The following is a 288,358-nucleotide window of genomic DNA, read 5'->3' on the forward strand; positions in this document are numbered from 1 at the left end:
GGGAGGATGGGGGAGTGTGGGAAAGCAGTGCAGAAAATTGTTGAAAAGGAAGAGAATTGAAGAAAAGAAAATATAGAAAAATATATAAGGAATTAAACAAGACAGATTTATGTCTCATTGTTCATGGGAGGGAGAAGAAAAGAGAAAGGAAAAGAACGATTTCCCCATTTTCAGTTCCACAGACTAAGTATATGCTGACAATTAAGACTGGAAATAGCAAGTGGAAGTGAGTTTAGGTCACAGAACATGCAACTAGACGTGCTGTTGGTATGTATACAAAAGATGATAGGTGATGAGGATGAGATGTGGAGGAACTTGACAGGAAGTAGGGATGGGACTGACTGGTCCTCAGCCTCCCAACACAGGTTGTTTCAGTATCCAAATGGACATGGCATCCCTCATGGCTACTGGACTCAGAGGGGCTGGGAGGGATGATGTGCCCCTTCTAGTTGCCTGACTGAATTTCCATGCTTCTGACCCTAAAAGAAAATGACTGGAAGGAGAAGTGAGATTTTGCAATAGGAAGTTTTGTCTCCAGGATGGCTAAGTAGAGAACAGTATAAATAGAAAACAAAGGTTCATCTCAGCATTTGCACATCCTTTCTATTCCCTTAGGTTACCTTTTTTCCTCCTTGAATCACTATCATGACAGTTTTTCATAAAACTGGTTTCCTTTGCCAACATGGCTTCTTTGAAGTCAATAGATGATATATCAAGTATCCATCCCATCCTGATTCCCAGAAGCCAAGGAACAGTAATTGACAGTGATGGAGAGGGAGAGCGGAAGGTCAGTTGATTCCCAAGGGGATGGTCTAGATGGGGAGATGTCATCAGTAGAGGTACAAAGTTTTTTCCTTCATTCCAAATTTTTCGTATTTTACTGCAACAGGGATCAAGAAAGAGTTCTTGCTACTCTTAAGAGTAGCTTTTCTCATCAAGCCTTTTCTTCCAGAGTCCTCAACAGTTGCCCACCAACCCCCCTCCTTCACGCATACCTCCATACTCACTGGGTATTTTTGCCTGAGTACAGCACTGAGCTCAATGCTAAAGGGAGCATATCACAATGTCCTTAGTGTAAAGGGGGGCAATGACAGCTGAGAGGAAGTGGGAAAATAAGAGCCCTGGAAATCAAGCAGGAAGGTGCTAGCCCTCCTATACCATTTAGTAACTTTATAGACTGGGACAAGATATCTACTGGATTACTTCAATTTTCTCATTTATCCAATGGAGATACTAATATGAATTTCAGAGGGATTTTATGATGATTTAATGCCATGTACTTTTGAAATTATAAAACCCCTACAATGGAATATGGTAGGTGGGGGAATAAAAGTCCAAACAGAATTGTTTGGATATTCATAGCAGATAGCACACTCCCCACCACATGTTACAGCTGATACTTTCCTTATGCTTTTACTATTTATAACAGATATACAAAGACCTAAATTCACAGTTCCATGTAAATAGTCTCAGAATTTCTTCTCAGGTAAAGTAGGCCAACAGTCTGCTCAGTAGTATTTTGTAAGCTAAAATTTTAAGTCACAAATATTAAGTCTTTTTTCTTAGTAAAGGGCTTAAATCGGGCAAGATTCAAATAAATAACTTCATTTATTGAATCATGGGATAGACCAAAAACTTCCCATAGAGATAGGAAACTCTTATATCCTTAGCCTCAAAAAACTTTTGATTGTAACCATATAAATGTCATTGTGAGAACTGAACTTCTTCATGTATTGCTATCCTAAAACCCCTTACATCACTGTAAAGTCCCTTCCAACTCTAAAAATCTGAATACATGAATAATTTTTTAATGCAGCAAGTTTTTACACTTGTGAAAAAAGCCAATCTCATTAAAGGATTGCAAAAGAATACTGATTCATTCCAAGAAAGGCATTTTATCTGAATTGTTTACAGCACTCCTTATTCATACTCGTGAATCATGGGTGTAAAAATATAGACCCCCCCCAAAAAACCCCAAAACCTGTCAAAAAATGTGAATGTCTTTAAAAACGCCTTTATGTGAAAAATCATTAATATAAGTTGGTGAGGCATGAAGTAAAAAAGAACTGCACAGATAAGGATAAATAGACATTATTCTTAAAGCAACTTATGTAGGATTTGCATTTATTTAAAATTCAATGATTGCTAACATGTATTGGCGATTTGCTTTATAGTAGGTGTAATAATAGCCACTATATCTTTTTTAATGGGCTAAATCCTCACAACAACCTTCTGGGTTTGACAAGCAACCAAGCTATTTTCCACAGTGGCCACATTTTTTTTTTTTAATTCCTTTTAAGGTATTCAGTTTGAACTCTGTAAATAATGCAAGATAGTACTTTGATATTACAGTATTAACATAGTGATTGGTTAAAGATTTCCAAATCTTTGTAGTAACATATTTTAAGTTGAAAAATTATCTCGGAAGATACATATGAAATTGCCAAACTCATAGAAGCAGAGAGTAGAATGCTTGTTGCTACAGGTTGGGAGCAGGGGTAAGATTTAGGGAAGTATTACTCAAAGTTCCAGTTATACGCAATGAATAAGTCCTAGAGATCTATCATACAATATAGTGCCTATAGTTAACAATACAATGTATTATATACTTAAAAATTTGCCAATAGGGTAGATTTTATGTAAAGTGTTCTTAGCATACACACATACAAAACAGTCTAATAGTAAATACCAACAGCAGGAGAAAATTTTTGGAAGTGACGTGTATGTTACGGCATAGATTAAGGTAATGGTTTCAAGGCTGTATGCTTACTCCAAACTCACCAAGCTCTATGAACTAAATGTATATAGCTTTTTGTATGTCAATCATACTCAATAAAATCATGGCTTTGCACTACAGGAAGCAAATAACCACAGTAATTTCAGGCATCTAGATGTTCCAAATATGAAAAATTTTTGTAAAAATCAGGAAGTTAAAAATATACAATCTTAATTTTTTTGAGGGGTAGAGATGCTTCTAGTTACCTGAAAATTCATTTTATCTCCTGTCTTGACTGCTGATATCTCCTGGTCCTTCCAAGAGAACACTTGTTAGAGGAGAAATAAAATGATTCTTTCAAGGCTCTGAGGGCCTCATTACAATCCAAGTCTGTTGTACATGACTACTATGAGGGTTTTGACAAAAATCCAAGATCTCAGCAAGGAAGTGTAGGTAAGGAGAATGTTGCCTGTTTCTTTCTCTTTCTGGCATTCCTGCTCTTTCACTGCTTCTATGAAATCCCAACATCCTTCCCATAAACTGTTTCCTATAATCTCAACCAGAGTAGGCTTCTGCTGTTGTCACCAGAGAAGTCACCATTCTCCTGGCCAACTCCAAAAATGTTCTTTCAGGCCTCAGCATAGATGCTGGAATTTTTATTCTGCCTTGTGCAGGAAGCAGAAATTCATCTACCTTTACTTCCATTCCTTTCTTCCCCTACTTCAAATGGTAATGAAAGGAATGAACCCATTTTACTTATATATAATTATTCATTCTCATAACCCTGAGTTTCCTTATTTTCAATAGTTTCATTTTATATGGAATTTTGTGATTATATTCATAGTAGTTATTTATGCCTCAAACCTGTACTTCATTGATTTTGGTTTTTCTACTCTTTAATTCTTCATTTTGAATCCCTCAGTCAGCAGGGCATCCACAAGCAGTTACTAGGTCTTAGTCTTTGCACATCATACTTTGGCTGAGAATGAAATTCTTAATTACATTTCCTCCTTTTAAAATATTACAAATTTTCCATTATCTTTAGGAACTCAGTATTGCAAGAAGTCTGAAGAAAATAACTTAATTTTGGTCTCTTTTAAAGGAAAGCTCTTTTCTTCCTCCCCATTGGATATTTGTAGGATATCATAAATATTTTTAAATATTTTTGATGAAATATGTCTACTTTGGATATTTAGAATTTAGACTTTTCTTTGACTATAATGAACCATTTTTCCAAACTGATTGCTTTTTTTTTTTTTAGCATATTAGAGTTATTATTTCTCCTGTCTCAGTCAGGATATAACCAAAGATGTAAAACCAGAGGGGATATTATTTATTACCGGGGCAGGGGAAGCTTTAGAGTCTCAGGAAAGTCTTTTCTTGAAAGAAGCAGCACTTCAGATGCATTATTTCTCTGTTTCTACTATGTTTTTTCACCTAAGTTGGCAAAGATAGCAAAGTTCCATGTGTTTCACAGACCAATGGCATAGGAGCTTCAAGCTTTAAATTGTTAACGTCAGGGTCAAGTAAGTATTACCAGATCTTACTTCCTAAATTCTATTCTACATTCAGGGCAAAGGAGGATACTTTAGAAAGATTAACCTTAAATTCATGAGGGTTGTCAACAGTCTTGAATCACCCCAACTATGCAAACTCAACTTGGCCCCAAATTTGTTAATTCCATGAGTTCAAACCCAGGTTTTGAATTTTAGGTTTCATCCTAAAATTATGAACTCAACCATAAAATGATGATAGATTTTATTAACAAAATAAAAAGAACAGATGAGCATTATTATTGAAAAATATGTCAACTTCTTAGATTACACTAGAGAAATAACTGGAAAAAATTATTGCTTATCCAAAGAAAAGTAAAATTCTGTTTTAGAATTTTGTCTCTAAGGAAAATGACTGCCTCAAGTACCACAGGAGAGCAGAAGAGAAATTAAAATAAAGAAAAGGAAGAAACAGGTTAAGATAGAGAGAAAATAGTTTCTTAGAGTAAGGTTGAATCTTCAGGAACATATTAAAGAAAAATTAAACTAAAAAGGAGATCGTAGTGGCCTTCAGATATAAAAGAGAAAGGAAAATGCAGTAAGTTCTGATATTAAAGAGGATCTCAGATATAGGGAAAATGTTTAGTTATTATTAGATCAGAAACAATGAGTCCAAAAGTTTCAAAATTACCCTAAAATCTGTTATGGACTGAAATGTGTCCTCCTAAAATTTATATGTTGAAGTCCTAACCTCCAATGTGACTATATTAAGAGAAAAGGTCTTTAAAGAGATAATTAAGGGTAAATGAGGTTATAAGACAGGGTCACTGATTCAACAGGACTAGTGTCCTCACAAGTAGAGGAAGAGATATCAGGGTTGCAGGCACAGAGAAAAGGCCATGTGAGGACAAAATAAGAGGAGATACCTGAGAACGCATGAGCTCTCACTCTCCCTATATATATGTGCACAAAGAATAGACTGTGTGAACACAAAGCAAGATGGAGCTACCTACAAGCCAAGAGAAAAGGCCTCAGAATGAAATCTACATTGCTGAATCTTGATCTTGGACTTCACAGCCTCCAAAACTTTAAAAAATAAATTTCTTTTGTAAAAGTCACCCAATCTGTGATATTTTTTTATAGTAGTTCTAGCAGACTAATACAAAGTCTGAGGGGGGGAAAAAGTACTCTAAAATAACACTCTTGAGAGACCTAGAGTCCAGAAAAATATTAAAAAGTAGATTCTTATAAACAATGAATCTTGCAACACTGAAAAAAAAAAGCAAATTCTTAAAATTGCTAATAGAAAATCTATGGTAAAATCAATGGATTTTTCTTGCATCCCCTTCGATACCTCTCTAATCCACACATTTCTAAGAATCTGATTGTGTCAGTCCCTTATCTAAACTCCACATGCACACACACAAAAGCCCAAACTAATTAGCTTGGAAGATAAGCCTTTTCAATACTGAATTGTTTCTTGATAGATCCCAACCCTGTACCCTGGTTTCTAGTTGTACCAAACTACATGCAGACCTCTGAGCATTATTAACGTTAGCATGTAGTCCTTCTGCCTAATAGGCCCTCTTATCCTATTCTGCATGGATCTTGGAAGACTCAATTTAAGTACCAATTTTATGAAGCTCTTCTTTACTCATCCAGATAGAATTATCCGTGCATTTGTACCACCTATAACATTTTATTTTTCTTAACTATTTCTCACATTACATTTTAAGCCAGTAGTTACCAAAAGAGGTAATACAGCCCTCTAGGAGGCATTTTAAAATACAAAGGGCACTTTTTTTATTTTTAAAAAATATTTATTTATTTATTTTTATTTATTCAATATTGTACTTAGTTAACACAGCACAATATTGGTTTTTGGAGTATAATTCAGTGATTCATCACATATATAACACCTAGTGCTCATCATAAAAAGTGCCCTCTTGAATACCCTTCACCCATCAATCCCATTCCCCCCCCATCAACCTTCAGTTTGTTCTTTATCGTTACAGTCTCTTATGGTTTATTTCTCTCTCTCCCATCACCCCCCCCCACTTTCCCATATGGTCATCTGTTTCCTTTCTGAAATTACACATATGAGTGAGATCAAATGATATTTGTCTTTCTCTGACTTATTTCACTTAGCATAATACATTCTAGGCTCCATCCATGTCATGGCAAATGGCAAGTTTTGATTTCTTTTTGATGGCTGAGTAATATTCCACAGCATGCATATGTACACACACACACACACACACACACACACACACACACACACCATTTTTATCCATTCATCAGTTGATGGACATTTGGGTTCTTTCCATATCTTGGTTACTGTTGGTAATGCTACTATAAACATAGAGGGGCATGTACCCTTTCAAATCTGTATTTTTGTACCCTTCAGGTAAATGCCTAGTAGTGCAAATGCTGGGTTGTAGGGTAGTTCTATTTTTATCTTTCTGAGAAACCTCCATACTGTTCTCTAAAGTGGCAGCACCAGTTTTCATTTCCACCAACAGTACAAGAAGGATTCTATAAGGGCCATTTTTGTTATCATAAGGGCCAATTTTGTTATCATAAGATTGGGGCTTGGAGGACCACTATAAACATAAAGTGGGATGTCTCAGGGATGCTAAACATCTTGCAATCTGCAGACAGTCCTTTATAAAAAAAAAAAGGGCATCATGTCCAACTTTTGAATATTCCTTTAGATTTCCATATAGGTGAAAAATTTATAACTGTCTGAGCTGAGATTCAAACTCTGGTTTATATATCACCAAAAATATCACTGGACAGGAATTAAACTACTACATAAATTGAGGAAAGAATCTACTTGGGTTTTGTTCAGAACTTTACAAAGTTGTTCCCATTTCAGAAAGTCAGGTCACTGACAGTACCACTGTGAGCGGTATTTGAATCACCAACACAACACAACTAGATCAGTCTGTATTTGTAGCCTTAGAATCATGGTGATTCTAAGTATATTTACAAATTTCCTTCTTTGGATCTTATTTCAAATGTCAAACATAACTTTAAAATGTAGCCAAATTTTCAGTTAAATATTTGAAATTAGGTACAGCTATTTGAACAAATAAACAGTCACCAATGTGCTTACTTTGCCAACTCATTTTCCTAATCAAGCTAATAAATCCATCAAGATTAAGTGAGTATTTTACAAAGGAACATGCTCATCAAATTGGAAAAGATACATATATATTTTATACATATATATATTGAAAAATACTGAAAACTGCAATACCATCACTGGAATGTTTGATAATGTTCTACACAAAAGAAGACAAGTCTCAATGTATTCTTCAGAGCAACATAAATGATCACAAAATATGGTATGCTACACAACATTCAAGAAAAATTAATCTTAACAGCTGTATAAAAGATGATAAAAATACATCATATTTAATGATTTCCTCTATTCCAGTGCATTGTTGCCTTAAGAAGTTTACAAAAGTTGAAACCAACTGAATAATAAATCTTTATTACAAGTAGATGAAAGCATCCTGACTCAGAGAGGCTTTACCACTTGCATATGTCAAGTTTGAAAGGACAGAAGTTGTAAAGTGTTATTTTCAAGATTACTGACATGAATAAAAAAGAATTGTCAATTTTGAAACCTTCAAAATTACTTAAAAGAAAAAAATACTTTTCGAACATCATTGCTTATATAACAGATAACAGAGCACGAGTAATGATCGTTTAGAACCAATTTAAAAAAGATGCACACATATATGCACAAAAACCTCATAGAAAAAAAGATCAGGATTGTGGTGACCCAAGGCAGGGGACAAGAGAAGGGGGAACTGGAGGAAGGAAGGTGGTCAAAAGGTACAAACTTCCAGTTATAAGATAAATACACATTAGGGATCTGAAAGCAAACACAGGCAGTAATCTCTTATACATGGGCCTTAGCAACATATTTATGGATATGTCTCCTCAGACAAAACAAACAAAAGCAAAAATAAACCATTGGGACTATACCAAAATAAGCAGCTTTTCCACAGTAAAGGAAACCATCAACAAAATGAAAAAACAACCTACTGAATGTGAGAAAATATCTGCAAATGATAGATCCAATAAGGGGTTAGCATCCAAAATAGATAAAGAACTTATACAACTCAACACCAAAAAACAAATAAAAACAAAACAAAACCCAACAATCAGATTTTAAAATGGGCAGGCACCTGAATAGACAGTTTTCTAAAGAAGATACACAGATGGCCAACAAACATATGAAATGATGCTCAATATTACTCATCATCAGGGAAATGCAAATCAAAATCACAATGAGATATCATCTTATACCTGTCAGAATGTCTGCTATCACAAGGACAAGAAATAACAAGTGATGGCATGGATGTGGAGAAAAGGGAACCTTCGTGCACTATTGGTGGGAATAAAAATTGATACAGCCATTATGAAAAATAGTATGGAGATTCCTTAAAAAATTAAAAATAGAAATACCATATGATCCATTAATTCCACTACCAGATATTTACTCAAAGAAAACAAAACTACTAATTTAAAAAGATACATGCACCCCTTTGTTTGATATGGCATTATTTACAATAGCCAAGATATGGAAGCAACTCAAGTAGCCATCAATAGATGAGCGGATAAAGAAGAGGCAGTGTATATATCTATATATTTTTATATAGAGAGATATATATCTATATCTATATACATGCAAACACAATGAATGTTACTAAGCCATTAAAAAATGAAATTTTGCCATTGGTGGAACATGGGTAGGCCTAGAGGATATTATGCTAAGTGAAATAAGTAAGACAGAGAAAGACAAATTTCATATGATTTCATTTATAGATAGAATCTAAAAAACAAAACAAACAAACTTAAATACAGAGAAGAAACTGGTGGTTGCCAGAGGGGAGGTTCATTGGGGGATGGGCAAAATCAGTGAAAGGGATTAAGAAATATAAACTTCCAGTTGTAAAATAAATTAAAGAGATGAAAATTATAGCATAGGAAGTATAGTCAATAAATAACACTATAATAACATTGTACAGTGACAGATGGTGACTACACTTATGGTGAGTAATGCACAGAATTGTTGAATTACTATGTTGTACGTCTGACATACAGCATACAATGTATATAACAATGAATGTCAACTGTACTTCAATAATAAAAAATAAGAAATATGGATGTAAGTACAACATGTGACTACAGCTAACACTGCTGTATGTATATAGGAAAGTCATTATGAGAATAAATCATGAAAGTTCTTATCACAAGGAGAAAATTTTTTTCCTTTGTTTTCTTCTTTCTTTCCCTTTTACTGTATTTTTATGAGAAGATGTTAGCTTAACCTCTTGTGGTAATCATTTCATAATATATGCAAAATAATCCATTATGCAGTATACTTTAAGCTTTATATAGTGATGGGCCTTAGCAAAGGCCCATCAGTATATAAAGTATACTGTATATAAAGTATATAAACTTTATACTGTATGTAAAGTATACAGTATATAAAGTATATAAACTTTATACTGTATGTAAAGTATACAGTATATAAAGTATATAAACTTCATATAGTGATCAATTATTCTCTCAATAAAACTGGAAAAAATATAAAGCACAGACACTCCTAAGTTTCCTTTTGCTTTTAAAACTTTATAATGCTGTTGGTTTTAAAATTGTGTGCATTTAGTTCATTAGAAAACAGTATGACTTTCCATCTCCACACATTTAACCCTTAACAAAAGGTACAATTATATTAAACCTGTATCTGTAGAAAAGATGAGTTCAGGAAATAAATTTAACAACAAAAAGCAGTGTGCTTTCTTTGGGAGTAAATAAAATGATATATGAAAAGGTACTCTGTTACTCTTACTTTCCTCAACACGGTTCTGAACTTTGCCTACCTGTCAGGAATACAACTGAAAATGATTTTAATATCTGAGATATTTCCTCATCTTCAGTCATTCTCATACACTCCCACAATGTATACCTTCCTGGGCTACCACCTGGAATTTTTTTTTTAATTCAACTCATGTTTAACTCAGCATTTATGTTAAATGGCAAGTCTTAAGATCATGAATTTGATGTACTAAACTTAAATTACTCAACAAAATAAAACTATTACTATTAAAGTAAAATAAAAAAAAATATGGGGTTTGGGAGAAGGGGGTGGGATTATGGACATTGGGGAGGGTATGTGCTTTGGTGAGTGCTGTGAAGTGTGTAAACCTGGTGATTCACAGACCTGTACCCCTGGGGATAAAAATATATGTTTATAAAAAATAAAAAATTAAAAAAAAAAACACACAATGGATTGAAGTGACAAATAAATGACATATATTATTTTGGGTAAAAATACAATTTTATAAGTTTATTCATTTTTCTAGTAAATTCACATTAAAATAAATTCTAATTTTGAATGCCATATCAGCATAATTAAAAAGTGAAACTATATATATTGAAATATAGTTCTCTACAAAACTAAACACAATTTTTCTTATAAATGTTCCTTACTTCTGCTCAGGTAACTATAGTAAAATTCTTAATTTAGTAGGGCAATTTATATGTCAGATTTTAAAATTATATATAATTGTATAATAAATATATAATATGCATCACAAATGTATATAGAAATAATTTGTTTCATACATATATTTCTACTTTGTAATATGTTCTGATCTGATTTACTATGTGACATTAGTATTTCCAATAAATATCATAGTTTGCAAATAATAACTGAGGTGCATCACATATACGTAATACTTAAATTGAAGAACTGATTTTTCACAAAATGTTCTAAATAGAAGAATAAAAGTATGCCTTTATATATACCTTATACTAAGTGATAACTATATTTGCAAATGTGAATATAAAAGGACATCAGAAAGAAAAAAGTACCAAATGTTTTTAAAAAGTCATTTTGTTATTCATCAGTAATACTTACTGAGAATTATTGAGATAAAGTCCACCGATCAACTAATGTTCAAAATACCTTCAATGACAGATTACCCACAATCTATCAAACGTCTCAAAGAATCTGAATGTCTTATCCAAATAAGATGGTTCTCCAATAAATTAAAAAAAAAAAAAAAGATTTGCGAGTGACTGGGTGGCTCAGACATTGGGTGTCTGCCTTCAGCTCAGGTCATGATCCCAGCGTACTGAGATGAAGCCCCACATCGGCTCCCTGCTCAGCAGGAAGCCTGCTTCTCCCACTCCCCAACTTGTGTTCCCTCTTCTCAATGTCTCTCTCTCTCTCTCTGTGTCAAATAAATAAATAAAATCTTGAAATAAATAAATAAATAAAAATTTAAAAATATTTGGCCTACATTATGGGGTTCTGTGGAATGTTTGATATAATCAATGAAAAAAATAAACATCAAATTTGAAATAACGCGAAAGAGTGAGGTATATCTTCCAAGCCATATTTGAAAAGGTCCTTCTCTTTATTTAATTTATAATTATTTTAACTTATATTTTATATTTTAATATGTATATTTTTAAATATGCAGAAAAGCTGAAAGACCAGGACAATAAACACCTATATCCCCACTACCTAGATTCAACAGTTATAAGAATTTTCCCATAATCAGTTCCTATGTTCATGTATGTATATTTTGCTAAAACATTTCAAAGGAATATACAGATATCATGCTACTTTATGCCTAAATTCTCAAGCATAGATCTCCTACATATAAGGATATTCTCTTACATGGCCATAACAGTATTATCACATCCACAACAATTTGGAATAATTATCTAATGTCATTTTCAAATGTCTCCAATTGTCCCCAAAATACCTTTTATAATTGTTTTTTGTTGTTTTCAATAGGGATCTAATCAAGGTTCACACTTTGTATTCGTTTGTTATACAACTCTTTCATTTCTTTAATCTAGAAAATTTCTTGAATCTATCTTTAAAAAAAAAATAAAGTGACCACTAGGCCACTTGCGTTTCACAATTCCACATTCTGGATGCTTCTGATTGTCTCCTTATGGTGTAGTTTAACTTATTGCTCCCTCTCTCCTGTAAACAGGAAATTCATTCTATGGGCTTAATTAGATTCATGTTAAAAATTTTTGGCAGAAAACATCATATAATGCTTATCCTTCATATTCACTCACATAGGAAGTAGAAAAGAGCAATTCTTATCCTATTAAACTAATGCTATCACGTGGATCAAGGGGAATCATCAGATCTCTCCATTGGAAAGGGACATTTAGAGCATCAATGACCTCCTTCTTAAACCTTAAGGAAAGGGGACCAATCTCATTAAAATTGAAGGGAATTTTCTTTTTTCAATAAATGAAATACTTAAAAATAACCTTGCTCACCGGGGACTTTTACAGTTTTCAGCCTTGCAGTATTATCTATCTAACATGAAGACAGATTAAAAATACTTGACTCAGAAATATATTGCTCTCATTTGGATGCAATAATAATTAGACTCAGTTAATAATCAGACAGTTAACTTTTACAATAGAAGATTCTGAACTTTTTAAAACAGTTTTAATGGTTTTAAACAGATGTGAAATATGTCAGCAAGCATTTCCAAAAGAAATTAATTGATCTTCAAAAGGACTTTTGGACAAACCATGATTTAACCAATCTATTTAAAAAGGTTTAGGATCTAGCTAAGACTTTCACACCCATCTATTTGAAAATGACCTAAATTATGGCAGCATTTCCTGCTATCTTTATAGCTGAGAGTTGTTTTAGTGTGCTCATTGTCATGTAAACCAACTGCAAAGATGTGACAGGACATTTTAAACTAACTTTAATAGACAATACAAAATATTAAAACAGATATCTCATTGAATTTCAATGAAAGATAGTTTTCAAATATTTCATACTTTCATATCAATTTTAAGTACTCTTATAAGACATACATGTTACAAACTTATGTTTTGAAACTATGTGTTAAGTTTTTGGTTACTTGTTTTGTTTCTGTTTAACTCTGATATTGAGGCCCCAGAGAGAGGCGTTATCTCTCCATAGCCTCTTGTATGACTACTTCTTTTACCAGTCTATTTTTATTCATTGTTGCTTATTAAAAAATAGTCTTTGACATATTTTTAATTTCTAGAAGCTGGATATATAACTTAATAAGTTATGGAATATTTTTTTAAAGATTTTATTTATTTATTTGACAGAGAGAAATCACAAGTAGACGGAGAGCCAGGCAGAGAGAGAGGAAGGGAAGCAGGCTCCCCGCTGAGCAGAGAGCCCGATGCGTGACTCGATCCCAGGACCCTGAGATCATGACCTGAGCCGAAGGCAGCGGCTTAACCCACTGAGCCACCCAGGCACCCCAATTATGGAATTTTTGATAGCGTAAAAGTTTTCTGAGATATCTTACTACTACTTCATGTCATAATATAGAAAATAATTTCCCCCTTCATTTAAAAATAATGCCCAGGAGCGCCTCGGTGGCTCAGTGGGTTAAAGCCTCTGCCTTCGGCTTGGGTCATGATCTCAGGGTCCTGGGATCGAGCCCCACATCGGGCTCTCTGCTTGGCGGGGAGCCTGTTTCCTTCTCTTTCTCTGCCTCCCTCTCTGCCTACTTGTGATCTCTCTGTCAAATAAATAAATAAAATATTAAAAAAATAAAAATAAAAATAATGCCCAACTCATTCTTCATCACCTTCTTCCTTTGACAGCCTGCAACTTCTCTTCACATGTTTTCCCTACTTCAGTTAAATGTTTCTCCCTCTTTCCTATCACATACAAACTAATTTGGTTTATTTTAGCTTATCCTAAACTATTCCTATTCTGGGGGCCACCATGTCTCTGCTCTTTTTTTGTTCTTTAACCCTTGTAAGGAAAGACTTCTAATCTTCTTATTCATTTTAGTAGATAAAAGCATCTAACTACATCATTATATTTTCCAAGCTAATTGTCCCTGAAAATTAAAATGTTAGATACATTATTTGCTTATATATTATTTTTCGTGTGTGTATCTCTTTTTTTTTATTTTTTCAATTTATTTATTTTCAGAAAAACAGTATTCATTATTTTTTCACCACACCCAGTGCTCCATGCAATCCATGCCCTCTATAATACCCACCACCTGGTACCCCAACCTCCCACACCCCCGCCACTTCAAACCCCTCAGATTGTTTTTCAGAGTCCATAGTCTCTCGTGATTCACCTCCCCTTCCAATTTCCCCCAACTCCCTTCTCCTCTCTAACACCCCTTGTCCTCCATGATATTTGTTAATGCTCCACAAATAAGTGAAATCATAATAATTGACTCTCTCTGCTTGTGTATCTCTTTTATATTGCATTTAGGATAAAGTTGATTCTTTTAAAATTGTGGTTGAATATATATGACATAAATTTTCCATCTTAACTACTTTAAATATATATTTTAATAGTGTTCACATTGTTGTCCAACCAATCTCCAGAATAATTTGGTCTTGCAAAACTGAAACTCTATACCCACTAAACATCTCCCCATTCCTCTCTGTCCCAGCCCCTGAGGACAATGTTGATTTTTAAATTGTGTATACAAGTAAATTATATTAAATGTTAATTAAACTAAATTAAAATTTCATTTTGAGGTAGAGAAGGAATTTTACAAACTATTTTTTAAAAGAAAGAAAGGTCGACCAACCTTGGGTCTAATAGAGTGTGATGATGAATTTTATGTATCAAGTTGACTAGGTTAAGGGATAACCCAGATAGGTGGTAAAACATTATTTCTAAGTGTGTCCATGAGGGTGTTTCTGGAAAAGATTAGCATTTGAATCAGTAAACTGGGTAAAGAATATTGCCCTCACCAATGTGGGTGGGCACTATCCAGTCCACTGAGGGCTAAACAGGAAAAAAAAAAAAAAAAGGCTGAGGAAAGGTGAATTTGCTCTGTTGAGCTGGGACATCCATATTCTCCTGCTCTAGGACACTGAGGATCCTCGTTCTCAAGTCTTAGAACCTAGAGGGAATTACACCACCAGCAAGCCTGGTTCTGGAGCTGGCAGCTGGGAATCATGGGACTTCTCATGTATAAGCCATTTCAATAACAAATCTCAAGAACTCTGACTAATACACATAGTCAAGGACCATTACTCTAAGCTACTTGAACGAAGAGTTTCTTATTTATCTTGGTATTTCCAAGGCTATTTATAGCACTGTGTAAATAACACAAGTTCAATAAAAGTCATTAAAAACAAAATCACACACCCCAAATGGCATCACTTAGATTAAGATAGACATCACAAGGTCCAAGTCAGTAAGCCAAAACTTAGTACCTAACTGGTTTCAACCCACCAGAAATACATGGGGATTTCCTGGTCAGCAACAGGAAATTTACAGACAGACCCCTTAGCAAGGTGACTTTGCCTAAAACCATGAGGTTAGGGGAAGGCTCCATAGCTCAGGGGTTAGGGCACTGGTCTTGTAAAACAATGAGGGATTTTTGCTAATAATTTCTTTTTTCCTGCTCCCTACCATTAAAAACTTTCCTTTTCTGTAGCTCCTTAAAGCTTCCCTCTACTTGCTAGATAGGAGGCTGCCCAATTCATGACTCCATTAATAAAGCCAATTAAGACTTTAAAATTAGGGGTGCCTGGGTGGCACAGTGGGTTAAAGCCTCTGCCTTCAGCTCAGGTCATGATCCCAGGGTCCTAGGATCAAGCCCTGCATACAGCTCTCTGCTCAGCAGGAAGCCTGTTTCCTCCTCTCTCTCTCTCTGCTTGCCTCTTTGCCTGCTTGTGATCTCTGTCAAATAAATAAATAAAATCTTTGAAAAAAGATTTTAAAATTACTCAGTTGAGTTTTTATTTAAAATTTTATTGGAAAAATTAATTACTGATATGCTGAGTGAAAGAAAACAGTCACAAAATACCACACTTTGTATGATGCCATGTAATGAAATGTCTAGAATATGAAAATCAATAGAAAAAAATAGATTAGTGGTTTCTTAGGCCTGGGAGAGGGAAGTGAAGAAAGCGACCTGCCAGTGAGAACTATAAACCACTGATGAAAGAAACAAAGAATGGAAAGATAGCCCCTGCTCATAAATTGCAAGAATACTGATAAAATGCCCATACTACTTGAGCAATCTATAGATTTAATGCAATCCCTATCAAAATACCAACAGCATTTACCATAGAACAAGAAAAAATAATCCTAAAGTTTGTATGGAACCAAAATGACCCTGAATAGCCAAAGCAACTTTGAAAAAGAACTAAACTAATATACCTCAATTCCAAGATATACTATAAAGTTGTAGTAATTTCAAGATATACTACAAAGCTATAGTAATCAAAACAGTATGATACTGGCACAGAAACAGACATATGGATCAACAGAACAGAAAGCTCAGAAATAAACCCACCCATATATGGTCAATTAATCTGCAACAAAGAGGCAAGAATATGCAATGAGAAAAAGACCATCTTTTCAACAAATGGTGTTGGGAAAACTGGATGGCTACATGCAAAAGAATGAAACTGGACCACCTTCTTATACCATATACAAAAACTCAAAATGGATGAAAACCCTAAATATAAGATCTGAAACCATAAAAACCCTAGAAGAGAGTACAGGTAGAAATGTCAATTTCTCTGACATTGGCCATAGAAACATTTTTCTAGATATGTTTCCTGAGGCAAGGGAAACAAAAGCAAAATAAACTATTAGGACTATATCAAAATGAAAAGCTTGTTCACAACAAAGGAAACAGTCAACAAAACTAAAACACAGCCTGCTGAATTGGAGAAGATATTTGCAAGTGACATATCTGGAAAAGATTAGTATCCAAAATATATAAAGAACTTATACAACTGGACACCAAAAAACAAATAATCCAATTAAAAAATGGGAAGAAGGCATGAACAGACATTTCTCCAAAGAAGACACACAGATGGCCAATAGACACATGAAAAGATGCTCAACATCATTCAGCATCAGGGGAAAACAAATCAAAACCACAGTGAGATATCACCTCATACCAGTCAGAAAGCTAAAATAAAAAACACAAGAAGTAACTGTTAACAAGGATGTGGAGAAAAAAAAAAAAAGAACCCTCTTACACTGTTAGTGGGAATGCAAACTGGGATAGCCACTGTAGAAAACAGAATGGAGGGTCCTCAAAAAATTAAAAACAGAAATACCATATAATCCAGTAATTCCCCTACTGGGTATTTACCTAAGAAATATGAAAACACTAATTTGAAAGGACATATGCCTCTTATGTTTATTGCAGCACTATTTACAATAGCCAAATTATGAAAGCAACCCAGATGTCCATCAACAGATGAACAGATAAAGAAGAGGTGGCATATATCTATACAATGGAATATTACTTAGCCGTAACAAGAATGGAATCTCACCATTTGCAACAACAAGGATGGATCTAAAGGGTATAATGCTAAGTGAAATAAGACAGAGAAAAACAAATATCATATGATTTCACTCATATGTGGAATTTAATAAACAGAATATGAATAAAATAAAAAAGAAACAAAACAAAAACAGACCCTTAAATATAAAGAACAACCTGATGGAAACTGGAGGGAAGGTGGAGAGATGGGTGAAATAAGGGGATTAAGAGTACACTTATTATGATAAGCACTGAATAATGTATAGAATTGTTGAATCAATATACTGTACTGCTGAAAGTAATACAACACTGTATATTATACTGCAATTAAAATTAAAAAAATAAAAATAAATATTCCCAAATTTAGACACTTACCAGCCATTCATCACCTAAAAACATACTAGTTCTCCCTACCTGTCTGTCTCTGTTACCTGTCCTTTTTCTCTCACAAGGAGGCTGTGACATTTGCTTAGCTTGAAGACTGACACCATAAAGTTTCAAAAGAAGGCAAGATTGGTTTTCAGTGTCTACTTTTCACAAAAAGTCCCCTAAAATTTTGAAGGCAGATGCTTTGATCCACAGGATAAAGGGATTTCCCTTACTTCGCAGGAGCACTCAAGTTGTATTTAGACTGAAACCAGGTCTGTGGGTGGTATGGAGTCAGTATTTTGGTTTGGGTGTCACAAGACCAATTCTATTTATGTGTTTGATGAATTTCAGAAAACTCTCCTCTTCAATTCACTCTCCAGAGAGACATTTCTGTCAGTGGGTTGATTCCACCCTGCTCTGTCTTTCAGAGTAAAAATTACATGTTTTGCACATCTTCTAAGTCACCATTTGTTCGTTCTCAGCTCCCTGAGAACAAATATTTCTGTAATTGACCTTTGATCACCTTCATCTATACAAGATTATTCTCTAGTGCTCAGACCTCCTGGGTGGCTTTAGAATATTGCATTTCAAACTTTTATCCTTGGTCACACTACTTCCTTAGGGAGTCCATTATTTTTAGTCAGAAGGTCCCTATCCCCAGTTTAATTTGTTAAATTGTGTCTCCAATCTAGCTTCATATTCTCAGCTTTTCTCTTGGAATCACTGTATTCAACGCCTACTGCTTTTGTGTCTTCTGAAAAGATAGTATCTTCCTCCTTAGAGATGAAGGTTCTTTTCCTAAACACCTCTAATATGTAACTAATTAAGAAATGAGTCCTTTTATGGTATGGTTTCTAGGCTCAGAAGGCAGGGACTCTCTGATGGCAATGAGGGGTCTAAAATAGTTTTATTATCTTTTAATTACCTTCAAATTCAGTATTATCTCAAACTATTACCTACCTATTTTAGTGCAATTCATACAAAGCTGTCTGCACAGATTTGATGATAATGATGATGGTAACGTAAATTGAAGGCACTGGCGATTGCTCAAGGTAATGGTACAAAAACTGGGTTGATGAAGGGATGACTTATAACCTTTCTGAATGAAAAATGGCAGGGATGAATGAGAAAATAACAGTAGACCATGAAAAAAATATATATGGACAATCTAAGTGGCACAAGTTACGACTTCCAAAATTACAACTACTTTCCTTCCTATTGTCTCACAGTTCTCAGTGAGCCCCCAAAGATGAAAATAATATATGGTAAGTGCCCGTACATAGGTTCCAGGACACCAGTGTGGCTCCAAACTGGTTCTATAACCTGAAACCCATTCCCCACTATCATCATCCCTTTACATATAAGAGAAGTTAAGAGTGTGACAAGAATGAGAAAGATTGAAGAGGACTTTTTTGAAGGGAGTTGCGGGTGAACTATGTGTTCCCTCATTGCATCTTTCAAGATGAATGTGCTGAGCTTAAAAAGAACATTTCAGAGAAACTGCACATATACCTTATAGAGTTCAGGGGGGTGACAGGGAATGTTAACAGACTCTTCCTTAAAAATGGATGAAGCTATCTTCATAACACAGTGAAAAGCTAGGAGCAACAGAAACCAGCCACTCTTCCAACCATTATGGGGCAAGGTAGCTGGCCTTGAGTTATTCTGAAAGGATGAGGTATATAGATCCCAGCAGAAAGATGCATGGAAATGGTATCACCAAAATCAGGAAAACAGAATTCATTGAAGTATCCGCCAGGAATAAAGCCAGCTTTAGGGCATCTGCTGCATGAAGGGTTATAACTGTGGACTACAAAAACACCTGCCACATAAGCTTTCGTTCTTCAAAAGTTCCCCTTATCCCTATGCCTGACTTAGAGGGTTCAGAAATAGCAATTGTAAATAGGGGAGAAAGTGGAGGGTGGGAGATAAAGAAACCAAGCCCACCACCACCCAGTCAGTTTCAAACTTGGTCAACCTTGAGTTATGGAGGAGGAGAGAAACTTTAAAGTAAATGGAGAGGGGCACCTGGGTGGCTCAGTGGGTTAAAGCCTCTACCTTTGGCTCAGGTCATAATCCCAGGGTCCTGGGATCAAGCCCTGCATACAGCTCTCTGCTCAGCAGGGAGTCTGCTTTCTCCTTTCTCTCTGTCTGCCTCTCTGCCTACTTGTGATCTCTGTCTGTCAAATAAATAAATAAAATCTTTTTTAAAAAAAAAGTAAATGGAGAAGAAAATGAAGTTTTGATATATTTCCCTGGGGTTGTTTAAATCTTAAAAAGAGTCTGTTTATTAGTAAACAGAAAAATAATGAGATATTCCCAAAAGATTGTCTGGGGGTGAGAAAGAGCAGATGCAACAGGTTTAAAGAGAACAAATAAATTCTTCCAAACCTTACCATTTCAGCTCCTTTAACAAACTGCTTATCCTGATGTTATCCTTAGTTGAGCACTTATTAACTGCCAGAATCTTATGTCCTATAATAAAGTAAATCTATGAGACAGGCCAGTTCTCACTGTCTCCTGGTAATTTAGGAATAATATTCTTTTGGAGCTTATTAGAAAGAAATTCTTAAGGGATTTCATAAAGAAAATGAAAAGATGAGCTCCAATGATTAGAAGCCAGCACAACTGCATTTTCAAATGCTTGGATAATAGGTAATCCTTTCCCTAAGATAATTCTAACCCCAATCCTCCTAAGTGGACCCTTAAACTCAAATAGAAGATTTCTTCTCTGAGAGGCAAAGTACTTATTGGACAAAGTACTAATGAACTGAGGTAGATTTACACACAAATGATGATGGTTAAGCTCCTTTCTTCCTGTCCAAGGCTGGGAGGGTGGCAGCAATGTATTGACACGGGCATGTGTTTTTGCAAAAGAAAGTAAGCGACTTAATCTTGAGACCCCTGTCTCTTTCTACTTGGACCTCCCTCCTGTCATATTTCTTCTTGTGCTTGGTGGTGTTGAAGAGAATCTAGACATGTGGAGACCTGACTGGGGGAGGATGAGTTGGGGTTGAGGATGAGTTAAGGATGAGTTAGTTTGGGTTTAGTGGGATATATTTATGTGGTTCATAGTAAAAGGATTGCTAACTCTCTCTCTCCCCCACTCTCCCATGTAGTCCAGGTTTTCAGGAATGTTCCTCCTGCCTATACTGTACTGACTTGCTGGGCATCGAGACAAGAAAAGTGTACAATCGGAGGTTGAATCACAATATGAATGTGACAAATGTGTCCTGTGGCTCTTAACATGAGACACTGGAGAAGAAAAGGGGTTTGAAAGGTATGGAGCCACAAACCAACTCGCGGAAAATTATCCTAGTCATCAAATGTGTAATATCATAAGCACAGATTTGGTTTCCATCAATAGCTACTCAAAAAGAAGTTCTATCCTATTATATGGCATATGAAATTATAAACATAATATGTTATTTCCCCCCCTTTTTTTTGATGGGGATTATGCAAGACAGAATTTACCAGAATACCAGGTTTTTAGGCATAAACCTAGCGGTACTACCAACAACAACTACATCAAAAGGCAAAATGCATGTTTTATGTACCATATGATTGTGACTCTTTCCTTGCTTCCCTATTATATGTGTCCTTTCAAATCATCTCAAATTCCCTTGATGAAACTATCATGCTAAGACTTATGTCAAAATAGAGCTTAAGGCCACCAGACTAAGGTGTCTCAGAGTGAACATTACTTCTAACATTGTGCTACCAGAGTTAGCCTCTTTAATCAGTCATTAGAATGTTGCTTTGTCTAAAAACTATCTACTAGAATGGACTTTTGATAAAGTAACCTACCCACACCTCTAAGATCTCTCATCTCTGGAAAAAGTAATGCTGCTATAAATTAATGGGATGTAATTCCTTATTTCAGTTAATCTTTAGAAAAAAATCCTAATTAGAAAAACAATTTAGTTGTATAATTTAAACTAAACCATGAAGCCTCCAGGAGATTTTAAGTCCTCCTCCCTATCTCCACACATAGCTCAAGAAGGATGAAAAGATAACCTGTTTCTCAATGAAACCCAGACGTTTACTGTCATAGCAAATGGGTCCAGATGCCAACTCTATGTTCATATAGATCAAGTCTTGCCTCTCATTGTTCTTCCAGTCACACTATTTCCATGAGAACAAACTTCTCTGACTTACTTAGAAATAGTTTGAAAAATGTTTCCCTGCTTGGGGTGCCTGGGTGGCTCAGTTGGTTAAGCAGCTGCCTTTGGCTCAGATCATGATCCCAGGGTCCTAGATGGAGCCCTGCATTGGGCTCCCTGCTCAGGGGAGACCCTGCTTCTCGCCCTGCCCCTCACTCTGCTTACTTGTGCACTCTCTCTCTCCATCAAATAAATAAATAAAATATTTATTTTTTAAAGTTCCTCGGCTTATGTTCAAATGAGAACTCAGTTTGGTAGTGTGAGCATCTAATAACATCACAAGTGTTATGAATACATATCACATGGGGATAGAGGAACTCCCTTGTTGTAAATGAACCAGCAGAGGTCATCTTATAAATATTTCACTGCTGTTCTATATTTTATTTATATTTAGGTAAGGCATTTTGTGACAATTAAGTTAGATTCAAGGATGACTGGGGTATGAAAGATCAAATACATAGGCATTTAACCTCTGACTAAAGTCAAAACATCACACACTAATGTCCAAGAATATTTCTTCCCATAGAAGTCCTCTACTCTTACACTGATAACATTATCATCAAAGTATTACATATCCAGCAACTCTTTGAAATCCTCTTTCAAAGGAAGTTATCTCCTGGCTTTCCTAAACAAAATGCAAAGAATGTATGTGGAAGTCTAAGCACAGTCTGCTTTTTGTTATAGTCATGCATTATCTATGGACTGATAGATGCAAGAAATACAAATACAAATACAAAAATACAAATACAAAAATAACTCTGTGTTCATTTCATTATCTTAATATGCCTTTTACCATTCTGGAAGCAAAGAATAAATAATTTTTAAAAAAATAATTGAATGGGTGTACCTGGGTGGCTCAGTGGGTTAAGCCTCTGCCTTCGGCTCAGGTCATGACCCCAGGATCCTGGGATCGAGCCCAGCATCAGGCTCTCTGCTCAGCGGGAAGCCTGCTTCCCTCTCTCTGCCTGCTTCTCTGCCTACTTGTGATGTCTGTCTGTCAAATAAATAAATAAAATCTTTAAAAAAAATAATTGAATGAAAAAAATAATATAAAATATAACATGCAATATAGATTATCATAAACAAATTTCTCATCTCATGATGATTCATATCATCAACAAAGTTCTCATTGGGAAGAAAGAAGATGCTAGGTGGAATGGGGGAAGGCAAGAAAGACTATTGAGGGTAGGATCTTAACAAATAATGATAAAAATCACAAGTCACTTTATTGTAAATTCCATACACCCACACGTCAGTGACTTGTTACTTGTAAAACACAGTCAGTTTTTATAATTATTTCACCAACAGCAGTAACAGCAGTGTCATGAATTCAAACTATAAATAAATGCTTGATTTTTATCCAAATCAGCAAAGAAGTTGCTCACATCACTGACAGAGTGTAGTTCAGACATGAATGTTGGCTGATATTTTTGTTTATATTTATGAGTAAGACAAAAGTGAAACAATGAAAATGTATGCTAGGACTTCACTTGTTCTTCATTGATGTAAGCAACTACTTTGCTGACATCACGGTAGTTTTCAAATACTGAAAGAATATTTATTTCCTCAATTTTGGGAAGCTATTGACAATGTGACAGCCACAGATCAAATGTTTTAAGTTGAATCTTTGTTAACATTTTTACAATCCCTTTAAGTCTGAAGACAATCGGACATTTAGTAAATCGAGCTCCGTTTTGTTTCATTTGGCAATTTCCATTGTGTAAATACTCTTACCATGGCTAGTTTCAAGCAACCACTGTGACATCAATGTATGCAGAGCTGAGAGGTGCAGTATCACATCACTCCATAGTATTTCCACATACAGATACAATAGACATAACTATTCTTATAAGCGTTGCTACAGTAAAACACTGTAACACAATTAGAAAGTGGTAAGTTTTGAGGCTTTTAACTTTTGTTTTGACCATAATTTAATTGTTGATGCAATTTAATTTTTAGAAATGAAGGTGTTTAGACTCCAGCTCATTAAACTCCTGATATTTTCACAACTGGGGTCTAGCACACCACTGACCGCGCCTCTGGCCACCGAGAAAGCCACAGCTCACACCGGCTCTCACTAACTCGGCCTGGTCACAACAGGACGGTGCCACCCAGGTCTGTCAAATTCCTAACTTTCTCCCATCTACCGTGCCTCTCTTTGAAATGTAGCTGGTGATCTACTCACACATGCACACCCAAACACCTTAATGTGAGTGGACTTATCATTGGTTGGAGAGCCCTGCTTTCTTTAGCAACAGGTGGAATGCAAAACCCGACTACGCAAGGAGGAAGGAATACTTGGAAAGAGCACAACTACTCGACGGCTTCGTACAAGACCTCGCAGGATCGGTCCCCCCGCGAGATCTGGCTAATTTAAGATTCAACAACCAGCATCTGTGCCACAACTGGTAAAAGGATAGATCGTCTATTGAGGGTTGGTTTTTTTTTTTTTTTTTCGTTTGTTATTCATTGCTGCTTTTCGCACATTTTCACTGAATTTAATGAAAACAGTATCAAAGGCTTACCTCAGCGGTCATAGCCAAGGATAAACATTAAAAATCAAATAAATACGTTTCCAGGAGAGAAAAACATATTTATCAAGAACAAATCGCTTAGCTCTCCACACAAATAGAACTTGGGCACCCGTCTGGCCCACTCCTTCACCACTGTATCATTTTCAAATCGGCCGCTCTGCCGTCCCTGACTGCTAACAAGCGGTCCCAGGGTGTGACATCACCACATCCCGGCTTCACCTCTCCCCCTTCAGGCAGCTGGGAACAAAATATTAGGACAACTAGCGTCCGAACGCCACAAGTCATAAATCGCTCGGGAACAACTTTAATTTACACTGTGGAGTTCCAGTTCACAAGTGTTTTGAAACTTTTTGAACAGTAGGTTTCAGCAAAAAAAAAAAAAAAAAAAAAAAAAAAAAAAAGCGCCGTCTTACCCAGCGCCCGGGACACTTCAACTTCACACAGAGCCTCCACAGCAGCGGCGGCGCCAGCGAAGCGAGGCGTCTCCCGCCAGCGCCAGAGCCGCACATGCGCAGCAGTTCCTTCACTGGCGGCTCAGCCCCGCCCCTCAGAAACGCCAAGTTCCCTGAAAGGCACCCGGCGTGGAAACGCTCACGCGCAGGCGCAGGCGCAGTCGGGCTGCTTTAGCGGAGCCGGAGATATTTTTTTTTCCTCTCGCGTGTCCTGGGTCTTTGGTTTGCGAAGTGCCGTTGGGCCCTACAGGTGCTGAAGGGCTGGGGTCGTGGACCCCCATAAGGTGTCAGCAGCACGGAGGTGCAGGGTGTTGTCGAGGGTGCGGGGCCGGGCGCTGCCAGCGGCGCGTTCCGCCCCGGGGCCCCGGCCCCTGCTCTGGGCCAGGCCCTGGCTCCGGCCCCCGTCCCGGCCCCAGCCTCGCAGTTTACTCTGCTGGTGATGCATCCCTGCGGAGGGCAGGACGACTCTGCGGCCGAGGGCGTCCTGAGGCAAGCTCCGGCCCTGGGGGACGGCGCCGGTGCAGGCAAGTCCATTAGGTACCTGTGCGAAGTGGCGGGGACTGGAGAGGAGGAGGCAGGGGAGGACGAAGCCGACCTGCTGGACACTTCCGACGCCCCAGGGGGAGGCGAAAGCACCGCTAGTTTGGAGGATCTGGAGGATGAGGAGACCCACTCTGGCGGCGAGGGTGGCAGCGGGGGAGCCCGGAGACGGAGCAGCGGCGGGGGCAGCATGAGCAAGACCTGCACCTTCGAGGGCTGCAGCGAGACCACGAGCCAGGTGGCCAAGCAGCGGAAGCCTTGGATGTGCAAGAAACACCGCAACAAGATGTATAAGGACAAATACAAAAAGAAGAAAAGTGACCAGGCCCTTAACTGCAGTGGGTCCGCCCAGCCTGGCAGCACGGGAAACGTCAGACTGGAGGTATCAGACCTTAGATGGGGTCTTGGGCAGTGGGAGGTGGTTAGAAAAAACTCTAACGCGAAGCGCATTTCCAGCACTACCCCCCGGCTCCCAGATGGGCCAGGTTGCTGGGTCTGGACTTGTGGTTGAGAATTAGTGAGCGCTTGTCCTAAATTAAAGTTTATACACACATGTGCAAATCCTTAACAGTTCTGTTGCATCCTTTGACAGATGAATAAATGTCAATGGAAATGATGTGATACATCAGCAGATCGGTCATTTCAAAGATCTGGGATATGGGCTGGAAGGACAGATAGTAGGTGATTGGTCTGGTTCATTGCTAAAGAAGCAGGCCAAGAGACTTAGGAACCTAGATGAGATTGTACTTTGGAGAAGGTGATCTCTTCCTGGCTTTATTACCCTCCCTATTCACAGCTTACTTTTATCAGTATGCCTATTCTTAGTAAGCCGCTCCTAGTACCCCTATGCTTAGTAGTACTCTGACCTTAGTGTCCTGTTCTCTATGTTAATCTTATTCTTTGAACTCTGTTCTCAGTAATTCTATTCTCAGTAGCCTTATACTTAATAGTCTCCTTACCAGCTGAGATACTCTGGAAAGGTTTTGCAGAGAAAATATAACTCAGTAGACACCAGAAAGTGTGGGTAATAGTTTAAGCTTAATCAGCTAAGTTTCTTATGTGCCAGGCATGGAGTCTCACACCCTTCAGCAGTGCTACACAGATGCTATATTTTACACACGTGGAAACTAAGGCACAGAGAGAGTAAGTAACTTAGCCTAGGTCATATAGCCAACAAGTACTCAAACCCAAGCAGTCTGATTCTAGAGCCTTCATTCTATCCCCACTCTATATTGCTTCCCTCAAATTTTGGTAGATAAAATAAAGAGAAACACATCTTAGTAAAGGAAGGGAAGTGTGAATACAGAAAACACTTTTGGGAAGAAGCAAGGGGACCATTCTAATGAAAGAATATTTATCTGGAAAATAAATTTGGAAAGAGAATTTGAAGCCAGTTTTTGTATGGTATTGAATGTCAGACTATGGGGTTTGGGTTTGGGGTCTTCAAATGAAGTTTCTAATTAGGAAGTAATAGAAACTCTAATGGGGTGGATTAAAGTTGAGGCCTAGAGATTTAGAGATTATTTAGGAGATCATTATAGTAGGACTGATGAGTGGTAATAGGGGGTCTTTTGTAGTAATCTAAAAGCAATTTAAGGTATTTAAAATCATTTACATAAATCAAGTTAAATAAGGAACAAATGTATATGACATTTAGTCATGCATCTAAAAATTATGCTATAGGAAAGAAACATAAAGGAACTAGGGATAAAAGAATAGACTATGGGAGTGATCATTACCCATAAATATCCTTAAAAGGGCATCATTTGGAAGAAGCAGTAGGTTTATTTTGGGTAGCTCTATGTAAGTAGGACATTAAGTAAAAATCACAAGAGATATGTATTTCAGCTCAGTCGAAATAAAAGTTTACCTAAATGTTGGACTTATTTAAAACTAAACGGGATGCCTCAAAAGTTGGTAAACTCCTTAGGACAAAAGGTGTTGAAAATTTTTGAAAAGGGAAAAGGTGTTGAAAATTTTTAAAAAGGGAACCTCAACATTGTAGAAGTTTGGACTAGCTGACTCAAGGTTATTTCTACTACGAGTTTTTGTGATTTTGTAACATTCACATTGTGAATCTGCGTAGTACTTTGTTTGGAGTTGTGAGAATATAGGGTACTCTGCCATCAAGTCAGTTTCATGATTCCACTTCTTGTGCATATAAAAATGAAATAGTGCCACACATAGTTAATCCTGTGGAAAGAGAAGAAGAAATTATTTTTGTTTTTTTGGGGTATGAGAATGCTCTTTTTATAGTTTTGTTTTTGTTTTTTTTTTTACATTTTGCGGCCTAAAATGTTTAGGGATTGAACATTTTTGTCACATCAGGTTGATAAACTTCCTATAATGAAAGATAGTGGCTATTCTAACAGAACTCAGAGGCCAGTAGAGGGAGGTCAAGAGAAGGAAACAGCTTCAGTAACCACCTGAAGAGCAAAGAGAGAAGAGTAAATTTACATATAGCATGGGTTTATGTAAAACATTTATAATTTTATATTTGCTTAGCCATCATTTTTGGATGTGATCAGTATTGTATCGTGGTTTTATAAGAGTCAGAATATATCTCAGTTAACTCCAGTATTTAGTTATGCCAGGAAAAATGTGAGTTTCTAAGATACTGTCAAGGAACTAGGGATACATATTTGGTAGCTAGGGCTGCTGAGTTTGTTTGGGTAAGGATATCTCAAAGTATGGTTTTCATTTTAGGATCTAGCTATTTTGTCTATACCAGTGGCAGGAGATTATTTATACCAGTGCTTTCCAGTTTTTTCAAAGCCAGTTTGTCATTTTTCTCCTAGTGACTTAACAAATTTTGAAAGCCTTGTCCATCAGTTGCTTCTTTAATATTTTACTGCCTCCCCCCATTTAATTGTTGTTGTTAACTGGATAAAAAACTATCAGTGTTTCTAGCAATAGGTAGATTGCCTTTGAGTATATATTCTACCCAAAGGAGGCGGACTGTTTTGGCCTGGATAGCTTTATCTGAAGAGAATATTCAATTTCCACTTGGCATTTTTTGTAATACTGAAAACAGCTCACAGGTAACTCTTTGCTCCTCCCACCTCTACCCCATTTTTGATTTTGAGACCTTCAAGAGACTGGAGATCTGAGGTTAAAGAAATTGTAGAGGGGTGGGAGTGAAGAGTGTTCTATAAAATTAACTGCCAACGTCTTATCTGTGACTTAATGAGGGCTTTTCCCAAAGTTTTACAGGAACTGGGCAAGAAGGAAGAGAAGCTGAGGACTCATTCATTACATCATTAAAAGCGTACAATCATGGATTATTATTTTATGTGAACTGTTAATCCTGTTTGCATTTTTATCGTTTATCCCAGGAAAGTACAGATAACATACTCTCCATTGTTAAACAAAGAACAGGAACCTTTGGGGATCGTCCTGCAAGACCTACTCTTTTAGAACAAGTGTTAAATCAAAAAAGACTGGTAAGTATCTGTAAAGTACTTACAAATTTATTATCAGAAGTTGTTAGAATTATTTAGATTTTTGAGATTTTAAAACTTGCTCAACTGGTCATCAGAATGAATTGTTCCTTTGCTAGTACACCCTGGAATCTCATAAAGCTTTCCCAAAACAAACCTTTAATCCTTTATCTTCATAGACTAAACCTTGAATATCTGAGCAAAATGGGGTTTTAAAGCAGACTCTGTACTGAATTCTGTGGTTTGTGGAAGAATGCATTAGTGGTATGGAAATAAAATGAGACCAACATTTAATAGGGGTTCCTATTATAAATTCGCTAAAAGACATCAGAAATCAATCAAAAAGCAGAGATTTTTCAATAAACATGGAAATAATTGGGTAATAATTTGAAGACAAAAAGAGAATTTAGCTCATCATATCACTATACATCAAACTAAATTCCTGATAAAGGAAAAAAAATACAATTGAGACTTAATCTTAAAAAATCTTTTTCTAGCTTAAAAGAAGTAGAAGTATGAGGTAATGAATGCTGTAGTCAAAAATGGCGATAAAAATGCAAACTTCAGGCAGCACCTGGGAGGCTCAGTCGTTTTGGGCGTATGCCTTCTGTTCCCAGGATGCTGGGATAGAGCCTCATAATGGGCTCCCTGCTCAGTAGGGAGCCTGCTTCTCCCACTACAGCTCCCCTGTGCATGTGTTCCCTCTGTTGCTCTCTCTCTGTCATAAATCAAATCTTTAAGAAAAAAATGCAAATTTCAAACTAGCATATTGGAAAAATATTTGCAGCACATATAAGACACTGTGGTTAAGATGGTTGACATTTTTAGTTTACAAAATATTCATAGAAATTGATGAGGAAAAAATGTTGGCTTCACTACATTGCAAAAGTATAAACAGGAATAAAAGCAGAAATGCTACCATGAAGTGATATGAAAAGGTATTAAGTATCAGTAAAAATCACAACAATACAACAAATGAAAACTATTTAAAAGACATCACAGTGATATTGGGGGTTTCATGAAATGGGCACGCTCATTCTATTGGTGGTATTATGTATGTATCAGACCTAGAAAGCAGTTGGGCAATGGTATCAGGAGTCTCAGCAGGAAATAAACCCTATATATGGGTAAAGTTAAGCATGAAGATGTTGCCAGAAATGTAATTATCACAAATAGTAAAATAGTAGTTAAAACAACCTAAATGTTCAATAGTTTGATAATAGTGGAGTAGATTATTGTGCATTTACTTAATAGGATATTGGTACATCTTTACAAACAATTTTTTATTGAAGTATAATAAATAAGTTTTAAAGAAATAATTAGAAAATGTACTGTGTTCTAATGTTAAGTTTTAAAATCAGTATTCAACGCTAGTATTTCCACCTTGCTCAGTTTATCTTTTTTAATTTGGGGGATCCAAAGTTTATTTCCCTCATCACTTTATAGAAGTATTTTATTTAAGTAAAAGCACACTAACTGTATTCATTATATGACTATATTTAAAAATGGTAGGTGTACAAAACTGTATTAGATCAGTCATATTCTGCCTTTTCTGAAATTTTTGTAATATGCTAATACTATTTTCATTAATACCTGTACACACACATGTTCTTTTTAATTTCTTCAGAAAGACTTAATAGGCTAGTGGAGAAATTGAATCCTTACATGGATTTCCAACCTGGCATCTAATTGCCATTTTCACACGTGGCCCCTTGTTTTTCTTACTGTGACCTTGGACCAGTGCTCTTCTTGGCTGTTTGCTCTTATGTTTCATAGATAGTATATATGCTGGCATAACATAAAGCATTTCACTTCCTTTGTGTACACAGTCACCGATAAGATTAGGCTTCACCCATTACTGTAGGTTTTAGTATTTTGATGTATGACATCGAATTTTATTATTCTAAGTTTGCAGTTTAATGCAGTGCATCAGGTGCAAGTGTGAATTCAGTTTGGGCATATTTTGTTTTGTAAGCATATTGTGCCTTGTGTAGAGACATCAGAGTAATTTTATAACATGAAGGCAATCTACTCCCATAAGAATAATGCTAATAAATATATTTTTTTCCTTTTTTTTCCAAGTCATTACTAAGAAGTCCAGAAGTGGTGCAGTTTTTACAGAAACAGCAACAACTATTAAATCAGCAAGTTTTGGAGCAAAGACAGCAGCAGTTTCCAGGAACATCAGTTTGAAGGAATTTACCAAGAAGATCCACATTTTTTTTTAATTTTGTTGTAGAAGATGGACATATTTTTATACTAAAGATAGATGGGATTAGATATGCCAGTAAAACATAAACAGTCATTTTCCTGTAAATATGTGTGTACATTTTGGGATAAATAAGTATTGCCCTTTGTGCATCTAATCCTTTCAGATTACCATGAATTTGAAGAAACAGTTTATCTTTCCAAAATAACATTAAATTACAATTTTTTTTAAAACAAAGTATTCCTCTTCAGTCATTGTTACTGAAGGTAATGAAGCAGTTACTTTCTGTGGAAGTCACAAAGCTAAGAGATACTAATTTTTGATCATTTAGTTCAGTGGTCTTATCAAGGGGCAGTCAGAAATGGATGGATATGTTTTTAATTGTCACAATGATCTTAAAAACTCCTGGTATTTAGTGAATGGGTCAGGAATCCTAAATGTTCTACAGTGTCTGGAAAGGACTTTCACAACTAATAATTATCTCACCCACAATGTCAGTAATCCTCCTCTTAAGAACACTGATAGTTGTGATACTACTTGTGATGATAAAATGTCATTGGAGCACCTAAAATTGGGTTCTTGAAATAACTTTTTCTTTACAGTTAAGACTGGAGCTGTCAAAGAGGTAAGCATATTTTAAATGTATAAGGAAAATGATCATTGTTAATTATCTATGAAATTAGGATATGCATTTCTTTTCAGAGATGTGCTGGTAAAACCTAGGAGGGGGTTAACTAAGTACACTGGAATGAAAGCATCTCCTAAAGTTGGCTTCTCATTTCATGTTACCTATTAGTGTTTTCTCTTTTAAAGCAGACTTGTGTGTTGAATTTGTAAACAGCATAGGTGTATCTCATTCTACCAATGTCAGGGCAAAAACAATTTTTTAATATTAATTTCCTTTTCAAAAAGAAATTCTGAAAGTAAGAATAACACTTCAGCATTTTGTCAATGTTTTTCAAAATTGAGCTAATTTAATATCGTGTTATTCCTGAAGTAATGTTCAAAGAATGATGATGGGTAATCTGGGTAGATACTTTTTTTCTTGTGTTGTCTCCTAGGAAAACTTAAAAGGCAAACCTACCGATAAGAATAACAAATCAAATGTCAAGAGAGTATTTCCAATGTTAGATAATAAATGTATGTCTCTTAGGTGTAACTGTGCAAAAATGTCTTCATTTCTTGGGTTTTAAATCCTGTAATGTATATCGAGTTAACCTTAGTCGCGGCTGTTCTAAGAAGTACTTAAGGAGAGAATCTTTTTATATTTTAGGTGTTTTGTACCTGTATATCTGTGCAAAAATGCAGATTTTACCAAAATTATTCATTAAAGCCCATTGTAGACCTTTCAGTTGTCTGATTCACTTATTCTGTTCTTTAGTTTTTTCATTCTGGATGCAGAGGAATTCATTTATACTTGTTATTAACTATTAGTTCTCTTACTCATGGTTTTGGAACCTTTATTGAATCCCTACAGTGTTAAGTTAAACTTTATAGTGGGGAAAAAAAAAAAAGTAAGGGGCACCTGTGTGACTCAGTCAGTCACACATCTGCCTTTGGTTCAGGTCGTGATCTCAGGGCCCTGGAATCAAGTCCCACATGGTGCTTCCTGCTCAGAGGGGAGTCTGTTTCTCTCTCTGTCCCTTTCCCTGCTTGGGCTCACTGGCTCTATCAAATAAATACACAAAACTTAAAGAAAAAAAAAAAAAGAAAGAAAAGAAATCAGCTTATCTTTCAAGTGGAATAAGAGGGATCGGAAAGGAGGGGCAAGTAATAGGCCAGAATGCTGAATTAAAATAAGAGGAATTGAATTTATGTATAAATAAACATCTATCTCAGTATATGCTTACAGACAGCTCATTAATGAAACAGTATGGTTTTTACTTATTTTGGGTAGATTTACTGCAGTGCGTCCCCACGTGTTTATCCCTTCAGGTACTGCAGACCTGTGCAATATAACTGACACTTCTCCCACCCAGAAGTTGACTTTATTCCTCTATCCCTTAAATCTGAAGGACTGGCCTTGTGACTTGTGTTAGCCAACAGAATGCAGAAGAAATAATATGTGCCAGCTTTGAGTAGATTTCCAAGACTTTGAACCCTTCTACTTGTTCTTTTAGAGACCTACTCCGCTGCTGTGGTGAACAGCCGGACATGTGAGTGAGGCTGTGCTCCACTAGCTCACCCCCAGCCACCCTGCCAGCTGACTGCAGATGCATTTGACCCCAGGCCAAATCAACCAGACCTAGCCCAGATTTGCAGAACCCCCCAACTGATCTGTAAACTTGTGAGCAATAATAGCTGTTTATGATTATAAGCCATAGAATTTGGGGGTCCTTTGTTACACAGCATTCTGGAGAGCAGGTAACTGATAGACCTAGCTATATAGTTATTGCTGCCTAACAAATGACCCCCAAATTTAGTAGTTTATTAATTTATTATTATCTCTCATAGTTCTGGATATGATTACTATAGTTTTAAATAGCTGTACAAATGCTATCAAGCTAGGTGCTTGCTTTTGAAGTTTATAGGAAGAAATATTTTTACTAATAAATCTTCATTTCCATATATTTAGCACTTACTTATAGTGCAGTTTCCCCCTGGAGTTTCCTGCCATCCATTCTGAGGCCCAAATGTAAACTTCCCTCACAGAGGTGCATGAAGAAAGTAGATTATAATCTAAAGACAGCATGACAGAATGATACCAATTTTCTAGCATTTTATAATTTTTTAAAACAATTCTGGTTACTTACTCTTCCAACAATCCCATGGTGTATGCACAACGGTTATTGTGTGGATGCAGAAGCAAGCTTGCAGAGGTTGTCACTTGCTCAAGATTGCACAACCAGCTGGATTCAAATCCAGGACTTTTAAGTTACTCACTGCACACTGTTGTACGTCGTGTGAGCCGTGTACGTAATCATGGGGAGGCCTGTGCAGTTTGAGCATGAACTTCACATTTGACCGTGGAAGTACTATCATAAATAAATAAAGCCTTTGTACACTAACCCTTGAGTTTTGGAATATGTTAAAAGACAAATATTACTTACACCCTAATTATATTACTTTAGAAAGTACTTTCATGTAATAATTCATTTGAACCTCAAGATATGGCAAGTATTATCCCTGTTTTTGGATGAGGGAAGAAAACTCAGAGAAGTGACTTGTAAAACAGGTCTAACTGTTGGATGTAGAGCCAAGACTTGAATTAAATCTTGTCTCCAGAAATGATGCTCTGCCCACAGTAGAGTGTTGTTGCTAAATTAGGAGCTAACACTTCCAAGTGCCTAGTTTCAAACACAGTAGGCACTTAAATATATGCTAAATTTTTTCAAGTCTCTGTATGCACACACATATAATTTTATATAAATACATCAATGTAATCCTAACGCATGTACTGAGGATTTCTGGTTTAGGTTCTCCCTTTTGTTTAATTTTTTGGTTCCCCACCATCAGTCTTCCATGCACTGCTCACCTTCTAGATAGCCCGTGTCAACAACCTAGCATGTATTCTTCCTTACTTTTACTGTTTTGTGAATCTTAAACACACATATATACACATATAGCAACTTGCAGTTACATAAAAATGTGGGCATATTATACACGTCAGCATATTACTTTTTTATGCTCCAGTACTCAGAAGTCCCCCCAAATCACTTCTGTGGCTCTGATTCATTCCTTTAGATGGCTGCAGAGCATCTCATGATAGGAATGTGTCATCACATTCAATCATTCCACTGTTGATGCCATTCACTTGGTGTCCAGTTGTCTGTCACTATGAACAATGCATCCTCCCTGTACTGTATCCTTACGTACTGGTGTGCACTGGCAGTTCAATGGCCTTGGAATAGATTTTCATAATTGGGATTGCTAGGTGGAGGGAAATATATAGATATGTGCTTTCTTCAGATACTACATTTCTTTTTCCCCCAAAGTCTCTATCACTGCAAATGTCTACTAGCAGCAAGGGAGAATTTCTTTTCCTATTTTTGCCAACAAGAATTACTGTTCTTTTTTTTTTTTAACTCTTCCTTGATAGATATGTACTGCTAATTATTACATTTATTAGCATTTCTCTGAATAGTGGAAAATTTGAGTACCTCTTTATATATGCTTGTTATTTAGATTTGCTCTTCTGTGAATCGCCTAGTCATATATTTAGGCTCCATTTTTCTACCCAATGTGCAAAAGTCTGGTGCATATAATAAAAATTAAGCCTGTATTTTTTTCAAAAGATTTTATTTATCTGAGAGAGAGAGAATGAGTGGGAGGCGGGGAGGAGCAGAGGGAAAAGCAGTCTCCCTTCTGAGCAGGGAGCCTAAGGCAAGGCTCGATCCCAGGACCCTGGGATCATTACCTGAGCCAAAGGCAGGAAGGAACTTAACCAACTGAGCCACCCATGCAGGTGCCCCAACTCTGTCATTTTTGTTCATATTTCCCCAAATCTAAAATTTGCCTATCTACTTCTTTTATGGTATTTTTGCCACACAAGGTTTTAGATTTTGTAGATTTCAACATATATGACATTTCTTTTGTGGCTTCCAGGTTTCCAGTGTTGGTTTAAAAAATCCAATTTGGGGGGCGCCTGGGTGGCTCAGTGGGTTAAGCCGCTACCTTCGGCTCGGGTCGTGATCTCAGGGTCCTGGGATCGAGTCCCACATCGGGCTCTCTGCTCAGCAAGGAGCCTCTTTCCCTTCCTCTCTCTCTGCCTGCCTCTCCGCTTACTTGTGATCTCTCTCTGTCAAATAAATGAATAAAATCTTTAAAAAAAAAATGCAACATATTTAAAAAATCCAATTTGGGAGCTTTCAAATGATTGTTGATTTATAATGTGCTGTTTCTTTGTCTAGAATTAGAAAACATAATTAGTGCAGGTATTGCCAAATGGTCCTAATTTCTTTTGTGTAACTAACTGACATGGAAAATTTTGTATTCTTTTTTTTAATCATTGTGACTCCTTCAGCTTCTCATTTTCTTTAGCTATGAAAATAAATATTATAATCATGACAACAGGTGCCGTTGAATGGCACATAACATTTATTTGTGTTCAGACAACTATTTTTTTAAAAAGGTAACAATTTTATTTTAAAATGGGCTGAACTGCCCCACTATAGAAAAAGGTCTGATTAAAATGATTTTATTGAGTTTAAAGTTAACAAATTTCTTTTAAAACTATTTTAGTGAAGATATTTGAACTGCTTAATAATTAGAGAAGTTGATCTCATCTCCTACTCAGGACATGGACTACTTTCCTCTATCCACCCAACATTTATTACTTGCCCTCCGAATAATCATTTGTAATGTTCAAAAGCATTAGAGACGAATGGTTTTTGTTATTGTATATTGCAGCAAAAGAAACAAATCTTCCATCTTCATAGCTTTACCCTAGTGATACAGAAATACATGCAAGCTTTCTTTTCTTTCTTTTTTTTTTTAAGACTATTTATTTATTTATTTATTTGACAGACAGAGATCACAAGCAGGCAGAGAGGCAGGCAGAGAGAGAGAGAGAGGAGGAAGCAGGCTCCCCGTGGAGCAGAGAGCCTGATGCAGGGCTGGATCCCAGGACCCTGGGATCATGACCCAAGCCAAAGGCAGAGGCTTCAACCCACTGAGCCACCCAGGCGCCCCACATGCAGGCTTTCTTAAGATTTGTAAAACAACCAGAAGTTATAACTAGTGAGATTTTGTTTTCCTCTCTTATGATTGTACTTTGTATCATTTACTGTCCTCAAATTGGAACCACAGTCAGCACTAATAAGATTTTATACCAGTTGCCTTTGAAAATCTAATAACAAACAGGATATATTAATAGTATTATATTAATATTAAGCATTTGCACAAAAATGTATTACTACTTATTATAATTATATAAAAATACACATAAATACCTGAATTTCCTCATCATGTTGAACAGACTCATCTATGAGGGAATTGTAACTGGGACAGCATTACTTCCTACAGAAAGTGAAGGAGTCTGAGTCTTGGAGAACTATCAGTATTTTTCAAAGAGCATCATCAAAAGTTGTCTGCTACTATGAAAACTCAGGTTTGCTTTCAGCAGGGTAGTACTCAGAGATCCTTTTTTCTAGGCTCCTATTATATTTACAAAGCTGATCTTTTCTTTCTAGAAGAGACTTTGGCGGGGGGCGGGATGTGCTGGGTGGCTCAGTCGCTTAAGCAACCTACTCTTGGTTTCCACTCAGGCCATGATCTCAGGGTTGTGAGGTGGAGCCGGGTGTCCAGCTCTGCAGCATGGAGTTGGCTTGAGTCTTCCCTCTCCTTCTCCCTCTCCCTCTGCTCCTCCCCTGCTTGCACTCACACTCTCTAAATAAATATATATATATATACTTTTTAAATAAAATAGACTTCATGGCATGAACACCTTGCCTTTTGTGTTAGTGAGTGGACCCTTGTGTCCAGGAATGTGCCTGAGAAAAACCAAACATTCCTCCCAATCCAAGCACTCTTTTCTCTTCCTTACAATGAGACAATATGTTACCAGGTTTCCCGTGTCTCTTCTATGTATCATTCATGCAGCAACAGTCAAAACTGTCCTTTACTCACTAGTCCCACACGTTTGCTGCCTGTAAATAGGGCATAAAGTCCATCCAGTATCTCATTTCTTGAACGCTTCTGGCTTTCTCTGCAGTTGGAAAATGACGATAGCCCCTGGCCAGAATGGGCATTGCCTATTCTAAACCAGTATGAGAACTTAAAACTGAGGCACGTGGAGCAACTCTCACATGCTCACTTTGGAGAGGAAGGCTGGGTGCTTTCTGACCAACAAGCACTTGGGCCTAAACTCCATTAGATGCAAGGTGAAGCCAACACAGCAACACAGGACCAGCAGTGTCCTCAGATACCAGTGCTACTTTTCTGTCTACACTGTACCCTCGCTGTGAAATGGAATAGCTCACCTCTGCTATTAATAATTGGAAGCAGGAACTGATCTATTTCTAGCATCCAAAATAGCAAGCCTTCCCACGTAGTCTAGGAGACAGACACAAGTATTTTGAACCGAGATCTCCTATGTAACTAATGAACAGGCATATCACCTTGAGTCTGAATACTCATCAAAATCAGAGTAGCAACCACACCGGAATACATGGGAAGTGCTTTCAGACAGGCATGTCCAAACTTGGTGAGAAGCAGCTACTCTCACCTCCTTTTCAGCTCCTTCTCACCTCACAGGCAAAGTTGGAACTGAGCAGTTGCAACTCCTGGTTGCCCCATCAGAATTCCTTATGCTTCTTTCTAATCTTTACTGCAATTCACATTTTGAAAATAAGTGCTAGGACTAAAAACAATGATAACTGTTTAACTGTCAAAGCTACCTTTCTTTGCTACCGCAGGCAACTGAGTTACTATTTCCAAACTAAATCATATGCATTCTTCTTACCCCACCAGTAGAGCAAGGTCACTGGACAGGCAATTGGAGGCTTGCAATTATTTTATTTCAAAGAGAAATGAGGGGAGCCTTGGTGGCCCAGTCAATTAAGCATCTGCCTTTGGCTTAGGTCATGATCCCAGGGTTCTGAGATGGAGCCCAATAACGTTGGGCTCCCTGCTCAGCGGGAAGTCCGGTTCTCCCTCTACCCTGTACTCCCTGCTCATGCTCGCTCTCTCTAGCCTGTGCTCTGCCTCTCAAACAAATAAATAAATAAATATAAATAAAATATTTTTTTTAAAAAGAGGAGAAATGAAATAATTGCTAATTTTTAAAAAGAGGAACTGGATACAAATATCATTTCTGCTTTTACAATGTGAATCCCAAATGCCTTTCTAAACAATAGCTGGAAAATGATGAACATGAATAGATACAGCCCTTGCCCTTCAAGAGCTCCCAGTCTGGTAGACAGTTGGACAAGTAAACGGTGTGGTGCAGGAAGTAATAACTGACCACTGAAGAGCACAAATATGATAGCAGCACAGAGAGCAGGCATCCAACCTGGTTTAGGAGGGTCTCGGGTTACTTGCTAAGGCAAATGATGGGGAGGAAGAAAGTTGGATTGGCCCAGAAGCCTTACCAGGTACCCACCCAGGGCCTGATGGAGATGTTGCTGTTTGTTCCCCCAGCAAGCTGCCACAACCAACAGTGCACTGACCTTGGCTGGCATACTCGTTCATCTTCCTCCACAAACTTGTAAATTCCTTTTAAAGGCAGAAACTGGGGACACCTGGGTGGCTCAGTTGGTTTGACGACTGCCTTTGGCTCAGGTCATGATCCTGGAGTCCAGGGATCGAGTCCCGCATCGGGCTCCCAGCTCCGTGGGGAGTCTGCTTCTCCCTCTGACCTTCTCCTCACTCATGCTCTCTCTCACTGTCTCTCTCTCAAATAAATAAATAAATAAATCTTTTTAAAAATAATAATAAATAAATAAAGGCAGAAACTGTTATCTGTCATTGCATCTACATTGGCTGACGTATATGAACCATCTGATAAAAGAATATGCACAGGTGGGATGCCTGGGTGGCTCAGTGGGTTGGGCCGCTGCCTTCGGCTCAGGTCATGATCTCAGGGTCCTGGGATCGAGTCCCGCGTCGGGCTCTCTGCTCTGCGGGGAGCCTGCTTCCTCCTCTCTCTCTCTGTCTGCCTCTCTGCCTACTTGTGATCTCTGTCAAATAAATAAATTAATTAATTAAAAAAAAAGAATATGCACAGGTTTCTAGGATGAAAATATCCCCTCTCAAAGATAAGTCAATGTTTAAAGATTGTCTTGTATTTCTATGCCATGATATATTAAAAACAATCTGTATAGTTAGTGTTTGAAATGCCAATACCAAATATTATAGGCAAGAACAGGGTCAGGAACCATGAAGATGCAAAAGCAGACAAGATGTAATCATGGTTCTCCATAAACTCACAGCTGAAATGGGAGGTCTCATAATCCCTGCCTACATCTGAACCACAACAACCTTTCATTCATTTACAGTTTTGAAGTCCATAAATACCTCATTGAATAAAGGGTGCATTTCTTAAAATGATTAAAAAAAAAAAAAAGGAAAACTTTGATCAAGTTTAATGAGAAGGCTAAGCTTTCTTGAAATATTGACACATTTTCCCCCCTCCATTTTAAGACTAGAAGAAAATGGAGGGAATTGAGAATTTCCTCCTGGATTTTATTTTATTTTTTCCTCATCAGTCATTTTTAGCACCTTTCCTGATACATAATATGTATGTACAATGAACAGATGTTTACAAGAATAAGATAGTTCCTTCCTTTATATCACAATATCACTTAATATTTACCACTAACCAGAAAAAAAGCTCCTATGGTATCCTCTCTAAAATGACCACAAAGTATCTCCAAGACTCTATGCTTAATGCTGGGGACACCAAGATGTTTAATTCAAAATCATTACTTAATTTCTCTATAGCATATTGGATTTTAAAAGCATCTCATTTTCAAAATAAGATGGTTTAAGATCACCTAAAATCCATAGGCAGTGACCTTTTTATGATGTTTATAGGGAAAAATGAGCCAGAAACATATAGGTACAGTATTGTTTATTATAAACAATCACATAACAGTATGAGTGTGCATTTGAAGGATAATTGAAGCCTAGATATGATCGACAAAAGCACTATTTAAACAGAAATAGTTTCTTGTTGGTTTGTGTTACATTAATTTAAACATATGTCAGAATCCTCCAGTCTTGTCATACGGTTCAACTGCTAAAATCATAACAGGGGAAGACAAATTTGGAATGCACGTTATAGTTTGCTTTAGTTGTTGAATACATATATCCAAATACTCAGGACATATTCAAAATTAAACAAGTGCTTAAAGTCTAGCAGGTGATGTTTATAAAATGCTTTTGTTGTCGCATTTAATCCCTTAGAAGAAAATGAAAAAGGGATTCTAAGTGCTAGTGCTATTTTGTTGTTCAACTTTTCCTGATTTATACTGAATGTTAAAAAAACATAAAAATAAAAAAGGTAACTGTTGAAAAATGACATCTTTACAGTTCTAAAACACTGGCAGATAGTAAAATATCATCTAAATAAAACAAACTTCTCATATCTCAATTTTTAAACAGGAAAAGAATAGAAAACAGGCTTGAACAACACAGAAAATGTTCTGGGTCTCAAGAGCAGGCTAAAACATTGTTCTCTACTGCACGACCCTTGTCCATGGCAACCTTAAAAATGTGTGGCGTTGTTGGTGCCTTTAAAATGGCTTAGCACATCCCCTTCGCTAGTTATCCTCTAAAAGAATGTTATCACATTTTTGGGGGGACTGTCCATCTCAAGGAATGAATGCTACATGAGCAAACTTGGAAGTCTGAAAAAAAAAAAAGGTACATTACAACTTTGGACAATTCCTGACAGCAAAAACGTTCAAAGGCTGATGAGAAGGTGACTAGTTACAGTGACCAAAGGGTTAACTTTTCTGAATTTCACTCCTATCCGAATATGGACTTTTGGAGAGACAGGACCAGTGATGATGCAAATGTACCACTTTAATCATTTGTTTTTCAAAGGATGAGCACAGGCTTCCTGGAATATTTTGTCCTGGTTTTACCAAACCTGCATGGCCAACCAGGTTACTTAATTTTTAAATGTAATTTATAAGCAACCAGTTATGATTAATTCTACAAAGGCATAAGGTTATCGCTACCAGGGGATGAGTTTGAGCATTTGTGAAGAGATCAAAAAAGCTATGTTCGCTCTCTTGAGAAAAATCATGTGTCCTTATGCTCTCACAGAGCTGTACTCATGTGAGGAAGACTCACTGTATTAATGCCTTTTCCAAGAAAAGAGGAAAAGGGAAAAACCTGGAAAACAGGGAAGTCAGGGGAGAAAACAAACAACTTTGGGGCACGGAAGAAAAGTAGCATTTCTCCAAGGAAGACTTCATCTCTTACCTGATTGCTCAAAAGAGAAGGGAACTAAGTTTCAAAACAGAAATAATTAAGAAAGGAGTTACATCTTTCTGAGCAAAGGAAAGATCATAGGTTTTGTTGTGTTTTAAAAGTTCTGAAACATGAAGATGTCTACACAGGTTTACTAACAGACTCTTAGCTCCAGAGCCTGGGGCTGCTTCTGGTTTGCATCTGATTCCACAGTTACCCAACACTGTACCCAGCCCATACAGGGGCACAATACATAGTTGTTGAACCAAGGAACTACGGGGTTCTCTAAACACTAAATGGACCACCTAGTTTTAACGTAGAATGTACTGTTTTCTATTGCATATATGAAAGTTTCTATTAGATAACACTAGTTCTTACAAGAGGTGACAGTAGCAGCTCACTCGCATATCTTTTTCACAGGATCATTTCTACCTTGAATACGATTTAATGAAAAGCAACTATTGTGTGCACTAAAGCTAAAAAGAGTTGACAGAATGCATAAATGAAGAAACCTCTTGGATTACTGAAGTACCGTCTGTTACAAGCATAATTACCTTCTTAAATTATACATTTTTAAGAGGGTGTGAAATATTTTTTGAAGCAATGCAGTGTTTAGTGGGTGGGAATTATATATATATATATATATATGTATATATATATATATATATAAAATATATATATATATATTTTATATGAAAGTACCTAGAAATGTGGGGAATTTTCCTCTCCTCTCTTTATCATCTGAGAGTAAATAAGAACAGGTTTTTAATGCCATATATATCTATTTTTTAAATGTTCCTTTCTTCAGTACCACTGTTCCCCAGAAATTACAGGGGTTATGAAATTATTATTCTATTGAGGAAGTTATTTCCATGTATGAGGCTTCAGCTTTGTAAGAGGTTAACAGCCATGACCAGCAGATCGAGACACCAAGTTACGTAACCCATAAATGTGACTCCAGCAATGTGTCCAGATTCTCTCAAAGGCTTCACCACCGTTTTAGTCATCTGTAAATAGTATGTGCCAACATGTAGGCAAAAGGAGTGCCCTCGCCATGAAGTCTTCTAATGGGAATGTGAGAAGGTGTGAGAAAACATCCAATGCTTTCGCCCAACCCTCTTCCTTTACTGCTCCTTCCCCACCTCGAATTTATACACAAAGTCCTCTAGCTCACTGGGCAGACTCAGATGTCTGCCAGACTGCTTGAGTGGAATAACCAGGAAAACAGGGGCCCGATTTCCAATGTGGAAAGCAAGAGTCTTCCTGGGTGATTCTTGGACTAAGTTCTGGTCTTACTTTGCAATTTGGAAATATAGCTCATTTCATGGCATTTTCATATGAATATTCCCATGTATTAGACTCATTATTTTCTTCTTAATTGTGGTGGATCATGAGGCAACATGACTCCCAGCTTCACAGTCTCTTTTCCAATCACAGTTTAAATTTGTTTCAAATGTACCATTAATATCAGCACCATAGTTCAGCTATAGGTATTTCAACTTGGGAAATAATTTACGTGACTTATCTTACATAACTAATTTTACAAGCTTGGTGTTTTTCTGTCCCCCTTCTTGCCAACAGCACTAAGAGTGAGATTGTTTAAATGCTATGGGTTTGACTGCTTTCTTTTGTCTGAAAGCGTTACTTGCTCTGGTGCTGCTCGTACCCCAATTTGTAAGATACAGTTTCGATATTTTTCTGATAGGCCACACAACATACCTTATAATGACATGGCTGACTAACGCTGCCCTTTCTTTCTGCCAACATTTTTCAAATTCTATCGACACGGTTGCTTTTCCTTTGTTTCCTCCCACAAAAGAAGCTGCTTCTTATTATAGCATTGGCATGAAAAACCTGCTTTCCTAATCACGTTGTGCGGGCATCAGGTTAACTAGAAATTCTAGTGCAAATTAACTGGTGATAAAAAAAAATGAAGAGTATATATTATATGTATTTACATTATGTACTTAGAAACTTCAGTTAGTTGCAAATCTGAAATGGTATCTAAGCCACTGCCTGCAATAGCATTTACTCTACAGAACTGTGGATTAAGACATGACCGGCTGTTAAGACACTGAAGAAATCGGGTTATGTGGAGAGCCCATCTGAGTCAGAACTTTGTCCAACCACTGCAGTGGTCCATGAAGATGAATCTCAATCCAGCAGGGGGTACTCGTGACATCCTGGCGATGATACTCCGCTCCCCAGCCCTGGAAAGCAAGAACAGAGCCCAGAGTGATGGCGGCAGACTTTCGGTCAGCCTCTAGAGGTGAGAGATAGACATCAGTACGTAGAGCCCACGCGCCAGAGCAGCTCCTGAGACCCTGGGAAAGCGTGCCCTCCATCTTCCTGTAAGCACAGGACAATTTGTGCATCAACCAGACACCCGAAGAGGAGTCCAAATCAAAGGATTCCCTCAGGGCTCACAGCTCAACACATGGACCTAGAGGGGTCTGGTCTCTAGGCACACCGGAAACACTGGCAAATCATTCTCTCTTCCACAAGGGAAGGGGCCTGACTTTATGTTCGACCCCTTCCTGCTGAAGACAATGTTTTGCACAAAATGGATGCTCACTACAGACCAGTGACTGGATCTCAAAGGTGTAAAGACAGAAGTGAGGGTGTTCTTGATTACTCTGGGTTGGTTTACAAAGCTTTTTTCTCCTCTCTCTCTTTTAGGCTCACTTTTGGCAATTTCCCATTTATTACCATTCACAGAAGAGACAGTAAAAATAAGTAAAAAATAAATTTGCCTATCTTTATTCTCTGTACATTATACATCAGGGACAAGTTATTTTAAAAATAAGAAACATCACACATCACTGTTATTGGGAACAGTGACTATCTGTAGTTCTTAAAAAATTAGATTTCAACACAACCATGCTGCCTGACCAACACTTCACATTCGTGAGCACAAGCCTCAAGTGCCCCTCTTGATGCCACCTGCAATGGAATGACTGTCCCCGAGTCACTGTGCTCTCCCACTCCTCCCCACACCCCAAATGTCTGCTCACTCCTGCTCCTTTTCCCCAAAAGCTCTAACACCTACTCCCCAGTCTGTTTGTGAATGATAACTTCTTTTTAAAAATTCTTTATTTAAATTCAATTTAGTTAACATACACTGTATTATTAGGTTCAGCGGTAGAATTCAGTGATTCATCAGTTACAACACCCAGTGCTCATTCCATCAAGTGCCCTCCTTCATGTCCAACACCCAGTTACCCCATCCCCCTACCCACCTCCCCTCTGCCAACCCTCAGTTTGTTCTTAAGAGTTCAGCATCACTTATGGCTTGCCTTCCTCTTAATTTTCATCTTATTTTAACAAGACGTAAAGCAATCAGAAGAGTTTCCACAGCACCTGTGCCAACACACTCACCCTTTTTACTTCTCAGCACAGATTAATTATCCGCACTTCCAAATAAGCCAGTCCATCCAGTTGTGCATAAGACTCAAATGCCTTCCCAAGGACATCATTCCCACAAATCTCCCCATTCTTCCCTACAAGATTTTGTTTTATGCTGAATCATTCCCATCTACATAGGAACATGCTGAAATTTCTCCCATCTTCAAAACACTTCTGCTGACCCTACCACTGCCACCACTTACTGCTCTATATCTTTGACTTCCTTTCTAGCGAAAATCCTCAAACAAATTGTCCATACTGGCTGTACCAATTCCTCTCCTCAGGGCTCTGTCCTAGAAGCTCTGATCTTTGTTGGTTTTTTTTTTTTTTTCCCCAAAAAGATTTTATTTATTTGACAGAGATCACAAGGCAGAGAGGCATGTAGAGAGAGAGAGGAGGAAGCGGGCTCCCTCCCGAGCAGAGAGCCCGATGCGGGGCTCGATCCCAGGACCCTGGGATCATGACCTGAGCTGAAGGCAAAGGCTTTAAACCCACTGTGCCACCCAGGCGCCCCTGATCTTCTCTGTTTAACTCAAACATTGGCAGTTCCATCCAGGCTCATGGATAAATACTGTGCAAACACTGACAATTCCTAAACTGACATCTCCAGCCCAGCCCTCTCTCCCTAAATCCAGACTGGTACCTCTGTCTCCTTCTGTGATGTCTGACCTCTGCTTTGACACGTGTCAGACATCACAGAGGTATTCTCACTAAAACTGAAGGTTTTACCTTCTATCTGCACCTGATCCACCTGTATCTTCTCCCTCCCGGGTGGGGGCAACTTTATCTCTTTAACTCCTCCTTTCACCTTCCCCCATGGAATCACCTGCACAACTCAGAATCCTTCCCCTTCTTACACCTTCTATGAGATTGCTCCCCCTAGTGGGCACAACCATCATCTCTCATCTGAATACTGCAATAGCCTCTTAGCTGGTCTCTACTTCCATGCTTGTCTGCATGACATCTGCAAATCACATAGCAGCGGCAGTGATCTTTTAAATGTTTAAGTCAGGGGCACCTGGGTGGCTCAGTGGGTTAAGCCTCTGCCTTCGGCTCAGGTCATGATCCCAGGGTCCTGGGATCAAGGCCCGCATCAGGCTCTAGGGAGCCTGCTTCCCACCCCCACCCCCACCCCGTCTCTGCCTACTTGTGATCTCTCTGCCAAAAAAAAAAAAAATCTTAAATATTTAAGTCAGATCATGAAATCCTAGGCTCAAATCCCTTCAGAGGCTTTCCATCTTTTTAAAATAAAAGCTGAAATCCTGGGGCACCTGGGTGGCTCAGTGGTTTAAAGCCTCTGGCTTTGGCTCAGGTCATGATCCCAGGGTCCTGGGATGGAGCCCCAAGTCGGGCTCTCTGCTCGACTGTGGGGAGCCTGCTTCCTCTCTCTCTGCAGTGGGGAGCCTGCTTCCTCTCTCTCTGCCTGCCTCTCTCCCTACTTGTGATCTGTCTGTCAAATAAATAAATAAATAATCTTTAAAAAAAAAAAAAAAGGCTGAAATCCTTGCGTTGGATCCCACCCCCAGCCCCACCCCCGATCCCTGACTCATGCTCCAGGCACCCAGGCCTCCTTGCTCCTACAAATGTCAGGGTAAGCTCTTGCTGTAGGGTTGGCCTTTCCTCTGTGCCTACTGCTTCCCCTCCAGATACCCTTACGACTTGACTCCCCCATCTCCTTTAAGTCCCCATGGAGGTCCACCCTGTCTATCTTTATAAAACTTGCAACTGACCCCTACCCCAGCACTCCAATTCCCCATACTCTGCTCTGTTTCTCTTTCCATTCACGTTCTTTATTATAGCTATTGTTTACTGCTTGTCTCTGCCTTCTGGAATATTGATTCCATGAAGGCAGTGATTTTGAGTAATCTCTGATATATCTCAATTCCTAGAATGATGCTTGGTGTGACCCAGAGTAGGTGCTCTGGGTCAATATCTTATTGACTGACTGACTGAGTCCTAGAATCAGTAAAAATCAAAGCTAAAAGATGCCTTATAGATGATCTAGTCCATCCCCTCTCAGTGGAAGCCACCAGTGTTTAGTCCTATAATTTCTTTTTTTAAATTTCAATAATGTGTTTTATTCAATTCAATCTATCTAAAATATTATCCTATCAACACATAATCGATATGAAATTACTAATGAGATATTTTACATTATTTTTATCTGTACTGTCTTCCCCCCCAGCCCCAGTTTTGTTGAGATGTAATTGATATATACTGTGTCAGTTTTAGGTGTACATGCAATGACTGGATATACATACATTGCAAGATGACCACAATACATTTAGTTAATATCTATCACCTCACATACTTACCCACTTTTTCCCCACGATGAGAAATTTTAAATTTCTTTAAACTGATTGTCTGTTGCAACATTATTAACTGTTTTCTGTGAACTGTATAGCTTTATGAAATAGATCTAGCTTATCTTAGGACAATCAGATGTCTATGCAAGCTTACGTGACAGTGAAATAATTACCTCTGATGTACTGGCATTTCATCCTAACTTTAAAAACACGGACCTGGAGAAAATAACTAGGAGTCAAATGGTTGTTTATTAATGGCAATTTAATGCCCTCTGCTGGTTCCAAAGCATCAGAACATTTAGAAAGATCTCCAGGTATTTGCTAATAGCTTTACAATATAAAAATGCTTTTAAAGCTTAGCAGTAAATTTGCTTTGTCATCATGAAAGAAAGGGTTTCAAAAAGCCATTTTTTAAATTGGAAACTATATTCTTATTTTTAAAATAAGTACTAAAATTATAAATACAATAAAAATAAGAGTATAGAAAAATAGGACAACTTTTTTTCATGGTAATCTTAAAAGATTAACAAATTTTACTGTGAAAAAAACCTGGAACAATCTATACCGATTTCCTGGGTGGATATGTGACAATGTGAAAACTGTCACATAGACCCAGAGAGTCTGATACACAAGCTAAGATTTTGAAATTTCAGAATTATTCACAACTGCTTTGCAAGAGATGAAACAGCCAAAGACTTCAGTGTGCAAATCCAGTGGGTTTTCCTTCCCACTAACTTCCTCAGTTCTCCGAAGCCTTCACATCAACGTTAGTAAAATCTAATTCAAGAAATTCAATAAATATTCATAAACAGAACAGCTACTACTCGCTCAGAATTAATCAAACCCAACATAATATCTATCCCAATTTGTTTATGCCTTTATGGGCATAAACTTATGTAAAACAGCTTGTATTAGAGCCACTACTGTCTGTTCTGTAGCTTTTTTATAAATATGATATCTTCTGTTGACCTGTATGCTTTCTAAGAGTAAGAGCAATGTTTTATTTAAATCAGATAAATTCAATATTAACTGACAGATAACAGTGCTCAGCACTTTGAGAGATGAGAAAAAAAAAAAAAAACTTTGTGGCATTAAATCCTATAAAATCATCATTGTCACTTTATCTTCCGCATGAAAAAAATCAGATAACCACCTTGTTTTTCCTTCAAAAGTAAAATCTTTTAGAATTTTCTTAGGGGCGCTAGGAGGCTCAGTTGGTTAAGTGGCTGCCTTCAGCTCAGGTCATGACCCAAAGTCCTGGAGCCCCGTGTTGGGCTCCCTGCTTGGGAGGAAGCCTGCTTCTCCCTCTCCTACTCCCCCTGCTTGTATTCCCTCTCTTGCTGTGTCTCTGTCAGATAAATAAATAAAATCTTAAAAGAAAAAAAAAATTTTTTTCTTGTAATTGCTGAACGAGAGTGGATACTCCTGGAGGAGCTCTTCCTAAAAATACCTGAACAGAGTTCCAAAAGAAACCCCCCAAAGCAACAACAACAACCCTGTTTCCTACTCGAATGGGCGGTATAGACGCCACACACCCAAGGGATGCTTTTTGGTTTGTCCTCTTCTATCTTACTATCTGAAAGCAAGCATCCTTACCTTAACAAAGCTCATGCGGATAGTGCACATCTTCGTTAACTCGTAGACGACTTCAAATCCATGGTGAACCGACTGCGCCAGCAGCTGAGCGAAGAGCTGGTTGTTGAAGATCTTGAGGCTGCAGCCGCTGGGGATCTTGCACACGGTGGCTGGGTGGAAGCCGTGCTGATAGTTGCAGTTCCGGCTCTGTACGAAGATGCTGCTGTCGCTCACACACTCGGCGTACACCTCGCCCCCAACATAGTATAAATGCACACCTACGAGGTAAAAACAGCGTCCCTCAAGCACCAGCATCATGTTTAGCTTCGGATTAACACCATTCCCTTCTCACTGCAACCTTGTGGTATGTGACTATCTCTCGTGAAATTAATTTTAATATCACCAGCCAGAGTAAAAGAGTGACCAAAATGCCCACTTGTTCTAATTAAACCCAGCAGTGGGTTTTTTTTTTCCCGAGTCCACTTAAAAGTGGATTGCACCCCATGTTTATAACGATTGCAAAGGCTGTCGTGCATTGCTCCTTCTGTCACTCTCGATCTCACGCTTATTCACTCTCATAATATTAGAAGCAAAATAAATACACAATGCAGAAAACATCCTTCAGGTCCATGTATCAATAAAAAAATAGAAACTGGGCACAGATAATATCAAGGAAATGTCACTTTCCCCTTTAATGCATACACTAAACCCTCTTCAGAGGAAACAATAAATGAAGTTTACTTTTTTTTAAGTTTACATTTTAACAATTATGAATCCATTTGTCTTAATACCTCCCTCAAAGAGATTTATTTCATTTTAGAGCTTGTCACTTACTATTATAGAAATAATGCCTGCATTTTACTTAAGAGCGAAATTCTTGTCACTTTTTCAGATATAAAGACTCTCAGTCAAAATGTTGCTTATTTTACTTTACATCACATTTTTGGACTTAAAAAGCAAAACACCATCCTGAGATTGGTGCTGCCCCAAATAATTTTCATTCCAGATTAAATCTGAGTTGACTCTCTCACTCCAGGTCTCTGGGTTTAAGACTTAACATATATTTATAGCAAGAGACTGGCATTAGATAAAACAAAGATCGCTCCAGTCTAGTGAACATTAAATACCAGCACAGTTTTCCTCCAGCCTTTCAGCAGAAACAAAATTCTCCAGAATTATACAATTATACAATTGTCATGGGGTCACAAAGGGTTCACAGAAATGATCCAGAATACACAGAGACTGATATATCTTGGATCTCCTCTCTTTTTTTTTCCCAGCTTTCCGCTCCCTTTTCTTTCTCATGTTCATTCTCTCCCTGAACAGCCTGGGGTTAGGCACCCTCGGCTCTGGGCCATGAGAAGCAGGCAAGAAGGTCCCCTTGGCTGGGATATGGTATCTGGCTGCACCAACGTGTTGGAGGTGAGGCTGGGGCATATACAGTTCCCAGTCCCCATGAGCTCCCCGGGAGGGCCGCCCCTGTGGTGGTTATGGTTGTTCAAAAAGAGAGAGAGCTGGTGGGGAAAGAGCCAGAGAATGAGATGGTCCAGTGTTCAGGATGTATTTGAATTGAATGACTTTCAAATTTATAATCCTCCCAGAACCTACTAAGTAGAATCGATAGGATTTTTGTTACCTGACTCTGGTCTTTATTTAGGGGATGATTTTCAATCCTGTGGAAGTACTATCCGCAACCACAGCACAGTTGGCAGAATAAGGAAAGCAGAGTAGAGGCTGGACAGACAGGCAGGAGTAGTGTCCCGAGCAAAAAGAGGGGGCAGAGCCAATGGAATGAGCACACAGAGGCCTGAGTTGGCTCTGAACAGTAGGACAAGGGTGGAATTCAACCCCACCATGAAGGAGCTTTGGCTAGAGACAGTGGCATCCAAAGAAAAGTCAAAGGTGTGTGGGTGGCTCAGTTGGTTAAGTGACTGCCTTTGGCTCAGGTCATAACACTGGAGTCCCAAGACTGAATCTGTAGGGCTCCCTGCTCAGCAGGGAGTCTGCTTCTCCCTGAGACCCTCCCACGCTTATGGTCTCTCGCAAATAAATAAATAAATAAAATCTTAAAAAAAAAAATAGTCAAGTAGGCAAATGATTTTATTTGCATCCACTTGACAAAACAAAACCATGGCTTTAAACAATGTGTATTTTAGATTCAAAATCTCCATAAAGAACAGTGAGCAATAGGATAATGCTCTTCCTGAGATGCCAAAGAGGAACCTGGCAGTGTGGGCCTCAGGTAAGCTCTTCCTACTTCTCTTGAGCTGTATCCCTCTATCCGGGCTTCCCATTTGTGTGTGACTGCCTCCCGCCTTCTAGGAGATGAGGGAGTGTGGAGTCCTGTGCTACGGTTACTTAGGGTCAGAGGCACCGTGGGCTTGAATTGGGTCTGCCAAGGCAGACTGCAAATCTGTTCCCTTTGGTTCCTCTTCCACAGTCTTGAACAACAGAGAAATGACAGGAAAGATAGGGAGGAAGGCGGGCTGCTTAGGTTGCTGAGGTGGTTCTTAGGCTCTAGACTCTACCAGAAGAAAGAGAAAGTTGAGTCCCAGAGTAGAAGCAATGCACAAATGCCAGTACAGAAAGTGAATCTCATTACCCTGTAGACCTGCTCAGAGACTCTGTTACTTTTTCATTCCCTTTAGAATAATCCCAAACTTCCTGGCTCGAACTCAACACCTTATCATGAGTTTGTAATCCATCTTTGCCTTGCCTTTGTTGCCCTGTCTTCCACACACCATTTTAAAATCATGGCTGAATATTAGGATCATTTAGAGCTTTAAGAAAGTGCCTACTTCTGGGTGTAATAATGGTACTTATATTTAGAAATCCATTATATAGATAGATAAATACTCAAATCTATCATGAAAGGATATGAAGCTGGAAATTTACTTTAAAATATTCTTGCAAAAATACTGTGAAGGGACAGCATTCACTGTGAATCATTACGGAAGCTGGAGAGGGTGATAAGAATATTCTTTACATGATTCTGTGCACTTCTGTATGTGTTTGACATTTTCCAAAATAAAAAATGTTTTAACACATGATGAGAAAAAATTTCCAAATCCACACCAGGGTGGTTCAGGGTGTTGTGCACTGCACAATTCTAGGGTGTGCTTCATAGCCTTCCAAGATTTATAGCATCATTATACAGCTTCTCCAGAAGATGGCAGTAACTTCTCTTGAGAAAGGGGCTTCTTAAAATTCACACAAAGCCATCACTGGCCTGGAGGCAAGGTCAGTTCCCCAAATCTGAATCTGAAAATTTTAAGTCTGTTTGGACAATATGATGAACAAACAGGGTGGGGCCCAAGTAGACTACAGAGAATGGCCCACCTCAGTACTCAGCCCTTCTGCTGGGCTGGGCTGCGCCCCCTGTGATGTTTCTCAGCACCACTGTAGCAAACCTGGCCTGCCCTGACAGGCCAAGCAAGTCCCACGGCCTCCATCCTCACATGAGCAAGAAAGCCCAGGAGGGACAATTTAGAGAATACAGGGATGCAGAGAATAAAACTCCTCCACAAGTGCACAGCCCAGAAATAATCAAAGCTAACATTTCTTATATACCTTTCAGTTTTCTCCTTCACATGTGTTTTTAAACCTTTCACCCTTGGGGGCCTGGGTGGCTCAGTCGTTAAGCCTCTACCTCCAGCTCAGGTCAGGGCCCCAGGGTCCTGGGATGAGCCCACATAGGGCTCCCGGCTCAGCCGTAAGCCTGCTTCTCCCTCCTCCACTCTCCCAGCTTGTGTTCCCTCTGGCTGTCTCCCTCTCTGTCAAATAAATAAATGAAATCTTAAAAACAAAATGTGTCTCTCTTCCCTCACTAACAATTTAATTTTACTGCAGTTGCCAGGGAATCCTTTTTTTTTGTTTTGTTTTGTTTTTTTTTTTTTAGATTTTATTTATTTGTCAGAGAGAGAGGGAGAGAGCCAGCACAGGCAGACGGAATGGCAGCAGAGGCAGAGGGAGAAGCAGGCTCCCTGCTGAGCAAGGAGCCCGATGTGGGACTCGATCCCAGGACGCTGGGATCATGACCTGAGCCGAAGGCAGCTGCTTAACCAACTGAGCCACCTAGGCGTCCCGCCAGGGAATCCTTTTAAAGTGAAAATTCAGATCTGTAAACTCCTGTGACCTGGTCCTCTCCCCTCCTCTTCTATAACTTCCCCATTTTTCTATCCATTTTATTCCACTCACTCTGACTTCCTTGCTGTTCTTACAATGTATATACCAGGCAGGCTTCAGGGCCTTTGCACCTGCTGCTCCCTCTGCTTTGAAAGCTCCCCCTCCATGTGACTAAACGCACTTTTCTTTATTTTTTTATTTTATTTTTTTAAAGATTTTATTTATTTATTTGACAGAGAGAGATCACAAGCAGGCAGAGAGTGAGGCAGAGAGAGAGAGGAGGAAGCAGGCTCCCCGCTGAGCAGAGAGTCCGATGCGGGACTCGATCCCAGGACCCTGAGATCATGACCTGAGCCGAAGGCAGCGGCTTAACCCCCTGAGCCACCCAGGCGCCCTAAACGCACTTTTCTTTCTGCTCAAATGTCACCTGGTTAGGAAAGCATTCCCTGGCTATCCCACTTGACTTCCTAACAAGTTCTCCCCAATCTCTTCCCCTCCTGTGTTTTCCTCTAGACAAATCCTTAGAGATATATAACATTATTCCTTTTCTGTCTTTCCTTGGTTATGTGTAACCAATGAAAGCCTGTTATTGTTTGTTTTTGTTTGTTATTTTTCTTTGTTTCTAACTGCTGTCCCTAATGGTGGGACAGTTTGGCTAAGAATAGATTCTCAACAAAGATTTGTGAGATGAATGCCTATGTCTGAAATCTAAGTGTCTCGATTAATTAACTCCAAAGAACAAGTTAACTTATTCACTAATGATTGGAGGCATTTTGCTGCAAATTTATTCAGGCTGGTGTTCCAGGAAGCCATGCTGCTCAAAACCAAACAATCCAAGGGAGCACCTAAGAAGCAGTCCTCTGACTTCATGAAAGACCAACAGCTCTTCCTTTAAAAATATTCGACGCTAATTTTTCCCCATGCTTTATATCTCCTCTAAAAAAAAAAATCATTTTCTCAGTAAAGCACTTCCAAACAGCTTTCTGAAAAAACTGACGTTGCCTTGGGGAACCACATGAGGGTAGAGGGCCCTTCCAGTCACTGAGCACTTAGGTGGACTTCCTGATTTTCATAAAAGGCTGTCATTTCTAGCTCTTGTTCCTATGGTTTCTTAACCTGGGGATTAGCTCTCAGGCAGGAATACATAGAACCTCAACTCCCATGTCTGCATCAGCAGCCCCCTCAAAGAGCTACTTGCAGAAAGATTCCCAGGAGGCATTCAACAGTCCTTTCATGTTTGAATTGTATCTTTGGACCAAGTGGCATCAGCAGAAGTCTCATATGCAGACCAGTCCAGAAAGCCCCTCAGCACACAGCCAGCCCCACAATATTATGTTGTAATAGTCTGCCTTTAAATTTCACCTGAAGGGGCACCTGGGTGGCTCAGTGGGTTAAGCCGCTGCCTTCAGCTCAGGTCATGATCTCAGGGTCCTGAGATTGAGTCCCGCATCGGGCCCCCTGCTGAGCGGGGAGCCTGCTTCCTCCTCTCTCTCTCTCTGCCTGCCTCTCTGCCTACTTGTGATCTCTCTCTGTCAAATAAATAAATAAAATCTTTAAAAAAAAAATGTAAAAAAATAAATTTCACCTGAAGATTCTTATAAAAACCATTTGAAAGTAAAGTTATAGTATCTGAGAAATGTATTTAAGAATTCAGTCAAAGGAAAAGTATTATTTCCTTTGAAGAATGGCCAGGTTTCTTCCTTTGGGATAAAAATTACATTATAGTTGTGTTTCCATTTTTTGACCTCCCTGTCAGAAAGCCTAGAGCACAATTTTAATCACAGCCACAATGCTAACCTTTAGTTCCTTCTCCTTCCTTGCTGCCCCCAACCCCCTCTTCCTGATTTTCTACTTTCCATTTATCATTTCACTGCAAAGTTTTCCTATAAGCCATCTCAAAGCCACTATGGGAAAAAACAAAAACAAAAACAAAAAAGCCACTATACAAATATATAGGATATAAATAAACAAATATCATCATTAGAACATCAATAAAGGGGCACCTGGGTGGCTCACTCAGTCATTACACATCTCCCTTCAACTCAGGTCATGAACCCAGCATCTTGGGATCCAGCCCCTCATCGGGCTCCCTGCTCAGTGGGGAATCTGCTTCTCCCTTGCCAGCTCCCTTGTGCTTGTGTTCCCTTTCTTGCTATCTCTCTGTCATAAATAAATAAAATCTTAAAAAAAAAAAAAAAGGACATCAATGAATAAATTCAACCTGTTTCTAACCAATAGCTTGTAGGTTTTCTATGACAGAGACATTAAGGAAGTATGCTAGGAAGAATATTAGAATGTATCACCAGGTACAATAATGAATCTCCCCTGGAAACTTGAAATAAAAGATTTGTGTCTACCTTCCTACGGTGGTCTGAGGGCTGGATGGAAAGAGGAAAGATAAAATGACTCTAAAGTTTCTGTACAACTATGATTCCACAGTAGTCTGACATAATAGTGGACAACCAGGTGTCAAACATTACCAGCTACTCTAATGTAAAGAAGATGATTTAAAGATACACAGTGAGGGCTCACATTCAGATGGGATTTTCTACCATTGATCACACCGATGAGAAAGGCTTCAAAGCTTCGTTGGCCAAACCTCAAGGAGGCCTGTGTCCATCTGGCTTCATAACAATCCTGAGCACAGGAGAACCCCAATCACTACCAAAGGTTTCCCTACATAAATAGTCATGATTTTCACTACCTAGCTTCTAAGTCTCCAAAGGTCACTTTACCTGGTAGAATATAATCCCCCCACCAGAATTCCTCCTCTGAAGTTTTCTTATTTAGCATCTTTAGGCAATTCGAAAATAATTCATGATACTTCTATTTAGTAATTTCATCCTGCTTTCACATTTATCCTCTTGTTTGTCTTACCACTTTGTCTTAATACTTATCCTAATCCACCCTCTGAAAGATGCTACACTGACCCTAGAAGTAGAGAGACCACGACCTTGCAACCTCAGGCCTCCTGCTGGCTCACCAGCCTGAGACCATCCTGCCAGGTTAGGTGGCCAACCCGTGGCTTGTTTCTCTCCCCACATTTTAGCTCCAAAGAACATATACATGAATGACATATTTGCTTTTACCCTTTCCTATGTGTCTCCTGGTGTTTTCTATTGTTGAGTTTCTGTTTACATTAGAAAGAAGTCCGAGACAGAATCTGTTCCTGTTATTTGAAGGGTCTGTGAATCCATCTATAAGTACGCTTCGGGAGGAGGCCTGGAACGTTTCCCCAACTCGGTTGTTGAGTTCATAGTAGGCAACTGAGCACCAATGCTGCGGCTCCTCGTAGCAAACTGGCCGGAAGTCTGGAAGGAAAAGAACCAGAGAGCACATCACTCCCATCATGTCTGGCTTCCCATCTCATGATCTCACCTGGACAACATTCATGCTCTTAACCAGGAGAGGTGCTGCAAGACAAAGATCTCTCCAAACCTGTCCCCTGATGGAAGATCTGTGTGGGGAGTTCATCTTGTCACCACACGTGTGACACAGAGGCCGCAATCCTTGTGACTCTCCCATGATTAGAGCATTTGCACTCATATGTATTAGTACTGAGGGGGTCTGACAAACAACAGTATGAACAGATTAATGTAAATTCCATCACCCGGAGAGGAGACAGCTCCAGGGAAGGGGACAGGTTGTCTCCTCTCTACATGTTAAAGATAACATATCACTGTTAATAAACTGAATAAAGTCCCAGTGACAAGAGTATCATTTTCCAAAATACTAAGGCTGAAAAAATAACAGTTTGGATATGATGAAGGCCAAATAAAAAATACTGGACAGGACTTAAAATTACTTAAGAAAAAAAGAAAAACAACATAGAGTCACATTCTCCATTGTATATATATATGGAGTACTTATATGGCATAAGGTATTTTTAAAGACAGCACATGTTTCATCAGGAAATCCATGAATGTTATGTTTTCACCTTAAAATTTTCAAAGTAATTAAGTTGCCAAACCAAAAGTTTTAAGTTGCCAACCAAAGTTCAGAGTTCTTTCTTTGCCACGCACACTCTGTCTTTTGACTGATTATATTCACTCTCTTTTCTTTGAATATCTTAGTAATTCTTGTACCTACAGTATGTTCCTATGTGCACTGAAACATAAATTTATGAAACATAAGTTAGGGGGTTATTATTTGATTTACAAAAGAACCTATACTTATAAAAGACTTCACCCCTACAGACTTCAAATCGTACGCTCTGTTAGACCCTCTCTACTCAGGTGTGGTTCCTGAATGGTAGACTCTGCATCACCTGGGAACATGTGAGGAATGTAGATTCTTGGCTCCCACCCCGGATCTAAGGAACCAAAATCTGCCTTTGTGTAAGATCCCCATGTGGCTTACACGAACATTAAAACTGAGTAACATTTATTTACCTAGCCTATTTTAAGAAACAGATAAAATTCTGTAAAAACCCTATTTACATATTTATGTATATTTACATATTCATGTACATTTACATATTTGTGTATATTTACATATTTATGTACAGCGCCCCGCTAAGCTAAACCAAAGACACCACTACAAAGCTATAGTATAAACACAATGGGGATAAAATTGTTAACTTAAACACCCATTTCTGTAATAAACATCAAAAACAACACGCGTCTAAATGTTAGGTTAGAATAAAAAATTAACTTACTCTAGTAACCAGGATGACAAACTAACATTCACTCTATGGTGATGAGGAATGCCAAAGTTAGAATGCAAAGCCCTGCTCTCTGCCTCTTCAAAGACATGTGAAATAGCAGGCTAGCATGTTTTGGTTGTTGTTGTTGTTTTTTTTTTTAATTTTCTTTTGTTTTGGAGTAATAGGAAATGCTCTTGGAAAACAGCTACATTGAGCTGTTCACCTACAAATTTACCTCCATTAGGCACTGACAGCACTAAATGACTATCAGCTGTGGCATCCACGGGTTGGCCATTCTGGGTCCCTGATAAAGTGGAGGTGGTGTGTCAACTCAAAGAAAGCAGTGAAACTGATACATGACACTAAGACAGCTCCAGCCTTTCTAGCTGTGAAACTCCTGGGCCCAGCGCATAGTGCTGCCGTTGCAGAGAGACCAGTCAGTCATCAGGCTATTCCGCAGGGACATTCTAAGGAATCTGTTGTCTTGACATCCTCACTGAATAGTCGATGAGTTTTCCCTCTGACTTGGGAGTTACCAAAAGAGTTGTAAGTTGCAACGACTTCATAAGATTTTCAAATCAAGGAGCTATTCTCCTAGCTTTCTCAATAGCACAGGGGTCTGTTGCCCAGCTTTCAAAACAGAAAGTTAAACCTTCTTTGAGCTTAGTTTTCCAAGTCCTCTGCTGCCAGGGATGGTACAATGACCGCAGGGAGGCATGGTCTCTGAGATAGTTCCAAATGTGCCTCCACAATGCACAACAGTGGAAACCTGATTATAACCTTGTGCCCAAGGCATGTGGAGCAGGGCTCCTCTCTCCAAGTATCAGTTCCTATAATCGGGCAGTGATCATGCTTAGGCAAAGGCTGTGCATTCGGTAGATAAGATCTTAGGAGAAAGTAATTCACAACACAGTAAAAATTCCTACAGCAGAGGAAAACCTCTTTAGTGAGAACCTCAGAATAACTGTTTCCTCCTGTATACATTCCTGATGTCACTTCGTAATTGCCTTGCTATGTTAGCAGTGGGTAGACTTCGGTGGCATAAAAAGTTGAATCAGTCTGCTTTTGTTGAAAACTGAATTTTGTGCATCCAAGCAGTTCCCACACTTAAGCATGCATCAAAGTCCCAGTGACACTTGTTAAAGATGCAGTTTCCTGGTCCCACCCTCAGAAATTGGAGTCTGGAGATCAATGGCTGGATGTGGCCCTGACATTCCCCAGGCACTGATGGCAATTTGAATGCAGACCACATCATGCAACCACGGGTAAGACGTTTTCCTGTGGGAAAATAAACTCTGAGCCTTGTGAAAAAGTTATAGAGCAAGGTGGCTCTTCTGCAGGTCCCAGAGTACGTCTATCTGTAAAACTCAGGGACTGCACACAGAGTTACCGTATCACCATATCTGCTCCTAGGCATATGCCCACAGGTGCTGAAAACAGAGACTCAAGCAGATGCTTGCCTGCTCGTGTTTGGAGCAGCATTATTCACACCAGCCAAAAGGTGCAAATAGCCCAAATATCCATCAGTCATGTGGTGTACCTTTATTTTGGAATATTATTGTTTAATCACAAAAATGAAGTAAACGACACAGACTAACAACATAGGTGAACTCTGAAGACACTATGCTAACTGAAATAAGCCAGACACAAAAAGACATATATTGTATGATTCCATTTCTTTGAGGTACCTAGAAAAAGCAAATTCACAGAGACAATAAGTGGACTGGAGATTGCCAGGGACAGGAGGAAAGGGCAGGGGGAAGAGCTGGGAGCTACTGCTAATGGGTACAGAGTTTCTGTTTAGATGGATGAAAAAATTTTGGAAATAGATGATGGGAATGGTTGCACAGAACGGTGAATGTGCTTAATGCCACTGGATTGTACACTTAAAATGGTTAAAATGTCCAACTTTATGAGATATGTATCTTCCCACAACTTTAAAAATTAAGAAGTGAAAACCACTACATTGCACACTTTAAGTGTGTGAACTGTATGATGTATGAATTATATCTCAATAAAGCGTAAAAAAAATAAGGTGCTGAACTATTAAATTTCAGAACCTCCTTTTAGTTTCACTTAGCTATGGGTCTGTTTTGCAGGTTGTATTTTGCTGTTAATCGTTCAGAAAATAATTATTTTCTTTGAAATTAAAAGAGCCATTCCCTCCATGAAAATGAACCAGCTTCTGCAGAGGTGCTGGGGTCCGTCCTTCATGGGTGGGAAGAGGGGAAAAAATATCAACCTTTGAGTTTCACCAGTGCAAGAAGACAAGGTCAGCACAGGCAATCTTTACAGCACAGATATGTTTCAAGTAAACAGGTGTTCTGTGACATAATTATCCTCCTGTCCCTTAACCTTGGCTCTGTCCTCAAATGACTTCTCTTCCTGTTGTATCCCTCTCTTGGTGAATCCAGCTCCGTGTAAGACAGCAACCATCTCCTCCCCACTGAGTGGATGACTCCTGAGCTCCCTCCCTGAGTCTCAGCCTTCACCCCCACATCAAGTTCTATTGAGTCTGTCTCCTCAAATTCATTGTTTTTTTCCCCTCCCCACATCCCTTTCTTAGTTCAGGTCCTTATCATTACTTGTCCGGACTGTGACAGCCTCATTGCTTACTTACATGATTGTTCTCAACAGCTACTGCCTCCTGAAGGTCAGAGACTCTTGTCAGACTTAGTCGTCATTGTACCTCTCGCAGTAGCACAGTGCCTGGCACTTAGTAGGTGCTCAGCCATTACTTACTGTCTCAGTAACGTCAAGAGCTATAACCCTAGGCTCTGGCCCAGTTCCAAATGCCTGTGTGGTGATTTGTTTACTCTGCAATCAACTGATGAGCAAACACTGTGTTTTAGGACCTGTGCTACATATATAAAAGAGAAGATGACTGGCAGTTGAATTGGGGGGGGGAATATATAGGGAGGAATTATATAACGTAGTGTGATAAATGCAATAGTAGATGTGTATGAAAATAGTAGCTGTATTGCTGAGGGAGCAAAAGGCAGAACTGAATAACTCAGAAAGGAAGGGGCACGTCCTTTTCTGTCTTCCCACATTTTATAAGTTCTGTGAGGACAGGGACATTTTTTACCCATCTTTGAATTCTCCTTCCAGCTCCCCAAGGCAATTCCTGTATATAATAAGTGTTCCATAAATATCCATTAAATAAAGGAATATATGAACACATGAATGAGGCAGATTGTAACATTTAGCGCCAGATGAGTTTAGGCTGGCCTCTAAGAATTTGTCGCTCAGGATATGACTCATCTCACACTCAAGAGGTGCATATAAATCTCTTCTTCATGATCTAACTTGGAGCCACTTTATAGAAGCAGCAGCATGTGCAACTGTGGCAATGTGCTTGATTCTCCCTTTTGCACAGGATGTCCCTTCCATTGGCTTTTTCAGTTCAGCAGATGTTTACTGACTAGCATTTTGAAGACTGACTAGCTCTGTCTTCAAAATGCTGTGCTGGCTTCACACAGCACAAAAGGAGAAGCACAGGCTAGGTGGGGCCCAACTCTGCCCTGGGGACGTTAAGCATTCATCTTTTGGAGGCTGGGACTCCCTGTGCTTACTGAAAGAGACAGCCAAAGCAAAGGCCAAGCATGGACCCCTCACGTTGCTTACCCTCAGGTCAAGTCTTTCTCCTTGGGTTAGAGAAGTATTTTATCATCTTATTTCTGCTACCTTAAAAAAAAAATCCCTGGAAATGCCCAGAGATGCTGTTCAAATCCATTTAGCATCTTCCAGGGGGTGAGAACCAGAAACCAGAGCAAAGGTATGTGTAGCTCCAGGATAACTGCTCCCAGCTGGCCCTGATCATAGAGGTGGGCAGGTCCAAAGGCCCACAGGACATGGCCATGTAAACGGCAAAGCTCCATATGAAAGGGAGTAACAGTGACTGTAATTAGGACGGTCCCACCATAACTGACTGTTGGGTCAAACTCCACGTGGAGGGACAGCGGCTTTCACTGACCTGAGTGTTGATAAGGGCTCTCTGGCTCCGAGGGACTCTCTGGGGAGTGAGGGTAGCCAGCGGTGCACGGGGACTGTGTGAACACGTGCCCAGGTCCCGGAGAGGGAGGGAAGGCCGAGCAGGGAGGCTGCTGGAAAGAGTCCGGATAGGTGGCGTTGTGCGGCATGAGAGGCTCACTGTGGAGGGAGGCACTGCGGAACTTGGCCAGAAGGCTGAGCTGGGGGTTATATTCACTGTGCCTTGGCACGAGGACGGGAGGCAGCACTAGGATAAGAAAGGAACGAGTGGATTAGAACTGAGCATTGGCTCCTCGGCACAAAATCCAGTGGACGCTTGCTGTTTGTGTCTGCCCATTTTCTTCATGATAAAACTCTGTTTTCTGGGAACTGCCCACCCACCATTCTTTGTGCTTATTGTGAAACTGTCAATTAAGGTTCCGTCGTTTCCCAGAAAGTGAGCTGGTGAAGCGAACTGAACACCAGTGTTTAGTACTTAAACACTCTCGCAAACTGAATATTAAACAGAGTATCACAGTAAAAAGTTTAGAGGAGAATCATTCTGAGGTCAGCACACTAAAGAGACTGCCTATTCATTCCTACCACAGAAATTACCAGAGCTGCCCTATTATCTGGCCTTCTGCAGGACTAATTGTTTGTGTCTTCCTTTGATTCTGCCAATGAAGTGGTTTGGTTTTTTTAAAAGGCAAAATTGGTTTCTAAGTGATGCCCAGAATATTTTTCTTTCAGAGACCATGTTGAATTATTCAGACGGGCAGCCTAGTGCTGCTAAAGTTAAAAAAAAGAAAAGAAAAAATCTACTTGTCTTTATCAGAAAGTTCTTAAAGGTACCTAAAAATGAATAAGAAAAAGATAAACAGTAATACAAAGCGAATCAGTAAAAGATAAACATCAATAAAAAAACTTATAAACAAAGCCCTATGTATGTTTTTTCTGGGTTCCACATTTAAAAAAAAAAAAAAGTGGTTTTGATCCTGATTCTATACAAAAAGTTAGGAATGCATGCAATTTTCAAGGGCAAGTATCATCCAGGCATTCCTAGTTCTTACTGACTTCTAAAGTGTCACAGTGCCTGGCGGAAAGAAGATAATCAATAAATGTGGTACAACCTGTGACCAAAGTAAGTTCCAGAAAGAGAAGCAGAGGAAGGAGGAAGTGGTCAAAGGAAATTGCAAAGCTCTTCTAAGGGAAAACATGGAAATCAATTGAAGAGCCAAAAATCAATCAATCAATAAATCGATAAACTACAATATAGATATCAGAGATTTAAAAAGAGGAAGAAAGAAGTTAATATAAATTAGCTAAATCCTCATCTTTTGTATTAGTGAATGAAATTACCTGAAGGTGAAAAGTTCAGAAACAGATATATAAGCATATTATATTAGGATTACCTCCATAATTTTCAGTAATTAATGTATAAACATTAATGTATATAATGCATAAATATATTATCTAGAGTTATCTCCATAATTTTTAGTAATAATGGAGGGAACAAGCAAAAGAACTAACCAAGAATGATTAAGAGAAGTTGTTTCTGGAGATGGATGGGGTAGCTCTTGTTTTTAATAATATTACTGATTTGTTACCACATGCAAGTATTGATAAAAAGTCAATGTTTTGGAATAAACAGATGACAACAATACTGATAAAATAACAGTAAGATGAATCACAAAGTCTACCACTTTTCTGCCATCATACATCTATCTCTTTCCTAACAAGCAAGTTAAAAAATAAACTCAAACAGGTAAATAAAGTTTTAAAACTAAACCACACCAGCTGAGGGTGGCAGAAAAACAAATGAATTCTTCCCCCTTAAAAAGCTGGTGTATGGGGTGCCTGGTTGGCTCAGTGGGTTGAACTGCTCCCTTCAGCTCGGGTCATGATCTCGGCGTCCTGGGATCGAGTCCCGCATCGGGCTCTCTGCTCGGCAGCGAGCCTGCTTCCTCCTCTCTCTCTCTCTGCCTACTTGTGATCTCTATCAAATAAATAAATAAAATCTTAAAAAAAAAAAAAAAGCTGGTTTATGTGTCTACGTGTATAATGTATGACATTACAGAACCCTCCACATCATCATCTAAAAATGAGCTGGATGATAAGCCATCATTTCCTTTTATGTGTTCCATGAGACCAAAAGATGGGAACAAAAAGATGACCTGCTTCATGAAAGCGGGGGGCTGACAGAGGCCATGGTATATGGCCCGAAAGGGGGGACCCAACAGAGTACATGGTATATGGCTTCTTCTGCAATGACATTTCATTACAATGCTAACAAGGCTCAAAACAAACACTCATTTTTCTTTTTTGGATGAAAAAGAATTGGAATAATCTCTGTAACTTCAGTTGTAGTGTAAAATATCTATACTGTATTCCTAACATTGTTAAATATAATGCCTCACACCATCCAGAGGCAGAAACTTCTATTTCCTCACGGGCCAAAGATCGGAGACACCAAAAAATAAAAAATAAAAAATAAATTTAAAAAAAGGTTTGTTTTCCTTTTTTGAAACAAATGTCTTGATAATGTATTTTTACCATTCACCTAAAACCAAAGGCAGTGATTTCCGTAAAGAAAACCAATGGTAATCATCCCAGCTGGCATTCAGCTTGACTGGCTAGTTTACCTTAGATATGCACTGGTCACATTTTTAAATATTTCCACTCAAAACATAGCTGTTTTAGTCCATCTGGACTGTTACAATAGAAATACCATACAGTGTGTGGCTTATAAACAATAGAAATATATTTCTCACAGTTTCCGAGGCCGGAAGTCCAAGATCAGGGTGCAGCATGGTCAGGTTCTGGGGAAAGCTCTCTTTGAGGCTACAGACTGGGACCTTTCGTGCCCTCACAGGGTGGAAAGGGAAGAGGGATCTCTCTGGGGCCTCTTTGATAATGACACTAACCCCATTTGTAAGGGTCTGTCTGCATGACTGAATCATTTCCCAAAGCGACTGCCCCCACCTCCTAGTACTATCACCTTAAGCATTAGGTTTTCAACATATGAAGGGAGGGGGTGCACAGAAATGTTCAATCCTTAGCTATAGCTATTCCTCATTACTAAATTCTATTTCTAGATCATAACTGCTGCTTACAAATATGACATAGTACGATTACAGACATTGGTTTCAATTTTATACCACCTTTTAAATACAAACCTGTCTTAACAACGAGGCACCACTTGGGGGAGAACAGTGGCAGGAGTTATTCCTGCCGCATACGGGGTGCAGAGCAGAGCTGAAAAAGATTTTGTATCTCTTTCAAAACTCGTGTGGTTTTTATATGTGGGTATTTTATGTAGAGAAGAAATTATACTCCTGAAATAAGCTCCAGTTGCATGGCGTAAAATCATCACACACTACAAAAACACTGTTTGCCCAGAAGCTACTAGACGCAAGCCGTGCAAAGTGAGATTTGGGGACTGGTAACACTTCACCAGCTGCTAGGTGCCAGTCAAGGAAAATACAGTATGGAGGTTGAGACTGAACTGTTTTGAAACTTATTAAAGTTAGCAATTTGACAGGGTAATTTTATATCTGTTGAAATGCAGATATAAAATATTTTATTATAGTAAAAAAAAAAAAGCAAACCTACGCTTGCCCTTTTATTTTTGTCTTCTTAAAATTTCATTTGCCACGTAATCTGTTTGCATTACCAAAGTACTGATATTTGAAGGATTGAAAATTTAAAAATTAAAATAGATCCTTCACTACAGATAGTTAGAAAGAACTTACATAAATGATATAAAAGGTTGTGTGAGTAATAAGAAAATCAGAGTGCAGCCTTCAGTGTTCCTAAAATGGGGGAAGGTTGTCAAAAAAAAATGAGATTTCAAATGCAAAAAAACTTAATTAAGCTTTATGATAACTAAGAACCCAGTAAACTTGCTGAATATTAGCACCCTCACTGTTCTCAAAATATTTACTTTAAACATGGCCAGAAAGTTAAGTACAAATTTGATTTTTCTAATAAGAAAACAAAAACAAAGTTAGGAATAAAAAAAATCCTGGATGGCTTAAATATTACCTTAAAATTAATACAATCTCCACCCATCTTTCATTTTGGAAACTAAAACCTAAAATATTATGATATGAAATCCATCTGCCACATGTAAATATATTCACATTACCATTTCTAAAAAGAACCTTACATAAACTAAAACTAAGCCTTTAAAATTAGGTGTTCTAGGGATGCTTGGGTGGCACAGCTGGTTAAGTGTCTGACTCTTGCTTTCAGTTCAAGTCATGATCTCAAGATCGTGATCTCAGGGTCCTGAGATCAAGCCCCACGTTGGACTCTGCACTCAGCTTGGGAGTCCGCTTAGGATTCTCTCTCTCACTGCCCCTCCCCTGCTCATTCTTATGCTCTCTCTCAAATAAATAAATCTTTTTTTAAAAGTTTAAAAATAAAATTAGGTTTTCTAGTATTCAAAAGGAAAGCCAGAGACATTTAACAAGATACTTCTTGCAATGTACATTTTACAACTACATTCCTCAGAAAGAGAGAAATGATTTCATAATGAACATTTTTTCATTGGGTATATTCTAAATGCTTAATATAACTCAAATCTTTGAAACAAAAAAGGTATCAAACCATTGTCTTAAAGTTGGACCTGGATGACTTTTTTTTTAAATATTTTATTTATTTATTTGACAGATAGAGATCACAAGTAGGCAGAGAGACAGGCAGAGAGAGAGGAAGGGAATCAGGCCCCCTCCTGAGCAAAGAGCCCTATTCGGGGCTTGATCCCAGGACCCTGGGACCATGAACCAAGCCGAAGGCAGAGGCTTTAACCTACTGAGCCACCCAGGTGCCCCAGATGACTTTTTTTAGTAGGTAGAGAATCCAGAGAGAAGCAGGAAAGAAAAGAAGAAGGCTAAGACCTATATGATCTAGTGGAAACCCATGAGATTCACCAGGACTTTCTCAACAGTCTCATACAGGGACTAATCCTGGGATGAAGTGACGACGAGAAGCGTCTATACGCAGGCAGTTTTACAATAGGATGGCAAGATCTGGAAGCCTGAAAGTCACCTCACAAAGACCACTGGCAGCTGAGCACAATTTCTCCACCATTGCTGTAAGGTAAACTGAATTTTGGAGCCAGGCGCAAGCTGGACCCCCACCACGGCCCACATGCCTAGACAGAACCATCTTTTAATGGACATGGGCCATTCCCAGAGCTCCTAGGCCAGCCCTCTGGTCCCCTGGGATGAGGCAAACAGCCAAACAGGGAGAGGAAACTTCTATTAAATCTGCATCCCAGCAGCCACAGAAACACCCAGTCCAAGAGGAATGGGCTCCAACTGTTCCAGTCACTGCGAAGGACAAAGGTAAACTCCAGACTTCAAAAATACACACAAAAATGTGTGTCCAACACACACACATGCGTGACGGGTTTCAGAATATCTTCTTATATTTAAAGCCACACTTAAGAACAATTGCCAGTCTCTCCCAGCCCCTGTTCCTTTCATTCCCTGAAAGGATTTCCAGCTCTTCTTTCACTGGCTGTTTGCAGACCCAAATAGGAGATACTTCCATGTATCTGAGCTTGCGGAGAGCGGCAGCAAAAACCTGCTTTAGGGGGCGCCTGCGTGGCTCAGTGGGTTAAGCCTCTGTCTTCTGCTTGTGTCGTGGTCTCAGAGTCCTGGGATGGAGCCACACAGGGCTCTCTGCTCAGCAGGGATCCTGCACCCCCACCCCCCACCCCCGCCTGCCTCTCTGCCTACTTTCGATCTCTGTGTCAAATAAATAAATAAAACCTTAAAAAACAAAAACAAAACAAAACAACAAAAAAACCTTCTTTAGCTTAGTTTGGTTTCACTGAGGGAGATAGAATGGGAAGAAGGGATTTTTTTTTACAGTTAATCATATCAAGGCCATATTAAGATCTTCAAATACCCCAAGAACTAGAAAAACCTGATGATGATAAACTCCAAAATACATCCAAACTTCATTTTTCATAATCACACAAAACTTAACATGTATACTAAAATTATCTTCTTTCTAGATTTTTCGGACTACAAAAACAAAAGTTTGGATTACTTCCTCAAAACTGAACCTTCCCCTCTTCCTTTCTTTCGGTGGTGTTGGGGGTGGGGTCTTCGTCTTGCTGACGCCCCATCACTCCTCATCAACTGGGACACAGTTCCTCAACTTTTAAAACAAGGGATGATGACATCAGGAAGAAAACTCACCTGGAGTCTCCACCCGGCGGTAGTGATAGGGGTTAATGCACACCTCTTTCTGCTTGGAGCCAAATGGAAACTCACAGCACTCCAGCGGCTTCAGCTCATGATGGGACTGGAGATCAGGCCAGCGCCACACGCGGCAGTAAATAACATGGGGCAAACCCTTGCGGTGGGACACCTGCAGCCGCCCATCCAGAGACCGGGGAATTGTCACACATTTACTGGGCTGCCCTGGACAGCTGAGGGCCCTCTCCAGCTCATCCATGGCTCCTTTCTTCTTCTTTAGTTTCTTCACTAAGGAGTCTACCGCCTTCTCTGCCCACTTTTCCTCTTCATCTCCTTGCTTCCAGCCTAGCAGTCTCTTCACTGCTGGGCTGGTGAAGGAGAAGAGGGAGCTGATGGGGGTGCTGGAGTGCATAAGAGGTGAACTGCAGGTGTCCAGGGCCAACGGAACTGGAGAGACGGCCCGTTATTGCCTGCAGGGCCTGAGGGAAGAATGTAGCAAGCAACTCTCCAGGGATGTCATAGGTACAAACTCTCCAGGGATGTCATAGGTCTTTCTTTTCTTCTGGAAGTAACTGACCGATTCAGCTTGGGAACTCGGATGACTTTCTCCCAGGCCCTACAAGGGCCTGGCCAACTCTGGAAAACAAAAACAAAAACAAAATAACAAGACAAAGTTCTAATTAGCTTCATCAGGGTAATTTTCAGAAAAAATTAAACATTGGATATAAGGAAGAAAATACACTTCAAATGTTTTAGACTTGGAAAGTCTTAGTCATCTCTGACTCTCCCTCTCTACTATCCCCTTACCCAAGTCTTGGTAATTCTGCCTTCAAAGTGCCTTCCAGATTTTGATATTTCTCCATTTCCACCAACATGTGAGGTCTCGCCCCCCTCACCACGCTCCTGGATTACTGCAACAACCTCTGAAGTAGCTTTTCTCTTCCAATTCTAATCCATTCACTCCCCAACACAATTTTTACCGAGTCATTTCCTATTTAAGAAATTACAGTGACTCCTTCATTTCCCAAGTATAAACTTCTCTCCCTGGATTTTGAGGGCCTCTATAATCTTTCTACAACATGCTTATTCTTCTTCCTTTCTCAATTACAGTTTGTGCAAGTAATTCATCTTCACTGTTGGAAAAATATATAAATGGAATAGAAAAAAAAATGAGGACACTAATAATCCCACCATTTATGTACAAACTACTTTATAGGACAGTGGTTTTCAAAGGACCAGAGTTCCCATGAGGGGGCTTCCAGGGTCCTCTCTTTTCCAATTACATTACTGTGTGTGCTAGATTTTCTTCATGTGTTTCAACTTAAAAAAATATATCACAAATGATGATATGCAAAAACAGATATGAGAATCCAAGTGTCTTCTCTTAACCAGGCATTAAAGAGATTTGCCGAGATATGAAACAGTAGCAGTCTTTTTAATAATTCTTTTTAAATATCATTTTTAAATAAAAATGTTTTTGTTAATATATAAGATATGATAAAGTTTATCATTCTTTTTAAATGAATCAATAAGGAGTGCCTGGGTGGCTCAGTGGGTTAAAGCCTCTGCCTTCAGCTCAGGTCATGATCCCAGGGTCCTGGGATCGAGCCCCACATCGGGCTCTCTGCTCGGCGGGGAGCCTGCTTCCTCCTCTCTCTCTGCCTGCTTCTCTGCCACTTGTGATCTCTGTCTGTCAAATAAATAAATAAAATTTAAAAAAAGAAAAACATGATTTTAAATGAATCAATAAATATGTTTAAGTTTCTCAGTCTTAATTCTGAAAATGGTAAAGGCTGATATATATGAGCCACACAAACAAAGGTTCTTTGGAATTCTCAATAATTCTTAAGAGTAGAAAGGCGTCATAAAACCAAAAAGTTTGAGAACTGGTTTTTTTTTTTTAGAAGTTATACATACTCATGGTACAAAAAATGGTACACAAAAGTACTGTTGTCCCATTTGTTATTCTGCCTGAAAATCAGTTGAATACTTCTTTACCCTGTCATCCAAAGGAGACATTCTTTCCTCATTATTCAACAGTCCCATTTAAATTTCCTGAGGTAGAACCACACTTCCTCTTCTGTGAAATAGTTGGCTCAAACAAAACCCTCTCCTTCTTCCAGATTCTGGAAACCAGCTACCTTATTAAAGTTTAAAGTGTCTGTTGGTAACATTTTGGAGCACGCAAACTCATTTCAGTATGTTAGAATCAATCTAGCTCAAAATCTCCAATGACTGCTTATTTGATATGCAGTAAGTATCATTTTCTCTTCCACTTCCCTGGAGGGAAAGTTGTACCTATCCGGGTACAATTATATAAACTTCTCCCAGCAAAGGTGCTACATAAACCCCTGCTGTCATGAGAGTTGTCAGCCCCCCCGCCAGGGGAGGAGGATGTCAGCCTGGTTACAAGCAAATTGATGAGTTTAATAAATATAAAGCAGCACCCGCATCACTTTGTTCTTCATATAGACTTTAGCATTGAACAGAGAGGTAAACTCTGAGGCAAAGGAGACTTGAGGACTTGATAGCTGGGTTTTCTCACTTGGCAGTTTGACTTATGCTCAGTTTTATTTGGAAAGGTTGATTTTGTGGCTTAACGATCGTGAATTTATAAAAAATAGTTAAGTCACCGTGTTCAAGGTCTGTTTATTTAATCAAGACAGGCTGCCTTAAAGCAATGGTTGAAGAGGATTGGGAGCATGAAAGAGAAGTAACACGGTGCAGAATGACCTGAACCCCCAAAGAGCTTTGAATTCTGCTTAATTTTACATGGGACTTCCATGAGTACATTGTGAAATAAAGTTTGAAGTTTAAGTCAGGGATACATAAAAGCTTTTTACAAAATATTCAGCAGAGTTAAACCAAATAACCCTTCAAAAAATGTTTGCTCCATGAGACAAATAATGGTTCTCTAAACTGGGCTTTGCTGCTGTTGTTTTAAACCACGGGTTCCTAACTATTAATGACACATGAAATCAATTTAGTCAAACAAAATAGCTTTTGTACAACAAAATAGACTAGACTGTAGTGCAGTTTACAAAGAAAGGGTATTATTTCATTAACACCTTCACTCACAGGCGTGTGCTCTGTGTGAGTGTGTACGAGTGTACACGCGCTTATGCTGAGGGTCACTGAGCAATTTGCAATGCACAACGCAATGCGGTTTGCTACTGTGGGTTACAATCCAGAAAGACTGAAAGGCACATCCCTTAAACCAGAGATCCTGAAACCATGTCCGTTCGAGGCTCACCTTGGTGAGTGACTTTCTGGGCCACCATCTCTCCTCATCTGTTGGGGACAACACCGAGACTGGTCAAGAACGTAAGGTCTGTGGAACCCGTCTCTGTGGTCTGATCTCGTGCCACATTCTGAATCTTTATGATAGCCTCATAGTGGCTCCAAAACTATGTTTTTATTGTTATAAGGCCCAGCACCTGTCCCATTATACAGCAGCCCTGGCATGGAGGGAGACCCCAATGAGTCAAATTCAGAATCTCAAATGTGTAATAAATGCCTCTGGGTAGGGAAGAAAGAGGATAGAAAATATCAGAAAGTTAAAATTTAGTAAAGCAATGGGTGGGCAGGCAGACGTTCAAACAATATTCTCTATACTTGCTCCTATGTTTGGTATATATTTTTGATAGAAAAAGTAAACTCAAAAAGGGAATCGGACTTGGATTCTCACTAACACTAAGACTTTAGTTCCTATTTGTCCAGGTTGCCACTTCAGGCTCATTAAGGCTGTTCCAATCTCACTCACACATAGTTTTTGCCACCAGTAGAACAAAGAGCCCCTTGTTTATTTCCAGCTGGCCATCACCCCGGCATCAACAGTGTAGCCACCCCGGCCCCTCCGCCCCATGCAAGCTTGTTTAGGAGTGTCAACCTGGCTCAGAACAGCTTTCCACTGTCAGATAATTTAAATGCCCATAGACTATCTGCTCAAATTACTGTGGCCTCCTGAAAACACCAGTGCCCAGGCTCACCCTGTAAGTAAAAGAAAAGACTCCCAGGGAAGTTATTAAAAAGTGGTTCCACAAATAGGAGTGGAGCTGTTAATATAGCATGTAGTTCCTCTATTCCTATAAAACTACAAAGAAGAATGAAACAAAACAGATTCTAAAGATGAATGTATGTGAAGGATTTAAAACAAAATCCTGACCAGATAATTTCTGCAACATCTAATGAGAGCTATGGAAGCGAGATGCCAGAGGTGGGTACACGAGGAAGAGTCCTTGGCCCAAGGCTGGGGGTTCTAGAAGGATTCTGGGGATGATAACTGAGTTGTACTTAGAGGATTTAGGTCACAGTTAAAAAATTAACTAACTTAAAGGGCGCCTGGGTGGCTCAGTGGATTAAAGACTCTGCCTTCGGCTCAGGTCATGATCTCAGGGCCCTGGGATCGAGCCCCACATCGGGCTCTCTGCTCAGTGGGGAGGCTGCTTCCTCCTCTCTCTCTCTCTGCCTGCCTCTCTGCTTACTTGTGATCTCTCTCTGTCAAATAAATAAAATCTTTAAAAATGAGTGAATGAATAAATAAATAAATAACATCTTAAAAAAATAACTAATTTGTCAGATTAGGATCATTTTCTACTAATTCTTTTTGTGGTTAAATTCTCACTTTCTGGGGAACCCTCCTACACTGTTGGTGGGAATGCAAGCTGGTGCAACCACTCTGGAAAACAGCATGGAGGTTCCTCAAAATGTTGAAAATAGAACTACCTATGACCCAGCAATTGCACTACTGGGCATTTACCCTAAAGATACAAACGTAGTGATCCGAAGGGGCATGTGCACCTGAATGTTTATAGCAGCAATGTCTACAATAGCCAAACTATGGAAAGAACCTAGATGTCTATTAACAGATGAATGGATAAAGAAGATGTGGTATATATACACAATGGAATACTATGCAGCCATCAAAAGAAATGAATTCTTGCCATTTGCAACGACGTGGATGGAACTAGAGGGTATCATGCTTAGCGAAATAAGTCAAGCGGAGAAAGACAACTATCATATGATCTCCCTGATATGAGGAAGTGGAGATGCAACATGGGGGGTTAAGGGGGTAGGAGAAGAATAAATGAAACAAGATGGGATTGGGAGGGAGATAAACCATAACTGACTCTTACTCTCACAAAACAAACTGAGGGTTGCTGGGGGGAGAGGGGTTGGGAGGGGGGGTGGGGTTATGGACATTGGTGAGGGTATGTGCTATGGTGAGTGCTGTGAAGTGTGTAAACCTGGCGATTCACAGACCTGTACCCCTGGGGATAAAAATACATTATATGTTTATAAAAAATAAAAAATAGAAAATAATTCTCACTTTCCTAAGAAAACTCTCTATCCCTTGCCACAAAACATCTATGTGGTCTCTCTGAGCCCCCTCATTTCCTCATCTGCAGATCAAGAGGTGGGATGCTCACCCTCCCTGTGAGGGTCTGTCTGAGCTATAGTTCCATGACTCCATGGCTGTTGGCTGTACCTGCCACATGGGACTGTGTGACTCATTTAGCTGCTCTTGACGCTACATTGCTACTCCCCCCACCCGACACCCAGAATAGTCCAGTCTGAGACTGAAACCTTTACTCGTGAAGCTATATTGCACAGAGTGGAGCAAAACAACATTCCCCCCTCCACAGTTGTCAAACTGACCCTTTCCACAGCAAATGTCATCTACCAACACCACATGATTTTCACTTGTCTTTCCAGATTTTTGTTTCTTTCTAGAATTGTTTTTATTACCACTAAGGAGTAAGAGTGAAAATGTATGCTTGGTATTACTGTGTTTGACATCACTTGCAGTGTCTTCCTTAAGGCCTTCATCACCCCAGATCTCCACAAATGTCATCTGTTGGCCACAAGAGCTTGCCTTCTGTGGACGGAAGGACAAAAGCACTATGCCCATCCCTCCTCCAGTTTACTCATGGTCTACTCCGTGCACCGCATGAAACAGGACTTTCTTTTTCGGGCATATGAGATTTATAATAGACCCCACTAAGGGAACAACAAAACTCCTCATTTCCAAGTTTTTAAACAGGACCACTTAAAAGAAGCACAGCACTGACCACATGCATATACCATGCTTTAACTGTACATAATTCTACACTAAAATCCAATTTGCCAAGCTGGAAAACAGTTGGGAGATATGAACCTTTCATTTGTAATCTGTCAGTCTAAATCAAACTCCTGTTAGCAGTTACTGAGATTATTTTTACTTACTGGCCTTCTTAGAAGATTCAATTGATTTTAATTCTGAAGAAAACAAAATTCAAAAAAATTACCATTTTAGATGAACATGTCGGCTATCTGTCCTGGAGCATGCCTAAGCACTACACACAAAGAACCTCTGAACAATCCTTCATGGGCACTGCTTCTTGGTCAGTGTGGCCAAGAAAAGTCCATATCACCTATCAGGCTGGTTGCCATCATCAGCCAAGGGGATCAGGAGGCATTGGTCCATTCTGCAAGGGCCCATTCCAGAAATACTCACCATGACAAAATGTTACTGTTTCATTATTTGCTTTGTTTTTTTTAATTTTTTAATCTTATCAATTTGACCCTATAATCCATGGTATCCCTTCTATAAAACAGTTTTATGAACCAAATTCAGAACTTGAACACACTTGCCAAAGGAACATTTAATCTCTTAAAGGAAAAGGCTGTTTCCTTGACTACTTTTATAATACTTTTTATATAGTAATATAATACTTGATTACTTTTTATAATACTATCCTACTTTTATAATACTATTTGTATACTAATAATTAATATGGTGATAACAAGTGTTTTTGAAGTATAAAAGCAGATCCAAAAAAAGTCTACCTAGAAAATAATTGGCTGTTATTATCCCTATTGTCATATATACATAATGTGTTATTACTCTATATACCTGAAGAGAAATCAGGCTTCACACACATACACACACACAAATGCACTGGACGTATATTTCATTAATTTGATTTTGTCCTCACTTAAGTTAGTCTGTCATCCCTATGTGTTTCAAAAGAGTGACAATTACAAGTTTGCATTGTAAACTATAAGTAACTACTCCATACATGCACCAGTTTAGTGTCATTGGATAAATATATCAATTGCGTAAACGTGGAAAATATATCATGATTTCATATTCTGGAAAAGAGGCTTTTCTAACTGTACTCAGAATTTTCCTACAAATCTGTGAGAGGGCAATTCCTGTTCATAGTCTGCTAGTTAACATCTTGTTGCAGGACAGAATATCTTCTGACCACAGTACCAAGGAAGATGACAGAGATGCTTCTTTATAATAGAGGCTCTATTCAAATGGGCCATGATAGGACTTCAGGTCATCTGCTGGACATCTGAATTGTCTGCTCATTTTGAATGATTGTACATATATGTTTTTCTAGGGAGACAGTTCATGGGTATTTTTCTGCAAATTCTGAAAAGAACCTATGACCTCTGAAAGGTTAAAAAAACAAACAAACAAAAAACAACAACAACAACAACACTGAATTAGAAGAAAGAAGAAGGTAAGAGAGAGAAGGGAACAGGCTGAAGGGACGTAAGACAATTGTGGACTATCCCAACTAAGATGGAGGAGAGCCTTAAAGACTAGAGTCGGAGGGTTTTGGAAAGATGGAGGAGTATGAAGCACCAGATATCTGTCTCCCCATCTAGGCGAAGATTATTATACTGGCAGGATAACTTAACTATTCTGGAACTCTAGAACCAGTTGAAAGATTACAGCTTCTAGGGGAAGATTTGGACGGCAAATGTGGCTAATATGGGTCAATTGCAGTTTCTTAGCTCAGTAGCTGTGACCAACCCCCTATCCCTGGCAGGCAACTGTGCATATGTTCCTGCAGCACCTTGTACTCACTCTGCAGGAGCCAGGGAAAGCAAAATGGATCCTGTCCTCCAAACATCAGGTATCTGTGGTCTGACCGATGACTGCTGTTTCTGATCACAGAATTGCAAATAGCCGCTAGATGTTTACGACCCCTCACTGTTGCAAGTCTCTCCTCCTCTGGCCACAGTTACTTCCAGGGCTTTTAAATAGGGCCAACACCCTTCCCCAAACCCCTATCTTTTTTCTTTTTCTTCTTTTAGGAGCCAGACAGACATTAAAGGCTAGGATCTGCAAAAGCCACTGCATATATGGGGAAAAGTAGAAAGTGACTCTGCATATCTAGGAAAGAAGCAGGCTCAGAGAAGACCTTGAATTTATACCCCAGGCTGATCCTTGGCACAGAAACTGCTTACAATATTAAAAAACAAAACAAAACCAAAAGCAATAACAAAAACCCACAAACCCTGGCAAAGGCAGAGAATCTGATTTCCAGATTCACCACATTATCAGATTCAGATGTTCAGGCTTTGACAACAACAAATCACAAGCATACAGAGAAATAAGAAAGTATGGCCCATTCAAATCAAACTGTTCCCAAGAAAGACCTGATGGCAGATCTACTAGACGAAGATGTCAACCCAACTAACTAAAAGATGCTCAAAAAACTAAAGGAAGATGTAGAGAAACTAAAAAAAAAAAAAAAAAAAAAAAAAAAAAAATTATGAATAAATGGAAGTATCAATAGAAATAGAAAACCTAAAAAGAAACCAAGAAGAAATTCTGGAACTGAAAATTACAATAACAGAAATGAAAAATTCACTAGAGGGATACAAATTAGGCCAGTAATATCAAAGTGCTCAAAGGAAAAAACTATAAACTGAGAATCCTGTATCAGGAAAAACTGTCCTTCAATGGTGAAGGAGAAATTAAGACAGTTGCAATAAACATAAGCTAAGGGAGTTCATTACCACTAGACCTATCCTGGAAGAAAAAGAAATGATCAAGGGAGTACTGCAAGGTGAAATGAAGGACATGAGACACTAACTTGAATCATATGAAGAAATAAAGATCTAAATAAAGATGAATGCATAGGCAATTGTAAAAGCTAGTATTACTGTAACAAAGGTTTATAACTTCACTAGTTTATTGTCTACATGATTTAAGAGACCAATATATATATTTTTTAAATATTGTCTAAAAGCTAGCACTACTGTAACTTTGTTTTGCAACTCTACATATTGCTTTCTGTGTAATTTAAGAGACTGATGCACTAAAATATTAGTTTATGTCTTGAGGCATACAATGTGTAAAGATGTAATTTTGTGAACAACTGAAAGGGATAGGCCTGGAGGACTGAAAAAGCCAAATTTTATATGTTATTAAAGTTAACCTGGCATGAATTCAAATTAGAGTATTATGACTTCAAGATGTTTAAAGCAATTCCAGTGGTAACCAAAAAGAAAATAGCTAAAGGGGCGCCTGGGTGGCTCAGTGGGTGAACCCTCTGCCTTCGGGTCAGGTCATAATCTCAGGGTCCTGGGATCAAGTCCCGCACTGGGCCCTCTGCTCAGTGGGGAGCTTCTTCTCTCCCTCTCTCTGTCTGCCTCTCTGCCTACTTGTAATCTCTCTCTTCTTGAAAAAAAAAAAGAAAAGAAAAATAAAATAGCTGAAGAGTATACACAAAAGGAAATGAGAAAGGAATTTAAATATTTCACTTAAAAAACCCCAACATAACACAAAAGAAGAGAGCAATGCAAGAAATAAGGAACTGAAAAAGCCATCAGGCATATATAAAACAAATAGCAAAATGGCAGAAGGAAGTCTCTCATTATCACTAATTATTTTAACTGTAAATGGGTTAAACTTTCCAACCAAAAGACAGAGATTGGCAGAAGAGTAGGAAAAAAAAATGATCCAAGGAGACTCACATTGGATACAAAGACACAAATGGATTGAAAATGAAATGTTGAGAAAAGATATTTTATGCAAACATCAATCAAAATAGAGTAGGGCTAGCTGTACTAATACCAGACTAAATAGACTTTAATCAAAAAAGTTTACAAGAGATAAAAACTTGATATAATTAATAAAAGACTGAGTGTGTCAGAAAGATAGAACAACTATAAACATTCATGAAAAAATGGCAGATCAGCAAAATTTATGAAGTAAAAACCAACAGAATTGAAGGGAGAACAAGACAGTGCTACAACAAGAGTTGGAGATATCAATACCCTACTCTCAATAATGGATAGAACAACCACACAGAGGTAAGTAGGGAAACAGAGAACTTAACACAATAAATCAACTGGATCTAACAGACATTAACAGAACAGCCTATCCAACATCAACACCATACCCACTCTTCTCAAGTGCACATGGGACATCTGCCAGGGTAGACCATATGTTAGGCCACATATTAAGTCTCAATAAATATAAAAAAACAGATTTCGTGCAAAGTATCTTCTCTGACCCCAACAGGATGAAGTTAGAAATCAACAACGGAAATAAAATTGGAAAATTCACAAATTTGTGGAAATCAAACAATACACCCAAACAAGCAACGATCAGATTGAAGAATCAGAGAAGAAATCTTAAGGAAATTAGAAAATATTTATAAATAAATGAAAAAGAAAATGCAAAACAACAAAATTTATGAGATGCAACAAACACAGTGTTAGCAGGGAAATTTATAGCTAAAAACACATTAAAAAATAAGAAAGATCTCAAATCAACAATCTAACTTTATGATTTAAAAAACGAGAAAATGAAAAACAAAGCTAATGAAAGGAAGGAAATAATAAAGATTCGATTAGAGATGAATAAAACAGAAACCAGGAAATCAACAAGGGGGAAAAAAATCAACAAAACTAAGAGCTGGTTCTCGGCAAAGAGCAATAAAATTGACAAGCCCTTAGCTAGATGGACTAAGAGAAAAGAGAAGACCCTACTAAAATCAGAAAAAAAGGTGCAGACATTACAACTGATTCTACAAAAATTTAAAAAAGAGTATAAAAGAATACTATGAAAATCTGTATGTAAACAAACTGGATAATCTAGATGAAATGGGACAAATTCTTAGGAACACAAAAGCTACTAACAAAGAAATAAAAAAAAATATGAACAGATCTATAACTAGTAAGGAGATTGAATTAATACTCAGAAATTTCCCAACAAAGAAGAGCCCAGGACCTGTTGGTTTCAATGAAGAATTCTACCAAACCTTTAAAGAAGAACTAATACCAATCCTTCTCAAACTTTTCCAAAAAAAAATTGATGAAAAGAGATTTCCTAACTCATTCTATAAAGCCAGCATTATCCTGAGACCAAAGACAAACAACACACTACAAGAAAACTATATTCTTTGTGAGCACTTATATAGAAATCCTCAACAAAATACTAACTAAATTCAGTGTATTAAAAGGATTATACACCATGACCAAGTGGGATTTATTCCTGCAATACAAATATGATTCAACAAAGAAAACTCACTCTAATATACCACATTAACAGAATGAAGCAGGGGGCGAGGAGGTGACATGATCATCTTAAGTGAAGCCAAAAAAGCATTTGACAACATTCAACACCTTTTCATGATTAAAAAAAAAAACAAATAATGAATGAACTAGGAATAGAAAACAACTATTTCAACAGAATAAAAACTGTATATGAAAAACCCAGAGCAAACGTTATACTCAACAGTGAAAGACTGAAAGCCTCCCTCTGAGATTAGGAACAAGGCAAGAATGTCCACTTTTGTCTCTTCTATTCAACATAATACCAAAAGTTCTAGCCAGAACAACCAGGCAGAAAGTGAAATAAAAGGCATCCAAATTGGGAAGGAAGAAGTAAAATTATCCATACTCACAGATGATTTGATCTTTTATTTGGAAAACTCGATTTCACATAAACATACCAACAAACAAATGAACCTGTTAGAATAACTAAATTCAGCAAAGTAGAAGGATAGAAAGTCAACACACAAAATTTCTAAACACTCAACAATGAACAATCAGAAAGAAACTTACCAAAAAATCCCATTTACAGTAGTACCAAAAAGAATAACATATTTAGAAAGGCCTCACCAGAAACCTGCTGCTCATATCTTATCTGCTGTGTTGCTTCCATTCTCCCAAGTACTTGGTTGTCTGCAGAATTTCCAAGAGTAAGATGATGACTTTCCTCTTCAAAATCACTAGGAAAGTATTCTTTCATTAGCCAGATGCTGTGCAGAGGGGAGGAAGTCCCAGAAACTGTCAAACATGCTACAAATAAGCAATAGTCTGTGAACACCTTTAAAGAGTTGGGCAAAGAGAAGGAGAAACTTTGTTATGTAACAGCAAGAAGACAAAGGAACAGAAGGACCCTCACTGCTGGGAGGAGATAGCCACAGTAGAACACCACCATGCTGTACATGGCCTCCCAAGTGCTTCTCCACCACAAAGATGTTGCTGACAAAGAACCAATTGAGATTATGTGTTTATAAATGTCCAGGAGGCCACTGCTCAAATGCTACTCAAGCCACCTGGCCCACTATGACACCAAAGGCCACAGGGGCATTGGTGAGCTGAATGAGGCTATGAATAAATTTGACAGTAAGATAATCCTGGACCCCATGATATTCAGTGGGGCCAGGTTTCAGCATTCGCTTGAGGAGAGGCTGGAGAGGATCATCAGTGCCTCTGGTGCTCAGAGCCCACTGGTCCCTCATATGGTAACAGGCATGAGGGGATCATGGCTGAGTATAACACCCTCCAACAGGCCCTCCAGGACCTGGCTCAGTGAGCACATGAATAATCACTGCAGAAAGCAGAGCTGTAAGCCTCTGAAGATCTCCGACAACATCATCACAGATCAAGATACGGATTCCTCATAAGAGAATGTGTATTCTTAAGAATTTCTTGTGTTCTCAACCCTGATCTAAATATCATTATTGTATAGACCCCCAAGGAATCTTTGATTTCACACATAGCATGACTGGAAAGAGATATTTACACGTGGGATTTAGAAGATTTTGAAGCCTGTGTATTAGTATGAGCTAAACAGCGTATGTTACTTTTGAACATGCAGGGAGGATCCTTGTTTTTGTAAAATGCTATCATATTAAATATTCTGTTTTGTTTTTTATTAAGACATGATCAGTTTTGAAATTCAAGGAAAAAAAAGAATAAAATACAGAGGAATTAACTAAGGAGGTAAAAACTTGTACAAATGAAAACTATAAAACATTGTTGAAAGAAATGATAGAATACATAAATAAATGGAGATACAGCCCATCTTCATGGATTAGAGGCTTAATATTGTCAAGATGTCAATACTCTGTAATCTACTGATTCATTGCAATCCTGACCAAAATCCCAAAGAAGTTTCTGAAACTTCTTTGAAAACAGAAATAGAAATAGAAAAACTCATCCTAGAATTCATATGGAATCTGAAGGGACCCTGAATAGTTAGAATAATCTTGAAAAACCAGAGGCCTCACACTTCCTAATTTCAAAACTTACTACAGAGCTACAGAAGTCAATCCGTGTGGTACTGGCATAAAGACACACACACTGATCAATGGGATGGAACAGAGTCTCCAGGAATAAATCACCACGTATGTGGTCAAATAATTTTGACAAATGTGCCTTGTCAAAGACTATTCAGTGGGAAAGGACAATCTTACAAACAAATGGTGCTGGGAAAACTAAATATCCACATGCAAAAGAATTAAATTGGATCTTTATTTCAGACCATACACAAAAATCAACAAAAAAAGGATCAACTATTTAATTATAAGACTTAAAACTATAACCAACTTTTAGAAGAAAGCATAGGGCAAAAAATTCATAACACTGGATATGGCAACAATTTCTTCAACATGACACGAAAGGCATAGGCAATAAAAGAAAAAACAGACAGCACTTCATGAAAATTGTAAAAATTTGTGCATCAGAATAAAAAGGCAACCCACAAAATGGGAGAAAATATTTAGAAATCATATGTCTAATAAACAATTAATATCCAGAAAAAAGAGTTTCTAAAACTTAACAACAAAAATCCAAACAACACAATTAAAAAAAACAAAGGACTTGAACAGACATTTCTCCAAAGGAGATAATACATGCCCAATAAGCACATAAAAAGATGTTTGGGGCACCTGGATGGCTCCGTCAGTTAAGTGTCTGCCTTTGGCTCAGGTCATGATCCCAGGGTCCTGGGACTGAGCCCCACATCATATTATCATAGTAAGTTTTCACATGCATTTCCTCACTAAACCACTGCAGCAAGTATGTGTGGTTATTATAACCCTACTTTCTATTTCAGAAAACTGAGGCACATTGAAATTAAGTAACTTCTCCAAGATTACAGAACTAGTAAGAAGTAGTGCCCAAATGAGACAGGAGGAAAGCAATAGTGGGTGTCTCCCTCCGCTGTGCTTAGACTGAGGGCAAGAGAGGAGACAGACCCAAAGCTGAGTCTGAATTCTGTACTAAACTGGAGGATGGTGACAGAAGGGGCATGTATGATAGGAAGACAGGAGAAAGCTGTTCAAGCTCCAAAATAATGTGACTCTAAAGGGACATGCAGTTCAAGTGAAGAACTGGCTTTCTGTTGTAAAAGGACCAGCTCTATATCTAAAGAATAAACCACATCCAAGCTTGTTTTGTTAGCCAGCATTTACTCATTTTGTATATTCCCAAAAAAAAAAAAAAAACAAAATTACCTGCCACCAATGCTTACTTTGTGCCAGGCACTGCCTAGTGGTAAATAACAGACATGGTCCTTGCCCTCACAGAGCTTAGAGTCATGTCAGAATATTAAACAAGCAAATATTAACAAGTCATAAAGTACTATATGGAAAGAAACATACTATTAGTGTTGGGATAGAGCAAAGCAGGGGTGAGAGCCCTTCTTGAACCCATTGGGAAGACTTCACTGAGGAAGTAAGAATTAAACTGAGAGGGAGAGGTAGTGTCAGAAGCTGTAGAGTGAGACTAGAAGCTGTAGAGTGAGACTTCCAGGCAAAAGCCCTAAAAGGATGGCACGGGTGTGGGTAGAACTCGGTGCCCTTGGGAAACTGCAGGGAAGCCCGAGTAGCCAGGGAGGAGTGGGCAAGGAGGTGCACAGCTGGAGGTGAGGCAGGACCTAAGGATTCAAAGTAGTTGTGCTGGACCTTGAAGACAATGTATGGAAAATAGGTTTTATTTTAACTGCAAAGGGGACCCTTGAATGGATTGCAAAAACAAATCAGTGATCTAATATCTTTTTTTAAAGATTAATTAATTAATTAATTAATTTGACAGGGAGCTCACAGGTAGGCAGAGAGGCAGGCAGAGAGAGAAAGCAGACTCCCTGCTGAGCAGAGAGCCCAAGGTGGGACTCAATCCCAGGACTCTGAGATCGTGACCTGAGCCGAAGGCAGAGGCCTAACCCACTGAGCCACCCAGGCGCCCCCCGATTCAACTTATTCTTAAATGATCACAATGGTGGCTCCTGTGAAGAACAAATGGGATGGGAGGGCAAGCAGGGAAACCAACTAGAAGATGCCATAAAGTTCGGGTGAGAGGCTGCGGAAGCTCTAACGGAGTGGCGGCTGAGGAGGAAGGCCAGAATCACAACAGTGTGGCTTTGTTTTGTTTTAAGATGGGGATTCTAAAGCGTACCTTACAGGTTAAGAAGAATTCATCAGTAAAAAGGAGACTTTCCGTGTTGCAGAAGAGAGAGAGGATGTGGGACCATGGATAGAAGAGACGAGAGAGGACAGCGCAGGTCTATCCATCTGGTCCCAGGAAGAATGGAGTATTCTGTCTGAAAGACTAATTAAGGCCTTGACAAAGTCTGAGTTAAGACTGGGAGGGGTGGGGGGGGCGCCAGGTGGCTCAGTGGGTTAAGCCGCTGCCTTTGGCTCAGGTCATGATCTCAGGGTCCTGGGATCGAGTCCCGCATCAGGCTCTCTGCTCAGCAGGGTGCCTGCTTTCTCCTCTCTCTCTGCCTGCCTCTCTGCCTACTTGTGATCTCTCTGTCAAATAAATAAATAAAATCTTTAAAAAAAAGAAAAAAAAGACTGGGAGGGGCAGGGCGAGAGACTGGAGGAGCAAGGAAAGGTGGGAAGTACCGAGAGAGTGGGAAGGCAGGAGTGTGTTCTGATTTACGGGACAGAAAACAAAAGGCAGACTCCTATAGAGGCCAGTCAGCCAGCATGACTGACAACAAGCCTTTCTAGGGTCCTACTCCAAATCACTTTAGGAAAAAAAGAGACCTACTCTTAGAAAATAAATATTGTTCATTGCTCAGACTGAAACCTGGTTCCTTTAACCACTGGGCTCTCTCCCCTTTTGATACAAGGAGGTGACAAGAACTGGATAAAGATGCAGGACAGCCAAGCGCATGCTTGGACATTTTACCTATAAGGGTCGCAAAAATATCACTACAATAAACTCTCAAAATATAAGTTGGTCATGTTCCTGCTCAAGTAGGCAGTGCCCTCAGGTGGGGAAAAAGTAACACCCACAGATTTTTTGTGTGTATGATGTACGTGCTACTCATCAGCCCTTGGCAGTGAGGAAGAAAGAAGAAATTCTGAAATGGTGATACACAGTATTTGTGTCCCTTACCAAAAGATGTGATTAACTCGGTTGTCTTTTGAACACTTTAATAGCTCAGCAGAAGGGGCTGGAGATAAATGCTTTCATTACTCGTGAAACGGACAGCAGTTGCTTTGGGGAAAGAACTACTGTGGCTGGAAGAAGAGTGAAAGACATGTTACTTCTGTACGTTTTTGTATTTGTGTCAACTGCAAAATACCTCCAGAGTCGTAAAGATTCCAACAGAAAACAGAAGTCAACTACAGAAAAGCGGAAAGTATTCTGCCCACTGTTATTGTAGCACTAAGTTTTCATACTTGAATTTCTTTCTGTATAAACTTTTTGTTAGTAAAGATTGATTTTTCCCACCCTTCCTCAACATATTTTTTAAAGGCTTTTTTTTTTTTTTAAAGATCGTATTTATTTATTTATTTATCTGTCTGAGAGAGAGAGAGCACAAGCAAACAGGCAGAGTGGCAGGCAGAGGCAGAGAAGCAGGCTCCCGCTGAGCAAGGAGCCAGATGTGGGACTGGAATCCAGTTCCAGGACCCTGGTATATGACCTGAGCCAAAGGCAGTGGCTTAACCGACTGAGCCACCTAGGCGTCCGTCCCCCTTCCTCAACCCATTTTGAAGCATATCATGAGTCTCTCTGTGGGAATCACATATTTTGGTTCTGCTCTTGTTAAAACTCCAGGAAAACTGGATTTCCCATATCTCTTCAGAAAGTGGTGTGCTATCACTCCAAGACGTGGTTCCCTGTTTCCTTCACTTCAAAATAAGTCTTGCATTCCCAGTTAGAGAGCAGGTAGCAACTATCTATCACAAAGAGAAATGATCCATTCATCAAGAGCTCTCGCTTGTCCTAAAACTTGAACCTCAGAGACAGAACTCAGCAGAGCCAGGATTATAAAAACAATGTAAACCTTTAACTCACTGTAGGACCCAAACAGACTGCAACATAGACTATGTGTTATTTAAAGCCTATTTTTAATTTATACCCAATTCTAACATGCTTTACCATTCGCATTAGAGTACTTTGATTAAAAATTCACTAGGCACAAATGTGTATTATCGCATTACTGACAGTGCAATTCTTTCTTCTCTCTATATTTGTAACTCTTAATGTGTTTATAAAACATTCCACAGCCTCAAGGAGAACAAGAATCAAAGCCAACTATTTCAGCATGAATGATTTATCAATTATGAATTGAAGATCTTTAGAAATCTATTTTTACTGAATTGTTTATATACTGGCGAACAACTGCTGTTCTAAAAAAAAAATCAAACTTTCTGTCCCTTAGCAACCTCAGAATAAATCAGATCTTATGCAATACAAGGCATCTTAGAGGTATATTACTCCAAGCAATCCTGACCCATGAAAATCTGGGTTTACCACAAATATAAATCTGAGAAAGACATTGGTCTGACAAAATGAATCATAATAAATGTAAAAGTATTAGTCAATTTAGAAAAATCTGATCCACATACAGTTTTTTCAGGGAAAAAAATGTCCTATTTCACACATATTTACCAAGTTCTTTAGGCTGCAGTTCCTAGAGTTAACTGCTAAACCTCACAAAGTTTACTTCTAAACAGATCTAATTTTTTAGTCAGAAAAATCTGGACTCTAGAACAGAATTAAGAGAACTCATTTTACCATCCTCCTTCTAAAATATATTTCTAATTTTAAAAACATGTTCTGTCCACCTTCTCTAAGTGTTTTTATTGGGCACTGGAGAATACTCTTGTATTCTTGTATTTGCTAATCTTGTTAGCAAAGTGTGGAACAGATCAGTGAAACTCTTTGCCCATCAAACACCAAACCTTAAAACTTTGAGTTTTGTAACTGTTCCAAGCTTTTTTGTAAACAATACAGTATTATTTTACAGATGTAGTCAATAACCCACTTTTTAAAAAATGTTCCCAGCATGTCCTTCCGAAAACAGATAAGCTATACTATTCTAAATATCAGATAATATCCACATAGATTAGCTTAGCTCGTCTGGAAAACGGGTACTCCCGATTTAAAAAAAAAAAAAAGATGATTTAAATTGGTTTTGTAGGAAATGAGGTATATTTCCACCTTTTTGTTGTTGTAAAGTCATCTCAGGACAGCTTGGATGTTATTTTTTAACCCTGAGGAGTGTTTGGGAACAACAAAAATGAGTTTCCCTTCAACAAATACAAACATTCATTCTCATCTACTCTTTCTCCCCCTCTTTCTACTTCCCTCCCCCTCCCCAACCATCTTCCTCCCTGTTTCTCTCAGAAAATGCAATTCAGGGGCGCCTGGATGGCTCAGTGGGTTAAGCCGCTGCTTTCCGCTCAGGTCATGATCTCAGGGTCCTGGGATCGAGCCCCACATCGAGCCCCACATCGAGCCCCACATCGAGCCCCACATCGAGCCCCACATCGGGCTCTTTGCTCGGCAGGGAGCCTGCTTCCTCCTCTCTCTCTGCCTGCCTCTCTGCCTGCTTGTGATCTCTGTCTGTCAAATAAATAAATAAAATCTTTAAAAAAAAAAAAAAAGAAAGAAAATGCAATTCAGCCCAAATATGGGGGAACGTGATCATGAGGCACAGCAGGAATAGTATATCACAACCACATTACACAGAGACACAGAAACACTTTTTTCCCCCTATTTCTCACATTTTAAAAATTCTATTTTTCATTCAGAGCCTCTCGTATATCAACACACAAGTAACGTATATGAGGCATACTAAAAAAATTTTCTTACTAACTTTCATAACTCTAATCTATAATTATTTTTAAATACAACAAATGACCTTTCACTTTCACTATTTCCCATTTAGGTCCTCTGAGAAATACCAATCTAGAGAAGAATGAATGACTTACCAAAAACATTTTACTACCCTCCCTTGTGCTTAGGCACACTACAAAAAGTAGGAATTACTTCTAAAAAAACTCTTAAAAATATCCTCTGGGAAGCGATCCTGAAGTAATTCTCAAAAGTTTTTAGATTTAGTCTTTACCATGCACTGGGGCTGTGTTGTGTGTGTACTAAAACCACACAGTGGCTTCTCAGATTAGAAATCTTCATTACCTAAGGAATTAAAAAAATTTAAGTCAGGATACAATGCCATTAAACTGCTTCAAAATATTTGGAGTCCTAAAAACATAATAAAGGATACTTGTGGGGCTATTTTAGGCTTTACTAAATGGTTTATGGGAGGGCACTGTTTTACTTTATCCTTATTTTAAACATAGGTGGCAACAGGGTGATTTCATCACAGAGGGTCTAAAACGCCAGCCCAGCGTGTTTTCTTCACTGTACAGGTCTAGTGAGACCCACAAGTGAAACTGATACCCGAAGGACCATTGCCCTATTTCCTAGACCAGCGCTGGATGGACTCTAGGGTATGAATTTGAGCAACTCCAACTTGTTGCATTTTCTCCAGGCAGAATGTTCTGCAAAGGCAGACATGGTATAACTGAACATGACACCAACTAGACTCCTAGTATTTCTGCAAGGAAATTCATCTACTCCTTCCACTCCACATCACATGTGTTAACTGCTACTTTCCCTCTGTGCAGGCCTTTACATGTACAGTATGGATTCTCACTGTTGAGAAAGGACTCCAGAAACTAAACACAAAACAAAAAACTGAATCTGCGCTGGAAAAGAGTAAGCTCATCCATGTAATGAGCTCTGTATATTCTCAAGCCAGAAAAACACACACCCAAAAGAATGACAGAGTGTAAGACAATGCTGCAAAAATTTTTGTTAACGATGATGACAATTTTGTTGAAATATATACAAAATGGCACTGTTGGGTGACTAAGCTTGATTGTACCACTAACTTGGAAGATTAAGCTGTAGGGAAGTTAGAGCCTAAGACAAGTGCCTTAGAACATTACAGTTGAGCACCCATCAACCAAGAGGATAGCCATGAATAATGAAGTTAGTCATTGTGCAGAGCAAAATTTCTCCCTATGTAGATTCAGTTACTGCCTCCAGACTAGTAAGTAGATTTTTACATGCTAAGGAATCATGAAACACAGAAAAAGCCAGGAGCGGAATGCACCAGGAGGGGAAGCACTATCTTAGCAAGTGCAAAGAAAATACCAGGAAAGATATCTTCTACCTTAAAATGACAGCAAGGCCTACAAACAAGCTAAATGAAGTTCTTACTAATGCAGTCTTAGATTTAAGGCTGGGACTATAATGCTGCATTTTGCCAAAAGTGAACCAAAATTTTTCATTGAACAGCCTATTTTATGTACATTTAACCAATCCTTTGAGCCTTAAAATTGATATCATCAACCATCCGTAAAAATTTCAGTCTTTTTAGAATGAAATGTGTCATACTACTCAAGGACAACATAGCTATTTTCTCAGTATGTTTAACATTTACTTCCCAGATAATTTCTCAGTAATGCTTAACTTTAAAATAATCAAGCACAGGCCACAACTGAGATAGATCAATAGTTGCATATTTAAGCAGCAGAGGGAAGAGAATAAAAAGGAAAATATATTTTTAAGCTAAGAAAATGTGAAGACATCCTTAGGCAAATGCTCAACAAATTGTAGGATGACTCAGTATTCTCTAGTCTTCTAGAAGTCTTGGCACTTTATTCAGCAAGAAATTTTTAGTTTTAAAATTAGAACATACAGGGGCGCCTGGGTGGCTCAGTGGGTTAAGCCGCTGTCTTCAGCTCAGGTCATGATCTCGGGGTCCCAGGATCGAGTCCCGCATTGGGCTCTCTGCTCAGCGGGGAGCCTGCTTCCTCCTCTCTCTCTCTCTGCCTCTCTGCCTACTTGTGATCTCTGTCAAATAAATAAATAAAATCTTTAAAAAAAAGTTAGAACATACATAAAAATAATTAATATATCCTCATTTGGTTTACTAAGTTAATAGACTTCTTGCTGAAAACCTAGTTTTGTCTGAAATGTCAAGGGTTGATAAGAATGTGATTAACCACAATTTGGAATAGGTGAAGTATTCATTTTGGTAGCAATTTGCCATCATTTTTTAAAGCTGAATTTTTTTTTAATATTTTATTTATTTATTTGACAGACAGAGATCACAAGTAGGCAGAGAGGCAGGCAGAGAGAGAGAGAGAGAAGGAAGCAGGCTCCCCGCTGAGCAGAAAGCCCATGTGGGGCTCCATCCCAGGACCCTGATATCATGACCTGAGCCGAAGGCAGAGGCTTTAACCCCTGAGCCACCCAGGTGCCCGTAAAGTTGAATTTTTAATATCATAGGATCTAGCAAATTTCACAGCCCAGTATATATACCCTAGACTGGTTTTCAGTCCTCAGAGAGAAATGATTACTGAAATTAGTTCATTTATTGAGTTTACTGGATCTGTATTAGTTTTTTTTTAAATAGGCTGGATTTTATCAGAGCGATTGGAGAAAATATATCTTAAAGCTTTAAAGTAATACATAGAGAGAGAGAGAGATTGACATGTATGTCCTGTTGGGTTATAGTTAAAAACAAAACCATTTGAAAGTCACTATCCTAATGACACTACTGGACAAAATATAATATTCATAGCAGTATCATTCAAAGTAGCTAAAATGCAGAAACAACCCAAACGTCCACCAACTAAAGTATGGATGTATGAAATCTCACAGTGGAGTATTATATAATAATAAAAATATATTAACTACATGCACAAGGATTAATCTTAGACACATTATGTTAAATTTTAAAAGAAAGCATAGCCTAGAAGACTACACAGAACATGGAATCATCTTTCTAAAGTTTAAAAATAAAAGATATCATAGATATATATATGTGAAGAAATTATAGTTAAACTATCAGAGAAGTGAAAACACAAAATTCAAGCTATTAATACTTGAGGCAAAGGAGCAGCACAACAGGTAGATATAGCATTATTAATGTTGAATCTTATTATACTATCATATATTATTAAAATGTTCATAATTTTTATACATGTATCACATATTCTTTTGAAAGTATCAGGGCGCCGGGTGGCTTAGTTGGTTAAGCAACTGCCTTCAGCTCTGGTCATGATCCTGGAGTCCCGGGATCAAGTTCCGTAGTGGGCTCCCGGCTCAATGAGGAGCCTGCTTCCCACTCTGACCCTCCCCCTTCTCATGCTCTCTCTCTTATTCTCTCTCTCTCAAAAAAAAAAAAAAAACCCTTAAAAAATGAAAGTATCAACTATTATATAATAAAATATTTAATAAATTTAAAACAAAATATCAGAGGACATGTATAACATGGTCCCTCTTGTTAATTAACATTATTCCTCAGCAGATCAAAATTTAAGAACCAAAGTCCAATCAAAGATTATGAAAAAGACCGTAATCTACAATCAGAAGAGCCTCAGAACAAGGAACAAAAAGGTTAAGAACGAGCCTCTCTTAAGCATCCACTAAACACAAGTTATAAACTTACAAGCCACCCATGGAACACTGAGTGAGCATCTAAGAATTAATTATGTTATGGATTACTAGCCCTTCCTGGCCCTCTGTCTTCATTCTCCCCTTTTGTACTTCCTGACCTCCATCTCCCCTCTTCAAAGTTCACTCCCACCCATAGATTCTTCCCGATTGCCTTTGTGAATGTGATCCCTACCATTGCTCATGATGCTACTCTGTACTTTCCATGTGCCCCTCACCCTGCATGGCCTCACGCTGATTCTGGTCCTGGCAGAGAACGTCACCTCCTCTGAGGTTGTTATCCCTTTCACCTCCCTGTGAAGTCTCCCTAGAAATCCTGAACCAACCCATTAAAAGAGGCATTGAGGGATGCCTGGGTGGCATTAAGTTGATTAAGTGTCCGAAATAAAAAGATGGCAGTAATCTAAGCCCTTGCTGATATATGTACCACCCCAAGAACACTCCTTGGCTGTGATGTATGATCAGTTTATTTACATCACTCTCTTTTTCACATTCTTTTCACATTCGTGGCAATGACGGCTGTCACCTTTCTCTGCCTGATCTGGTGGTGAGGGACTCTATAAATGGCCTAGCTGCCCCCCACCCCATCTCCTGCAGGCAGTTCCAGCCAGCACTAGTTGGCCTTAGGTCAGATTAATCAGCTAATCCCTCTATCACTCCATCAACCTTAAGCCCTCAAATCCATGTCTTTCTCAGTTTCCCAGGTCATCCTTTTTCTAATGAGTCCCGATGCTCTACATCCATATAGACTAACTATCCCTCTACTATAAACAACACTGTAATTATTTGGATCTATTCCTTACTAAGTTCCCCTGAGGGTCCTACACAGGTTTCTCATTCTCAGCACTACTGCATTTTCTCCCCTTGATTTTAATGATTTGGGGCTGTCCTGTCTGGCAGCAGCCCTGGTCTCTGTTCGCTATATGTGTCCGTAGTACCGCCCTCCACAAGCTGCGACAACTAAAAAGTTCTCCAGATATTGTCAGGTTTCCCTTGGGGGCAAAAATCACCCTCTGTGTCAAAAATCACCCCTGGTTTAACATAAATCATAATTCTGCTTTAAAATCTTTAAAAATTCAGGGGCGCCTGGGTGGCTCAGTGGGTTAAAGCCGCTGCCTTCAGCTCGGGTCATGATCCCAGGGTCCTTGGATCAAGCCCCGCATCGGGCTCTTTGCTCGGCAGGGAGCCTGCTTCCTCCTCTCTCTCTGCCTGCTTCTGCCTCTCTGCCTACTTGTGATCTCTGTCTGTCAAATAAATAAATAAAATCTAAAAAATAAAATAAAATAAAATAAAATCTTTAAAAATTCAGATTTAGATTAGTGTTAAATGAAAATGAAATGGAATTTCAGACAAAGATGTGTTTACCGTGGATTTAAATAATCAGAGGGAGAGAACTTGGTCTGCTAACAGCTGCACATTAAGTTTGGAAATCTGGGCATAGAAAATTTAGTGATTGATTGATTGATTGATTTTTTTTTTTTTAAGTTACCCAGGGTAGTTGTTTAGGCTGAAGATAACAGAAGGCTCTAGATCATGGTTTCTGTACTCAGATATTAACCCATTGGAAAGAAACAGCATTTTCCTGGGCAGCTTGAAACTCTGTGATTTAGTGTTATTTTGAACCACCTTGGCAAAAGCCAAAGGGCTTAGACATGAGTTTTTGTCACAGAAAGAAGAATCACAGTTCTACCTACACCAAAGAGTAACAGTTACAAAATAGATTTGAAATGACTTGGTTTTAAATTGACAAATATAAAAAAGAAAACTGACCTCTCCCTCAGTCTCTCATTCCAATCCTACCCACTCTCTTACCAGTCCTGTGGACTGTTTACTTTCTAAACATCTTTCAAAAACCATCTCTTCCTCTCCATCTCTCCCAAACTTTCTACAAATCACCAGGTTTCCAATACACACCTCTACCAACACTGTCTTTTTTTTTTTTTTTTTTTAAGATTTTATTCCTTTATTTGACCGAGAGAGAGACAGTCAAAAAGAGAACACAAGCATGGGGGAGAGGGAGAAGCAGGCTTCTCGCTGAGCACACAGCCTGATGTGGGGCTCGATCCAGGACCCCGAGATCATGACCTGACCCAAAGGCAGACACTTAACAACTGAGCCACCCAGGCGCCCCACTACTAACATTCTCATTTAAAAATGTACCAGAAATAAAAAATTATTAAAAAAACAAATGTACCAGAACTCTGTGTAGCATGTTTGTAAATGTTAAGAATTTCCTATCTTCTCTTACTTTCCCTGTCCTGTCTAGCCTTTCCTTCTTTTCTTTCTCACTTCCTTCTTTAATTGGGATAGAAAGGGAGTTTTTCCTCTCCTTGATTTAAAAAACAATTCATGGGACACCTGGGTGGCTCACTGAGTTAAGCGCTGCCTTCTGCTCAGGTCATGATCTCAGGGTCCTGGGATAGGCCTGCATCTGCCCAGCAGGGAGCCTGCTTCCTCTCTCTCTCTCTCTGCCTCTCTGCCTACTTGTGATCTCTCTCTGTCAAGTAAATAAATAAAATCTTTACAAAAAAATAAAAAATAAAAATAAATAAGTAAAAAGTAAAACACAATTCATGTTCATGAAAAAAAAAAAAACTGAAAATGAAAAAAAAAACCTCAAACAACCACTGTTCATCCACACAGAGAGAATAATCATTGTTAACATTTTTGTGAATTTTTAAATCTTTTTTATAAACAAAACATATTTTAAAAGAGCATTTGTTTATAGATATGTCTCACAGTCTGCCTATTTCAATGAATGATATATTGTAAGCATTTTTGTTATTAAATATTTTGTTTCTTAAAGGTTTTTGGTAGTCAGAGTAATATTTGACTTTTAATTTTAATTCTAAGTTGCATTTTTACTTCATTTGCAATACTTTCTTGTGCTGTAATTTGGAAAAACACAAAACAGATTTAGAGCACTCCCTATACAGAAAACTGGCTTTCTGGAGTTTCAGAGTAAATGCTAAAACAAAAACAAAAACAAAACCTAGATGCATTTTGTCTTTAGTCATATGTAAATCAGTCAAGTCACTTTACAGTTCTAACTACTTAAGTTTCATATCAAGCTACTATTCTTACAAAAATTAAAACATACACAAATGTTCTTTTAGTTAAATTTCATCTGATCAATCAAAATTCCCAAATTTTCATGTGCTTCTTGATATGACTATTACAAATTTGAACTTCTTCTTTGTTTTTTTAATATTTTATTTATTTATTTGACAGAGATCACAAGGAGTCAGAAAGGCAGGCAGAGAGAGAGGAGGAAGCAGACTCCCCACAGAGCAGAGAGCTGGATGTGGGACTCGATCCCAGGACCCTGGGATCATGACCTGAGCCAAAGGCAGAGGCTTTAAACCACTGAGCCACCCAGGCGCCCCTTTTCTTTCTTTTTTTTTAAAGGGATTTATTTATTTAAAGATTCCTTTTTTTTTTTTTTTTAAAGATTTTCTTTATTTATTTGACAGAGATCACAAGCAGGCAGAAAGGCAGGTGGCTGGGGGGGGGGCGGGAGGGGGTGCGGAGCAGACGCCCTGCTGAGCAGAGAGCCGGATGAAGGGCTCCATTCCAGAACCCTGAGATCATGACCTGAGCCGAAGGCAGAGTCTTAACCCACTGAGCCACCCAGGTGCCCCTCTCCAAATTATGTTAAAGTGAAGTTTACATTACATAAAATCATTCATTTTAAAGTGAACTATTCAGTGGCAGTTAGTACATTTACAATGTTGTACAACTACCTCTAATTCCAAATCAATCCCACCACCCCAAAGTAAAACCCTATAGCTATTATACAATTTCTCCTCATTTCCAGGTCCTACCCCTACCATCAGGCCCCTGACCCTGGTAATATTCTACTTGCGCTCTATTTCTATGGCTGAAACCTATTCTGCTTATTGCATATAAATGGAATCATGCAATACCTGGCCTTTGTATCTGGCTTCTTTCACTTAACATGTTTTCAGAGTTCATCCCCATGGTAGTAGATATCAGTATTTCATTCCTTTTTATGGCTAATATTTTTTCATTGAGTGTGTGTGTATGTGTGTATGCATATATAGAGAGCAATTTATTCATCAAGTCAACCATTAATTGACCTTTGAATTGTTTCTACTTTCAGACTATAATAAACAGTACTGCTATGAACATTTTTGTACTGGTATTTGTTTGAGCCCCTCTTCTCAATTCTTTTGGGTATAAACCTAGGAGAACTGCTGGATCACATGGTAATTTTATGCTTAACATTTTGAGAGACTGCCAAGCTATTTTCTACAGCAGATGAACCATTTTACATTCAATTTCCCTAATGGTTAATAGTGTTGAGCATGTTTTCACAAGCTTATTGGCCATTGGTATATCTTCTGAAATGTCGCTCAAGTCCCTTACGTCTTTTATCTATCTATTTATTTATTTATTTTTAGGGTGGGTTCCACAGCATAGAATGGAGCTCAACCAGGGCTAGAACTCACAACCCTGAGATCAAGATTCAGACGCTTAACTGACTAAGCCACCCAGGTCCCCCCCTTCCCCCATTTTTAAATTGTGTTTTTTTTTTTAATGTTGCTTTATAAGGTTTTTATTTTTTGAGGGTTTTTTTTTTTGAGTTTTTAAAAAATACATTCTGGATATATAAATACTGAGATATATGATTTGCAAATATTACCCTCTTTCTATATGTTGCCTTTTTGCTCTCATGATAATGCTCCCTGAAGTGCAAAAGTTTTTAATTTTGATATCAAATGTATTCACTTTTTCTTTTGTTGCTTATGCTTTTAGTATCATATGTAAGAATCCACTGCCAAATCCAAGGTCACAAAGATTAACCCCTCTGACTTCTTTAAAGAACTTTATAGTTTCAGCTCTTATATTTAGGTCATTCATCACTTTCAGTTAACTGGAAATAGTGTCAGGTAGGGGTCCAACTTCATTGCTTTGCATATCGCTATCCAGTTTTCCCAGTAACATTTGTTGGAGACTATTCTTTCACTACTGAATGGTTTTAACACCTTTGTCAAAAATCAGTTGGCCACAGATGCTTGGATTTCTGGACTTTAAATTCTATTCCATTGATCTCTATGCCTGTCCTTTGCCAATTCCACAGTTTTCATTACTGTACCTTTTTAAGATGTTTCAAACTAGGAAGTGTGAGCTTTCCAACTTTGTTCACCCTTTTTGAGACTGCTTTGCATTTTACTCATTTATATTGTTCATTGTCTCTTTTTCCTCCCCCTAACACAAACTCTATTAGGATGTGAATTTTTTGTCCACCTCTGCACCCCAGCACATAGAGTTAAAGCCTAGCATGTAGCAGGTGTTTAGTATTTGCTAAAGGAATGAATGGGCTCTTGAGAAGATAGAATCATTCACAGCTCCCAGAAAAGAGTGGGGGTGGGAGGAGGAGAGGTGAGGAGAGGAAGAGATAACCATGGTTGAGCAATTCTGGTCAAAGAAGAGTTGAAAGGGCAGGAAGGAGGGGCGACTTAAGGCCTCAGGCTCCAGTGCCAAGGGACCCTTTCAAAACCATACTGGCAGGAGGGCATGGGCAGCAGTAACCATTCTGGTGTATGAGTCAGTCGTCAGCAATTCAAATGTACTAAATCTAAAAATCATGTAGTTAATATCATGTTGAACATTTTATATTTTTTGAAGATAAGATGAAACAGAATGAATAACCATGAATTGTTTTCTGTGGACTGAAAGGACAAATAGCTTTTGCATCTTATCTCAAGAGTCTGTACAGCTTTTAGCATATGTAAATAAGTACTGTTGATAAGTTAATGTAATTTCACAATCATATCACACAACATTCCTTGAAATGTAAAAGTACCATACTGACCTTTAAAAAAAATTCTGAACAAAATCTTAAATAAATACATCTATCACATTTAGTCAAATGAAATAACTGGGTAGTGACATCAGCAAGTCTGAACACTATTGTTACTAATGGGACCCAAGCCAGTGAATAAAGAGCAGAGCTAGAGTACATGTAGAACAGCTCACGATAAATGCATTGGCAAATTTTCTTTGGTGTTTGTTACTTTTTTCAATTTGCAAAATTTTTAAAATGTAAATCATTAAGGAAGGATGAAGAGATCATTCCTCTTGAATATATATTATATAAACTGCCACTGAATAATTGCATTTTTCTTACATAATAGCAAATACTGCTGCCTTGAGATTAAACAATATATGCCACTCCACAAATAAAGCCATATGGTTCCATCTGTTTCTAGGTTCCATTACAGTACACCTACTGGTAAAAAAAAAAAAAAAAAAAAAAAAAAAAAAAAAAAAAACTGTTAACCACATGATGCAAATATGCCTCTTATTTAACCTGTTAAAAATCAACAAAGTGTTATCAATATAATTTGGCAGAGTTTGACTTATTAGGGGATTTAGATATGCATCTCCTTATCCTCTTGGCGCTGCTGATGATTTAACACAATATGTGAAATATATAAACTAGCACTAAAACTGCATATCTCTGGGATTTGCCAGGTGCTAATTGCTCTACTCATGCCTCAGGGAAAATGCACAATTGCCCCAGGCAATCATCCTAGGTTTAATTACCATCCGGGAGTTTTATTCCCTGGACAGCAGTGACAGCCTGGAGAGAGTTTTGCCTCAACTTGGTCTTCATCTTAGCAACTAAGACCATGGGGCAGTTCACCACCACCCCTACAAAATCCACTCCAGTAGGCGAAATTGCTATTTCTCCTTCAAATGCAGCTCCGGTCTTGTAGGCCTCTGTGACTTCCCCAGACAGAATGCTCCTCTCAGTCAGTACCTTACACACATGACGATTTTCACTTTGGATCATAACTTGTCTGTTCAGATATCTCTCTTCTATTAAATGGCAGAGTCTTTAAGAACTTGACTGTCTTGTTCACCTGTGTAGCACCAATGTTTTGCCTAAGATTGGCACTTAATAAATATTTATTACTAATTATGTTAAATGACCTTTATTATGTTATATCACCTAGTGCCGATGCCTGGGAAATAGTAGATATTTAATAAATTTTAACTACCAGAAAATTTCTTCCTCTCCTGTACTCAAAATTTCGCTTTCTCCCCCCCCCCCCCCTTTTCATCACCATTCTGCTGTTAGAACTCAGCTCTCAGGCTCTCATCACCCTAGACTACTGGTTCTCTCTGAGGGATGACTTCACTCCCTGTGAGTCTCTTGGCCATGTCTGGAGACATTTCTGGCTCCACAAGTTGGCTGGAAAGAGAGAGTCCCACTGGCATCCAGGGCATACAGGCCAGAGACGCTGCTAAACATCTCAGAGAACAGCTCCCATAACAAAGAATTGTCCTGCCCCCAGTGCCAGGAGAAACTGCTAGATTTTTATTTCTGGTCATTCCCCTCTAATCCTGTTCTTTCTCTCCTCTAATCTATTCTTCCTATAATCTCCATTGATTGAGATATAATTGACATAAAGCATTATATTCATTTCAGATGTACAACACAGTAATTCAATATTGTATATATTACAAACTGATCACAGTAAGCACAGTTGACATCTGTCACCAGTTTTTTCTTGTGATGTAACTTTTAAGATCTACTCTCTTAGCAACATTCAAATATAGAATACAGTATTAACTATCTCACCATTCCGTTCCATTCCATGATTTATTTTACAACAGGAAGTTTGTACCTTTTGGGCCCCTTCACCCATTTTGACCACATCACATCCCCAGCCTCCAGCAACCACATATCTATTCTATAAACCCGGTTTTTGGGGTTTTTTTTAAGATTCTATTTATAAGTGAGACTAAAAATATCTATCATCCTTTTCTTGTTCAAAAGGTCTTAAATTTTTTTTAATGTCCTTAGTTTTTGGTTTAGTTGTTTCTGGAGTTTCAACACTATCAATATATCAATATGTCAAAAGTGGAACTAGAACCAAGGCTTAAAAATTCCTATTTCTCATGTAGGTGTTTTACAACTCTCATGAACATTTTTTTTTTAAAGATTATTTATTTATTTATTTATTTGACAGAGAGAGATCACAAGTAGGCAGAGAGGCAGGCAGAGAGAGGAGAGGAGGAAGCAGGCTCCCTGCTGAGCAGAGAGCCCGATGCGGGACTGGATCCCAGGACCCTGAGATCATGACCTGAGCCGAAGGCAGCGGCTTAACCCACTGAGCCACCCAGGCGCCCTCTCATGAACATTTTTAAATAAGGAGGACACTGAGGGGAAAAAAACAGACTCTAAAAGATGACAGCTAATTTTTCTTCAGTGATCCAAATTTCTAAACCTACCAAGGCCAAACCTCCCTTCTAATTTCATTTGCAGTTTAAATGCTGTTTCACTGGAAGTTATACCACACACTGAATTGTGATCTCTTATCCTGGCTAGATATCCTCTAATCTAACCTTGATTTGTTCAAAATTAATGTGATCTAAGGCTGGTAGGCTTTAAAAGCAAAGAATTTTTAAAAAAAATATGTGATTCCCTCCATTTATATGACCACATGTTGTGAATTAATTCTTAAATGTAAAAAATCACATACAGAAGTAGGTGGAAAATATATTTACAAGATGTTTTAGAAATTTTCCATTCAAGGGCGCCTGGGTGGCTCAGTGGGTTAAGGCGCTGCCTTTGGCTCAGGTCATGATCTCAGGGTCCTGGGATCGAGTCCCGCATCGGGCTCTCTGCTCAGCAGGGAGCCTGTTTCCTCCTCTCTCTCTCTCTGCCTGCCTCTCTGCCTGCTTGTGATCTCTCTCTGTCAAATAAATAAATAAAATCTTTAAAAAAAAATAAAAAAGAAATTTTCCATTCAAAATAACATTCCATGTAACTCATATAGCTGATAAGGATTTACATCCTGAATATATAAAGAACTCTTTTAACTCAACAACCAAAAAACAAACAGTATAATTCAAAAGTGGACAAAGCACTAGGAATAGACTTTTCTCCAAAGAAGATATATAAATGGTCAACAATATGATTGCATGATAACATCAATAGTCATTAGGGAAACGCAAATCTAAACCACAATGAGATACTACTTCATAATCATTAGGATAGCTATGATCAACAAAACAGAAACTTATTATAAGTCTTGGCAAGGATATGGAAAATGACAATCTTTGTGTATTGTTAGTGAGAATAAGAAATGGCTCAGACACTGTGTCAAACAGTTTGGCAGCTCCTCAAAAATTAAATGTAGGATTACCAAATGACCCAGTAATTGCACTCCTAGATATATACACACAAAATAACTGAAAACAGGTATTCAGATGCTTGTACACCAGTATTCACAGTAGTATTACTCACGACAGCCAAAAGGAGGGAAACAACCTAAGTGTCCATGAACAGATGACCGGATAAACAAAATGTGGTAGATATGCACCAAGCAATAATATTCAGCTTTAAAAAGGAAGGAAATTCTGATACAGGCTACATAATGAATAAAATTTGAAGAAGTTATACTAATAAAATGAGCTAGACACAAAAAAGCAAATTTTGTTTGACTCCACTTATATTAGGTAACTAGGATAGGCAGGTTTATGAAGATCTAAAGTAGAACAGAGGTTACTAGGAACTCGGAGAAAGGGGAATGGGGAGTTCTGTTTAATGGAGACAGAGTTACAGCATGGGAGGGTGAAAAGGTTCTGTAGAAGGCTGGTAGTGATAGCTGCACAATAATGCTATGAATTTAATGCTACTGATTTGTATACTTAAATGGTAAAAATGGTAAATTTTATGTATTTCTACCACAATAAAGAAAAGCCTTACTCCAAATGTTATAATAATTTGCTTCATCACTACCTTCAAGGGATTTTACAAATAATGTCTCCCTCTACAAAAATCTGAGGGTATTTTTTTTTAAATCTAATTTCGAGATGGAAAATAATGTGCCATTGGTACAAGGAATCCTTGAAAGAAATTAAAATCCCCCATAACATAAAATGCTAGGAAATCACACACACCCCAGGCCCAATTATATAGGATAATCTCCTTCCAAAGCCCATACTCAGTGAAAGACAAGCACAGTTTTGTACACTCTCTGGCATTCTGCCTGCCTTTCAGATCCTTTCTTCCACTTAATGCTGATTCATGTAAACATATCAATTTTCTTTGATGGCCATAGCTTAGGAGAGAAAGGAAGTACTATTTTTAAAGTATCATTTGCTTCTACCCTAAGAAAAAAGGGAAAATACGAACAATGTCCAGAAAGCTTATTTTTAAAATGAAGTATATTTTTTATCCCAGAACCAGCCAATACCAATTTTGCATAGTATCAATCAACATTATTGAGCTTTATTTTCTTGGAATTTATATTATTTTTGTAATATAAACTATAAAATTCCTTGAAAACAAATAATTGCGTTCAACAAACATCCACAGATTCAACTGTGAGCATTCTGAAAGAAAGCAGAAATCTAAATCTTTCCATGCACCAATACATCTGATGTGTATTTATTAAAGATTTTTTTTTTTAAGATTTTATTTATCAGACAGAGAGAGAGGGAAAGAGAGCGAGCACAGGCAGACAGAGTGGCAGGCAGAGGCAGAGGGAGAAGCAGGCTCCCTGCTGAGCGAGGAGCCCGATGTGGGACTCGATTCCAGGACGCTGGGATCATGACCTGAGCCGAAGGCAGCTGCTTAACCAACTGAGCCACCCAGGCGTCCCTAAAGATTTTCTTTTTATGAAAGATTTATTTATTTGAAAAAGAGAGAGCCTGAGTGTGGGGCGGGAATGGAGAAGGAGGGGAGGAGGTGAGTAAGGAGGTAGGGGAAGGGGAGACAAGCAGTTCTGCACTAAGCAGGCAGCCTGAGGCTTGATCTCAAGACCCTGAGATCAAGACCTGAGCCAAAATCAGGAGTCCAATGCTTAACCAACTGAGCCAGGTACCCCACACCTGACATTTAAAGTTGTAATAAAATCAACTAATAGTCCAAAATCTATATGACTTCAAATCCATTAGGAAGTCCACAGATTTTGAAATTCACTCTTTCATAAAACTTTACGATCCCTCCTGGAATAGAAATGTAACAGAATCTACTGCAAGAAAATATTATTGGGTTAATAAATTTATCCTATAATACACAACTAAGTACAAGAATATCTGAAGCTAATTTTTATCCTCATTTCTGGATTTGGATTAACTGTGGCCCAGAGTCACTACGTAATGACTGCAAGGGTCACATTCAATAAAAGCCCACGAATATATCAAAAACCTCATAATGCCTAACGCACACACGCAATCTCATTTTATTTTATTTTTATTTTTTAAAGATTTTATTTATTTGACAGAGAGAGACACAGCGAGAGAGGGAACACAAGTAGGGGGAGTGGGAAAGGGAGAATGTGAGACTCGATCCCGGGACCCCTGGATTACAACGTGATCCGAAGGCAGATGCTTAATGACTGAGCCACCCATGCGCCCTATGCAATCTCATTTTAAAACAGAAGTCCAAAAAACACTTTTTATGTTAATACTGAATTTCACATAAAACAAAAGTCCCTGACTAAAAATGATGTGTTCTGACTAAACCCAGACAGGGTTACCGTGGTAGGCAGGCTTGTACTCATGACAGGAAGTCCTGAGGTAAACTGGTGTCACCGGCATTTATACTTAATAAGCCACTGGGAAAGTTTTGATTTACATTCACCTAAATCCCTGGGATACGGTTCTCTCAACCACTCCTCTAGTTTGATTTTTCAGCTAGAATGTCAATGCTGACTGGACATCATTTCTTAAGTTTCAGTGGAAATTTAGAATTATTTTTTAAAATAAAGACTGGGGCATCTGGATGGCTCAATGGGTTAAAGCCTCTGCCTTCGGCTCAGGTCATGATCCCAGGGTCCTGGGATCAAGCACCGCATCGGGCTCTCTGCTCAGCAGGGAGCCTGCTGTCTCCTCTGTCTCTCTGCCTGCCTCTCTGCCTACTTGTGATCTCTGTCTGTCAAATAAATAAATAAAATATTTTTAAAAATACATTTAAAAAATAAAAAATAGGGACGTCTGGGTGGCTCAGTTGGTTAAACAGCTGCCTTTGGCTTGGGTCATGATCCCAGCATCATGGGATCGAGTCCCACATGGGGCTCCTTGCTCCACAGGGAGCCTGCTTCTCCCTCTGACTCTGCCTGCCACTCTGCCTGTGCTCGCTCTCACTCTCGCTCTCTCTGACAAATAAATAAAATCTTTAAAAATAAATAAATAAAAAATAAATAAAGAGAATTTTTTTATTGTTGCAGAGTACCACTTCTTTTGGAGACAGAATTATGATTCTTTTGCCTGTTTGATATTTTATTTATGACAAATGTCGTGAAAGGAAAGAGGAATAGACATTAGAGCAGCAAACAGGGGATCTAACAAACATGCCTAATCATTTGGGCCGCTTTTAAAGTAGATTCAGAATGCTATAATTTTTTTTTAAAGTAGTATTCTCAATATTTAGAACATGATTAAGGGCACCTGGGTGGCTCAATCATTAAGTGTCATGATCCCAGTGTCCTGGGATCGAGGCCCGCACTGAGCTCCCTGCTTAACCAGAGGCCTACTTCTCCCTCTCCTGCTCCCTCTGCTTGTATTTCCTCTCTCGCTATGTCTCTCTCCATCAAATAAATAAATAAAAGCCTAAAAAAAAAAAAATTAAGGGTAAGTAACTCATAAGACTGTTGTAAGAGAACATCAACACTGTCTTGAAAAGGTTACTGTCTAAGTTTCTAGCATTCCACACTACGTTCTTCTCATTGTCAGCATATGTTTGGAGATAATATATACCACCCCACAAATGTGGTATTTTATTATTCAAGTTTAAAAGGGCCCACAAGGTAACTAGTGTCTCCAGGAACAGGATGCAACATGATATAATGAATATTTGGGCAAAGAAGACTTGAGTCTGAACGATAGCTCCATCACTAAGTGTGACCGTTAAGTAATTAACCACTTTGATCCTGTTTCCTCTGCTGCAAAACTGGAACAAAAATTATTACTTTTCGTACTGAAAGGAAGCATGCAAAAACAGTCTGAAAACTGTAAATTAATGTAATGATAACTATTTTTTATTATTAACAAGTAGTTCTACTTCTGCTTATTCCTCCTACATGCCTTATTATAGAAGTAAAAGGTGCCAAAAAAGAAGAAAGGAAGAAAGATAAAGTAAAACAACCTCAAAGAAAGATCAGAGGCAAAAAAGGAAAAAAAGAGGATCAATGTTCACATAAAAAGAAAAACAGTATCTCAACATACTAGCATTGCATTAGGAATCAAACTTATTATTATTTTTTTAATGGCATCATTTTCTGCCTACTCAGCATGAAATGCTACTATTCACCCAGCAGGGCTAGGGGACAGATATTTCTGAGGCCATAATTTATACTTTCTATATAGTTCCGAGGGAGAAGGCGAGAAGATAAATAGACCCTGAGAGACATGAGGTGATCACTGTATAAAATCTGTCTATCCAGCAGTTCCACCTGTGCAAAACCTAACTGAGAACAAGCGACAAGCAAATGTCTACGTGCCAAAAGAGGTCTTTACGGAGTCTGCACAGAAAAGCTCACACAGGACCTACTTGCAACTGCCTTTGGCTACATTTAAACAAGCATGTTTATATGATTTCCAAGTTTACAGCACATTAGAGCAGCACACTGGGAGAAGGATGAGGAGATGCTCCTGGGGGCACGTGACAGCAAAATGAAATCAAAGCTGGCAGCTGCACCCCAAGGGAAGGGACCAAAACAAGCCAAACCAAACCAAACTGACAAACAGAAGAACTACTGAAAAACAGACAGCAGGTCTCAGAAGTACAAGAGTTTGAGGTCACTGGATCTGGGAACGACCAGACCTTCCTTCCAGCTCCAGCCTTGCTTACCGAGCAATTTGTAAACGGTGTTCTTCAGAAATCTGGAGACCGCAGAGAGACTCGGTCAGACGCAGCAGCAAGACAGCAGGGCAGAGCTGGACTCCAGGGGGAGGGCAAAGCTCTCGACTCTGTCCCTCTGCAGATGCCACCATCCACCAAAGCAGCCCTCTTCATTCAGCTTTACTTAATGAGGCTTCTTTGATAAAAAGGCCCTGTTGACTTAAAAAAAAAAAATTTTTTTTTTAATTAAAATTTGACCACCACTGACTTCTACACTCCAGGATCCTTAAATGCAATACATTCCAATGTAGTAATGAACTCCATGCCAAGACCTGGGGAGGGGAGGGATGGACAGGCAGAGCAGAGAGGACTTGAAGGGTAGTAAAACCATTCTGTATAACACTACACTTGCCCGAGCAAGAAAAAGACTCAGAAAACTCCCAGGGAAATCTTATTTCTCTTCTTCCTCAAGGCCACATTCAATAGGTCATTAAATCCCCTGGATGGACCCTCCCATATATTTCGTAGCTACGCTCCATCCATCCTGGACATCCCTCATGAGTATGTCCTTCTGGGCCTCCCCACATCCACTCACCCCCAAGAAAGTACCCTCCCTGTTGGGCCACTATTGTCCTGTCTTTCCAAGTCCAGAGCAGATCCTGTCACACTTTTTAGTGACGTACCTTGCTGTGAGACCGAAGCAGAATGGGACGGAAACTATTTCTAGGGCTTGGGATTAAAAGTGTTGTATTTGTGCTTTAGAATGTTTGTCACATACATGTAGGGGCACCTGGGTGGCTCAGTGGGTTAAAGCCTCTGTCTTCAGCTCAGGTCATGCTCCCAGGGTCCTGGGATTGAGCCCCACACCAGGCTCTCTGCTCAGAAGGGAGCCTGCTTCCCCGTCTCTCTGCCTTACTCTCTGCCTGCTTGTGATCTGTCTGTCAAATAAATAAATAAAATCTTTAAAAATAAAATAAAATGTTTGTCACATACATGTATATATAGATTTGTCCAATTTCTTTTTTTTTCTGAAGATTTTATTTTAAGTAATCTCTATACCCAATGTGAGGCCCCAACTCACAGCCCCAAAATCAAGAGTTGCATGCTCCACTGACTAAACCAGCCAGGCACTCTGTCTCCAAATTTCTACTATGCGCATGCATTTATATATTTTACATGGAAACCACCCATCCCCCCACCTCCAAAAAAAAAAACAAAAACAAAAAAACAGTATCCTGGGTAAGAGTTAGTACTTTTAACATCACTTTCAAACCAGGCTCTTCAAAATCTTTCTCCTCAAACTACATTCTCTGTCTCATCAATCCTCATTCCTTCTGTCTTCACTGCCTCCCCTCTGCCCTGGGGCCTGTGCATAGTGACATCCTGGAAACCTCCCCAGGGCCCCAGGCAGCAGCGTTAATCAGCTATCCACAGCTCTCCTGGGCTTCCACAGCACCCGGCATATATATACCTTCTTGAAAGCACAGAGGACACTTGCTTCTTTATATTTGTTACTTGTTTTCCCCAGAGACACCCAGCTCCTAGGGAAAACCCCAGGCTATGCCACAGAACGGTTTGAATTGCCTAACTAGGTTTGGCATACAATAAATGCTGCACAAATGAAGGTAAAACCCAGTGTGATTATCAATAACAATATCTACTGTATTATTAAGGCCTATGTAATTAGGCTACCTTTCGACCTACAGCCCACTGCTTTGCTGATGTAAGATAACAAACTCCTGGGACAGGCAGAACCATATAATGCATTTCCTCCTTCCTGTGCATAGTCTTTCTACTTAAGGTGCTGTCATATTGCACACTGACCTGTATGGAAACACCTGCAAAGTGTGAAATGGCTATAAATAATATTTTAAATGTATTTTTTTAAATGGCGTGTGGGTAACTTTTAAAGTTTTATTGATGCATGTGTGTTGTGGGAGGTTGAGTTTCCTGACCAAGAGCTGCTTGAGTGGTGGAGATTATAAACAGAGGGAAAAGAATCACTGATAACTGTGTTCAAGATTGCTCTTTGGGAAAGTTCAGATTTTTAATTGCCAAAGACATTCATGCAGCAGTGCAGATGGTGTGTCAACCGCCATCTCACCAGCTCTGCTAGGTGTCCATGTGGCCATTTAGAAGCACCACGCCCCTTCCATTGGTCTCTAATCTCCTTCACACACAGATCTGATGATGTGATTCACCCGTTCAAACCCTTTGGGGATTTCTCTTTTGCCCACAGGTTAAAATTTAATAGTTTTCTCTTGCTTACAGAGTAAAATCCAAATGCCTAACCCTTCCTTCTGCCTTCTTCTATAGTATCTTAGGGAAGAGAGAGGACGGTGGTTGAAGGAAGAAATGAAATCAAGCAAGAATCAGCAATGAGCCAGACATCTATGCTAGATGCTGGCCCCTTCTCTTTCTGATAGTACAGTTGTAGAGACAGAAGTGGAGACAGAATCTAAACACATTAATGCCAGACAGGTGATAGATTACAACTGCTATTAAAAGGACCAGGGGTGACTTCCTGTAGGAGAGGCCATGCACGCTCACTCTTGAGCCAGTAGAGGTTAAGAGGGAAAACCAGAGAAGCAAAGGCTCTTGTCCCCACAGACACATTAGTACAATTCGAGGCCCAGGGATGTCTTCAGCATCCTTCACTTCTAAACAAGGACCTGGTGCAACAATCTCTATTCCCCTTACACTTTGTATTTCACTTTTATTTTGACTCCTAAAACCCCATATGGGACCACTATAATTATCCTTGTCATGGGTGATTCAAAATACACACACAGTAAAAATGGAATTCTAACCAGGAAAAATATACAGAAATCCAAATAGATTGCCCCCCTTTTTTTTGCATAAAGAAACTACTGGGTAAATATTTTGATATTTGCTTTCCTGATCTCTCTCTTTCTAATTAGGCTATGAAATCCTGATTTTTATTTTCCTTTGGTACTTTATTTTGTTATATGGTCCTTAGGGTTAGGGGCCTTCTAGGCAGTGCAATTACTCAAGGCACAGAGTAAACAATGATTGAATGAATAAACCTATATAAGCTGCTCAGATTTTATCTAACTTTCTAGTGTAATGACTACATCAACAAAATCACATTTTAAAACCCTAAGCATAATCCATACAATGTCTTGAAAAAAAATGTGTATTTGCAGTCAGCTTAAATTAATGACAACAGAAAGGAAGTGCCACTCCTTTGAAGTAACACCTAGGCACTGACTTGCCATTGTTTGCAAACATAGCCCACACCTAATGACTGCTTTGTGTCAACACAATTAACCAAGAAGCCCTAAGGGAAGCATTTCTGTACACAAAGGTTTCTCTTTGACAAACACCTGATCTAATTTTTGCTCCCAGAAATGAATTTCTACTACCACCACATAACAAGGAAAGAATAATATCAATGCATCAGCAAGTTAAGGAAAACCACAGGAGAACTAAAATCTCTTTAGCTTCAACACATTTTCTCATCTTCCACATTCACTGGCTTCTAATAGTCACTCATATCATTAATCAAACCATTAATCATAACTAACAATAATCCCATATCATTCTTCATAACCATTAATCACCAGCAGTGCCATTTTGTGAACATGTTGTGCCAATTTCTGGGGAGTCATTTGGAAACTGGAATTCATTTTTCCAGACAAACAATGTTCTGAGTGCTGATTAGATTCCCTGGCCAGCCCACTGAGACCCTCTGAACTCCTAATTAGCCTCTAATACTGCTGACACCAGCCTAAATAAGCAATGTCAGTCTTTGGCAGGAGTAAGCTTGTCCAAGCTAAGGTGTCTCGAATCCTTACAACTACCCCAATGCACAAGATTTTCAATGAACGCTTTTTCCTACGCAGTCAAACTCCAGTTCTCTCCTGTGTGATTCCCCGCAAAGAAAAAAAGGAATATGGATTAATGGATTTAGAGTGAAGTGTGAAGAGAAGTCAAACATTCTACCATGAGATGGAAAACTCTGATGGAATCTGTGAATCCTTCTTGGAGTTATTTTCTGAAATGTGTAGCTCCCAAGTCAGTTAAATTTAGATACAAGAATTCAGAAAGCAACTCCCAGCACTTCAGTTGAATTTCACCATCCATCAAACTCTCCATTAAAAAAAAAAAAAAATCTGCAAATCTGCTCCAGACCTTCCACAACCCACAAGTACTTAAGTTAAAAATCTTTCACGCCTTCTGATAAATGGTCCCAAACGACAGTTCCACATCAATCTCTTACCCTACCCATGTCACAATGTCTGCATTTCATCAAATCAAATCAAAACATACAGTTACATGCACACTAACTAAAGCAACTCAACATTTGACCAGCTTCCGAGCAATTTAACAGATTAAAAAAGAAAAATATTAGGCTACATGGAAAATGATTCCTTGGGATAAAGCAGAGTTGGGATCAAGCGAGCTCATGGCCCAGCCTAGCTGGGGAAGCACCCTCAGAAGCAGTGAATGTTAGCTGTTGCTACTCAGTGTTCACACTTCCACTACTCCCAAAGCCTCCCTCTAGATTGTTCCTGAAGCAATCTCTAATGTCAAGCCATCTGGGTGGCCCCCAGAGCACACGCTCACTTTACAGATTATTTGTGCAGTGGTTGAAAACTGGAGTTTTCTCCAGGTCATTAGAGTTCTGGGATGAATGGTCATCCTTAGTGATGTCAGTGTTTATAACAAGTCCAAGACTACTTTTCACTAAACCCATTTCATGACTGAGGAATACATGTTTTCCATGTATAGTCCTTCAAAATTAAATTTGAAAAAGGGGAAGGGGAAGTGATCAAATATTAAATTTCCCTATGCGGAAATTCATATACTAAAGCAATGCCACCAGTGATATCTGGTAATCAGAATAAAAAAGAGAGAAAAAATTTGACATTTAATACTACCCTCCCAAGAAAGAAATCAGAATTGTCTTTATAGGAAAAATCAGACTTTGTAGGACTCCTTTACATTTATTTTATGGGTTAAATTTTTATCTTTGAATTAAATAGGGTTAGAGAATGAAGGGGAAGAACCAAAATCTTTTCAATGTTTATGACTTCTAAAATGATACAGAACATACACATTTATACTTTGTTTCTTACTGTTTCTGTATTTCATCTTAAGTTATGAATTTAAATTTTATGTCAGAGTCTCTTTGAATCTCAGAAAATTGGTTTTGAGTTGATTAGACTTCCCAACTAAAACTGTAAAATTGAATGTATTATAGGGGCATGATATTTATACACAAATTATATTTTTATATTACACTATCTCTATTAATTCTGAGTCACTTAACAGAATATGACGTATTTTAAGAAATGATTTAGTATCGTTTATTAACACAATGAGCACGGAACAGAAAGGAGAGTCAGTTCTCTAACAAGGCTGATTGATAAGACTCTTTATACAACCAACCTGACCTAAACAGAAATTCATCTCAGTAGCGGTCTGCTTTTTCTTTTGTGACCATAGTTTGAAACATATACATTAAAAATGGTATCAGTTTTGGGGCGCCTGGGTGGCTCAGTGGATTAAGCCGCTGCCTTTGGCTCAGGTCATGATCTCAGGGTCTTGGGATCGAGTCCCGTATCGGGCTCTCTGCTCAGTGGGGAGCCTGCTTCCTCCTCTCTCTCTGCCTGCCTCTCTGCCTACTTGTTTTTTTTTTTTTTATTTGACAGAGAGAAATTACAAGTACACTGAGAGGCAGGCAGAGAGAGAGAGGAGGAAGCAGGCTCCCTGCTGAGCAGAGAGCCCGATGCGGGACTGGATCCCAGGACCCTGAGATCATGACCTGAGCCGAAGGCAGCGGCTTAACCCACTGAGCCACCCAGGTGCCCCATCTGCCTACTTGTGACCTCTCTCTCTGTCAAATAAATAAATAAAATCTTTAAAAAAAAATAATAAAATAAAATAAAAAAATAAAAATGGTATCAATTTTTATGTGGCTATGGGGTTGAGGAGAGGGGTTAGCATATCCTGTTCACGATTTTCTGTGGAATTACATTAGAGTTTCATTGTGGTAGTCATATCACATCAAAATCTGGGGTTTTTGTTGTTGTTGTTGGTTTTTTTTTCCTAAATGGTTTCCATTGTGTCTTTAGTGAATCTGATATGGAAAATTGCTAATGCAATAAGAGTATCACATAAGCTTTCCTGACTGTAATGCTCAGCCACAATATTCAGAAGAGGCTTGACTGAACTGGAGGCTTTTCAGGGCCAGCTCTCCACAGCCTCTGAACAAAGTCCTCAGCTCAAGTTCAACACTGGTTTCTTGAAAGATGCACCGCTAAGACGTACTGTATGGGGGAAACTCTTTTACAGATTTTATTTCAGAAGAAAAAACAAACAAACATGGGTTCAGTGAAAGATGTGTCACTTAATTACTATTTATTGACTGAGCACTATGCTAGGCACTGTGGGCGGCATTAAGGGAAAGGAAAAGATGAAGCATGGTCCCTTCCTTCACAGATCTTGAGAGCACTGACTGACTAGCAGAAATAAATTAGCACATGAGTAACTTCATATAAGACGAGACGGAGCAAGAGTGGAAAATGCAAAGAGGCATAGCAGCTCCAAGGAGGAGACATCTGAGACCGGGACCATAAAAAAGTTCGTGCAGGCTGCACCTGGACAGAACCAAGAACATGAGGAAGATGCAGCCATCCCTTAGGATCTGAGGCTACGCTGGGAAGCAGGGGATGGCATTTTAGGCCTTAGCATGAGTACAGATGCAGAGAAGAAAAAAGACAGGGCATGACGGGAAGTTATAATATTATAATTCATTATTATAATGAATTATAATAATTTAATGACAGCTTGAAATCTAGAAGGAGGGGTAAGAGCAACCTGGAAAAGTGGTCTGGGGCAGCTGGAGGCTGCCATCAAAGGAGAGTAGTACAGGGTGTTCAGGATGGTTTGGGGTGCAAGTGTCAGGATGCATTTCTTTGGGAAGATTAACACCCAGCTTGCACCGGTATAATGGCTTCTAATACTAACAGATATTGTGAAATCTTAACAACATTAGTTAGCACATGTTCCTTGAGACACAATTTACAGGAATATTTATTTTAAAAGGTTAGTTTATTGCTAAGGGATAACTGTTTATTTTTTGTTATGTGACCACTCACAACATGGACATTCATGAGCTTAACAGAAAAAAAAAATCTATAAAGCATACTCAAACTGTTATAACTACTCATGAATTCATTGTTTGCCTGTTTTGTTTTGTTTTGTTTGCATTAGAATAACTTTTCAACTCACTAGCAACAGTAACCAAGGAAATAAAAATCCAACAACCTAAAATTACAACTGTTTGAAGAGATTCATGCTTTCAATGTACTGCTATATTTATTCTTTTATTCTGGACACTTCCTTGTTTCTGAATTCCTCTCCAAATGTTAGAAACAATAACAAAATCTGCACTAAGGTTTGATAGAAGCTTAAAATGTAATTAGTATGTTTTGCAAATTTTAAGTCTTCATTTTCTGTAACATTTACCTTCCCTTAAAGCAAAATACATTCTTTGAATATGTATTATTTCTGACATAATAAAGCAGTAGATGATGAAATTGCTGTTTCCTTTATTGCAAAGGGAATGTTAGATATAAACTAGTTAGTTGCCTACATGCTATAGTGACCACTCCTGAGACATGAGCTCTCCAATTTGGCAAAGGAAATCGCACTCTCATTAATCAGAATTAAACTGTTTGTAACCCTGAAAGTGAATATTTTAATCTTTATGAAACAATTTCTTGACAGATTTTTTTTCTCCTCCAGCTGACCACATGGACAGAAAAGATAAATAATTTTGCCCGTTGTTTATTACTTATAGATATCTTTGGCAAGGTTTCATTTAAAAAAACAAAACAAAACAAGAAAACCTCTTCTTTCTCATTCCATGTCTTGGGCAATCAGGGATGCAGTAGTTGATATCTGTAAACATTCTCTGATTAGCCATTAACTGAAGATATAGAAGTAAAAGAAAAATATTTTAGAGGGAGAAAAGTCTAATAGTTCATGTTGACTCTAAGACACTGATGACAAAGGTGTGGGAATTACAAAGTACTTAGGGGTTTAACCTAAAATTTGTTTATACCCTTGATCTTCAGTAAACACTGTACTGATAAAAATGAGTTTGTTCAGGTCAAGAATATGTTGACATTCTCTTAAACATAACTTAAAACCACAGAGCTGAAGCATAAAACAACTCAGACAAAGATAGCCAGTCAAGCATAAAAATGGGAGTTGGTTGTGTCAGAAGAGATTAAGAGGCTCAAGGCTGTCTGCTGAAGACAGTTGTCCTGCCATCAATGAAGACAATTATTATCACTACAAGTTCCTTTTCTGATATATTTTAAACTTTTGTCATATTATATTTAAAATGCTCCTTATTTATAAACTATTACATCATTTTCTTATCTGCAGTGTCCTTCTTGGACAACCACAAATTTTGAAAACAGTCCAAAATCTTGTTCATGATTTCCTACAAGCATAGAAAGACTCACTTGCTGAATGTGGAGTTTGGAGAATGTGTTTGGGCTTTACTTTTACTTCCTTTTTAAATATAGATCGCTATTTTAAAAATATAAACATCCAATGGCATTCTCTCACACCGGCAGGACTCCTAAGACAGAAGATCTGTTTGTAGCATGAACATTTCACTCCCTCAGAAGGATGCCCTCAAAGCTGTGCTCAGTTACGGCCAAGGAGATAGCATTATTAAATGCCGTATGACTTGACAGTTATCCTCTATTATTCCTGCTAAACCACACTTCCAAAAGATCATCCGAGAAATCTGGCAAATCACTGTAATGACACTTGTAAATTGGATCCATTAAAAGCAATCCACAGTGTCCTGTGGGTGTGCATCCGACTGTTAATTACTGGGTAAATAATGTACATGCAATTTTATTCCGAAACTAGATATACATTATTCGTAGGCTATTTCTCAGAAGTACCAGTTCCAACCCAGAAACAAGTCAACGGAGGATTTCTAAATTATCCTTTGAAATTTCCACTGTCAAGGGTGGGGAGGAGGAAGGAATAGTAACGGGAAGAATTGTCAGCGATTAGCCATCCATAAAAATGTTTTCCCCGCGCTCCTCCTTCCGATCACAATGCTGGCGTCAGTTAGTCTCCTGTATCTGTTCCCCACCTCGCCCCCCTCCCCTCTGCGGAGAGCTGGCACCGAATGGCAGGCGAAGGAAAAGACAAACATCCCAGCTCCCAACACAATCCAAGCGCTAGCCCGGAGACACTTGAACATTCCTAACTTTTTTTTTTTCTTCCCACTTCGCGTGCCTCAAAGGTAAGCAGAGTGAAAAAGCCTACGAAACAGAAGGCCAGGGAGGCCAGCTGAGTCACAATTACTACCCCCACCCCGATTTCTCCACTGCCCCCCCCCCACTTTCGGCCACAACAAACGGTTACTCAGCTCTGAGTCTGGGTCTCCGCGGCGCCTGTCCTCGGTGCTCGACCCCCGCGCGGTGCCCAGTCCGGGCGCCGGAGAGCTAGCGCGCATCCCTGCCCACGCCCTGGGCCACAGCACCGCTCGGCCGGCGCCCCCGCCGCGGGACCAGCATCCTCCTACAGGTCCCAGGTGCCCGCTGCCCGGGCGGCTGCGGCGGCGGGGAGGGCGCGCGGCCAACTCTCCGGTGCTGTCCCCTCCGGCCCCACCCCACCCCAAACAGGCTTCGCCAAGAAATGCGGGGATGGAGAGTACAAAGAACCCAAGCCACACACCAAAGGGCCTCGGAGACTTCCCTCGGGGAAGAACAACTTAGCCGCACAAGCACACACACACGCGCGCGCGCGCACTCGTCCAGCGCGCGCTGGGGAGGGCATCTCTTACCTGTCCCCACGATGCCACTCATCCCTCCCCCCACCCCAGGTCCGGCTCCCCACCCCACCCCCCGCCGTGGGTCCCCAGCCGCCCGCTCCAAGCGCCGCGCACTCACTGCGTGGCTGCGCGCGCTCAGCGGCTGCAGGGCCCGGCGGCGGCGGGGACCGAGACAGCGGCTGCGGCGGCGGCGGCGGCGGCGGCGGCGGCCCCAGCCGGCGTCAGTCAGACTGGAGCCGCGAAGCCTCATCGCCCGTATTAGTGCGCCGACCTGGAAAGCGGCCAGGAGCCCTGCGCACGGGTCCGCCCCCGCCCGCCGCCGCGCGCCCTGGCCGCTCCGGGAGCCCGCGAGACGGGGGGAGCGCGGCCACGTGCGCGGAAACTTGCGGCGGGGGCGCTTCGGCGCGGCCCTGCGCTGCCTCCCGGTCCTCCTGCGGGACCCCACGCCAGCTTCTGTGGGTGACTAAGCCCCGCTGGAGGGCCGCGGTGGGGAGGCTCCAGCCAGCCGGGTCACCTCGCGTCTCTCGCTCTTCTGCCACTCCTGAGATTTCTTGTGTCTGCCTGGAGCCTGAGGCCAAGGAGTGCTGTTACCAGAGCAAGAGATACAAGATCAACAAATCGGTTTGAACCGGCCCCCCGCCCCAGACTTATTTCTGACACGTTTCTGGGCCCTGATGGTTACTGTTACTTGCCATTTATTGCTTACTAGCTTTTCAGGCCAAAGGGATCCTTACATCCTTACACCAGTTGCGTTTGCACTGGCTTGGGCGGAAGAAAATCTACTCACTGTGAGTGGTGAGTGGTGGTAAAAACTAGTCATGTAATTATGTGGATTGTCACTTCTTTTTGTGTATTTATTTGCTTAACAGACTAGCATATAATACCTAGTATTATCTAATCTAATAAAGATAGAATCCTATGGGTGCTGAACAACGTTAGTGTACAAACTTCTTGCCTCAGATCCTGGCTACCCCCTAGATAACCTGCTTTTTTAGGTCACTGTGGACTCCTAGAACTCACTCAGAATACATTTAGGCAGTGCCACAAACATACTGATGGCCTTTGATTCCCCATCACCTAGTTCCTCTTCATGGAAAACGCATTTAACAGCAGAGGCAAAGGTAACATTAAGCGACAAGAAGACAGTATTCCCTTTGCTCCTGTGTATAGGAAAATTGGTCCTCCATGTAATGTAAATGCAAGGCTTTGAATTGAACTGCTTGTTTCTAGTTCTCAAAGCACTGCACTTTCTTCCCCCAGCAGATACTATTTTTGCATTACCATACTGTTGCGGTTGAGCAATGACCTTGTTTAAAACAGCGTTTGTGGTTGAACCTTAAACTGGAGTTTAAGTCCTCATTCTACACCTGGCCCATTTACCTTTACCTCTGCTCCAGGTTGGGTGTTAAGTTTGAAAATGCTGAGGGTGTGCAACACCAGGAGACATTTGGACAGCTTAAAAACTACAGGTTACACTTGATGTGCACTTTACGGCAAGTAAACTAATTAGATCTCGGGACTAGTGACCTTGTGGCTCACATTTTTTGTTTTGTTTTCAATGTTACTGAGAAAAGAAATGGCCCAGTCACTATTTCAGTTTCTGTATGTGCATTAAACAATGCAGAGGACACAATGCAGAGCAAGAAATTATAACCTCCGCAATGCTAGCTCATGCTTCTGGCATGGAGTCTTTTTAAGTTCACAGAATTCTCTTGGCTCTTGGCAGAACTTGGATTTGCAGATTCTTTGAGTGTGTGTAGTCTGCTTTTTCTGTACATTTTCATTTACATACCAAGAAATTTTGGCCCTTAAAAGTTAGCCTGTCACTTATACAATTCCTATCATTTATTTCTGAAACCTAATATAGAAAGTTAATCTATAGGGCGCCCGGGTGGCTCAGTGGGTTGAGCCTCTGCCTTCAGCTGTGGTTGTGATCTCGGGGTCCTGGGGTTGAGCCCCGCATCGGGCTCTCTGCTCAGCGGGGAACCTGCTTCCCCCCTCCCCCCGCCTACTTGTGATCTCTCTCTGTCAAATAAATAAATAAATAAATAAAAAGAAAGTTAATCTATTATATACAAGAATAGTAAGATCTGGTGAGTTCCAAGGATAAAAGGCCCACTCCAGGAAAGAAGGCTCAGTGTTGGACACTCCATTTTTCAGAAGCTGACTATCCATGTAATTGAAAATCCAGACTCTGCTAGATTTTTTTCTTCTTCGTTTCTTGATTAGCTGCAATCTTAGGCTGACTAGAACTTACACCAGAAAACTATGTGATGGGAATCATAGGACGGGTGAGACTCAGTCACAGGTTGTGATTTAGTGGAATTTCCAGTAAAATATTGGTTCAAGACCTGAAAACCATGGTGAAACTAAGCTCCCCGCTTTCTGAACTGCAAGGACTTGATGCAACCTGAGCTCCCGCCACAGCCTCATTTCATGTGTTAAGATGCTCAGCGTAGGATGTGATTGTGACAAAGGTTGTAGTAATCCATGGATACAAAGATTCCACTTTGCTCATCTGCTGTACCTGATGTTTGATCTAGCACTGTGGTCCTACTCAGAGCCATAACTAGGAATTGTTGCCTACACACCCCTCCCACTTCTAGTTTCTTTTATACATTTCATTTGTAATTCTGTCTTAACCCTGCACTTTTTTGACTCCACTTTGAACTTTTTTTCAAGCCATTATTCAGTCCATAGCCAGTTTTTTTTTTTTTTTAAGATTTTATTTATTTATTTGACAGAGATCACAAGTAGACATAGAGGCAGGCAGAGAGAGAGAGGAGGAGGAAGCAGGCTCCCCGCTGAGCAGAGAGCCCGATGCGGGACTCGATCCCAGGACCCTGAGATCATTACCTGAGCCGAAGGCAGCGGCTTAGCCCACTGAGCCACCCAGGCGCCCAGTCCATAGCCAGTTTTAAACACTTTCCTGAGCACAGGTGCCTGGACTAATCACATGAACGCAGAGCGCTGGTCCTAAGGAAACTAGGTCTCACTAGGAAAGACACACATATCAATGATTATCATACAGTAACCCTGTGTGTCATTTAGGGGTGAAGGCACAAGGGAGGTGTCAGGGAGTCTCCACAGAAATGAAATTTCAGCTACATCTGGAGAAGTGAATATGATTGACCACTAGCTCATAGTCAAAGAGCCCCCTATATGCATAGTCTGGGGGGATTCAGCTCTGTAGATGCTTTCTTTGCAGCAGAGTGCAGCTGCATTGGAAAGGCAGCCCAGAATGCCTACTATGTGCAGAATAGTAGGTCTACATATGAAAACCTCAGTGTTCCTAAGAGAATGGTCAAACTTGTTGGATAAATAGGAAAAACAATGTTAGTAGATCAGATGAGTTCAGGCAAGTCAAGGTGGTATGGCCGTAGACAGAATAATATTGTTAGGAATATCACCAAATAAGTATTTTGGGATACTTATTTGGGACAAGGGAGTCCTAAAGCATCTTAATTTGGTGGTGAAGAGTGAAAGCTATCTCCTGTTGTGATCTTCTCCCTGCAAGGACCAGGTTAGTCTTTATGCATGTCACCTTGTTTCCCCCTCATAACATCTCAGGATGAGAATTATTATCCCATTTTGCGGTTGAGGAAACTGAGGCATAACCAAATGTCCCCAAGTGTCTGACTCAGAATTCACGCTCCAGTCTGCCTGACTCCAAAGTCCACACATTTAACCACTACACCTCATGTCTTCCTGGTACTTGAAGTTGAATTGAAAAGTGATCTAATTCATCCATTCATTCAAGTTGTTGCTTAGTAACATGTTCTTTAGGGACTAGAAGAGACTGAATTTTTTTTTTCTTTAAATCTTCTTAACCATTTTAAGAATACAGTTTAGTAGAGTTAAGTATATTCACACTGTTGTGCAACAGATCTTTAGAACTCTTCATTTTGCAAAATTGATCATTCATAACCATTAAGTACTATTTCCTCTCTTCAGCTTCCCCACCCAGCCCTTGGCAACCACTTTTCTACCTCCTATTTCTATAATTTTGACTATTTCAGATACTTCATAGAAGTGGTATTATATTGTGTTTGTCTTTCTGTGACTGGCTTATTCACTTAGCATAAGGTCCTCGAGGTTTATCCATGTTGTAGGACAGGTTTTCCTTCTGTAGGTCTCCATAATATTCCACTGTATAGATATACCACATCTTCTTTACCTGGTTTATCAGTCAGTGGCTTCCACCTCCTGGTTAATGTGAATAATGCTGCAGTGAACATGGGTGTGCAAATACCTCTTTTAAATCCCGTTTTGAGCTTTGCGCAGTGGCAGTATCGTAGCCAATGAGGTTTATCCGAGGCGCGATTATTGCTAATTAAATCCCGTTTTGAATTCTTTGGATTCTTTTGGGTATATACCCAGACATGGGACTGCTGGATCATATGATAATTCTGTTTTTAATTTTTGAGGACCCTCCATATTGTTTTCCATTTGTCTGCACCATTTTACATTACCACCAACAATACACAAGAGTTTCAATTTCTCTGCATCCTTGCCAACACTTGTTACTTTCTTTTCTTTTAATAGTGGCAATCTTGGGATGCCTGGGTGGTTCAGTCGGCTAAGCGGCTGCTTTCAGCTCCAGTCATGATTCCAGCGTCCTGGGATCGAGTCCCAGCATGGGCTCCTTGCTTGACAGGGAGCCTGCTTCTCCTTCTGCTTCTGCCTGCCTGTGCGTGCTCTCTCTCTCTCTCTCTCTGACAAATAAATAAATTTTTATTTATTTGACAGACAGAGATCACAAGTAGGCAGAGAGGCAGACAGTGAGAAAGGAAGGGAAGCAGGCTCCCCACTGAGCAGAGAGCCCCGATGTGAGCTCCATCCCAGGACCCTGGGATCATGACCTGAGCCGAAGGCAGACGCTTTAACACCCTGAGCCACCCAGGTGCCCCAATAAATAAAATCTTAAAAAAAAAAAAATGACCATCTTAATGAGTATGATGTGATATCTTACTGGGATTTTGATTTGTCTTGCTCTTAATTTTAGTAATGTTCAGTATCTTTTCGTATGCTTGTTGGCCATTTGTGTATCTTCTTTGGAGAATCATTTATTCTTTTTTTTTTTTTTTAAGATTGTATTTATTTATCAGAGAGAGAGAGGGAGCGAGCACAGGCAGACAGAATGGCAGGCAGAAGCAGAGGGAGAAACAGGCTCCCCGCTGAGCAAGGAGCCCAATGTGGGACTCGATCCCAGGACGCTGGGATCATGACCCGAGCCGAAGGCAGCTGCCCAACCAATTGAGCCACCCAGGCGTCCCAGAATCATTTATTGTTTTGACCATTTTTTAAAAGCGCTATTTTTTTCCCCAATGGGTTGTGGGAGTTTCTTATATAATTTGCAAATATTTTCTCCCCTTCTGTAGTTTGACCTTGCACTCCTTTGATGAACAGAAATTTTTAAGTTTGATGATGTCACATTTTGCTTTTGTTGTCTGTATTTTCAGTGTCCATATGTTAGTCTCCACTGCTAGTATATATAAGTAAATTGATATTGATAATGATATGTTTATCTTATATCCTGTGACCTTGCTGAACTCACTTGTTAGTTCTGGGATTTTTTTTTCTTTTTTTTTAAGATTCCTTGGGATTTTTTCATGTAAACAATGACTCATGTCATCTACAAATATGGACAGTTTTATTTTATTTAAACAATGACTCATGTCATCTACAAATATGGACAGTTTTATTTCCTACTTTCTCACCTATATCCTTTTCCCCTTTTTCTTGCCTTATTGCGTTGATTAGAACTTTCAGAACTATACTTAATAACAGTGATGAAAGTGGGCAGCCTTGCTTTTTCCTGACTTTAGAACAAAGCATTATTATTATTTTTTTGCTATTACATTTTATTTTTTAGATTTTACTTATTTGAGAGAAAGAGAGAGAGAGAGGGCAGAAGGGAGAGGGTCAGAGGGAGAAGCAGACTCCCTGCAAGGAGTCTGATACAGACTCGGTCCCGGGACTCCATACTGAAACTCCAGGATCATAACCTGAGCCTAAGGCAGTCGCTTAACAAACTGAGCCACCCAGGCGTCCCCACTATTACATTTAATGTTATCTGTAGATGTCAATTCACTTTATCAAATTGAGGAAGTTCCCTTCTAGTCCTGGTTTTCTGAGGGCTTTTATCATGAATGGATGTTGAACTTTACATTTTTTTTCTGAAATAATTGATAAATAATTTTTCTTTTTCATGTATTATGATGTATTATAATTTTATTATACACAATGTATTACATTGATTGATTTTCAAATATTGATCCACTCTTGCATCCCTGTAATAAGCCACACTTGATCATGGTGTATAATTTTTTTTACATACAGAAGAATTTTATTAGGTAATATCTTACTAAGGATTTTTGTGTCTATATTCATAAAAGATATTGTTTTGTAGTTTTTTTTTGTACTTTCTTTGTCTGGTTTTGATATCAAGGAAATATTTCATGAAATGAATTGGGAAGTGTTTTCCTCTTCTTTATTTTCTAGAACAGAGTATGTAGAATTGGTGTTAATTATTTAAATGTTTGGTAGAAGTTTCCAGTGAAATTATCTAAGCTGAATATTTCTTTTTTAAATTTCTTATTCAATTTCTTTAATAACGTGGGGCTATAGCTATTCAAATTATCTGTCTCCTAGGCGCACTGTACAATGTGTTTTTCCAGGGAAGTAGTCTATTTAATCTAAGTTGCCAAATTTATGTGTATGTACTTGTAGTATTCCCTTATTATCTTTTTAATGTCTGTTGGATCTGTAGTGATACCTTCTCTTTCACTCATGTTACTGATGACTGTGTCTTCTCTCTTCTCTGCATTGAGTGCTATAAATTAACCTCTCAGTTCTTCTTTGGCTATGTCTCACAAATATTTTATATTCTATTTTCATTTTCATTCATATATATATATATTCAGTCAAATATCCATCCGTCCCTTGGGACTTCCTCTTTGACCCTTGCATTATTTAGAATGGTGCTGTTTAGTTTCCAAGTGTTTAGGTGGAGATTTTCCTGTTCTGTTTCTGCTGTTAACTTTTAGTTTCATCTGTTGTATTGGAGAGTACACTCTGTGTGATTTTGGTTCTTTCATTTGTTGAAGTTTGTTTTACGGTAAAATATATGATCTATTTTGATATATGTTCCATCAGCATTTGAAGAGAATATATATTCTGCAGCTGCTGGGTGAAACTTTCTATAAATGTCTATTAGATCCTGTTAGTTGTTGGTGGTGTTTTCTATATTATTGCTGATTTTATGTGCAGTTTTTTTTTTAATCATCTGTTGAGAGAAGAGTACTGAAGCCTCCTATTATAATTTGTCTATTTTCCCCTTTTAGTTCTATCAATTTTGGCTTCACATATGTTGTGACTCTGTTTTTTGGAGCATACACATTTAAGATTTCTATGCGTTCTTGGTGCATTGAATCTTTTTATGATTATTATATAATGTTCCTTTGTGTTTCTTGTAATTTTTTTCAAGCTAAAGACACTTTATCTGATACGATAGCCACTCCTGCTTTCGTCCTTGATTCAGGTTTATATGATATATATTTTTCTATTGTTTTAGTTTAGATATGTCTATGTTGTTATATTTGTAGTGAGTATCTTGTAGATACACTATATAGTTGTGTCATGTTTTTAAATCCTCTCTGCCAATCTTGTGTCTTATATTTGTTGAATTTAGACCATCTCATTTAATGTAACATATTATTCATTTGTTGGAGCTTATCTGCTATTATATTTTTTGTTGTATGGTTGTTCTGTTTTTTTTTTTTTTTTGTACCCCCCCCCCCTGTTTTTTGTTTCTCTGTTTTCTTTTTCTGCTGTTCTGTGGGTTACTTGGACAATTTTTAGAATTCCGTTTTGATTTATTTGTAGTCTCTTTGAATATATGTTTGATATAGCTTTTTAAGTGATTGATTTAGGTATCACATTATGTATACATAATTTATCACAGCCTACTGTTATTTTACCAGTTAGAAGGAAATAAAGAAACATAAGCTCTGTTCTTAGTCCTCTACTCTCTCTTATTTATAATTATATAATTGCGTTATATATTCCTCTACATACACTTACAACATCAGACAGTTATAATATTTGCTTTCACCTTCAAACATAATTTTAGAAGTCTAGGGGAATAGGAGAGTCTTTGTATTTACCAATATTTTGCTTATCATAAGCTTTCTTCCTTCTTAATGTTCCAAGGTTCTTTTAATGTTTTCTTTCCACTTAGAGAACTTTGTTTAGTTAATGCTTTGGTAAGGTCTGTGGGTGCTAAGTTCTTTAAGCTTTCTTTTGTCTTCATCTCAGATTGCCTTGATTTTCTCTTTCATACTTGAAGGATTTTTTTCCCCTAAGTGTAAAGATCTGTATTGAAAGTTCCTTTTTATTAGCATTCAAAAAATACTGTGCCACATCCTTCTGACCTCCATGGTGAATGATGGTAAATTCTGTAATTCTCATTGTTTTCTCACTACAGGTAACATGCTATTTTTTTTTCTGATGGCTTTCAAGATTTCAAGAGTTTCTGTCTATAGTTTTCAGAAGTTTAATTATGATGTGTCTTTGGGGAACTTATCCTATAAGGAATCTGAATCTGTAGGTTTATGTTTCTTGTAAGGTTTGCGTTTTTGGCCATTATTTCCTCAAGTACTTTTTTAGCCCTTGCAGGAACTTTGATGACACAAATGTTAGATCTTTCTATAGTTTCAAAGGTTCCTGAGGCTTTTTTCTTCCTTACTTTCTTTCTTTCTTCTTCTTCTTCTTCTTCTTTTTTTTTTTTTTAGACCAGATTGAAAATTTCTATTTATCTTTCCGGTTTCTGACTCTTTCCTTCATCAGCTTCATTCTACTGTTGAGCCATCCACGAGATTTTTATTTTAGTTACTATGTTTTTCAACTCTGAAATTTCCATTTAGTTTTTGAGATCTTCTTTTTCTTTATTGAGATTTTCTTTTGTTTTCTTTTCTTTCTTCTCTTTCTTTATTTTTTTCCCCCTAAGGCTTTTTGTTTTTTTCATTCATTTCAAGCATGCTTATAATTGCATTGTAGCATTTTTAGGATGGCTGCTTTAAAATCATTGTCAGATAATTCTCATATTTCTGTATTCTCAGTGTTGGTGTCTACTGATTGTTTTATTCAAGTTGAGATTCTTTTGGTTCTTGTTTTGACGTTTGATTCTATCTTGAAACCTGGACTTTTTTTTTTTTTTAATTTTTTCTTAGACTCTGGATCTCATTTAACATTTAAACCTTTCATATTAAATAGCTTTTTCTGACACTACTCCAGCAAGGGAAGAGGGAGCATGTCTTTCTTATTATATTCTCAGGAGGAGGTGTAACTACAGATTCTGCACTTGGCCGTTATGGATACCAAAAGGAAAGGGAGGCTACTTATTACTGTTAGAAGGATGGGAGTTTTGGCTACATGGTCTTCATTGTGACTGTGGTAAAGGTGGCTTTGTTACTGGTAGGCTACCAGAGGAAATGAGGTCTCCTTTGACACCATCTCATTGTGGTGGTGGTGGTGGGAAGGTGAAACAACTTCTTACCCAGTAAGGAAGGGATGGGAGTGAAAGAGAGGATCCCGTGGTGTCTCCACTAATGTCCAGAAGCAGAGGACACATCACTGGCTGGTGGGAATGTAAGTCCTGCTCCCTACTTGGCCTTCTCTGACTCATCCTGCTAAGGGTGTTCAGGTGCCTTATTACAGCATCATGAAGGTACCAGTCTCAGCTCCCCGTTCAGCCTTTGCTATTGTCAGCAAGGGTGGGGCCACTATTTTTTTCTGTGGTGTTTGATTGGAATGGAGCTGTTACTGTCTAAAGGTTTTTTGTTTTGCTGATCTTGCTCCTTACATGAGAGAGATGCATTTTAGGGACTTTTTCTTTTTTTGTGCCCATCAGCATTTTTAGGTGACTGCTTCACCTACAAGTCTGGGATATATGAGACAGAAAGAAAAGCCAAAGAAGTCACCACCATGTCCTTCCATATGTCTCAAGGTCTCTAGACAGTCTACCTTCTTTTTGTGCCTTTCAGAGTTTACTTATGTTTCTCTATATAGTCCAAGGGTATTATCTGTACTTAGCAAGAGAGATAGATAAAGTAATTTACTCCACCTTTCCAGAAGTGGGAGTATTTATTTTAATTTTTTTTTGTCATGGAATAATTATCCTGATTTAAGTGGCTCTTCCACTAAAATTTTCAAAAAAATATTTCTTTAGATCTCAAGGAATACAGCAAAAATTGTGAGTAGGACTGCTATTGTAAGTTTATTTCAGAAGAATGACAAAGAGCAAAAGGAACTGAGAGGACATAAACTATCTTCCCAGGTGGAGGTATTTTTACTTCTGTCAAAGTTGTACATCGTGCATAGAAAGTCCCATAGAAATATAATAACTTAGGGAAAATTGTAGTTTTGAATGGCAAGGATTTAAGTTTTCCACGGAACATATCTGGCTCCTTGATTTTGCATTATTTGAATTGCTATTAAATGCTTCATATTTTCTTTCCAAGTTGACTATTTGAGGGTAGACAAATCTTAAATGTGGTACTGCAATTGATTTTCTCCTAATTGTATAATAAATCTGTCCAACACTTCTTAAAAGCAAGGCATTCAATATGTACGTCCTTACTGAGCAAATGATAGAATGAACAAGTGATTTATAAAAGATATATATATATATGTATATATATATATATATATATATTTTAAGATTTATGTCATTATTTGAGAGCGAGCACAGTGGGAGGGGCAGAGAGGAGAGGAGAGAATCCCACTCAGGCTCCCCACTGGTCCCAGGACCCTGAGATCATTACCCGAGCCAAAACCAAGAGCTAGATGCTCAACCAGCTGCGCCCCCTAGGCACCTCCAAAGTTCCTTTTTTCTGAAAACGTGACAGTTGTAAATATTGTTACTTTAAGGACTTGTACTTTCTCTTCATTTTTATTTTGGAGATTCAAATTTAAATTCATGCCACTGTTTGGTTGGGGCATGTTTGTGGGCACTATGTGTTTTTGGGCCTAGTTTTACTGTCCCTGTTCTCAGAGTGGAATGAGTTACGCTGACAATCACTTGCCCTCTACTTTCATCAGAGACACACACACACAGACACACACACGCACACGCAGGAACACATTATCTTGTTAGTGTCAACATTCATGGGTCAGAGAGGTAGTGTACATAACTTCATTTCCCAGGAGTATTTCTGAGGTGTATTGTGATACTTTTCAGATAAAGATCACTGCTGTCACTCTTGGTCCTTTCTCTGCCCTCTGTCCTTTATGGAGGACTGTCTACCTTATGATGTCATACTGTAAGCAGGCTTCTGCTGATTACCATGGGAGCCCTTGCTCATCAGACCCCCATCAGACCCTTGTAGGTGGGGGAAGTTGCCCACAGCCTCTGCAGAAGCTGCAGTGAGGTTTAAACCCGCTGCTGGGTGCCTGACTTTTCATTGTGATTCCTAGAGGCCGTGGGTCAAGATAATTCCCTGGCATTCCCACTTGGAAAATGAATAGTTTCTCCAAAGAAATGGCATTGCAAATCATGGTCAGGTATTACTACAGACTAGTACAGGGTAGTTCAGGTGTATTATAGACTTACATGTGCTTCAGTCCTGCTGTAAGGACTTAACCATACTTTTCTGATATGATTTTCATGGGAAACACCTATGGGTTCGAAACAACTGACTTTTAAGCTGGCTTGATTTTATGAGTTGAAGAAAGGGGAATGCTTTCAGGCATGGGGTTCTACAGGTCGGATTTGCAGGCATCATGCCCTTAAAATGCAAAGTCCTCAGAAGGCAAGGATAGGATCAGTTTTTCCTTGCAAGTATAGAACACTTGATCACTGTATCATTTGATACAGTTAAGAAAAACCCACCTATATATAAAATTTTTAAAAATTGAGTTAAACCCCTATATATCTATAATATCTATATCTATGTTTATATTATATAAAGAAAGAACGCTTAGATGGGATCAAATCTGTAAAGATACTGCTTTTTTGTGACCATCAAAATACTACCTAGAGTGGTTTTTTTTTTTAAGATTTTATTTATTTATTTGACAGAGAGAGATCACAAGTAAACAGAGCAGCAGGCAGAGAGAGAGGGGGAAGCAGTCTCCCTGTTGAGCAGAAAGCCCGATGAGGGGCTCGATCCCTGATATCATGACCTTAGCTGAAGGCAGAAGCTTAACACACTGAGCCACCCAGGTGCCCCACTACCTAGAGTTTTATTCAAAATCAGTGAATTACAAATGTATCACTTCATAGAGTCCTTTATTGGGTTAACATAATGAAATCATAAATTTGTAGATTTGATGGATTTCGAGATTGCACAAGAACAAAGCAGCCTACTAGGTGGCTACTTCAGGGGGTTTAGCTGACAATAAAGTGGATAAACTCATTTTTGTAATTTTTTTTTTTGACAAGTGAATCGAAATGGTGGCATTATCTAACCATTTCAGGAAACTTTATTGAACAATCACAATTTAGGATGATCTGTGACGCACACATAAAAGAAAAGGCAAGGTTTCTGCTCTTAAGGAAATTATAACTGAATAAAGAAGATGGAAAATAGAAGTGAAGAATCAACCATGAATGGTGGAAGTACATAACAATGGAGAGACATAGAATTACTGGTTAAACAGTTCTAACTTCATGTCAAACTCCATATTAAACATTCTGTAAGAACAAGTCAGAAGGTAAAAAATAAATGGTTAAGTTGTCTGATTGTAATGAGCTTATCCTCTCAAGTTTTAATCATGATCATGTCCCATGATCCTTTATATTTTCTGTTTTTTATTTAGAAGTACAACTATTGGCTACTTGTGGGACCTTGGGCCCAGTCTATTTATTAATTTCTGAAATGTGGGTAATTATTCCTATAAGATAGATTTGTTTGATGAGACTAAGCTGATGCATGTAGAAAGTAGTTGATATTTTCACTTTTGCTATGGCTACCTGTTATTTTGTTAGCAGGCTCAAATCTACAAATTTATGATGTATGATGTCAACAAAAACTACATTTTCTCTTACAGAGTGCCTCAGAGTCTACACTATGCTGTTAACCTAGGTGAATATGGGCTTAGAAAGGTAAATTGGCATCAAGGATATCAGAACCCTTTCCTAATAGTGTTCGTGAATGAACTACCTAAGAGTATTGATGCTTCCCTCTCAAAATTTCTATGTGCTTTAAACACGCATTTTTATCACTAGCTTGCAAAAAGCAACACAAGCATATCTCAGCTATATCATGGATTTGGTTCCAAACCACTGCAATAAAGCAAATACTGCAATAAAAGGAGTCAAATGAATTTTATTGTTTCCTATTGTAATAGTTATGTTTACCTTATTCTGTAGTCTAAGTTTGTAACAGCATTATATCTAAAAAAAATACACACCTTAATTAAAAATTATTTCATTGTTAAGAAATGATAACCATCATCTGAGCTTTCAGTGAGTAATAATCCCTGATTACAGATCACCGAAACAAATAATGACAAATTTTGAAATATTATAATTACCAAAATGTGACAGGCATGGATTGAACAAATGCTGTTGAAAAAACGGCACTGAGACTTGCTCAACACAGAGTGACCAAAGCTTTCACTTGTAAAGAAAAAGCAAGGTATGCCTATAAATTATTTTATTTTTATTATAGTTTCATGAAAGATCTTATTTTTGGTTTAGGTTTGTACTTTAAACTCTTCTAAATGCTCATATCATTCTTCTCCTATTGGTTTTCTATCATTTCTACTTACATAAGGCTTGCTTTGTTCTTTTCATTTAGGGAGTTTAATGCTCTTAAAATCTGGTAGTAAGTGGAGTTTGTTTATCCACTTAATCAGCAGTCAGTGTCTTCTGTAGGCTAAGCACTGTGCTGGGGATACTAAGGTAAGAACTGGTTTCTGTTTTCAAGGAACTTAATGTCTCCTGCAGATGTGATCATAGCACTGTTGTTGAAACTTCTGGAGAGGAGACATTTTTCAGCTTATTTACTTTTTTACTCAACTCTTGTCTTTATTTATTTTTTTTTTTAAAAGATTTATTTATTTGACAGAGATCACAAGTAGGCAGAGAGGCAGGCAGAGAGAAAGGGAAGCAGGCTCCCCGCTGAGCAGAGAGCCTGATACGGGGCTGGATCCCAGGACCCTGGGACCATGACCTGAGCCGAAGGCAGAGGCTTTAACTCACTGAGCCACCCAGGCACCCCTACTTTAAAAGATTTTGTTTATTTGAGAGAGAATGAATGAGAGAGAGAGAGAGAGAGAGAGAGAAGAGAGAGAGCACAAGCTGTGGGAGACTGAGGGAGAGAGCCTGATGCGGGGCTCAATCCCAGGACCCTGGTATTATGACCTAAACCAAAGGCAGATACTTAAATCGACTGAGCCACCCAGGCGCCCCTAAGTCTTGTCTTTAAAATGTTTTATTTAGTGTACTTCTGAAACTTTCTACTCCGATATCTCCAATTTTCAGTTTCAGAAACTGAAGTAACATAATCATTAGAGTGTAGGCTTGGGACCCAGACTACAGGAGCTAGAATCATGACTCCACTTTATTAGCTATGTGACCTTGGTAAGTAACCACTTTATGTCTGTTTCTTCTTCCATTATGAAAGTGAGTGAAGGGATGGACGCCTGGGTGGCTTAGTTGGTTAAGTGCCTGCCTTCAGCTCCAGTCATGATCCCAGGGTCCTAGGATCAAGTCTCATACTGGTCTCCTTGCTCAACAGGGAGCCTCCTTCTCCCTCTGCCTGCTGCTTCCCCTTCCTGTGCTTTCTCTCTCTCACTCTGACAAAAATTAGATAAAATCTTTAGCAAAAAATTAAAGTGAATCATTATATACCAAGTGCTTAGAACAGTAGCAGGCATATAGTAAGCATTCAATAAGTGCTAGATATTCAATAAATGCTAGATATTATTATTAGTTTCTCTGAAATATCAGAAAGTCTAATTCTGAATTTTAGGGGTAAATTACAATTGCTATTCATTAATCTTTGTAGTAACTCAAAAACACAGGCTTCTGATATTAAGTGTAAATATTTATTAATATTACAAAACTTTCTTTCTCTTAAGTAAGCTGTACACCAAGTATGGGGCTCAAACTCACAACCCCAAGATCAAGAATCATATGCTCTACTAATTGAACCAGTGAGGCACCTCCAAAACTTTCTCTTCTTAATAAAGAATTTCCAGTTTCTAATAACATGAACTCAAGAGCAAGGCACTGCCCAGAGGTAAGAGAATAAGTGCATCGGTCAGTAAAACTGGGAAGGAGAGAAATAAGACTATGTAAGGAAGTGGATGCTTTTGTGACAAAACCTGTATCCTTTCCTTAACATGTAATTTCCTAGAATTGAAGAAGTTGAAATATGGATTTAATACTGATAAATTCATATATATTTAAACATATGCTAATTTGATTTTTAAACCTCTGAGCACAGATACATGATTGTGGTTTATATTTACTTAAGTTCATGAGAATTATGCAGGTACTTCAGAGTAGGAATAACTGATTCTCTCTTCTGTTTAAAAGTTGCATTTCTCAGAATTATAACAATAATTGATCTGAATAAACAAAATTGCCAAAGCAAAAAGAAAATCTGACTTCGTTACAAATACCTTTAATTTTTTTGGTCCAAAAGGGGTATAAGCATTTTTAGTTGTGGCAGTTAATTCTTTAAAATTACCAAAAGGCAGACAATGGCATACGTTTATTCCAGATTTATTTAAAATTTTAATTTCAAATGAAATGTGTTGACACTGATACATAAGAATACAAAGATGGGAAATAACCTAATTCATCTTCTTGGTTTGTTCAAGCCTCCAGGCACCAGTTAGATATCGAAGTCGTATAAAAAGTAGGTCCTTGCCCATTTGTAGCCAGCTCCAAAATGGAACTAATTTAGAACCTATGATTTAAAAATAATTAAAAATGAATTAACTTAAGTAAACTCTGGAGAAAATATATCACTTTAAAATTATATTTTAGAAGTGTGTCTACATGACATTTGTGACCTTCTAGTCACCTGATTTTTAAAATTATGTATGCATATATATTTACTTTCATTGGTATATTAAAAAATGATTTTTTAGGACAAATTTTCATGTTTTACATGCTACTTTTCAGTCTCATGTACTGCAGAGAAGCAGGTACATTTCCACATGTAATATAAATTAATAATCTGGGAAATCCTAGATAAAAACCCAGTTTTTATTCTAATTCTACCAAAGACTCTCAATCAGCTAAAACAAATACCATCTTAGCTAGGACATCTTCTTGTCCAGTGGTGGCCTAATGGCAGAGTGACACGTGCAGCTGACTACAGGAGATCTGCCTCCTGGAGCATGTTTTAAAAGCTTACATGCCTTGATTTTATCCCATGGAACTGCTTTTTATATTAAGTCAAGAGGAGAGACTGCAGGTCACGGGAACTGGGGTGCTAGATGGTAGAGTCATGGCCAGTATCAAAATACTAATCACTGACAGTTTTCTAGATTTAAGCCCAAATACTCTAGCTTCTTCCTCTTCTTCTCCGCCCCCCAACTTTCTTGAGATATAATTGACAAATAAAATTGAAATATATTTAAAGTGCAGAATGTATGTATTTGATATATATATATACATATACATGTATAATGAATATGTATTTGTAAAATGATTACCATTGTCAAGTTAATTAACACATCTACCTTAATTTTATTTCAATCATTTACAAAAGAATTAAACATCTTCAAAGCTGAATTTAGTGGTTTCTCTAATAACAACAAAAACAAAACATCTTGGCAGTTAAATGAAACTGGAAAGGATCTAAATTGTGGAGATTTCAGATGGCTCACTTATAGGGACTGAGGGTATATGGCCAAGGATTCTGGGAATGACTAACATGGAACTACTTACTGAATGCCGGTTAATGAAAAGTAATACGCAACTATCTCTGAAATGCACATGAGCAAATGTTGTAAATATGAAACACATTTTTTACTTTTTCCTGCTTCAACTTACCACAGAGTCTATGCTGAGCATAGATCAACATAGTAGATTCTTAAAAATCTGAGCAATCTTTTACTGGCTTTTTAATCACCTTTGATCCAGGCTGCTACTATGGAAGAGTAGTTAAATTTTTTAAGTTAACTTTGATTCAGCAAGACTCCAAGAGGTCTGAATTTGTTCTAGACTATATAGTTTGAATGATCTGTAGACCTTCTCCTAAACATCCATGCTTACAGAACAATAATGGCATATCAACAAGGACTTTCTACGGGGGCCATGCCCAGCAAGGGAGGGGTGACTATGAAAGTCTCCAGGTGATTGTTAACTGCTTCCACACTGTGAATTAATTTTGGAGCATTCTAAGGTAAGCGAAGGAGAAAACTAGAATATATTTTAAGCTCTACAAATTATAAGCAGTCTAACCTTCTTCAAACAGGAATTATTAAGAATTATGATAGATTTCTCATTATGAGAGATCTTAGAGATTTTCACATTTTTTGGATATATGTACAGGTACCAGTTAAAGACTGGCTCTGAATGGGTTGTGGACATTTCGAGTAAAAACAACTATAATTCCTTATCTAGCTCTGCATGGTGGCTTGTTGGTACTCAGTATCGACTGAGCAATGAAATAAGATAATATTAAATAAAAGGGGATGCAAACAAAATTTATCTTAAAGACTTCTCAACCTTGCTTCTAGCCTCAATTGCCATGATCCTGTCTGCTGTAGAAGTTTTACTGAATTTCCTGGGCTGGGTAGTAGGCCTACGGAAGACCCCAGGAAGAGACTGCAGGGAGAGAGAAGGCAGTAAGCCATTTGGAGGATGGAGGGGATTAGGAGAAGAATTTTCTATGGAACTGCCCCTTTCAGGTCAGCTGAGTAGGCCCTGTTGGGGGCAGCCAGCTAACTTTGCTGCACAACTGTATTGTTGCCTACCCCCCCCCCCCCCACTTAAGATCAGTGGTAACACCAACAACATACCTTCAATTTCAGTCCAGTTGACAGCAATTTCTGCTATTGGAATTTTAAAGAACTGTGCTATGTAAAGTAATTCTACATCAAATGCCCTGAAACAGAAAATATATTGATTTTTATTTTTAAAAAGACAAAGAGAGTGTAATTAAATCTCTACCTTGGCATGTTTTACAGAAATTTATAAGGCAGATATATAGCTTATAGAGTAAAACTGAAAGTTGGACTCATAGGTCATATAAAAGGTTAAGTAGTTCAGGAGCTTCAAGGTAAATAATTTAGTGTGTCACTGTATAACATCTAAATGAGAAATATGGTGTCTCTATCATAACTCAGAAACTCCTAGAGATAAAATTGGTCTGTTGGGCTCTAAGAGAAAATTTAATCATGCAAATTTTCAAGATTGATGGTTTTCAATCCCAGGCTTAACTAGCTCAAGGTACAGAATTGATAGCATTTTCAACTGATTCAGAGAGCTAATAAAACAGAACTCTGAGGATCTCTTGGAGAAAATGTTGTCAGCCACTTTAGAGTTGCTTGATTATATTTCTCTACCACCAAGGATCAAGGTTTATTTATTTGTTTGTTTATTTTAAAAAGATTTTTATTTACTTATTTGAGAGGGGGAGAGAGAACATGGAGAGGTAGAAGCCGACTCCCCTGCTGTGCAGGGAGCTAATGTGGGATTTGACCCAGGACTCCACCATCATGACCTGAGCCAAAGGCAGATGCTTAATCAACTGAGCCACCCAGGTGCCCCAAAGTTTCTTTTTGAAATACAGGGTTGCCTAGGGACTTGCCTTCTCCTTTTCCTTTCCCCGTGCCATTCTGGGCAAGATAGTACTGCCAGCTATTGCAATGAAAAGGCACTTTAGATTAGTCTGAAATACTCTTTGGTTTAAGGACATACATACACGGGAATTACATAGATTATCTTATTTTAACTTACATTGTTAAAAATCATCTCTAGTCTGAATTACCAGTTCATCCTTCCTTCTCCCTATGAAAGGCTCTGAAAGCTCCTCCTCAGTTACCTCTTGGTTTAGGTGAAATCTGCTTACCCTAGAGTTTCTGAATCCTGATTAGAAGTTTTCCTGGATTCTGCTTACAGATTCTCTGAAACCAGTTTCTTCTTCTCACTGGCAGTGAGCTCAGGAAGAAGCACCACTGCCTGTGAAACCTTCTTCATGCTCTTGTAACCCAAAGTGCTGGAGGCCTTTACTGTTTGGCTTTCATCTTGTTCTGTTAAGCAAGCCCTTGCCCCGACTTTCTAGACTGCATGGAACACACTTCAGACTTCAGGGATTGGTTTTAAAAAATTAGCACAAACAGGAAAATACCTAAAACCCACTTCTGTTTGCTTTCCTGATCCCAGACAACTAGAATTTTGGAGCTTTGTCTTCTTGGCCACAAAACTACTACTGTCCATTCTGTGACTAGTTTAATCCCAAGTATTTGGATAATTCAATATGAAAACTATTTTTTTTAAAAAAACACTTAATGCTTTTTCTTATCCTAATAAAATATTTACTTAAGATGATAAAACCATCTACAAAAGCGTTCTTTGTGTTAAGAAGACTGTGTAAAACTTCTGTTAACTAGCCTGGGACACTCAAGAAAGGAGGAAATTATTTGAATATTAAGCCTTGTTAACCCTTAATTCTCTCCTTTACCACAACACCAAAAAAATACCTAAAATGCTGAATTAGTTCCAATGATATTCAATAATCTGAATAAGATTATTAATTGTTCTAAGGATATCAGCATATAGTAATTTATCAAAGACATAAAACAACATAATGATGAGTAGAAAGGAGTGGAGAAAAAAGCACTGATTAATTGAATTTATATTTAAAAAATTGAAAGGGCTAGTCATCTTCTACTATTACTTTTACTCTATCCTTCTCTTTTTTTACCATTTTAAGAAATGAAGATGTTTACTTAAAAATATAGTTAAAAAAAAGTATAGTTCACATCACCATATTATAAGAGACCAATCTGTTACCAAAGAAAACATAACTAAAATACCAAGTATTTCTAGATAGAGCCTTATGCTATTGTACAGAAACAGTATAAGGGTTAGTTTCCAACTCAGATGCCTTCATGTGTTTTTGCAGATGTAGGGAGGGCAGAGCCACTGTTTTCTTTTGTTACTCAGTTCCTGGTATTGCTGTGAGCTCAGAGATATTTTCATGAAGAACAAAGAGCGTGTCGATAGTCTGTTAAACACTGCAGACACACACATACCCTACTGCTCCCTCCTGAAATCCCACTAAAATGAAAACAACAATCATGGAATAAACACAGAAGAGATGAAAGTAATAAAAAAATACTGGAAACTTGGAAAGTTGCTGGTAAACCGCTAAGTAGGAAACACAGATTGTGATTTGTCCTAGAACGGATGAGTGGCTACCGCAGAGCCCCCAAAGGATCAGGCATCATTGGCCTCGTTGCAGGTGATGTCTGTAAGTGGCGGTTGTGGCGGCGGGGTGGGGGGGGTGTTCAAAAGGGAAGGCTCACAGAAAATCTCTAGGAGGTTCTCTTTTCCTCAAGTTCGTGCTGTGAATGCTGGCAGCCAGGCTTCTATATCGCAGGCAGGAAATCAAGAAACAAGAAACGTGAAAACAACCAGCCCAAAAGATAGTGACAGCTGGGAGTTTCCCACACCAAGTGGCTCTGTTACTTAGTCTGTAGTGACATCAACCAGTTGATCAGAGTTCTCTGCCAATGCACACAGCTTCTGATGAGCTTTTCAGGACCATACTAGAAAATGTGAGGACAGAGGTTCCACATCTGTTTTACAGGTGGGAAGAGAAAAAGGGTACAGGTTTGTAGAGCTGGAGCAGCTACCGCATGCTCAACAAGACACATGAAAAAGAGCCACATTAAGTCCTGGAAATCATGGTCTTTCAAAACACTGGAGAAAAAGCTTCCAAAAGGAGATGGGAACAACATGCATAGACAAAGAACTGAGATTCAGATTACTGTCAGAAGTGGACCTCTCCACAGAAACACTGGATGCCAAAGACAATAAAGCAATGCTTTCAAAATCCGGAGGAAAAATGATTTCCAACCTAGAATGCTTTCTCCAGCTATTAGGCAAATGTGAGGGGAGCCTAAAGGCAGGATCACATGCAGGGTCTCAAGGTTTCTTTCTCTTATGTTTAGGAAGTTTAACAGGATGTGCTCTACTGCAATCGTGGTGTGAAACAAGGAAAAGGAAGAACAGGAACTGTGCAGCAGGCCAGAGAACAGCTAGACAGGTGAGAGCCGACAGGATGTCTCCAAGAGAAAGGTGAAACTGATGCGTGACCTGCTGCAACGGGATCATATGGACATACTTCCTACTCCACGTGGAGTGTGAGCCTAAGTGACAGGTCCACAGTAAAGAGGCTGACAGAAACTCCAGATGTTTATTATCTTTAGGAAAACAGAAAGTACTACAGGACAGGTAATAAAATCATATCACACTTTGGCTCAAATACGAATTACCTTTACACAGCTATACCAACCAGTAGTGATCTAACCACAAATTATGTAGAAACTGCATTAGGAGGATACATGTGGAGGGTGTACGGGGGTTTAAGAGAACTACGTACATATCTGTTGATTTATTTTGGGAAGTAATATCTAAAAGTGAAAAATGGAGACAGAACTATGCAAACCCATTATTTTGAATAAAGCAAATACCACAAAGAAACAGCAGAGTTGAGAGTGAAATAGGGAGTAGGAATTGGAGACAGAGGGAGATCGGGTAAGGGAGAATGATTTTTTAGTATAAGCCTTATGAAATGGACTTTAAGTTATTAACATGCATAACATTGATTTAAAAAAGAAGTATTCCTCAGAAGAAAGTACATTGCAAGGAATCCATTTTATTACTATCCACTAAAACACCTTTATTTAAATGAAGGGTTTTTTTTTTTTTAAAGATTTTTATTTATTTATTTGACAGACAGAGATCATAAGCAGGTAGAGAGAGGAGGGGAAGCAGGCTCCCTGTTGAGCAGAGAGCCCAATGCAGGGCTCGATCCCAGGACCCTGAGATCATGACCTGAGCCGAAGGCAGAGGCTTTAACCCACTGAGCCACCCAGGTGCCCCAAGATTTTATTTATTTATGAGAGAGAGAGAGAGCACGCCTGGTGAGGGGGAGAGGCAGAGGCAGAGAGAATCTCAAGCCGACTCCCCGCTGAGCAGGGAGCCTGACATGCGGCTCAGTCCCAGGACCCTGAGATCATGACCTAAGCTGAAGAGGGCAGATGCTTAACTGAATGAGCCACCAAGGCGCCCCACAGGTCTGTAATTTTGAATCAGAGATGCCTGCCCAGTCTATTTTTTTTTTCTTTTAAAGATTTTATTTATTTGTTTTTGAGAGAGAGAGCACGAGTGGTGGGGAGGGACAGAGGGAGAAGCACACTCCCCACTGAGCAGGGAGCTCCATGCGGGGTTGGATCTCAGGACTCCAGGATCATGACCTGAGCTGAAGGCAGACAATCAACTGAGCCACCCAGGCACCTGCATGCCTAGCCTTATAAGTATACCTTGATGATCTGGTGTGGAGAGTGAGTGTTGGTTGTCCTAAGGAAGAACTGACGAAGAAGTTGAGAAAGGAAGGGTCCCCATGGGGAGACAGATTATTCTGTACCTCTTAAGCCCACAGGAAGGCACTGAGAAGCCACTGAGGATTTTAAGCAAAAGAGGTGGATCTGATCACTTTTAAATTTGAAAGGACTCCTTGGGTTACAGTAACGGCAATAATGGCATTCTGCATGGTGGTAGAGAAGATGAAGAGAAGCAAAGGAGCATAAAAGCTAAAATCAACAGGCCGGGGCCATGGACTGGATATATGGAGGGGCTGTGGGCAATATCCGAGCAGACTGCAAGGCTTCAAGCTCCTGTGTATCCGTGTCATTCACTAAGCAGGCGGAGAGCTGAGGCGAGGTCTGGGATAACGACAAGCCGGATAACCAGGTTGTCAAGAGAGAGCATTGAGAAGTACAGACCACTGCTGATGGGTTAATTAAGACACTACGTGGTCATATCAAACTTGACCACTGGATTTCATGACCGGAGGTCCCTAGATGCTGAGATGGAGGGATGGGAAAATCCGTACTGAGGTGGGATGAGGCATTAGTGGGAAGAGAGAAAACAGAAGCCACAGAGCACGCTTTCAAGAAAAGGCTGGCTGTGAAAGAGGGCTGGAGCTGGGGGGTGGTGTCAATGGAGAGTTTTTGTTTTTTGTGTTTTTAAGATTTTATTTATCTATTTGACAGACAGAGATCACAAGCAGGTAGAGAGGCAGGCAGAGAGAGAGGAGGAAGCAGGATCCCTTTGGAGCAGAGAGCCCGATGTGGGGCTCGATCCCAGGACTCTGGGATCATGACCTGAGCCAAAGGCAGAGACCTTAACCCACTGAGCCACCCAGGCGCCCCGAGAGTTTTTTTTTTTTTTTTTTTAATAGCAAGATAAATTTAAACTTGTTTAGAAACTGATGGGAAAGATGCTGTTGACAGGAAAAGACAAGACAAATAAGCGAACAGGATGAAGTTCTTAAGAAGGTAGAGGGGATGCAGAGGTCGAAAGACTGGTTGGTCACAGGCAGGAGAGGGAACTTACTACTGAAAAGGAAAGAAGGAAATGAAAAAGGAGGGGCTCTCTTCCATTCTGGTACTTCTGAGCTTTCTTTCTCTTCAAAGGAAAATACGGAAGCCTAAAGAAACAGGATGTTTTCAGGACTTTTGATTTGTACTGTCCACAACTAAGGTGAATAAATTAACTTTATGCCATATGTGTAGTTTGAAATTTTGAAAATAAGATCTAACTCAGTAACAGAATAAAGATATGGATTAATTTTACACATACAGGTGTCAGTTCTGTTTAAAGCTCAGTGTTCATTCTCAGAATACAGGGCTGCTTCTCATGATGTGGAGGAGCTGCTATGTGAGACATGCCCTGTACATCTGGTCAGGAACTTACCATCGTTCAATGTGTAGAGACGAAAACGTCCGTGAAGCTGCTTCTCGAGTAAATAATTTGAATCCACACTGTGTGTCTCTGATTCCTTTGACACATAGGAACCACACCAGAAAGTGGAACCCATACATGAGCAGAGTACGGAAGTAAGAACGCTGAAACAAAGAGAAAATATAAAGGACTTTTCCATTAATTTATAAAGGACCATTGAAAACACCTGGTTATAGACAACTGTATTTTAATATTTAATTGGCTGGGTAGATCTTACTTAAGAACACCATTGTTTCATTAGCTTCACTGGTGAAGTACATTACAGAAACTTTGAGGGTGCCTACTGCTTAGAGCAGGGCAGAGGTACCAGGGAAATGGTTACTCCTTTCTCACAGGTTCAAGAAGAATCAGACAAGAATCACAGTACCTGTGAGAGGTCAGGGCTTTAATCTACCAGGAGCATACTATAACTGTTTTGGGCTGCTAGGAGCAAGGAGAGCATCTCATTCATCTATACATTTTATGCCTCTTTGCCCCAGATATATTTCAGTTTCAAAAAGGTGACAGATGGGGCGCCTGGGTGGCTCCATCAGTTAAGTGGCTGCCTTCAACTCAGGTCATGATCTTTGGGTCCTGGGGTCGAGCCAGGGGTTGGGCTCCCTACTCAGCGAGGAGTCTGCTTCTCCCTCTCCCTCTGCACCCTGCCCTCTGGCTTATACTCACTTGCTCTCTCAAATAAATAAAATATTTTTTAAAAAGGTGACAGTTATTGGGATATCTTGGAGATATAAAACACTATGATTTAAACCTAAAGTTCTATGCCTAGTTAATGAGAATTGATCAAAGAAGTATAGCAGAGTGTCACAAAAGTCACAGCTTAAGAAGGAATCTAAGGTGACAGTTATTGGAATATCTTGGAGATATAAAACACTATGATTTAAACCTAAAGTTCTATGCCTAGTTAATGAGAATTGATCAAAGAAGTATAGCAGAGTGTCACAAAAGTCACAGCCTAAGAAGGAATAGTCTCTCCGGTTAGGTATGACACATATCTGATAAATAGATTTCAATGATTACGTTTCTTAATACTTTGGATATTCAACTTAAGTAGTCTTTAATCCTGAATATTCACATTATTAGTAATTAATTTTATTAGTAGTATGTAACATAATATTCCATTATTTATTAAGTACTGCAAACTTTAAAACATAAAAATAACAGATCATTAATTATCATTATATTCAAGACTCTTATATTTAGGATTAAAATAAAGGAGCTCTTAAAATTTTCTACAGCATAATAAATCCATGGAATGATAGCACTATATATGCACATTGGCAACCTACTGAGAGTCTATGTAGAACATTTACTATTTCAAACTATTTAATATTTCTCTTCCTCCTTTTGGTTTTTGCTTTTTAGAACTGCAATCTTTAGTATCATTCTTCATTTACTGGCTTTTTCTATCATCATCAAACAGAAACATGACTAAGTGATATCAGGACAAAGCAGAGAAAGCCACTGACCTGAGCAGATCTGTATTTGAACCATGGCTGCATTAATAATTAGGAGGGTGACCTTGAGCAAGTTACTTCAACTCTCTCCATCCCACTTTCCTCATCTATCAGATGGGAAAGAAAATGCCCACTTCACAAAGTAATTGTAAAGATTAAATGAGATAGGGGTGCCTGGGTGGCTTAGTTGTTAAGCATCTGCCTTCCGCTCAGGTCATGATCCCAGAGTACGGGGACTGAGCCCCACATCAGGTTCCTCACTCTGCGGGAAGCCTATTCTCTCTCTCCCACTCCCTCTGCTTGTATTCCCTCTCTTGCCGTTGCCTCACTCTCAAAAAATATATAAATAAAATCTTAAAAAAAAAAAGATTAAGTGAGATAACAGTCAAGCCTTTAGCCAATCGTTTGGAACAGACATTAACAGGAACTCAATAAATGTTTTTAATAAAGGAAGAAAGCTTGAGAGCTCACTTTTAACCTCTTGACCACAACTTCATTTGTGTATTACATAGGGCAGGTATGTGAAACAAATTTCTTTTTAAGTGTGTGTGTGTGTGTGTGTGTGTGTGTATACTTGTATGTGTTTTTATTATGTTTCATGTCAAAAAGGAAAAAGTCAAATAACACAGTGAAACAAAATATCTGCAGTACATGTAATTAAAAATGATTAGCATCCATTCTTTCTACATTAGAAAGCTAACATTTTAGAACTCTTTAGTAATAAAAAATAAAAAGTACAGTCATAAAGCAAATTGGACACAGTCTAAGAGCAGCTCACAGAAAAGGACCCAAAAGAGACTTGTAGACATATAAAACAATGGTCATTCTCATTAGTGACCAATAAGACCAAATTTTAACTACAGAATGATGCCATGTTACACCAGTCAAACTGGCAAAAGCTAAAAAGAATCAAAGCATTAAATCTTTTGTTAGGATATGGAGCAAAGGGAGTACTCCACTAGTGGGAATATAGATTGGTTACCAGTTTGGAAGAGCAATTAGACAAAATGTTTGTAAACTGTAAAATAAACTTTGTGAAAGGATCTAGCACTTCCCATTTATTACCTGGAATCGTTAGTTATGTTCTGATGTAAATAAGTCTTACCTCTCTAAGCAGATAGGGCAGAAACCTCATCTTAAAATACTTTGGTAATCTCACAACAGCTTGCTCAGTGCCTTCCATATAAAATATTTCCAATAAATACTTGTTGACTGATTAAACCACCAAAAGGGCACTTATGCTTAGGAAAGGAACAAATAGAAATTGAAAGATAGAAAAATTAAAATTAAAAGGTAGAAAAAATAATGCCTATAAACTATTCTCCTTGAATGATTTTTAATGTGATTTAGGTGAGCTTACTGGTTACCAAATGAAAATATCCCATGACTACTTTTGCTTGGATCTTAATAGATTTTTGTTTGCTTAAAGATAATGGGTTATTTTTTAAAAAACAGAAACACGTGGGGTTCACATGAAGACCTTATTTGACTTCTAACATATTTAAAACATAACAAGGTAAACTACAAACAAGAGCATCTCCCTTTAATTTTTCTAACCTTGTAAAATATCTTACAAGACTTCTAAAAATATATTATGGAACAGAGTTAGTTCAATGAAACTAACAGTTGTAGAGTAACATTATAAAAACTTCTGAAGTAGACATTTAAAATATGAAGAGAAAGACACTCACTACTTTAATATTAACAATAATCTCTCTAATGTTAATGTCATGTAAACAAGGAATTCAGATGAAATTTAAAGCTGAATGATACTTAAATTATCTTAAATTAAAAGAAGTCCCAAGATTTAAGCCAAGACTCTTCAAAGAAAATTTAAAGATATCAAATAAACACTAACAGAGTCTATTTTGAATCCTTTAAAAACGATAAATCCAAGAATGCCAAGACAATGTAAACATCCCTGTTCTAACTATTATACAGAACACATGGGCATGTGGATACACTGAAGATGGTACAGACTCCAGTGGTGCTGTGTCATGTTTGTCTTCCAAGAGAGCAGCAGACAGATGGTAGGATTAACAGAGGATATGTCTAAAAGTATTCAGGAAAGAGAGATCTGAAAACTATACAATTAAGCTATTGAAGTTGCTGTTCACTATCTTGATTAATTCTTTTGTAATCTTCTGTCGACAGACTGATCACCATATGCAAGGGTTCAGACTGTGTATAGCATCTTTAGAGAAAACTGGAGTGGCCCGGGAAGGGAAGGCCATACTGCACTTTCTCGCACGTGCGGCAGGTGGAAATGAACTTGTGTAAGGCAGGTAGGGTTCTACAATATACAGGATCTGAACTACAAGCCTACTGAGCAGCAGTGATGCATAACATCTGCAGTAGACTACTGCAGGTTTCTCGCCAGTGGATCAGTTTGTCCTTCTTTTCTACAGAGAAGCAGCTGATTCTGTGGGCTTCAAAGGTACGACATCAACCACTAGGTTTTAGAGATGGAGGAACAGATGAATGGATGACAAAATAAATGATAAATACATAGATCCTGGGATAGATCCCTTGAGGTCTGACTAAAAGCAGTACTAGATACAAAGGAGATTTAGACAATACCACAGTCGTATTTAAATATTATTGCCAGGAAAAATTCAGTTTTCAACTAATGGAAGTTCTAAATGAAAAGAATTTACACCATTAAAAACAAAACCAAAAACTTGGTTCCTTTCTCCTGCCACGAACAATAAATACAGGTCCCAGCTATCTCTTGCCTAGAGATTATTTCACTAGCTTCCTAATTGTTACTCTCTTGCTTCCTATTTTGCCGTATCTTTTTTAGCTTCACCAAAGGGATTATCCTTCTTTTCTCCTACATTTTTTAAAAAGGAAAAAATTATACATTAAAACCATTAAATTAATAGTAGCATAGTCTTAAGTATTTTTGTTTGCACAGATATTGTTACATAAGTAATTATGCTGTATTTACAATACTATAATCTTTTTTTTAATACAATCTAGTATTTTGGATATTTTCCTGTGTTATTATGTAGTGTCCACTATCATGTCTTATGTGCTGCATGATATTCCATCCAGGAGAAATATCTGTAATATTTTCTATTGTTGGGATTTAGTATTTTGTAGTTTCTATTGTATAATTATAAAACAATGTAAACATCTTGGACATGTACTTTTCCTTTTCTTCTCCCTTGTGTATCAGTAAAGTGATGAAGCTGCACTAGCTAACCACTAACCATTCTTTCAATTTTAACTTCTAGTAGTAGGATACTCTTTATGGTTAACAGATTACCTTTTCCAAATACTATAGAGAGTCCATACAGACACAGAACATTGGATCAGATACTGAAGATACTAATTTATTTCTTAAGGAAAGAAGAATCTTGAGCATAATCCTTAAGAGGTTCTATGACGCTGCCATCAGTATATCCTGAAAAAAAATTATTATTTCTTTGTATCTTACTGCAGAATTGTTGAGGGAAAAATTTAGCCTTTTATTCCACTGGTTCTCAAACTCTGGTATGGATTAAGTTGACCTGGGAAAATGTTAAAAAATGCAGGTCCCTGGTCTATCCCTCTAGTCTGATTCAGTGTGTCTGGGATTGGCTCAGAAATATGCATGTTTAAAACAAAACAAAACAAACCTTCCCAGGCAATTCTGATCTTGCATTGAAAGATATTGTTTTATTCTTGATTTATTTGGGCACTCTAGTAGATGAAACATTAAGACTATAACAGACAGGGGCACCTGGGTGGCTCAGTGGGTTGAGCCTCTGCCTTCAGCTTGGGTCATGGTCTCGGGGTCCTGGGGTCGAGCCCCGCATTGGCCTCTCTGTTTGGCGGGGAGCCTGCTTCCCCCTCCTTCTCTGCCTACTGTGATCTCTCTCTCTCTGTCGAATAAATAAATAAAATCTTAAAAAAAAATTGCACAGAATAATTCTTTAATATATTTCCCCTCCCAAGTTACTCCAGCTTTTCTAGCCTAATATACAAATTACAAAATGAAGAATTTAATGTCTTCATTGAAGGCAGTCACAACTTGTTAAATTTTAAGGTGCAGAAATTTTCTAAGAGGAATAAAGTTAAAAAAAAAAAAACAAAAAACTTTAAATGAAACCCAAAATACAGTACTTAAAGTGTGCCAATATGAGAAAAACTAAAGGCAAGTTGAAAGGTTTAAAATGCATCATTTAGAAGTTTGCCTTATATTAGAACTGAATGGAAAATCTTGTATTGTAAAATAAAAAATAAAAAAGAGCTGCTTGCATCCTAAGTCAAAGTGACGTCCACATCCTTTTTGTACACTCATTAAAAAATAGTAACACAAAAATTTGATTCCTAAATGTGCTTTCACAAACCTTCTAATTATTAAAAATGTTTCTTCCTTTGAAAGCAAACTTATTTTTATGAGATTAAACATGAAAGCTTATTTTTTTGCTAAGGAATATGAAAAAAGAGAAAAGAAACTTGCTGATCATGGCTGTCAGTGAAAGCCTCACCTGAGCAATTGATTCTTTTTCCAAATGTGCTCGAGATCCACATGCAATAGCCATTTGTTCCTGAGGAAAAAGCAATAAAATGATTTTTCAGTAATTAAATATCATTACTAAAAATATTTATTTTCAATGAGATTATCTCATTTTAAGATACTGATTTTTTTTAAAAAGTAACATTAAATATCTTTTTTTTTTCTTACATTTAATATCTTTAAAGGTTTACTTAGGTGTTCAGAATATATACAGCTTCAATAAGCCTAGTTATACTTACTAAGAGGACAACAGGGTAGATATTAGGGGCATGTATGACTTGAAAATTCTTATTTTTAAGTGATTCTTCTAATTAAAAATACTGTATTAACATAGTTAGAAGGAAAAATAGTGGTATTAGAAAAAAAGGTATCTGTAAATGCTATGATTATACATAATCATTATACTCTGGGAAATCCAAGATTATCAACTGAAAAACTACTACACATATTAAGGGAATTTAAGAAGATGAGTGGGCACAGATCAAGATATATATATAATACTTTAGTCTGCATATGTACAATCAGAAAATAGAACAGAAGATGGTATTTGTAACATCAATAAGAAAGCAAACTCTGGAAATAAACTTTACAAAAAATGTGGCAATACCTAAATAAAGAACACATGTATAAGCTACCAAGGGAAATAAAAGAACCCAACACATAGAAAGGTATACCATAATCATGGATGAGCAGATGTGATAACAGTATCAAAAATCAATCCTCCTTAAAATTAATCTTTATTTTTTTTTAAAGATTTTATTTATTTATTTGACAGAGAGAAATCACAAGCAGATGGAGAGGCAGGCAGAGAGAGAGAGAGAGGGAAGCAGGCTCCCTGCCGAGCAGAGAGCCCGATGTGGGACTCGATCCCAGGACCCTGAGATCATGACCTGAGCTGAAGGCAGCGGCTTAACCCACTGAGCCACCCAGGTGCCCTTAATCTTTATTTTTTAAAATTAATCTTTAAATTTAAGGTCATACCAATAGAAATATCAAAATAATTTCTCACTAAACTTGATAAGCTATTTTTATAGTTAATATTGTAAAATAAAGAACCAGAAGAGCCAGGAAAATTCTAATAACGAGGATTTAATATATATTATAAAGCTATAGTAATTAAAACAAAGGTATTAGAATGTGAACAGATAAATCCATGGACCAGAATGGAAAGGCCAGACACACACACACACACACACACACACACACACACACAATATGGATACTTAGAATATGATAAAGATGACATTTTCAATCAGTAGGGAAAAGATGAACTGATAAATGCTGTGGGACATCTAGGTAGCTACTTGGAAACCAAATTAAGCTGAACCTGAGCCTCATACTAAATAGTAGGATATATTTCAGATACATGAAAGATTTAAGTGTAAAATATCAGGAATAATTTTTTAAATGATCTCAAGGAAAGCATAAGTACACAAAATCTAGAAGAAAAATCAATTTGAGGAATGCCTGGGTGGCTCAGTTGGTTAAGCGGCTGCCTTCGGCTCAGGTCATGATCCCAGCGTCCTGGGATTGAATCCCACATTAAGATCCTTGCTTGGCAGGGAGCTTCCTTCTCCCCCTGCCTTTGCCTGCCACTCTGCCTGCACTCTCTCTCTCTGACAAATAAAAAATATATATATTTAAAAAAGAAAGAAAGAAAGAAAGACAAAGCAATTTGACAATGAATTTTTAAAAAAATTGTACGGTAAAACAAAAATCCAAGCATATTCAAAATTAAAAGACACATAGGGGTGCCTGGGTGGCTCAGTTAGTTAAGCATCTGCCTTTGGCTCAGGTCTTGATCCCAGAGTCCTAGGATCAAGTCCCGTGTTGGGTTCCCTGCTCACCCGGAAGTCTGCTTCTCTGCCCCTCCCCTAGCTGGTGCTTTATTTCTCTGTCTCTGTCTCTCTCTCACTTGCTTATTCTCTCTGTCTCTCCCTCTCAAATAAATTAAATCTTTAAAACAATTAAAAGACACATAAATTGGGGGTAAATATTGGTAATTTATATTATAGACAAAAGGATCATTTCCAAAATGCTAAAGTGCCCCTATGAATTATTATAAAAGTAGCCTGATAACTCAGCTGGAAAAGAGGCAAAGGTTATGAATACAGTGTTCATAAAAGAGGAAGTGAAAATAGCTCTTAAACAACTGAAAACATCCTCAATCACATGTATCCCAAGAGCAATGCAAATACAACCTATCCGTGTTTACCATATGGTGTCTACACGCCCAACAGACAGGAATATGAAAATTATCAAGACTACAAATACACATATAATCTGATCCAGCAATTCCACAACTAAGAATTCTTCCTTTAAATAAACTTCTTATGTATGAAAGGACTTTCAAGTAGGGTTAATCATTTCAGTGTTGTTTGAAGCAGCAAACTTGCATGTCTATCCAAAGGCATTAGTTATGACACCGTAAAAGAATGAGGAAGGACTTAGCTGTATAAATATGGCTCAATCCCCAGGATACATTGTTAAGTGGAACAAGAGAACACTGAATAGTGTAACAGTTCACATTTTTAAATAAAGAAAACATATACATCTTCCAGACGGATATACAAGAAATTAACACGGGTTACTTCTTAGAGTAACTGAGTGGCTGGGAAATGAAGGACAGGCCTCCCTTCACTGTGTATCTTCTTGTGCCATTTGACTTTTGAACTATTCATCAAAATAAACAAAACTGAAATTGCATATTGTAGGGGGAAAAAAGGCAAGCATATAAATTTACCTATAATAAAACTTTATTATAAAGAGAAAATGTCATGTCTAATCTCACTACCTAAAAGCAGTCGTTTATAGTACTTTATTTATTTCCTAGTGTTTTCTCCCCCTCTGCATTTAAAACCATAGCTGAAATTTACCTACATATCAGTTTTATCATTCAAAATAACCTAAAAATTTCTTACATTCAACTCATTATTTTTCAATTTTTTATTATAAGTATTTTCAAACAATACACACAAGCAGAAAGACTAGGAAAATGAAGCCCCCATGTGCCCATAATCTGGCTAAACAATTATTAATACATGAAAAAAAAATACCAATGCATGGCCAATCTTGCTTCCTCTAAAGCTCCTCATCACTATCCCATCCAATTATAATGGCATCCCATTATAAATTGCTGTATATTTCAAACACAAATAGCACTATCCCAACTAAAACATTAATAATTCTTTAATACCACCAGGTACAGTTTTCAGATTTGTCGACTTATCTCATAAATATTTTCAGTTTATCTGAATCAAAAGCCAAATAAAATTTATACAAATTAGTTGATGTTTCTTTTACCCGTGTGTTCCCCCCACTTCGGTTTAATTTTCTTCTTATACTCTATTTGTTGAAGAAACTATGCAATTTGTAGAATTTCCCAGATGTTGGATTTTGTGGACTGTACTCACATTGCTGACATTTATTATGTTCCTCTGTCTCCTATATTTCCTGTAAACTGGTTGTTAGAAGCTTGATAAAATTCAAGTTTACTTTTCAAGAACTTTAGCAGAATTGCATGTCTGTCTTTCTTTTTTGTGTCAATGGTGAGGGCAATATTATATTTCACCATAATGATTCACCATATTTCCACTGTTGCCTATATGTTGACTATTTCTAATTTGCTTTTAGAAAGGTGACCAAAAGAACATCTTTGAATATAAAACTCAATTTGTATTTTGGATCTCCTCCTTTGGAAAAAGTGTCATAGTAGCAGAATACTACACTGAACATATGAACATTTAAAAAATGAATGTTTTGGATCTCCTACTTTGGAAAAAGTAATAGAAGCAGAATACTAAACTGAACATATGAATACTAAACTGAACATTAAATGTTTATGTGCCAAATTATTCTTTAAAAGGCTCTCTATATTACCACTAAATGGGTATGATATTGACTACTTCATCAAATCCTTGCCAGTTCTAAGTATTCTTATTTTAAATTTGTTAATTCTATAAGGGGAAAATATAACCACATGTGATCTAATTTTCTTTTCTTTATAATAAAAAGGTAAACTTGGGTGAAATTTTAGTGGCTATTGTATTTTTTATTGTATTGTATTGTAAAGTATGGTTACATACTTTGCCTACTAGTTAGTAGTAGGAATACTTTCTTCCCTTTTTCTGGCAGAGGTACTTTGCCAGGAAGGGAGAGAATGCTTTTCTTTCTTTCTTTCTTTCTTTCTCCCTCTCTCTTTCTCTCCTTTTTTTTTTTTTTTTTTTTTTTAAGATTGTGTTCATTTATTTGACAGAGAGACAGCACAAGCAGGCAGAGCAGCAGGCAGTGGGAGAGGGAGAAGCAGGCTCTCTGCTGAGCAGGGAGCCGGACACAGGGCTCTACCCAAGGCCCTGGAATCACGACCCGAGCTGAAGGCAGTGGCTTAACTGGCTGAGCCACCCAGGTAGGTGCCCCAGAGAATGCTTTTCTTAAGGAAGACAGTATATCGCAAATAAGCTTCAAAGTAAAATCCAAGAAGAGCAGCAATGTTACCGAGTATTAGATGGGGGAGGGGACGGGAAAGGACATCTTCCTACCTTTCAGAGACTGAGTAGAATTAAAATGTCATTTAATTTAAAAAAATGCCATTTAATTAAACTAAAAACAAATTAAAACAACAAAGGTTTTCATTCAAAAGTTTTTCTCTCAGTGTAAGTCTCTAAAAGCTTTTAGGAGAAGTTTGTATATCTGCGGTTCTGATGTAAGAACTGAATCCCTGGTACTGACCTCTTCATCATAAGGAATTCATCTAAACAGCTTTAGAACAGTTAGCTGTTCTTCAGGAAAAGATAGTCTTGCTTTTAAAACTGCTCATATTAGAAAATGTATGTAAACATGAAGTCTCTTTTAAGCCTCTTTCAGAGTATTGCTAATTTTTTTGTGGGTGTTGAAATGAATACTTCAGTTACTATGCCAGGTAGCTTTTAAAAGTGGTAAAAAGTGGTACCATATTGTCTTCTAGAAAGAAATGCTCCATCAGAATCTCTTACCTAGTACTTCTCCATTTAAGTATTTCCTCACAATTCACTGGAGAGAAGAAATAGACTAGAAGAACTAAATAGTGTTAATTTATATCAATGATTATCAGTAGTAACATTAGAATTAGCTCTGAAAAATCAAGCACAAAGACTATGTTAATAATTAGAGGTAATGGCTATTAAGTGCTCAACATATGCTAAACAATTAACCATAAATTTTTTAAAATTTTAATCATTACCTCAGGATTATGAACTTAGGGCTATTGTCCATTTGTTAGTGATAAGGAAATGAGGTAGGTGGATTAACTGGCCCAAAGTTATATGCAGTCTGAACCTAGGAGTATTTGAGCTCCACACCCACAATTAAGAAACATAAGAAGTGGGGGCGCCTGGGTGGCTCAGTGGGTTAAGCCTCTGCCTTCAGCTCAGGTCATGGTCTCAGGGTCCTCAGGTCAAGTCCCACATCAGGCTCTCTGCTCAGCAGGGAGCCTGCTTCCCCCTCTCTCTCTGCCTGCTTGTGATCTCTGTCTGTCAAATAAATAAATAAAATCTTAAAAAAAAAAAGAAAGAAAGAAAGAAAGAAACATATGAAGTAGAAATGGGAATTGGCATAAGTACTCCAAAAGTAAATGTAACTCCAAATGAGGTGGATATACAGAAATAAAGTTGTGACAATTTAGAAATTAGTAAAAGAAAAGTCAGATAGTAAAATTAATCATATTCATCCAAGGTGGGCAGAAATGGAAAACTTAGCATATAAAGTGAAGTACTGAGTTAAGAAAAAGTTTTATTTATTAAAAAACTATGTTTTGATAAAAAAAATCCTATCCCTCTTTTTTCTCAAAAGCAGTAAATGTTCATTATTAAAAACAAAAAATAAGGGTGTCTGGCTGGGTTAATTGGAAAGAGCATGCAACTCTTGGTCTCGGAGTTGTGAATTTGAGCTCCATGTTGGGTACAGAAGTAACTTAAAATCAATCTGAAGAAAAATAAAACTTTGAAAAGATATCTCCACTCCCACTATCCAAAGACAACTGATATTAATACATTATTTATTAGATAGATAACTAGATAGGGCTACAGCTATCTCTATAGATACCAGATATTTAAAACTTATTTTTTCACTTAATAATATATGCTGAATAGCATTCTATATGACAATGAATTTAACTGTGTAAATGAATATTTAACACTTTAAATCATTTCTAATGTTTCCTCTAAGAAATTATATTAAATATATTTTTAAAATGAGGAAAAAAATCCTTGGAAATTTATTTTATACACATTCTTAATTATTTCCTTAAGGTAAACTTCTCAAAGCTGAGTCAAGGGATATGTATTATTGAATCAATGGATGTGAATTATTTAAACCTTTTGGTTCTTATTTTGAACTTGTTCTATAAAAATATTACATTAATCTGCACAGACTCACCTGATAAATTTGGCAACTTTATTCTTTTTTTTTTTTTTTTTAAGATTTTATTTATTTATTTGACAGAGACAGATCACAAGTAGGCAGAGAGGCAGGCAGAGAGAGAGAGAGGAGGAAGCAGGCTCCCTGCTGAGCAGAGAGCCCGACGCAGAACTCCATCCCAGGACCCTGACATCATGACCTGAGCCGAAGGCAGCGGCTTAACCCACTGAGCCACCCAGGCGCCCTGGCAACTTTATTCTTGTTTTCTTTTTATTTGATGAAAGGTGCCTAATTATTTCCCTGAGTTTTTTTTTTTTTTTTAAAGATTTTATTTATTTATTTGACAGACAGAGATCACAAGCAGGCAAAGAGGCAGGCAGAGAGAGAGAAAGGAGGAAGCAGGCTCCCCGCCAAGCAGAAAGCCCGATGCGGGGCTCGATCCCAGGACCTTGGGATCATGACCTGAGCCGAAGGCAGAGGCTTTAACCCACTGAGCCACCCAGGTGCCCCATTTCCCTGAGTTTTTAATTTATTTTTATTTTTAAAAGATTTATTTATTTATTTTGGGGGGGTGGGCAAGCAGGGGGAGGGCAGAGGGAGAGGAAAACAATCCTCAAGCAGGGAGCCTGGTGCGAGGCTGGATCCCACGACCCTGAGATCACAACCCCAGATGAAATTAAGAATCAGATGCTCAACCGACTGACCACCCAGCTGTCCTTTCCTGCCTTTTAAATTAAGAGAATTTTCTCTTGACAATCATGAGGATATTAAATTTATGAAAATCTTTGTGGTCAGCAAAAATTTTGGTTAACGTTAAGGTTTCAGTCTTCTGGAACAAGGTTGGTAACCTATGGCCTCTGGGCCAAAGCCGGCCTACTGCCTGCTTTTGCATGATCTATGAGCAAGAATGGTTTTTCAAGTGTTGTTAAAAAAAAAGAGTATTGCAACAGAGACCATATGTGATCTACAAAGCCTAAAATATTTACCCTCTAGCCCTTTAGAGAAAAAGTTTGCTTTCCCTGTTCTTAAGAGATACCCACTTTCAAACCAGGTTTGTTGGCATTATATACCTGCTTTGGTAGGAAGCTCGTGTCCTTCACTGTGTGATCTGCTGAGACAGACTGTCCTGAAAGTTCCACCGAGCAAAATCTACCTCTTCTTACATTTTCAAGACTATCTTTCTTAATTTTTGTGTTCTGCCTTGTTGGATTTTCACAACGATCTCAGCAAAATGCTTGTGTAACTGCCAGGTCTATAAAACAAATGATTTGGAAAGTTAAGGGATTTTTTTGGATGCTTGGCCATCTGAGAAGGTGACACAGATATACTTGGCTCTTAGACTTGCCCACGGTCCACAAAAAAAGAGGAGAAACAGTAATTGTCATATTCTCGTTTAAGGAAAAACCAAACCATGCATATATGTATGAAGTGTTAGGGTCCCCAAACCAAACTTAACCCAGGACTACTATATTAAAGACAAAGGAACATTTAGGGACATTAGTTAGCAATCACTCCAGACTGAGAGGTATGTGTGTTGAAGGTGGGATGGTTAGTATCTTTTTCCTGTAGTTTTTCTCAGTGCAGTTTTACTCCTTATCTGTTATCTTTCGTCATTTGTGGACTTCAAAACTTAAAAACTAAGTTTACTGGAACTATAACTAAATGGAAATCCAAGATCCAAGTCACAGCCTAAGGAATTACTCTATGGTTACGGAGTGCCCATTTCTTGTCATCTATTTTGCCTATCTAGGGAGTTTTAATTCTATTTTTATAGTTAAGCCACTAAACAAATGATCATCATATATTTTGCTTAGAAAAATTACTGTAAAACGAAGCACATTTTATTAAAAGAGGTAGCATAACTACTGGTTAAGAAATTGAAAAGCTGGGAGAAAAGCTTTGTACGTAAAGAAAAAAGGTAACAGATAAAATATTTGGAACCAAATCGAAATCCCTATTTTATTTGTGTATTATACAAAGCTCTATTTAAATTACAGGTTTAGTTTAAAACCTTAAAAGATCTTCTTTGGAGAAGAAATTGTAAGTAACTTTTCTAAATACATTAAGGATAATCTATCCAGCACTGTAAGTGGAAATACAAGCACAAAGTAGTAACAAATTTCTTTTTCTTGCAATTAAAAATAGTATCAGCTGAGAAAACATTAGAAGCCATTACATCTGGAGAGTCAACACACTAACACAGAAGATACTGAAGCTAACTACTGCCATCTAGTGAGTTAGTTATGTAGCCATTATAGGATTTGACTACTTTGGAACCCACGTTCTGGTTTCATTATTTCCAGAACTGTTCTAGTCAATTACTAGGTCTTAAGGGAACATATACGATTCATGCTTATCAAATTTGTGACTTAAATGAATTGAGAACAGAATGGGAATTACATTAAAGATAGGGAAAAAGTCCTACAGCCTGACAAATGCAAATTGAACATTTTTGATGCTAATGTTTAATGCAGTCACACTTCCTCAATTCCTAAATAAAACAAGGCAAAACAAATACAACTTGAGGATACGTTTGTGCCAGTTTGAGGATGGGGAGACAAGGTGCAATGGCAATGCATACAGAAGAGTTGGCCATGTGAGGTGACTATGTAAATGTGGTAACCAGATCCACACGTGCTGAAGCAGCCTCAGTGGGTAATGATCAGGATGATGACAGAAAGAAATATGCTGTTTTAAAACCTGAAAGAACTACTGACAGCCTAAAATAGAGAAGACCACACAGAAAACAGCTTTCTCTTTAAAGGGCTGTCACAAAGAAGTACAGGACACTAGTTTGTGTCACTCTGAAAAACAGAACCAACCAAAGGGGGTGATTAAAAGGAGGCATATTTGCATTTAATGTAAAGAGGAACTTTGTAACTCAGTTGAGACTGACGGGCTGCTTGGGCATCACTATAACTATGCAAGCAGAGACTGAAAGATCACTTGGTAGCTATAAAAAGTTTCCAATGTTGGATAAATGATTGAAGTAGACCAAGGGTTTGTAATGTATAGCCCGTGGCCCAAACCTGGCCTGCTGCTTGGTTTTGTGAATAAACTTTTCTTGGAACACGAACATGGTCATTCAGTTATGTATTATCTAGGTCTGCTTTTGTGCTACCGCCAGATTTGAGTAGTTGCAACAGAGACTATATGGCTTTAAAGCTGAAAATATTTACTCTATAGCCCTTTACAGAAAAAGTGTGCCAGGGGCGCCTGGGTGGCTCAGTGGGTTAAAGCCTCTGCCTTCGGCTCAGGTCACCATCCCAGGGTCCTGGGATAGAGCCCTGCAATGCGCTCTCTGCTCACCCAGGAGCCTGCTTCCCTTCCCCTCTCTCCGCCTGCCTCTCTGCCTACTTGTGAGCTCTGTCTGTCAAATAAATAAATAAAATCTAATAAATAAATAAATAAATAAAAATTTAAAAAGTGTGCCAACAACTGAATTAGATAATTAAGAAGATTCCTTCTAATTCCTCTATGAGTGTTAGCTTCAGAGTGCAAGTCTTCTGAGAGCAATGACTGGCTATTTATAAGCTTTATCAGAAGCATGAGTACACAGGGATCCCAATTAAAAAATAATTATTTTTTTTTAGAAAATTTTATTTATTTATTTGACAGACAGAGATCACAAGCAGGCAGAGAGGCAGGCAGAGAAAGAGAGAAGGAAGCAGGCTCCCTGCAGAGCAGAGAGCCCGATGCGGGGCTCGATCCCAGGACCCTGGGGTCATGACCTGAGCCGAAGGCAGAGACTTTAACCCAGTGAGCCATCCAGGCACCCCTCAAAAATAATTATTATTGAGTTGATCTACATACTTTGAAACCTTTCTTTTCCTTTTCAGAGTTGTAGAAAGGAAACTGGATTCACAGAAGGGCCAGATTTTTCTCATTCACTCTGTAACTTTGGCTACATCATTTAATTTTTCTTTGCGTTACTGTAGAATGACATAAAGTCATCTGCAAACAATTTGAAACCATCCAGCCTCCTTCCTACTCATGGCCCCCCCAAGCTGAAGTCATAATGCAGAAGAAACATTTACCAAATCTTTGTGGGTTCTCTAGGGAGAACCAGGAAATCAAACCTAACAACTGTACTAGTTGGATATTCTTTTAGCTTATCATGATTCACTAAGAGGTGAAAGAAGAAATACTTTTTAAATAATAGTGAACATATAACATATCCAATAATAATTTCATATCATATGGCATAAAGCAGTAACGTGAAATAAAACTTCTGTGATGATGGAAACGCTCAAGATCTGTGTTAGCCAATAGCCACAAGTATATGAAATGTAGCCAGTGAGAACTAGAATTCAAAATTTAGTGAGGAACTATAATTTTATTTAATTAATTTAAATTTAAATAGCCACATGTAGCAGGTACCTACTCTTTTGAACAGCACAGATGAAAGGGATATTTTCAGAAATAATTTTTATGAATTGTATTAGTTAATGCATTTAATATCTTTTATTTTTTATTTTTATTTTTTAAAAGATTTTATTTATTTGTTTGACAGAGATCACAAGTAGGTAGAAAGCAGGCAGAGAGAGAGAGGGAAGCAGGCTCCCTGCTCTGGGGCTCGATCCCAGGGCCCTGAGATCATGACCTGAGCCAAAGGCAGAGGCTTTAACCCACTAAGCCACCCAGGTGCCCCTCATTTAATATCTTTAAAGAAAAACTACTAGATAGAAAAGGGAAGTCAGTGATGGTGAAAGGAAATGCAATACTTGTGAAAAGCCATAAAATTAAATAAACATACTTATTTCTAGGAAGGATATGAGATTTTTAAACTATTAAATGTTCTGCTTTTGGGGTTTTACTTTTCTTATTGTTCAGTTTTTGTTATAATGAACAGGGATTATTTTAACAAATATATAATAATAATAATAAATTCTAAATTAGGTCTATTTCATTCATGGATAGTTCTATTTATTGACCTTAGTTCAGCCCTCTATTTGTTTCTTTACTTTTTGTAATTTATCTAATACCATTCTGTTGTTTTGCCATCTCTCCTTCCAATACCTAAGTTGCTGAATTCTTATTTTCATTATTTCTCCAGCAAAAATACTTTCATGCAATTTTATCCCTTTTCTTGGATTATACTGGCTTTCATTTGGAGTTTATCTTTCTATTGTATGAAACTTCAGTTCTTTTTCTATAGTAATATGTTGGTGCAGGTGACATTTCTTTCACTTTGTCATGACTAACAAGGGTAGCTCTTGGACAGTATAAGGGAACTATACCTGATAGACAGGTATCCCCTGGTTTTAAAAGCTCATGTCAGGTCATGGGGCTTTTATGAAAGACCAACATTAGTACCTGTTCTTGCTAACTGAAAGAAATATGAAGAGGCTTTTCACTATTACAGAAAAAAAGCAAAAAGCATAGTGTTTAGCATTTGTTTTGCGGCAAACTGAGCAGTTAGAGGGGCCCCGCCCAGCTCCTTCCCCAGCATCTCAGCATCCAGCCTCCATAGCTTTGAACCTTGTCTGTGAACATCTCTGCTTTACCCTGATTTATTTTGTGTGTCTGTTAGCAAGATGTGTTTTAGGGTGTCAGAAAAGCCCAAGAGAGGTTATTCTTCGGTCTGGGAACATTAAAAACAATTGCTGTATAAATTCATGTTAATTCCTTCTTTGCTTTATGCCATTTGGCTTACGAATGAAAATTCTCTCCTTCTGGATAGCAGGGGTAACTTGTACTTTTTGGAGCACCTGTTTGTCCCCTCTGAACTAGAGCTTCAAGGCCTGAATATTGTATGCGTGGGAGGGAGGGAGCACCCCTAAAGCCCAATATAGCTTTGTTGGGTTATTTGGGTTCCTTTGTGTTGTGAGATTTTTTTTTTATGTCCTATATAAGGATACACTCCACTGAGGAACGGATTTAGTCACATGGATCTATGCCCTAAACTTAGCTTGAAGTCCTGAAAAGAGCAAGCCCTAGCAATTTTTCTTGCTTCTGTTGAAATTCTGAGATATTGTGTGATGGTAGGTAGGTGTGCTGTTTAATGTTGTCCAATGGTGCTTACTCATTGTCTCAGTCTGATTCTCTCCAGATTGAGATTATTTGGTAAAAAGCTTAGAATTTGGTAAATTCATTTCTTCTAAATGGCCTTTTAAAGGTGGAGATGGCATCAGAATTTTTCTTTCCTCAACTTCCACTTTTTTTTTTTAAACAAAATGTTGGTACTGCCTTATTCATAATTACCAAATGCTAGAGACAATGCAAACGTCCTTCAGCAGCTGAATGGATAAACAAACTGCCATAGTCCTATATAATGGAATATCGCTTAGCAATTAAAAGGAAAAATTATTGATAAAGATCAGTAATATGGATGGATCTCAAATGCATTATGCTGGTGAAAGTCGATCTCCACTTTTTGAAATATGGCAATGTAGTTGCACACAATCTTTTCTGAGTGGTTGCTCCTTGGGTTTGTTTTGTTTCATCAGGAATAAGAATTCTGTGATCCAGGGCGCCTGGGTGGCTCAGTGGGTTAAGCCGCTGCCTTCAGCTCAGGTCATGATCCCAGGGTCCTGGGATCGAGTCCCGCATCAGGCTCTCTGCTCAGCAGGGAGCCTGCTTCCACCTCTCTCTCTCTCTGCCTGTCTCTATGCCTACTTGTGTTGTGATCTCTCTCTGTCAAATAAATAATAAATAAAAAATCTTTAAAAAAAAAAAAGAATTCTGTGATCCAGGTTTGTTTCACATCTTTACTTGGGAGACTCAGCCTATGCTTTTAAATAAAAAGCTTGGCTGAATATGTATAATAAATATTAAAACTTTGGTAGCAGTGATTGAAAATTGACAGAGATGGCTAATTTATTAAATAAGTAATTGTCAAGTAATCTCAGCCATCAGTAATGTTTACAATAAAATGAGTAGCTTTTCTGTGAAGTTGTATATAGGAATTTCACACCAAAAGAAGCACAATTTTTTAACTTATATGTACATTCCACTTTAATGTTACTTTAGACTACCCGTTTTCTTGATTAAAGATCATTTAAATTATGTTCTTATACTCACAGGCCAAGGCTGTAGGTCATTCAGTCCTTTTTCCAATTTCTCAACATCTGGAAACTTTGTGGCTCCATCTGCATCTGCCATGAGAATTTTTTCTCCTCGAGAACTGAATATACCCTGCATATATAAACATTTCGATTAAAAGAACGTCGCTTAAAATTAAGGTTAAACTCAATGACATATCGGTCTGTTTTGCTTTACTTAAAATCACTAATATTGGATAGTCTAATATCTAATATTGGGTGTGAAAATGGCAGGAGGCCAAAGTTCCCTGAAAACATTCCATGGGTAAGATCCATCTAAATGTATCTAATGCTATTTAATGATTTTAAAAACTCTGTGAGATCATACCATTAATACCTTATAAAACATGGTAAGAAAATAGATTTGGACAAGTAAAAGATAACCTACATCAATAAAAACAAAAAAGTAAAATAGCTATCATATACATTATATATGTATTGTGTATGTATCTGGTCTACTTCAGGGCAGCATCTGAATAAAGTATTTACGGGTGTGTTGAACAAATGTAATATATACAAACTTGCTGTGAAACATATCCTAAGACAATAGATCTTTTGTATTCTTCATTATGGAATCTAAAGTGTTTTTTTTTTTTTAAAGATTTTATTTATTTGTGAGAGAGAGGGAGAGAGAGAGACAGAGAAGAGATCACAAGCAGGGGTAGTAGCAGAGGCAGAGGTAGTAGTAGTAGAGAAGCAGATTCCCTGCTGATCAGCGAGCCTGGCATAGGGCTCAATGCCAAGACCGGAAGATTATAACCTGAGCTGAAGGGAGATGCTTAACCGACCTTATTACAGGTTCCCCTGGAATCTAAATTAGTTTAAATTAATTACTGAATAAAGAAATATGGAATACCATTAAAATTTAGGAAATGTGGATATATGCAAACACTAGTTTATGTTATTTGAGGGGTCTGAGACTTAGCAAAATTATGCCTCTCAATATTGAATTGATTGTGGTGTTTTGTGTAAAATATGGCTCTATGGGTGTTTATTTCACATGGAAATAAATTATACATCAATTCTTAACTCATGGTCTACTTGACTGAATTTATTATTTGTGATACCACAACAGTTTAAGTAAGATAAATAAAAACGTAGACAAAATTTTAGTCATTTATTCTACAGGATAAACCCACTAATTAGTTTCTGTAATTTTTAAAAGATCATATCCATTAGGATATAGGTGAAAAAGTGGAATAAAAATGTTTTGTTTAACATCTAGACAAAAAAAGACAAAAAACCCCCACAAAAACCAAAAATCTCTCAAAGAACCAAAGGCTTATTTCAAAGATATACATTAAAGGTGAACTGGTGGTAATAATTTAGCATTATAGAAAAATGTCTTTGGCTTTCAATCTTGTCTAAGCCATTTTATTATTTTTAAAGGAGGGTTTTTTTTTTTTTTTTTAAAGATTTAATTTGACAGAGAGACAGCGAGAGAGGTAACACAAGCAGGGGAAGTGGGAGAAACAGGCTTCCTGCTGAGCAGGGGAGCCCCCAATGCAGGGGTGGATCCTAGGACCCTGGAATCATGACCTGAGCCGAAGGCAGACACTTAACAACTAGAGTCACCCAGGCACCCCTAAAGAGGGTTCTTTAATGACTGCTACTCCCCACTGTACCAACGATGGCTTTCACTTCACTGCCAAACTTGTTGAAAAAAGCAGTCTATGTTGTGCCTCGCATTCTTACCCATTCAATCCCACCCTATCTCCTCCCACGGCTCAGAGGCCTCAACATTACGTGCTTCATTTCCCCAAGGCTTGGTTTCTGGTTGTCCTTTTTCCTCGCCAACTTAATGGGTTCAACTATCATCTGATGCATGTGAATTACTCACTTACACTCTACCAGGCTATTCTGGATACCACTACTTGGTATCTCAAACTCCATGGCTCAAACTCAATTAAAGATACTGTCTTTTGGGGCACCTGGGTGGCTCAGTGGGTTAAAGCCTCTGCCTTCGGATCAGGTCGTGATCCCAGGACCCTGGGATCAAGCCCAGCATGGGGATCTCTGCTGCACGGAGAGCCTGCTTCCTCCTCTTCTCTCTGCTTGCCTCTCTACCTACTTGTATCTCTGTCAAATAAATAAATAAGGTCGTAAAAAAAAAAAAATTAAAAAAAAAAAAAGATACTGTCTTTTAAACCAGCTCCTCCTTTGGTGTTTCATTCCTTCTATAAATGACATTCTCTTCCTCTGTCACCCAAGGCCACAGTTAAATTATTCCTTTCCCTGATCACATTATACAATTTTACCACCACACCCTCACAACATTTGTCTTCTCCTCTTCTGCTGCTATGTCATCATCATGATACAAATAACGATTCTTTGTACCTCACTTACACTGCTGCGCTGGCTGCTGTCACTCTGTCAAAGGTGACAGCTTAAAGTCCCTAATCTAAAAGTTCAGGATCTGAACCCATCTGTCTCTCAGACCTTATCTGTATAAAGCCAACCCACATGTACTACTAGCGGCTCCTTATTGTGGCACTTTCTTTCATACCTTTGGTCATGTTGCTCCTCTGCAAGTCCCCTGCACCACCTTCTGCCTGGATAACTCCTAGTCCTTCTTAAAGATTCCATGCGGAAGTGACCTTGTATGGCAAGTCTTTGCTGCTGCTCCTTCCAGATGGAAGGTGGTGCCAACATTTGGTATACATTTCTACTACATTGTTTCTACTACTAAACTATGATATCCTTAAAAATACGATGGTTGTCTTTTTATTTTTTTTTTTTTATTTTAGAGAGAGAGAGAACATGCACACTCAAGTGGGGATAGGGTCAGAGACAGTGGTAATCTTCAAGCAGACTTCTCACTGTGTGCAGAGCTCCCATGCAGGGCTTGACATGGGTCTCAATCCCAGACTCATGAGATCACAACCTGAGCCAAAATCAAGAGTCGAACACTCAACCGACTGAGCCACCTAGGTGCCTCTGGTTGTCCTTCGTCTCAGTATCTCTACTAAAGCAGTAGACATGTAGTAGCACTCCAGTGTTGGCTGAATAAATAAGTGAATGGATAGATTTAAAGGCCCCTATGATATTGCATCCTCCTACTTTCTTTTTCTCCTTTTTGCATGTCCCATGGCCCAGTCAGAGCAAACTCACTGCTCCCAGTGTACATTTTAAGAGTCTGGTCTTCTGTCTTTTCTTACTTTGCTGACTGGCATGCTCTTCTCTCAACTCTTCCCACACACTATCAGAGAGGTTAGGTTAAGAGCATGTACTCTGGGGTACCTAATCTAAACCTTTATTCTACCTATTAATAACTATCTGACCCTGAGTAAGTTTCTTTACTTACTTATGTGTCACATCCCACATCTCCATAATTGAAATAATAGGACCTAACTCATGAGACAACATGAGGAGGATTAAATGTGATAATTATGCTAAAGTGGTTAATTTACTCAAAATAACCAATCAAGTGGAATAACGAAGTGGAATCTAGTGTTCACCACTGTTGGGAGACTTGGTTTTGGTGATATCTCCTTTGTCAAGTCTGCTTGACACATGTCCGAGACTGCCAGTTACCTACTCAATATCTATTTTTTCCTTCTTTTTAACTAGTAGATCTCTGATTAGGTCAGTAGAGAAAATGTTAGAAACACTGCTCAGCTTTCCTTGGAAATACGGGTGGCCTTGTGACACTGTTCTCGCCAATGAGAATTAAGTAAGTCATTGGGTGGAGCTTCTAGGAAAGCTCCCTAAAAGAGGGCAAACCAGCCAGTATGTATCTTCTGCCTTTGCCCTTCTCCGTCCTGTCTGGAATGTGGCTGTAATGGCTAGCCCTCCAGGAGTCACGGTGTGTGCACGAGGAAGAGGGAATGAAAAGTTAGGAGGCAGGGTTTCTGAGACACCATAATGAACAAGGCCTGGACTGCCTATACTTAAACTTCTCTTTATGGGGGAGCAGAAATAAAATAAACCTTCTAAATCATTTGAGGCACTCTTTATATTTTCTTTCACATATCTATCTTCACTTGTGGTCTTTCTTCAGAGTATCCTGACTCTGAAAGCAACTTATTCCTTTTGAAATTCCTATAGTACTTTATGTGTACCTCCCATAAGTACAGCAGACTGCAAATTTCATCAGGATAGACCCAAATAGGATTTTATAAACTGCAAAAAAAAGTCATTTAAAACTTATCATCCAGTAACTATATCAAAGACGCACAGAGGCACACGGCAACATTTTAAACTTTGATTAAGCTAAGCATATTCTCCTGAATTACCTAGTATGCTATAGATACGGCATGATTTTTAAGATTTGATCACATATATATACAAAATTATATGAAGTTCTTATTAAAACTAATTTGCCACTATCTTAGGAATGATGGTATTCAACTAGCTAGCTGTAGAATACAAATGTACTATAGTGCACAAAAGAAGTCATTAAAAACAGGTTTATATTTTAGATAAAAAATGTTGAAACGATGTATTACCATCCTAATAGCTCCGCCTTTCCCGCGATTCTTCACCAGTGTTATCACTCGTACCTTGTCACTTCCATATTTCTGGCAATATTTAAAAGCTACCTGTCAAATTATATAAAAGTCAGAATAATATTAACTTGGATTCTAAGACAGTAACATAAACTGCATTTATGAGTTTGGTTTAAATACTGCTCTTCCAGGTGCCTTCTTCTTGTGACTAGATTATACTCACTGTACGTTTTAGTGGCCCAGAATTCCTGATGCCAAGAACCAATAATGACCCACTAGACTGAAGTCACAATTCACTTTCCTGCAGAGGTACTACCAGAACAGGAAGCAACTCTCTCTTATTCTGACTCCTTTATTTACACTAATGAGCTGCTAGAGAAAATAAAATCCATGCACTGATTAACTGTTACACACTTGAGATTGCCATCCCCCCGCCCTTACTGGTTAACAACTCACTTGTCAGCAACTGATCTTACTCCCCAGAGAAGTTGCTCATATCCTGAACCATGTCCCCCCAGATCTTTTTACTTAATTAGAAACAATTCTTTTTTAAGATTTTATTTATTTGACAGAGAGAGATCACAAGTAGGCAGAGAGGCAGATGGGGGAGGGGGGGAAGCAGGCTTGATCCCAGGGCCTTGAGGTCATGACCTGAGCTGAAGGCAGAGGCTTAACCCACTGAGCCACCCAGGCACCTCCCCCCCTTTCTAAGATTATTTATTTTGAGAGAGAGGGAGTGTGTGCGAGTGGGGGGAAGGGGCAAATGGAAAGAGGTCACACACTCCCCACTGAGTGTGTACCCCTCTGTGGGGCTTGATGTCGTAACCCTGAGATTATGACCTGAGATGAAACCAAGAGCTGAAAGCTTAACCCACAGAGCCACCCAGGTGTTCCTGCCATTACTTTCTGATTTATAATCGAAGCTATAAACAGTGATCTGTATTCGCTGTGCACATCTCTTCATCACTCAGTCATCAATCCACTATAGTATGGTCCATACCCTTTGCTTTTTCACATGGTTTTTCTATTTTATCTCTCTTTATCAATAGCACCCTCTCTCTTTATTTTATTTTATTTTTTAAGTAGGCTCCATGCCCAGTGTGGAGCCCAATGTGGGGCTTGAACTCACGTTCCAAGACTGAGACCTGAGCTGAGATCAAGAGTTAGACACTTAACCAACTGAGCCACCCAGGTGGCAACCCCTTTCCTTTTTATAGGTAGGGTCCACACCCACCATGCGTCTTAAACTCACAATTCCAAGATCAAGGGTTGCATGCTCTGACTGAGCCAGCCAGGTACCCCAATGCCCTCTCCCTTTGACCCTCATTTCTATGGGGAGTGTGAAGTTATTCTCACTCCTGGCAGACTAGCTTTTATTGTTTCTAGCAGCTCAGTAGCTATAGGTCTAAGAATGCGGGAATGTGAGGGGACAATACTCTAAGACACTTGTTACCTCCCATGGGTAAATCTGGATGGAAGTATGCCAAAGGACATAGCTGATACCCAGAGCCAGATGTGAATACATCTTTTTATTTGTATGACTGCTTTAGAAATTGTAAGGCAAAGTGGAGCATAAAGAAAAAAAAAACTGTGCTTAGGAAAAAGGAACCATGTATCAGCCGGCAAAGAAGGCTCCCAGTGGCCATGATGAATTGTACATGTTTCCTCCCAACTTGGTGATCTTCAAAGCTTCCCTGGTCTATGGAGTGGTGGAATAGCAGGTTTATTTTCCAGCTTTCCATAGATGAAACCTCTCTGCCTTTCTGAGAACCCACACTGTTAACAATAGAGAGTGCTGGCTCAGTGTCCACGTTCTCTGATGAGTGGAAAAACTTTACATCTGCTAAATTATTCTATTTTTTCTACCTACTGGCAATTCTAAAAGCAAGTTTACTAACCTTTGAAGTCTGGTCTTTGCTGCCATCATCAACTACTATCACCTCATAAGTGAATGTAGGATCTTGCTTCTGTAAGAAACAAAAGTAAAATACCACAATTTGGCATAAATGCCATGAAGAGTTCTGATAAAATTGCAAGGAGTTTAAATAACAATTGTTTTAGTGTGATATGTATAAAAATGAATATAAATTAAGTGTACAAAAACCACATAAAATAAAAAAGCCAAGAACCAAAAAGGAGGAAAGATACTGGACAGGAACAGAAGGCAAACACTGACTGAACATCTGTGAGCCTGTCTCCCTCCTCCCCTGCAACCCACCCCACACCAAATCGGTGTGCAACCTGGTGCTTGTGGGGCTGAGCACTTCTGAGAGACGCTACAATCATGTATGAGAAAAAAGTCCGTGAGGTTAAAGGTTAGTGTAATTCTAACCTGGCTACACTTTTCTTACCCTTATGAACTTCTGACCTGTTTTCTCATTTAAAAAATTCCCAGGGGCACCTGGGTGGCTCAGTCATTAAGCGTCTGCTTTCAGCTCATGTTATGATCCCAGGGTCCTGGGATGGAGCCCTGCATCAGGATCCACGCTCAGCAGGAAGGCTGCTTCTCCCTCTCCCATTCCCTCTATGTCTCTTTCTGTCAAATAAATAAATAAATACAAACAAAATATTAGAAAAACCAAAAAACCCAACCCCTCCACCAAAAAAATTCCTTGTGGCTCCTGTGGTTCTTGTGAATACACATAACAGAAGCATCAGGAGCCTCATATATAATAATAAAGGCTCCATTCCTTCCCTCTTTTATTTTTTCTTTTTAAAAGATTTTATTTTTAAGTAATCTTTACACCCAACATGGGCCTTCGACTCATAATCCCAAGAGTTTCATGCTCCACGTACTAAGCCAGCCAGGTGCCCCTTTCTTTAAATGAATCTTCTATCTTCCTTTTACATGTAAAACCTAAAACCAAAGTAAATCAAAACAATGAATTTTCAAAAAAAAAAAAAAAAAAAAAAAGCCACAAAGCTCATTTGTTTCCTTAAACTCTCCAAGGAGAGTCCAACAGCAACTGATGATACGAAACAAGGACACATATTACTTTTCTTCTCTTTATGTGAGAAAAGAAGAGAAAATAAATGAGGGAAACGCCTCTGACTAATAAAGAAAAACAAGAGCCATTTCACTTTCATTATAAGTCTTTTTTAAATAAATGTCTTTTTAAAAAGTCACAGAAGTAAAAACAGTATCATGGGGCCACACAAAGTCTGTAGACGTACTCAATTTTAAATGTATCATCAGGCAAGAAGATAAAAAGTGGGTGGGAGGGTACATTAGAAATTTCAGCATTCTGTTTGTTCTGGGTTCATCCACCTGCTTCTGGAGGCAGGGAGTCACGTGTTGGGTTTGCTTGCTAACACCTGGGGGTAGGCAGCAAGCTGAACACGGGAGGCCTGGTGACCTTGATGGCCCGGCCATGGCAGGCACTGCCTCTCATAGCAGATCTGGCCTACGATCTTCAAGTTGGTGATCTAGTTTTATTTTTATTTTTTTAATTTTTTTTTTTATTATTTATTTGACGGGGAGATCACCAGTAGGCAGAGAGGCAGGCAGAGAGAGAGGGAAGCAGGCTCCCTGCCAAGCAGAGAGCCTGATGCGGGGCTTGATCCCAGAAGCCGGAGATCATGACTCCAGCCGAAGGCAGAGGCCCAACCCACTGAGCCACCCAGTTGCCCCAATCTAGTCTAGTTTTAAATAGAGACATCATATTGAAAGGAAAAACACAATACCTGTCTCTCCTCTAGATAGCCCAGAGCTTCATCCATCATTACAGGCACTTAAAAAAAAAAGTATGAAAAATTAGTTTTGAAAACGATTTTCCACACCCCCAAACACGCAGTTTACATTTGGAAAAAATCTGAATAGTCTAACAAGCTTCTCCCCCAATAGCTTTTCCCATCTGGAAGGACCGTTTTCCGTTCACATCTGGCTTATGGCTTCTCTAAAATATTTCAGTCCTATGACTTCATGATGTAGACCCAATCCTTTACAGCTACTCTTTGTTTCCCCTCTTATGAACTACAACTAACAACAATGCACTCACTACAGCCCACATCTATTAATGTTCTGGCAAAGAGTAAAGTCCATACTCTCAGTTTCCTTTTCTTCCCAATAAACTGTTACCCATTAAATGAAATCGGGCTTACACCGTTTTTCTTCATTGTATGAAGGCACAACAACAGAGAGCCGTTTTGTAGGTGAGTCCCATATGCTAGGCAATGCTTCCTTCTGTCCTCTGGCATTTAAGAAGAACTTCTCGTCTTCATGTTGATGGAGGTGTGGCATTTTTGTAGCAGTTATAAATGCAACAAAGGAAATCTAAAAGCAGGTATGTTAAATAAGAAATCATGCTATGCTGACTTTTTTTTAGACTTCTTATGTAAGAATACATCATTTACATGATTTTTTTTTCTTTTTTTTTGGTGGAATATTTGCTTTTTGCTTTTAGTCCATTAACTGGACTGGAGGTGACAACAAAATTCAAATCCCTTATTTATGAACTGTCCTTTCTTCCACTGGTAAGGAACTAATGACTTAGGAGACTCCCAATCTGTTCCTACCTGTCATCCCTAGGCTTCTATCATCTCAGATCTAATAGGGAAGTCACGATAGAAATGTAATCTATTTTAAGATGCCCTGAACCTCCAATCCCTGGCAAACACACAGTGAGGTCCCATTCCTACTTGGAGCCTATGTGTGCCAGAGGATTAAGTTCACAGTGCAGGTGGAATGTATGGATGAGGGAAGACCTCCCATGGAGGACTAGACTGACCTAGAATATATAGGGAAGACCCCTCTATCCCCTTAGTAGGGACCAGCAATGCTTAAGAACATATTCTTGACACTTATCCCAGATTTGAATTCAGAATACATTACTTTTTGAAGTATCAAACTTGTAGGCTCTGGCACCATACACTACTGACATTAGGTAGCTCCCTTCCATATTTATTTGTGAACTAGTGTTGGAAATAACCACTCTTTGGAACACTGTCTCTACTGGTACACTTTCTCCTTTTAAAACAGTCATACATTTTTGGAATGCTACTCATTTTTAATGTGGTGACCATTTTTAATATTCCATTGGGTACATACTGAAATTGAATTTGCTCTGATTAGTAGGAACATGGAGGCGGTATCCTGACTAGTGATTATGAGTTCCTTTTCTGCACCCCAGTGTTCAGATTGTGATTTCTAAATTTGGTTTCCTAGTAAAAGGAATCAGTGCTCTTTGTAAGATGCCAGATAATTATGTCATTATTTTGAAAACTTGCCTTTTATCTTACCTTTTATATATGAAAGATATTTCAGAGTAATTGAATAGCTGAGAATGAAACTTTTTTCATTATGGAATTTCAGATAATACATAAAAAAGGAATGATACAATTACAATATTGCAATTTGCAACTCCCAGAGAAATAATGGATTTAGGTTGACAAACTATAGAATTGGTGAGTCAGGCTAACAAAACTCCTGAACCCCTGGATCCGTCTTAACACCGGAGAAAATCATATATTATGAGCCTTCTGATATGATACGAGACAAAGTATTCAGCATCAGTCACATACTTTTTTTTATTAAAAAACTCAAACATGCATTCGTTAAGTCTCTAAATGTTACTATCAGTTTATAGGAAATTCAGGAGACAGACTAAGATGTTCAAAGTCACCAATGGGATGAAATCAATAAAACCCAGATTCTGAGAAATTCTACAGGACAAATGACCACTTATTAAAGACAAGAGGAAAAAAAAAAAAGAAAAACAAAGTGTTACAGATTAAGAAACTTGAGACATCAACAGAGTGCTAAGTGTATGTAAATGCTTAATCGAAAAAAATGACTATACTAAAACATACATGAGGTATCTGAACTGACAGGACACTTAAAATCACTGAATAATGGTTAAAAATTTTTAAGACTCCATTATAACTTTATTATGGTTATATTTAAAAAGGGGGGGTCTTTAGAGATGAATGCTGTGGGTTTACAGATAGAATGTTTTGTCTTGGATTTGCTTCAGAATAATTCAGAAAGGAAGCGGGGTGAGGAAGACTATGTATGGAAAGTGTGGATATATATGAAACAGTTTTTGTTGTTTTTTTTTTTTTTAAAGATTTCACTTATTTATTTGACAGACAGAGATCACAAGTAGGCAGAGAGGCAGGCAGAGAGAGAGATAGAAAGAGGGAAGCAGGCTTCCTGCGGAGCAGAGAGCCCGATGCGGGGCTCGATCCCAGGACCCTGAGATCACGACCCGAGCCGAAGGCTGCAGCCCAAACCACTGAGCCACCCAGGCGCCCCTGTTGTTGTTTTTTTATAATGATTTCCTGCTGCAGCTTTTTAAATAAATGAAGTTCCACTAGCTGTCTGACATTTTCACACATAAGCTCTTCTCTCCAATCAGTCTCATCAAAAGAAGCTAATGATGATAACATTTATGAGAGCATTGCTTTAAAGATCACATGAGATAACCCCCTGTTAAACACTGAATACAACCCCCAGCATATTATAAATTCTTTGTAAATGGTAGCCCTTATAATCACTTCAAGCTAGTGGGATCAAATACTTGCAGTACACCCTCATAATGCACCCATTTAACTCCGTGCAACAGATAAGATTCAACAAGCAGATTCAATCCAGGCGTCTATCAAAATTCTGCCCCATCCAAAAAAAAAAAAAAGGTGACTTGCTCAAAAACCTGAATACCCCTGAAATCTTCATATACCGCTAAGGGAGAGAGAGGACTCCTTTCTCACCCAGGCACAAACAGGACACATTGCTTTTTCTCTATTAAATTGTTTCTACTCACTGAGTTTGCAAACCTGGCAAGATGGAAGAATGGCCTTCCTTAGCAGTGCTATCTGGGGACGAACTTGAGTGTCTAAGAAGCTGAAACCTCTCCATGTAGGAACTGGATGGCAGGCTCATTCCAAATTACATGGAATGTAATTTCTCGTAAGTGAGAAAGCTCACTCGGCAAACTGTTACTTATGTACGAGCAAGTGTTTACAACGTTTCTATTTCCAGAGTAATGGCAAAGAAAATAAGTCTGAATTCTCCTTTAGAGGCAGCGAATATAGGATGTTTAATTTTGGGTCATAACGACTCCCAGACATATGGTAACACTAGGCCTGTGTGTCTTGGTCTTACTGTGTCCCCTGTCCCCTGGTTGGTCTTCTTGATCCATTGATTTATTCCGATCTGTAACAGATGGCTCTCGTCAATGCTCTGTCACCACCTTCTATCTGCTTAACCACATCAGGAAAAGGTTGAGTCCAGGGAGCACGCACATCCCGGGAGCTCAAAACCTTCCCGGGTGGAACCAGAGCTGCATAGGCTGCAGATCCGGGAGAAGTCTTGGAGAGGTCGGGACTGACAGGGCGGGTGGACCGAGGTCCGGGGACCGAGGGACGAGTAGAGACTGGGTGAGCACGTCCCATAGTGAACAAAAGTACAAGGTTCTGGGCACAGAGGGAGGTAAAGCTCCAAAATAAAAATAAAGAAGGGAAGAAAGGGGGTGTGAAATTCTAGGAGAGGAAATCCCGGGGTCAAGGCTTGGGAGAAGCGTGGTGAGAAGGGACACATCGAAGAGTGAGTGGGCTGTGCGGCGGAGAGGATGCGTTGCGGCCGAGTCTCCAAGACAGCAGGGAGCCTAGGCCCGCGTCGGTCCCCCATCCCTCTCCTCACCAGTATCAGGGCTGCGGCCGCCAGCGCCACGCCGAGCACCGCCAGCTGCAGCAGGAGCGAACTCATCCTCCATGCCCAGGTCGCCGCCCTACCCTACCCAGCACCTACACACACGCGGAAGCGCGGCCGCTCCGCCCCGCCTTCCGCCGGCAGAGGGTCCTCTCCGGCCCGGCGCCCGCCGCCCACAGCGCCCCTCGCGGCAAGGAGACAAACACGCAGCTCTTCGGAGCGAGGCTCTGCGGTGGAAAGGCAGGCGCCGCGTTCCACTGCAGGGTTGGCACAATCGGCAAGTAAAAATACAGAATGTCCACTTAATTTGAATTTTAGGTAAGCAATGGACAGTTTTTTGACAGCCTTGTTAAAATACAATTTACAAACCATACAACCCATTCATTGAAAAGGTTTTGGTATATTACACGAGTTTTTAAAAAGTGTGATACAACAATAAATTTGCCAATTTAACCTAAATGTGCAATACAGAGTGGTACTAATTACATTCACAATTTTCTGCATCCATCACCATTATCTATTTCTAAAACATTCTTCACTGTTCCCAACCCCTGGTAATAACTAATTACATGTACTATTTGGCATATACTCATAGAAAAAAAATTCTTTTATTTGACATTCAAATTTAATTGTCTGTGTTGTACTGTGGCAACCCTACCTAGGAGGGAGGTGGAGGCTCTGAGCCACAGCACAGCCTACAATACAAGGCGCTCCTTTGGAGCCCGCTCCGGGGACCTGGCAAAGTGTAACTTGGTGCGGATAATGAGCGCACAGAAAGTTTACATAATTCTTCAGTAACTTGGAAGGAGAGGCCCAGGGCCCAGGCCAAGACGGAGGCGGGAAAGGGACGCAGAAACTTTGAAATAATGCTCCCACACTCAATACTAAAATCTAGGAAATAAGGTCAGTTTTCTCTTAAACCCTTGAACTACCAGAGTGTTTCTAAAGAGCCACACTCGTCTCTTTCATAAGAGCAGATTCGTCACAAACGCATCCAAAGCAAAGAAGCCTGGAGGTGTGCGGAGCTAGAAACCACGGGAGCAAAGGTGGGCCGGAAACCACCTTCCCCACGCCCAGCCCCCTGCGTCTGCGGCAAGCCGGCAAAGAGCGCAGGCGTCCCTGCCGAAAGTTTGGGGGCGGTGTAGACCCGCGGCCCCGAGGCCCCGAGTCGCCCGGCGCAGGCGCACGCGCGCGGGCGGGAAGATGGCGGCCGGGTTCAAGTGAGTGTTGGCGGCCCGCGGGCGCGTGTTTGTGCTTTGGCGGTTGGAGGTTTCCTTTAACCCTTCGCTGGGATATTTTTCACCTGGAGGCCACCCTGCTAGATTCCCATTTCTTTCCCCCACGGAAGTAGGCGACGGGCGGAAGGACCTGGAGGTGGTCGTTGTGAAAGGAAAGGGGGCTTTTTCTCTGCAGTGAGACGGGAGATGGAAGGGACTGTGTACAGAGTTCAGTACCCGCGACAAGCGCTTGTGGCTTGGTGTAGTGGATGTGCGGCCCCAGGGAACCCGCTGTAATCTTTTAAAATATGTTCTATCAGAACCACATGCCACCCTGTGCTTTGTTTCCTCCGTGGTTTATTTCTAAAAGGATTGTGCCTTGTTCCGAAGGTTTTACTTAAGCCTTTTTTTGTGCCACGCTGGTGAAGCCTGTAGATTTTTGTCCTCAGAGTTAAGTTTTTAAATGGATAAAATACATAAGATTCCAAAGGAAAACTATTGTATTGACGCAGCTATCTTCTATTTGTATAAATTCCTAGTTCTTGATATAGTGATATATACGTGCTCTTTTTAAAAATGCACATTCTTAAACAAGTTCTGCTGGGGAGTCTAGTAACATCTGGAATTCCAAAGTTTGCACATAAGCTTCGACAACTATAAAGTAAAAACGAAAACATTTAATCTCTGTGGTTGTTAAATTTGCAGGTACTAATGTATTACACAAAGGCTTATTACCTGCAGTCAAAATTGGAGGATATGCTAAATTTCAGTTACAGGATAGTGAAAATAAAGATGTAATTTTTAAATGTTAAGAATCCCTGCTTCAGAGCGAAAGTGACATTATTTTAACAATTGGATTAATTCTTTTAAAGATGCCCAAAGACTCTGGGCTCCAACCTGTAACTTTAAGATTAGAGTTAAGGACAGCAGTTGAGTGTGATTACTACTGCAAGAGTACCTCTTTTTAATAGTTACATGTGGCAACAAAACATCAGAATTCGTGAAAGAAACTTCGTAACAAATTGGGAAGATTTATGCTGCATCATCACACTCCTAAAATCTTTGCCATTTTCTGGATTTATGTTAAGATCCATTAACTTACCTCAGATATAATTTTTAACATGTTTCAGAACTGTGGAACCTCTGGAGTATTACAGGAGATTTTTGGTAAGTAAAGATGGTTATGTACAGGTTGTACCTTTTGATAACAGTATCCTATGCTTCTTTTCAAATTATGTAAATTAATGAGGTTTATTGTGTTTTTCCTGGTGTGTATAAAATACATAGACGTAATTTACTTTATGTAAATTTATTTATTTAGAAAGAGAACTGCCGTCCTGATGGAAGAGAACTTGGTGAATTCAGAACCACAACTGTCAACATAGGTGAGGATATTTTGAATTCTAAAATAGAATGAAATTGCTACAGACTTTTTTAAATGTATTTTTACTTGTGATGTTTTTTAAACTATTGTTTCAATTGTTACATTCTCTTTAAATTTTGAAGTGACTGTAAAGTGTTTCCTCCCCTTTCTTCCTTCAAAACCTCCAAGACATCGTTTTCTTGTATCTTACACTTAACTTTCTGTTGTGAACACGGAATTTTCTAGTTTAACCTGTATGACATTCTTGAGTTTTAGACTGACCATTTAAACAATATTTGAGCCAAATTCTACCATATATAAGGGAACCCAGTGATTCTGTGTTGAGGTCTTTATCTGCAGAACAGTTCTATGACCGAATGAAAATGATTCGCTCAAATTCAAGAACAGGTGAATAATTTCTAAAACACTAGTACTTTAAAATAGTCACATCATTTACAAAAGACTTGAGCTAGGAATAAATTTACACAAGCAACTGAGATATATAGCAAGATAAAATTATATGTAGAAAATGAACACTTTCCATGGACTTTTTCATTTTATTATCTTTTCAGGTTCAATTAGTACTGCAGATGGTTCTGCTTTAGTGAAGCTGGGAAATACTACAGTAATTTGTGGAATTAAGGCGGTAGGTTTAATATGTCTTACTGGGATATGAATTACCAAATTAGCTTCAAGTTATTAGATTGTAATTTTTACACCTGTATTTCTGTTGACTCGGCAGTTTTTTAGTATGTTTCATTTCTTAAGAGCTTTCATCTTTAAGTAGATTAATACTCAAAATGGATTAAAAATAACCCAAGTCCAGGGACTTAATTTATGAACGTGCATCAAATAGGCTGAAATGAAACCATTTCAAAAATCCTCACTACCTTTAATTCTTTAAGAATTTAATTGTTATTGAGGAGATTTTTGGTGACATCCCTTTATCCAGTGATAGCATTTAATCTGTGCAAATGATGTAGAAAATTGGGCCTACTCCAAAGAAAGCTTGAGGGAGTAACTGTTTACTGAATACCTTTTATGTACCAGGTACCTTAAATTAGGTGCATTAATACAGAATTACCAGTTTAATCATGAGAACAGTCATTTGAAGTATAATTTGTCTTCTGTTTTACATGAGGTTCAGTAACTTATCCAGGAACAGAACTAGAACTGTAACTTTGACTCCAAAGGTTGTGCTTTTTTTACTGTGTTGCACTATGAATTACTTAACCTTCAGATTTTTCCTCAGGGTGCTAAAGCTGGGGTGGTATCTAACAGTATGATCTGAGCACTTAATTGTTGCCAGCTTTTATGCTGGGGACATAACATTATCTCATTTGACCCTCACTGAGAATCTCTAAAAGTAGGTCATCATTAACTTCTCATTTTGCATATGAGAAAGTTGAATGGTAAGAGGTTATACAATTTGACTAAAATCTCTCAGCCAAAAAGTATGGGTCTGACATTTGAACCAGGCTGAGTTGCAGACTTTTGCTCTTAATCACTTTATCACTTCCTATATTTGGCTTTGTAAGGGATCACTTTGGGTTTAAATTTAGATTCTTTGCTACTAAATGAAAGAAAACAAATTAACGAATTTTTTTTTTTGAAAGAGCCCCATTTAATTTTGGTTTGTAGCACTAGAATCTAGAGAGCTAAGCTATGCTGCCTTTTTAATCTTGCAGACCTAATAGGATTTGTAACAATGTCCATATAGCCTGATAGGACTCCCTGATAAGCATAGTAGATGGTCTTGATGTAGTTAACTAGCTAAGATGATGGTCTTTGCTAAAGGTTTTTATAACTGATTGCTGTCTTCACAATTATTAAGTAGCTTCTTTCATAGGAAGTTATTTGCTTCTTTAGGAATTTGCAGCACCACCAACAGATGCCCCTGATAAAGGATATGTTGGTAAGTTAAATGGTTTTGTAATTTTAATACAAAAACTTTTAACACATTTAATGGTAATATTATAGGTCAGTCCTAGTAGCTGAGTTGAAGATAATATAGAAGATTCAGAAATACATAGGAATGGGGCAGACAGTCCTGAAAAGTTTAATTAGAAGATAGCCTAATAGCAAGATACAGAATTTTTGTAAAATTTTCAGCTTTGCATACATTCAGATATCAACCAAGAAAGTAGAATCTCTTAGGAAAGGGTCATAATTGCAAACTTTTATGTTCCCTTAAGTATTCGTCATTTATACCACTATGCAACTTTCTTCTTGCCTTGGACCATCTCTTCTTTATGGTAGGTACCAGCATTTTAAAAATGCAGGCACTTGGGTAGGAGTGTAGAGGCTATCTGCTGTTACAGAATGAGGTATTTTGGAAGAAATCTTATTTTTCGGAAGGATTTAGGATTGAAGCCTTCCTTAACATCCTTTTATATTTTTGGTATTTGTCTTGGGGCAAAAAAAAAGTTGGAAGTAGATTTTATCTAAGCCTGAGAGTATTAAAAAGATCAAAAAGAAATAACTGATGTGTTATGCTTTCCACTTGGCAAATTTATCTATGGCTATAGTCCCATTTGCAGTGGATTGAGAATACCTTTAACACTTCCATAAACCAGAGGTAAAGTTTAGTTCATAGCTCCAGAGTGTTTCTTTCAGTTCCTAATGTGGATCTACCACCTCTGTGTTCATCGAGATTTCGGTCTGGACCTCCTGGAGAAGAGGCCCAAGTGGCTAGCCAGTTCATTGCAGATGTCATTGAAAAGTAAGATTATTCTGAACATTTGACTGTCATTCATTTTCAGATGTTTTTTGACCTTTCATTTATTGTGCTTATTATTAAATCCAAGTTCACAGATAATTCAGAAAGAAGACTTGTGCATTTCTCCAGGAAAGGTAAGATGAATAAAAAAGCTATAAGGTTTTATTAATTCTGAATTGTTTTTAGAGAAAGAGCAGGGAAATTAAAATAATAAGCCAGTGGCCTTAAATATGAATGTCCTAAGATGGAATTTGGTTAGCTTACTCTGTAACTATCTAAATAAACCATGTAGTTCTTAAAGAAAAAAAAAAAAAAGTTTTGAGTAATTTATTACCTAACTGGGAGCTACTTTTTAAGCTGAGGTAACTTTTTTTCCCTTTTGCAACAAATAATTCAGTCACTTGTTTATTCCATATAGATTAGTATCTGATCAGCTGATGTGTTTAGAGTAAATCTGCACTATACATTTCAAGTCTAAGACTTAGAACAAAATCGACTATAACTTAGAGGCTTTTCCTCTTCAATTATATACAGATTTATTAGCATTGTAAAGCCTAGCCATTTCATATGTTAAGGTTTCTAGGGGAAAGTATGTTTTGGACTTCATTTAGGACTTCCAAAAGCATTTCTTTTATCTGGTAACTTAGCAGCAAAAATAGAAATTCTTCCTACATCTGTAGCTTTCAGTGGAAATCTAGATGTTACTTGTCAGTTCGGTAGTTAAAAGCCAGTTTTGTTTTGTGTTTTTTTTTTTTTTTAAACCAAACCGGTCTACTTTGTTGGTAATATACTTTGTAGAGTTTGTTTGTTTTTAAGTTTTTGAGCCTTAAAGGTTATCATGCTTGTCTAATCAAGGATTCTGTGGTTTGTAACTTAAAACAAATACCATGTTCTACCCCCACTTCGTATAAATTCTGTTTTAGCTTTCTTGGGTTCTGTACTGTGATATCATTTGCCTCGACTATGATGGGAACATCTTGGATGCCTGTACATTTGCTTTGTTAGCAGCCTTAAAAAATGGTAAGCAACCTTAATAAAAGACACAATTCCTTCTTGGTGTCAGAATATTATTTTGTTAAACTTATCAGTAAACTTTTTAAAGTTTTTGTTAATGTTTAGTGATTGATCATTCACGAGAAACCATGTTTATATCCACTAAATTTGCCTTAATTATCCTAATTAAAAAAATACTTCTGGGGCACCTGGGTGGCTCAGTGGGTTAAGCTGCTGCCTTCGGCTCAGGTCATGATCTCAGGGTCCTGGGATCGAGTCCCGCATTGGGCTCTCTGCTCGGCAGGGAGCCTGCTTCCCTCTCTCTCTCTCTGCCTGCCTCTCCATCTACTTGTGATTTCTTTCTGTCAAATAAATAAATAAAATCTTTAAAAAAAAAATACTTCTAAGTTTTTAAGGAGGGAAGAATAACTAAAGCATAGAAACCTGTATTTCTTAGAGTGAGAGACTTACTTCATGTATTTGCCTTTTTCTAGTACAGCTGCCAGAAGTTACTATAAATGAAGAAACTGGTTTAGCAGAAGTTAATTTAAAGAAAAAAAGTTATTTGAATATTAGAACTCATCCAGTTGCAACTTCCTTTGCTGTATTTGATGAGTAAGTTAATCAGATGTATAAAATATTATGTAATTAAGGTAATGGATTGTTACTCAGCATTCTTTTTAGGAAATAACCTAAGGTGACCATACATTCTAGTTTGCCCTGAACATCTAGGTTTATAACTGTTGTCCCTGCAGAATTATTATTAGCTTTGCCTTATACTTTGAAAACCATTCTGATTTGAATTTTGTGTTCTGTTTCTTGGTTTTCTTATTCCTGTGTAATATTAATCTTCTTAATTCTTTCACAGAAGATTTACCTTAGACTACCTTCTGTATTTGTGAAGGACTTTATTAGTATATTTATAAATTGAAACAAAGATTCTTACATGTAGTATAATGTTAGGTTGCTATTAACATTTCTGGTTTCCCACCAGGTCTATTTCAGTGCTTAAATCAGGTATCAGTTCCTAAGCTAAAAGGCTGGAAGTTCATTTTATTCTTTGTATATAAAATTTGTTCTATGGATCAGTAATTTATATTTTTCTTGTATTATAAATAGCACTCTGCTCATAGTTGACCCTACTGGAGAGGAGGAACATCTGGCAACTGGAACCTTAACAGTAGTAATGGATGAGGAAGGCAAGCTATGTTGTCTTCACAAACCAGGCATGTTCCTTCCATTTCAAACCTAAACATGTAAAATAAAAAGTCAGTGTGAGCTTCTCTGTATTAGGGGGCACCAAATGGAATATGAGAGGTTTTATTGTTTACTGCAGTTTCTTTGTTATCTCAAATTCCTTAATCTATTTTTGTCTGTCAGTGGTTCTTAAAACTTATGGTATGCATCAGAATCACTTGCAAGTCTTGTTAAAACACAATCTGCAAATCTTGGAATAGTCTCACTGGCTTACATTATTGAATTTTTTGTCTTGATACTTGATGTTGATTTTTTTTTTACACAAAAGTATCAACATCAAATGATGCATGTGATGTAAAATGATAGACACTGAAAGTGTTGTTACAATAATTTTTCAGGTGGAAGTGGGCTGACTGGAGCTAAACTTCAGGACTGTATGAGTCGAGCAGTTACCAGACACAAAGAAGTAAAAAAACTGATGGATGAAGTAATTAAGAGTATGAAACCCAAATAAACAACCACCACATTTCCAAAACAGATTTGTAAAAACTGTATTTGTTACACTGTGCACAAACCTTTTATACTAAATAAATATCAAACTACATTCTTCAGAAAGATGTTTCTAGTATTTCTTAGGTCACTTCCGTATGTAGTATGTACAGTGAAACCATTTTTAAAAAGCAATGACTTAGGCAAACCAACCCTAATGGTTCGTTAAACCATTCCCATTTTTAATTAAAAGTCATAGGGTTGTGCTTCTGTATAAAGTTTGTACATCTAGCAGTGTAAAATACTGACACATTTGAATAAACAAAACAAAAAATGGAAGTAGAAACTCAGAATCTTTTGATTCAATGCTCTTATGGTTTTAAAAAAGAGAGAAAGAAAAGCGAGACTCAGAATTTTGGAGTGGTTGGTGTGCCTCTCTTCATTTTACTTTTTGACTGGCTGCCTGTATGCCGATGACGATGTAGCTGAGCTGTTTGTGCTGCTGCTGCTGCCATAGCCATTTGATGCTGTAAGAATCGCAACTGCTGCAAAAGGGAGGGGAAAAAAAAGTCAAGTTATGTTAAATGCAGGCAGGTATGGAAAGGTGCTTTTCATGAGAGATGAAAACAAAACTGAAAGGGAGAAAGCACCAAGATAACAAAAAGGGACTATACCACACTGAGACAATGCACAGTCAAACAGCACCAGTGGCACAGAAGCCTGCTGAGGGCTTTAAAAATGGGTTCTTGGTAAACTTCAAAAATATTTCTGTTACTTTGCCCTGTCAGTCTGTATTGTAGTAACTCAGCAACTTCAGTTACTATTTTGTTGTATGATAGTTTATAGCAATATAAAACCACCCTGCATTATCAGAGATAGTCAACTATAATATGCGAACTTCCTACAATCATGGAGTAACATTTTTCTAAAACAGGTATGACATTTACTAATAGGAACACTGGTATACTTGCCTTTTTCTGCAGTACAATATAAAAAAGTTAACCATTGGCACTTACAAATGTCTCTGTTTCAAAAAATACTGCAAACTACAAGATGTATGTTGATGTGCCACCAGCACTTCATGAAAGATTTTAAATCAGGAAGAGTATGGCTTAAATGTACAAGATATGTTCAGTGCTCCAAGTTGACTGGCTAAAATGTCAGACTTTTAAGTAAAATTTGCTAAATTATTTACCTACTACTGTATAGTCTTAAAAGACAGTAAAATAAAACTAGAGTAAGGTATGTTGAAGTACTTTTGGAGCAGAGTATCTTTAAAATGTAATCAGAGTGAAGTTGCTGGATTACTTGTATCTGTTGCTGCTGCTGTTGAAAGGCAGAGGAGAGCTGGAATCTCTGCTGAGGAAGGCTTTGCTCAGGTCTGTTCTCGGCAGAGCCAAGCTGAGACAACACTACAGAGAGGAGAAGGGGAAAGCAGGCCAGTCAAAAAGTTTGAAGGCTACCAGGGTTAGAAAAGGACAACACAGAAAATGAAATTATAGAAAAGTTATCAGTATGATTAATCTTAAGTATCAAATCACAGACATTTGAGAATAAATTTAGTATAGTCTCCTGTTAGTTGAGGGTACCACTGATTTTAGAATCTCCTGGATATGAAAGGGAAGGGAGTGCCAAAGCACTATATCCCTTTCCCTGCATCACAATGAAATTTGATACTAGTGCTATTTTGTTGAGAAGGCTTTCTTGCAAAAACATAAAATACAGTATGTTGTTTTAAAATCTAATCAATGAGGTAGGAAAGGAGTGAGAGAAGTCCAATCTACCATAATGATAAAACTGGTGGATAAAAGCTTTAAACAAAAGATGCTGCAATCAGTTTCAGACTACATTACTAGCCAACAACGGTACTGAACTGAGACTGCAATATTTTCTTTCTTTTCAAGTTGAGGGGTAGTGTGGGCAGAGTATTCAGTTTAACCCCCTCAATGTACAGATGAAAAAACCCCAGGTCAAGATGGTCTAAGTGACTCACTCAAAAGTAATTACTGACAGGTCTAGTGCTAGAAACGTTCTCATGATTTTTCAGCCTAGAATTCTTTCCACTAAAATATACAACAGCCATTTTAGGAAATTTATAACTTGGGTGCTAAAGGTTTATGATCACAAATTTCCATCTGGAAATTCACAAGCTCAAAATAGGGCATTATGTAAGATCCTGCTTATTCTAAATTCAGACACTGGGAGTTGTAGAGATAGGACAGTTATGCCCAGTGATCATTCAAAATGTTGACATGTTTGTTCACTCAATCCTCAAACTCTATCATAGCTTACTTATACATATGGCTTAGTAACTTAAATGTAAAAGTTATAATTACTGTCATTAAGTGACAAGGTATCTTCATTAAAGGTAAATCTTTGGTTCACCATTTACTGCTGGAAGTGGTGAACAGTCATTTTAGTATAATCTCATTTTTTTAAACAAATGATAAAAGTGGCTTATAAAACTTATGCTGACCATTAAGTCTTGATTCACGTAATTGGCAAGCTACCAGAATGAAACCAAAGATTATGCAATCAAGAAAAATGCAGTCTCAATAACCCAGGAGAACTGAAGATTTAACAGTTTTGGTAGCTTCCTAGTAAGTTGGATAATTGGATAAAATTTTACCAACTGTAATGTGAAGAAACTCCAACTGCTATTAATGTATGTAGGTAAAAACACTTTTAATCAACTGTCATATTAACAAAAAAACTGAGAGCACCATCAATCAACTTAACAGTTCATGCATTAAATAGAACCGTATTTTTTCTGTCATTACTGCTTGTAAGAGAAGGAAAAGAAATAATTAAAATATTCAGATCCCTATGTGATCAGTTATTTTTAGTAAATTCAACATATAAAGGTATAACGATACCAACCAGCTGCCTGTGACTGCATGAAACTTCCTACTCCAGCAAGGTTAATAACAGCAGCATGCTGAGCAGATAAGGCCTGTTCTTGACTAGTTGAACCTTGTTCAGAACCCTGAATAAAAAAATAATACGTGATTGTACAAAAAGAAAAACAATTTTGAGTTGGTAAATTTTTTTTTCCCCCGATATGGTGAAAAATACCAACATTAGGTCTTGTAAAAAGAGTACCAAAGTGTTCACAGACTGGCAATTCACATAGTAAAGATGGTACAGTCACTTTCAAACTGACCTACATGTTCAACTCAATTCCTTTAAAAATCCCAACATGTGCTTTTTTTCTCTGTATCTAGACAAGATAATACTAAAATTTAGATTGGAAAAAAAAAAGATCTAGAAAAGCAGTTTTGAAAAATAAAATGGGAGGAACCACACTGCCTGATTTTAAGACTTACTATATAGTCTATACTAATCAAGACAGTGTGGTACCAACACAGAGATAGATACATAGATAGATGGAAGAGAATAGAGAACACAGAGAGCCTTGAAATTATTATCTTAACACAAAGATGCAAAGGTAATTCAACTAAGGATAGCTTTTTCAACAACAATAGCAATTGGACAATGATCCCTTTCACCCTCTAACCTAAATCTTACACCTTAAATAAAAATTAACTGGAATAGATCACAGATGTAAATGCAAAGTCATAGAACTGTTAGAAAACAACAAAGAGAAAATCTCTGGGCCACAGGGCTAGGTGAGGCATTCCTAAAACATAAGGCATGATAAACTGGTAACTCAGACTTCATCAAAACTAAAAACTTTTGCTCTGAAAAAGACAACCTTTGCTACAACCTACAACTGTGACTGAAATATCATTTTAGTAAATAACATTAAGTCAAACATTTAAAAAGTTATAAGACCTTTATCTGGAGAGGATTTACTTGGATATTGATTTAAAAAGGAGCAAAAGGACCTTAGCAGACATTTCTCCAAATAAGATATATGAACAACCAGCAAGTATATGAAAAGATGTTAAAAGACATTAATCATTAGGAAAACACAAATCACAATGAGCTATTACCTTACATTTATTAGGATGGTTAGTTACTATTAAAAAAAAGCCCCCGGAAAATAACAAGTGTCAAAACTTGTGAGGATATGGAGAAACAGAAACCCTTGTGCACTGTTGGGGAGAATGTAAAACAGTATAGTCATATGGAACAGTATGCAGGTCCCTCAAAAAATAAAAAAATCCCACCTCTGGGTATTATCCAAAAGAACTGAAAAGCAGGGACTTAAAGAAAAAAATAAAATAAAAAAAAATAAAAAAGGCAGGGACTTAGCTCTTTGTACACCCATTTTCACAGCAGCATCATTCACCACAGCCAAAAGATGGAAGCAATCTAAATGTCTATTGAAAAATGAATGAATAAACAAAACGTGGTATATATATATACAATGGAGTATTATTCAGCCTTTAAAAGTAAAGAAATTCTGACACACATCTACAATATGGAATAACTTTGGGCACATTATGCTAAGTGAAGTAAACCAGTCACAGAAAGACAAATACTATCTAGAGTAGTCAAATGCAGAGAAAACAGAAAGGAGAATGACAGCTGTCAGGGCTAGTAGGAGAGGGAAATAGGAAATTATTATTTAATGGGTACAGAGTTTCAATTTTGCAAGAGGAAAATGCTGTAGAGATTGGTTGCCTAACAATATGAATATACTTAACATGCATATTTAAAATGATGAAAATGGCAAATTATATATTACGTGTATTTTACTGAAGATGGCAAATTATTACATGTATTTTACGATAATTTTAAAAAGTACAAATCAATTTTATATCCAGCCAAGTAATCCTTCATGTGTTGAAGAATAATGAAAAATTGTTTTGAATGTACCCTTCCTGAGAATCTACTAGAGGATGAGCTTAACCCAGCCAAGACTTAACTGGGAAATCTTTGTGAACTAAGAGAGACTCTGGGGGTGATGGAACCCAAGAATCAGTACTTTTAGTTCCCTGATGATTCCAAAGTGTAGTGAGGGTTCACAAAAACTTGTAGTTCCTTCTCCTTTAATTTACTGCAGTTCTTACTCAATTTCGTTCTGTTTAACAATATACAAATATTTATTTAAGTCTATCTTTCCTTTGCCCTAAGCTTCATGATAATATGGACATTTCTATTCCAACAGAGACAAAACAGTGCAAACAGAAGTATGATTACTGGGCAAAAAATGTATGGGCTACAGGGGCAGAAAAAGAATTTGAAATAGGTACCCAATAACTGACCACTGCTACTGATAATAAAAGCAGAACAAGAATTGTCTGTCTGAACTAAAACCATGTCAAATATGGTTGGAATTAAAAAAAAAAAAGTTACAATTCTGTAATACAAAGAAATAAAGGGCTGGAAAGCACATACCTGCTCCCCTGGCTGTTGAGGACTAGAAGTTGTAGGTTGCTGAGGCTGCTGTGGTGTAAACTGAGAGAGCTGCTGTTGCTGCTGCTGCAGAGTGTTAAAAATGAGTGAACCACCTGGAAGCTTTAAAGAAGAACCAATTAGCTCATTTCACATTTTTTTTTTAAGGTTTTTTTTTTTGTGTGTGTGAAATTTTTAAATTTCACAGAGAGAGACTGTGAGAGAGGGAATACAAGCAGGGTAGTGGGAGAAGGAGAAGCAGGCCTCCTGTGGAACAGGAAGCCTGATGTGGAGCTTGATCCCAGGACTCTGGGATCATGACCTGAGCTGAAGGCAGACGCTGAATCGACTGAGCCACCCAGGCACCCAAAACTTTATTTCATAAACACTTTCAGAAGATTCACTATGTATCAGGCATTCTTCTGTGGATTGAGGAAACAGATGAACAAAAACCAAACCAAACCAATACTCCTGCCCTTTAAAAAAATGTATTTAAAAGCAATTTTTAATCACTATTACTTTAGACTCTCACACAGGTAAGTAATCTCAAACACCTATGATTTTGCTTAATAATTAGCTATCCAAATATACATACTGCTTTTACTCTTCTTACACATCAATATAAAACAGCATTAAATGCATTACAAAGTATAAACAAGAAACTAGTGATATGTATATGTATATTAATGTATATATGTGTATATGTATATTAATATATGTATATGTATAAAGAAAACTTCTCTAGTTTGTTCTAGCTTAACCAAAACCCACATATGCATTAATTTTTATATAACACAGTAAGGAATTCTAAAGCTGTAATGGAAGTACATTAGATAGCCATATTTTTAGTTTAGAGGTATTAACTTGCTGTTTTGTCATTCTGTACCTAAACTGCTACCAAAAAAACCCCAAACAAAAAACCCAAATACTTTTTTAAAGCATCCAGAAAACTCCATGTTAAATATTAAAACTATGGTTTTCAAATGTGTTAGGAAGTAAATGGTCTTCCCTTTATTCTGTACAGGTTTAAGGGAAGACCATTTACTTCCTAATGCATTTAAGCTATAGTAATCTCCCTTCATGCATGGTTTTGCTTTCCCTGGTTTCAGTTACTACAGTCAAACGAAGTCCAGAAGCAGGATGATCTTCCTGACATGGTCAGGTCAAGAGGAGCCTAACACTACATCACAACACCTATGTCATTCACCTCACTTCATATCAACTAGGAATTTTATCATCTCACAGTACAAGAAGGGTAAGGATAGTACCCTGTACTTGAGAAACCGTAGTTACAAAACTTCTATTACAGTATACTTATTATCACTGTTCTATTTTATTATTGTTAATCTCTTACTATGTCTAATTCACAAATAAACTTCACTGAAGGTATTGTGAAAAACAGAAATGACTGATTAGAGTCAGGAAGCTCAATATCAATTATACGAAAACTGTCAATTACAGATCCTAACAAAAGAATCCTCAACAGGAGAAAAAATCTTAAGTGACAGGCCCCGGCAGGGAAAGAGGTACACTGCATTTCCAATAAGAAATCAGCCATCCCTATGAGAAGCTGTCATCAGCTTCTCATCACCTGAACTCTTGCTTTTCTCCAAAGCACTTCATTCAAAATAACCTTCTCCACTTCCTCCTCCATCATAAAATAACATTCCCCTCTTTCGTTTGTTGAACTTCCCTATGGTTTTGCTACAGCTTATTTGGCCCAAAAAGCAATTCTCTGTTATTCCCAAATAAAACCATTTTGCTGGTAAAATAACTTGAGTTTTATTTTTAAGGTTAACAGTATGTATGTAGAGGAAAAAACAGTATATACAGGGTTTTGGTTCTATCCATGTTTTAGGCATCTGGGGGGTCTTGAAAATGCATCTTCCTGGGATAATAGGGGACTACTGTAGAAGCACTTTGAAGTCATTAAGAAGTCCAAGCAAATAAAAATAAATACCCAACTACAGAACTCTTAGATCTGCATAGCCAAAAAAAAAAAAAGGGTGTCCTCAAGTCACTATCTCTAAACCTCATTGTAGGAAAATTTGGATTTAGAATAGGTCAACTGTTCCTTCCTCAATCAGTTAAGATAATAAATAAATGCAGCAAAATGTAAGTAACTTAAATGTAGCCTTACTCATTATAATTAGTGCTATTAAAGAGCAATATGCAAAGAAGTTGGCTAAATAAACCAGTATGATCTGTGGTCTGCTGATACTACAAGTAGACTGTGCTGTGATTACATTCCATAAATACAGACACTATTTGCATTTTGTGTAAGAAATTTTTTTTTTTTTTTTAAGTTTTGGCTTGAAATATACTTCCTGATTTGTTATTCCTAAAAACCAGGTTGAGTTGATTTGTCTGGTACTGTTCCTTTTTTAAATTTTACTTATTTGACAGAGAGAGAGAGCATGCACACAAGCAGGGGGAGCAGTAGGCAGAGGGGAAGGGAAAAGCAGGTTCCCTGCTGAGCAGGTCTGAAATGGAGCTAGATCTCTGGACGCTGGAATCATAGCCTGGGCCTAAAACAGATGCTTAACGGACTGAGCTACCCAGGTGCTCCTGTCTGATACTGTTATATCCTAATAATCCAAAGCTCTGCCATTTTGTGTCCAGACATTCATGTCTACCTTTTCTAAAAGTTCTCTGTAGACAAACCCATCCATTTTCCAATGTGGTAGCTTTATACTGGAACTCATCCTTAAATTAAAGGACCTAGCATAACACCCAGAATATTTTAAGTTCACAACGTGTACTAAATTCTCCATTTTCAATCTCTTTTTATATTCTGACACTGCTAACATGTAAGTATGCCTCATCATTAGACACAGACTGTAATCTGACAAACATTGTATGAGTGACTGTTAGGTGCTTGGAATAGTGCTATGAAATCATATTCTGCTTTGGAAAAGAACACTTAACTATTTTTAAAATCTTTCTATAATCAACAGTAATACGTATAATACATACATAAAATGTCTACTGAAAGAGGAATTATTTTCTAAGTATATCTCTTATTTCTATTGTAGGCAAGTGTAGTCCTTGGTAGTTGTTAATTCTCCCCACTGAACAGCTAGTGCTTGATTAGGCAGGGTGCTAGAGCCAGTGAGTGTGATATGCAGGATACAGATTCTTTCTCTTTTGTCCACTTTCCTCGTGATCACACAAAGCAATAATTAACCACACCCTTAGAAGATTTCAAACAGACTTCAACATTTCAAATGCTTATATGATCAGATATACACCATTAAAAAAAGATATCAAGCATAAAAACTTCAATCATATTTACCTGGAGTAGATTTAAGGGCCTGAGATTTGAAGTATTTTTTAAACCAAATGGAACACCTGTTAAATAAAACTCATGGTTACAAGTGAGAATTAAAATGTTATTACACTTCAAAATATTTTATACTTTAGTATCTATAAATATGTTTTAAGTACTTTCTACACAGATGCAGTTATTTTTTCTATACTTTTAGAAAAAAACAAAAAAAAATCATCAATACCTATTAACACTAAGATCTTATTCAAAGATAAGGAGCACCAGATACACATTTTATAAGCATAACTCAAAGATACTGCGGGTACCATTCCAGACCACCGCAATAAAGTGAGTACTGCAAAAAAGCAAGTCAAATGAATTCTGACTTCCCAGAGAATATGTTTATACTATACTGCAGTGTATTAAATGTGCAATAGCATTATGTCTGAAAACACAATGTACAAACCTTAATTAAAATATTTTGTTAAAAAATACATGAACTGAATTTTCAATGTGTCACAATCACTGATCACAGAGGACTATGAAAAATGAATATGAAAAAATCGGAAATAGTTCAAGAATTACCAAAATGTGATACAGAGATAATGAAAGGAGGAAAAGCTACTGCAAAAATGTCAACCAAGAGCCTTGCTTGATGCAGGATTGCTACAAACCTTCAATTTGTAGAAGAACATGCACTATCTTCGAAGTGCAATAAAGCCTGTATTATATTATTTCAGAAATGATTATCTCTTTTACCGCTATTTTGACTGTGGCTAGAGAAAGTAATCAGGAAGTATGCAGACACCATGAATATAATAAAACTGACACTCTTGCGCAAATGCATTTCAGGTATGGACATCTATTTAAATTTCTCAGTGCTAAGTAGTATATACAATAATCCCATCTCTGAGAACCCATGTGCTGTTTGCTATTTTTTCAAGTACTAATAGTAATAATAATAATGTTAACACTGAATTTTGTCAGAACCGATTAGGAAACAATGCTGTTATTTCTGAACTTAATCCCCCAAATCTGTGATGCAACACAGAGCACATAAAGCATGGACTGGCCTTGTGGGCCACACATGGCCTCTGTGGCATGTTCTTCCTCTCCACTGTTTTTTAAACAAATTTATTATTTTATTTTTTTAAAAGATTTTATTTATTTGACAGAGAGAGATCACAAGTAGGCAGAGAGGCAGGCAGGGGAGGGGGGGGGAAGCAGGCTCCCTGTTGAGCAGAGAGCCCGATGCGATGATGCGATGCGAGGCAAGGCTCCATCCCAGGACCCTGGGATCATGACCGGAGCTGCAGGAAACCTTTAAACATATAACCATTCACGTAGTTTGCGGACCATGGTTTCAAAATATGTGCATATTTTGCCAACAAAATATACCAATTTGAGCACTAATTAAAATGTATTTAGTCCTCTCAGCAGGTCATTGCATTATAAAAAGATAAAAGGCAGAACATTCACAGGTTACATATCAAAGCCTTATAATAAGAAACTGAAGAAGCATAATCACATTAAAATATTATAGTATTGATATATCCCCATCAGGAAAAATTCTCATGAAAAGATATGACATTACTTCCTTTACTCATTTATTTATTTTTAAAGACTTTATTTGACAGAGAGACAGAGAGAGAGAACAAGGTGGGGGAGGGGGAGAGGGAGAGGCAGATTCCCCACTGAGCAGGGAGGATCCCAGGACCCTCAGATCATGGCCTGAGCAGAAGGCAGACACTTAACCAACTGAGCCACCCAGGCACCCCCAAAATTCTTTTAAAAATTAATGTCATCTATCAAATGCTTATTGCTTATCAAAGGCACTTTCAAATCACTTCACTAACATCTCCTAAGTGCCATCTGAAATTAGATATTTTTATTCCCATTTTAGAACAAATGAAACTGAGGTCAAGGGAGAAATATTATGTGACTTCTTTTAGGCCCCACAGTGACCATCTGTAGCCACATGTAACTAATTGGTAGAAGTAAATATAAGCATCCTAAATTCAACACATGATTCCATTTTGAGAGTTTCTGCCACTAACATTTATGAACATTAAAATGAGATCACAGCAATATGTTACTTGTTTAAATTATACTCTTTGGGTTTGACTTCTTATAACTCAGAAATTTTTTGATAAATATTTCTTACTTTGTCAAGTTTGCTTTTCCCTATGTTTTTTTCTCAGCAATCTAAGAAATTGGATTATTCCAAGATATTAAAAAAACATTATTTTAAACAGCATTAAAAAATAGCACACATTGTTAGAACTGTTTTCCAGTACATGTAACAGTAATTCCTATTGCACTAAAACTATTATTGTTTATGATGAGGACAGTAAATTTTTTTGAATGCTTATTACATCTCAGGCAGTTTAAAGTACATGATCTGTATTTACTCATTCAACCTTCACAGCTATGAGGCAAAGCATTATTCTCCCTCATTTTATTAACAAAGAAAGTGAGGTGACTTTCCTGTGATTATTCAGTAGTTGTACAACTACGATTCAAACTTAGGCAATCCGGTTCCAGAGCCCAGGCTTTTTACTGCCATTCTATGTTGCCTTTCTCACACAACCTATGTTTCCAAAATGTATTTCTTTTACCTGGAATTGGAGGACTACACTGACAGCAAGGCTATCAAAATTATTATTTTGGAAGGCAGATATAAGTTGCAGAAACTTACCAAGTTTCTTCATAAAATTGCTAAATGGTTTTTAAGTACCAGAACTTCAAGGGCTTTTTAAATGAAATACCTAGGACATAATGCTTTAAGAAATAAGAATGTTAAATGTACATAATATGCTTAAAATGACATTTTTATATTAGCATGTACTTTAATTTTTTAGAGATTATTATTTCCAATATTCTGACCTGCTTGAGAAGCTGCCTGCATTGCACTGGGCAATGCATTTGGTAGCAGACCGCCTGAGGGGAGAAGGCCACTCAGGTTTATTCCTGCAGGAGTTATGGCACCAGTGTTACAGCCCAGCATAGGATTTGAACCACTCATCAAAGCCTGAGCTCCACTGTGGGAGAATAAGACAAAGCATTAATACTTGCACTACGAGAGAAAATTTCAGTCACATATTAATTCCCTGGACTAAAAAACAAACAGAAATATTAATTCCCTGGACTAACCATACATAATTAAGTATTTCAGTCTTAAATCAGTTTTGGGGGCTCTGTTTCATTTTTATGCTAGACAGTAAGATTACCTAAAATTAATTACTGTATATTTATCAATGTTTAAAATATAATTTGAAAAAGAGTAAAAGCATTAATGAAGGGATTAAAAGATGGTAACACTGAGGATAAATAAGAAAATCTATACTGCTGTCAATGTGAAATAGTATCAGGTTAGTGCATATAATACATATAGTACCTAAAATTAAAACATAAATTAAAAGATATTTGAGATAGTTTCTATCCATATCTGAACTATTTTTCAGTTTCAGAAATATGCAATTCATTAATTTCACAAGTAAAAATTTATTTGAGAATATCTTAAAACACACACATACAGACCGCCCCCCCAAAAAAACAAAACAAAAAAAACCACCAAAATCAGGGCATCAATGCAAACTTACCAAACAGAGCCCACAACATTGATGAAGTTAAGTCCAGCAGAGTTTGCCATGACCTGGGTGGCCGTGGTTCCTGTAGTTATGGATGTTACCATGGTGGAAAGAGGAATGGTCGTTACAGGCATTGCCTGGCTCAGAGACCTTTGCTGCTGAGCAAATTGAGTTAACAAAGTGGGCTGAGGGGTGAAGCCTGAATCTTGGGGAGTAGGGGTGGCTGAAGGGGTAATAGGAGTTGAGCTCTGAGCATCAGGAGGGTGTGGGGTCGATGAAGGGGTTGGTGTAGGAGTAGATGGCTTAGGAGTTCCAGATCCTGCTCATTGAGAAAAATAAAAATTGCTAGTTTGTTATAAATGGCCAGTCCTTTTTAAAATAAGGTTAATGGAATCTTACTTAGCACTGACAATTTGTTCCAGTTTTTTTTTAAGCAGTTAACTGCAAGTGTTAATTTCTACACATGATACATGAGTGTTGCTACACTCAATTACAATTAAGGATGCAGTATATCACCTAAAAATTCCATCAGATATGCTATTACAGTAACAGTAAAAATATACATTTGTATACTACCACAATACCCATTTAAAAGTTAATTTCCTACATGCTACCTTTGGCCTAAAAAGTTTAAGAGGAATTCAAATTAATTTTCGTTATTTACGATTTCACTAATTTAGAACTTCATTTAAAAATATTGCTTATTTTCTCTAACAGTCTGAGATAAACTCTGAACATAGTTAATAAATTACATATGGTTAACAATCATATTTGGCACCTAAATGTACATGTTTAATTCCTAACACATCAAGTTTATCCTGACAAACAAATTTACAAAACACAATAATAAAGCAAATATTTGATAGATAATACTGCATCTTTAACAGTAACTGTGTACTTCTGTTTAAATGTAAGAATGTATAGAAAATCTGTTGTGAATGAAGTATGCACAGTTTATCAACTTTTTAAAAAAAAAAACAAAAACAAAAAACAAAAAAATAAAACCAAAAGCTCTTGAGGTGTTTTCTTTTTTAGCTTTCATGTCCTGCAGAAAGAAAGGAAAGAAATGTGAATGTCCAGAAGCTGTCACTCAACCCTTACTTAAAGTAACAACTGTGTGCAGTAGATTAACATAATCCATACCCACAACATAAGAAGTGTGAATAAGACTTCCAGGAAATTTATAAATTTTTCTTTGTGCAAAACAAGAAGGCAGAAAAATTACACCTTTTGAGCTATCAAGATGAAGATGTTTATATCTAAGGCAAAGACCACCCTATCACTGTGCAGTGTACTAAAACTTTCAGCACACTTTAGTTATCTATAAAAAAATCTAAAAAACTGGAATGCTTTTTTGCAAATTGATACCTAAATATCTCAGAAAACTCTAATTTGAAGAAATTCTTCCAAATGAATGCTAGAGTTCTTGCATAAGTTTTCTTGATGTTAAAAAAAATATTCAGTAGTAAAAATTACATTTTAATATTTTCAGAATAATGCCTTATGATTATTACCACATTTTAGTAACTGGTTACAATTTTTAAGAGTGTAGGAGTGTTTTTGAAAGATCGGCTTTCAGTTTATTTTATCACCACCTTGGAATTAGTTGGTTTCTTACATATATACAAAGATAGGACTGCAGCAACAACTCTTATATGACATTTTTTTTCTTATCAGCTACATAGTTTACATAAAATGGAACATGATCCCTAGTGAACACTGGAATAAAAAATATTTTGGAATCTTATTGCCATATTTAACAAGATTATTAAGGAGATGTGTAGGTTGTAAATCTACAAGGTATACACACAGTGCATACATAGATACAGAAAAACAAATACAATTACAATAAACACATAATACATACAATTAACAAGAGATTCCCCTGAAGCTTCTCAAAAGTTATACATTTTGGGTACATAGTACATTCAGATTTCAGTATTTCACTGGTCAAAAGAAAATAGCTGTTTTAAGAAACACTAATGCAAAAAGCTAATGAAAAGCTAATGAAGAATTTAAGTTATAACTCACTTTGTGATGAGCTGGCAGGTGACAGGGCAGCTGGAGAAAGCATGCTAACTTGATTGAGATCCACAGATGACTTCCGAGAAAGACTTGGCGGCTTGGAAGCAGGTGGAGGAGTTGGAGATTTAAGAAAGCTGCTAGCCTGCTGTGGTGTAAAATAGTTACCTAGAAGAATATAAAAAAGTTATTTCCTACACTTATAATTCCAAATTCTGTGAATTAAGTAAGCCATAATATTTGTATAGTTTTAAAAATAGCTTATGACTGTACCATGTATTTTACTCCAAATGACAGAAACCAAAGTGTACCTGAAGAACTATTTCCTGAGCTTGAGGGAAGTTTGATGGGTGGAGGTCGATGTTTTACTCCCTTTCCCAATACTGAAGACTGAACTGACACAGTCTCCGGTTGCTAAGAAACAGGGACATTAAACATGCTTATTAAAATTAAGCTCAAATTAAAAACTCATAAATTAGTACCACTATAGCATCTAGATGAGAACATGGGACTTTAAAACTCTGAAAAGTACTCTTAGTGTGATAGGCTGGGTGTTACAGATGTTCAAAAAATATGTAATTTCACCTAAGAAGATTCATGACATTATAGTATATATAAAGCATGAAGGAAAGATTTCTAAGTAACAGGGTGGGGAGAAAGTTTGACAGAAAAGAGCAAAAAGGTAAACTGAAGGCAAAGCTTCTACTCTTAAATCTTTCCAGGGAAAAGAATAAACTGTTGAAGCCAGGTGATTAGTATACACAGGTGTTCATTATACTTTACTTTCTACCTTTGTGTAGAGAGAAACTTGAAAATTTCCATTACAGAAAGTTAAATATTAAACAATACCCCCATCCCTCAAAAAAACAATCTTTAACATTTCTTAGATTCCTTAAGAAACAATTAGGCAAAAAAAAGTAATCAAACACACTTCTGTTTCTTTTCCTGGAGAAAGCTGACTCAAGCTGGCTGAGCCACTGGAGCTGTGTGACATTTTGACTGGACATTTGGCTTCATTCTGGACCAATTCCTGGTACTGATTGACTACCCTAGAATATTAGGAGTAAGTGAGTAAGGATTAGGTAACAGTTCTAAACATAAATTTATAGAAAATAAATAATAACAGTTAATAAAAGAATTTCCATCAAAATTAACACAAAAATTCAAACTAAATAATTTAGGTTCATGCCAATTCTTCTAATCTTTTCAATGACAAACTAATGCTCAAAACATTTTGCTAATAAACAATCTAAAGATAAACATAAAGTATCCTCCCTTTAATACAGAAATTACAGGGATTATTTAACCAAGAAGCAGCCGAAGAAATTACCCACTGACTTTCACTTACATTCTGATTAAAGTACTACTTAGAGATTGTCTTCCTTAGCTACCATAGATGTATGTATGCTTTCTTATTTAAAATACACTGTATTTTAAACCATTATTCTTGTGTTATATTCTCAATTCTATAAAAAACACTAGTAATATTTAAAGTATAACTAAAATCAAAGTTGTGACTCTTAGTGGAGTACTCTCTATCCTATAAAAGTGAAGTTTTACATATTCATCCCGATTAAAGATAAGACACAAGTATTTTTACCTCTCAGCATCAGTCTTTGATCCAATAATAAACCTGAAATGTTTAAAAGAGAGAAAAGTATTATGTTAAGAGTTATCTTAAGGAGTGCTGGGATTACTTTTGAAGGTTTCCATATTTTAGTGACTGCAGTTTTATAAAATAAGTCAAACTACAAAGATATTGTAAAAAAAACTTTTAAAAATACATTTAAACTTATGAAGCAGTGACCAAGTTTTGCATGCATTATAAAATATCCTGTGAATAATTTGGCTGATTTAATTTAAGGGAGATGTATTTTGGCATAAAACTTATGTATCAAAACAAAATCTGGGCTCAGAATTACCAAGTACTATACATCCTTACAAGTGTCTGCCCTACAGCAAAACTCACTGAACTACTGTGTGCAAGGCCTTTGGCCTTCCTCTCACTTTAATCTTTGATTTTTGAAGTCATTAATAATGTCTACAGAGTAGATCTTAGAATATATTTTAGACAAGGAAGGTAGTTTATTGCCAATTCAATAAAATGGCTTTACCAAGTCTTTTTAAAGAATTTGACATTTATATGATTTCTTAACAGATTAAAATAGTGAATTTGTTTATTTTTTAATTACCAATTTGAATGATCATCTGTGGAGGAGCTGAAATATAAAATGTAAAAAAAGAAAAAACTTGGTTAATGCAGCTCAAACTTTAACTTCAAAGTTATTAACTCAAGTAATTTATGAATATGGAAGAATGACTGGAAGTAACAAAACATGCAGCATTTTTGCAGCAAGTCCCTGATGTAAAGGCAAAAAATTCAATTCTCTTGTTAGATCTTATCAGTTGGCTTTTGAACTGTTTTTTTTTTTTTTTTTTTTAATGAGAAAAAAAAACCCATATATTATCTTATGTTTGAGAAAGGTTCATAATTTAAAATAACCAACATATGTCTTAAGGGGAAGATTTTTAAAGACACAGGTAATCAAAACATCTCATCTATGTAGTATTCAACAATAGAAACTCCTAATGTAAAAAAATTACCTAATGATTCTTTGACTGAAACTATTTCTTCCCATTGACTTTTACTTAGATATTGGTGAGGCTGGTCTTTAAAAATCCATTTCTACTATTGCTTCACTTAGTATCGTGTTAAGGAAAGACTTTATAAAAAATTTAACACAGTCCTGGCTCCTGCTTTTTTTGTTGAGCTCCTCTTTGTAGTTTCTTCTTTTTGAAACACCATCAACTTGATTGAAGAACAAAACAAATAATCAAACAATAAAAACAAAACTAAATACTGTTACCTTGTAGTAACTTATAGTCTGTAAGTTTTAGAAGATCAAATATGTGTGTATGTGTATTTTCTTTTAGAGCCAGTAATTATATTATGCACTGAGTCTTTATTCTTAAATGCAGTGCTGTAATACCAAGCACCTTTAACAGTTTCATTTATAGTAAACTTGCTATCTCAGAAACACTTCAAGTTCCTGCTCACAGGTTGAAGTCAAAAGTGTCAACACATAAATATAACAAGAAGGATATATCCTTCAAAATAGGTATGAAAATAATTATACCTTAGGTTTTTAAAAAGATTATTTTAACTCCTGGACAACATGGTAACTGTAATTTACTTTTGTCTGCTGACAAATCTAATTAGAGTCCTTAAATAACAAATGAATCCCAAAAGGGAAATTTTTATTTACTAATGGTTCATCAGTAGCTGCTAGATAAATTCGGATGCCTAATTTTCTCAATTACATGTGTTTAACAGAACTCACTGGGATGGAGACATCTGGCTGTCATTTTCTTCATCTTCTTTACATGGCTGTATTTTACCATAGTATAGTGGATCACCAAGTGACTGCAAAATGGTGAGCTTTGTTTTCTGATACTGATTACCAGCTTCACATTCAAATACATAATCATCTTTTACATCCTATAAAAGAACATCCAGATAAATATCTTTTTCAGTAAATAATCAAAGTTAACAAACAACACACTAACTTGCTTCTGGCAACAGAAGACACATTACATTTTGACTACAGACCTGTTTAAAACCATCAAAGAGAATAAAGCCCAGGATTCTCTTTTATATAGCAGTATAAGAATGAGGGTCCAATGAGGTAGTTAACCAAGCCCAAGTGAAATGTGGCCCAATATTTCACAATTTGTGGCCAAACTGGATATACTGGACATATGAATATAAATACTAAATATTAAAGGGGTAAAACTTTTGAAGACAGATCTACTTCTATTTATCACATACAAGAAATATTACTGCACTTAGAGAAAACATATATAACATTTCAAATCATCTTTAGAATAACTTACTAATTAGAAACAGAAAACCAATCAGAACCACCAATATGCAACTGAAACAGAAGTAAAAATTCAGTTACATATTACGAATGCCCTAAACCATACTTTATGAAAAATAAAACTAAACAACTGTTTTTTAATTCACTAAACCCCCAGGATATCCTTTAAATTAAAAAAAAAAATCCTAAAAGTAAAGTCACTTTATGTTTAATAAATTCAGAAACAGTCTCATCAGAAAGAAGACTGCAAGGATGGACTTACATGGGCTGGCCAGACTGTTGGTTGTGAGTCATCAGATTTGATGGATTTTTCCACTTTAGCATATTTCTCTACCTAAGCAATCAAATCAAGAGACAGCAGATGTAATGGAATCAATACTGTGACCAAAGAGAAAAGCCCAAGTAACTCAACAATACAATATAGCTTCAAGCACAAAAATTATTGAATTGCTAAAATCACCAACTATGCTTAATATAAAAGTCTCCTGATACAATCATCTGACCAATTGGCTTTAAAAACAAAATTAGGGGCGCCTGGGTGGCTCAGTGGGTTAAGCCGCTGCCTTTGGCTCAGGTCATGATCTCGGGGTCCTGGGATCAAGTCCCGCATTGGGCTCTCTGCTCAGCAGGGAGCCTGCTTCCTCCTCTCTCTCTCTGCCTGCCTCTCTGCCTACTTGTAATCTCTCTGTCAAATAAATAAAAAAAAAATCTTAAAAAAAAAAAAAACAAAATAAAAACAAAATTAGAATCCCTTTTGTCATTAAAAAAGTTAATAAACAGCTGTTTTTGTTGTTGTTGTTTAAACAGCTGTTTTTTTTTTTTTGACAGTGCCTCTTCTTTTTGTCCCATAAGTTGATACTACATTTGTCCTTTGGGAAAGTTTGAATGTCACAGACATCATCAGGACCAAAATCTTCTCCTTTGGCTGGGTTTTTAAACCACTTATTTATTTGCTTATTTGAGAGAGAGAGAGGAAGAAGAGGGAGAAGCAGGCTCCCCACAGAGCTGGGATCCTGTTGTGGAGCTCAATCCCAAAATCCCAGGATCATGACTGGAGCTGAAGGCAGATGCTTCACCAACCGAGCCACCCTGACGCTCCCTATGGCTGGGTTTCAGTGGAACAAAAGTTCTCTTGTGATAGGTGGGACAAAACTGGTACTGGGGTCCACAGCCTACATTTGAGAAGCAAAATACTAATACAAAGTTTCTCAGTCTGAGTTGATCAGAAGAAGAATCTAGAATGCCAAGTAAATGTAGAGAAAATTGGAAAAAGACTAGGTAAGTTATATTAAAGTTGACAAAATTTTTATGAACTTTTTCCATTTTCTAATCAGACATGGATTATATATTTTGTATTATCTCTTACCAGCCTGTGTGAATCAAGTATTCTCATCTTCCTGGTAACCATGACCTTAAGATAAATCACGCTCACCTGGGAACTGGGTAAAAATTCAGATTACCATGTCTTTTCCCTGGAGAGCTGACTAAATTAGAAGGTCTGAAGTGGGACGTGAAATCTACATTTACCTGGTATTCTAGATTCTTCTGATCTACTCAGACTGAGAAACTTTATATCAGCATTTTGCTACTCAAATGTAGGCTATGGACCCCAGAACCATGCAACCTGAGAACCTGGAAAAATTATAGCATCTCAGGTTCTAGCTCAGACTTGCTGAATTAGAACTTCTGCAAACCAAAGTAATTAGGATATACATTAAAGTTTGAGAAGCACTGCTTTAGATACCCAGTCACCATCCAAAGCTAAATCCCACCCTTTGATATTTACACTAACATCTCTTCTCAAGCTGCATTCCTCTGGAAACATGTAAGTTATCAAAAAATAATGTGGCTTATACTCCTTTTAAGTCATATATATAGTGTACTTCTGAAGGCTTTGGTTTTGTGCTTTTCAGAAACTTTTAATCTCAGGAAATAAGAATAGTACATGTGCTAGCCTAGTACATGTGCTAGCCCATGTGCTAGCTATCCAAGGATGCAGAAGAAAAGCAAACATCTGTTAAAATAACTAACCAATTATAAAAACTTGAGTGAAAAACAGAAAGGAACACAGGAGAAATAGGAAAGTAAAAGAAATATGGGACAAGTCATCAAAGTATCTCTTTTATTTATTTATTTAAAAGATTTTTACTTATTTATTTGACAGACAGAGATCACTAGTAGGCAGAGAGGCAGGCAGGGGGTGGGGGGGGATGCAGGCTCCCTGCTGAGCAGAGAGCCCGATGCGATGCAGGGGCTCAATCCCAGGACCCTGGGATCATGCCCTGAGCTGAAGGCAGAGGCTTTAACCCACTGAGCCACCCAGGTGTCCCCTCTTTTATGTTTCTGATTGTTTATATCTCATGAATATTATGGATGAGCAGAAAACAAAATCTGAAGTTCTTAATCCTGGCCACTGCTCCACTATTGTGAATTTTTACATTTAACTAATTTCAGAAAAGAATTACCAGGAAGTTATAATGATATATTATGAAAAAAAGAACACATTCTATACATATTATGTAATAATGTACCATCTTTTTCCATTTCAAAATTCTTTTATTGTTCCTAAACACAGACCTTTTATAGCAATATACAGAGGTATTAAAGTGTTGTAATTTTATACAAGTTAATGTGAAAGAATGTTTTAAAATATTTTAAAAATAAGCAATTGATTTAAAAAAAAAACTGTTTTTAAAACAAGTGAGTCTTTGTTTTCCCTGAATATAAGCTGTTATTAGTTAAATTTAGGAACTTTGTACGAAAATAAAAGTTCATGCAATTCATGAACTGACTTACATCCACTTCAGAAGGTATGGCCAAGTTACAGGGACTTCGCTTCCACATATCTACACACTGAAAATTAAAATCAGTATTAATATGCTGAAAATTCAAAATGAGCCAAGTTTTTGGCATAATAATAAGCTTCATTTAAAAAACACATACTTACATTTCCTGCTTTAGATATCTTGAGGTCATAATGTTGACCTGCTTTTCTTTCCTTCCTTTTTTGTAAGAAATCAAGTAATTTTAGCTGTGGAGGAGGTGGACAGTGAGAAAGATCCTGTTGCCGATTCAGAGAGGACCTGGAATACCTCTTGAAACATCTGAAATATTAAGAGAGTGAACTAAACAAAAGAAACTCAGAATAAATCTTGATTCAGTCAGTAAACATTATGTATGTCAATCACAAATATCTGTAGAACACCACCGCTTGCCAAGCAAAGTCCAATGGACTGAAAAAACAAAAATGAACAAGACAAACAAAATTCCTATTACTTGGAGCTGATAGTCAAGAAGGGAAAACAGGCATTCACAAGTAAACAGGTAAGATCATTTCAAAGAGCACTGATTAGTAGGAGAAAAAACAAAACAAAACAAAACAGGGTACTGTGGTGAGTCAGTGATAGGGCAGAATTAGGTAAAAGGAAGGAAGGACTGGACTCTGAAGAAATGCTGTGTGAGCTGAGCAATGAACGGCATGAAAGAAGTGGCTATGAGATCAGGGAGGGTGCCTGGGTGCTCCAGTGGTTGGGCATCTGCTTTTGGCTTGGGTCATGATCTCAGGGTCGTAGGATCAAGCCCCAAGTTGGGCTTCCTACTTGGTGAGGAATCTGCTTTTTCCTCCCCCTTTGCCCCCTACCCCTCATGCTCTCTCTCAAATAAATAAATAAAATCTTTAAAAAAAAAAAAAGAGAGAGAGAGAAAAGAAAAGAAAGATCAGGGAATGAATATTTGAAGCACAGAGAAGAATTTAAAATTAAGAATTAAAAACTTAAAATTTGTTTTTAGAAACAGAAAATAGGTGTGATTAGAGCACAAGGGTCCACATAATAGATGAGGTCAGAGAGTAAGAAAGGAGCTTTACAGATTAATGGTAATGTGTTCAGATTTAATGTAAAATAGGGGGAAGCCTTAGGGAAATTTAAGCAAGTAGTGGCATAGTCCCTTTGACATTTTTAAAAGATTTTTCCAGTTTGCTTATGTAGCAAATAGATCAAAAGGGAGCAAACACAGCAGCAGGAAGATCAAACAGGAATTTACAAAAGAAGTCAAGATGAAGATGATGATGACTTTAACAATGATTTAGCAGTGGGCATGGAGATGTGGAGAGATACAAAGAGATTTTATAGGGCTGCTGACAGATCTTATATGAACTTACTTCACTATTTCCGAAACTGTGCCTTTTCCTCAGCATATATTGTTTACATAGTAAATTGAGGAATTTAGAAAAATGGATAGGTTTTTGAACTCCTCCAAACTTGACAATTATCCAAAGTGGGCCATTAAAACAATTATGTCAAAAGTACTTAATGATGAACCAACTATAACTGTAGTCCAAGTTAATATGAAGCAAAAGAGAGAGCAAAAACATTTAAAGACGACTTCCCATGTTATAAAAGGCATCTGGTTATAAACTGACTTGTCAGACTGTGATACTTTATTAGATTTCAAAAATAAACTATAAATTGTTTCTTTAAAAGCAGTATTAACAAAACAAACAGGTTATTGGTTATTAGTAATTAATCAGGATTATTCTTTTTGTTTATTCTTGTCTCTTCTCAGACTCTTTTTAGTAAACAGACTCTAAACTTTAGGAAGTTTCTTCTTTCACAAAATGCAGAGAATGCACCACTTCAATATAAAGCACAGTATTAAAAATCCATAATACACAAATAAAGTAATATAAGGCCATTTAAATCCTTTTTTTTTCCAGATTATTTATTTATTTGACAAGAGATCACAAGTAGTCAAAGAGGCAGACAGAGAGAGAAGGGGGAAGCAGGCTCCCTGCGGAGCAGAGAGTCTGATGTGGGGCTTGATCCCAGGACCTTGGGATCATGACCTGAGCCGAAGACAGAGGCTTAACCCGCTGAGTCACTCAGGTGCCCCTAAAATCCTGTTTTTATTTTATTTTATTTTTTTTTAAAGATTTTATTTATTTATTTGACAGACAGATCACAAGTAGGCAGAGAGGCAGGCAGAGAGAGAGAGAGGAGGAAGCAGGCTCCCTGCTGAGCAGAGAGCCCGATGATGCGGGGCTCCATCCCAGGACCCTGAGACCATGACCTGAGCCGAAAGCAGAGGCCTTAACCCTTAACCCACTGAGCCACCCAGGCGCCCCTAAAATCCTGTTTTTAAAAAGTCAGAGCACTTTTATACTTTGGAAGGGAAAGATACCACAAATAGCAAAATTTAAAACTACTTGCCTAGGAACATCTTTTGGTTTACCTATCTACAAAGGCAATTACCGTTTCATTGGGCGTGTGTTCATCTTTTGCTTGTTATAAAGGAGTCTGTTTGCAGTGCAGGTTACTGCTATAGAAGGATCAAGACACAGTGGTTCAGCTGTAGCTAGGATCAGTTGGCTCTCAAGCAGAAGTTTATCTTCCTGAAATGTATAAGAGCACATGTCCGTAACGATTTAAGTTTTTCAAATCACACGTATCTTAATCTAGAAATATTCCTTGGAACTGTTACATACTAACATAAAACACAGTATTTCAAGTTCCAACCTTTTTGTAAACGTCAAAAACTTGACAGCATAATGAAAATATTAATGGAAATTCAGTTATCTAACAGTGTTCAAATGGTCAAGATGTAAGAGTGCCTATTCATTAATCCATTCATTAATTCAACAAATATTTGCCAAGCACTGTTCTTAGGCCCTGTTCTAAGAGCTGAGGATTAAGTAGTGAACAAAACAGATAAAATCATCTGCTTCCACAAAGCTTACAAATAAATGTTGGATCATAGCACTTTCAATAACACAGAGATTAACAGTCCCATTCTATACTCAGCTTAACTTCATTACAAGACTAAAAATGATCACACAAATACTGTGTAAGCTCTATATACCCAATTCCAAAATATACACAGGTGTTTTTTACTGATATTACATAAGGAATACTGCATTCCTTTATTTTTTTTTTGAAATACTGAAATATTTTAATAGCAACAATTAAATTTTTTTAAAGTCAAATGAGTCAATACTATTGCTGAGTAAGATTTTTTGCAAACAAACACTGCTTCTTTCAATACTTCAACTTTTTATTATGGGCATTTTCAAACATAAAAGCAGAAGCGTAGTGACCCCATGTACCAATACTTAATTTCATTCAATAAAATCTCCCTCTGTAACTTATGTTTTTGTTTTGCTAGAGTATTTTAAAGTAATCTATTACAGCATGCATTGCTAACTGATAAGGAGTTCTAACATCCAGTCTGGCTTTAAATTTCCCATTATCTCAAGAGTGTAGTTTTAGTTGGTTTGTTTGAATTTGAACTCAAACAAGGCCTATGGTATCTGGTTTGTATCTGTTTCAAACTCCTTTTTTTAAATTCTGTTATGTGATCACCTTCTTCTCCCAACTTTTTTTTCCCTTTTCTCAAGCAATTAATTGGTTTGTTGGATTTGAGCAACTACTTCCTTGTGGACTTTAACTGGATATGACTAGTTGCTTCCTCACTGTGTCGTTTAATAATCTTGTTTATGTCCTGAATTTCTTGTAAACTGTTACATCTAGAAGCTTAATTTAATTCTGGTTCTGTTTTTTTAGATGAGAATTCTTTATTGGTACTATTGCATACTGCGTACTTTCTCTTGCATCACATCAGGAGGAACACTATGTTGGAGTGTTCCATTTTTACATCAGTGGGGTTAGTCAGATCTCTGCATTATAAATATTCCTATGGACGTATGATCTAATGGTTTTTATATCTAAGAATTACAGTTGTCTAGATGAATTCATTAAGACTTCCAAAATTGTGGGGCGCCTGGGTGGCTCAGTGGGTTAAAGCCTCTGCCTTCGGCTCAGGTCATGATCCCAGGGTCCTGGGATCGAGCCCCGCATCAGGCTCTCTGCTCAGCAGGGAGCCTGCTTCCTCCCCTCTCTCTGCCTGCCTCTCTGCCTACTTGTGACCTCTGTCAAATAAATAAATAAAATCTTTAAAAAAAAAAGACTTCCAAAATTGATGTTTCAAAAAAATCCATCATTTCTTTTGTACCTATTAGCTGGAATTATTCCTATATATGTGCTAAATAGTTGGAAGCGCACCTTTCAATTCTGTTAAGATTACCCATCAGGCAGGAATGCTATGGAGCCTACATCAACATTTAATGGTATAAAATTTAATGGTATAACATTAAATGGTATAAAATTTAAAGGAAATTAAGTTGAGATGCTATTAGTATATGTAATACGTGAAATTACAACTAAAAATTTCTGCTATTTGGAATCATTACTTACAAAAGCACCATTTATATGCACCTCACCCAAAGGAATTCAAATTCTCACTAATATCAGAAATGTTAAATGGTTTTCTACACGCTAAATTGTCTTCTACAAATTCTAAACTGTCTAAATGCCTAAATGTCTTTCTATACTTCCTGATTCTTACAGGAACCTTCTTAAATAAATTACTGAAAACAACTGAAACAATTATTGAAACATCTGAATGTGTTATACTCTGAAAAAGTTAACTCTAAGTCCCATGATTTTATGAAAGAAAATTAAGAAAATAAACTGCTGTATAAAGATACAGGTGGCAATTTTCAAAAAATGCAGGTATTTTTCAAAGATAGAAACTACACATCTGCTTATAAGAAATATCCTCTACCAACAATTACTTTGTACCAGGATAATTGTTTTTTTCTTCCTCTTTTCTACTGAGGTATAACTGACATATTAATTTAAAGGTACACAAGTGATTTGATATTTGTACACACTGCAAAATGGCTATCACAGTAAGTCCAGTTACCCACAGCAACAAAAATTTTTTTTCTTGTCATGAGAACTTTTAAGATCTAATTTTTCTGAATATTCCCCTACTTACTATTTGGCTATCTATCATACAGTTCACACAGAAAAAGCAGAATAAAATGTTACGATCTCTCCCTTTATTCATCAACATTCAGAATAAGAAACTGACACCCTAATAACCTCTTAGGGCGACCAATGAGGTTTTTTTTTTTTTTTTGGTTTTAAATATTCTTTCAACAGCTTTTAACCTTGCAGGCAAAAAGATTATAGCCCAAACTGAAACCCAACATTTGACAGTTACTGATGATGGCATCTTATTCATAACTACATCTTGCAGATAATTTTCATTATCAGTATTTTCTTTAGTTTAGTTACTGTTCCTCTCTACAGTAGCAGAGAAGTCCAACCACCCTCTTGTAAGTGGGCACCAAATACATATTGAGCCAGCACCAGAGAGTTAACTGGCTAGTCTCAAGGTTCAAGTCTACAACTGGGGTGAATGGCAATAGGACAGGCTAGATGTGCTTTAGAATCCTAGATTATAGAAAACCAGTTATCTATTTGTATCGATGGTATAAAAACAAATAATTTTTCTTCTATTTGAGAGGAAATTAAAAAACGAAGTTTCACACATTGGACAGATCAGGTCAGCCTGACCCTGTTTCACCATGGTCCTAAAGCAAATGGGATGGAACTGCTTAGTTCTTTGAGTGATTACTGCATGGATAAAGAGACCCCTGATTTCTAAAGCTCATAAAGGAATTGCAAAATTTACATTTTAATAAAACTACAAATAAAATATCTTTTGCTTAACTTAATGTTAAGTATTGTTCCTTTATTTTGTCTCTTTCGGATTTAAAAACAAACTAACCTGGGTCCATTTATGATTATCGCTTGTTATTGAATGTACATCACAGACCAAAGTCTACAAAAAATAAAAACAAAAAAAAAAAAACCATTAATATAAAGACATGCTAACATATGAAGATATTTCATGAATAAAACTCTAAATAAAACCCAACATTCTTTTATTTTTTAAGATTTTATTTTTAAGTAATCTCTACTTCCAACCTGAACTTTTAATTTTGAGATCAAGAGATACCCACTCCACCAACTGAACCAGTCAGGAGCCCCTAAAATATTTAAACATTCCTTACCTGCATCGTTGGCCGTAAGAGAATATGCCTACTTTGGTAACCAGGAGATTTCATATTACTGGACTGCCTGTAGTCACGAATTTCTGCTATGACACATCCACAATGAAAAATATTAACCTGTTTTGAGTGAAAATATTTAAGTAAATGTCATTTTTAAAAACTCTACATAAGTGTGCTTACATTCAATGTTTCAGGTTCTTTACATGCTTATGCAATACTTCCGGTCACTCACAGTATCTTAAGTGGCCTTCCTTACTGGTGGATTTACCACTATATAAACTTTTCTAAGCAATTATTTTATGTTCATCATTATGACTCAAGAAGTTTAAAATCATTTACTGAATTCTAATTATAGATTGAGTTTTGACATTTATATACTTCAGTGTTACAAATCACTGGAGATGCTGTCTTGATGCTCACTGGCTCACAGCTATACTTTGCTAACTTCATCATTTTTCTAAAGTCCATCTATGTTCTAAATTGTCAATCATCTCTGCCAGAGTTTCAGTTTCTGGAAATAACTACTATGTGCTCTGCGAAGACTTCCAGAAATATGACTGTCTTTATTAATAAAAGGAAGAAAGCTAACTATGAATTCAAATAATAATTTTTGGCTAAACATACTGTTTTCTAGTCCAAAAGTAAGAACCTTTATCACTCAAGTCTTGCTAATCACAACCTGACATAGGTACTTTTACCCTTTCAGAATTTTTACTGGGGACTTTCTTTGCTATGAGTTCTTACTATGCTCATTCTTTCCAGCAAGTATTTATTGAGCCATGACAATGTGAACTATATGCCAGGCACTATCCAAGAAGCTTCACAGATACAGCAGTGGTGGGACAATTATTTACTCTTAGTGTGGGAAGACAGGCAAAAAACATGTACAGCAATAAACAAGACAATCTTAGGTAGTGAGGAATGCTAGAAAGGAGATAAAATAGGGAGAAGCGAATTTAGATTGTGTGTTCAGATAAAAACCTCTCTGAGGAAGTGACTTTTCAGGTGAGGCCTGACTCACAAAAGGGCCAGACATATGCACAGATCATTCCACACACAAGAAAGAACAGATGAAATGTCTTAAGATAGGAATAAGGTTGGTGTGTTTTAGTATGTAAAACACAATGAATGGCTGCAGTGTAGTGAGGGGGGATGAGAATCAGGAGATGAAGCCAAGGAGGCAGGGGTTTTGGACAGTGAGAGGACACTGAAAATTTTAAGCTGGGAACTTCCCCCCCGCCTTTTTTTTTTTTTTTTTTTTTTGATTTTGTAAGCTTAATTTAGCTGTCTGTGGAGAACTGATTTCTGGGGTTTTAGAATGAAAGCAGAAAGTTCAGGAAGGTAACTATAGCAGGTCATGACCACATATATTTTGAAAGTACAGGTGACATTTGCTGATGGACTGATTGTGAAAGGGGAAAGCAGGGTCACGGATTACGAAAACTAAAACTGGTCTGAGAGGTAGAAAAAAAAGTACTGTTCCCGTCATGTGAAGTTTGAGGAACCTATTACATATCCTAGTAAATGTAAGTTTGGAGCTTAATGGACTAGTCATGGAGAGATAAGCAAGGGATTAAACGTCATTTTAAAACTCATGACACTGGTTGAGATCATCGAGCAACAGACTGTTACTAAAGAATAGAAGTCATAGGATTGAATCTTGAAACCATCACACATTTATGAAGGGAAAAAAGATGACAGTTAAGAAGACAGAAGGAATAGAGAGAAAAGGAAAACCAGAATGCAATGTTTCAGAAGCCAAAAGAAGAGCGTGCCAAGGAGGAAGCAGTCATTTGCACCCAATTTTGTTGAGAACAATTAAGATGAGAACAGAAGGGATGCCTGGGTGCCTCAGTCAGTTAAGTGGCTGCTTTCGGCTCAGGTTATGATCTCAGGGGTTCTGGGATCAAGTCCTACACCGGGCTCCCTGCTCAGTAGGGAGTCTGCCTTTCCCTCTGACTACTGCTCCCCCTGCTTGTGTGCTCGCTCTCTGACAAATAAATAAAATCTTAAAAAAAAAAAAAAAGAAAAAGAAAAAGATGAGAACAGAAAGTGACCAGTTGATTCAGTGCCTTGGAGATCACTGGTGACCTTGACAAAGCTGCTTCTATAGAATGGTGATGTTAAATATTGAAAAAGATAGGCAGAGAAAAGAATGAGATGTGAGAAAAAAGACAAAATGATTACATACAATTTTGTGAATAGCTTTGCTGTCAAGAAAAGCAGAATTATAGAACAGTACCTCGAGAAGGACATGGGTTCAAGGGAGGATTTTTTTTTGAAAAAGCTGAGATATAGTACAACATACTTGTGCTCTTTATGTAGTAGAAAGGGGGAAAACAGATGATATAAGAGAGGGGTTAAAGCTGCAAATTCCTGAGAAGGAACAGTATCCAGAATACCAGTAGAGAAGATTTCTTAGAACAGAATACTTCATCCATTTTAACAGAAAGGCAGGCAGAAAGTGTGAAAAGAGATGTGGATGCTAGTTAACTAAGACTAGGAGAAAACAGAAATTCCAATTAGATAGCTTCTTTATCCTAAGTACATAGTATTGCTGGAGTGCAACCAAGGAGTAAATAGTTTCTCCCATACTCTTTTTTTTTTATTTTTTTTAATTTTTTTTAAAGGTTTTTTTTTTTTTTTTAAGATTTTTATTTATTCTTCAGAGAGAGAGGGAGAGAGAGCGAGCACAGGCAGACAGAATGGCAGGCAGAGGCTGAGGGAGAAGCAGGCTCCCTGCTGAGCAAGGAGCCCGATGTGGGACTCGATCCCAGGACACTGGGATCATGACCTGAGCTGAAGGCAGCTGCTTAACCAACTGAGCCACCCAGGCATCCCTCTCCCATACTCTTGATTGTAGGTATAGGGAGATTTCCAACAAACGAACTAAATGTTAGAGCAATTTTAGAAAGATCAACTAAATCTACACATTTCATTACAGCCTAAAGGGTGAGTATCCCACAATAAAATGTGTTGCCATATAACTGTATCTAATGTCTCACTTCATGTTCTCAGCACCATCCAGAACACAATTAAATATCATTTATAACAAATGCCACAGAATTGACAAATCTAATGACATTTTTTAATTTATTTTTTTAATAAGATTTTATTTATTTGACAGAGAGCTAGAACACGAGAGAGGAGGGGCAGGGGGTGGTGCAGTAGAGGGATAGGGAGAAGCAGACTCCCTGTGCAGGGCTCCATCCCAGGATCCTGAGATTGTGACCTGAGCCGAAGGCAGACACTTAACCAAATGAATCACTCAGGAGCCTCTCTAATGACATTTTAAAAAGAAAAATTTCGTACCTGAGATTTTTCTAGGAGATCAACCAAAATAGGAGGTAATTCTTCTGCATCCAAGTATTCAAGCAATTCTCCTTCTTCGTAAGGCAGTCGAATGGTCTCAGAATCTTAATATTAAAATATAAAGTTTCTGAAAAATGTTCAGGCTCACTGCAAAACTTAGGTATATAATTTAAATGAGTTTCCAAAAAAAAAAAAGAATAAATCCCAAAGGCTTTCCTAAAGTCCTTCTTTATTTAAGTCTTATAAATCACTTACTACTAAAAGACTTGGTAAATTGTATATAATTTTAGGCCAGAAAGGAGAAAACTCCCAACACACCGCAAAAACAATCTGCCTAATGACACAATGCAAACCATAGCCAGCAATACAATAATCAGAATGTGAGAAAATTCCCACACTGGTAACTGAAAGTCCCTTGAAGACTACTTATCTCTAATCTGAAAATCAGCATGATAACTTGGTACCTCATATGAAAAATGGTCACTTATATACAGAACAAAATTCTGTAACATTTTATAATTATCAACAAAAGAAAAAAAAAAATCCTTAACTGGATGATTTCCTTGTAGAACCCATATCATCATCACTGTATCAAATTTCCAGATGTCTCTTTAGTGAAATCTAATAGTGCTTATATTTCAAAACTCTATTTTCAGGATATAAATAGAAATAAATGTTACTAAATAAGAAAATTATTCAAAAGGCAGAGAGTCTGCTTTATTTTAAAGGTTTCAGACTCAGTATTCTCAAAATACAGAAGAAAAACATAGAACACCTTACGCTACCTTAAAATGTAAATAGCAAAAAAAAGAAAACTGTGACAATTATATAAAGGTTAGGTCTTACATAACTTAACTTCAAAGACCTACCTCAATTAGAATTCTTATTCATGAAGGCAATCATATTACACATACTTTTTAACAAAACATTGTAAAAAGGAAAATTTGGGCTCATGCCTTCTTTTATCAAGTCATCACTGATCTGAGGGACAGACCACTTAACAGATTAAAAAACTACTACCAAAAGAGCACATCCCGCCTTGCAGAGGGATTTTTGTGGGTGCAGCTCTCCGAAGGTTCTTACCTGATCCATTTTTGCCCCTGAGCATCAGAGAGTATCCCTCATTTCCTGGGTATAGGTTGACCACTAAACAGGACAATGTCTCTTGCATAACAAGCTTCTCTAACAAATTCACATTTCTTCTTAATTTCTGCTTTAAAAAGAGGCAGAGCTCATGAAAATAATCTGGCATAACCTTAGTGAAAATACTCTGATTTTTTTTAAGCTTTTATTTATTTGACAGAGAGAGACCACAAGTTGGCAGAGAGGCAGGAAGAGAGAGAGAGAGAGAGAAGTGGGGAAGCAGGCTTCCGCTTAGCAGAGAGCCCGATGTGGGGCTTGATCCTAGGACCCTGAGATCATGACCTGAGCCGAAGGCAGAGGCTTAACCCACTGAGCCACCCAGGTGCCCCCAAAATACTATGATTCATTCAGACTTGAATGAAACTTTCAGTGTTCCTTCCACATTATGATCCTGAATATAGGGGAAGATTCACAAACAATACAGTCACCAAATACAAGACACAACTATGTAAATTCAATTTTGGTCTCCTACTATGTTTTACACAAATTTCTGGCATAAATTAGATATAAACAAATTCAAAAACTCTACTTAGTTGTAATGTTAGGCTCAAAGATACCTAGCTGGTAAGAAATGAGGAATTAAGCAATTTCCTATAAATTCAATATAAAAGCTCTTTAGAAACTTTCTTTTTAAAGATTTTATTTATATATTTGAGAAAGGGTATGAGGAAGAAGGCATCAGCAGGGGGAAGAGCAGAGAAAGAAGGAAAAGCAGCCTCCCCTCTGAGCCAGGTGCCTGAGAGGCTCAGTCCCAGGACTCTGGAATCATGTCCTAAGCCAAAGGCAGATGCTTAACTAACTGAGCCACCCAGACACCCTAGAAACTATTCTGTGGAGGAAAAAAAAAAAAAGTCATTAGGAAATATAGTACACATACCTAAAAATCCATTACTTTATTTTACTTTTTAAATTTTTATTTATTTATTTGACAGACAGAGATCACAAGTAGGCAGAGAGGCAGGCAGAGAGAGAGGAAGGGAAGCAGGCTCCCTGCTGAGCAGACAGCCTGATACGGGGACTTGATCCCAGGACCCTGAGATCATAACCTGAGTTGAAGGCAGAGGCTTTAACTCACTGAGTTACGCAGGTGCCCCCAAATCCATTATTTTAGAAAGGAGTATGTTTTAAAATGAAGCCCACATATATAGATATTAGAATTCATTTAATCTAATTTTATTTACAAAAAAACCGAGTTAATAGAATAGTTCTACAGGATCTCAAAAAACAAACCCAAGTATTTTGTGTTAAACATGTATATCTGCAGTTATATGCAAGGACAAATGATAAATTGATTTACTCTAACTGTGGAATAAAAACCCTCAGCATCTTGAGAATTTGAAAAAAATGAACAAATCAACAGTTGAACTATTTAATGAAGAATCAGTAGAGGGGCACACCTACGTGGTGCAGTTGGTTAAGCATCTGACTCAGTTTTGGCTCAGGTCACGATCTCAGGGTTTTGAGATCGAGCCCCATATCAGGCTCCACACTCAGTGCAGAGTCTGCTTCAGAGTCTTTCTCCCTCTTCCTTTACACTTTCCCACTGCATGCTCTCTTTCTCCCACCAGGGGGGGAAAAAAAGATTAGTAGAGAGAGACTAAATTTTTTTTTTTTTTTAAAGATTTTATTTATTTATCAGAGAGAGAGGGTAAGAGAGCAAGCACAGGCAGACAGAATGGCAGGCAGAGGCAGGGGGAGAAGCAGGCTCCCCGCGGAGCAAGGAGCCCGATGCGGGACTCGATCCCAGGACGCCGGGATCATGACCTGAGCCGAAGGCAGGCGCCCAACCAACTGAGCCACCCAGGCGTCCCGAGACTAAATTTTAAAGTAGTTTCAAGGGTAGAGAAAACCTTCGAATTTGACATAAGACAGATAAATTCAAACAGTATTGAATATCTCTTCAAGACAAGTTGGTTTCTACTTCTGGTGTGAGCAAAAAATCAGAGGTCAGAAAATTTCTTTCTTAAAGGGCTAGATAGTATTTTAGGCTTGTAGGCTATGTATGGTCTGTGTTGCAAATACTTAACTCTGCTGTTATACCTTGAACTCAGCCACAGACAAGACATAAATGAATGGCTGCAGCTGGATTCCAACAAAACATCATTTACAAAAACATGCAGTGGGCTAGATTCATCTGGCAGATAATGGTTGCCAACCCCAATTTAGAATCTTTATTTATGTATCCTATCTTAGTTCTGTCCCTGAGGTGATGGATATATTTGCTATATTTATTGACTGTGGCCATAGTTTAATGGATGTACATTATGTCAAAACTTACAAAATATATACCTTAAACATGCACAATTTATTGTACATCATTTATATCTCAACAAACTTATTTAGAAACATACCATAAGATTTATTCAATACTTATTGTTTTCCCTATGTTAAGATCTTAAAGGCTAGATACTATTAGCATTCCACTAATTTTTTGCCTAACAGGTAATAAGGTATTTTTCTTTTTAAGAGAGAGAGCATAAGGGGCAGAGGGAGAATCTTAAGCAGGCTCTATGCCCGGCTCGAACTCACAACTGAGATCCCCTGAGTGGAAACCAAGAGTCCAAAGCTTATGACTGAGCCACCCAAGCACCCCAAATGGTATTCACTATTAGCATATGTGCTGCCACAGTGAGCACAATGGTATTCATCTTTAAAGAAGCTCATAGAGCTTTTTAAGGCTCTTATAACCCAACAATCCAAAAGTTTGTTACATTTTTATTGCCCATATTTTTATACTAAATAAAAATGAGTTAACATGGCTCTGAACTAATTTTTGTGGCCAAACTAATCTTTTATTATCACACCTGAATTTCCTACACATCCTTACAATAGCTTTAACTTTCCAATACAAATGACCATGAGGAAATAGTGACCTTTTACCTCCTGTCTTTGGTCTACAAATCACTTTTCAAGGGGTAAAGAAGCAAAAGATAGTATTTATGATGACTTCTTTGGGTACTCAAGGAAATATTTTCTGTTATTCAGCAAACACTGTTCACCTCTCTTACTTAAGCAGGTGAACTCTACCCAGTGCCAGATTAGCCAAGGTTATGAGTCAACTGCAGAATTGGCTAGTCTGGCTGGAAAAGATGTTAGTTAACTGACAAAAATATAAATCATTACTGCTTCAAATTTAACTGCTTCGAATGTCCCTCTTCCTCTACATTTCAAAAGCAATAATAACATAAAAAAATTACACTTACCTTAACCTCAGGCTCTTTTTCACATTCTTCAATATATAAGTCATAAAGTTTTTGAAATACAGATTTTCTAAAATTTAATGAAACAAAATAATGTGACTATAATATTATAATTATCATGAAGTGAATGCTACTCTGAAATTTTCCCTAACTTTTTCCTCAATTTCCCCCACACTGTGGGTGAAGTGGGGTTGAATACAATAGTTAATATCAACTTTAAAGTACCTCTAACATTTCTAGTACAGTGCTAGAAGGAATGCAATAAATGGTAGCAATCATTATTTCCAATAATCAAAGATATCAATCAATTAAATATGCATACCTTCCACTAGACAGGTATTTCCTTTTGGGAGGTCTCTGTCGGGCACTTTCAATGACATACTAAAAAAGAAAAGTTTATGAAAACAAGCTTGCCTTTTGCTTAGTGCACAAACAGCTCTATTTTATGAATACTTAAAACACGTGTTAAGATCAAAAAGACTAGTCACTCAAGTCCCGATCCATATTAAATTATAGTTTGTAGGAAAAACTACTTAACTTCTAAATTTATATTATAAACAAGTGAAATTTAAACTGCACTAAAATTTAGCACAATATTTCACTATGATATAAGCAAAATCATATAGTTTCAGAAGTGAGAATTATCCTCAAAATGTTTTATCGTTGTTCAGAATATGCACAGCATACCCAACTGCAAGAACTCGATATATTTTTGAACTATCTTCCCTTCTAACTGAGCAATTACACAACTTATCAAAACAGGAAAACATAATTTTAGAAATTCTTTGTTCAATAATTTTTATTCTACAACATTATCTAAGAATTCCAAATAAAAGATGAGCCAAACCTCATTCCAAAGCATTTTTATTTATGGCAAAATTATATGCATCCTTATCCTAAAATTACGTTAATATGCTTCTTTGAGAACCACATACAGAAATCTCTTAAAACTGAGTTTTGTTAATTAAGAGAACACTATTTCAATATGTAACTTAGTCACACCTCACCTCAGCACGATCCAAAGCTAGTTCTAAAGCTTGTTGCTGTAAAAAGTAAACGGTGTTTTTGGTATTAGTTATTTTCACAAAAAATAATTTAACACTTCTAAGTTAAATGTTTATAAATGTTTTTTCTAAAATATGTCTAAGATATTTTCCTTTATTTTATATCCACCCACCCCACTATATGTTCAAGATATATTACAAAGAAAAATCATGTCAGTTTTGGGTACCTGATTATGACAATAAATTATATAAGAAATGCTAAAATTATTTTCTCTGGCTAGTGTTTATAGAGGCTGATACAGAGCCAAGAGTTAGATATAGAAACTACTGCCATTTTATAAACCTCAAGTTCAACATTCTAAGAGCACTCTTCAGGAAAACATAGCCATCAAGTATGCAATTAAAGTGAAGGAAAGATTAACTCTCCTAATCTGGTAGGGACCCTGGAAATTGGGGGTGTTGTTATATTGGTACCTAACACCAATTCAGAAAATCCTCATATCTTGGGGCACCTAGGTGGCTCAGTCATTAAGTGTCTGTCTTCAGCTCAGGTCATGATCCCAGGTCCTGGGATTGAGCCCCACAGCAGGCTCCCTGCTTGCAGAAGCCTGCTTCTCCCTCTACCACTCCCCACTCCCCCTGTTGGTGTTCCCTCTCTCGCTGTGCTGTCAAAGAAATAAAATCTTAAAAAAAAAAAAAGATAATCTTGATATTTTAATGCAGAGAATCTATAATATAAGGTTCCTAGGTCAGTGCCCAGTAGAAATGCAATAAATGATAGCTATCATTACCATATTTCAATGACTTTAAGATACCACTAACTGTAAGTATGCATCAGTATCCTAGGTTATATTAAGAAACAACTGCAGCCAATTGTAAGTGCAAGATGTCCTTAACTGCAGACTCAATTAATTCAGTAATATTAAAATGTAAAAAAAAAAAAAGCATCTAAAATTAATGTAATAATAGTTTTACTACTGCAGGTAGGGCTTGAGAATATATAATAGATTCCCACTCTTCATCCATTTTGAGACCCTTCTATCAAGACAAGAGAAGGAAAGTAAAGCTCTGTCTTCCTCACTTGTAAAACTGTCTTCTATAATGACATCTAAGAATAAGTACTAGGTTTTATTTTTTTATTTTTTGAAGATTTTATTTATTTGACAGAGAGAGATCACAAGTAGGCAGAGAAGCAGGCAGAGCGAGGCAGGGCAGGGGGGGGCAGCTTGATGGGGGGCTTGACCCTGAGATCATGACCCCAGTGAAAGGCAGAGGCTTAACTTACTGAGTCACCCAGGCGCCCCAGGACTAGGTTTTAGAAAATCTTTTTTTTTTTTTTTTAAAGATTTTATTTATTTATTTGACAGAGAGAAATCACAAGTAGATGGAGAGGCAGGCAGAGAGAGAGAGAGAGGGAAGCAGGCTCCCTGCTGAGCAGAGAGCCCGATGCGGGACTCGATCCCAGGACCCTGAGATCATGACCTGAGCCGAAGGCAGCGGCTTAACCCACTGAGCCACCCAGGCGCCCAGGACTAGGTTTTATATAAGCACATTTAACACCAATGACATTTCTTTCTAATTTTGTGGTTTGGGTATTATACAGTGTTACAGTATTTTTCATTCACAATGATAATCATCTTTAATTTTTAATTCTGTTGAGAGGCAGAGAACTTTCATTTTTTACTAGTAAGGGTCTAAATTTTTCTGTTTTATTTTGTGGAGTCCAGTAATTCTACCTACTAAACTCCATGTGTTAAAAATTAGCACCCACCAAAATCGCAAGAAGGCAGGGTGGGGGAAAAATATTGCCAGACTTTGGAAACCATGGAAAGGTTTAAGTGACCCTGCCACCCTAGTTCTAGGGATGGAGAATTCATATGATGACAAAAACAGCTGGTTTTTTTAGACAGCAATTAAAAAAACAAAAAAACAAAAAACGACCCACTGACTTTACCAAACATCTAAAATGTAAAAGTGAAAGGGTGAAATATGCCATCATTTCAAAAAGTTCAGTTAAAATAAATTTATACCAATTTAATTTATGAAAATAATCTTACAAGCAGCAGATTCCTAATAAAATTGGTTTCCAGGATTCAAGATGAGACTCTTGAATATGAACCATTTTCCAGCACAAGACTGTAACTCTAGATATACCCTTTTAACAAATATATAAGGTTCTTTTCATTATTTTGGTCATAAAAATCTTCAAGTTTTTATAAAAAAATCATAATAAACATAATCAAACGTGTACTCTAAGACATTTGGTTGTCAGTCATCTCAAATAAATGCTGTATCTTCTGAAATCAAAACTTCAAAAGCTCTAGTGAGATGTAACTGTTTACGTTTATAAGCATCATTTATTCACAACCTCCTAACACTTGAGAGGGAAGTGATAGCTAATATGGATGCAAAATATAAGTCAAGATCATCAGTGTGACAGCTCTACTTTTCTCTAACAGAGCAGTGGTGGGTAGGCAAGATCAAAAGAGAGGATAAATGTTTTCAAAGATTTCTTCAGCACTAAAGATGTTTAGTTTTTCATTGTTAAATGCTGCTGCTTCTCAAACACAATTAAGTGACTTTTTTCCCTTTCTCTTTAAAATTTTTCATGGCAAAAGGTAAATGCCCAGTCCCAAATATGCTTAATGACTATAAGTCAGTGAACAGAAATGTGACATTAGAAGGCTAACATTGATGCTGCTTTAAACGTTATTTGTGGTAAGCAGGTTACATTTGTTTTTAAACTTAAAAAAAAAATCTAAATTAAAAGGAACTTTAAAATATAAGAAACCTGTGCCCACCCCCCCACCCGAAGTCATTCATATTTATACACATCCTCCTTGCCAGTGATTTGTGGCAGGAGAAGTAAACATTTTTTAATGCTTCACAAACATTAGGACAGACCCACTGTTTTTCTCAGTTAGACATAATTGTACAACTCAATTGAGAGATAAAAACCACATTCTCAACTGACAGAAAACAGTATTCTCCATGTGAAACTGTTTTTGTTGAACCCAAAGCTTAGGTTTTGCCAGTTTGGGTTTAAGCAACAAACAAAACCAAAAAATGACAGGCACCATCCAAGTTCCAGCAAATTTTGATCTATTTCATTAAAAAAAAATTTTTTTTAAAAGACTTTATTTATTTGAGGGATAGAGAACACAAGTAGGCAGAGCAGCAAGCAGAGGGAGAGGGAGAAGCAGGCTCCATGCTGAGCAGGGAGCCCAATGTGGGACTCCATCCCAGGACTCCGGGATCATGACCTGAGGCGAAGGCAGCTGCTTAACCGACTGAGCTACTCAGGTGTCCGAGTCCCCTATTTTCTAGAAAAGATTTTGCAGATGACTGCTAAATAATTTCCCAGGTAGTGTAACTTAGGCATACATAAGTATTTTTGTACCTGCAATACAGATATTTTTATAGAGATAAAGGAAGAGAACACTCTAAAAACAAGTAAGAACATAATGAGCTCTAGCTTACCATTGTGATGTAAAATGGGTCCAAAAAGAAGAGATAACTTATGTACACTGATGAAGAGGGTTGAAAACCATGTCTTTAATATCAATCTTACAGTGCTGAAAAAAACAACAAACCCCCCACATTAACATAAAGCTATTAAGAGAAATCAGATGATTTTGTTACTAAGGAAAATTACTTGAGAAACAAATTTTTGAACACATTTTTGAATAATCAGCAACAATAAAAATCACGTATCATAGTCCTTCCATTTATTAAAAAGTACAGTCTGAATTTAAAGTACAGTTTTAACTAGATGGGGTAAATTAAATTTACAAATTAAATTTGCAAATTAAATCATTACTTGCTTTCTTCAGGATATTTAACATTGGAAGAGAAAAGAATAAATGTCTCCAAATTTCTCCTCCTCATCACCACTGCTGCTACTGTTATTGTTCCTATGGATTATTCTAATAATCTACCCACTGCCCTTTGTCACTGTACAGTTCACTTTACAAATCATACACTTCATCACACCTGCTGATAAAAGTCCTCTAAAGATTCCCCAAATATCCCAAGCTACATTTTGCAGATATAGCTCCAGTCCTTCTAACCTTTCCCCTCCTTCAAGCAAAATGGATACACTGCTGAAGAATCTCATTCCTCTAACACATGGGTTTCTCATCCTGGCTGCTCAACAGAATAACCTGGGGACCTTAAAAAGTGGTATACTCACGCCCTCCCTTTCAGTCATTCTGATTGACTGGTGTGGAGTAGGGCCTAGGGATCAGCATTTTTTTTTTTTTTTAATCTCCAGGGGATGCAAAGGCTAATTTTACCTAATTCCCTCTAAGTTGTGTGTCTACATACCACTAAGCTATAAAAACCACATTCTCAACTGACAGAAAACAGTATTCTCCATGTGAAATTGTTTCTGTTGAACCCAAAGCTTAGGTTTTGCCAGTTTGGGTTTAAGCAACAAACAAAACCAAAAAATGACAGGCACCATCCAAGTTCCAGCAACAATAATTTAAAAAGGAAGACACTAATCCTACCTTCCAACAGCTCATGGATTTAGTAAGTTCAAGTTAGGGTGAAAATTTCTAACCACTGAATCTAAAGATGAAGATACACCAGGTACAGGCAAACTGTGATGATTTTAAAATTAGATCTCCTGTCACTGAACTGGGGGGAGGGGTAGGAAGAGGAAAGCGTCCCAACTTTAAATTTTTTAATACCATTAACTACGTTTACAATTTACAAACCAAGCCCTAGGACCGCATATAAGATTTACCAGAACCCTGTGAAAAGACCATTGCCATTATCGTCTGGTTTTACAAAATAAGGCACCAAAGCGAAAAATTTTCCCCAAATCACACAACAGACTGGAATTCAGACTCTCTCAATTTTTAATCTTAGATTCTTTCTACTAAAGCTTACAACCTTCAGGCCATTCAATCCAGCACCCGTTTTTAGATTTTAAAAAGCAGTGCACTTAAAGATCGAATTCTGCTCAGACTAATACTGTACATCTTTTTTTCTTAATTTTGATCTAACTTCATATCATGGTTCTCAACCTTCGTACACTCTACTCAATCTAACTCCGAAAATCTTGCTAATCACTATTCTCCTACCGGGGACTTCAGGAAAACGCAGCCCCTGCTGATGCGATGGTTGTAGGCGACGGCTTCCAGGAACAGATAGCTCTTAATTCGGAACTCCCGGTAACCACAGCGAGGGCCAATAAATTAATCCAACTGTAAAACTCGTAACTGATTCCACGGCTTTTCCTGATCGACCTGACGCTTTAGCTGTTCGAATTTTTGTTTTGTTTTGTTTTTGAAACAATTTAGGCTTTACCAACATAACGCCACAACTCAGCAGCAACGGCAACAGCCTTTATTCAATATGGATACCCTCTCCCAAAGAAGCGCTACGTGAAATTCTTAGGAATTTCCGGAAACACCCGTACCTGGAATCCAAAAGTCAAAACTACAACCAAAACCGTTGCTTGGAAACACGGCGAGAGGCAACTGAGGCGAGTACCTGGGGTGCGGAGACTCAGCCCAACCAGCTCCCGCCTCTGGGAACACTTTCCTCCTGAGGGATCCCCGCTCTGTGGAAAGCGGCGAAAAGCCACGCGGGAAGCCGCTCGCTCACCTCTGACCCCGGCCAAGATCTCGCGCGCCTAACCGTCCGCAGCGGGCCCGCCACTCTCACCCACCTACCCGCCACCGGTCACCGGTCACCGGCCACCGGCCACCGCCCACCTGTGCGGAAAGACGCCACGCTAGACGTCATGACGGCGCCTCTGGCTGGGCTGGAATGCTACGTGCGGGCAAGGGCCCCGCCCCGCGGGTTGCAGGTTCGCTTCGTGCGTCCCCTCGCGGGAGTGGCGCAATTCAGCCCGGGCCTGTTCCGGCGTCCGCACTTCCGACTGGTGCGCTGGGCGGGGCGAGCTGGGGACCGCGGGCGGAAGAGGTGGAGTTGGGAGGGCCGCGCGGCACTTGGGAGGCTTGCGCGCGAAGGGGTGGTGTTGCGGAGGCTGTCTCCGCAAAGCCTTGGGGTCTCAGGCCCAACTAGAGGGGTGAGGTGGGGGGTGAGGGGTGGGGATGGAAGCTCCTCCCCAGGTCAGGCATTCGGCTCGGTAAAATGCCGGTAGGATGTGGCTATTTGGTGGGTAGGTGCCCTTCTGAATTTCCAGAGTGAAAAACTTGGAACGAGCTTTATTGCTCAGCGCATCCCAGTGGAAAGGGAATGTCACCATTTCCATGCCATTCAGCTATCCATAGTATATATCAAATGCTAATGAATTTAATGTTTAAAAAATTCCAAAAAACAAACAGAAGCAACCTCACTGAAGAGTTCTAACAATTCAGAAAGGGAGTAATCAGCATACATGACAATGTCTAATTGCATACATGACAATGTCTAATTTCAGTTCTGCACCTTTAACAACTTTGTTTTGTTGGGTATAAACTTTATTCTCATTGAGGTGAAATTCACAGAACGTAAAATGAAACATTTTAAGAGTATAATTCAGTAGAATTTAGTACATTCATGATGTGCAACCATCAACTCTAATTCCAAAACATTTTCATCACCCTCATTAAGTATTTACTTTCCATTTTTCCCTCTCTTAGACCTTAGCAGACACCAATTGCTTTTAGAGTCTTTAGATTTATCTAATCTGATATTTCACAAAAATGGAACGTGTTTTTTCTTTCGTGTTTGTCTTCTTTCCCTTAGCAAGTTTTCCGGGTCCATCCACCTTGTAGCAAGTATCAATACTTAATCCCTTATTATGGCTTATATTCTGTTCCATTGTATGTATATACCACAGTTTTATGCATTGGTCCATTGATGGCCATTTGGGTTATTTACGCCTTTCAACTATTGTGTATAGTGCTGCTGTAATATTTGTGTAGTAATATTTGAGTCCTTTTTGTAAATTTTTTTCCGGCGAGATAAATACAACACCAGGCAAAGTGGGTGCAAGGCAAGATTTATTAAAAACACTCTCTAGCCAAGTTTCAGGGCTCAGGAGAAGGGGAGCCAGGAAAGTTGTGCCGGGAGGAGGTGGGCACCCTTGGGCAAGGTTCCGTGAGTCTGGAAAGCAGAGTGGCAGAAGTCGCGCCCAAGGCAGGGAGGAGGGGGCTTTTAAGGGGTCTCGAGGGGAGCTCAGGGGTCTTTTGGCAAGTTTCCCTTATTTGGATATTTCGCCTGCTCGTCAGGGTCCCATTGGTTCACGGGAGCCTGGGGCGGGAGGGTTTTCAGATTCCTGCTTGGGCCTTTGTTCTCCTGTCCGAGTTCAGCTTTTGTGGCGGGAACTTTCTCCATCTTAAGTAGCCCTTTCTGGCAGCCCAACACTTTTTTCAATTTTGGTGGGGTGTAATATACCCTAAAAGAAAACCAGAGCCTGACATAGTTCAAGTGTGAAAACAGATTTTATTCAGGAACTGTTGCAAAGGAGGGAAAGAGACCTCAGTCTAGAACTGGGCTCAATTCCAAATATACAGTGTGAACAAGTAGTGGTTTATAGCTAAGGAGCAGAGTTGGAGGGCATTGGATGGAAGTTTCTTAATAGGAAATAGGGGTCAGGAGGCATTCTGGCTAAACTGACTTTTTGGGGTTCTGACTGAAGGCAAATCAGGGTGATCAGACACCAAGGGTGGGGACTAAGAGTTTGATCAGATATTGAAGGTGATCAGATATCCAGGTGGATCCAGATATACAGTTCTCTGTAAACTGACTTAGGATTCTTGCTACAACTGGTTGGTACATGCCCCACAAATCAGCCTAGAGCCATGGAGATAGCTTGTCAAATACCTAGGAATGGAATTGCTGGGTCATATGGTAATTCTATTCTTAAATATTTGAGAACTTGATAAAATTGTTTTCCACAGTGGCTAAGACATTTTACAACAGAAATCAATATGTGGTGGTTCCAATTTCTTCACATCCTCACCAAATTTCTTTTAAAAAAATTATAGTCATCCTAGTAGGTATGAAATAGTATCTTATTGTGGTTTTGATTTGTGTTTTCCTAAGGCTAGTGATGTTGCACATCTTTTTATGTCTGTGTTGGCCATTTGTGTATCTTTGGAGAAATGTCTATTCAAGTCCTTTGCCCATTTTTTAATTAGGTTGTCTTTTGTTGTTTAAGTTATGAGTTCTTTCTTTATTCTGGATATTAGATCCTTATCAGATATATGATTTGCAAATATTTTCTTCCATTCTGTACGTTGTCTTTTCACTTTCTTGCTTTGATTACCAACTTAAATTTTTGATGAAGCCTAGTTTATTTTTTCTCTTATGGTGTGCTTTTGGTGTCATACTTAAAAACCCATTGCCAAATCCAAATTCATAAGGATTGCCAAAAACCTCACTCTGCACACTGAGTAAAATAAGACAGAAAGATGAGTTTCTTTGAACTGTAAACCGGGAAACTCAACACTAAGAGAGCAATGAGTTTAAAGTTAAAAGGTGTTTATGGGGTAAACATGGAAGTTACTTGGCTTTTTCATTTGATTAGTTGATTGGTCTTTGTATTTGTGTCAGGGTAGCTGAATTGGAGAAAAAAGAAAGTCCAAAGATGACATGAACAGACATGGCATTTTGGGGCATCCCTGTCCTGGGCTGATTTCTGAGAGGAGTCATAAGTTATTGCAATTTGTCAGGTAAGGCTAAGTTTTGTTTTGCTTTAATGTGCCCTCACTGGCCAATACCATTTTGTCCCCATCATAAGTGACTCCATTTAAATTTTGATTCTATAGGATTTGCTCCTAGGGTTTTGTAAGAATTTTATGATTTTAGCTCTTATGTTTAAGTCATTGATTCACTTTCAGTTAGTTTTTGTATATGCTGTATAATAGGGATTCCATTTCATTCGTTTGCGTGTTGTCCCAGAATTATGTGTTGAAGAGTTTATTGTTACTCCCAGTGAATGGTCTTGACCTCCACATCAAAAATCAATTTGCCATACACATATGGGTTTGTTTATAGACTGTTAATTTTACTCCATTGGTCTATATGTCTATCTTGTGTCAGTGTAGGTATCCCTTGCTTTTCAAAAATTTGTGTTATGCCATTTTGCTTTTACAAAAAACCTACATGGGTACCTGTTTTTATTAACTGAAAGAAATCTTAAAAGGTTTGTTGCTTTTATGACAAAAGATTAAAAGGGAGAAAAAAAACATTCAGCATTTGTTTTGTAATAAGCCTTTATCGAGACAGCATGCACCCTGAGCAGCAAGACTGACACAACCAAACTCTTTCCTTGGGAACTACATCTCAGTATCAAGCCACTGTAACTTTGTACTATGTCTTTGAGCATCTGTGCTTAATCTTGGTTTATGCTGTGCATCCATTAGCAAGATGTGTCCTAAAGTATCTGAAAAGCCTGACAGAGATTGTTTTTTCAGTCTGGAAATATTTTAAAAAATCCATATAAATTAATGTTAATTGCTTTTTCACTCTATGCCATTTCAGTTTGTAAAAGTTTTCATAGGAACTCTTGTTTTTTGATAGCAGGAAGAAATCTGTACCATACTGTTTTGATTCCTATAGCTTTGTAGTATGTTTTAAAATGGGAAAGTGTAAGTTCTCCAGTTTTGTTGTTCTTTTCTTTTCTTTTTTTTAAGTATTTTATTTATTTATTTGACACAGAGAGAGATCACAAGTAGGTAGAGAGGCAGGGAGAGAGAGAGGGGGAAGCAGGGTCCCTGCTGAGCAGATGTGGGGCACGATTCCAGGACCTTGAGATCATGACCTGAGCTGAAGGCAGAGGCTTAACCTAATGAGTCACCCAGGGGCCCCTTGTTCTTCTTTTCTAATATTGTTTTGGCTCCCTTGTAACTTTATATGAATTTGAGGATCAGCTTTTCCATTTTTGCAAAAAGGCCAGTAGGGATTGTATTGAATCAGTAGATCGCTTTGACAAGTATTGGTGTGTTGAATATTCAGTCTTCCAATTCATGAGCATGATGTCTTTCCATTTATTTAGGTTTTCTTTAATTTCTTTCAACAATGTTTTATGGTTTTCAGTGCACAAACTTTTCATCCCCTTAAATTTATTCCTAGGTATTTCATCTTTTTGAATGCTATCTTAGTCTGCTTAGGTTGCTATGACAAAATACTACATACTGGATGTCTTAAACAACAGAAATTTCTTTCTTACAGTTCTGGAGACTGGGAATCCAAGATCAAGGCCAATTTGGATTCTGGTGAGAGTTTTCTTCTTGGCTTATAGATAACTGCCTTCTCACTTTGTCATTCCATAATGGGTAGGGAGAGAAAGAAAAGGGAGACAAAATCTACTCATGTCTAATCTATCAGATCAGGGTTCTACCCTTATGACCTCATTTAACCTTAAATTATCTTCTTATAGGCCTTATCTCAAAAACAATCACATTGGAGATTATGGGTTCAACATATGGATTCTGGAGGGACACAATTCAGTCCATAGCAGTTAGTATTATAAGTGGAATTATCACGTAATTTCCTTTTTAGGTTATTCATTGTTGGTGTATTAAAAAAACACATATTTTTTTTTTCAGTTTTGGTCTTGTACTCTGCAAATTTACCAAATTTATTACCTCTAATAATTGTGTGTGTGTGTGTGTGTGTGTGTGTGTGTACACATGTGTATGTTCTTTAGGGTTTCTATATATAGGATCATAGCATCTGTTAATTGAGATAGTTTTATTTCTTCCTTACAATTTGGTTATTTCTTTCCCTTGTCTAATTGCTTTCACTAGGGTCATTCTTTCATTTTAAGGAATTGGCTCATGCAGTTGTTATAGCTGGCCAGTCTGAAATTTGTAGGGCAGGGTGGTAGGCTGAAAACTCAGGCAGGAGTTGATGTTGCAGTCTTGAGACAGAATTTCTTTTCCAAGAAACCTCAGTTTTTGCTGTAAAGGCCTTTATGTATTACCAATGTTGACTGAAAAAGGCCTACCCATATCATCAAGAGTAATCTTCATTTAGAATCAATCAAGTGTAGATGAAAAACACATCTACAGAATTCTTTTCACAGTAACACCTGGATTAGAGTTTGATTAAATAGGTGGGTAGCAAAGTTGACGCATAAAACCAACCATCACACCCAGTGTGGTAGATAGTTTTATTCACAATTTTTTAAATAAAAACATTTCACTTTTCTCATGGCTTTAGTTTGGGTATAATATATTTCCCCCACCCTAGTGACTTTCCATTTTGCCATATGACTTGCTTTGGCCAATGGAATGTAAGTGGATGTAACATATGCCCTCTAGTTGTGAAACTAGATGCAGTCTTGGAGAGAAGGGGAAGGCATGTATGTTCTGAATTCTTTGACTTTGCCTGTATGTGTGTGTATTTTTATGTATGTATTTCTGCAGGTAATATTATATTGTCCAGCTTGAAATGACTCCTACTGGCAAAAGAAGAAATACTTGGCTCACCAAAGACAATTAAACTAATTAAGTATGTTAAAAACACATGAATTCTTAATATTGCTTAAAAAAAAAAACCCTCACTAGTCACATTGAAGATTGCTAGGATATCAATTCATTATTCTGAAAATGGTAAATAATGGTTAAAAAGATAAAACAATTGACCTGCTTTTTCTACATAAACTGAAATTCAGAGTAACCAAATTGTTGATGAAGAAAAACATTTTTTGGAAAAAAATCCAATGAATAAATAAGGAAGGAATGATATATCACCATTTTGGAACCCATAAGAAAATAATGTTTCTAAGAAATAGTGAGTCCAGTTCCACATGTAAAGAGCTCAGAAGTTGCTACTCCATCATAACAATAAGTAAAAAGATGAAAAAACTGAAAGATCAATAACTCTTTAGATCTTCAAGAGAAGTGAGGTCACAAGGCACATACTGCCCACCATGTGAATATAGAATCACAATTTATTGGAGCAGCAACCTCCATGGGAACCAGTACCAGGGAAGGGAGACCTGAATTACAATTGATGAATTGCTGGGGGCTCAGTCTGGACTATTCTGACACCCAGACTCAGGGACTGAGTCATGAGGCACACTTATATAAGAATTCTTCTGTAAGGGGAGACAAACCATAAGTGACTCAATCTCACAAAACAAACTGAGGGTTGCCGGGTGGAGGGGGGTTGGGAGAAGGGGGGTGGGGTTATGGACATTGGGGAGGGTATGTGCTTTGGTGAGTGCTGTGAAGTGTGTAAACCTGGCGATTCACAGACCTGTACCCCCCGGGATAAAAATATATGTTTACAAAAAATAAAAAATTAAAAAAAAAAAAAAGAATTCTTCTGTAAGAACTCCCCAGAACTCTACCAGGTTCTCACAGTAAATATTAAGAGAAAAATCTGTGCCCAGATAGGAGGAGAGGAAAAGGAGCCATCTGAAAATAAACCAGAGAACTCTGTTCTTAGTAAGGCATGCCCTCAGAGGAAACTAGAGCCTAAGATGTTGTGGTTTTATCAGAGCCTGGACCTGGGGGACCCGGGGGACCTGAGGGAAAAGAAATACTCAACTCTAGCCCACTCTAGCCATCCTGTCCCACATATGAGAGGAAGGGGAAGGAAACTGAGAAGCACTCATGAAGTTCAAGGTTCAGAGGCATAGGCTCACTGAATGACTGAGGCCTACTTATGAGACTGTAGAATGCTTCACTTCACCTAAATCTCACTACTACATTACGAAAGCCCTGTTTACAACAGTTCCCTTTTCCCTGTCCAGCTATCAAGAAAAAAATACAAGACTTTCCAAAAGACAAAAAACATAGATTTATGAGACAAAGCAAGCATCAGAACCAGATATTGGAATTACCAGATTGGGGCTTTAAAACTGTGATTAAATGCTGAGGACTCTAAGGGACAAAGTGGACAGCATGCAAGAATAGATGGACAATGTAAGCATAGAGATGAAAGTTATAACAAGGAACCAAAAGTAAATGTTAGAGACTAAAAGATGTATGAAAGAAATGAATACCTTTGATGGGCCTGTTAGAAGACTGGACATGGCTGAGGAAGTAATAACTAATGTTTGCCAAATAACCATTAGGTAGAAGGTTGAAAGGGGGCTTTATAAAAATGGATCAGGCTGACGACACTTGATCAACCTCAATAGTACTGCAAGTGAGATGATCCAGTATCGTGTACCTCCTAATGTGATACATCTCATATTGTTACTATGTATGAAATACTTTCACAAAACCAGAAATTGAATCTAAATCTAGTGAAACCTCTAGATTTAACTCCTAGTTTACTTGGAAAAGGAGGCACAGAATAACATGTTAAGTAACATCATGATGATGTTACTCAGAATCCACCAGTATATAATGTGGTAACCACTGTAGGAAAATGGAATGTAAACTGGCTGTGTTAACTGTCATGGACTGAATTTTGTCCCCGGAAAATTCTGTGCTGAAGCTTGAATACCTAGGACCTCAGAATGTGACTGTATTTGTAAATAGAGTTTTTAAAGGGGTGATTAACTTAAATGAAGTTGTTAAATGGGCCCTAATCCAATATGATGGGTACCCTTGGAAAAAGGAAGTTATGGCACATGAAGAGACATGAGCAATAAGAGCACCCCAAATCCGTGATATTTTGTTATGGCAGCCAGCCCTAGTAAACTAGTATAATAACAGTAGGTGGAATAATGATTTTTTGGTTATAAGAATAACAAAAATGGACTTTATCTATTAGAGATATAAAATTTAGTATTTACAGGTGAAATTATGAATTTGGGGATCTGGCTTAAAATACTTAAAAAATATATAGTAGATGAAATAAGAATGCAAATTTTTGGTAATTATTGAAACTGAGCAAGAGGTATTAGAAGAGCATTGTTGCTCCAGTTTTGTATATGTTTGAAGATGTCCAAAATAAACAGTTAAACATGTATGCACATTCACACACATACTCATACATGCAATATGCCAATATATATATCATATGTAAATAGAGTTTTTGTCAGAATTTTGGCTCAGGGTCATCCACTCTGATGGGTTTGGCTACTGGCATGTGCTAGAGACTCTCAAGTCTACAGTTTTACCCATTTCTGGTAATTCAGCCTTTTCACTTGCTGTACCAGAGGCCTTTCGCATGTAAAGTGTCCAAAATGAAATCATCTTTTCCTTCAGATTTTCCATGTTTTCCCCGCTTTTGGTCTTCTCCTCCACATAGATAAGAGTCTGGCTTAGAGATCTCTCTTAGGTCCCATATGTCACCAGTCCTTAAGTTACTGGGGTTCTATTTCTAAATACCTATTGGGTCTGTTCTTTCTTTTCTTATGGTATCACTTCCATGGTTCTCATTCTGGTTCACTGTACTCTTACCTGGATGGCTGTAGGTAACTCTTAAAGTTCCTTGCTTCCTTTCTCATTCTGGGTCTCCTTCTGCTGGCTTTGTTCATGTTGTTGCTAAAGTTGTCATTTTTTCTCATAATTTTTTAAAGAAAGTTGGACAGAAAATATACAAACGTGAAACAGTGCAAAAGGGTATAACAATAGAAAAGTGAGTCTATCATCGTGGTACAATTTATGGTAGTACAGATCTAGAAGGAACCAAATTTCCCTCAAACGGTAACCTGAGTAAACCAGGATAGGGCCATATAATGGAGTAATCTGTGACCCTAAAAAGGAATGAAGAATATATCTGTCTATAGCATATATTGTGTGAAGAAAGTCCTACACCTTTAATGAGACCTGGTTCCTTTTAGTGGGAAGGTGGAGCACAACCTGGCCCTAGTAGTGTTTGTGGCTTCCAGATTAGTTATTGTTTCCAGGTATTTCACCAGACAATGGTAGGAAATAAATGTAAGTATAAATAAAATTAAAAAATATATATATATTAACATATATCATGAAATTTATGGACATTCCAATTTAAATTCAGTATTTTTGGCATTTTTATTTAACCTCTTTATCTTATTTGTGTATAGCCTTTCTCACATAGTGAAAATGCTGGTCCACAAAGTGTACCTAAATAATGATTTGTTGCTTTGTCCTACATTACATTTGCAACTGTCTCAGAATAACATCAAAACTACAATTAACAATATGATCACTGTAACATTTAAGGATTTTTTTTTAAAGATTATTTGTCCTTAGAGTATATACTATAAAAAATACATTATATAAATTCTGTTTTATTTAAAGACATTTGAAATAATTTCTTTCAGTTTGGTTATGTTTTGCTTTTGTTTTTAGGAATTTATTTTTTTTAATAATTTACTTTTATAAGAATGTGAATTAAATATATGATTATATATTAAATCTATAAAATTAGGTTAAGCTCAGAAACTCTAGCTTCTATTCCAGTTCCTTTTTCTCTTCCATCTTCCCTATATTGTTAAGCATATATTTTAGTTTAATGTAGTTACTATATGAATGTATGTGACACATGTGTGTAGTTATCATTTGTGTGTGTGTGTGTGTGTATGTCTTTTATTACTAAATAAAGAGAGAGGATTAATCATTTATTCTGTTTTTGTAATTTTCTCTACCTTAAGGAATTCAATTAATTTATGAGTAAAAGTTTCCTTTTAAAGAATAAAAGCTAATAGAATTTCTGGGGAGGATGGTGGAATAGGATGACACTTAGCTCACCTCCTCCCACAGATACACCCAGATGACACCCATCTCAGTGTAAATAACTCAGAAAATGAACCACACAGGTAAAGGAGCCATAAAGGTGACTGGACTAAAGGCAAATGTGGCTTAGTCACAATATTAGTGTGCACCCAGTATACATTGGAAAAAAAACATTTCTGAAGTGCCAGGGACATGGTACTGTAGGGCCCTATAGAAGCTCTTCTTCATAAAGTCACTATTAAAGAATAGGAGACAAAGCTTTCTTAATATAGAAACAGATACAGAGAGTAAGATAAAATGAGGAGACAGAAGGATATGTCCCAAATGAGAGAACAGGACAAATCACAGCAAGGGAGCTAAATGAAACAGAAATAAGTAGTATGACTGGTAGAGAATTTAAAGTAATGGTCAAAAAAATATTCACTGGACTTGAGAAAAGAGTGGAAGATGTTAGTGAAACCCTCAACAAAGAGATAGAAAAACATAAAAACAAATCAGAGATGAAGAACTCAATATCTAAAATTTAAAAACACATTAGAAGGAATTAGTATTAAAGTAGAGGAAGTGGAAGAATGGATCAATGACCTGGAGGACAGTAATGAAAAGCAATAAAGCTGAAAAGGAGAAAGAGAAAAGAATAATAAAAAAATGAGAAGAGATTAAGGGAAATCAGCAATACCATCAGGTGTTAACACCGATTGTATTATAGGGATTCCTTTAGGAGAAGAGAAGGAAAAGGGGGTGGAAAATTTCTTTGAAGAAATAAGAGCTGAAAACTTCACTGAGCTGGGGAATGAAACAAATCCAGATCCTGGAGGTGTAGAGATCCCCAATAAAATCAGTCCAAGGAGGTCCACACCAACACACATAGTAATTAAAATGGCAGAAAGTCATGATAGAGAGTTCTAAAAGTAGCAAGAGGAAAGAAAGCAGTTACATACAAGGGAAACCCCATAAGGCTATCAGTGGACTTTATAGCAGAAACTTTACAGGCCAGAAGGGATTAGCATGATATATTCAGAATGCTGAGAGGAAAAAATTTGCAGCCAAAAATACTCTGTCCAGCAAGGCTATTATTCAGAATAGAAGGAGGGATAAAGAATTTCCCAGACAAAAGTTAAAAGAATTCATCTCTGAGTCAGGCCCTGTAAGAAATGTTAAAGGGGACTTTTTGAGTGGGAAGGAAAGACAATAAGTAAGAGTAAGAAAAGTGAGAAGCAGAAAAACAGCAAAAATTAGGTATATCTATAAAAATCAGTTAAGGGATTCACAAAAGAATGTAAAATATGACACCATATGCCTAAAACATGGGATGAGGAGAGGAGTAAATATTTAGTGGTTTTAGAATGGCTTCAAGCTTAATCAACCATCAAATTAATACAGACTGCTCTATGCATAAGATGTTATATATAAACCTAATGGTAATCACAAATAAAAAAAACTCTTAAATATATGCAGAGAGAGAAAAGGAGAGAGAGATAGAAAGTAATCCAAGTATATCACTAAATAAAGCCAGCAAATATAGAGAGAAGAGAGCAAGAGAAGAAAGGAACAGAGAAGAACTACAAAACAACTGTTAAACAGCTAATAAAATGGCAATAAGTATATACCTAGTGATAACTACTTTGAGTGTAAATGGACTAAAAATTCCAGTCAAAAGAGATTAGGTGATGGAAAGGATAAAAAAAACAAGTCCCATTTATATGTTGCCTACAAATGACTCATTTTGACCTGACACATGCAGATTGAAAATGAAGGGGTAGGAAAAACACTTATATAAATGGAAGTGAAAAGAAATACAGGGTAGCAATAGACAAATAGGCTTTAAAACAAAGATTGTAACAAGAGACAAAGAAGGACACTACATAATCATAAAGGGACCAATTCAACAAGAAGATAATAACAATTGAAAATATTTATACACCCAACATGGGAGCACCCAAATACATCAAGCAGTGATTAACAAACATAGAGGAAATAATTGATAATAACGTAATGATAATAGGGGCTTTTAATGCCCCATTACATCAATGAATAGATCATCTAAACAAAATCAACAAGGAAACAGTGGCTACAAGTGGCACACTGGATCAGCAGAATGCACATTCTTTACAAGCACACACAGAATAGATCATGTTAGGCCACAAGACAAGTCTCAACAAATTCAAAAAGATTTTAGTTACATTATGCATCTTTTCTGACCACAATGCTCGAAATTAGAAAATCAACCCCAAGAAAAAATCTGGAAAGAACACAGATACATGGAGGTTAAATAACATGCTACTCAACAATGGTTGAGTCAATCAAGAAATCAAAGAAATAAAAAATTACAAGTGAAAATGAAAACACAATGATCCAAAATGTTCAGGATGCAACGAAAGCAATTCTAAGAGGGAAGTTTACAGCAATATAGGCCTACCTCAAGAAGCAGGAAAAATGTCAAATAAACAACCTAACTTTATACCTAAAGGAGATAAAAAAAGAACAACAAAGCTCCAAACCAGCAGAAAGAAGGAAATAATAGATTAGAGCAAAAATAAATGATATAGAAATTTTTAAAAAAAGTGGAACAGATACACCAGGAACTGCTTATTTGAAAAGATCAGCAAAACTGACAAACCTCTAGCCAGACTCATTAAAAAAATAATAAAAAGTGTGTGGGAGGGGAGAAAACCCAAACAAAAATCACAAATGAGAGAAGAAAAAAATACCCAACACCACAGAAATGCAAACAATTGTAAGAAAAATTATGAAAAATTATATGCTAACAAATTGGATAACCTAGAAGAAATGGATAAATTCCTAGAAACATATAACTTAACAAAACTGAAGCAGAAAGAAGTAGAAAGTTTGGACAGAGTGATTACAGCAATGAAATAGAATCCATAATCAAAGAACTCCCTACAAACAAAAGTTCAGGACCAGACAGCTTCACAGACAAATTCTACCGAACATTTATTTATTTATTTATTTTGAGAGTTTATTTATTCGTTTGACAGAGATCGCACATAGGCAGAAAGGCGGGGGGCGGGGAGAGCAGGCTCCCTGCTGAGCAGAGAACCTGATGTGGGGCTGGATCCCAGGACCCTGGGATCATGACCTGAGCCGAAGGCAGAGGCTTTAACCCACTCAGGTGCCCCTCTACCTAACGTTTAAAGAGTTGATACCTATTCTTCTCAAACTATTCCAAAAAGTACAAGAGGAAGGAAAACTTCCAAATTCATTCTATGAATCCAATAGTACCTTGATACCAAAACCACCTATCACCAAAAAAGTGAGCTATAGGCCAGTATGTCTCATGATCATAGAAGCAAAAAAAATCCTCAAAAAAATCCAGGGCACTTTGGTGGCTCAGTCAGTTATGCATCCAACTCCTGATTTTAGCTCAGGTCAGGATCTCAGGGTTCTGGGATCAAGCCCTGAGTCCAGCTCTATACTAAGCAGGGAGTCTGCTTTTCTCCCTCTCCATCTGCCCCTTCTCCCACTTGTGTACTTGCTCTCTCTTTCTCTAAAGTAAATAAATAAGTCTTTAAAAAAGAAAATGCTCAACAAAATCCTAGGAAGCCAAATCCAGCAATATTCATCACAACCACGTGGGATTTATTCCTGGATGCAAGGGTGGTTCAGTATTCACAGTTCATTCAACATGATATATCACATTAATAAGAGAAAGGATAAAAACCATATGATCATTTCAAAAGATGCAGAAAAAGCATTTGACAAGATAAAATATCCATTCATGATAAAAACTCTCAACAAAGCAGGTCTTGAGGGAACATCCCTCAAAATAATAAAGGCCATACATGAAAAACCCACAATAAATATACTCAATGGGGGAAAACTGAGAACTTTTCCTCTAAGGTTGAGATTATAAGACAAGGATGTCCATTCTCAACACTTTTATTTAATATAGTACTGGAATTCCTAACCATACCAGACAACAAAAAGCAATGAAAGACACCCAAATTGGCAAGGAAGAGGTAAAACTTGCACTATTTGCAGATGACATAATACTATATGTCGAAAACCGGAACACTCCACCAAAAAACTGCTAGAACTGATAAGTGAAATCATTAGTGTTTGTCACTACTTTCACTACTTTTGTGCAGGACACAAAATAAATGTATAAAGAGAAATTAACCATCCCATTTATAATTGTACAAGAATAATAAGATACCTAGGAATGAACCCAACCAAAAAGATAAAAGACATACTCTGAAAACTACAGCACACTGATGAAGACAATTAAAGATGACACAAAGAAATGGAAAGACATTCCATGCTCATGTGTTGGAAGAGCAAATAATGTCAGAATGTCAATACTGCCCAAAGCAATCTACACATTTAATGCAATCCCTATCAAAATACCAAGAGTGTTTTTCACAGAACTAGAACAAACAGTCCTAAAATTTGTTTGGAGCCACAAAAAACCTTGTATAGCCAAAGCAATCTTGAAAAAGAACAGAACTCGAGGTATCACAATTCTGAACTTTAAGTTATATTACAAAGCTGTAGTTCTCAAAACAGTATGGTGCTGGCATAAAAAATAGACACATGTAGATCAATAGAACAGAATAGAAAACCTAGAAATGAACCCACTACTACACGGTCAATTAATATTCGACAAAGAGGGAAAAAATATCCAATGGGGGAAAAAGACAGTTTCTTCAAGAAATGATGCGGGGAAATCTGGACAGCTACATGCAAAAGAATGAAACTGGATCACTTGTAACACCATACACAAAAATGAACTCAAAATGGATTAAAGTCCTAGATAGAGACCAGAAACAATAAAAATCCTTGGAAAGAACATAGCAGTAACATCTTTGACATTGGCCATAGCAATACTTTTTCTAGATATGTCTCCTCAGGGAAAATAAAAGCAAAAATAAACTACTTGAGAATGAAAAGCTTTCGCACAGTGAAAGAAACAATCAATAAAACTGAAAGGCAACCTATGGATTGGGAGAAAATATTTGTAAATGATATACCTGATAAAGGTTTGGTATCCAAACTATATAAAGAATTTACACAATCAACACCCAAAAATCAAATAACCAAATTAGAAAATGGGTAGAAATGAACAGACATTTATCCAATCACATCCAGATGGCCAACAGACACATGAAAAGATGCTCAACATCACTGATCACCAGAGAAATACAGATCAAAGCTACCATGAAGTATCACCTCACACCAGTCAGAAGGGCAATAATAAAAGATACAAGAAACAACAAATGCTAGCAAGAAAGCAGAGAAAAAGGAACCCTTGTGCCCTGTTGGTGCGAAGGCAAACTTATGTAGTCACTTTGGAAAATATTATGGAGATTCCTCAAAAAGTTTACAATAGTACTATCCTATGATCCAATAATCACACTGACTGGGTATTTACTCCAAAAATGCAATACTAATTCAAAGGGAGACTTATGTACCTATGTTTATTGCAGCATTATTTATAATAGCCAAATTATGAAAGTAGCCCAAATACCCATTGATAGGTGAAGGGATATAGAAGTGGTACATAAGTACAATGAAATATCATTCAGCCATTAAAAGGAATGAAATCTTGTCATTTACAACAACATGGAAAGAACTAGAAAGTATAATGTTAAGTAAAATAAGTCAGTCAGAGAAAGACAAATACCATTTGATTTCACTCATATGTGGAATTTAAGAAAACGAAACAAAAAACAAAGGGAAAAAAAAAGAGAAACCAAGAAATGGATTCTTAACTATAGAGAACAAACTGATGGTTACCAGAGGGGAGATGGATGGGGGAATGGACAACGGAGATAAAGACTACACTATCCTGGTGGGAAAAGATTTCACTTAAATAAGAAAATAGAAAATAGCAAGTATTGTCAAGGATGTGGAGAAATCGGCATCCTTATACATCGCTGGTGGATATGTGAAATAGTGCAGCTACTATGGAAAACAGTATGGTGGTTCCTTAAAAAGCTCAATGGAATTACTATGTGATCCAGCAATTTTACTTCTAAGTATATTCCTAAAAGAATTAAAAACAGAGACTTTAACAGATGTTTGCACACTGTTTTTCATAGCAACATTATTCACTATAGCCAAAAGGGGAAACAACTAGGCTATCCATCAAAAGATAAAGAAACAAAATGTGTTGTTTGCACACAGTGGAGTATTTTTAGCTTTAAAAAGTGATGAAATTCACACTTGGCATCAGGGAAATACAAATCAAAACCACAATGAGATACCACCTCACACCAGTCAGAATGGCTAAAATTAAAGTCAGGAAATGACAGATGCTGGCAATGATGCAGAGAAAGGGGAACCCTCGTACTGTTGGTGGGAATGCAAGCTGGTGCAACCACTCTGGAAAACAGCATGGAGGTTCCTCAAAATGTTGAAAATAGAACTGCCCTATGACCCAGCAATTGCACTACTGGGTATTTACCCTAAAGATACAAACGTAGTGATCCGAAGGGGCACGTGCACCCGAATGTTTATAGCAGCAATGTCCACAATAGCCAAACTATGGAAAGAACCTAGATGTCCATCAACCAATGAATGGATAAAGAAGATGTGGTATATATACACAATGGAATACTATGCAGCTATCAAAAGAAATGAAATCTTGCCATTTGCGACAACATGGATGGAACTAGAACGTATCATGCTTACCGAAATAAGTCAAGCGGAGAAAGACAACTATCATATGATCTCTCTGATATGAGGAAGTGGAGATGCAACATGGAGGTTAAGGGGGTAGGAGAAGAATAAATGAAACAAGATGGGATTGGGAGGGAGACAAACCATAAGTGACTCTTAATCTCACAAAACAAACTGAGGGTTGTTGGGGGGAGGGGGGTTGGGAGAAGGGGGGTGGGGTTATGGACATTGGGGAGGGTATGTGCTATGGTGAGTGCTGTGAAGTGTGTAAACCTGGCGACTCACAGACCTGTACCCCGGGGGATAAAAATATATGTTTATAAAAAAATAAAAAATTTTAAAAAAGTGATGAAATTCTGATACATGCCATGTTAACATAGACGAATCTTGAGCTTTATGCTAAGCAAAATAACCTGATCACAAAAGGACAACTATCACATGATTCCACTTAATGAGGTACTTAGAATAGTTAAATGCATAGAGACAGAAAATAGAACAGTTAACTAGGGGCTGTGAGGAGAGTGGAATGGGTAATTGTAGCTCAATGGATATAGAGTTTCAATTTTGTAAGGTGAAAACTTCTAGATATAGAGAATACTGATGGTTAAACAACATTTGTGAATGTTGTTAATGTCACTGAATTGTTCATTTAAAATAGGTAAACATGGTATATTTTATCTTATGTATGTTTTACCATAATAAGAAAATACTAAAAACACCTCCAAAACAACTCTCCCATTCTTTGTTCCAGAGGATTTGAGTTCATACTGTGTTCTGATCTCTTTTACCTATTTCAATAGCTTTCGGTAGTCTTCCTTACCTTTTTAACTTTGGGGCAATTTTTGCTTTGACAATTCATATTTCTGGCATCGCATTGTATGTATTATATTGCATGTGTTATATTTAGTTACATATCTGTTTTTCAGTGATATTTGAAGCCCTTTGAGGTTGGGACCCATGTTAGGGCTTCAAAAAATGTTGGGACACCTGGGTGGCTCAGTTGGCTAAGTGTCTGCCATCGCTTGGGTCATGATCCTGGAGTCCTGGGATGGAATCCAACATCAGACTCCTGGCTCAGCAGCAGAGGGGCCTGCTTATCCCTCTGCCTGCTTCTCCCTTTGCCAACAGCTCCATTTGCTTGTGCTCTCTCTCTCCATGACAAAGAAATAAGTAAAGTCTTAAAAAAAAAAAAAGTTTGCTATAGGGTGCCTGGATAGCTTAATTTGTTGTGTTTGCCTTTGGCTCAGGTTATGAGCCAAATTCCAGAGTTGCGGGATCGATCCGCGTGTTGGGCTCCCTTTGGTGGGGAGTCTGTTCTCCCTCTTCTTCTCTTCCTACCCCTGCTCTCTCTCCCTTATGGTCTTTTTCTCAAATTAATAAAATCTTTTTTAAAAAATTTAAAAAAATGTTTACTGGGAAGAATTAAAATTATTTCTATTATACATGGAGAGTTTTCTTGTATATAAGTGACACCTTGTGGCACCAACTGGAATAGTCAGTACTATATTGGTATTTTCTTTGAACAGATTGTTCTCTTTTTGAAAATCCAGATGTTATATATCTTCTTTAAAGTTTACCTGAAATAAGCATGATTGCAATCAGAGGATAATAAACTAATGGTGATGCTAAAGGATGCTTTTGTATACATGGGTGGGGCCTACCTGGGACAATTCCTAAACACCTAGATCACTACAACCCCTTCCAGGTATGGAAACTCACCAACTTTTAAGAGATTCCCTAAACCAGAATTACTAATTGTTTAAACAATCGGCCTAAAGATGATAGTTGAAACCAAAGAAGATGAGAAGTATGCATGTTGGCTGTTGTAAGCCAAAAGGATTTGCAAAGAACCCTGACAAATGTCAGTTGGATTGTGAATTTTCTTGAGGGAAGATTTGGGGCTTGAAAAAAATATTTATAGTTGCCAATGTTTAGTGAATTTTCAGTATATTAAAATTCTAAACTAGTAAATTTAGACCTTTTAAGCCTTTAAGTTCAATGTACTAATTTTATTATAAAGTTAATAAATTTTGTTTCAATTAAGAACAGTTTCAGGGTGTCTGGGTGCCTCAGTGGGTTAAGCCTCTGTCTTTGGCTTGGGTCATGATCTCAGGGTCCTGGGATCGAGCTCTGCATTGGGCTTTCTGTTCGGGGGAGGCTGCTCCCCCTACCCTCTCTGCAGGCCTCTCTGCCTACTTGTGATATCTGTCAAATAAATAAATAAATAATCCTAAAAAAAAAAAAAACACACAGTTTATTTAACTCCTCAGGGGATTCTTAAGTGCTCTGAAGTTTGAGAATCGTAAGTAAGATTTCTAAATTACAATGAATTTATCTCTAATTTTTGAATTATTGTCTCAGCAAGGCCATCAAGAGGAAGTTTTATAGATTTGGCATGAGATTCCATAGCATGTCCAATTCTCATTGGCAGTCTAAACTCAAGTTTCCTTTAGCCATCACTCGTTTCAGAAGAATGTGTCTGACTTGGTAAAGAAAGAAAACAAAGAAACCAAAAATAAAGCAGGAATGGGAAGCAGAATATCCTCCATCTCCCCCGCACAGAATTTGACTTACTGTCTGTGCCTGTTTCATTTTTTCCCCAGGTGAACTTACTGAATCCGTATTGGAAAAACTGAGCCACTACTCTGAACATCTCAGGGACTTACTCTGATTCACATTTGCATCTCTACTGTTTGCTGAAATCTGAGTGCTTAATGTTCATTCACTTACTTAGCAATTATTTATTGAGAACCTATAATATACCAGGCATGAATCTAACTGCTAAGGATGTTAGCAGTGACTAGACAAAAATTCCTTCCAGTGGGAAAGACAGATGTTAAACAAATAAACAAGAAGAACACATAGTATGTTAGATGTGTCAGTGTCCTTCAGGCAAAGACCAGCAGGAACACACTTGTAGTTGAATAACTTGGGCTTATTGCAGTGAGGGAGAGCTATCACGTTGAGCAACTGTGGGGAGGCCCAGTAATAGTGTTAGAAAGAACCTATTATAGAATTTAGACTGGGTAGTTTTGGAAAGGGTCTAATGAAGTGGAGATTTGCTGTGGATTGGATGTTATCAGGAAGCAGGGACAAAAATAGATAGACTTATTAAGGAAAAAGGAGAGATGATTCAATTACATAAAATTAGAGATGAAAGAGGATATATTAACACTCATGCCACAGAAATACAAAGGATTGTAAGAGATTAATATGAGCAATTATACACCCACAAATTGGACAACTTAGAAGAAATGGGTAAATTCATATGACATGTAATTCTCCAAAACTGAATTGTGAAGAAGTAGAAAATCTGAACAGACCAATTGCTAGTAAGTTTATGGACTCAGTAATCATAAACCTACCAACAAACAAAAATCTAAGACCAGATAGCTTCACAGGTAAATTCTAATTATTTGAAGAAATATTAATATCAATCCTTCTCAAACTCTTCCAAAAAATAGAAGAGGAGGGAATATTCCCAAAGTGTTTTGGGATTTATTCTAAAAATGCAAGGGTGGTTAAACATCTGCAAATCAATCAGTGTCATAGACTATAATAACAAAATAAAAGATAAAAAGCCTTTGATCATCTCAATAGATGCAGAAAATCATTTGATAAAATTCAACAGCTGTCATGATGAAAACTCTCATCCAAATGTTTATAGAGGGAACATACCTCAGCATCATAAAGGCCATATAGGACAGGCCCTCTGCTAGCATTATACTTAGTTATGAGTATAAAAGCTTTTCCTCCAAGATCAGGAACAACACAAAGATGTTCATGTTACTTTTATTAAGTATAATGCTGGGTCCTACTAGAGGAAAAAGAAATAGGAAAAGAAGTAGAAGACATTCAAATTATGGAGGAAGTCTTTTTTTGCAGATGACATGATATTATATTAGAAAACCCTAAAGATGCCACCCAAAAACTGTTAGAACAAAAAAGTCAAATTCAATAAATTTATAAGACTCACAATTTGCAAAAATCAATGTGTTTCCATACAGCAATAATGAACTATCTGAAATTAAGAGTATAGTCCCATTTACAATTGGATCAAAATTGAGAATAAATTTAATCAAGCCAATGGATAGAGCTGTGCACTGAAATCTGTAAGACATCAATGAAAGAAATTGAAGACATAATTACATGGAAGGATATTCTGTGTTTGTGGATTATAATAATATTGTTCAAAAGTCTGTACTACCCAAAGCAAGATATAGATTCTTTGCAATCCCTGTCAAATTTTCAATGTCATTTTTCAAAGAAATAGTAAAAATTATCTTAGACTATAGACCCAAAAAAGACCCCAGATAGTCAAAGTAATCTTGAGAAAGAACAAAGTTGGAGGCGTCCCTCTTTCTAATTTCAAACTATATTACAAAGCATTAGTAATCAAAACAGTATGGCATTGGCATGAATATGGACACATATCTCAATGAACAGAATAGCGAGCCCAGAAATAAACCCATGCATATATAGTCAATTAATTTACAACAAAGGAGCCAAGAATATACAATGGAGAAAAGGATGTCTCTTCAATAAATGATGTTGGGAAAACTGGACAGCCATGTGGAAAAGAATGAAACCAGAACTCTGTCTTATGCAATATGCAAAAATCACCTAAAATTGATTGAATTTCAGGACATACCTAAACCATAAAACTAGAAGAAAACATGGGAACATGAGGCTAAGCTCTTTGACAGCAGTTTTGGCAGTGTTTTTTGGAAATGACGCCAAAAGCCACAGCAACAAAAGCAAAAATAAACAAGTGGGACTACATCAAACTAAGAAACTTCTTCACAGCAAAGGAAACCATCAAAAAACTAAAAGGAAACCTATCAAATAGGAGAACATATTTGCGAATCACATATCTGATAAAGGGTTGATATCCAAAAAATATAAAGAAATCCTATAACTTAGCAAAGAAACTCCACAAACAGTATGATTTAAAAATGAGGAACTGGGGCTTTTGGGTGGCTCAGTCAGTTAAGTGTCTGACTCTTGATCTCAGCTCAGATCCTGATCTCACGGTCATGAGTACAAGTCCCACATTGGGCTCCATGATGGATGTGGAACCTATTTAAGAAAAATTAGACATTTTCCCAAAGATGACATACAAATGACCAATAGATACATGAAAAGGTGCTCAGCAAACCAAAACCACAATGAGGTATCACTTCATACCTGTTAGAGTTACCATCATCAAAACGACAACAGATACACGTGTTGGTGAAGGTATAGAAGAAAGAGGCCCCTTGTGCACTGTTGGTGGGCATGTTAATTGGGGCACCCATATGTAAAATAGTATGGAATTTCCTAAAAAAAAAAAAAGAAGAAGAAAATAGAAGTATTTTATGATCTAGCAGTTCTACTCTATCATATATCTGTCAAAATCAGTAGTTTGAAAATATATCTTCCCCCAGTATTCATTGTAGCATTATTTACAATAGCCAAGACATGGAAACAAACCTATATATCCATCAGTGGATGAAAAAAAAATTGTGATATATATTCACAATAGAATATTATATCACCATGAAAAAGAAGGAAATTGTGCCATTCACAACAACATGGTTAGACCTTAAGGACATTAAAGTAAGTGAAATAAATTCTATAGAGAAATACAAATACTGTGTGACCCCACTTATAAATGGAATTTAAAAAACAAACAACTGAACCCATAGAAACAGAACAGATTGGTGGTTGCTGGAGGGAGTGCAGGGGGTAAGTGAAATGAGTGAAGGTAGTCAAAGGAGGTCAAAAGGTATAAATTTCCCCTTATAAGTTCTGGAGATATAATATACAGCATGGTGGCTATGGTTAATATACAGTACTTGAAAGTTGCTAAGAGAGTAAGTCTTATAAGTTCTCATCTCAAAAAAATTATAGTTATGTGAGATGATGAATATGAACTAGACTAATTATGATCATTTCAAAACACATATACATATCAAATTTATTCTATACCTTAAGCTAATACAATATTATATATAAGCTAATATAATATTATTATTATATTATATATTGTGTATATATACACATAAATATGTGTATACACATATGTATATATATGTATATATGTGTGTGTGTGTATCTCAATAAAACTAGGGGAAAAAATGATGATAAAACTGAACTTCAAATTCCCCACCAAGTCCTCTCCTATCATCTTTCCCTTTCCCAGATGACATTTCCATATATATGTGTGTGACACACACACACATATATGTATACATATGTATGTACACACACATATAAACACATATACATATACATATACATGTATATATGTGTACACACATATGTATACATATATATATATTGTGTGTGTGTATCTTGATAAAACTAGGGGAAAAGATGATAAAACTGAATTTCAAATTCCCCACCAAGTCCTCTCCTATCATTTTTCCCTTTCCCAGATAACATCTCTATATTTCCAATAGATCAGGCTAGAAAACTGTGGGCATCTTTGATGCCTCTCTTTTTCTCACACTTACATTTAGTCATCACATTTACTCACATTTAGTAAATCCTGTCAGCTCTGCTTGTGCAATAGAACAGAGTATGACCGCTTCTCACTGTCTAAGCCACCATTTATTATCCTATATGATGGCAACAACTTCCTAACTGGTTGTGTTGTGCTCACCATTGCCTATCGATAACGTGCTTTCCATGCAGAATGACCTTTTAAATTTCTAAATCTGATTATATTACTACTCTCCTAAAAATAGGGAAAGTCATTAAAAAGCCTACAAAACCCTATATTATCCCACACTCCCATGACCTTTTTTGAACTCACCTTCTGAAACACATTTCTGCCTTCTGTTTTCTTTGCATCTATTTGTTTGCATCTTTGTTTTCTTTGCATCTGTTGTTTTCTTTACTTATAATTATCTGATATTTTAAAATTTTAATTGTAAATAATTCACTCTATATCTAAGAGACCATTTAAAAAGTAAACATAATATCAATATTGCACCTTGAAATTAAACTATAATTCCATAATGTCGTCTGATATGCAGAGTTTGTATTTCCCTTGTTTTCACAGTTTAAAAGGACATTTGTTCAGATTAGGGTCCAAACAAGTTTCACACATTGCATATGTCTCTATTTAGTATATTTATGATGATATATATATATTTTTTTCAGTGTTCCAAGATTCATTGTTTATGCACCAAACTCAGTGCTCCATGCAAATACATGCCTTCCTTAATACCCACCACCAGTTTCACCCAACTCCCCACCCTTCACCTCCCCTCCAAAACCCTCAGTTTGTTTCTCAGAGTCCACAGTCTTTAATGGTTTGTTTCCCCCAACTCTCTTTTCTCCAACTCCCAGCTCCCAATGTCCTCCATGTTATTCCTTATGCTCCACAAGTAAGTGAAACCATATGATAATTGACTCTCTCTGCTTGACTTATTTCACTCAGCATAATCTCCCCCAATCCCATCCATGTTGATAAAAAAGTTGGGTATTCATCCTTTCTGATGGAGGCATAATATTCTATTGTATATAGGGACCATATATTCTTTATTCATTCATCTGTTGAAGGGCATCTGGGCTCTTTCCAACATTTGGCGACTGTGGCCATTACTTCTTATGGACACTGGGGTACAGATGACCCTTATTTTCACTACATCTGTATCTTTGGGGTAAATACCCAGTAGTGCAATTGCAGGGTCATAGGGAAGCTCTATTTTTAATTTCTTAAGGAATTTCCACACTGTTTTTCAGAGTGGCTGCACCAACTTCCATTCCCACCAACAGAAGACCTTGCAAGAGCAATCAGACAACAAAGAGAAATAAAAGGTATTCAAATTGGCAAAGAAATAACTCTCTCTCTCTTTGCAGATGATATGATACTTTATATGGAAAACCCAAAAGACGCCACCCCCAAACTACTAGAACTCATACAGCAATTCAGTAATGTGGCAGGATGCAAAATCAATGTATAGAAATCAGTTTCTTTCTTATACACTAACAATGAAAATACAGAAGGGAAATTAGAGAATTGATTCCATTTACTATAGCACCAAGAACCATAAGATATCTGGGAGTAAACCTAACCAAAGAGGTGAAGGATCTGTACTTGAGGAACTACAGAACACTCATGAAAGAAATTGAAGAAGAAGAAGACACAAAAAGATGGAAATGCACTCCCTGCTTATGGATTGGAAGAATAAACATTGTTAAAATGTCTATCCTGCCTAGAGCAATTTATACTTTCAATGCCATCCTAATTTAAATTTAACCAGTATTTTCCAAAGAGCTGAACAAACAATCCTAAAATTTGTATGGAATCAGAAGAGACCCCAAATTGCTAAGGAAATGTTGAAAAAGAAAAACAAAACTGATTTCAAACTTGCTTGATTTCAAGCTTTACTACAAAGCTGTGATCACCAAGCAGCATGGTACTTGCACAAACCACGCATAGACCAGTCAAACAGAGTAGAGAACCCAGATATGGGCACTCAACTCTATGGTCAACTATTCTTCAACAAAGCAGGAAAAAGAATACAGTGGAAAAAAGACAGTCTCTTCAATAAATGGTGCTGGGAAAATTGGACAGCTACGTGTAGAAGAATGAAATTCAACCATTCTCTTATACCATACACAAAGATAAACTCAAAATGGATAAAAGACCTCTGCATGAGGCAAGAATCTATCAAAATCCTAGAGGAGAACATAGACAGTATCCTCTTTGACATCAGCCACAGCAACTTCTTTCAAGACACGCCTCCAAAGCGAAGGAAACAAAAGTGAAAATGAACTTTTGGGACTTCATCAAGAGCAAAAGCTTCTGCACAGCAAAGGAAACCGTCAGGAAAACAAAGAGGCAATCCACAGAATGGGAGAAGATATTCGCAAATATATTTTGCGAGAAAATACAAAGGGCTGATATCCAAGATCTATAAAGATCTGTAAAGATCTCCTCAAACTCAACACACAAAACAGATAATCATGTCAAAAAATGGGCAGAAGGCATGACCAGACGTTTCTCCAAAGAAGACATAGAAATGCCTAACAGACACATGAAAAAATGTTCATTTCATTAGCCATCAGGGAGATTCAAATCAAAACCACACTTAGATACCACCTTACAGAAGTTAGAATGGCCAAAATTAAGACAGTAAACAACAAGAGTTGGAGAGGATGTGGAGAAAGGGGAACCCTCTTACACTGTTGGCGATATATATATATATATATATATATATATATATATATATATATATATATATATATATTTAATTTGAGTATGACTTACAATGTTACATTAGTTTCAAATATATAGCATAGTGATTCTACTTGTCTATTCCTTATGCTATGTTCACATGGTTATGACAGATGCTTACCATATGACACCATACAATGCTATTACAATGTCATTGACTATATTCCCCATGCTGTGCCTTTAATTCTCTTGACTTATTCATTCCATAACTGGAAGCCTATTTCTCCCACTCCTTTTCACCCATTTTGCCCAACCCTCTACCCCTCTTCCCTCTGGCAACCATCAGAGTGTTCTCTCTTTATAGTTCTGATCCTACTTTTTGTTTGTTTTATTCATTTGTTTTGTTTTTAAGATGCCACATAGTATCCTCTTAAGACACTTTTAATCCATAAGAGTTTTCTCTCCCATCACTTTTTTTCTTTCTTTCTTCTTTTCTTTTCTTTTCCTTTCTTTTACTTCTTTTCTTTCTGGAATGGATCTTAAATGGGATAGAATTTCCCATGTTCTAGATTGGTGTTTACCTTTTTAATCTAGCTTTTTATTTTTGCTAACCTGGTTGTTGTATTAGACCTAGAGGCTAGATCAGATTGAAATCTTATTTTTCTTCTTTTTACGAGTATTTCATAGATGGAATTGTACGTTGCCTACTATATTCATTAGGGAGCTTTTAATACATGTCTCTTGGAGCACCTGGGTGGCTCTGTGGGTTAAAGGCTTTGCCTTTGGCTCAGGTCATGATCTCAGGGTTCTGGGATGGAGCCCCACGTCGGGCTCTCTGCTCTGCGGGGAGCCTGCTTCCTCCTCTGTCTCTCTCTGCCTGCTTCTCTGCCTACTTCTGATCTCTCTGTCAAATAAATAAATAAAATATTAAAAAAAAAAGACTTGTCTCTTTTTTGATGTGAAGATTGTTCAGTATAGGGGTGCCTGGGTGGCTCAGTAGGTTAAAGCCTCTGCTTCGGCTCAGGTCCTGGTCCCAGGGTCCTGGGATTGAGCCCGTGTTGGGTTCTCTACTCAACAGGGAGACTGCTCCCCTCCCCCCCACCCCCCCACCTATACCCCCAACTGCCTGCCTCTCTGCCTCTTGTGATCTCTGTCAAGTAAATAAATAAAATCTTAAAAAAAAAAAAACAAAAAAGATTGTTCAGTATATTCAATTATTAATTCAACTTAGCCACTAGAGGTCAGGACTTTATTTTAAAAATAAGTACTGTACTGGACCTCGTGAAGGATCTAGACTTAAGTTTTATAAAGAGTAGAAAAGTCTTTGTTAATGAGTTGTCATTATTAAGAATTTCTGGGTAAACATTTTTTTTTTAAGATTTTATTTATTTATTTAACAGAAATCACAAGTAGGCAGAGAGGCTGGCAGAGAGAGAGAGAGAGAGAGGGAAGCAGGCTCCCTGCTAAGCAGAAAGCCCGATGTGGGTCTTGATCCCTGGGATCATGACCTGAGCCGAAGGCAGAGGCTTTAACACACTGAGCCACTCAGGCACCCTCTGGGTAAACATTTTTGTCTCAAGTATAAAATGTTTGTTGTCTTTGAAGTTTAAATATAGTTTTACAATATAATTTTTCCATTTTAGACCATTATCACTATATTAAAATTATGATTCCTAGATTTAAACACTTGCTAGAACTACCCTAGAAGTTTAAATCAGTTTATATGCTGCTTTAACTGTATGCAATACTCTGGTTAAAATGGTAAAACAGGAAATATAGGAGATTAGGAAAAATACTGGTGAACCAAGCATGGAAAAAGGGAATGAGCAGTAAAGGAGAGGAGGAAATAAAGCTTGTCCATGGCTTTTGTGGGAATCTGTAGCTGTGCCTTCTCCCTGGGATTGTCCTCAGGCCTGTTTCCTAGTACTATTTCCAGAACTTTCTTTGAAATGTGCCTTTCTATTGACTGGGTAGCCTTGTGGATCCAAAGATGCTTTTCAATTTAATCATACTAAGAATTTTTATTAGAGGTAGAAATGTGTTATTTGTCTTTTTCACAAGTGGGAAAAATTGAACTCCAGTAGTGCAACTGTTATGGTAAATTACTGCCCCAAAACCTAATGTCAAGACAATAGTGAGTATGATAATAGCAATAATTTACACATTTTGAGAATCACATCTTTACTTCAATTATCATCTTACAGGGGTGGAAAAACATGGACTAAACCCAGATAATCTAGGGTTTAGAATCTGGCAGTATTTTATTATGGCATCTTATAACACATCTTTCCCCTTTAATTTTCCCTCACAGAATATGTTAATATGAATGTGGAAACTTAACCTGGACGTTATAAAATCCTCCATGTTGAATTTTGTAAGGAAAGGGGCATTCATGAGTAAAAAAGAACTTTGTAAAAGTAAAGGCTATTGAATGCTGTAATAGGTTACCAAAAGATTATAGAATTTTCTTATTGTAAGAGCCTTAAACTCATAGATCCATTTAGATAACATTTTAGAATAACTTCTGGCTTTGTGTACGTGGTCATACCAATGTACTTTTTTGAGCAAACTCAATCACTATCCCCAAGAAGACTTTCTCTTTATTTATCCACACAGATTTAACTGTTTCTTCCTTTGTATCCTCTTGTCACACTATCACAGCACCTATAAAACTTTAGGACAGTTCTTTATGTATCATTCTCCTTTCACTAGATTATAGTTCTCTGAGGACAGAGCTATGTTTCAAGTTTCCAGTTGAATGCTGAAAAAAATAGCCTGTATTAAATAAATCCCCCATGTCTCATTCTAGCTAAGTCTATCATTTCATTGTTCCATGAGCTGGCCATGAACATTCCAATTTCTAGTGTTTATGCCATTTGCCTTATTTTGGTGTACGCTTTCCTCTTTACTGTCTGTATGAGTCTTATGTGTTCTTCCTGGTCTAGCACAAGTCTCATTTCCTTCATAGAGACCCCAGGAGATTCAAGGCTTGAGTGAACATTCATTCCTTGGAAATCCTAAAACATTTATTTACAGATTTGGTAAATATAAAAGCATGTGAGTTCTCAATTAAATTGTAAGCATCTAAAACACAGGGATCTCTACTGTCCCTAATGACTAGCACAGTGCTTTGTTTTTTTCTCTCTTCGTTTTTTAAATTTTTCAAATTTAAATTCATTAGCCAAGTTATAGTACAGTTAGCCAAATTATAGTACAGTGCTTTATTTCAGAGTAGCTGGGGTAATGAAGGAGGTATGAAAATGGCTAATCTGATCACTTAAGGAAATTTCTGTTGACATTAATATTTCTAAAATCTGTACACAATGGAGAAAGGGGACTAAATTTTCAATACTGTAAAATAATGATACAGGTCCCTATTCCTCATCCAGAACCCCTGGGGGCCAGATTGTTTTGGAATTTAGAATATTTTCTTCTTCACTGGGTAGTACTTTCCATTAATAATTCATAATAAATGAGTAAATAAGGACAATAAAGACTATAAATATACTCATGTCAGTTCAGATCAAGTTTTACTTAATAAAGTGAAACTTCATAATTTGAATTGCATAGACCATGAAGTCCAATTATTTGTCTGATGATTAATTTGTAAGTTATACTGTTGGCCTTGTAAATTGGTCATAGTCTGAAATATAGTCTTTGCAGTTCATTTGTTATTTTTTTTTTCTTAGTTTCAGTGGAGAGTTGCCATGTTAATATAAATGTCATGAGAAGACTATAAATCAGGACTTCAATATTCCACAAACAATAATTCTTGAAGTTTGGCTGACTCATACATATAGAGTAATATATACATATATTTTAGCTATTTTCTGATGAAAATTCTAACAAGAGTTTTTAAGGCTCCTTATTCAAAAGATAGCGTGAGCTTGAAAGCTAATAAACTTCTAAAGTGGTAAAAACTTTAATTAACTATCAGGAGCACACTGCTGCTTTTCTATTTTTAAGTGTTTAAAGAAGATTTAGAAATTAACTGCATTTCTATTTGACTGAATTGTATACAACATTTTTAACTTTCAGCCTCTACTCTTCTTGGCTTGAGTATAATTATATTTTCTAATCCAACATTTATGGATTTAGTTGAGCAGTCTCTCTTGGCATTTATTTAGGTCAGTTTGTTCACTCACAAAAATGAAGTCACGGTCATATGGAAACATTTAGTGTATTTTTTAACTAACAAATTGGAACAATGGTCCCTAGAAAGCATTTTTATCAAGTTAAAATATCTAACCACAAATTTTTCTCCTTCTCACTTTTATCATAAATTGCTCCTAGGAATTGTGCTGTAGTATAAAATTTGCTTTTTTAAACATGAAGATTTTATTTTTAAAAATTAAAAAAACTCAAACTTTGATAGGGAACACCCACACAAAGCAGTGACTTAACTGGACTTATTAAAAAACTTCAACAAGAGAATCAACTGAGAGAATGGGAGAGAGAGATTAGAAGTGGTAGGTAAGGAGGAAGGGGAAATACTGAGTCTCAGTGAGGAGACTGGGGGGAGCCTGGATTGAATACAGTGGCAGTGGATTTGGGAATATATTTTTACACATTGTTAGGATCCACGTGATAAAGAGTGACCGAGGACTGTTTTAACCAGACCTATGAATGGTGTGACTTTTGAAAACAAAGCATCAGACCCAAGAGGCCATGTAAACAAAAGAAGCAATCCATTATGACAGTGGATTAAAACAAGTTGGTAAAGGGGAAAGGAAAAGTTCGATAGAAATGGGAAAATCGGGAAGGAATGATCATTGTTTGTGATAAGTGATATGTCTTAGTGTAAGTTTCAGGCTGCTGACAGTAATACATGGTAGTTTTATGTATATTTAATGGCCTAACCGTGAAAGAATAAGATGGACAAGTTGACAAACACAAGATGGCTTTACTTCTGTATTTAGGCAAGGTCAGTCACTCCGCACATCCTTGTGGCCACACCTCTCCACAAATTACTTGAAGGCAGCATAGTGTTTAAAAATGTTGGCCAATTGGGAACATTATCACAGTTATATAACTAGTTGAGGTTAAAAAAAAAAAAAGGCAGAAAAGAGAAAAGAAAGAACATAATTTCTGTGACACTAAAATATATAACAGTGGAAAAATATTTTCCCTTACCTAAAAATGACTATGGAGTTATTACAGAATAATGGAGGTAAATTGGTCAGGGTTCTTCTCCTTACAGCGACAGAAAACTAACTTGAACAGGTTAGGCAATCAAAGAAAATTTATCCATTCACATAACTGAAAAATACAGAAATTTACTGCTTCAGGCATGGCTGTCTCTCGGTGCTTAAATGATATTGCCAGACATCTCTTTCTTTTTCCATCACCTGGCTCTATTTTCTCCCCGCACTATATTCTTTCTCCCCCACAACCATTTTTTCTTTTTAAAATTTTTATAATAATTTTTATTGAGGTAAAACTAGTATATAACATTGTATTTGTTTTAGGTATATAACATAATACTTTGTAATTTTATGTACTACAGAGTGATCACCACAGTAAGTTTAGTTATCATCTGCCACTATACAGTGACCCCTTTTAATCCTTTTTCCCACTTCCTAACCCTCTTTCACTCTGAAAAATACAAATCTGTTTTCTCTATGAGTTTTGGCTTTACTTTTTTAATTCCACATGTAAGTGAAATGATAATGGTATTTGTCTTTTTCTGTCTGGCTTATTTTACTTAGCATAATACCCCCAAGATTCATCTTGCCACAAATGGCAAGACCTCTTCTATTTTTGTGGCTGAGTAATATTCCATTGTGCATATACACCATAACTTCTTTATCCATTTATCTGTTGATGAACACCTAGGTTTTTACCATATCTTGGCTATTGTAAATAATGCTGCAATAAACATAGAAGTGTGTGTGTGTGTATATACACACACACACATATATATATATACATATATATATATATATATATATATATATATATATATATATATTAGTGTTTTTGTTTTCTTCAGATAAATATCTAGAGGTGGAATAGCTCTATTTTTAATTTTTTGAAGAACCTTTATCCTGTTTCCCGTAGTGGGTGCATCAATGTATATTCCTGCTAATAATGTATGAGGGTTCTCTTTTCTCCACATTCTTGCCAACACTTGTTTCTTGTGTTTTCTATTTTAGCCATTCTCACAGGTGGGGGGTGATATCTCATTATGGTTTTTATTGCATTTTCTTGATGATTAGTGATACTGAGTATCTTTTCATATGCCTGTTGTCCAACTGTATTTTTTTTTTTTTTTTGGGTAAATTCTCTGCTGATTCAATCCTCTGTCCATTTTTTTCTTTTTAACTTTTTAAAATAATTTTTAAATTTTAAAATAAATATATAATGTATTATTAGCCCTAGGGGTATAGGTCTGTGAATCACCAGGTTTACATACTTCACAGCACTCACCATAACACATACCCTCCCCAATGTCCATAACTCCACCATCCTCTCCCTACCTCCCGCCCCCCGGCCATCCTCAGTTTGTTTTATGAGATTAAGAGTCTCTTATGGTTTGTCTCCCTCCCAATCCCATTTTGTTTCATTTTTTCCTTCCCTACCCTCCACAGCCCCCTGCCCTGCCTTTCAAATTCCTCATATCAGAGAGATCATATGATAATTGTCTTTCTCTGATTGACCTATTTTGCTCAGCATAGTGCCCTCTAGTTCTATCCACGTTGTTGCAATATTTCATTTCTTTTGATGGCTGCATGGTATTCCAATATATATATATATATATATATATATATATATATATATATATACCACCTCTTCTTTATCCATTCATTTGTTGATGGACATCTAGGTTCTTTCCATAGTTTGGCTATTGTGGACATTGCTGCTATAAACATTCGGGTGCACGTGTCCCTTCAGATCACTATGTTTGTATCTTTAAGTTAAATACCCAGTAGTGCGGGGCACCTGGGTGGCTCAGTGGATTAAGCCGCTGCCTTCGGCTCAGGTCATGATCTCAGGGTCCTGGGATCGAGTCCCGCATCGGGCTCTCTGCTCAGCAGGGAGCTTGCTACTCTCTCTCTCTCTCTCTCTGGCTGCCTCTCTGTCTACTTGTGATTTCTCTCTGTCAAAATAAATAAATCTTTAAAAAAAAAAAAAAAGCCACTTTAAAAAAAAAAAAAAAAATACCCAGTAGTGCAATTGCTGGGTTGTAAGATAGCTCTATTTTCAACTTTTTGAAGAACCCCCATGCTGTTTTCCAGAGTGGTTGCACCAGCTTGCATTCCACCAACAGTGTATTCTTTTTTACTTTAAAGCAGTCTCCACATATACTATTGGTTCAAACTCAGGACTCCAAGATTAACAGTTACATGCTCTACCAACTGAGCCAGCCAGGTGTTCCTGCACATTTTGTTTGTTTGTTTGTTTTTTGTTTTGTTTTGTTTTTATTTTAATCACCATATATTCATCACAACAAATGCACTCCTTCATCCACATCATCTGTTTCACTCATTCCCCCTCTTGCCTCTGGTAACCCTCAGTTCTCTATGGTTAAGAGTCATTTCTTGGCTTTTCTCTTTTTCCCTTTGCTCAATTGTTTTGATTCTTAAATTCCATATAGGAGTGAAATCATATGGTAGTTATCTTTCCTTTCTTATCTCACTTAATATTATACTTTCTCCTATTTAGAGGACTGGCTGAGCTGTGCATGTAGCACTATGCCTGACACAAAGGGGTTCATAACAGTATCTTTATTATGTAGATTGTAGACTGTGTAATGTTTGGTGGCTTGAACAATTTCTCTTTCTTGAAACATTTTTTCCAGTTTTAATTTATTATCTTATTCAAGTTCCTGATATACCAGGGTTATTGCTCCTCCTATATTTCTGGATACCCTTTACCTTTGCTGGTTTTTCTTTCCCCACCTGCTTCTTTATCATTTGTTTTCTCCAGTATTCCATCATTGTCTCCCTTTCTCATTTGTCATACTCTTCCTGAGCAATATTATCTCTAGGTGAAACATTCTTTCCTATCCTCAAGTTCACTCTGGTCATAAATAAGAACTCCCATTAATACTTTGATCCCTTTAGAAGCACGCTTTGGGAGCAAGCTGTCTTTGTTCTCTATACCTCTAAACTACCCTTCTGCCCAGGAGTGGGAGTGACTACTTTTTGGTGAGATTGAGAAAAGGGGCTAGTGTATAACACTAGCTTCTTGTTTACTAAAGTTCTTTTCCTACCTTCTCTCTCCTTCATATCCCTTCCTTTTCCTTTTGACCTTATGTCCCCAGATCTTTTGTGGTCTTTTCTTCATGAAGGGAAGCCTATAAAGCAAGTTGGAATTGCATAAATTGCACAGGTAAGTTAAACCATGTTTAAAATTAAAGAAATACAGAGTACTCATGAAAGAAATTGAGGAAGACACAAAGAAATGGAAAAATGTTCCATGCTCCTGGATTGGAAGAATAAATATTGTGAAAATGTCTATGCTACCTAAAGCAATCTACACATTTAATGCAATTCCTATCAAAGTACCATCCATCTTTTTCAAAGAAATGGAGCAAATAATTCTAAAATTTATATGGAACCAGAAAAGACCTCGAATAGCCAAAGGGATATTGAAAAAGAAAGCCAACGTTGGTGGCATCACAATTCCGGACTTCAAGCTCTATTACAAAGCTGTCATCATCAAGACAGCATGGTACTGGCACAAAAACAGACCCATAGATCAATGGAACAGAATAGAGAGCCCAGAAATAGACCCTCAACTCTATGGTCAACTAATCTTCGACAAAGCAGGAAAGAATGTCCAATGGAAAAAAGACAGCCTCTTCAATAAGTGGTGCTGGGAAAATTGGACAGCCACATGCAGAAAAATGAAATTGGACCATTTCCTTACACCACACACGAAAATAGACTCAAAATGGATGAAGGACCTCAATGTGCGAAAGGAATCCATCAAAATCCTTGAGGAGAACACAGGCGGCAACCTCTTCGACCTCAGCCACAGCAACATCTTCCTAGGAACAACGCCAAAGGCAAGGGAAGCAAGGGCAAAAATGAACTATTGGGATTTCATCAAGATCAAAAGCTTTTGCACAGCAAAGGAAACAGTTAACAAAATCAAAAGACAACTGACAGAATGGGAGAAGATATTTGCCAACGACATATCAGATAAAGGACTAGTGTCCAGAATCTATAAAGAACTTAGCAAACTCAACACCCAAAGAACAAATAATCCAATCAAGAAATGGGCAGAGGACATGAACAGACATTTCTGCAAAGAAGACATCCAGATGGCCAACAGACACATGAAAAAGTGCTCCATATCACTCGGCATCAGGGAAATACAAATCAAAACCACAATGCGATATCACCTCACACCAGTCAGAATGGCTAAAATCAACAAGTCAGGAAATGACAGATGCTGGAGAGGATGCGGAGAAAGGGGAACCCTCCTACACTGTTGGTGGGAATGCAAGCTGGTGCAACCTCTCTGGAAAACAGCATGGAGGTTCCTCAAAATGTTGAAAGTAGAACTGCCCTATGACCCAGCAATTGCACTATTGGGTATTAACCCTAAAGATACAAACGTAGTGACCCAAAGGGGCACGTGCACCCGAATGTTTATAGCAGCAATGTCCACAATAGCCAAACTATGGAAAGAACCTAGATGTCCATCAACAGATGAATGGATCAAGAAGATGTGGTATATATACACAATGGAATACTATGCACCCATCAAAAGAAATGAAATCTTGCCATTTGCGACAACATGGATGGAACTAGAGCGTATCATGCTTAGCGAAATAAGTCAAGCGGAGAAAGACAACTATCGTATGATCTCTCTGATATGAGGAAGTGGTGATGCAACATAGGGGCTTAAGTGGGTACGAGAAGAATAAATGAAAGAAGATGGGATTGGGAGGGAGACTAACCATAAGTGACTCTTAATCTCACAAAACAAACTGAGGGTTGCTGGGGGGAGGGGGTTTGGGAGAAGGGGGTGGTATTATGGACATTGGGGAGGGTATGTGCTTTGGTGAGTGCTGTGAAGTGTGTAAACCTGGTGATTCACAGACCTGTACCCCTGGGGATAAAAATATATGTTTATAAAAAATAAAAAATTATTTAAAAAAAAAAGAAATACATAGAGTAAATATTGTTGACACAAGTACTTTAAGATTTCAAACTATAAGACGGTGGCATTTGCCATTCATTTCAGATAAGAAAGATTAAAGAAAGACTGAGTTTTTATTTTTAATCTCCTGAGAATATTAAGATTGTGTTGACCTCAAGACTAAGTCAAATGTTTATTGTAGGAAATTGTGTTGGCTTACTAAAGTTATAAGCTGTTATTTGTACTAGGAAATTGAATTTGCTCACCACCTTGAGATAATTAGCTCACTATGACCTCATTGATATTGCTAAAATCTTACCCATATTTAACTCTGTAAATTCTCTTCAGATAAGAAACTATCTCAGATTCTGTCTAGATTTTTATTTTTCCTACTTGTATAGTTAAAAAAAATGCCAAATCCCATTTCTATGCAATTTCAAATGAGGTTTTAATATAGTTTTTCTAATAATAAAGGCTATATTTCAATTCCTACCTTACATTTTTTCATATTATCTTGACCAATTCTGCATCTGGAGAGCAAGATTATGATAAATTGGTCTTTCTGAATCCTGACATAAGTTAAGTAAACTGGGGACTTGTTTTCATTGTAACATGCCATGGAAGTTTGGGGAAGAGGGCATGAATAACTCCACCATATTATATGGTGGATACAAACATTTCCATGAAGAATCTGCAGGACATCACCAAGATGGCAATATAGGCTTCTGAATTTCCCTCCTCCCACAGATACACCACATATGCAACTACACATGGATCAATAGCCTGTGAGAGAAATCCAGAAATTTGTTGAATGAATCCCACACATTGGGTGGTTGAGGAAATACCCACATTGAAGTGGGTAGGAAGCACTGGGACATACTCTGATCATGAATCCACCCTTGGAGAAGTGTCTTACAATTGGGAGGGAACCCTCAATATCCAACTTTCACAGAGGAGATAAGGGTATGGACCACATATGTAACAACCCAACTTTTAAGACTACATTTAAGAACAGACTCCCAAATCACCTAGTTCTAAGAGCCAATGGGGCTTGCATTCATGAGTGGCACAGGATTATTACAAACAAAAGAATAATTAGCAGGCATATAAGCACTCCCCATGGCTGTGTTCCTGGATATGGTTCAGAGAGAGCAGACAAAATTGCCCACTTCTCAGTTTTTCCATGAAAGGGGTTTGACTTCATACTTTACCAGCTGCTGTCTGAGGGTCCAACTTCTATTTAAACCACATGTAGATGCTGATTGCGTACCTTTCTGGAGCCTGAAAGAGCTGGAGAGCACTTTCCTTGCCTTCTTCCATTGGCTTGTTCCATCAGTAAAACCAAGTTACCAGCTTCTCCCTGGGAGGAGCTTTCCCACACAAATAGCACCCCCACTGTATGGTTACCACCGAGGGGACTGTTTCCCAAATGACCCCTGCCTAGGAACTTACAGAACTTGGCATTCATGAATCACTCAGGACCACATAAACAAAGAATCTGTTCTAGTTGGACATGAGCACTTCCAGTAACTTTTTCCTCTGGCTTAGCACAGAGTGTATATGCAAAAACATTCATTCTTGATTTATCCCTAATAGGGATTAGACTACATACCCAATCTCCTAATTTATCCAGCTGCTGCCTGAAGGTTGAGCTTCCAATTTGCCTCCACTGGGGAGCTAAAAGAGTAAGCAATTAATAGTTCTCTGGAAGCCTGGACAGGCATATTGATATTTCCCACACTTTGGGACACTTACAGTCTTGTTATACCCACAATTACTAGGAACTGCTAGAACAAAGATGGCAGCTTGAACAATCACAAATGTTTGAGGAACCAGGAGCTTGAACTGGGCTGATTGGTGAAGTGCATCTTCTGCATGAGCCCAGACTATCAAGACTGGGAGAGGTGTCTTCTATATCTAATGCTTAGAAATTAACAGAGAGTAAAGCAAGATTAAGAAATTGAGGACTATATCCCAAACAAAAGAACAAGGCACATTTACAGAAATTGACCTTAATGAAGTGGAGATAAATGACGTACCAATAGAGAGTTCAAAACAATGTTCATAAAGACAGTCATGTGATCAGGAAAGGAATGCATGATCAAAGTTAGAATTTAAACAAGGAGACAGAAATATAAGAAAATACCAAAGAGAAATCAGAACTGAAGAATACAGTAACTGAACTGAAAAACTCAGTAGAGGGTTTCAGTAGCCCAGTAGATCAAGTGAAAGAAAGGATCAGTGAACCTGAAGACAGGGCAGTGAAATCTACCAAATCAGAGAAGCAAAAATGAAAAAAGAATGAAGATAGCTTAAGGCACTTATGAGAAACTGTTAGACATACTTGTATACATTATAGCAGTACCAGAGAGAGGAGCGAGAAAGGGACAGAAAGCTTATTCAGAGATATAATGGCTGAAAACTTCCCTAACCTGGGAAAAGAAGCTTATATTTAGATCTGGGAAGACTGGAGAGTTCCAAAAAAGATTAATCCAAAGAGACCCTCTCTGAGACACATTATAATAAATTGTCAAAAGTTAAAGGGAAAGAAAGAATCTTAAAAGCAGCAAAAGAAACTTTTTACATACAAGAGAACAGCACCCTCAGCAACCCCCTCTTAAGATTATAAGATGATTTATCAGCTGAATCCTTTGAAATCAGAGATGAGTATGATGATATATTCAAGTGCTGAAAAAGAAAATCCACCAAACAAGAATACTCTATTTGGCATGGTTGTTCTTCAGAATTGAAGGATCCTTACAAGAAATATTAGATTGATTTCTTTCTTTCTTTCTTTCTTTTTTAAGATTTTATTTATTTATTTGACACACAGAGAGAGATCACAAGTAGGCAGAGAGGCAGGCAGAGAAATAGGGGGAAGCAGGCTCCCCACTGAGCAGAGAGCCTGACACAGGGCTTGATCCCAGGACCCCCAGACCATGACCCTAGCCAAAGGCAGAGGCTTTAATCCACCGAGCCAGCCAGGACCCCCAGGAAATTTTAGATTTCTTTAAGCTGAAATTAAAAGATATAAGTGGTGACATTAAAAGTGTGAAAATATAAAACTTACTGATAAAACAGTTAGATTCATAATACTCTAATACTCTAATGTTGTAATGGTGGTAGGCAAATAACTTATAACTCTGATATAAAGTTTGAGACAAAAGTATTAAAATTCCTGTAACTAGAATAATTTGATGAATTGATACATAAGATAAAAAGGATAAAATTGTGACTTTAAAAACAAAAATATGGGGTAGGGGAGGAGTGTAAAAATATAGAGCTTTTGTATGTGTTCAGATTTAAGTTGTTATTAGTTTAGAATATACTGTTATAACTTTAAGGTGTTTTATGTAAGCCTCATGGTAACTACAAAATAAAAATCTATAGTAGGCATACAAAAGATAAAGAAGTCAAAGCACACCACTACAGAGTATCATTAAATCATGAAGAGAGATTGCAAGAAGAAAGAAACAAAGGAAATACAAAACAGTAAACAACAACAACAACAAAAAACCAAAAACCCACAAAAAACAAAACAAAACAAAACAAAACAACAACAACAACAACAAAAAAACACCAAGCAATAATTTAACAAAATCTCAAAAGTAGGTATATACATACCAGTAAATAGTTTATGTGTTTATGGGCAGAATTATCCAATGAAAAGACAGAATGGCTGAATGAATTAAAAAAACAGGACCCAACTATATTCTCCCTACAAGAAACTCACCTTAGCTTTAAGGATACATACAGAGTGAAAGTGAAGAGATGGGAAAAGATATTCCATGCAAGTAGAAACCAAAAGAAAGCAGAGCTATCTATACTTATATGACAGAGAAAACAGAAAACAGTAATGAAAGAACAGAGAAGGCCAGTATATAATGATAAAGAGGTCAATTCATAAGGAGGATATAATAATCATAAAGAAATACACCTATTATTGGAATGCCTAAATATATAAAGCAAATATTAACAGATGTGAAGGGAGAAGTAGGCAGCAACCAAATAACAGTAGGGGACTTAAATACCCCACTTTCGACAATGGATAAATAAGACAGAATATCAACAAGAAAACCTTGGACTTAAACTACATGTTAGGCCAGGTACAACCAGAACATCCCATCCAATCTATACAGAACATCCCATCCAATAGAAGCAGAATACACATTCTTCTCAAGTGCACATTGAGCATTCTCCAGACCACAAAAGAGTCTTAACAAACCTAAGAAGATTGAAATCATATCAAGCATCTTTTTTGATCATAATGGTATGACACTATATATCAATTACAAGAGGAAAGCTGGAAAATTCACAATTATGTGGAGATTAAACATGCTCCTGAATAATTAACACATCGGAGAAAAAAATCAAATGAAAAATTAAAAAAAATATATCTGGAGACAAATGAAAATGGAAATATAACATATAAACCATGTGATACAGCACAGCAGTCCTAAGAGGAAATTTTACAGCAGTAAACACAAACTTTAAGAAAAAAGAGAGATCTCAAATAAACAACATAACTTTACAAATCAAGGAACTAGAATAAGAGAAACAATCAAAACCCAAAGTTGGTAGATGGAAGAAAATAAATATTAGGGTATGAATACCTGAGAAAGAGATTAGAAAGTCAATAGAAAAATTCAATGTAACCAACAACTGAATTTTTTGAAAAGATAAGCAAAATTGACAAACCTTTAGCTACTCTAAGAAAAAAGAGTAGACTCAGATAAAATTAGAAATGACAGAGGGACATTACAACTGATAATACAGAAATGCTAAGGATCATTAAGAAGCTACAATGAACAATTATACCAGCAAATCAGATGACCTAGAAGACATGAATAAAGTTCTGTAAACACACAGCCTACCAAGACTGAATCATAAAGATATAGAAAGTCTGAACAATCACTTGTAAAGAGATTGAATCAGTAAAACTTACCAACAAAGAAAAGTCTAGGACAAGGTGGATTAGTTGTTGAATTTTACCAAACATTTAAAGAAGAATTAATACCAACCTTCTCAACCTCTTCTAAAAATAGAAGAGGAGACAACACTTCCAAACTCATTTTACCAGGCCATCATTACCTATTATTGGAATGCCTAAATATATAAAGCAAATATTAACAGATGTGAAGGGAGACACTACAGAAGACACTGCAAGACACTAGTTTCAAAGCTACAGAAGACACTACAAGAAAAGATTACAGGTCAATATCACTGAGAGAGGCAAAAATCTTCAACAAAATATTAGCAAACTAAATTCAACAGTACACTGAAAGGATCATACACCATGATCAAGTGGTATTTATTACTGGGATGCCAGCAAGGGTGGTTCAACATCTAGAAATCAATAAATGTGATATACCATACTAAGAAATATGATGGATAAAAATTATATGATCACCTCAATAGGTGCAGAAAAGCCATTTCACAAAATTAAACATCTTTTAATAATAAAAGCTCTCAACAAATTAGGAATATATGGACTATACTTCAACATAATAAAGGCCATATATGACAAGCCCTCAGATAATATCATACTCGGTGGTGAAGAGCTAAAACCTTTTCTTGTAAGATCAGGAACAAACCAAGGATGCCCATTTTTACCACTTTTATTTAACACATTATTGGAAGGCCTAGAGAGCAATGTTTGCAGATGCTGCATTGTATATGGTAAACCCTAAAGACTCTGCAAAAACAAAACAAAACAAAACTTTCAGAATGAAAAGTTTCGGGGCGCCTGGGTGGCTCAGTGGGTTAAAGCCTCTGCCTTCAGCTCAGGTCGTGATCCCAGGGTCCTGGGATCGAGCCCCACATCGGGCTCTCTGCTCAGCAGGGAGCCTGCCTCCCCCTCTCTCTCTGCCTGCCTCTCTGCCTACTTGTGATCTCTGTCTGTCAAATAAATAAATAAAATCTTTAAAAAAAAAAAAAAAGAATGAAAAGTTTCCTAAAGTTGCAGTATAAAAAAATCAGCATCCAAAAGTCATTTGTGTTTTTATGCATTAGCAGTGAAGAATTTGAAAGAAAAATTAAAAAAATAATCCCATTTGTTATTGTATCAAAAAGAATAAAATACCTAGGAATAAGCTTAATCAAGGTGGTGAAAGATCAATGTACCAAAAACTATATAACATTGATGAAATAAATTAAAGAAGATAAAAATAAATGGAAGGCATTTAGTGTTCATAGAGTATAAGAATAATATTATTAAAATGTCCTAAATCAATTTACAGATTTGGTGCAATGCCTATCAGAATTCCCACAGAAATAGAAAAACATAATTCTAAAATTCTGTGGAATCATAAATGATCCTGAACAGTCAAAGCAATCTTAAGAAAGAACATTGTTGGGGGAATCAATTCCTGATTTCAAACTATATTTCAAAGCTATAATAAACAAAATGGTTGACATGAAAACACACAGAGATAAGTGAACAGAATAGAAAGCCCAGAAATAAACTCATGTATATATGGCCCGTTTATTTTCAACAAGACACCGACAATATATAATGGAAAAAGGATAGTCTCTTCAAAAAATTGTGCTGGGAAAACCAAATATCCACATGCAAAACAATGAAACTGGACCACTGTCTTTCACCATACACAAAAGTCAACTCAAATGGATGAAACATCAGCTGCGAAACTACAAAACTCCTAGAAGAAAACATAGAAGATAAGCCCACTGACATGGGTCTTTCTGAATTCAACACTAAAGTCAAAGGCAACAAAAGAGAAAAATAAACAAGTGGGACCATATCAAACTAAAAAGCTTCTGCACAGTAAAGGGAACCATCAACAAAATGACCATCCTAGGTCATGAAGAAGCAAGAGATAGAGAGCAGTGTAGCAAAAGCCTATTGGTTGTAAGGTAATTGGGATGGCAGTTACTAACTTTTCATGGGCTTTGAATGGTGATTTATTTTATTTTATTTTAAAATTTTTAATAAATATATAGTGTATTATATATATTATGTATTATATATATATTATGTAGCCCCAGGGGTACAGGTCTGTGAATCGCCAGATTTACACACTTCACAGCTTGAGTGCTTATTTTAAAAGGTGCCCTGGGAATAGTTTGAAGAGAATAGATATTAACTCTTCTTCAAATGTTTGGTAAGGAAGGTTTCAAGATAAATTCTGTGAAGCTAGCCAGAATACCTGATACCAAACCAGACAAAGACACCACAAAAAAACAAAAACAAAAACAAAAGGCCAATATGCCTGATGAACATAGATGCACAAAATCTTTCACAAAATATTAGCAAACCATATTTAACACAACATTAAAAATATCATTTACCTGGCCAATAGACACATGAAAAAGTGCTCAATATCACTGGGCATCAGGGAAATACAAATCAAAACCACAATGCGATATCACCTCACACCAGTCAGAGTGGCTAAAATTGACAAGTCAGGAAATGACAGATGTTAGCGAGGTTGTGGAGAAAGAGGCCCCCCCCTACACTGTTGTTGGGAATGCAAGCCTGCAGCCACTCTGGAACAATATGGACATCCCTCAAAAAGTTGAAAATAGAGCTACCCTATGACCCAGCAATTGCACTACTGGGTATTTACCCTAAAGATACAAATGTAGTGATCTGAAGGGGCATGTGCACCCCAATGTTTATAGCAGCAATGTCCACAATAGCCGATCTATGGAAAGAACCTAGATGTCCATCAACAGATGAATGGATAAAGAAGAGGTGGTATATATATACAATGGAATAGTATGCATCAAAAGAAATGAAATATTGCCATTTGCAACAATGTGGATGGAACTAGAGGGTATTATGCAGAGCGAAATAAGTCAATCAAAGAAAGACAATTATATGATCTCCCTGATATGAGGAATTTAGAGGCAATGTGGGGGGCTTGGGGGGTAGGAAAGGAATAAATGAAAGAAGATGGGATTGGGAGGGAGACAAACCATAAGAGCCTCTTAATTTCACAAAACAGAGGGTTGTTGGGGAGTGGGGGGGTGGGAGGTAGGGATGGGGTGGTTGGGTTATGGACATTGGGGAAGGTATGTGCTATGATGAGTGCTGTGAAATGTGTAAGCCTGATGATTCACAGACCTGTACCCCTGGAGCAAATAATACATTATATGTTAATTAAAATTATTTTATAATTTTTTTTTAAGATTTTATTTATTTATTTGACAGACAGAGGTCACAAGTAGGCAGAGAGGCAGGCAGAGAGAGAGGAGGAAGCAGGCTCCCCGCTGAGCAGAGAGCCCGATGAGGGACTCGATCCCAGGACCCTGAGATCATGACCTGAGCCGAAGGCAGCGGCTTAGCCCACTGAGCCACCCAGGCGCCCCTAATTAAAATTATTTTAAAAAAAGATCATTTACCAATCATATTGGGATGGGATTTTTTCTTGGTATTCAAGGATAGTTTGGTGGTCACAAATCAACATGATATGCCTTATCAACAAAACAAAGGATAAAAATTATATTATCATCTCAGTAGATTCAGAGAAAACATTTGACAAAGTACGACATCCATTCATCATAAAATCTGCCAGTAAAGTAAACTTAAAGGGAACATACTTGAACATAATAAAACTCATATATGAAAACCGACATCTAATGTTCTCAATGGTGAAAAACTGAGTGTTTCCTCTAAGATTATAACAAGACAAGTATGTCCCTCTCACCACTTTTATTCAACATAGTATTAGAAGTCCTACGGTTAGCAACCAGATAAGAAAAATAAATAAGAGGCAACTCTATTGGTAAAGAAAAAGTTAAGCTATTACTATTTGAAGAGGATGTGATACTGTAGAAAACTCTAAAGATGCCACCAAAAAATTACCAAAAGTAATAAATGAGTTCAGTAAAGTTATGGAATACAAATTCACCCAGAAATTGGTAGCATTTTTATACACTCATAACAAAGTAGCAGAAAGAGAAATTGAAAAAACAACTCCACTTATGATTGCACCAAAGAGAAAAAAATACCGGGGAATAAATTTAACTGAAGAGGTAAAAGATCTGAACTCTAAAAAGTATAAAATACTGGTAAAAGAAATTGAAGATGACACAAAAAAATGGAAAGGTACTCCATGCTCATGGATTGGAATAATTAATATTATTAAAATGTCCATATTATTTAAAGCAGTCTACAGATTCAGTGCAATCCCTAGCAAAGTACCTACAGCATTTTTCTCAAAATTAGAACAAATAATACTAAAATTTGTGTGGAACCACAAAAGACCCCAAATAGCCAAAACAATCTTGAGAAAGCAGAACAAAGCTGGAGGTATCACGATTCCAGATTTCAAGATACACTACAAAGCTTATAGTAATCAAAACAGTATGGAACTGACACAAAAATGGACACATAGATCAACAGAACAGAATAAAGCCCAGAAATAAGCCCATGACTACATGGTGAATTATTCTGAGACAAAGGAGGCGAGAGTGCTCAATGGGGAAAATACAGCCTCTTCAAAAAATGGTGCTGGGAAAACTGGACGGCTGCATTTAAAACAATGAAACTAGACTACTTTGCAACACCATACACAAAAATAAGATGGATTAAAGACCTAGATGTGAGACCTGAAATCATAAAAATCCTAGAAGGGAGCACAGGCTGTAATTTCTCTGACATTAGCTGTGGGAACATTTTTCTAGATATGTCTCCAGAAAGGTGCCCAGGGAAAAGTGAAGTGGGAACTTCGGTTGGGAAACATAAGCTCAGGTCCTTATCTAAATCTCCAGGTACGAGCAGGGTTTCATACTATAAAATGCCTATGCAGCAACTCAAAACTGCTGTTTTCTCATCATATAGTGCAAGAGACTTCGTATATATATTCCTCTCCAGGCTCTATAAGTACAAAGGTTAGGTCTTTTTATCGAGCATTTATTATTTGCCAGTCACAATGCTTAGTGTCATTTATTATTTGATCCATACAGTAGTCAATTGGTGGGTCCTATTGCTGACCTCAGTTTACAGACAATGGGAACTGGGACATAAAGAGGTTAGGTAGGTTTGTCAAAGGTGCTCCTGCTCAGAAAAGGCAGTGCCAGGCCTGGAATGGAGCTCTGGCCTTAAGAGATTGGACTTTTAGCCACTGCACCCTACGATAGGGCTATTAGAATGGCAATTATGATATTCATTCATTTTGAAGGGAATAAAATATACACTCATTACTCACAAACAGTGAAGTTGTCTGGAGATAATAGTTTCTCTGAGAACTGCAACAAATTATTCAGACTCCAATGTTTGCCATTTCAGAGATGAGACTAATTATAAAAACTGCTTGCATTATCCTGTAATCAGTTATGCCCTAAGTAGTATAACTGCACATTGGGAAGAATAGAAGTCTCCCTCAGATAGAAGTTTCCTCAAATAGAAGAGCAAAGGAGTCAAGTATCTACTTAAAACCTGAAAAGAAATTGCTCTGTATCATTTATTAAGGAGTGTAAAAGGGGTGAGGAAGTTAGCCTTTTGCTTCTCTTGATATGTAATGACAGTGCTTGAGAATTCCATCAACTTATACATATTTTTTTTTTACTCTTCATATTTAAAATATGTACTACTGCAGGCAGGATCCACACTTTGTGTCTTTAAGTATGGAATATTAGAACAAATTTTTACCCAGACAGATGCTAGAATTGTCAAATAATTTAAAACAGAATGTTCTTCTGCTCCTTGTTGGACCTTCGCCCTGGTGGAAACTTCACAGACTTATAGGCAAGGCTAATTTAGTGGCTTGCATCTTTGCTCATATTTGCTCGTTCTTAATAAGATCAGTTTTTAATTTGGGGAATGACATCTTTTTTGGCTCTTTACATGAGCATGAATGTCCCAAGCTCCTGATGATTTGTAAACCACAAGATACAGCAGCTGAAATGCATTAGTTTAGTAATAAATACAGGAATTAGTTTGATCTTATAAAGTATGCATTATGCAAATATTTCACACTGAATAGTGGTCTTAATAGTGACGGTGTTTCAGCCAAAGCTGATTTTCCAGAGTACTTCAAGAGAGTTTTTGCATGTGATTTTCAAACTCCAAGTTATTTCCAGGATAACTTAGTCTGTAAGATTTTTCTGTTTACCCCTTACCATGTTTTAGCTTTCACAGTGTTGCTGAATGGCTACCTAAGCAAATCATGGAAGGAATCTTGAATCACAGAATCAGCAATGGAAGTATCTGTGATATCTCTATCTCCTAAAAATGGGGAAAGGGGAAAGTATTTAGGGTGAACTGAAGGGCAAAGGAGACCATCAAAGGACTTCTTGGAGGTAGATAAAACCAAATAATTATAGAGGAGTCCATTGAATTTGACTATCTTTTAGGCCTCCCCATAAGCATTTCATTTTAGATATCTGCATCTTTTATGCATCTCAGACTTAACACATACAAAACCAAACTCTTTTTCTTTTTAAAAAATATTTTGTTTATTTATTTGACAGACAAAGATCACAAGTAGGCAGAGAGGCAGGCAGAGAGAGAGAAAGGAGGAAGCAGGTCCCTGCTGAGCAGAGAGCCTGAAGTGGGGCTCGATTCCAGAACCCTGGGATCATGACCTGAGTCAAAGGCGGAGGCTTTAGCCTGCTGAGCCATCTAGGTGCCCCCAAAACCAAAGTCTCAATCTGACTTGCCCCAAATAGGCCTTGTCAAGGTCTTCCACATTTCATTTTATGTTAACTTTTCCTAGTTGTTCAGCCCAAACATTAAGAGGTCATTTTTGATTTGCCTTCCCTTTCTCTCTCTCTCTCTCTCTCTCTCTCTCTCTCTGCTCTTGCTAGCTCTACCTTACATTCATGTGTTATTTTTCATCACAATAATTATCATCTTCTAAATAATTTAATTTATTTGCCTCTACTACAGTATAGATTCCATGATAGTAGGAGTTTTTTATTTTTTTTTTTAATCTATTTGTTCACTGATATGACCTCAGGAAACAAAAACATTATTTGGAATGTAGTAGGTGTAGGTGCTTAATAAGTAAATGTTGAATGAATGAATGAATGAATGAAGATATGAATGAACTGTGTTGAAATGTGACTGTGGCCTAATCCCTCCACTAATTTTGGCATGATAGCCCCCAGGCAAGAAGTAATAACAGCCAATTCCAATTGGGTGTTTGTGTATCAGAGCATGCCTAAGGTTAAATGTTAGTAGGGGTAGAAGAAAATTGGTTTGTATGATTTGATAATTTTTCCTGTGTTGTATGACTCCTCTCTTTTTATAATAGGGATGACAGATTGACTATAGGATTTTAGAGGTAAAGATGAAATTTATAGGTAAAAATTATTTTTATCTAGAGTTTTTGACTCAAATCTCAAACCAAGAATCAGCAGATAAGTTCAAAGAAATGCAGTGGGAATACTTCAGAACTTTTTAAAATCAAGATCCATATGAACAAGTCTGTATGTATGCAAGGGTTGTGGGTACTGATGCTGGTACTGCTAGACTGGGGTGAAAAATGTATGTTTCTGAACTTCTGTGATTCATCTCTGACTGGAAAAGTAGCACCATACTTGCGTGCTCAATCCCCTAGTAGGTCTCATAATGGACCAAGGGAAACCTTGGTGTAGAAAATGCCGAAAGAAGAGAAAGAGGTGAAGGACTTTGGAGGTTCTACTCTACTATGCATTAAAGAGGAGCTATCCTTCCTTTTCCCCGCCCCCATAGTTTATAAAGGTCTCCCTTCCATTTTTCAAATTTCTTTTTGTTTTTTTCATTTCTTTATAACAATTTATGACTTGTCTGGATTTTCTATTAATATTTTACGTGTTGAGGGACACAGTGTTTTAAGTCCTGTGATTCTCCTGTGCCTAAACTAAGTTTCTATATTATATCATACATGGAAACTGTAGCCAGGAGTTAAAAATCTGGCAGTTAAAAACTTGGATTCAGTACAGGTTTTCTAATGTTCCTTGGAATCTCTCAGTATGACCTCTTGATGGGTAAGTGTCTTGCTCTCTCTTTTGTAATTCCTAGGGGTTTCAAAGTTGGAAGTCAAAGAAATACAGAGCTGATGATGCAACTTTATTTGGAAAAGGTGTCATTTTATTTCTACATATTTCAGATGTGTGTGTATGTGTTTTATGACCAATTAAACCTGTAAATATATTTTTTTAATTTTATTTATTTTTTTTAATATAATTTTTTATTTTTTATAAACATATATTTTTATCCCCAGGGGTACAGGTCTGTGAATCACCAGGTTTACACACTTCACAGCACTCACCAAAGCACATACCCTCCCCAATGTCCATAATACCACCCCCTTCTCCCAAACCCCCTCCCCCCAACAACCCTCAGTTTGTTTTGTGAGATTAAGAGTCACTTGGGAGATAAACCTGTAAATATATTAAAAGAAAAAACTACATATAAATCTGTGCATATTTAAAAAAAACTTCTTAGCTTGAAAGCATAAAATGCCTTCTGTCTTTATATGTTAGATTTCAGCTTCTTTTATTACTCTACAGGAGATTCCCAACCTGGGAACAAAAACACTTGCACATGGGTTGCTAAAGTTTGGTTCAGAGAAAGGAAAAAAGAGGAGTTAATGGCAAAGAGCTAAGAGAGAGTTTTTTGAGAGGCTATCATTGTTCAAGCACTATGTTAGGTGCTCCACTCACCTTATTCCCTTTAATACCACAATCCTATGAGGTAGCTGTTTATTCCCCCTAACTGGGTAAGGGAAAATAACTGTTTTTTCCCTTTACTGAATAAGGAAAGTATATATGAAATTATGTAGCTGGTCTAAGGTTCTGTAGAGATTGTAGCTATATAGGGTCAAAACTGCCTAGGCTGGTATAACTTGGAAACACATACTCTTTCAACTTTTTTTAAAAAATGATTTTATTTATTTATTTTTTTGACACACAGAGACATCACAAGTAGTCAGAGAGGCAGGCAGAGAGAGAGAGGGGGAAGCAGGTTCCCTGCTGAGCAGAAAGCCTGATGCGGGATTAGATCCCAGGACCCTGAGACCATGACCTGAGCTGAAGTCAGAGGTTTAACCTACTGAGTTGCCCAGGCGCCCCACAAACATTAATTATTTTTCTTTCTTCTTGAGGTTTACATTCCTCCGAAGGCAGAGGCTTAACCAGCTGAGCCACTCAGGCACCCCATAGTCTTTCAACTTTATCATGCAAAAATGGGAGTCCCCAGGATTTAAATAATAAAAATATTCTTGTTTTCTGGCCCAAGCACTGGCTCATGTGCTTCCCTTGACATTATCTCTACATGGTTTGTTGTGAATCATGGTACCATCTCGTAGGCTTTTTCTCTGCCATCTCCATAGTCATTTCTTTATTGAGTTTTTTTTTTTTTGAGTTTTATCAAGGTTTTTTGTTTTTGTTTTTCTGTTAGTTAAACTGAAAAAAAATTTTTTTTTAAGCTATCCTTTTTCAGTTCCCGCTCCTCCTCCCCGCCATGGAATCCTTTAAGTATAAACAGGATTCCACACAGAAGCTCTGGTAAAACTCTGGCTAAACAAAGATTTAAGTAAGATTTAGTGAGAATACAGAGGGAAACCAGACCTAAGTGGTTCTGAGTACTTTCTTAGAAGAATTGGGATAGGCACTAGCATGAGGAACTGTATCATTTTAAGGATATATCCTCCTTTAATATTCTCATGGGAATTCATATCACAAATAACAAAGAACCCAAGACTATTCCATTTTATGAGGTATGGTATGGTGGTGGGATAGGAACTGAGCACTTTGCAAGTTAATGTTCCTAAATTTTCTAATCTCCATCAACCTAGGTAAGAGAAGGAGTTAGTATAAGGTATGGGTGGACATAGACGGTTATACAGTGTTTTAAAATATATTATTTTATTCAATATTTATAACAAATGTGTGAAGTGGATAGTGCAGTATATTAATTGGCTTTGCAACAGTAGGAACCCCCAATTCTCAGCAGCTTGCAACAATAAAGTTTATTCATTATTTACATTTTATGGAGGACATAGAACAGTACATCTCTGATTTTTGTGTCCTCTTCATTCTGGAATCCAGGCTGAAAAGGTAGCCTCCTTATGGGGGTGTCATTCTCATGGCAAAAGTTGGAACCAATGTCACATTGTGTTGGACAAAACATGCCATATGTCCAAGCCCCAAGACAGTGTGTGTGAAAATGTATACTCCTCCCACGGACAGATAGTAACATAATATACCACAGGCAAATTTTATTATTGTGATTATCCTTATTTTACAGAAGTAGAAACTAAGGCATAGAGAAATTAGATGAATTGCCCAAGCTCACAGTACTGACAAGTGGTCAAGCCAATTCAAAATTCAAGTCTGACCCAACAGCATTACTTTTTGTATTACACCAACAAGAATAGTATTTCTTTCATTTATCCACTTAACTTTGTTGATGACATTTGCCTTGAGAACAGTTTTCTTCCCAATGACCTACTAGAAAATTATTGTAGCTAACTCAATGTCCATTATGCTTCCTTCTCTTTCAATCTTCCAATGAATGGCTTTAACATAAGCCTTGAAATTCAAATGATTTCTGTGTGAGGGAAGTCAGTATTTTAAAAAGTTACAGATAGTCCAGTTTTGGAGAAAGTATAAATTAAAAAAAAATCCCTTTTCAAATCTGGAACTGAAATAATTATAGTTTAATAAAAAATTTTATCCTAAATTCTATATTTCTTTGTATCAGTTAAAGACATTGTCTATGAAAGAAAGCCAAATGTAATTTATAATGGTGGTTGTGTGGACTTTCACTGATAAGGAATTTTATAAGCATGTTCAGAATAAGGAACATTATTAACTGAAGTGGTGATGTGACCCTGGTTTGTTTTCAGCCCAGTCTCTCCTGAATTTTCCAAACCTCAAGCTAACAGGGCTGCTAACTTCCCAGAATACTTAGATCTCTCCACTTTCTTATCTCTGGGTCGTGGCTTAGTGTATTTTCCCTCAGCCTGAAATGCTTCCAGCCTGCTCCACCTTCCCAACCAGGTCTGATCCTAACAATCTATCAAGACTTCATTCTTAAATGCTTTGTGCTCCAGGAAGTCTTTCCCCATCTCATCAAATGCAAATAGAAATCTTCAAAAAATGTTTTGCATGAACTCTAATATTCTTTCTTCCCCCTCTGCCCAATACCTTTCCCCCAACAGATATCTGTGCAACAAATCATTCTTTTTTTTTTTTTCCCCCTAAAGATTTTATTTATGTATTTGACAGACAGAGATCACAAGCAGGCAGGGAGGCAGGCAGAGAGATGAAGGGAAACAGGCTCCCTGCTGAGCAGAGAGCCTGATGCGGGGATGTGGGGCTGGATCCCAGGACCCTGGGATCATGACCCGAGCCAAAGGCAGAGGCTTTAACCCATTGAGCCACCCAGGTGCCCCTCTTTTTTTTTTTTAATGGAAGTAAACTGAACTATTATATTTGCTAAATTGAAGTTTTCATGTGGAGTTGATGCATGCATCTATTTATTCAACAAATAGTTATCAAATACCTACATTTATAAAGCACAATTAACTTGTTAAAGCTGACTTAGCTATAGAGTGATGAATTCAGGATTCAAATCAAGAATTTCCTGACACCATAGCCAGTACTCTTAACCACTCATAGATATCAAAAACTAGAGATTCTCGTATGCTAGATAGCTTCACTGTTGGGCAGATATTAATCTTCTTTCTTTCCCTTAAAAACTGTATAAAGTATTTTTACCAATGCCTTTTTAAGCTCCTGATTAATCTTGTTTCTAAAACTGCCATTAAAATTTTTTTCCTATTAATATAAGTTGTTCCCATTAAAAGTAAAATAACATTTTTTGTGTGGACTGTTTTGAGTAAATTATACTACCCAGAAGCAGGTTTTGTGGATTGTAAGCTGACACTTTTTTTTTTTCTGGCCCTCTTTAAGAAAAAAAGAAGAAAAAACTACAAACATTTAAAAAAATGACATTTAGGGTGCCTGGGTGGCTCAGTGGGTTAAGCCTCTGCCTTCGGCTCAGGTCATGATCTCAGCGTCCTGGGATCGAATCCCGCATCAGGCTCTCTGCTTGGCAGGGAGCCTGCTTCCTCCTCTCTCTCTCTGCCTACCTCTCTGCCTACTTTTGATTTCTATCTGTCAAATAAATAAATAAAATCTTAAAAAATGACATTTAACATAGGAAAAGAAATCATGACAATTTACTTGAACTTGGAGGTTCAGATCCCTTTTTTTCTAAGTCATCTTGAGACAATTTACCAGAAATGCTTACATTAAAAAGCTTCCTTATTGACACCTAGCTTCTCCTTTTCACCTGGAATACTTCAAGCTCCTGGCTACTCCCAGCACTCCAGAAACTCTGCATGTGAGGTTTTATTCATTTTCTGGCAAGTCTACCCCTGGTCTCAACAGTTTAAAAATCATGGTTAAATTGCATTGGTTTTAGTCTCAGATGAGTTTTTGAGTTATTTTCTGGACTCCTTGTTACTTTTTTCCCAGAAAATAGAGATGTTTATTAGGAATGGCCTTTGACACACAAGTTTCTTTCTAATTAAAAAAATTTTTGGGGGGCGCCTGGGTGGCTCAGTTGGTTGGACGACTGCCTTCAGCTCAGGTCATGATCCTGGAGTCCCGGGATGGAGTCCCGCATCTGGCTCCCAGCTGCATGGGGAGTCTGCTTCTCCCTCTGACCTTCTCCTCGCTCATGTTCTCTCTCACTGTCTCTCTCTCAAATAAATAAAATCTTAAAAAATTTTTTTTCCCCATAGTGTTGGATGAACTATTGTCATTTTAGAAACCATTTGGTATGAATATAGTCTCCTTTTGGAAATACTTACATAGAACATAAAATAATGAAAATCAGTTCTTAAATGAATAATGCTGTCACTAAGGGATTTAACTGAAGTTCATATGGCTCAGACATTGTGTTCAGAATAACAGTACCCAGAATCAGTCACTTAAATTTTAAAAAATCTTGTAAATGACTACACTTCGCTGAAGGATTTAAGTAATTTTTTTCCTTAAAGCTTTGTTGAAGTATGTTGGTCCTGCTAAGACCACTAGAAATTAGTCTTCTTTGGTGTAGTATTAAAAATTGGCAGCAGAGGGCCTCATTGCAATGCGCTAGATTTTTTTTTTCTTCAAGAAAGAACATTTTCTTTCCATTGCTTACTTTGAAACTTGTAATACATTATTTGAAAACAGATCATTTAAATACCAATTTTACAATATTAGAATGGAGGGTGCAATTTAAGCCTAAAAACTCTTAACCTTTTTTTCTTGGTTCCGCTGAAGATGTTGAAATTTTAAGGTTCTTTGTTCATTTCCTTCCACAACAGTAAGGAATTATATACTCTCTTTTGACTTTTCCATGAAGGCTGTTACTTTCTTTCTTAAGCTCATCCATTTTGTTGGCAAATTATTATGAGAACACATTCATGTGAATTATGATACTTAATTCAAAGGATCAGAAAAATTACATGGCAACAGTTTATAACATATTCTCATACATTTTACATCTTCCAGTAGCCTTTCAGCTAATTGTGCTCAAGTTCTCACAAAATTATTTTTCATAATTAAAAAAAAGCTCTAGGTTAAAACTCTGTAGTATTGAACCTCATTCAAAATGAATGAGGTTGAGTATATGTGATCCATTAAGTAAAAATGCCTTACTTATTTTGTGGGGTCATCTTGTGATTGCTTTGACTGTGATCAGGACAGATAATGGCACAGAAAATAAATGGATTATCTGAGGTGCAAGTTAGTGCCCCCTGAATGTGTGGACACAGGTTTATACTTAATCCCAAATGAGTTCCTTTATAACACTATGGTCTAGCAGACCATAAATATTTTTGGTAAATCTGGGTTCTATGGTTGAATACACTTATTTTTACAGTCTCAACCTGGTTTCTTATAATTATGTTCATAGAGATATTTTTTTTTCTCCAGCCATCATTCATTCTCACTAAAAGTACAGTTCTAGAATCCTGCTTTTTAGAAAAAATCTAATAATCAAAAAGGACTTGTTTTGAGATAAAAGAGTTTCAGTATAATGAATTATTGTTTATTACAGATTACAGAATCCTTGTGTCTTAAGGAACTTGAATAATTTACCTGTTAGAGAATATGAACATTGTATAAAAAGAACCAATATTTTATTGAAGTTAAATGAATATGTAACATTATATAGAAACACGTAAAATTGTGTAGAAACACGTAAAGTAAACATATAAACATTACATAGAAATATTATATAGAAATGTTATGTAGAAAAGGGCCTCCATATAAATTTTAGATAGGAAACATTTAAACATTATATAGAAAAGGGCAATATTTATTGAGATTAGGTGAGCTTTTATTTTGTATATATTTGTTGTGATCCACAAAACAAAATGCTAATAATAATGGCTACCAGTTAGACATTTAGACTATGCCCTACTATTAACTTTCTGTGATAAAGTATCATATACTCTGATTATGCTTTCTGATAAAGCATTCTATAACAACAAAACTGGACAAACTGTTGAAAACAATAACTTCAGGGCTTTGAATTGACCAAAGACATATGACAAGTTGAGAAGCAATTTTTTTGGGGGGGGGAGTATTTTATTTATTTTATTTTTATTTTTATTTTTTTATAAACATATAATGTATTATTAGGCCCAGGGGTACAGGTCTGTGAATTGCCAGGTGTACACAGTTCACAGCACTTACCATAGCACATACCTTCCCCAATATACATAATCCCACTACCCTCTCCCTACCTCGCTCCCCCCCAGCCACCCTCAGTTTGTTTTGTGACATTTAGAGTCTCTTATGGTTTGTCTCCCTCCCAATCCCATCTTGTTTCATTTATTCTTTTCCTACCCCCCAAACCCCCCACATTGCATCTCCACTTCCTTATATCAGGGAGATCACATGATAGTTGTCTTTCTCTGATTGACTTATTTTGCTAAGCATAATACCCTCTAGTTCGATCCATGTTGTCGCAAATGGCAAGATTTCATTTCTTTTGATGGCTGCATAGTATTCCATTGTATTTATATACCATCTCTTCTTTTTCCATTCATCTGTTGATGGACATCTAGGTTCTTTCCATTGTTTGGCTATTGTGGACATTGCTGCTATAAACATTTAGGTGCGTGTGCCCTTTTGGAGCACTACGTTTGTATCTTTAGGGTAAATACCCAGTAGTGCAATTGCTGGGTCGTAGGGTAGCTCTATTTTCCTTTTTGAGGAACCTCCATGCTGTTTTCCAGAGTGGTTGCACAGCTTGCATTCCCACCAACAATGTAGAAGGGTTCCCCTTTCTCTGCATCCTCGCCAGCATCTGTCATTTCCTGACTTGTTAATTTTAGCCATTCTGACTGGTGTGAAGTGTTATCTCATTGTGGTTTTCATTTGTATTTCCCTGATGTCGAGTGATGTGGAGCACTTTTTCATGTGTCTGTTGGCCATCTGGATGTCTTATTTTATTTATTTATTTATTTATTTATTTATTTATTTATTTATTTTCATCTGGATGTCTTCTTTGCAGAAATGTCTGTTCATGTCCTCTGCCCATTTCTTGATTGGACTATTTATTCTTTGGGTGTTGAGTTTTATAAGCTTTTTATAGATTTTGGATACTAGCCCTTTATCTGTTAATGTCATTTGCAAATATCTTCTCCCATTCTGTCAGTTGTCTTTTGGTTTTGTTAACTGTTTCCTTTGCTGTGCAAAAGCTTTTTATCTTGATGAAGTCCCAATAGCAATTTTTGCCCTTGCTTCTGTTGCCTTTGGCGATGTTCCTAGGAAGAAGTTGCTGCGGCTGAGGTCGAAGAGATTGCTGCCTATGTTCTCCTCAAGGATTTTGATGGGTTCCTTTATCACATTTTATCCTTCATACATTTTGAGTCTATTTTCATGTATGGTGTAAGGAAATGGTCCAGTTTCATTTTTCTGCATGTGGCTGTCCAATTTTCCCAACACCATTTATTGAAGAAACTATTTTTTTTCCACTGGACACTCTTTCCTGCTTTGTCAAAGATTAGTTGACCATAGAGTTGAGGGTCTATTTCTGGGCTCTCTATTCTGTTCCATTGATCTGTGTGTCTGTTTTTGTGCCAGTATCATACTGTTTTGATGATGACAGCTTTGTAATAGAGCTTGAAGTCTGGAATTGTGATGCCACCAATTTTGACTTTCTTTTTCAATATACCTTTGGCTATTCGAGGTCTTTTCTGGTTCCATATAAATTTTAGGATTATTTGTTCCATTTCTTTGAAAAAAATGGATGGGATTTTGATAGGGATTGCATTAAATGTGTAGATTGCTTTAGGTAGCATAGACATCTTCATAATATTTGTTCTTCCAATCCAGGAGCATGGAATATTTTTCCATTTCTTTGTGTCTTCCTCAATTTCTTTCATGAGTACTTTATAGTTTTCTGAGTATAGATAGATTCTTAGACTCTTTGGTTAGGTTTATTCCTAGATATCTTATGGTTTTGGGTGTAATAATAAATGGGATTGACTCCTTAATTTCTCTTTCTTCAGTCTTGTTGGTGTGAAGAAATGCAACTAATTTCTGTGCATTGATTTTATATCCTGATACTTTACTGAATTTCTGTACAAGTTCTAGTGGATTTGGAGTGGAGTCTTTTGGGTTTTCCACATATAGTATCATATCATCTGCAAAGAGTGACAATTTGACTTCAAGAAGCAATTTTTTATGAAAAAAATACTGAATGTCAAATAAGAAGAGTGGGAGTCTGGCATTTTTGCCTGAGGCTTCTCGCATCCACACCCACCCCCAAGCTGGATCTGAATAGATATGTACAGAGCACTGCAAAACAAGGAAGCCAGCAGCCTCTTTGCCAGAGAGGATTCACTCAGTTTGGAGCAGAGAGTGGAAAGGCTTCTCATTCAACAATATTGTCAGTAAAAGTACCAATTTTTGTGGCAAATGAAGAAGGAAAACCAAAGTTTCAGGTAGCATGAGGCTGCAGTAAACAGTGGACTAACAGACTAGCCTGACATTTATCAGGGAGATGAGGGATGTGAGACAGCCACAGAGGGCAACAGTAAGCTCTCTACAAATCCACTCAGGAGAGACTGGAGAACCCCCAAATCCCCATATTCCTGGCTAAGCACGAGACTGTATGCCTGCACAGAGCTGATGCCAGAGGACCTGGTGGGAAGTAAAATCCAGGGCAGTATTGAAAACTGGTTGATTAATCCAATGTTAAAACTTTCTTTAGGTTAAAAAAACCTTTTTTTTTTAGGTCTAAAATGCCATGGTAGGATTATAGAATTCCTTCTGTTTTTGTAAATTCTTTGTGATTTCTAAATATTTAACTTAGAAATACATAGAATAGGGAATAGTTTCTTGAACTCCAAATTGTGATTCTTTGAAATCTCTCCTCAACTACAGAATAAAACTCTTAATTACCCTTCCTGCTTCTTTTAAGGTTAGAGCACTATCAATAGAGAACTTCAGAATGTCATAATGGCTAATATTTATTGAGCACCTATTATTAGACCAATGCTATGCTGACTTTATGTCATTTAATTCTGTAATGTCCTTATGGTAAAATTAGTCCCATTACCTGGCGGGAGATTGGAGCTTAAGTAGAATAAATAACTTTTCCAAGGTTACAACAGCTAAGAAGTGTAATAGGTGGAATGCAGCTTGAGACGATATGATTTCCAAATTCTTATTCTTAAATACTATGCTATATTTTCAGATGATGGTGATATAGAATATAAAATATTTTTATTTATGTATAAAAATGTATTTTTCTATTTTCCTTTGAGTGTAATAACATAATCTCATAGTAATCAAGTTAACTTATGTAAAGTTATTGGTACATTAAGTAGGCATATACTTTATCCTTTAAGAAAACCTTTATATTAAGGAGAATTTCAAACAGATATGGAAGTAGATAGTATAATAATCCTTCATATATGTATCCATCACACAGCTTTGAGCTTCTTCACCAAATGCTAATATTACGGCTTGCTATGCTAATCTTCATTACAAAAGGGAACTAATTATAAACTAATTTTTGTAGGTTAAATACTAGTCCAAATTTAAATTTGGAATTAAAAATTCCAATAATTGATTTTACTAGAATATTTCCTTCTGGATTGGACACACATAGTATTTTTTCAAAAGTAGACAACTCAGTGAAAATAGCATATGGAGGGGCGCCTGGGTGGCTCAGTGGGTTAAAGCCTCTGCCTTCGTCTCAGGTCATGATCCCAGTGTCCTGGGATTGAGCCCCACAAGGGGCTCTCTGCTCGGCGGGGAGTCTGCTTCCTCCTCTCTCTCTGCCTGCCTCTCTGCCTACTTGTGATCTCTGTCTGTCAAATAAATAAATAAAATCTTAAAAAAAAAAGAAAATAGCATATGGAGTAAGAGGAGTAGGCAGGTGGAAATATTCAGTGAATATTTTGGCATAATGAAGTAAATAACCAGAAGGTAGCTGAATGAAGCCGCAGAATCTGGTTGCTTTAAGACATTGTCTCTGGACTATTGGCCCATCCATCACCCACAGTCTAGTTTTGTTTTTATTTTCTTTTTAAGACTAATTTTTAGGGCAGTTTAAGTTCACAACAAAAAAGTTGAGCAGAGTACAAACAATTCCCAAATATCCTCTATCCTCACATGCATAGCCTCCCATACTGTGGACATTCCCTACCAGAGTAGTTCATTTGTTACAATCAATGAACCTACATTGACATGTTATTACCCAAAGTCCATAGTTTACATAAGGGTTCACTCTTGGTATTGTACATTCTTTGTGTTTTGACAAATATGTAAAAACATGTATACAATGTAATTATGTCATACAAAGTAGTTTCACTGTTCTGAAATCTGGATTAGCCTTTTGTTTATAACATTCTCTCTTATACACATCAGGACTGTTCTTTCTTATTTTTCTAATAATCATGTCAGCCTTTCAGCGACTTTTGGGGTGGGTAGATAACTGACGACCAGTTTAAATTATTGCAACTTCTGTGCAATGGTATGCAATAGAGGTGTGGTAGCTTGTGGAACTGGAAGGAATTAGTAGTATGATCAAACCTCATTCTTTTAGACCACCTACAAAAGTATTTTGTGTTGCACAGAGCATTTAACTTCTTTCTTTCAAACTTTAGGACCCTTGAATAGAATGTGATATTTTAAGCCATATGTTTCTGTAATAGTCTTTAAATTTCAAATGTCAAATCACTTTACAATAACTCTTGCTTATGACAGAAACCATTTTGTAGTTCTGCCTCTTCTTTGGCCTTATACTCTGTCCCACATTTCAGTAGTGAATGTCATTGGTAAAGCTTTGATTTATTTCTGGGAAAGTCTTCCTGGCTTTTTCTGCCTTGTTTCCTCAAGAGATTGGAAGCTACCCATATCCAGACTGTTTTCATTTTATTTGACAAATTGTTTGCATTAAAAGAATTTAGAATAATTTCAATTACTAATATCTGACTTGCTTCTCTCCTAGGCATCGGACTCTGGTTTGCCTGGAAGCTTAGAAACTACATTTTGATTATATCCATAACTTCTTTACTTGGCTATTTAAAATTCTTCTTTTGCTTTTCAGGAAAACTAAAAATCATGTTACTTAGGCTACTGACTTTGTAGATCTGGAGTGGGTGAGGACACTGTTCATCAGAGTATAGTTTCAGATAATATCTCTTTTCTACTCTAAAGCACATGTTGCCATGTATTCAATAGAGTTGTAAGGATTCTCAAAATTTTGTTCTGCTAGAGTTATTGCTTCCAGATTGGGGTGGATTTTGCTCAGTTTTAACATAAATTGCAGACTCCTTTTTGTGTAATTATGGAATTTTCAAATGAATTCAAATGGAATGTTCTTCATTGTTTTCAATACTTTATTTATTTGAGAGAGAGAGAGAGAGTGAATGAGCAGGGAAGGAGCAAAGTGGGAGGGAAAAGGAGGGGGAAAGAATCTCCAGCAGATTCCATGCTGCACATGGAACCCAATGTGGGGCTTAATCCCATGTCCCTGAGACAATTACTGGAGCTGAAGCCAAGAGTTGGATGATTAACCAACTGAGCCACCCAGGTGCCCCTAGAAAATTTTTCATTTTAAACGTCTTAGAAAAAGCAGTATGAACACCAGTGAAGAGTTCAGATTCTGTATTGTGAAAAACTACATGCCAACAAATTGGACAATCAAGAAGAAATGAATAAACTCCTAGAAACATACAAATTACCAAAATTGAAACAAGGAGAAAACAGAAAATTTCAGCAGAATGATAACCAGTGAAGAAATTGAATCAGTAATCAAAAAACTCTCAACAAACAAAAGTCCAAGACCAGATGGCTTCAAAAGCAAGTTCTGCCAAATATTTAAAAAAGAGTTAATACTCATTCTTCTCAAAATATTCCAAAAGATAGAAAAAAGAAGGTAAACTTTCAAATTCATTCTGGGGCCAGCATTACCCTGATACCAAAACCAGATAAAAACAGCACAAAGTAAGAACTACAGACCAATATCTCTGATGAGCATAGATGAAGAAATCATCAATAAGATACTAGCAAACTGAATTCAACAATACAATTAAAAAATCAGTCATTGGGGTCAAGTGGGATTTATTCCTGGGATGCAAGGATGATTTAGTATTTGCAAATCAATCAATGTGATGCATCACATCAACAAGAGAAAGGATGGAAGGATGGATACCATAGGATCATTTCAATGGATGTGGAATGATCTGCATTAAATGATTATTTAACAGAGTACAACATAACATTCACTATAAAAACCCTCAAGAAGGTAGTTTAGAGGGAAAATACCTCAACGTAATAAAGGGCACCTATGAAAATGCACAGTTAATATCATCCTCAATGAGGAAAAATGGAGAGCTTTTCCTCTATGGTCAGGAACAGACAAGACTGTCTACTCTCACCATTTTTAACCAACATAATACTGGAAGTCCTAACCACAGTAGTAAGAACAAAAAGAAATGAAAGTCATCTAGGTCAGCAAGGAAGAAGTGAAACTTTTACATTTGCAGAAGACATAATACTATATATAAAAACCCAAAAGTAGTGAGAGTGGACATCCATGTCTTGTGGATTTTTTGAGAGTTTTCATCAAACCCGTTGCATATTTTCAAATGCTCTTTATCTATTGAGATGACCGTATGATTTTTATCCTTCATTTTGTTAATGTGTGTCACATTGATTGATGTGTGGATGTTGAACCATCCTTGAGCACAGAGTGACTGCCTGAAATCTGACCTATGGGTTTTGTCATTGCATTGTTATTTGTCATTACACCATCACCACCATCATCACCATAATCCCATTATTTTTTCCATGTTATTCTTCCAGACCAGTACCAACGGACAGGAATACAAAAATATCAAAAGGTAAGGTTCTTTCCTGGAAGGACTTAAAATCATTATGGGCAAAGTCTAGCAAAAACAAAACATAAAGCAAACAATTTAAAGTAGCAATGTTAAGTGTTGAACAAGAGATACACACTATAACTGTGGGTAGTATTTATTTATGAATGAAAAGCACAGGCATTGCAACTATCTAGTCTTATTTTACATTTATTTGCTATGTGATCTTGGTCAAAATATTTAATTTTTATTCTCTGTTACTGAATTTTAAAAATAAGCTTTTCTTTCCTTGGGAGCCGCAAAAACGGAAATGCACAGAATGTGTTGGGGGCGCCTCGGTGGCTCAGTCAGTTAAGTGTCCGACTCTTGGTTTCAGTTCAGGTCATGATCTCAGGGTCCTGAGATGGAGCCCCATGCCTGGCTCCACACTCATTGTGAAGTCTGCTCAAGATTCTTGCTCCCTCTCCCTCCCCTCTGCACCTACCCCTACTTGCTTGGGCTCTCTCTCCCTCCCTCTCTCCCTCTCTCTCTCTCATGTGTGCATGCCCACATACAAATAAATAAATAAACAAACAAAATCTTTTAAAAATGCATAGAATGTGTTAAAGATAGTATCTGGCACATAGAAATGAATCAATAAATTGTTAACAGTCCTGTAGAGAAGAAGGTCACCTATGGGGGTTGGAGATTTCATAGAAGCAGAAAAAGAAAAAAACAACATAGTAAGGGCAGGATTAAAAATGGCTTCCTTACGCATTACCTCAATTTTCTGGAATCCTTTTGCAAATAACACAGGATAAGGTGGTATAGAGTAGGGAGGAATATGTGGTGTGTTACTGAATATCGGGTACAGAATTATATTCTCACTCATAGAAATTTTTGGTGAATGTTCCTTAAATAAAATATAACGTAATTTTTATCTATCAACCTTCTGAGGCCACAGTTGAAATTCATATGCTTCATGGTCAAAGAGGTAATTGATATAATCAATGAGAATCTGTAAAGTGGAACAGTATGTGAGATATTGCTGCAGTCAAGGCTCTTCTCTTCTGTGGTTGCTATAATATACCCCGGGAAAGCAACAGTATCTTGATGATACTTTCCAAAGTATTATTTGTAGCTAAAAGAAAAGGAAAGATTCATTTTTAATGCTTTGTTTGTTGGACTCGGTAATTCCTACACATATTAAACAATTTACAGAGTAACAAATAGTCTATAGTAAAAATTTTCTTAGTTACTGTTTTCCCCTTCTCAGAAGGAATCCCTGATCTCACTGGAATGAAGATATTTCCCTGTTTTTAAAAGCACAAAAAATCCATAGTGTGCCTATGCTTTCATTTTCACTTAACTTTTCTTATACATTTTATATTTATTCTTAAGGCTCTACATCCTGAAACATACCATTTAAAAATAGAGTTACCCTAGTGAGACACTATAATGGTAATAGCTAGAATTTGTTGAATACTTAATGTGTTCCATGAAATTTACATAGATTATCTCACTTATTTCTCATAATGTGACTGGGTGCCATTATTGTGCCCATTTTAGTAGATGTGAAAAATGAGATCTAGAAATATTAAATGTTTTGCCTATGATCACAGAGCTAATATGTTGTGGAGTTGACTCACATAAGGTAGTCTGATTCCAAAGCTCACACATTAAATACTCTGTTTCCTCTAAGATTTCAAACTCTTCATTTTCAAGCAGACAATTAACTCTATATGTTATTGTATAAAAAATAGAAGATAGTAAGAAGAATAGAAAATAGAATAACAATGGTGGTGACGGAAATGGCTAATCCCTTTTTCAGTGCTGAAAGGATATCTAAGAAGACCAGAAGCTCTTGGTAGACAAGGCATCTCTGAGGACTGAGCAGGGCAGATGAAGCTGCAGTAGGTGCCCAGGCTGTTGCAGTGGTGTCAGGGGCAACAGCAGCTATGGAGCTCAAGAGTCAAAAGATGCTACAAAGTCTGAGGAAGTTGTGATGGACGCTGGCACATAATAATTCATAATAGCTGGCATATAATAGTATTCTTGTGAAGATGGTATGATCAGTCACAAGTTCCAGATGAAAAACTGAAGCTCAGATAAGTTGCCCTGTGTCTCACAGAGCTGGAAGGTGACCAGACCGACTCCAATACTTCCTAGAGGGAGTTGTCCTGCTTGCAGCACCTGGTGGGCACATCAGCCTTGAAACCATAGCTTTGTGTCAATTATTGGAATGGTTTGAAACTTTTTATCTTTAAATTTTTGTAACATGTTTTAAGTGAAAGTTTGTAAGAAAACCCTATTTGAGATTGAAGTAGGAGTCGGTATATCCCTGTCATCCTCTTATACTGTCCACCAAGAACTTCCTGCCTTCATAGATATCCTTCCCTTCCTTTAGGATCCCCAAGTGTGTTCCATATAATCAAATTTGAAACTATAATTTCTACTTCTGGGATGAAAATTATTTCTGACAACAAAACATGTTAGGACTGTTCTTCATTAATTAATAGGCTGATATGGTCTGGTCAGATTTCATGAAAACTTCTGTCCTTGGTTTTACTTTTGTAATGTTAATTTGGGTTATATTATTGTTTCAAAGAACATAATCTGGAGCTAGAGAAAGATGCTATTGTTTCTCAGACTGTAGTTAAGTGCTTTAACCATTCTGAGAATCTAACATAACCCTTAAGATAATAACCGTATTTGGCAGGTTTGTTTCAGTTATTTTTCTATCATATGCTTTCAAATTCCAACAACCCAAAGGGCTAGTCTTTGCTTTGTTTAGAATGGTGAATGCTAGAATAATGATAACATGCTAACTTAATTTCAGAGATATTTTATACAAAGCTTCTGTCGTCTGCTCTTGTAATGTTCTTATGAACATGCAAAATTTTACCCAAGGACCTCTGGCTTTGGTCATTGCAGTCTGGAAGCTATGAGAGGTGTGCTGCCAGGTGTATTACATGGTATGCCTACACGACTGAGCAGAAAGACAGACTCTCATGTGGAAGCAAGTAAAATAATAAAGGACTTCTGTAAGTCTCCATAAGTCTTAAAGAAACCATCAAAATTATTGTATGGAATTACTTACACCAGGCAAAGGGAAACACACCTGCATTTTAAATGATATTAGGAAGTGCCCTTGGCATATCCCCTGAGGAAGAGGGGAAGGAGGCAGGATTGGGCAGAGCCAAGAAGTTGAGCTGTCATGCAGTCTCATTGAAAGCTCCTGTTGAATCCACAGTGAGCTCAGGGTTGCAGTGGCCCATTGGAGTTGTCATAAGTTGGGCTGAAGTGCTGGGCCTTTATGCCCCCATTATGACCAGTCATTGGATTTTGGACAAGGCAGTTTTGTTCAACTGAAGCAATACTTCGCAGAAGAGAAAAAGCACTGAAGATCATCTTCTATAATTAGTGTAACAATTTTTCTTCCTCAAGGGGGACCTGGGCATCACAGTATGAACTAGATCATCCTGCAGACAAGCCCCTTTGCTTTTATTGAGTGAAAATCTTATAATGACTCTCATATGAGCCACTCTCATTTAAGTCAATTCCAAGTCTCATCAGTGTTTTTCTAATAGATAATTCTTCAGTATATTCTGAAAGCAGTAGTGCTACAGTACTGATACACACATATATATGTATATATTTCACAGATATAAAGTGATATAAAATTATATACACAAACATACCATACACACAAAGCTCAAATTTATATTTATACACATATTCACATACATATATACCATATTATGAAGAAATATACTTTGAGTACTCTGAGAATATGTTAATAATTGTGTGAATGATGCTCAACTATACTCAACACCTAGTTTTTAGTAGCCATAATGATATCATTCATTGTAGACAATAAAATGAATCTTCTCTCCTAGGAGAACTAGGTTGGAAGATCATAAATTCTGCCTTGGACATGTTGAGTGTGAAGCCCTCTCAAGATATCCAAAGGAAAATGTTGGGTAGGCAGTTGAACATATGTATCTGGAGTTAAAAAAGAAGTCTACACTAGAGATAAATAAGTGAGAGATGATGTTTATACAGTAATTACAGCTAGGGGCAGCATTTCTGTTGCATTACTGCATGTCAGTAATGAACTGGAGTTCGGTTTCCACTGTAGATGTATATTTTCCCTTCACTGGAGAGCTTTTTCTGGTCTGATTCATTATATTACGTTACCTGCCTAGCTTCTGAGGCATCTCAGTGTGCACTCACTGGTACAGGGTAGGCAGAGAAGAGGACCCATGACTGAGACTTGAGAAAATCCAACATTTAAAGGTTGGTAGATGAAGAGGGGTCTGGACTTGAGCTATAAAAGGAGTGGCCAGAGAAGTAAAAGGGTGAAATAATAGAAGCAAGGAAAGAAAAGAAGTAGTCAGCAGTGTAAATTGTTTCAGAGAAATGAAGATGAAGATAGTTAATGTCCTTAGGGAAGGTGGTTTTGGTGAGAATGGAAGCCAGATTGAAGTGGGTCGAAGAGCAAATGAAGGGTGAGGAAATGAAGAAAAAGCATGTACACAGTGCTTTTGAGCAGTGTAGTTTCTTAAAGTGAGGACAGAGATAGGGATTAGCTGGAGGCAGGTAAGGGTGTATTGAAATGGATCTAAATAGGTGGGCCTGGGAAGGGTAAAGTGAAGAAGACAAATAGAAATATCCCCATACATCAGTGCTTTAAATCTCCTCTTTTACTTTTAAGTGATTTGAACTATTTGAACTATTAAGTGATATTGAACTATATTCTAAAACATTAGAGAAATGAAAGATTAAAGAGGCTTTATTAAAAACAAACAATAAAAAAAAACAAACCAAAAATCAAAGTACAGGGGTTGTGGACAATTTATTTTAGATTGTATAGCTCAAATTAAAATGGAGAATAAATATAAGATAAAGGATTTTCTCTCTGAATTATTCCGTCCAGTGCTTCACATGGTCATTTTGCTAAGAAAATTTTGTCTAGCATGTTATTTAATTTATTTACATTTAAAAAGAAGTCTTTTAATTCAAGTCTTATTTATTGTCCTGGTCCTTAGAACTTTAAGATGTTTGTTGTTCATAAGCTACCTATTTTATGGTATTTTGTTATAGCAGCATGAATGGGCTAAGATTCTTTCTTTCTCTATTTCTTTCTCTTTGTCTCCCTTCCTTCCTTTCTTCTTTCTTATCTATATAAAACAGTAATTTACATAATATGCATTTATTATCCATTTACATTATATTTATTTATTTATATTTATTGAACACCTGCTATGTGCTAATACTGAGGATACAACGGTGAGCTTAGTAAACCTGGTCCTGGGCTTCAGGGGAAAGAAGTCATTAATCAAATTTTATACAAATATATAATTATATACTGTGATAAAAGCCACAAAAGATTATGTGAGATTGTTTAAGAACTTTGTGTCCAAGAGCTTTAAATCTGGGATAGTAAGATCAGGAAAGACTTTACTAAGAAAATAACCTTAAGCTAAAAACTGAACAGTGAGGGCGCCTGGGTGGCTCAGTGGGTTAAGCCGCTGCCTTCGGCTCAGGTCATGATCTCAGGGTCCTGGGATCGAGTCCCGCATCGGGCTCTCTGCTCAGCAGAGAGCCTGCTTCCTTCTCTCTCTCTCTCTGCCTGCCTCTCAGTGTACCTGTAATTTCTCTCTGTCAAATAAATAAATAAAATCTTAAAATAAATAAATAAATACTTAAATAAAAAAAAAAAACTGAACAGTGAATAGATGTGCTAAGGCTATTAAAGGTGGGCATGTATTTTTAACCATTTCCTTAAATGAATCATTTCCTATTAGGAGTGAAATTTCTGGGCCAAAGTTACTTACTTAAATGTTTTCTTATAATTTTTCTCTATTTTTAAATTTTTACAATTTATTTAAAATTTTTATACAGTTCACACTTTCATAGCAGTTGCAAATACAGTACAGAAACCTTTTCTACCCCTGAACCATTTAAAGCAAGTGTCCAATATGATGCCCCAGCACTCCAGAATACTTTATGTACATTTCCTTCAAGTAAGGGTGTTCTTTTATATAAGCACAAAATGTTAATTCTAGGAATTAACATTTACTTCTTCATACCCTTTAATCCTTAGACTCCATTCATTTTCCCCATAGGGTTTTTTTGTTTTTGGTTTTTTTTTTTTAGTTCGTACTTTTTAAATTTCTTTTAATTTTTAATTTTTTATAACATATATTTTTATCCCCAGGGGTACAGGTCTGTGAATCACCAGGTTTACACACTTCACAGCACTCACCAAAGCACATACCCTCCCCAATGTCCATAATCCCACCCCCTTCTCCCAAACCCCCTCCCCCCAGCAACCCTCAGTTTGTTTTGTGAGATTAAGAGTCACTTATGGTTAGTCTCCCTCCCAATCCCATCTTCTTTCATTTATTCTTCTCGTACCCACTTAAGCCCCCATGTTGCATCACCACTTCCTCATATCAGAGAGATCATACCATAGTTGTCTTTCTCCGCTTGACTTATTTCGCTAAGCATGATACGCTCTAGTTCCATCCATGTTTTCGCAAATGGCAAGATTTCATTTCTTTTGATGGCTGCATAGTATTCCATTGTGTATATATACCACATCTTCTTGATCCATTCATCTGTTGATGGACATCTAGGTTCTTTCCATAGTTTGGCTATTGTGGACATTGCTGCTATAAACATTCGGGTGCACGTGCCCCTTTGGAT

At 37.5% G+C, this 288,358-nt stretch overlaps 5 protein-coding genes, 1 long non-coding RNA gene and 1 pseudogene across 29 annotated transcripts; 4 read left to right on the forward strand and 3 right to left on the reverse strand.

The window, feature by feature from the left end:
• Positions 1 to 25,335: 25,335 nt before the first annotated feature.
• Positions 25,336 to 32,592, forward strand: LOC101691297 (regulatory factor X associated protein; the record flags this gene model as incomplete). The annotated part of the gene is made up of 3 exons (XM_004770822.3): positions 25,336 to 25,974; positions 28,928 to 29,035; positions 31,115 to 32,592. Coding segments are annotated over 3 exons (858 nt in total), but the record flags the coding sequence as incomplete, so codon positions are not given.
• An 8,143-nt stretch (positions 32,593 to 40,735) lies between these two features.
• On the reverse strand, positions 40,736 to 115,344 carry SMAD9 (SMAD family member 9). 7 transcript variants are annotated; one of them, XM_045069535.1, is made up of 8 exons: positions 114,929 to 115,344; positions 104,982 to 105,191; positions 80,261 to 80,370; positions 68,345 to 68,980; positions 62,134 to 62,397; positions 56,602 to 56,823; positions 49,409 to 49,665; positions 40,736 to 44,311 (listed from the first exon to the last, which is right to left on the reverse strand). In XM_045069535.1, exons 4-8 carry the CDS (start codon positions 68,754 to 68,756, stop codon positions 44,168 to 44,170), a joined length of 1,299 nt encoding a protein of 432 aa, XP_044925470.1. In that variant the 5' UTR covers positions 68,757 to 68,980; positions 80,261 to 80,370; positions 104,982 to 105,191; positions 114,929 to 115,344; the 3' UTR covers positions 40,736 to 44,167. The 7 variants fall into 7 exon arrangements, with proteins under 7 accessions (XP_044925470.1, XP_044925471.1, XP_044925468.1 ...); XM_045069536.1 differs by lacking the exon at positions 80,261 to 80,370 and having other exon boundaries at positions 104,982 to 105,184; XM_045069533.1 differs by lacking the exon at positions 80,261 to 80,370.
• Positions 115,345 to 119,082: 3,738 nt separating this feature from the next.
• On the forward strand, positions 119,083 to 119,251 carry LOC123389063 (annotated as a pseudogene).
• Positions 119,252 to 130,533: 11,282 nt separating this feature from the next.
• Positions 130,534 to 170,453, reverse strand: ALG5 (ALG5 dolichyl-phosphate beta-glucosyltransferase). Of its 3 annotated transcripts, XM_004770770.3 has the most exons (10): positions 170,302 to 170,453; positions 166,764 to 166,935; positions 166,347 to 166,393; positions 164,561 to 164,629; positions 162,663 to 162,755; positions 158,195 to 158,308; positions 144,750 to 144,809; positions 138,770 to 138,921; positions 132,802 to 132,887; positions 130,534 to 130,736 (listed from the first exon to the last, which is right to left on the reverse strand). In XM_004770770.3, exons 1-10 carry the CDS (start codon positions 170,365 to 170,367, stop codon positions 130,621 to 130,623), a joined length of 975 nt encoding a protein of 324 aa, XP_004770827.1. In that variant the 5' UTR covers positions 170,368 to 170,453; the 3' UTR covers positions 130,534 to 130,620. The 3 variants fall into 3 exon arrangements, with proteins under 3 accessions (XP_004770827.1, XP_044925684.1, XP_044925685.1); XM_045069749.1 differs by lacking the exon at positions 164,561 to 164,629; XM_045069750.1 differs by lacking the exon at positions 170,302 to 170,453 and having other exon boundaries at positions 166,766 to 166,907.
• Positions 170,454 to 171,291: 838 nt separating this feature from the next.
• EXOSC8 (exosome component 8) lies at positions 171,292 to 178,410 on the forward strand. The gene is made up of 11 exons (XM_004770757.3): positions 171,292 to 171,530; positions 172,658 to 172,694; positions 172,849 to 172,912; positions 173,463 to 173,536; positions 174,760 to 174,805; positions 175,507 to 175,612; positions 175,698 to 175,743; positions 176,533 to 176,629; positions 177,097 to 177,217; positions 177,722 to 177,828; positions 178,198 to 178,410. The coding sequence occupies exons 1-11, from the start codon at positions 171,514 to 171,516 to the stop codon at positions 178,311 to 178,313; spliced, it is 831 nt and encodes a 276-aa protein (XP_004770814.1). The 5' UTR covers positions 171,292 to 171,513; the 3' UTR covers positions 178,314 to 178,410.
• Positions 178,326 to 219,789, reverse strand: SUPT20H (SPT20 homolog, SAGA complex component). Of its 16 annotated transcripts, none has more exons than XM_004770760.3 (26): positions 219,656 to 219,789; positions 217,410 to 217,504; positions 213,933 to 213,968; positions 213,248 to 213,306; positions 212,929 to 212,995; positions 209,666 to 209,795; positions 208,583 to 208,686; positions 205,271 to 205,387; positions 204,985 to 205,038; positions 201,603 to 201,742; positions 199,301 to 199,457; positions 199,150 to 199,206; positions 196,616 to 196,687; positions 195,814 to 195,971; positions 194,665 to 194,691; positions 194,073 to 194,105; positions 193,404 to 193,521; positions 192,784 to 192,886; positions 192,482 to 192,640; positions 190,463 to 190,769; positions 189,747 to 189,901; positions 186,888 to 186,943; positions 183,596 to 183,715; positions 181,169 to 181,274; positions 179,597 to 179,700; positions 178,326 to 178,833 (listed from the first exon to the last, which is right to left on the reverse strand). In XM_004770760.3, exons 2-26 carry the CDS (start codon positions 217,410 to 217,412, stop codon positions 178,696 to 178,698), a joined length of 2,580 nt encoding a protein of 859 aa, XP_004770817.1. In that variant the 5' UTR covers positions 217,413 to 217,504; positions 219,656 to 219,789; the 3' UTR covers positions 178,326 to 178,695. The 16 variants fall into 16 exon arrangements, with proteins under 16 accessions (XP_004770817.1, XP_004770819.1, XP_004770816.1 ...); XM_004770762.3 differs by having other exon boundaries at positions 219,546 to 219,667; XM_004770759.3 differs by lacking the exon at positions 219,656 to 219,789 and adding an exon at positions 219,432 to 219,559.
• A 2,330-nt stretch (positions 219,790 to 222,119) lies between these two features.
• Positions 222,120 to 225,362, forward strand: LOC106003602. Its single transcript, XR_001176196.2, has 3 exons — positions 222,120 to 222,565; positions 224,067 to 224,110; positions 225,266 to 225,362. It is a non-coding gene; the product is annotated as an uncharacterized LOC106003602 (long non-coding RNA).
• Positions 225,363 to 288,358: the final 62,996 nt, after the last annotated feature.

This window comes from Mustela putorius, unplaced genomic scaffold, assembly GCF_011764305.1.
Source record: "Mustela putorius furo isolate JIRA1106 unplaced genomic scaffold, ASM1176430v1.1 tig00003942_pilon_pilon_pilon, whole genome shotgun sequence".
Taxonomy (NCBI): domain Eukaryota; kingdom Metazoa; phylum Chordata; class Mammalia; order Carnivora; family Mustelidae; genus Mustela; species Mustela putorius.

Excerpts from the sequence above, each read along its gene's own strand:
- SMAD9 (XM_045069536.1), bottom strand. The coding sequence starts at position 68,756 with ATGCACTCCAGCACCCCCATCAGCTCCCTCTTCTCCTTCACCAGCCCA. Across the intron at positions 56,824-62,133 it reads GAGCCCTTATCAACACTCAG|ACTTCCGGCCAGTTTGCTAC; the intron begins GTCAGTGAAAGC and ends TTTTCCTTCCAG. Across the intron at positions 49,666-56,601 it reads CAGGAGACACATAGGAAAGG|GTGTGCATTTATACTATGTT; the intron begins GTAAAAGCAAAT and ends TTTACCTCGTAG.
- ALG5 (XM_004770770.3), bottom strand. The coding sequence starts at position 170,367 with ATGAGTTCGCTCCTGCTGCAGCTGGCGGTGCTCGGCGTGGCGCTGGCG. Across the intron at positions 166,394-166,763 it reads ATACAATGAAGAAAAACGGT|TGCCTGTAATGATGGATGAA; the intron begins GTAAGCCCGATT and ends TTTTTTTTTAAG. Across the intron at positions 158,309-162,662 it reads AAGGCGGAGCTATTAGGATG|GGTATATTCAGTTCTCGAGG; the intron begins GTAATACATCGT and ends TTATATATGCAG.
- EXOSC8 (XM_004770757.3), top strand. Across the intron at positions 175,744-176,532 it reads TGTGCATTTCTCCAGGAAAG|CTTTCTTGGGTTCTGTACTG; the intron begins GTAAGATGAATA and ends ATTCTGTTTTAG. Across the intron at positions 177,218-177,721 it reads TCCTTTGCTGTATTTGATGA|CACTCTGCTCATAGTTGACC; the intron begins GTAAGTTAATCA and ends TATTATAAATAG.
- SUPT20H (XM_004770760.3), bottom strand. Across the intron at positions 192,887-193,403 it reads CTCCAGGAAAAGAAACAGAA|CAACCGGAGACTGTGTCAGT; the intron begins GTGTGTTTGATT and ends CCTGTTTCTTAG. Across the intron at positions 186,944-189,746 it reads GCAGGCAGCTTCTCAAGCAG|GTGTTCCATTTGGTTTAAAA; the intron begins GTCAGAATATTG and ends TTTATTTAACAG.